The sequence below is a fragment of the Tursiops truncatus genome, chromosome 3, assembly GCF_011762595.2.
Source record: "Tursiops truncatus isolate mTurTru1 chromosome 3, mTurTru1.mat.Y, whole genome shotgun sequence".
Lineage (NCBI taxonomy): Eukaryota > Metazoa > Chordata > Mammalia > Artiodactyla > Delphinidae > Tursiops > Tursiops truncatus.
In genome coordinates, this window is record NC_047036.1 from 13,568,930 (window position 1) to 13,857,287 (window position 288,358).

The following is a 288,358-nucleotide window of genomic DNA, read 5'->3' on the forward strand; positions in this document are numbered from 1 at the left end:
ATGGCCTAATGGGGATGAAGCCACCTCGTTTGCCTAAGGCAGGATTAATGAATAAGGAGGGGAAGGTACAGAAGGAAGCATCCTGAGAGCTGCAGCTAACAAAGCCATCACATTGTGAAGAGCATAGTTAAATGGTGCTGCATTTTTCTTCTCCTGTTCTCTGAATCAATGCTTTGGCTCCTTCTTCTTATTAAGTCCTGACATTCCCAAGACTATTATGGGAAGGGTGTCCAACAGAGCATCTCCAGGCTCTATCCACATGGCCCTTGTTGCCATAGTAGCCTCTGGGCAGATCTCCTGTATTCCCAAAGCCCCTGTACAGCTGTGACGAGGAGGTAAAGGTGGCACTGTCAGAAGACATTTCTCCCTTGGTTACTCACCCACGGGTGACGTCTTTCTGTGGTCCAGCAGTCAGGCTGAATGTTCCTGCTTGATGGCTCCGTAAGACAGGATATAAAATGCCCAGGTCATCATTACCCGCCTACATACATTAGGCTTCATTGCCTGTGCATCTGAGAGCAAACCTCTTTTTTCTTCTTGTAGCACTAGAAAAAGATAATTTTCCCTTAAAGCCCTGAAAAATGTCTCAAAAATATGAAAAAGTTTCAAGAAAACTAAGGGACTGCTAACTTGTCTTGGAAAATCACTGTGAAATGCTTTGGCATAAGGTTTATTAAAAAATATAATACACCTTCAAAATTTTACGGGAGATCATGCATTGTTTTCATTCTCCCACGGGCTCCCAGGGGAAAATCCCTTAAAATAACTTTGTTTATTAGTCTTTGACTAATTTACTAGATAAAATCACTGTGTATAAAATAGCAACTTTATGAAGATGGTGAGTAATTCTGTAGATTCCACTGAGGCCTGGAACTTTGAGCTTTGCTATAAATTATGGTACCTGTTACAGTCCTGTACCACACACATGATGGGAACATTTTTTTCTGAACGGATAAACTGGAACTAAACTAGTTGTGTGAAGTATCTCCTTAAGATCTTTAACCAATTATTTCTAAATATACAGAACATAAATTTATGAGTTACATCATTTATACAAACATATATATTGAAAATAAAAACCAAATTTCACCACTGAAGTTTGATAAAGGATGATCTTGGAAAGATCTTGGAAAGATCTTGGAAAGAAAATGATAGAATATCGGATATTTGCAATCTACTGTCATTAAAATGTGTAAGTAAAAAAAAAATAAGTCTTAAAGGAAAATATGGACAAATAGTGACCTCTGTTTAAAATAAACATCAATTGCTAGATGACAACAAATCAAATTCTGGATTAGCAAAGACAAATCGATTTTGCGATTTAACTCCATAGATAAAGAAGGACTGAGAATCAAACGTAATAGGCTATGTTAACATTGCTAGTCTATGGGAAAATAAGGAAAAGAATAGCAGACCCAGATGGAAACAGAAGCAAGAGCGAGAGCGTGCTTTATTTTGGCATATTTTTAGCTGAACATATAGCATTCAAACATTTTTAAATGATGTTTAAGAAAAATCAGAGGATAAAATTTATTTACTCTGGGAAATATTTGGAAGTGCTTTCAATAACGGAGAAACTATATTCTACCTCACAAGAGCTACGATATGCTTTCCTCTTCTGAATTAAGGGTTTTGCTGTCTTCTGGGAGAGAGGAAAGCCGTTTGATGCTCCAATATTTCTACTCTTTTAGCTAATTTATTGCAATAGTGCTTGCATGTGACTGCTGCCTACTATTTCATTTTGTAGGATGTCTTCAAACGCTTTTGAGGATAGGGTCACAATTCATTACATTTTACCCCTGACCTTGAGAACTGGGGAGTGTTACCCATAGGTATAATGTCAAGAGAGGACATCCATCCCCCAGAGATGACCTTGCCAACCTTTACCATCTGTTTCTTGAGCACCATCTTCTCATGGGTCCCTGTGGGCTTCAGTCCCAGCTACCGAGCCAACCCCATAGGGCTGTGTCATGTCTTCAGATGTGCGCTATGCTCTCCCACATGAAATCTCCCACAATTACCGGGACACGCCTCTCTTTTACCCTCAAGCTCTTCCCAGAATGTTCTTCTCCACTTACCTGATTGGCAAAGTTCTACTCATGCATCAACGTCCAGGTCCCACCAGCTCCTCAGTGATGCCTTCTCCAGTTGCCTCAGGGCAACCTGACTGCTCCCGTGGACTGTCACTGCCCTCCACTCACCTGTGACCTGACACTTACCATGCTGGATGGCACTTCACTCACTCTGAGTCTCCCTGTGAAGCTGGGTCATTCCGTGGCCACAGCTCATGGTGTCTGGCACACAGCAGGTACCCCATCAATGTTTGTTCTGTAGATTAGTGGTTGAAAAGAGACAGACTGGATACAGGTCTAAGTTTCTATATATTTGAAACGATTTTTAAAGTATTTCCAACTAATTTTTTTTTTTTTTACCACAAATGGTTTTGCGATTTAAGACAGGCTGAGTTTGAATTACAGCATTCACAATTGAAATTTAATTGTTTATATCATAACTCATACGGCATATTAAAATTTTATTTATTTATTTATTGGTCCTCTGCCCACACTCCCGCGTGGCATGTGGGATCTTAGTTCCCCAACCGGGGATGGAAACCACGCCCCTTGCAGTGGAAGCATAGAGCCTTAATCACTGGACCATCAGGGAAGTCCCTAGAATTTTTATTTTTAAGCAGTGAATTCAATTCTCTAAATGCACCCATCCCACCCTTCACCCAGAGTGCTGGAGTCTCTATGTAATCATATCATGGATTGTACATTTTGAGTGGAAATTCTGCCAGATCCTTATTCCAATATTGATTTGTGTCACATATGGGTGTGTGAGTGTGTGTGGGCGTGTTAGGAGCTGGGGCCTGTGAAGATGGTGAAGGAAGAAAATGGGTGTAGACAAAAGGGGCATCCAAAGGGCAGGGCCCTGGGAAGGAGGGGAAGCTCGGGGCACACGTTCCTTTCAGGCTGACAAACCCGCTGTGCATCTCATCTCCAGGTGTCTCTGCCTTGTGCACCCCATACAGGGGTTACAGAGAGAGGGTTTCCCATCCTCTGCCCCTCCTTGCTTTTGAGTGAGTTGATATGAATACAAAGGTGCATACTAGTTAGAATATAAACGTGTACGCTTGCTAAATACTGGAGCAGTGATAGTCTAATCTGTGTCTAAAGTCTCTTTATCTGGTATTTTTAACACAATGCTCTAAACAACAGTACCCACAATTATTCTCCATTAAATGTGGCACCACTGATGACTTCCCTTAGTGATTAAAGTGTCCAGGACAAGCACCCACACCTGCGGGACACAAATAATGGATTGCTGCTTTGACAGCAGGTCTGCATCCCTGGCTTCTCTATTAAACAGTCTGCCTTCCTGTCCCAGGTGGCTAAACTCAGGGCAGAGACCAGGTTGCTAGGCCTGATCTCCACCTCTCAGTGCCTCACCCAGGACTGTGCTCACGTGACATCAAACAATCAACAACACTCTCATTTCCTATATGTGCCCCGAAAGAGTGGCTGAATTTTCCTTCTTTCGTTACTTACTGATTCTTCATATTTCTGCAAATGGTCACATCTTTAATTCATTTGTGACACACTTTTTTAACTGGGAAAATATTATTTCAAGTGTTGGTAGAATTTGCTATGTAGGAATCACAATGCTACCTGTAAATGTTAACTATTCTATTATGAATCATTCAAAGGTTATTTTTTAGAAAATATTAATAGAATGTAAAGCATTTTATTTCATATGCTTTAAAATCTAATCATCAATTACTTCAAATGACCTACATGTCCAACTTCTGTTTCTAAGGAAAGCATGACCTCCGGCCTCATCTATTCTGTTGCTACCCATTAAAATATGTCATTTACCTCCATTAGAAGGAGAAAAAGGTGCAAAATCCCCAGGTATCACTATTTAGCAACCTGTTCATGGGGAGTCAATAGCCTCATTTTTCTTTTCCTCTTTTCATTTGAAAAATACTTATCTAGTCAAAGAGAAACACTTCTCGCTGCTGGAGAATATTGCTTCATTAAACCAAGTAATAGAATCAGTGTTTAGATGATTAAGTAGGTATATAAGCTTTCACAAAAAGAAAATCTAATTAAGATGGTACTCATAGAAATCAAGACACGAATAATTAACAAAAATAATTGCGGCTGGTCTATGAGAGGGCTATGCAAATGTGAAGCAGTGTTATTATTACACGTGCAATGGTGCAACATTTTGGTGAGCTTTCAGGGTTATAAGTATGCAGGGTGCCCTGTCTGTGTAATATGTACTGCAGGACAGGCACACCTTGTTTTATTGCGCTTCATTTCTTTTCTTTTTTTTTTTTTTTAATCGTGCTTCGCAGACATTGTGTTTTTTTACAGATTGAAGGTTTAGGGCAACCCTGTGTCAAGCAAGTCTATTGGCACCATTTTTCCAATAGCATTTGCTCACTTCATGTGTCTGTGTCACATTTTGGTAATTCTCACAATATTTCAAATTTTTCCATTATTGTACTTGTTATGTGACCTGGGATCAGTGATCTTTGATGTTACTATTACAACTTGAAGGTTCAGATGATGGCTAGCATATTTTAGATTTTTAAATTAAGGTATGTACATTGTTTTTTTAAGAATTAATGCTATTGCACACTTAATAGACTGAAGTATAGTGTAAACGTAACTTTTATATGCTCTGGGAAGCCAAAAAATTTGAGTGGTTTGCTTTATTGAGATACTCACTTTATTGCGGGTCTGGAACTGAACCCACAATATCTTCAAAGTATGCCTGTAAGACTATTTTATTCCAATTATCTTTATCTTTTTACAAGCTCTCTGTACTGTTTCAGAAGTTAGAAAACAAGCCATAATTCCTAGAACTTGCATTCCTGGTGACAGGTTAATTCATCCTACACAAAAAGTCATGCTCAAGTGTGCCAACCAGCCTGAGGCATGAGGAAGACCAGTGCATCACAGAATCACCTCTGTGCTTCGCCCTTGATGGGCACTTTGGAATTTGCCCACAGCATTCTAAACTCTTCCCCATTGGTAGCATGCCTGAAAAATTACACATGGAGCAAAACGTTTGATAAAAATATATTTAAAACAAGCAAGAAAAAAATAGTTTTGACCTTAAGGATAATGTTCACCATTCTTTTAACCAAGTAGAGTTAAATAATATGTATAATGATTTCAAGTACCAACTTATAAAAGATGTGATAAATCAGAAAGCAAAGAACAGGAAGACTCTTTTTTTCAGAAAAAATGTATTTGCAATTCAAATGTTCATATAAAAAGCATAAATTTTAAAAAGTTCATAGATGTGTGTTTTTAGAAGTGCTATGGTTTTGCCATTCACTGCAATTACATTCCAAAATGTGCAGGGTGGTCCACACCGCACCTTCTTAGCTTTGTCACACTGAAGTCACTCTCATCACAACCTCCCCCGAGCTGTTATCTTCTGACAAATCTTCATGGGGCCTCATCCGATTGAACAGATGTAATAACATGTAGCCACACTGAAACCTTGGGGAGGTCAACTGTGTTGGGTGGACCAAGTTCCTGTTTCGTAGAGCCGTCAATGGCAACCATAAAGTTCTGCTTGTGGAAGACTCTCCCCGGCTACTTTCTTCGATGTCTGTGGCTTTGTCATAATTTAATACATCCCAGTGTAAGTTGACAGCTCGCCAGCGTTTAAACACTCTGTAAACTGCAGCTCCTTCATGGACAATGAGACCTAAATTTGAGGGAAAAATGAAAAAGACTGGTCATCATCAAAAGTTGAGAATGTTATTTTGTATACAAGTAAGATTAAAGATATAGTCTATTCTCTGTTACACATCATCATCAAAAACGTGGTATTCTGACTGCTCAAACACTATGTCTAATGGCAAGCTATTACCTGTATTACATAGGAGTTGTCAATATTCAAAAATAAGAATCTACTGCCATGCAGACAGTAAAGTCATCATGGGTATAAATTACTTGCTCCATTATGGCTCAGAACATCCTTAGGCATTTACGTTGTCTTAGGAGAACCATTAGGTTCGTTTCTTCATTCAGCATCTCTTTCTTGAGTGCCCACTGTGAGCCCAAGCAATGTGTTAGAGACTTGGTCCCAGTTGGCAACTTGATTTGTGAAAGAGACAAATATCAAGGTCACTGCCACCTCCCCAGCTTCTAGAACAATGTCTGACACACAGGAGATACGATCGAACCTTTTGTTATTTTTCCTCTCCTCAACAATTCAACAAATATTTATTAAGCGCCTACTTGAGAGATTTATGTATATTATCTCATTTATTTCTCACCACCCCCTTACAAATTAAGCACTAGCATGTCCCCCATTTTACAAACAAGAAGTTGCTCAAGAGCAGACAGGTGGCAGCAGTGGAACAGGGATTCAAACCCAAGCAGGCGGGCTCCAGAGGGCTCTTTGCTGCTATACAGGGAATTGATGATTCCACATTTCTGAGACGAACTTTCAGGAAAGTAAACAAAATAATACGGGAACCTTGGGGACTACAAACTAGCCAACCGTAAGTTGGATATGGTGCCCTGTCGCATGGCTCCATCTCCACCATCCACTCCAGATCCCACCATACCCTGCATTTTTCACACATTTATATTTCAATGTGTAGTCCAAAAGCTTTTGAATCTGTGACCTAATACAAAAAGGAGTTCCTGGTGGGGAGGTCCCTTCAGGTGGAAAAGTGAGGAGGAGCTTCTCTCAGAGGAATTTGCAATTCCATTGAAAGTTGGAGGAGAAGCCAATGAAGTCTTTCTGAAGAATGGAATATGGCACATAAGGAGGATGTGTCAGTTTTGACACAATCACTTTTAACCAAAATTTGAAAATGAGAAGATCTTACCACCTCCTAGCATTTAGAATCTCGGGAGTATGTCCTAGAGATGCTCTCATAAATATGAAAAAGGAAGCATGTTCAAAAATGTTTATTACATATTTGTTTGAGAAAAAAAACGCAAACAAAGAATGGACAAAGAATGGACAAATTGACAAATTTGTCAATGGACAAATGGACAAAGAATGGACAAATTGGACAATTTGTCCAAAATGGACAAATGGACAATTTGTCAATGGACAAATGGACAAAGAATGGACAAATTGTCCTGGGTGGATCCAAAGGACTATAGCAATGAAAGAGAAGGGAACAGAGTCACATGCACTAACACGGATAAATCTTAAAATAAGAGTGGAAATCTCAAAGCCACATAACAAATGAAAATTTCAGAAGTATAAATGATTGGAGTGAAGAAATACTATAAATTTTTATGGATACAGATACATATGGTTAAAATGTTAAAACGTGCATGGGAATAATAACCATTAAATTCATGATAGTGAGGGGGGGGTGAAATTGGAGAGAGGCTTCAAAGAGGGCTTTCTATTGTGCCTTTAATATCGCGGTTTTTTTAAGCTGGGTGGTGGGGATATGATGTTTAACGTGTTATTCTATATACTTTTCACGTACCCAAATAATTCATAATTTCAAAAGTTATGGAAAATTTATTAGGAAAGTTGACCTAAGATGGGTTGAAGAATAGACAACAGAAGTAGGGGAGACAAGTAAGGAGGTTACCACGTTATATGTGAGGAGCAGAGCGTTAGCAGTAAGGAGAACACAGAGAAACAAAGCAATAAACTTGTCAGAGGAAAAACTGACAGAAATTGTAAATGCAAGAAGGGGAAAAAAAAAAATCAGAGGCTCACATTTTTAAGGCTAGAAGCCTGGGTGACTGAAAGGATGATAGTAACCTTCCCAGAGGTATAATGAGTACGGGTTTTGAACAAGTTTTTATTGAGGAGATTCTTTCTTTTTTTTTTTTTTTTTGTCAATTAAAACAATGCCACAGAGATGATGGAGATACCAAGTCTTTGAAAAATCACACCTACCTAATATGAGAATTTAAATTTTACATCTATCCCTTACCAGGAGATAAACGTCTGGCACACGTGACTTAAGAGCATTCCAAAGATACTAACATAGGCCACTAAAAAATGCATATGCTCTAATAGATAAAAACGTCTTAAGCCCAATTTTTGTACATCACCAAAATAATGAGAAGTAATGTAAACTTCTGCTAATCATAGCAATTCAATGGTTTGATTCCTTTTTCCTAAAGAATAATCAGAGTTGACCCAACTGACCAGATGTTTTGGGGAAACAGTCAGAATTATAAGTCAAGACTACCAGAATTTAATTGGTAATTCTAATATTAGCTTTTTGAAATCTCCCTGGCTAATGATTTAACTTTTCTGGTTCTGTTTTTCCTCCTTAAAATGCAATTGGAATGCCTAATCTATACATTCAGTGGGATGGTATGAAGATAAATTGGAATTCATGAACTATAAAGCACTCAGATTTCTTTGGAGATGGTAACTATCTAAATACAAGACATTATTATTGATTAAAAAATCAATAGTGAATCTATGTGGTGAGAAGCATTCATTCACACTAATCATAAGACTATTACAGTCTGCAACAGGTTCATTCTTGTTAAGTGCAGTGATGGGGGGCTGACTTCACCAGGGGAAACCACTTGTTTCACAGGATCCTCTTCTTTTTTTTTTAGTGATTTCCTTTGAAAGGCCAGAAATCAGATCATTTACTCAAGCTGAAAGTCATTTTCTGGGAATATATTCCTGGTAGCACTTTTCTAAATATTATACATAAATCTACCCAACGTGTAGAAATAAATCCCATAGGTCTTTATAGTACATTTTGAACTAAATTTAAAGAAAGAGAACTACTTGAAGTTCTCATGAAGACATAGTCCTCCTGAATTTCCAGCTCCATGTGCTGCTTCTTCATTGCATTCAGGTTATGAGTGACATTTAGACTTTGCTTTATTCCCCCGTGAAAGTTTGGAATTACTCCTCATCCTCTAGAGGCTTAAATTTTACTGAAATAGGAGGAACCCCATCTCACCCTCCTTTGTAATGTAAACTTTTCCCCTTTTCCTTAAGATTTTTCTGGGGCAGTGGCAAATGCCATTTGTACTAGTGGTTATGAGAAGACTTGACTACTGTGATCATTGAAATCCAGAGGTAAGGATTCATTTAACTCTAGTACAATGTGTTGAGAATCTGGCTATTAAAAATCGTACTGCCCTCCTGTCTTACTGATGATAGGTCCCCTCTTGTTTCGTATCTGATCAGTTCACATCCTTGAGTAGCCTTCACTCTCTGTGTAATACCTCAAGTTAAGCCTTAAAATGAATCTGTCACCTTGACATTTCAGGTCATAGGAAGACAGGCTTGGATTTGCTTCATCTGAGTCACTAACTCTGAAGGGAAAAGCAATTATAATTTCTATAAAATGTAAATATTAAATGTTACTTGCTACATTATTAATGGCAAAGGTGTCAACAAGGTGTGATTCATGGGAACTTGGGGTTTTGAAACTTGAGGACTGTGTGTGTGTAGGTGTCCCTGTGTGTGCAGTTGGTTGTTTCTTATCATTTTCTTGCCAGTAACATTAATTTGAGCATTCCCTTATTGATGTGCAAAGGAACATTTTTGTTAGGGAATAATCTTTAACGACAGAGCAGGTTTAAGTATTTTTTGGTTTCATTGAAATAAGAGCACAGTGTTTATGTAAGTAAAATATATCCCAAATTTGGAAATGGTGTGTTAGTTGAAATTCTTACAAGGTAGTAGAAAATGGGCTAACTACCCATGAAATAATGGGAAGACTCTCAAGGTACACAGACTCACGCATGTGCATGTGTGCGCACACTCACCAGTTGTCTATGTTTATTTCAATATAGACAAATGGTGTGTTACAATTAACAGAGACTTGCAAAATTTATGTTCAAATACAAACAAATGTTGATATTAGCTACCAAACCACCAGTCTAACCATTTCACTTCTTGTGTTGCTTGTTTCAGCTTTTGTTTGAATAGATTTGGTCATTTTTCATAATTTAAAAACTAAATTGTTATCAAGGATCTGTTCTGTGCCAAGTGCTTTCACATGCACAATTTTCATTTAATCTTGACTGCGACTCTACAAATATATATTATTGAATAGTTTCATAGTTAAGGAAATTGAGACCTAGAGAGATTTAGCCAATTGTCCAACATTATGAAGATATCAGCTCTGAGAAGGAAGCCCCAAAATTTGTCTATATGTAAACCTTGAGTGCTACAGTGCTATTCATTCTAAATATCCAGGGGATGGCAGCCTCTCCTAGTCACAGAATGACCAACTGAAAGAGATATTGCTATGGACTGAATGTTTGCATCTCCCCCAAATTCATTTGTTGAAGCCCCAATCTGCAACATGATGGTATTTGGAGGTAGGAGGTAATTCATGAGGGTGATTAATGCCTTTATAAAAATTGGGAGAGACATAAGTTTTCTCTGTGTGTGTGTGTGTGTGTGTGTGTGTGTGTGTGTGCATGCACCAAGGAAAGGCCATGTGACAATATAACGAGAAGATGGCTGTCTGCAAACCAAGAAGAGAGCCCTCACCAGACTGAATGTGCCAGCACCTTGACTTTGGACTTCCCACAGCCTTCGGAACTGTAAGAAATAAATGTTTATTGTTTAAGCCACCCAGGCTGTGGTATTTCGTTAGAGCAGCTCAAACAGGCTAAGACAGACCTGGTATAAAAACTACATCATCCTCATTTAAAATATGAGTAAATTAAGCCCCGGAGACTATGATTTGGGCAAAGTTATACAATTAGTTGCCATCTTTAATATCCTTGTGTGTCACTGACACTGTTTCATCTCTAGGAGTGCCAATAAAACAGTGCCTTCCATCTGTCCCCATCCTAGGAGAGAAAAGGGTTGAGGAACCTCATATGAAGGCAACACTGTAAGTGGTGAACACTCCATCTGGTAAGCTGCACTCATCCTGAGCTTTCCCAAGAAATGTAAGATCCTGATAACACAGCCTAAATGCCTGTGTGCTGTTCAATCACAGAGACCCTTGGGAAAGCTAAAGAACTCGCAGCTCGCAGCGGATATTTGGCCAGAAAAGGCTCTCTTGATTGTGTGAAAATGTCTAAGATTTCTCAGTTAAATTTAACCATTCTCCCTGGCCAAGATTCTCATTCTCATTCTCCCTCTCTCCCCCTACCTCTCTCAGTGAGTTTCATTCTGGAAAGTCAGCGTGCACCAGAGCGGAATGGTGACTTTGGGGCCCCTATGGTTACAGTTAAGAAGAACAGGGCTTCCCTGGTGGCGCAGTGGTTGAGAATCCGCCTGCTAATGCAGGGGACACAGGTTCGTGCCCCGGTCCGGGAAGATCCCACATACTGCGGAGCAACTAGGCCCGTGAGCCATGGCCGCTGAGCCTGCGCATCCGGAGCCTGTGCTCTGCAACAAGAGAGGCCGCGACAGTGAGAGGCCCGCGCACCGTGATGAAGAGTGGCCCCTGCTTGCCGCAACTAGAAAAAGCCCATGCAGAGAAACGAAGACCCAACACAGCCAAAAATAAATAAATAAATAAAATTCAAAAAAAATAAAAGAAGAACAGATTAGAGAAGATTAGAGTCAACCTCATAAAGTGGCTCCATTTTTTAGTCCTTAATTCCCACTGGAACTTGGGGAAGACCAGAGTGTGGTTGCACAAAAGAGGGTTAACTAAATGCGACTGTGGCCCAAGATACCCTTTGTTGGGAATCATCATTGCTAGAATGTAATCAAACGCGTGAATCCTCCTGGCACATCTTCCCAAGATACTCTACATTTAAATGCCCAACCATTATGGAAACTTAGTAAGTGTAGAGGTGATCACTTTAAAAGTTACTCTTCCATTGTTGAATCTTGTTAATATGAATCCTGAAGAAATAACCACAAGTCATTTCTATATACACTGAATGGTTTTTGTTGGGACTCAACTATATATGAAGCTTAAAGTAAAACAAAAACCAGGAAAGAAAAAAAAAGCAAAAATATAAAACTTAAAGAGAGATATAAAGATTGAAAGACAATACATATTCCATTACAGAAATCACTAAGCTCACAAAAGAAAGCTATCATCAGCTGATATCCTAAAATCTAGGCCTCTGCAAACTACAGTATCCTGATTATACATGGGGATTTTTGTGAAACATATTTCCAATATTGCCCATCAGAACAAATAAAGAAAAGAAATATCCTGCATAAAATGTACTTATATCTCTAAAAGATGAGTTGATTCTTCTATTGTTGAATATTTTATATATATATATATAAAATAAGAACCAAGTTGAGAATGGCAGGTTGGTCATCAAAGTTTAAAGCTCAGGGGTTCAAACACAGATTCATCATTAGCATTGGTAGTAAGATCTGCTTTGCTAAGAAATGTGATAAGGACAACGAATTATTCAGAAACTTTCCACAACATGAAAACCCTTGACACTAGGGGCTGGCTAGTTTCCAAATATGGATGATCTAATCCACCTCACCCCCAACGTAAAGAACAGCACACATGAAGAAATGATTATGACAACGATTATGACAACAGAGACTAAATGACCGTTTCTCTGAGAGCACACCAAAGGAAATTCATGGTGTTTGTTTTACAACACTGCCACCCTCTATGTCTCCCTCTCTCCACTCAATGAAATCTGCCGTCATCAGCCTGGTTGCAAAGAACACATTTGTGCTGTTCCTTCAATGCTGAGGACCAACACTGCCTGGGCACAGAACAAGATGCAAAGGCAAATTTTAACATGGAGTGTAACCTCTCACTAGTCGGCAGTGAGGGAAGCACCCCCTTTTCTAGAAGGTCTTGACATAGGTTGGATCTGGTTCTTAACCTACCATCTTTATTTCAGTTAATGATCATCCCCCAAGTCAGTTAAGCTGAAACCCAAGAATCACCTAGACTAGTCTATCCTCTTGCATGAAATTCTGCTAATTCTCTCTTCTTAGCAAATCTGAGATGAAACCATGAAACACAGAATCATCTCTCCGTGACCCCAACCAGTCATGTGCTCCCTGAGGACAGGAACCCTATTCCTACTTCAATTACTGTCATGAATCCAATAGTCACAAAATGACGGTGCCCAGGCCAAAAGCCTAAGAGGCAGACATGGATTCCTCTCTTCTATTTCCAGGCAAAACAGGAGAATTAAAAAAATGCTGTCCATTTATCTGACCACTTGCTCTTCTGAGAAGCCAATCCATCAATCAATTATTTTAATGAATTTTTTTATTCCTTAGTAGAGAGGAGATTCCGCTGAACTTTCAATTACTAGCCCTGGAGCACAAATCTACCATAGGCATATTCACAGAATATTCCTCAAAAGCTGCAAACTTGTTATACATTATAAAATACATGATATGTTAATTTTTTAAAAAAAGGATTAAAAGAATTCACTGGAGAGAAGAATTGTTATATTATCTAAGTTTCCATCCAAAAGGGCTTGAGGAAAAAAAGATCTATGGATATGATTATTTCAATAAAAGAAATAAAGGAATGAGTCCAATACTTTTATAGGTAATAAAGGTATCCTAGAGTTCCCCTGTAACTGGGAGCATGATTTAGAATCAGTTTAATTTCAGCTGAATGCAACTCCAATTCATGGACAGATGGAACACCTGGTAGCAAAGAGTAACATCATATCACAGAGATGAGAAGTTGTCAAATGTAGTCACTGAATTTCAAAATTAGGAAATATTGGGTATGATTTAACCCAACCTGTTCACATGGGGGGGGATGAAGTCTCTGAGGCCCAGAGAAGTGACACGGCTTGACCAACGGGCCACAGTTAAGTGTCCAAGCCCAGAATCAGAGCCAGACCCCTGACGCCTGATCCAATGCACTCCCTCTGCAAGAACTCATATCTCAGGAGCCACCCCTGGCTGAAGCCGGTCCTCGCTAGTGTCTATTTGGCCCATGGGATATTATACTGACTATGAAGTAGACAGAATCAAAATCTCTTTTCAGACTAAGATGGTCAGTTCTCCTCTGGCCTTTATTCTAAAGTGTGCATTGCAGCATCTGGATGGTAGATGGGAGTGATCCTCCCAGTTTATAAAATAAATAACTCTGCAAACCTCAATATTACAGTATTTGGTTAAAAAGCCTATCAATGTCTATCTTCTGGGTTAATTAATGCCTCAAGGATTGGGAATCTACTTTGGTAGATTTCCATTTGTTTCCCACACTCTGGACCAAAGCCAGTTCTTAGAAGGAGTTTATTAGTGGACTTTTCCTAGTGGCAAGTCAAGATATGTACAACTAATGTTCCCTTCCATCTCCAATGGATAAACTGTCTACTCCAAACTTGCAGATTATGATTTTATTAATCTTTGGGGTAAACAATACATGTATTGATTGTTCCATTTCAGGGGTGAGAACAGCATTTTAAAAGTTTTAATTGATCTAATTAAAACCTGTGGGCTTCCCTGGTGGCGCAGTGGTTGAGAGTCCGCCTGCCGATGCAGGGGACACGGGTTCGTGCCCCGGTCCGGGAAGATCCCACATGCCGCGGAGCGGCTGGTTCCGTGAGCCACGACCGCTAAGCCTGCGCGTCCAGAGCCTGTGCTCCGCAACGGGAGAGGCCACAACAGTGAGAGGCCTGCGTACCGCAAAAAATAAACAAACAAAAAAACCCCAAAAACCTGTTTCTCTCTGGACCTGCTATTTCACATTTGTTGGCTTTGCTTTTCATTTCTCTTAAATCACACAGACTGTGGGTAAAAATTCCAAACAGAAGCAGCCATCTCAGCATAAGTACAGTTTCTAACTCTCTGAATTCATCCACATAACATCAGTAAGATTTTTAATTGAAAAAGCAATAAAAATTTTTATCCTGAATATAAAAATGCTCAGACCTTAAGTTTCCTTAATATTCTATTCTGTGATCTAGCAAGAAAATTCAAGGTTGAGATGTGATTCTTTACATAAATTATTCTTATCAAGAAACTGTTTCACTCAGAACAATGCAAAGAGAGAGATATGGCTTTGGGTATGGTATATTTTCCATTCTCTTTACTAATGTTTCTGTATGTTGTGGTTCTATGAATTTACAATACATAAAGGCTTCACAAAACAGCTACATTACTTTGGGTTTCTAAGGAAAATTTTTTCTCTATTTCTGATCTAAAATCAGTAGTTGAAGAAAGTATTTATTCCTGATTCCGTGCCTTAGGTGTTCGAGACAGCAACTGACGAAGTAGTTTCACTTTATTGAATAGACAACATTTTGTAAGTTAGCCATTTGAGCTCACCGTATAAGGAGATAGATGATAGAATTAATCACATAAATAGTTTTACACAGGCTCTGGAGCCGCAGTGTCCGGAGTCCAATCTTGGGTCCCTCTTCCAATCTGTGTGACCTCCGGAAACTGGTTAACGGCACCTTAGTTTTCTCATCTCTGAGGTGAGGAGAACAGTACCTACACCTCATTGGGGTGCTGTGAGGACTGAGTGTGAAAATGCAGGTAAAGTGCTTAGAATGTTGCCTGGGCCAGGGTAAACACACTCTTAGTCATCACTGGAGATTTGATTTTAAAACCTCCTTTCAACGTATTTGGAAGCAGCTGAAAACATATACAGGCTCCACTTCTCTGCTCCTCTGTGTGCTTCCTCATGACCCCAGAGAAACCCTGGCAGCGTGCCGCAGTCCCACATCCTCCGTGCGCTACGTAGGAGCATCGTTTAGAAAAATCACGTTCACACTCTCCGTCGTGAGAAAGTTCTTTGTTGCAAAATAGCGTGAAGCCAGGAGGCTCCCAAAGAGGTCGGTGCCAGTTCTGAAGAAGAATCTCCAGCTTCTCAGGTTAAGGGAGCTGTGTCATCTTGTCATGGTTCCCATTACCACGGTCTACTCTGCTTTCTCTTCCAAGGAAAACGTCCCATGTCCAAGTTGAATTGGCCTCTTTAAGAACCTCATTTTAGAGTAGCCTAGGGATGTACTCAGATCTCTCTAAAGTATTTGCAATTGTTCCAGCCCTCACGTGTTTAGAAATCACACAACCACTCTCGTGGAAAACAGTAAAGACAAAGAAAGAGTGAAGTCGCGCAAATCACACGTGCGCGCGAATGTGCGAACGCTCACATACAGAGCGAAGCCACAAGGGGTGTCCCCTCCTGATGCCTCAGCTGACCCCTACAATCTCAGATGATTTGTCCCCTGGCTCCTGGATCTCCTCAGCCCCACAGACCCACACTCCTCAGGTCCATGTGGAAGACTTGACCATGACCTGACCTGCATAACCCTTGCCCTCCGCTGTCCCTCCTTCACTCCACCCCGGGCCTTTCCCTTCCAGAAACTGGTCCAAGTGCAAAAGCCCTGACACTGTACCAGCACTGCCGACAACCACCACCTCCACTGCTTCTCACTCACCCGCTTTCTTCCTTTCAATGAGTGCACCCGTTCTACTTCCTGAAGACCTCGAGCCCCTCTATTGGGCAATCTTTCTCCACTCTGCCAGCTTCTTTCTGGCTCTGGTTGCTTCCCCAGCCACCGAGAAAGCAACGCCATCCTGTAATCGTCCTCCACCACTCAAGGTGAAGGGCAAGGTTCATCTCGCTGCTGGTCTCCCAGCAGCTCTGTATATAAAACCTCATCTTAGCCCAGTCTCACCATTTCACCGCTCTGCACTCACTCTCAGCGCTAGTGGGTAAGAATACACAGCCTCATAGCCCTGGATGTTGGGGCCACCCCCAGCCCAGCCTCGGGAGGGCACGCAATCACGCCCAGTGGTTTTTCATGTCTCCTGGCTCAGCTCCCCTCCCCAAAGCCCTGCGCTGCTGTCATTTTTAATTCTCTCCACAGACTCCTGTCCCCAGGCTGTGCCTTCCCTGTCTCCACAGATGACCATACTATCTGCCTGCCTGAAAAAGGGGAGATCTTTGGCAAGGAGGACCATCCACTCACCCTCCCAGAGCAGCGTGTGCAGCATCTCCAGCTGCACCCGCCCTCTCCTCCCCCCCCATCTCAGGGGTGAGGGCGCCCTTCCTGTGCAAGACACGGACCCCTCCCCTGTGTGCTGGGCTCTATCTCCGCACCTCAGGGGCATCAAGGTGTCCCCTCCCACCTGGATCTTCAACCTGCCTTCTGATTTCTTCTGGGTCTGTCTTCTCAGCATTTTGCTCAAACCTCGCTCCACCATTAAAACAAATAAACAGGAACTTTCCTCAATTCTACACCCACCCCCCAGATTCTACCCTCATTTAACTGTGCCCCTTTTCCGCCAAGACTTATGAACTTACATTTTGAGCCCCTTCTGCCTATCCCAGCCATTCTCAGCAATCTTGTGTCTGTCCACCGAACCCCCGTATTGCCAGATCCAGTGATACGTTTTTGTCTGGATTTCACCTGCTCTTGGTAAGGCATCTGGCACTGTTGGCCACTTGCTCCTCTGCCGCGGTCCCTTCCTCCCCTCGCCCGGCCCCACTCCCTCCTCCTGTGGCCGCTTTCCCCTCTCTGCCTGCTCTGTGTCTCACTGTGCTCCGCAAACTGCTGCTCATATCACCCAAATCACTTGCCCTCGCAGACGCTGGTTTCAACCACCAGATACAAACCCCCGGCTCAACTTTCCAACCCTAAGTATGATTAACCTTCCCCCACCTGCACTCACATACATTTCTCTCCTGGCACTTTCCACGTTGTATTTTATTTTATTTTTTATTTTTTTGGCATTACACGGGCCTCTCACTGTTGTGGCCTCTCCCGTTGCGGAGCACAGGCTCCGGGCGCGCAGGCTCAGCGGCCATGGCTCACGGGCGCAGCCACTCCGTGGCATGTGGGATCCTCCGGACTGGGGCCCGAACCCGTGTCCCGTGCATCGGCAGGCGGACTCTCAACCACTGCGCCACCAGGGAAGCCCTCCAGGTTGTATTTTAATTGCTTATTTCCCTGACTGTCTCTTGTCAGCAGCTGGAGAGCAGGGAGGATGCTATATTCCAAAAGCTTTTCTGCAAAGGCCCAGATAGTAAATATTGTAGGTCATGCACACATCATGGTCCCTCTTTGATGAGGTTGCAAGCACTCACTGACAACATATCAGTGAATGGATATGACTGGGTTCCAAGAAAACTTTTTTTATGGCCACTGAAATTTATATATGATATAATTTTCATAGGCAGTGAAATAATATTCTTCTTTTAATGTTTGTTTGACCATTTCAAAATCATTCTTAGATCATGGATTATACAAAAACAGGCAGCAGACTGTGAACTACTTGTATTTCTATCCTGTACTTTATTATTGGGACACAATAAATACCCAGTGAATGCTGGCCTAATAGATGACTAATACTTATTTGGCTAAACCGCCCCAATTGAGACAGGCTGAAAGATTCACACTATTTCCTATGGAGGAAAGAAAAGTTAACAATAACAACATATTTGGTCTGCTGCTCGGCTTATCATGTCCATGTTTCTCCAAAAGAACTTGAACTGTACAAGGTCACAAGAGGGGAAGGTTTGGGGTTGCGTTTTCTCCCCCAGGAGGAGGCCTGAAGAGTTAACTCACTTTGAGAGACCATTTCAGGCACAGCCTTGAGGACAAGTAGGAAAAGCAAGTTCCTTTCTGCTTTCTCTCCGGGGGTTTTAAAGGCAGCGATACCACTAATAACAAACTATGATAATAATCTTTGGAAAAGTTGGTAAACATCAGTGTGATCAAGGCACAGGATAGCCTATAATTTGTACTTCCAGAGTAAAGAGATAATAACGGCCTGCTTCTCAAAGCATATAAAGGGTAAAGCTCTGTTCTTTCTCTAACGATGCTGAATTACAAGGGCCCATTCTGCCTCTCCGTCCAAGGGGCCTGGCTAGATTCTACGTGAAGCTGGGGCACTTCCTGGGGCATCAAGCCCACGAACACATTCTGAGATCAGGAAATAATGATCTGTGCTTGTAAAGGAATTCTGCTCTAAGGAACGATTCCAAACAAGCCAGGAGAGCATCCGAATCTGGTAACAGGCACGGCTGCAAGGATGACAGACCAACCAGCGCGGCCCACCTCGCAGCCCAGTCCCGGCCTGGGAGGAAGCTTGAAGGGAAACCCAGAGGGGCTCTGGGCCAGAGTAGAAGGCCTCTGTCCAGCTGCTGGGAAAGGGTCTCCCAAGTGGCCAAACTGAGAGGCTGGAGGGACGTTGGTCCCCGATCAAATGAGAGATCAGGAAATTGAAGCAGGAAATGGAGCAGAGGTGGCTGACAGTCCTCTCCCGTCTGGAGGGAAAACTGTGATAGGACGATTCAAAAAGGAAACACCGGGCTAATCGACTTCCTTAGTTATTTTGCCAGACACCGTTCAAGCTGAGCTGCTTTTTTCTCACGCCTTATATGATTCACGCAGACTCACCCACATCCGTGCTTCCTATGAAACTCAGAGTGAGACAAGGGCAACACCACCTCCCCTCATCCGCTGCAACCTAAAGCGCCAACCAGGCACTCGCGCAGCCTTCTGCGTCTCCCCCCAGCCCCCCGCCTCCCCTCCGTGGCCGAATGTGGACCCACTGACGTCCAAGCTCCGTTTTCCTGAGTGATCCCAGTGGCTCAGATCCCAAACCTGGTGGTAGTGGTGGTGACTGGGGTGGGAGCGGGTGGAGTGTGATGAAAGGTGGGCTCCGCCCACCAAAAAAATCTACTTTACGTAGATTTGAAATCTTACGATCAAACTCCCTGACAATTTTAAATGAGTTGGCGCTGTACCATTTGGCGGTCCTGAGAAGAGGTGTCCCCACTTCCCAGAGAGAAAGTCTCTTCGATGCGGAGACGCCCCATGTCAGGTCACACTGGACTGACTCCGTGGTCTAGGCTGTCCCCTGGGAGGGCTGAGAGGTCTGTCCAACATCCACAACCCCTTCTGTGAAACAGAGCGCCCCACAGGCCCTAGAGAGTGTGGTAAGCTTGAGTGTTCTCTCGGTAATTTTACATTTTTCTCCTGGAACTATTTGATAACTTTTATATTTGCCCATAAATATGCTGCAGCTTAAAAAAAATGCTATCTCTCTATCACGACCCGGGAGCTGAACTTTTTATAAATCTCGCCAACTGCTGTCCTTTCAATCACACATCTGTATGGTAATGACCCTGTGTGACAAGGTAAGAAGCAGAAGCCCTCTGGAGGGCGCTCCCCAGCAAACCCATTTTTCTCTGCTCTAAGTTACGGCATGTTTCAATTCCAATGTTACTTTCTTTCAGTAAATATGTTTTTCACCTAAAACACTTTAAGAAATATTGTCACCTTCTGAATCATGCTAGGAGATGCCAGCGAGCATGGACAATTTTAAACAGGGGATGGTTTCAATGTCATTTATATTTTGTTTGGAACGCATTAGAATTTTCTTCCCTTAGTTGATTCACTTTCTTACGCTTTGCTTATGCTAATTGGGTTATACGTGTTGAAAATGAGCCACAGGAAGGAAGATGACCTAAATGCACCATTTTAGGCGGAAGTAACCCTGGCATTCAATAGACAACTGGTCATCCTCCATGGCAAGGACTCATTTGTGGTAACCAAGACTCTGATTATCCTGAAATTCTTTGTCAAACTTCTTCACCTTTCCTCATATAATATCAAAAAAATAGAAAATGTACACTTTACATTTCACATTAATAAAATGTTAAATCATGTGTTACTGTTAGCTGCTCTATATGGAGAAAAAAATAGCAAAGTAAAGCAATACCAAAAGCAAGAGAGAATTACCGTGTCTTTTTTTTTCCCGGTACGCGGGCCTCTCACTGTCGTGGCCTCTCCCGTTGCGGAGCACAGGCTCCGGACGCGCAGGCTCAGTGGCCATGGCTCACGGGCCCAGCCGCTCCGCGGCATGTGGGATCTTCCGGGACCGGGGCACGAACCCGTGTCCCCTGCATGGTCAGGCGGACTCTCAACCACTGCGCCACCAAGGAAGCCCTACTGTGTCTTTTAAAAAGTAAATATAGGTCTTATATCACTAATCCAAAACCATAGGAATAGGTTGTATTTATCTATTGTTCTAAAGTTCTATAATGAAATGTGAATAAAAGTTACCAACTGGTAACTCTAGATAGTTTTCTTACATGTGCCTAAGTAGCTTTAGCTTGGTATATTACCAACTGTGAAAAACAGATTTTCAAAAGGGCCATGATATATATAAGAATTTATCTGAATTTTAAAAAAATTATTTAGATTTGAAACTTAGGAAAAGAAAACTTCATGTTGAAGAGTATGAGATTTCTGCAGAAGAAACATTCTTCAATACTGACTATAATTGATACAGAAAGAAGAAGAAACTTTGATCAGATCCTCGTCCTAGTATACCTCAGGTTATTTTTGAATACCATACTGAAATACCGGATCTGCGCTATGAACACTGCACTGATTCTTTTAGAAGATAAAATCCAGCAGGGGTGGTCCAGATCACTGCCTCTCAAAACCCCTGGCTTCGCCAGCACGTTTAGGAGCTCTGGGGTCAGTTTCTCCTACCTATTATACTGTTGACACGGAGGGGATTTCAATTTTCAATCTCTTCTTTTCATGTAGTAAATGCTCCCTGAAATTGCTTTAAGAAAAATTGCTTCCCTCTGTCGCACGGCTCTGTGGCTAAAGTACCGATTCTGTTATTGCTGGATCTTCTGATTATTCTATTTCTCAAATTCAAGTGCAAGCATGCAGAACAGAAGAGGTACACACACACACACAGGAAACAAGCAGCAACCAAAAGTACCTCTCAGGGCGCTTTTGAAATAATGAGATAAAGTATAAGATGGTTGTTTATGCCGTCCTGCTTTAGAAAGCTTCACGTGGCATCCCTGGTGTCCCCCAGAGATGCCAGGCAGGATGAGCTGCATAGCAGCAAGGCTCACTCTTACTTTCTTACATAAAATTGCCCCGCAAACCTAAATTGTCAGAGAATGGATTTTTAAGAAAACCACTAGAATGGGGTTAAATACAGTCCAAGCTACAAATGTCAAAAAGCAAACTGTGAAAAAGATTTGGAGGATACACATCAAAATGTTGAGAGGGGACATTTCTGCAAAGGAAGTGACATAACAAAAGGGAAATGGTCTTTTTAAAAACGTTACATATTTCACAGTTGTAAACACAAAATATTTTAAATTTGAATAGGCATATATTTATACTGTGCGGACAATTAAGAAAATCTTTAAAAAAAAACAAAAGTAATTCAAGTTTTTAAATTTTGTAGCCATAACCAGTTCCTTCCCTCACCATCCCAGGGAAGATACAAATATTTTCCCGACGCAGTTTTGGCACTAACTTGGAGTGTTAATGTGATTAGGTATAGGCACTGCTACCTCTGTTTCGGGAATCCCACTAACATAATAGGGTTTTCGTTTTAGTTTGTTGCTCCTACAAAGAGACTGAACTCACCTCATGAGGTTCCACCAGACACTGACGAGACTTGGTAAACTGCCCTCACCTTCCAGAGGCAACGTAATCAAATGACCCCCCGTCCTTATGGCTGAGTCTTACTTAGCCCCTCATTTCTGTGAGTCATTCACAAACGTATTCCTCTCGTGGCCCAAGCTTCCCTTGAGTTACACGGCCGATGGAAGTGTTTTATGTGCAAAGTGTGGAGCTGAGACCCAGGTCCTGTGCCCGGAGCCTTCCGCCAGGCATTTGCTTTTCATTTCTAAGTTTGCTAATCTTTCTTTGTCCGCTGTGCAAATCTTCTTAGGGAGCCAATGCAGGTCTGCTGTGATTATTACTTCTCCCTAAGTTGCTGACCCTGGGCTACAACATCTTGGTGATTTAAATCCTTTATATTAGTTTTCCTGGTGCACAATCATAGCCTGAATGCCATCTATGTAAATATTTATAAGAGCGCCACAAACATAATACAAAGTTATATCTCTTTGTACTTCCATTTCCTTAAGACGTCTCCCTCTTACAGCTCCCTGTTTATCTCTTGACCACCACCCTCTCACCTTTAACACCCTTCTCCTAACCCTCTTGAACTCATTTTCACTTTATTCATCTCTCATGGAACAGAGTTACTTTATCATTTAGGAAATACAGCCTGTTTATATAGACAAGGTGAAACTTGTTCATCAAACCCTCACACATTTACCATTCCATCATCTAGAAATCTGTCCAATATGGTAGCCACTAGCCACATATGACTGAGTTAAATTTAAATTAATTTAAATAAAATTAAATTAAAGATTCAGTTTCTCATTCTCACTAACTACATTTCAAGTGCTCAACAGCTTAATGTAGCTAGTGTCCATGGTATTGGACAACACAGATATACAACATGTTCATCATTGCAGAAAATTCTGTTGGACAGCCCTGATCTAGGTATTTGAACAATAATGGTACCTAGACCCTTGGGATAATTCAAACTTTAATAGTAAGAAGAAACTGGATCTTGGGAAAGCAGAATATGTTTTACATAAAAATAAATGAAAGCAACAAACAAATTTACTTTGCCTGGAAATAAGTAAATTTCCCCAAGTAAATAAATTTTCTACAAATCTTTACTTTTCTATTTAACAATCCAATAAAAATCTCTTCCTAAACATTACATGCACTGGCTGGATTATAACATATTTTTGGTTCTGCAATGGTCCTCAGTGGATTCGCAGAATTCTTTTTTAAGAAGAACATTTACGAAGCTGTCAATCTGCTCCTCGTTTAGGTACAAACAAGTTTGAAAAGCTTGGATGAACAGGAATACGGGAATGTTTGCAACTACTTTAAAGCCCTCTGTATGGGGAGCCAATCTTACATCCTCCAATGGTGACAGCGGGGCCATCTCCCCACTTGCCAAGCATCTCTTCATCCATCAGCCTGCTTGGCTATCACTTCCCCCATGAAATCTGCCTGAAAATGTTCCCTCCCTGCATAAAACAGCCAGCATCAATCTCCCCCTGCTTTGTCCAACGACCATTTCCTGTGCATATGTCCATCACTCTGCACATCCAGCTGAATTCTAGTTATTTCCACGTCTGTCCTGCTCTTGTGGCTGGGAGCCCTTAGGGGGACAGGAAAGTGACCGACTCTCATCTGCATCCCCAGCACTTAGTACTCTGTTTGACACATACAAAGTTCATTGAACTGAGCTGAACAAATGGGACTCAAAGTTGAAAAGCCTGCTTTTCACCCTAACTCTGACTCTGGTCTTGCAGTCAGGGGTATGTATCTGAGGCATAATCAATGTAATCTACTTTGTTACCGTCCACATCTAATTAGAAGACATTTTAATTCATTTGAAATGGTAGCAGGAGCTATTACCTGCTATGATCCAGTTGGCTGTTGGTAGCCTACACGTATTTGCTTTCTGACTATAATGGTTTCTCAATTTCTTGGGAAAAAAAAAATAAGATTTTCTCTGGGTCCAAACAGGCTAATGAATGAGATTGCCAAATGAAATGAGCACTGTTGTTCAGTCTGAATTCTTTAATATTTTTCAAAATATGCATAAACTATTGTATGATGGGATTTTGATTTGATGAACAAAAAGACAATGAAAAGTATTGTCAATATTTAAAACTTAGATAAAAATCCACTCTCCAAAGCTTATTCAGGAAAATGTCAATTGGTTTTTGTCCCTAAGAAACTTGACTTTATAAAAAGGGCAAACACCCAAATTTCAAAAGGGAGGCCCAAAGACATCATACATTGTCAAAAAGATCATTAGTTTATACGTATGTGCTCTTAAAACCAGAATCCTAATAATCTTGATTAAAAGACTGGCATTAACAATGAAAATTTAAGATATAATAACTCAGCATTAAATTCAGGCTGCGGAATTCAAGAAAATGATTTCCTAACCAAGAAATACATGGCCCTTTTCAGTGCTGTAATAAAGTCAACTGGAATTTTTTTCCCTTCAGGTTGGATTGGGAGCCTAATGGCTCTTTTGCTTTTCATCTCCCCTTTTAATATCAGTGGAATACCACATTTTATAACTTTTATGTTGAAATATAGAATAAACACTGTTTCTGAATTTGCTGAGGGATTTGTAGAACAATTTTGTAATCCTTCTTAATTTAGAGCAATACCCCAGAGACTATATTTGTACAGAGATTTAGAATTTCCAAATGCTTACATATGCATTGTCACATTTAACGCAAATTGTTCATATACATGATTAGCTCAGTTATTCAGGCAACATCTGTTCAGTTTACACATTATTCATGACATTTCCCTCCCTTCTTTTTCCGTTTCTGGCCTGAAATTTTATACATTTCTTTCTTATTAGTCTTATATTAGTAACAAGAGAGAAAAGAAGAAAAGGAGGTGAAATCCAAGCTGATCATATCTTTTAAATGTATAGAGTTCTTTTAGAAAAAAATGAGGCTATTAAAACTGCGAGTTAAATTAAGGGTCTAGTGAGTAGAGGCGTTAATTTAGGTGGTTTGAAGCATTTCAGTGTTCGTGACTTATTTAAATACTCTTAATCTACAACTTCCAGTTAACAGCATAATTATTTTATAATAGTTATTTCCTGTACGCCTGTGTGCTAGGGATGCTTATTCCCATTTTTATAGGTGAGAGAGAGGACTATGGAGAGACGAAGTTGATCTCTCCAAGCAGAGGCCAGCGTTGCAAACCAAGGCACCTGCTCCCAGGTCGGGAAGCCTCTCCCTGAAATCAGTGGCTCTCAAGCTTCATCGCACCTTGGCGAGCTTGTGAACACAGACTGCTGGGGTGGGGGGCACCCGGAAGTTTCTGATTCGGCAGATCTAGGGTGGGTCCTGAGAATGTGCATTTCTCAAAAGAAGCACTGCAGATGCTGCTGCCATGGGTGGTCCTTGGACCATTCTTTGCAAACCACGGCTGCCTCCCTCGGCTCTTTTTCCATCCTTTAAGCTGTAAACCACATCAGAGCAGGGAATCTCCTGGATACGGTGCTGCCTCTCTCCATCCCCATCTCCTATTGCCAACTGGTCACCATCACAATGCCTGTGGCACCTCACACACACTGGGTAGACGCTGCATGAATTGAATCGGCCTCCATTTTCTCATGGTATAAGGGAAACAAGAGATTGGTTAAGTGAGACACGTACGGAACCTTTTTTGTACGGCCTATTTAAGGTAAAATATTCTATCCTTTATTTCTCTTCTAAGCCACTGAATTTAATAAGTGAAACAAAGAGGCACAGGACAGCAAGGAAAACTGTCCCCAAGTCCCTACCCTTCCAAGGGGCCCTTTATGCCCTCGGAGTCACCACACCACCACGTAAGACCTCCAGGTTATCAGTGCTCTCCCCAGATGTACAATATCGCCATTGGTACTAGTCAGTGCTTTCCCAGCTTTGTGAGGGGGATTTATGTGCTCCCATCCCTCAGAAATAAAGGACTATCCTTCCATCGCCCACTCCAAATAATTTCTTCAACTCCACCTTCCTTGTGTTGCAAAACAGATCACTTTAAACGGGCATTATCCTGTTCATTTTTTCAGACTACTTGAGAATAGAGATGCTATGCTTTTTGAGAAAAGTGGCGAGATTGTGACGCCCCAGATAGTCAATGAGCTGGATAACCGAGATCACGTGAACCACAACATTCTGCGTTAGATCCAACTGATGAAAACGTAAGAGCTGCAAGAAATGGATTACTGACAGTTTGTTAACGTTGAAGGTCATGATCTTACCTATGCACACTAGATCCATAAAACCATACATTCCATAGCAGATTTGAAAAAGGATGTCCTTCCTCTGCCACACTGCATAGGGACTGAAGGCTGACCAGAGGAGCCAGGTCACACTCGCTATTAAGAACAGGGATCCTAGGATTACAGCAATCATCTGAACTTTCTCAACCAGTGTTATAGAAATGCTTTGCCACTAAAAGAAAAACAGAGGCAGGTAAGAAAAAGGTGCTGTGTATAATTGAAAAAGAAAAAAAAAACATTTTTCAGCCCCATGTTTCTCTTCATGTTAGACCCTTTTCAATCTGATTGGCCCCCAAATGAATTTTTCCATTTCATCCAGGCTATAAAAAATAGACAAGCAGATAAAGATTAATGAATGGCCTCTACTTCATTATTTTCAGTAATTCACCATTCTACAAGTTGAATCTAGTTTTATTCCAGATAACCACACTGAGTGTGAATGGTGAGGAATGTTTAGTACCTAGGAATCACATTATCATCTTTCACATGTGCATGAAATTAAATACACTCTGAAGAAATATGGTGAGGACTCTTCTATTCGGAAATTTATTTTGCTCTTAACACATTTGCCTACTGCAAAAAAAAAGGGAATTATCCCTTTTTTATGAAAAAAATGTAAAAAGCAAACAAATAAGCTATATAAGAACATCCGTGAAAAAGTCATTTAACACACTGAAATAATTATAAGGGAACTAGAAAATTGTATGTTATCTGTTACTGGTACATTTCATATGCTCAGATATTACTGGCCATTCATTATCTAATGAGTAATCCATGAAGCCATTCTTGTCAAGATTTAGAATTTGTACTTGAAGGAGTATCTTTGAAACTCACAAACTGTGTAAGCACACACCATTCAATGGAGAAAGTAATTTGGTGTCTGAAGCATCAACGTTTGAGAGGGTTTATAGTATAAATGATGAAAAACCTTTCAAGGGTGTTATCAACTTGAGAGAATTTATTAGTCATGTTCTCACTTTCGCATCGCTGAGACAGGAACAAAACTAGAATTTCTGTTATAGTCTGCCAGTAAACAATGAAACTCAAAACAACCTGCACAATCTCCCTGTGTGTGAGAGTTATGGCTGCTGCAACATGGGGCTTGTCAGCAGAATCCCTAAACAGTTTAAATAACCTTGAAAACAACAAACTTGAACAGTCAGCATCCATTGGGTGAATCAGATATCTCCTTAACCTCTTTACTTACCTGAAGTCTGAATATGTGCATCCCCAGATAGGGGTCTATCGCTACTCATAAATTCCCTCACTGCCTCTGTCTCTCATCATAAAGAATTAACATATAATGACTTTAAATATGCTTTGAGTCTTGCATATTCTTAGATGCAAGGTTCTAAATTCTATACTTGTTAAAGATTAAATATCAAAATGCATTTGAAATATTTCATTCTCTCGGGTCATTTACTTCATGTTTCTCTTAAAAAAGAACAGAACCAAATGACAAAGGTTGTAGATTCTATAAGAAAGGTATTTCTCACGATTTTAATACTAAGATTCATTGACTGAAAAGTGGTTCTTGCTTTTGCATGAATAATAACTGAACTAGTCAATATTATTTTATCATTACAAATGAATCAATGTTGTATTTCAAGCACGTATTTGAAGTTTTTTTTTTTTTACTAGCATCCTGACATAATTTTAAACACATTAATTTCAAATGACTAGGCATTTGAATTTTAAACCATTTTAGATTTGGTGTCACAAGTGTGAAGTGTCAATGTCTGTGGTCTTGTTTAGTTCTGATGCTCATTAAAATCTGCATTAAATACAACATGGTAAATGATATAGAAAACTACTTCCAACTAATATCCGTCCTAGATGGATGCTATCGTGTCTGTATGCACTACGTTAGCCTTTGTCAATTTATTAGTCACATCAAATAGATGAAAACAAATCATCGTTTTAAATCCATGAGGCAAAGGTGTCCAACTTGTGTGCGTGTGTGTGTGTTTGATTTTCCCATGATGTGCTACATGTTTCAAAATACATATGCCTGAAACACAGAAGTCGGGTAATCAAAAATGAGTGAAGAGGATTCACCAAGAATGCGTTTTACATACTGAAATCTATTTTCCTTTTGCCAGGAATCCTTTATGTTCCAGATTCATTATGTGATTTTAGTGGAGTTAAATTTGGACAGCTCAATATTGTATAATTAATTATATTTAGCTTCAGTTAGGCTTATTAATTAATTAGTTGATCCGGCTGCCTGCATGCCAATTCAGTAACAACATGGTGGACCCTAGTAGGCACTCGGATTTGGGTGAACTGGTGGGTATAGTTTTATGGTGCTGTGGTGTGTCCTGGGACAAGGAAACTGGTGGCTTTGGTCTCAGAGTCAGCATGATTGCCAGGACCCAGAGGCCATACTCAGGTGGCAGGCTTCCCACACATGAGGCTCAGCTGTGCCTTGACAAGGAAGGTGAATGAGCAAAGGGACAGACTTGCTAGGAATAAGAAACATATGATATGGCTTATATGTGAAATCTAAAAAAAAAATTGATACAAATGAACTTATATACAAAGCAGAAATAGACCCACAGACAGAAAACAAACATGGTTAGCAAAGAGGAAAGGTGGGGGGAGGGATAAATTAGGATGTTGGGATTAAAATATACACACACTACTCTATATAAAATAGATACGCGGGCTTCCCTGGTGGTGCAGTGGTTGCGAGTCCGCCTGCCGATGCAGGGGACACGGGTTCGTGCCCCGGTGCGGGAAGATCCCACATACCGCAGAGTAGTTAGGCCCGTGAGCCATGGCCGCTGAGCCTGCGCATTCGGAGTCTGTGCTCCGCAACGGGAGAGGCCACATCAGTGAGTGGCCCGCGTACCGCAAATAAAAAATTAAAAATAAAAATAAAATAGATACGCAACAAGCACCTACTCTATAGCACAGGGAACTCTACTCAATATTTTGTAATAACCTATAAGGGAAAAGAGTCTGAAAAAGAATACATATAATATATATTATATAACTGAATCACTTTGCTGTATACCTGAAACTAACTCAACATTGTAAATCAACTATACTTCAATAAAAAAAGAAAGAAACATCAATGCTTCACACTTGTTTGGTGTTACCAAATTTAAAATGGTTTAAAATTCAAATGCCTGGTCGTTTGAAATTAATGTGTTTAAAATTATGTCAGAAAGCTAGGAAAAAAAGAACAACTCGATTACAATACACTGGGAGGCTCAATTATTTACTATTATCACAGAAATTATTTTTGTTGTGGATATAAGAAGTAATTTGGGATTTTTGAAGTTTACTTTTAAAGAAGGATAAACTGTTTAAAATCTATAATGAGCCCCTTAAAAGTTTGGTTTTATGTCACTTCGCTAATAATGCAGGTGTGCAAATGTGTCTGAAAGTGCATAGATACTCTTCACATACTGATGAACCCTAAAATTAATACCATTTCACTGAATAGCTAATGAGGACAAACTGTTATGGAAACAAAGTTTATTAAACCAATTATGAACTTAGCGATTTCCCTTTGAACACTGATAACATCTTGATAATTTCTTTTCTCACTATACACTGCTCTCTTATTTTTACCATTATGTGTGAAAAGTGGGATAGCTCACATTCTTCCCCTAGGAAAAATAATGCTGCTTCCTACCACTAGGAAACAGCCACCTAGCGTCCTTGCCCTGGAAGACACACATCATCTACTAGGCTCAGCCTAAAGGAGCTGTGTTAATGCACCATTTGCTTGGACAATATAAACAGAAGAGGAGTGTCTTGGGTCTTCTCTCTCTACCCCAATGCTACGCAAGGCCTGAATTTCAGTTTGTAAAGCACTTCTGAATCTTGAACAAAATTTGTCAACTGCTGAGCACACTTCTCTCCTCTAAAACCTGATATATAAGTATGTATATACATTTTTTTCACTTAAATTTCTTCCCATATTTGGAAAGTAATATAACAAGAACCAGATTGGCTTAGAGCCAATAATTGCTATTATTTTCTTTCTTTCCATAATATGTGAGTGTGTGTGACTCTTTTATAGCCCTGAAAAGCTGTTCACTTCTACACAACTATTGAACCTACTGTTTCTAGCAAAAATGGGCCCAATTGGTTCCTCTTTGGGAAGTTCATTCTAATTTTCTGTACTAGAAGAAGTCATTGAATATTCACAGCCTGTATTTATCTAGGGCTAATATGTGCCAGGCACTTTTCTAAGTCCTACGTACTAATTCAATTCATTCAATTCCCACAACAACCTTAGGAGGGAGGTACTGTTATAATCCCATTTTACAGATAGGGAAACAAGCAGAGATAAACAATTTGCCCAAGGTTAAACACCTAGTAAGGACTGGAGTCGAGATATAAACACAGATAAGTCTGACTTCTAGGCTCATGCTCTTCACCCTTATACTATTCTGTGTAATGATTCCACTGAGCTCTGATAACAATTAATTGCACACCCCCCATCATTTCAGTGCCATGGCAATTTCCTGATAAAAGCTTCAAGTCTGTCTTCTCCGGTCTACCGAGATAGCGTTCTAGCTGGATGTCCAGCTGTGAGTCATTCGCTGATCCTCCATGTAGCTCCCCAGTCTACATTCCTAATGAAAGAAAAGCTGCCCCTGCTGGGCTGGACTCCAAGCTCCATCCAGGAGGCTAAATATTTGGTTCAGCACATATTCCCAGTGCCTGGCACGTGACTGCTGCAGGAAGGATGAAGAAAAGAGATGTAGGAATATTACAAGGAGGAGAGGAAAGAAGAGAAGAAGAAAGTTGGAAGGATGAAGGGAAAGAAAGAAAGAAGGAAGGAAGGAAAGAAGGAAGAAAGGAAAAAAGGAAGGGAGGAAAAAAGGAAGGGAGGGAGGAGAGACAGAGGCACACTCCTCAATTTAGCTTCATCTGATTCTTCGTATTCTCCCAAATGCCGGGTACTTTGGTCCCTCTCTGCCTTTGAGCATGTATCTCACTTGATGAAATCTCTCATCCATCCATAACTGGCTATGATGCCAGCTCTTCTAAAAAGCTGTCCCCCTCCTGCCCCTCCTTTTCTAAGCAGAAATCCTCCTTAGGGACCCCACAATCCACTATGTATACTTCTGCTTAGTGTGTATTTCTTTCACTGGAATCCCAGATAGCTGTTTCTCTCCCTGTTGTCCACGGAGTGCATACCATGATAGCAGAAGCTGAGTCTCACCTCCCCTTATGTTCACCAAACAGCTGAACACACCTAGTCAATGCTTTAAATACACCAGAGGCTGATTTTCGTTTCCATCACCTATCTGATTGCCAGATTAACGTTCTCTCCACATCCATTCTATCACTGCCTACAAGATAAAGTTCAGCTCTGGCTGAGCCACCAGTGAGTAGAGAAGTGAGAATTTAAACTCAGATCTGTTTCCAAAGCGTAAGTTCTTTCTAATGTGTCCTTCTCTCTACATAACATCTGCCCTTCACACCTTCTCTCTGCCTACTTAAACTGACACATTTTACATCTAAAAGCAAAACCAAAAAGGACATAGTTACACCTATCTAAAAGGTAGCTGTAGGGGTGAAAAAAAAAGTCAACAAATACAAAACGCAGCTCAGCAGAGTATCGACTAAATCTGACCTATAACTTCCCAACTGGCATCCTCACATACTTCTTGAGTCTGAAAGCTGCAGTTTATTAAATGAGTATTAACATAAAGATGACACTCTCAAGGAGTTATACTTCTTTAATTTTAGTGAAGTTTGGAAGGAATTAAATAAACTCATATTGGAAATTATTTAATATAATTATTATTAAATAATTAATTATTTAATAATATTAAATAATTAATATTAAATAAATAATTATTTAATATAATTATTTAATATAAGATAATATCTTAAATTATTCATTATAAGATACAACGTGTGTGGCCCCAAACTGGGCATCACTGTGTGTGAGGGTCCACGTTGGTGTGGCACCCTTCCTGTGAAACTGGATAAGTACCCCAATAATTACCACAGACTGCTCTGAAACCATGGCACTAATTGTTGCCCTTACCAATGAAATTATATCCCAGGTTTACTACTGCCTTCAGACAAAAAAGGATAGAAGAAAAAGCTCGGAATTTTCTTTAAAGAAATGATGGGAGTCCAAGCCATGACAAGCCCGAGTCTTCCCCTTGTATAAATCACTTCTAGCCAGTAAGATAAGAACCAGAGAAAGGAGTGCACTCCATCAGGCCTCCTCCAGGAAGCTATTTAGAAAGATGCTCTTGTCATTCCATTGTCTGAAAGAGTTGATGCAGCTTCTCAATTTAGAATCAATTTCCTCCCTGAAAATAACACATGCTCAGAGGGAATGAGGCTGAACTCAGAGAAAGTAGATCTTTCAGTATGCATTAGATCACTCAGTCTGAAGCACTGTTTCATCTTTGTTTTTACAAGGTAGGCCAGATATGAATCTTAGCTAATAGATTTGTAGTACAATGATTTATAGCACGCAGTGTGACAGGTGGGATTAGTTACTAGTGTCACAGGAGAGAACACCTCCTCTTAAGAAGTGTCCTCTTCAGAAAAATGAATTTAGCTGAGACCTATTTTCAGTCATCTTTAGATGGTGTTTAAATTGAACCACTAAAGTTGGGATTTGAAATGCTGGCAGAAAACATCTCAACGTGTAATCAATTTGACATTCGGATAAGACATTCAGTTAATTATATGCCCATTCTTTGTAGAGTTGTATTTATATGCTGCATATTAAAAATGATTTCATGGTTTAATTTGCGTCTTCTCTGCGAGAAAAGCATTTTCATAAACTTATCAGACATGAGGTAAAAGTCAGACAAAAGAAATTTACTTTGTCTGAGAAAGGTGAAATCTAAACCACCTAGAGAAAACAATTAGGGAAACACGAAACTGCTTCTTTTAAATGTTAACAAAACTGATAAAACTAGCAGGACTAACCAAGAAATGAAAGAGAGGATATGATGATGGATCCTACAGATGAAAAGAGAAGTAAAAGAATATTATAAACAGCTTTATGCTAATGAATTCAATTATACAGATGAAATAGACATGTCCTCTGAAAAACACAACTTCTCAAAACTGACTCAAGAAGAAACAGAATGTATAGAAACAGAATAACGCTATATAAAATAAATTGAATTTTTAATCAAAAGCCTTCCACAAACAAATGAACAAACACCTCCAGGACCAGATGGTTTCACTGGAGAATTTTATCAAACATTTAGAAAACACAATGTCAATTTAACATATACTCTTTCAGAAAATAAAGAAGGACAGAATATTTCCCAACTCTTTTTATGAGGTCAGCATAAACCAGATACCAAAACCTGACAAAAACATTACAAGAAAAAAATAATTTCGGACCATATTCCTTATAAGTATAGGTGAAGAAAAAAGTCCTCTACAAAATATTAGCAAATCAAATCCATCAATATATAAAAATAATAACGCAGCACGAGTGAGTGGAGTTTATCCTAGGAATGTAAGGTTAATATAACATTCAAATATCAATCAATGTCTAAAAAAAAGCAGGAATAAAGATGCAGACCTACTAGAGAATGGACTTGAGGACACGGGGAGGGTGAGGGGTAAGCTGGGACGAAGTGAGAGAGTGGCATGGACATATATACACTACCAAATGTAAAAGAGATAGTTAGTGGGAAGCAGCCACATAGCACAGGGAGATCAGCTTGGTGCTTTGTGACCACCTAGAGGGGTGGGATAGGGAGGGTGGGAGGGAGACCTAAGAGGGAGGGGATATGGCGATATATGTATATGTATAGCTGATTCACTTTGTTATGAAGCAGAAACTAATAAACACACCACTGTAAAGCAATTATACTCTGATAAAGATGTTAAAAAAAAAAGATAACTCATGAGAACCTACTGTATAGCACAGGGAACTCTACTCAGTGCTCTGTGGTGACCTAAATGGGAAGGAAATCTAAAAAAAAGGGGATATATGTATACGTAAAACTGATTCACTTTGCTGTACAGCAGAGACTAACACAACGTTGTAAAGCAACTGCACTCCACTAAAAACTAATTTAAAAAAAATCAATGTAATTGATCATAAACTAAAAGCTAAAAGAGAAAAAGTCTTTGGAAATAGGAGGCTGAGTCCCAAAGACTATCCTATCTGGCTGTCTCCAGATGCCCAGGAAGATAGCAGATCAAAGGAGTAGAAGGTGTGACGTTCTCTCATAAGGGACGAGTATCCTTAGTTTGGAAGGTTTCACCTCACTGAGAAGTCTCTCAAGTGACTGAATCAACAGGAGCAACAGCTTTTTGAACTAACAAGCATTATTTTAGCAACTCTAGGGTCTGGAGTCTACATGAGGACACCATAATTCTGGATCTCACTTAAGAAAAAGCATATTTGTTCCTCCAGTTTTTTCTCCTAATTCTTTCAAAACCATCCATATCTCATTTCTCAATGTAATCTCTTTGTTTGTTTTGATTGCTACAGATTTCCATATTTTTCAAGGGCATGTTGATCCAGATTCAACAGTCTAAATGTTGAAATAAAAATACACTTTAGCTCTTCAGTGTTCAAGAGTTTATACTGCACTTTCCCTGTCTGTGTTCATTCTTTCTTGCAAAAGCAGGTGCTATCCATTATTTCAAATCAGGGAAATTTGCCCCAAGTGTCAACTGTCTAATATAGTTAATCTCAGTAACCAGATTTTGTCCCATATGAATTAAAAGTGTATGTCTGCATGTAATGCATTTTTGTTTCAATATTCTTCTCAGTATTTGGTATTAATGATGTTTGAACACAAGCTCCCCAGGGGATCTCTAAGTAATTAGTAGGTGGTCATAATCGTATTTATTTGTTCTCTCCACAAGGAGTTGAAAGCTACCTTTGCTAAAGGAGCTTATTAAAACTCTCAGTGGGCTGTTAACTGTTTTCAACCTTGTTTTTGGAACAGAATTTTCATGGAAAGCAACTACCTTCCCATTTGAAATACTCAGTTCATGCGGACTGATAGAAGAAATGTTCACATATTGAGGTATGGGGAAATCATTCTGGCTTATACATGAGTTAACATGAATTTTATGCTAACTAAAACATCCTGTTTGCGGCCCATCAAACATACATTGTACACCTGCTTTAATTATTAAAGAAAAGGGTGCATTGACCAGAAGTAAAGAATGTCCAGGTTAAAAATAAAGTTTAAACGCCTCCCTTCCCAGATGCCAATGCCGGTACTTCTTTGATAATAAGACTGTCTTCCCAGGTGCCAAGGCCATACTGTCTGGGTGTGTATATGCTGGTCTGTTTTTCTTGAAACCTTGAAGGAATGTATCCCTGACTTGTTTCATGTTTTTTCTTCTGACAAGATACAAAACTGTGCTGAAAACCATGCTTCTCTGGAGCAGTTCCTTGGAGTTATATGAGAGGGTGTCTCCTGGGATATACTCCTCAGTTTGTCTCAAATAAACTCTTTTCTATTCTTATTATAGATTGTTTATTTATTATTTTCATCGACAAGACCGAACACTGTATATTCTCCTGGTGGTCAGAAGAGCACCCTTGGTAATTAAGGACCACAGCATGAGTCAAGGTCACCTCTTCTGTGTAATTTATGCAGAGTCTTTACATAGTGGTTTTCCTTGGCTCTGGGGAGGCAGTATAATGTGCTGGTTCAAACAGAGAGCTGTGAATTGGCTCTTAGACCAAGTGAGTTATTCTTCTCATAAGGACCTCAGTGTTCTTCACTATAAAGTGACATCTGACATAGCTGTCTCAGAATAATTGTGTACTGACACCTCCATACCTAGCTCTCCTTCCTTAACTGGGTTCTAGACTCTGAACCAGTGGCTGTAAGACAGTGAAGCTGGTGAATCAGTAACAGGGAGGACAGAGCCCAAAAAACTGAGCATTGAACGTGCAGTGTCCACTGCGTGAAACTGGGCTTTGCCTCAGTTCTTGGTTAGAGAAGTCTCACTATGGGATGACACCACCAACGCAAAGGTGCACGGAATTCTGCCGCCTTTAAATTTCTGACATGTATATGTTGTTCATTCAACATATACTTACTTACTGGCAGCCTGGTACGTGCCAGGCCCTACAGAAGGCAGTAGACTGAGGAAAAAGCCTTTTTCTCATGGGATCACTCACAAATAGAAAAAGAAATACATAAGGCTTCCAGGACAAGTGAGCTGAGTTTAAAAGTTTAGGTTAAGAAAAAGGGCTCGGTGGAAAGAAAGTATGCTGAAGATTTGGCAGAGAGATGGGAAGGGCAGGCAAAAAGAAGCATGTGCAAAGGAGCTAGCATATTTTGGAAAGAGTGAGATTTTTATTGTCACTGCAGAGTAGAATTCATGTTGGCAAGCGGTGCAGGGCAGCTCAGGAGGGGCTTCCAGGATGTGGCTGTGGAGTTGCACTGTATCCCGTCAGGCAACGGCTGTTAGATAATCACAAGAAAGAGCGAGGTCTGAAGGTGACAGGATGCTTCCTAGTCCCGTCACACCTACCACCATGCCTGGGTACATAGCCGGTGCTCAGGCAGCTATAATTATCATTCCAAAGGCAAAAGAGCCTTAATTGAAAACTTCTCTGAGACAGGGAAACCTTGAGCCCTCCACTTTTAGATGTTTCTAGATGAAGTCTGGTGGAGAACCACCACCAGTGTGTCTGGGGACGGCTGCCCCACCCAGCTCCCAGATACACCTCAAACCGTGACCCATTTCCTGACATCCTGTCACGGTTAACATAACACTTTGCTTAAGTGCAAAAAATCCTTTCCACTGACATAAGAAACTATAAATTCCTTAAGCAAGATTTGGCAACTCATTAATCGCCAGTAAGGGGGAGGCGAGTGGTGGGAAGAATAGCTATGGTATCTTCTCATATCTTATTCTTTACTCTGAGCAATATTTTGAACAAAACAAAGAGACGAATGCTTCCTACTAGTTCCTGGAATTCCTCACTGTCTCATAGTTTCCCCATCATAAAGGTTTTATATGAATAACAAAGAAGAAGCTTTTCCTCACTAAAGAGAGCTTCCCTTTGCTTAAACTTGAGGTCATTTGTTCACATTTGAATTGAGAACCTACTATTTGCCAGGCCAGGTGGAAGTACAGGATGGGACACTACTGTGAGATATGTCAACCCCTGTTCTGGATATCTGAGCGTTGAGACACAGGACAGGTGCCCGCAGGGGATCTCCCAGCAACCACATCTGTGCACACAGCGTTCTCCAAGTGCAGAGCATAGGTACCCTTCATGATAGGGAGCCACAGAAGCATAAAGAAGGAGGTAAGGTGCTCTGGGGTTTGGAAGCATCAGTAGAGGCGCGTTAGGCAGAAAAGAACGTGCCAGACAGAAGACCAAGCGGCTCTCACTCTTTGGCTACAGGTTTTGCTTTAATTTCATTTTATCTTTCACGCATCTTCTCTAATAGATTTGAGTTCAATTCCCACACCTAGTTTTGCAAGCCAGTAGCAGTCACATAGTGAGTTCTTAGACCATTAACGTAAATATCCCAGTTTCCACCTCAAATAGCCCATAATCTACTTGAGTGATGAGGCCACTACATGGGAAACAGAGGGGGATCAAATAATGCAGCATGCAGTTAAGCCATAAACCGTGCAGAAGAGACTGTGAGTTTCATAATGGGAGTTTGGTGGTCAGACATCAATACAAACTCAAGCAATCTAGAATGGCTTCCTGGAGGAGACTGGCCTGCCTATGAATGGCAGGGAGAACATGGAGATGTACAAGTCTGAGATTAAGACCTTCCAGGCAGGAGCGACCTAAGCACGGCTCCAAGGTGGGGAAATGAACAAGGGATGTTTCTGTGGTGCCCAATTTAAAGTAAGCCTGTGTCTGCAGAACCCCCGAGGAACCATTTGAGAAGTGATAAGTGACAGAGAACAATCTGATAGATACAGAACATCCAGCAATATGACTAACTGTCTCCCTATTAAGTCACGCTGATACATGATTATCTGTTTACACGTCTGCTTCCCTGACCTCACTGTGAGCTCTGTGCAGGCAGGGATGGGACCTTATGGATGTCTGACTGAGTCCTTGTTACTTGGTACAGTGCCTGGCACATCAACAGAACTCACATTTGGTCAGTGAAGGAGACTTAGTTTTGCTTTACCTCTTTATGTGAGTGATTTGTTTTGACAGCATGAAAGGACCCCAAAGTCACTGTAACTTTCTAGTCTAGTTCTCAACCAGGCCCCAAATGTCGATAGCGCCAAGGTCAATAAACCCTAGTCTATCACACGTAAGACTAAAATAGATGCTGTGTTTGGACTGTGGCTGTTTTAGTTGTACTCTCTTCTGAACTTAAAGCACACTTATCTTTAAAAAAAAAAAAAATGAGGGGGAAAGAGCCTGATTCTTTTCAAGATAATTGCACTTAATTTCCTGGGAAACCTAACAGCAGTGATGTCCAAAATGTGTCACGGGTCATCTCATCAGCCAGCAAACTGCATTACATGGTGACTCAGCCAGAAAATGCATGAGAAACAGTGCAGGGAGGATAATGTCAGATGGTGACTAATAGGCTGATATGTTCAAGGTGCCTAATTAAAAACAAATTCAAATTCCTTGTGATCCTGCATGAAATAAGCTACAGCTATATAGTAACACAGGACGCTAATTTTTGAAATGAATGATAGATGATTCAATGAAGCATTGATAAAGGAAGGAAAAGCATGTTGCTTAAGGAAAGATTTCTTTATAACATGGGATAGATAGATAGCGATGCATGGAAAGAAACGAGGGAGGGGAGGGATAGAGGGAGGAAGGAAGGCTAGATGGGTGGATGGATGGGTGATAGGCAGATAAATGGATGGATGGATAAATGGATAGATGGACAGACAGACTAAGCCACCCTCATCCAAGGCTACAGCCAAGGTCACTATAACATCAATAACTGTATAGTCATCCTGCACTGTGTCTCTATTCACTGAAATAACCCAGATTAGTAAAAGCAGCTGGCCTTTTCTGGTTTTGATTAGGAATTGGAAGAAAGCTATTCAAAAATGTTAGGATAATTCTAATATTTTGACACCAAACAGCTTCCAGATTAGGCAAATCAGAGAGGGAAACTACCTTACAAACGAAATGATTGTGCTGTTCTAGAGAATGGACAGCTCTTCAGATAAGAGAGAAAAGCAGAATCAGTCTGGTTCTGAGGCAGATGATGGGCACGGATGAAAAAAAAAACGTGTCTACTGAGGAGGGACATCAGCCTATTCCAGATCTGAACATACCTATCTGAAAACCTGTCCTCATCAAAACACATCTGGAAGGAGGCAGAGAGCTCTTCAGAGGCCCTTTATTTTACGGAAGGGAAAAGAGTGGTCCAAGCAGAGAAGTAAGCTCTGGGCAAGGCCACAAGCTGGCTGGCGGGACAGCAACATGACCACTGGCATTGATCCAGCCATCCTGTTACTCTGCCATGATGCCTCTGAACTCATCCTGAAACCTCTCCCTGTCTCAAACTGGGTCATCTTCTCACTCCTATGGGCTAATGCACTATTCACTCTAAATTCTTTCTTGCCGGTCCCACGGAGACAGCCCCTTACTTATGATAGTGGCAGAAACCACCTGCCCCATGACCCACAATGTCAGAGGCAGCTCGGGGCGGACCCTCGACCCTGGCCAAGGACCTGGTTGCAGGTCAGATGTTTCACAAATCTGCTCCTGTACTTCTTCTTAGGAAATCTCTGTCTATCCTGAAAAACATTCCAAAATGATGCACATTACAGAAGGAATGAATATGAAATTATTCATATGACAGCTGAACTAGCTTTTAAGCCATTTTACTTATAAACAGGATTTATCTGACAGGAGATGTGAAGGCGGCTTTTCTAGAGCTTTCCCTCCCCCAAGAAATGCTTAGAGTGAGAAAAATAAACTAAGTGGTTTAGAGAAAAGAGAAGGGCTTGAGGGAAGTACTATTGATTTTTTTGGAAATTAGATTACCGCATTATTGCTTTTTAGGAGGTTATATCCCTATTAAACAATAATTTATTCTTCAACAAACTTCTTTGACAAAAGTTTTGTAATTGGAAGCAGGAATGAATGACTGAAACTAAGCATGCTTTGCAGACAGTGAAATAAGGCAACCTGTATCCCCAAATAATTAATAAATTATTAAATAGCTACAACAATATTAAATGTGCCTCCCCACTAAAAGAAATAACGCCTAAATCTGGGCAAGTTAGAGCTAAGAGATTGGAGAGGGACGGCAGGCACAGGGCTGCAGTGGTAGATGCAGAACTTGGAAGGTCCTGTCTTAACGTCTATCAGGGAAGAGAAGGGGGACCTGCCGGTGGCAGAACTGTCCCTACGCAGGACAAGCTCCAGATGGAGAAAAGGAGGGGCACAGAGGATCAGATCTGTTCACTTCCATAAGCCCCAGTGGCCTGGGGCAGGGGAGGGAGGGTGAAGAGGGGGCTGCAAAGTGAGAGATTCGGCGTTGAAGTGGCCCAAGAGAGCAGGCAACACAAAACAAGGCCAATGTATTTCCTAGTAGCTGAGGCACATGAGAGAAAAGTGTGCTCTGGTCTGTGTTTCTCCTGCAGCTGCAGAAACAGAACTCTGCATAAAGAGCTCTATGGAGAGAACGTTTGTATAGTGTGTGTAGTGTCTGTGTGTGTGTGTGTGTGTGTGTGTGTGTGTGTGTGTGTGTGTGTGCGCGTGCCTATGAAAAGGGAACATTGCCAGCCATTCCAGTAAACTGCCATTGTTGCCCACCATCAAGCCATCAGCCCCTGCAGTGGCATCCAATGGTGTGCCCTGAGGGGAATGCAGAATGAAGAAAACCAGGAAATGATCTATATTCTGGATACTGGCCCTAGATAGTTAAGATGCATATCTAAGAAACAATTTCAATGAGTCTAGACTCCTGCATCTCCCGTACATAGAAAATCACTATAATCCTTTTTTTGTGATTAGCAGTACTTGCGATGTTTGACAGCATGTTTTTTTCAGCAAGAACTCCTGTATACCCTGGCTCCTCCCTTACCTCTCTGGAACTGTCCCTCAGAGCTTTCTGAAAGGCTGGCTCCTGGGCTATAGTCCTCAGTAAGGTCCCCAAATAACTTAACTCACAACTGGTATGTTGTGCGTTTTTCTCCAGTCACCACACACGTGTGTACGTGTGGGTGAGTGTGTGTGTGTTCATGACCACATACCTGTGTCCTCCTGGCGCTGGTGATGGTTAACATCACAAGCCTCAGTGTGGTCCAGCCTCAATGAGAGTCCTAATTCTGCTATTTCCTATATAACCTTGGAAATTTGCTTGACCTTTCAGAGCCTCAGTCTCCTCATTTGCAAAACAGGATAATAATACCTACCTCATAGGACTGTTGTGAGCATCACAGGAGACAATTTTCATAAAATGCTTAGCAGCATCCCTGGAACAGAAGTGCTCAGTGAACTGCATCTAGCTATTAACTGTAAAAATGACAGAGTTCCCAGAAATTCACCAGCTGAGCCCTGAGACAAGGCAGGCCCAGGCATGTTTAATCCAACAGGCAAAAACAGCAATTGTCACTTTTTTTTTTCCAGGACCACTGGTATAACATACCATTGACGTTTCATTTAGGGAATATATTTTCTTCACAGATCTCTAAAAAACTAGGCAAGTTATATTCATATATTTTTATTAATTTAGAAAATTTATAATATATGCAATTTTAAAGGTCTCCTTTAGAAGACAGAAATGATAAGACAAAGAATATTGTTTAGGACACTAACTGAGACCAAGATCACAGAATTCAGTTTCCGTACTTTTAAGGTTGTTTTGCGCACGTGAATCATTACATCCTGTCACTGGACTCAAAGGAGACCAGATGTAGTTGAAGAAAACCATATAGCCCAGCCATCTACTGCACTTTTCCACTGCTTATATGTGGGCTACTAGTTGTGGGTGAAGACCAGCATTTTTCATATATGAATGCACAATTGTAATACAATAAAATAAAACTATATAATATTAAATAGATATTTATTTGAACTAGAGAATATTGGAGGTCAAAAACAAAGCAGAAAGCCTACCTCAAGAAACAAGAAAAACCTCAAGTAAACAACCTAGCCTGCCATCTAAAGGAATTAGAACAAGAAGAATAAACACAGCCCAAAGTCAGCTGCAAGAAAAAGTATAATAAAGATCAGAGAGGAAATAAATAAAACAGAGGCCCCCAAAACAATAGAGAAGATCAATGAAACCAAGAGTCACGTTTTTTGAAAAGATGAACAAAAGTGATAAGCCTTGAGTCAGGCCCATCAAGAAGAAGGGAGAGACGACCCAAATAAACAAAATAAGAAATGAAAGAGGAGAAATAACAACTAATACCACATAGATACAAAAAAATTTAAAAAAAATACTATGAACAGTTACATGCCAACAAATTGGACAACCTAGAAGAAATGTTCAAATTTCTAGAAACAAAAACCTGCTGGGACCAAATCAGGAGGAAATAAACAATTGGAAAACTGTTAACTAGTAGTGAAATTGAATTTGTAATAAAAATTACTCTCAGTAAAAATAAGCCCAGGACCAGACAGCTTCACAAGGGAATTATACAAAACATTTAAATAGGAGCTAATATCTATCCTTATCAAACTATTCCAATAACTTGAAGAGGATGGAACACTCCCAAATTCGTCCTATGAGGTCACCATTACCTTGATACCACAACCAAAGACACAGACACTACATAAAAAGAAAATTACAGGCCATTATCTCTGATGAATATAGATGCAAAAATTCTCAGCAAAATCTTAGCAAACCAAATCCAACAGCATATAAAAAGGATAATACACCATGATCAAGTGGAATTTATTCCAGGGATGCCAGGATGGTTTGATATTTACAAATCAATTAATGTGATATAGCACATTAACAAAAAGAAGGATAAAAATCACATGATCATCTCAATAGAAGCAGAAAAAAGCATTTGGCAAACTTCAACATCCATTCATAATAAAAACCCTCATCAAAGTTGGTATAGAGGGGGCTTCCCTGGTGGCGCAGTGGTTGAGAGTCCGCCTGCTGATGCAGGGGACACGGGTTCATGCCCTGGTCCGGGAAGATCCCACATGCCACAGAGTGGCTGGGCCCGTGAGCCATGGCTGCTGAGCCTGCATGTCTGGAGCCAGTGCTCTGCAACGGGAGAGGCCACAACAGTGAGAGGCCCGCGTACCGCAAAAAAAAAAAAAAAAAAAAAAAAAAAAAAAGTTGGTATAGAGGGACCATATCTCAACACAATAAAGGCCACTTATGACAAACCCAAAGCTAACATCATACTCAGCAGTCTTTGCTCTAAAATCAAGAATAAGACAAGAATGCCAGCTCTCATCATTTCTACATAATATAGTATTGGAAAGAGAAAGCAAGAAAAAAATTATGTTTAAAAATCTCACCAAGAAGAATAAAATACCTAGAATAAACTTAAGCAAGGAGGTGAAAGACCTGTACTATGAAATCTATAAAACACTGATGAAGAAATTTGAATATGATACAAAGAAGTGGAAAGATATACTGTGTTCCTGTATTGGAAAAATTAATATTGTTAAAATGTCCATACTACCCAAAGCAATCTACAGATTTAACACAATTCCTATCAATATACCCATGACATTTTTCACAGAAATAGAACAAATAAACCTAAAATTTATACTGAACCACAAAAGACCCTGAATTCCCAAAGCAATCTTGAGATAAAAGAACAAAGCTGTAGATACCATGCTTCCTGACTTCAAACTATACTACAAAAGCTACAGTAATCAAAACAGCATGGTACTGCCCCAGAAACAGACACACAGATCAATGAAGCAAATAGAGAGCCCGGAAATACACCCACGTACTTAGGGTCATTTAATCTACAACAGATGAGGCAAGAATATACAATGGAGAAAAGACAGTCTCTTCAATAAGTGGTACTGGGAAAACTGGACAGCTACATGAAAATGAATGAAATTAGAACATTTTCTCACACAGTATAAAAAGGTAAACTCAAAATGGCTTAAAGACCTAAATGTATAACCAGAAACCATAAAACTCGTAGAGGAAAACATAGGCAGAACACTCTTTGACATAAATCTCAGCAATATTTTTTGGATCCCACTCCTAAAGCAAAGGAAATAAAAGCAAAAATAAACAAATGGTAACTAATTAAGCTTAAAAGCTTTTGCATGGCAAAGGAAACCACCAACAATACAAGGAAAACAACCTACTGAATGGGAGAAAATATTTACAAATGATGTGACCAATAAGGGGTTCATATCCAATACATATAAACAGCTCATACAACTCAACATCAAAAAAGAAAAAACCTGATTAAAAAATGAGCAAAAGATCTGAATAGACATTTTTCCAAAGAGGACATACAGATGGCCAACAGGCACATGAAAAGATGCTCAACATCACTAATCATCAGGGAAATGCAAATTAAAACCACAATGAGATATCACCTCACACCCGTCAGAAAGGCTGTCATCAAAAAGAACACAAATAACAAATATTGGAGAGGGTGTGGAGAAAAGGAAACCCTCCTACACTGTTGGTGGGAATCTAAATTGGTGCAGCCACTATGGAAAACAGTACAGAAATTCCTCAAAAAACTAATAATAGAACTACCATATAACCCAGCAATTCCACTCCTGAGTATATATCTGAAAAAAAAAATGAAAACACTATTTCAAAAAGATACATGCCCCCCAGTGTTTATAGCAGCATTATTTACAATTGCCAAGATATGGGTGAAACCTAAGTGTCCATCCACAGATGAATGAATATATCATACACAATGGAATACTACTCAGCCATAAAAAAGAATGAAATCCTGACATTTGCAACAACATGGATGGACATGGAGGGCATTATGCTAAGTGAAATAAGTTAGACTAAGAAAGACAAATACCATATTATATCAGTTATATGTGGACTGTAAAACATACAATAAACTAGTGAATATAACAAAATAGAAACAGACTCACAGATATAGAGAGCAAACTAGTAGTGACCAGTGGGGAAAGAGAAGTGGGGAAGGGGCAGCGCAGGGATAGGGAATTAAGAGGTACAAATTAATGTGTATAAAATAAATAACATACAAGGATATAATATACAGCACAAGGAATATATCCAATATTTTATAATAACTATAAATGGAGTATAAACTTTAAAAATTGTGAACCACTATATTGTATACCTGTAACTTATATAATATCGCACATCAACTATACTTTAATTTTAAAAATCTCAGCGCCATGATGTCTTTGAAAAAATTTTAAAAATATAATCCTCCCTCCTAATAACAACACTTTATATCAAGAGCATATTTTTATTTTCAAAAGAAAGCTATTATCTTAGTTTTTCACAGAGCTGGTTTATAGTGCAAGAATTAAAAGTTAACAGAAATCTTGGTTTTAATATGTAAACTGAGATTTATGCAACTCAAAAAAAAATACAGAAAGAGGCTAAAATCTGAAAAAGATTTTTTGTGTTTCATTTGTGCAGTGATTAGGTTTGTAGGTCGATTGCCAACATGCCCTTTTTTCTTACTTCCAGCTTGGTTGTCTCCAGTAAAGCATCATTACTCTTTTTTTTTTTTAACATCTTTATTGGGGTATAATTGCTTTACAATGGTGTGTTAGTTTCTGCTTTATAACAAAGTGAATCAGTTATACATATACATATGTTCCCATATCTCTTCCCTCTTGCATCTTCCTCCCTCCCACCCTCCCTATCCCACCCTTCCAGGCGGTCACAAAGCACCGAGCTGATATCCCTGTGCTATGCGGCTGCTTCCCAGTAGCTATCTACCTTACTTTTGGTAGTGTATATATGTCCACGCCTCTCTCTCACTTTGTCACAGCTCACCCTTCCCCCTCCCCATATCCTCAAGTCCGTTCTCCAGTAGGTCTGTGTCTTTATTCCTGTCTTACCCCTAGGTTCTTCATGACATTTTTTTTTTCTTAAATTCCATATATATGTGTTAGCATATGGTATTTGTCTTTCTCTTTCTGACTTACTTCACTCTGTATGACAGACTCTAGGTCTATCCACCTCATTACAAATAGGTCCATCATTATTCTTGAGTAGTAATCTCCCTTTTTGGTCCAGAGGTGTCACATTGCCCAAACAGTAGATTAGGAAGACCTTCTGTCATGTGCACAAGGGCTGACATTCTTGGAAGTCTTTTATTATAAGGAAGACATGGTTGCCATAATTATAAATATGAAAATGAAATACAATGTGGTTTCTCATGTTTCCCCTTGATTAAATCTGCTCTGACTACTTGGATTGTTCTTTTAAGAATAAAAAAAGACCTGTGCTATGGAATCAAAAGCCATTATTCTAGGCTTTTCTAGTTGATGGTATTTGTCTATAGCACTTACCTGCACACCATGGCTTACCCCGTTGCAATTATTTCATCCTTTTGCAGTGAATAAATTCCTGTCATCAGTGAAAGTCATGAATAAGGTTGTGAGTCTTGACTCTGCAGTAACATTTTTAATGGAGGCTGAGGTGGGACTTTGTAAAGGGCATTTTGCAATGAGCATAACTTGAAATAAAATATTTACTCAATCTATTTCTTATGATAAAATTTGTGAGTCGAATTTAAAACATTATTTTATAGTGAGTGCCCTCTCATTCCTTAATTCGCCCATTTCCATCATAACACTTGCATTCAACATGCACTTAGATCCTCTTCCTGTGCTTCCCTGAATTGCGTCTGTTGTGCTGCTGGCTTTCTCCTCAGCTGAGGAGCACCGTCAAGTGCAGCTTGATGTCACAGTCTCGTGAGTTTAGGAGAGAAGAATGAACTCATCAGTAAAATCTGAATCAAGAGCCCAGCAAGGCAGAGGAGAGGACAGAAGCAGTGACAAGCAAAGAGAATCCTGCTTCTTAAAGAAGCATTTACAGGAAGCATGCGAGTTAGGAGTCATCTGGAATTTTTAACAAATCGGGTAAGAGGGATGGAATAAAAAGAGTGACCTAAAAATTTTGTTATCAGTTAAACTGAAACTTGGAGCTTGTTTAGTTTTTTAAACCTCATCTTTTTATCTGGGGAAATTTCAGTATAAACAATTGGGTTGAGACTGGTTTTGCAGGTTCCTCTGTGGGAACAGGAAGCACAGGTTGACATGCATTCTGCATGCATTTCGTGAGGCTGAGCATCGCTTACAGTGAGATGGCAAAAGTTTAGTGGCATGATTCTTGCCTTCAGAAATGTACTTATTAATGACCGTCAATAGAGAGACGCTGCAGGCAGCAAAGAAAATCATCCTCTTTATGTTTAATTATATCAAGTCAGTGAATAGTATTCTTGATGTTAGTGTCCTCAATCTCATCTGTCTGTCGGCAATCACAAAGTTGAATCTATCTGTAAGAAATCAAACTGGCTGCATTTTGGTGCCTAGAGCCTGGGATTGATTCCCTCTCACCAGGAAATGTACTGCACCCACTACACTACCTTCATGACATGTGCCCCGTCTAACAGGGAGCTGGGATTGCCTGCTTTTCCATGCTTACGATTTCATCAAACAACTCTGAGTACCTCCAATGGCTTAGTTCCCTGTAACCTCTACCCCCAATTGCAGAGAACTGATATTACAGGTGATTTAGAAAATCGTTTCTGCTACCATATGAACTCCTCAAAGAAAGCAATACTGAACCACTGATTGTACCCTGTCTACTTTGACAGAATAAAAAGATCCTATAAGGACTTTAGAAAAATTAATCTTAGGTTACTGGAATGACAAGTAAAAGCTGCTATGCTACTGTGCACAATTATATCACATTTTGAAATATTTGGAAAGAACTCAAAGGTATCACTTCATGCAATGATGAATAGGACTTCAGCATCCCAAAACAAATAGTATTCATGAATAGCATCCTTTAACATTTTAAAATCTCAAAGCTTGTAATTTTCATGGCTCTGGAAATTTAAACAAAACTATCTAAACCTAGGGACAAATGTTTAAGAAATCGAATTTGGGTAAAATTCCCCAAAGCACTCTTATAATAGAAGTTGCTTTCTCAGAGTCCCATCACCTCATGAAGGGTCAGACAGTAGGAAGTGCTAAGACTTTTTTCAGGCACAGGGATAAAAGCTCAAGGAAAAGAGCTGACACTGTCCAGCTAGGACATTTAAGGAGGACACAGATAATGGAGAAGAACTAAACTCTACTGTAAATGTCATTCTGGCGATTAGAACCTCAAAGCAATTATTTAAATTGCAAGTCAGAATTACACTGAGAAGGACAAATGGGCAAACACTGCAGTAGTACCGGCCGTGGGGATCTTACCAGAGAGGTAACGAGAGCAAGAGAGAGGATGAGTTTTACAGCTGTTCCATCTGAAAAGAACCACCTAACTTAACACACAGAGGAGGGGAAGTGGGTAAGCACCAGGAGACCAGGATTGCTCTGGAAATCTCCTCAAATTGATTTCCTTCAATCCATAAATAAATAAAATATGACTGAATCAGCTGTGCTGTAACACGGCTCATTTGGGATGCTGTGAATTATTTATTCCTGACTGCATACCCATTTGGCATGTTGACTCACTAACCTTTTAAAGCCATCTGATAAAATGATGCAAACTTCTTAAATTGATTCATTTGGGTAGATATGCTTCAGGACCAGCTTCTTTCTTTGCAGTCCTGAACTAACTTCCATTTATACATCCGGAAAAAAACATACATGTAGGAAGTGCTCTACACAAAGCGACAGAGCACAGTCACACCCACATGTGGACTTGGTCCCTCAGGATGGTCACAGGCCCAAGGAAACTGATGACCGCTTTCTTCCAAAATAAACTAGGAAATAAAACTCACTCGTTCATCCTATAACTTAGTGCTTACTATGTGTCTGACGTGGGACGTGCGTTGGTGAAAAGACAGGCAAGATCCTGCATATGTGATGCTTACAGGCTAGCAGAAGATGCAGACATTAGAACAAAAATGGCACAAAGAAAGTGGCATGTAACTATACATTGTGACACTTACTATGGGCAAGCACAGGCTGCTCTGAAGGAGGCAAGCAGAAAGTACTCATCTGGGTTTTGGGGTTCAGGGAAGCCTCTTCAATCAAAAGGCTCTTTATCCTGAGACCCGAGGGATGGGTCTAAGGTCTCAGGATAAAGAATTCATCAGGAGAAGAGCCGGGGGACAGGTGTGCATGGCAAAGGGAAAAGCACTGAGCACCTGGGGGGATTTTGAGGAACACGTAGAACCGTAGGTGAAATATGGCCGGTGAACATACAAGTAACATGAAAGGAGCTCGAAGATGCAGGCATGGCCTGGGTCAGGCAGAGCCTGTGAGTCCTTTTAAGGATTGAGGTTTTCTTCCAAGCTCACAGGGGAACCAGCCACTGAAGGGTTTTAAGGCAGGGGGTGATGTTTCCTTCACTGCCATATAGGCAGAGAATGGATCTGAGCAGGAGAGAAGTAGAAAATCCATGTAAAAGGTCATTCAACTGGTCCAAATAAGAGGTGGCCATGACTCGGGCCAGACGGTGGCCTGAGACGGCAAGTGAATGGGGGCACAGCACATGGAGATGGGGAGACTGGAGGAGGACGAGGTTTGAGGGGAAAGACCAAGAGTTCTGTTATAGACATTTAGTTTGAAATTCCCGTTAAACATTCAAGGGGAGCTATCAAGTCGGTAGTTGGACTTATGAGCATGAAAGAATTACCATATTCGATAGAGAAGGAAGAACCAGGATGAAAACCAAAACAAAAAACAAAACAAAGCAGTCAGAGAGATAAGAACCCAGGAGAGAGGAATCAAGAGCAACAGAAGAAAGGAAGAGCCCACTGCCCACCGTGCCACGCTCTGCGATGTCTGAAGACCCCTCTTCCAGGCCATGACTGGGTTTGTCAAGAACATTCTCAGCAAAGTAGCAGAAGAAGAATCTCGCTTAGAGTGGGTTGAAGAATGACAGGGAAGTGAAGAGGTAGAAACAGTTAATCACGGGCAATACTTTTAAGGAGTGTGATGGGAAAGAAAAAGAGAGCAGTAGCTGAGGGGGTCAAAGGAAGGTTTATTTGTTAGCTTTTTGCTTTTTCTGTTCTGTTTCTTAGAATCGGGGGGAGACTCTAGAACTCTATACAACTACTCTTGGAAATAATCCAATTGAAGAGGAGATGCTGAAGAGTCAGGAAAGAGAAGAAACAACCAGGGAACAAAAGAAGAGAAGAAACATGAGTCCTGAAGAGGCTACTATGTTCTCTCTGGTACAAGGTGGGGAGGGATCATGCAGGAAGCATCACTGACATTACACACAGGGCTTGGAAAAAAACTGATTTTAATCCAAACTCCCAGAGCCATGAAGATTGGAAGCCTTGAGATTTTAAAATGTTGAAGGATGCCTACCCACGAAGACTATACGTTTGGGGATGCTGAAGTCCTATCAGCCAACAAAACAATTATGTTTACTGACTGCTGACAATACCTCTTAAGAATCCTCCAAGTCTGAGTTTATTTCACCAATTATTCCTCTAAGGCAAAGAAACCCAAGGCTCTGTGTTTTATTACTTCTATTTATAGTAATAAAAACTCAACCCACAGATTCAAATAAAGATGCAGAATGAAATGAAGTAAAATGAACTAGCTTAAAATGCACTGTGTACTAAATAACCCTTCACAAATGGATTCCCTTAGGCTTTATGTCCATACTTATGCCACTAAGTGCTTAACTCAAGGACAATCTCCTCCCAGCAGATGGTCCAAGGACAACAAGCAGGGCCTGCACCTGAGCAGCATCCATGAGCATCCTAGAGCCAGTGGGGTCCCTGGAGGAGTTTCTGAGAACGGGGCTCCATTTCTTTCTGTAAGTTCACCTTGGAAATCTAAAGTCCAACAGATTCATTTACTCATTCACTCATTCAACAAGTATGTATTGAACATCCACCATGTGGCAGCCATGGTCCTAGGTGCTGAGAAAACTGTGGAAAATAAAACATTCCTTGCCCACAAGGATCTTTCACTCAAGATGACAGAGAGCGAGAATAAGCAGGGGATGGCTTCCAACATATATCTAGAATGTGGTCAATTCTCACGACTTTCACTGCTTCCACCCTAATTCAAGTTGCCACCAAGTCTCTCTTAAGATTATTGCAACAGCCTCCTAACTGGACATTCAACTTCCACTTTGCCCCTTTATGATCTCTTCACAGAGCAGCCAGAGAAACACTTTTCAATTATTAATTCAGATATGTCAAACTCTGCTCCAAAGCCTCAGATGGCTTTCCAGCTTACATTTACAACTTACATTATGAATAAAATACAAACCTACATTTACAGCTTGCAAGGCTGCACTCCTCTCTGACCTCATGCCCTGCCACTCCCCTCAGGGTAGATTGCAAAGAAATGGCCACAGTGCTTGGCAGTTTGTCCCATCAAGACGTGGAGCCAGTTCCCCACCCCTTGAATCTGGGCTTGGCCATGGGACTTGCTTTGACCAACCGAATGTGGCAGAAGTGACCCGCCGTATGAACAAGCATCCAATAACCTACTGTTGGAATATCAATGTGGGCCAGAGACTGGCCATCCTGCCTGTGGTCCCCAAGGCCAATCAGCACTCAGCTTCCTGATGGCTGCCAGAGACACATGAGTGAGCCCCGTCAAGACCAGAAGAAGAACTGCCCAGCTGAGCCCAGCCAAATGCCCACAAATAGGTTACTAAGCTAAATGAATGGTCATTGTTTTAAACCACTCAGCTTTGAGGTGGCTTATTATGCAGCAAAAGCTAACTGATACGTCTCCCCTTATCTGTTTCATCCCTGCCACGCCCGCTTCCTTACCATTACATGAATACAAGTAAATTTTGTACCTCTGACCCTTTGCACTTGCTACTCCCAATACTTAAGAGCACTCCTCACCCAGATATCCACAAATATCACTCTCTTGAGATCTCTGCCCAGCTGTGAGCCCTAAGGGAGGGCTTCCCTGCACACACTATATAGAATTGCAAACCCACCACTCCAGCCCAGCACTTCTTTGTTTCTCTGCATAGCGTTTCTCACCATCTGACATATGAAATTTACCATATATTTAACCTATTTATTTGTTTTAAATCTACCTTTCCCATTAGAATATAAGTCCCATGAGGACCGGGACTTTCTCTTGTTTTGTCATCCTTATGTCTCCAGTAACTAAGACAACGCCTGGCACATGGTAGGAATGCAATACATATTGGTTAAATGAATAAGCCAATGAGTGAATGAAACAAACTAGGAAATACAGCATAGTAATAACTACTATAGGGTGATAAGGTAGTAAGTGAGCAGGTGCTCACTTTAGATTCAGTGGCGACGGAAGGCATCACCGAGGTGGTGACATTTGAGTGGACACCTGAATAAATTCAAGTTCTAACTATACAAGGTTCAGTTTGCATGTAAGTGTCACACCAATAATGGCACTGTCCCCAGTTGCAGCTGACTCTGCTACAATGGCTGAGGGACAGTGTCCATTGATAGATCCAAAAAGCAAGGAAAAGCTTTGTACCCGTCCTGAAGTAGGTAGTTTTTCCTGTCCTCTTCATCAATTACACCATCAATATCATTATAGCTACACTATCACAGCTGCCAACAATCACATGAACCTTTTCAAGTGATTGTACTGTGCCAGGCAATGTCCAAGGTACATCATGGGCTTTACCTCATTGGTACTGTCATTACCGTCATTGTCCAGACAGAAACTAGGAGACAGAGAATATAGGTACTTTGTCCAAGGGCACAGGACTCAAAAGCAGTAGGACTGGATTTAAACACAGGCAATTTGAGCAATCCCACTCCTGGGCATATATCTAGAGAAGAACATGGTTCGAAAGGATACATGCACCCCACTGTTCATTGCAGCACTATTTACAATAGCCAGGACATGGAAGCAACCTAAATGTCCATCGACAGACGAATGGATAAAGAAGATGTGGTACATATATACAATGGAATATTACTCAGCCATTAAAAAGAATGAAATAATGCCATGTGTAGCAACATGGATGGACCTGGAGATTATCATACTAAGTGATTAAGTCAGACAGAGAAAGACAAATATCATATGATGTGACTTATACGCAGAATCTTTTAAAAATTATACAAATGAACTTATTTACAAAACAGAAACAGACTCACAGACTTAGAGAACAACTATGGTTACCTGGAGGGAAGTGGGGGGAGGGATAGATTGGGAGTTTGGGATTGACATGTACACCTACTATATTTAAAACAGATAATCAACAAGGACCTACTGTATAGCACAAGGAACTCTGCTCAATATTCTGCAATAACCTAAATAGGAGAAGAATTCAAAAAAGAATAGATATATGTATAACTGAATCACTTTGTTGTATACCTGAAACTAACACAACATTGTTAATCAACTATGTTCCAATATAAAATAAAAATATTTTTTAAAAAGTACATTGCAGTAACACGGATGGACCTAGAGTTTATCACACTAAGAGAAGTAAGTCAGAGAAAGACAAATATCATATGATATCACTTATACATGGAATGATACAAAAAATGATACAAATGAACTTATTTACAAGACAGAAATAGACTCACAGACATAGAAAACAAATTTATGGTGACCACAGGGGAAAGTTGGGAGAGGGATAAATTAGAAGTTTGGGATTAACAGATACACACTACTATATATAAAATAGATAAACAACAAGGACCTACTCTATGGCACAGGGAACCATATTCAGTATCTTATAATATCCTAAAATGAAAATGAATCTGAAAAAGAATAGAAGTATATGTAAAACAATCACTTTGCTGTACACCTGAAACTAATACAACACTGTGAATCAACTACACTTCAATAAAAAGGTGCTTTGAAAAACATAAAGTACCTATTTATACAGAAAAAAAGTAAAAACAGGCACTTTGGCTCTGTCACCCACACCCTTTCTCATCCACTACACACGGCCTCACGTGGATCCCGATGCCTTGCTCAGAACTTTGACAGAAAGAAACTTCGGGGCCCTGGGACCTAAGCATCATGCTTTCCCTGGGAAGCCTTGAAGCAGGCACGGGGCGTGGGTCTAGAGAGAGGAAGCAGAGTCTCCCAGGAGAGAACGGAAAAGCTTCTCCACTTGCACAGTGAAAGGTGAAAGCCAGGCTTGTGCCACCTACTGACTGTTCAAGTTCCAGAACCCACGTTTGGTCAGCAATCTGAAATACCAGTGCTCATCACATATGTGATATTCATGTTTCATTATCTCTTAAGAGCCCAGCAGAAATAAGTCATATTTAAGGAAAAAAAATTATGTATTTTTTCTGCCAGTTTTATTGAGATATAACTGACCTACAGCACTGTATAAGCTTCAGGTGTCCAGCATAACCATACGACTTACATACACTATGAAATAATTACAATAAGTTTAGTGAGCATCCATCATCTCATATTGACACAAAATTAAAGAAATAGTTTAAAAAATCATGTTTCCTTGTGATGAGAACTCTTAGGGTTTACTCTCAACAACTTTCGTATGTAACATAGAGTGTTAACTATATTTATCGTGTTGTACGTTACATCCCTAGTACCTTTTTATCCTATAAGTGCAGGTTTTTGTCTTCTGACTGCCTTTGTTCAGTTCCCCCTCCTCCACCCTCTGCCTTTGGTAACCACAAATCTGATCGCTTTTCCTATGAGTTTGCTGGTTGGTTGGTTTTTGAAGTATAATCGACCTGCAACACTACGTTAGTCCCTGGTACACAACACAGTGATTCGATATTTCCATACATTTCAAAATGATCCCCGTGGTAAGTCTAGTTACGATATGTCACCACACAAAGATATTACACAGTTATTGAATATATTCCCCACACTGTACATTTTATACCTGTGACTCATTTAGGAAAATTTTTTAAAACAAGAAGAATTATGCAAATGCCAGAAGCTCACAAAATGGCTCTCTTCTCACTGTGCCTAACAACTGCCTCGCTTTTCTAGCTTACAGTGGTGGCCACGACGATTCTCCTCCACCCAGCCTGGATGCTCCATGCAGCCTTGTGACTTTCTCCCCCTCCTCTCTAGCATTCTCTCACCACACACCTCAGTGGCCCTGGCTTCCCTCTGCCTTGGTTACCCAGCGTGTCCCTTTCTAACTGCAGATTAAACCGCCTGGGCAGTAAGGCGAGGAGCCCGGTACAGTGGAGGTTTGTTTGCCCCATTTCAGAATGAAGGGCACATCACCAAGAGAGAGGGCCACAGAGATGTCTGAGAAAAACCAGACCACACACGTCCATGTTCCCTGAAGAAAACACCACTGGTAAGACAAGCTCTGTTAAGCAGAAAGGCGAGTCTACGCCATCTCAGTCTTGCATGTGTTACCTACAATGAGCCATTCTTTCCGCAACTGTGCTGAGAGCCTGTAAATTCAGAGGCGCTTCCTCACGAGCTCACCTTGCCCGTTCTTGTTGAAAAGCCGCCACTCTTCACGCTCAACTCAGAAGCCACCTCCTCCAATGCAAACCTTTCCCTCTTTCAAACTCATCACTTCTTGTTTGTTCCATTTATTTCCCACATGTTATGGGCTGAATTGTGCCCCCCGAAAAATTTCCTATATTGAAGTCCTAACCCTCAGTGTCGTATTTGGAGATAGGGTCCTTACAGGTATTACCACGCATCTTAGTCCATTCGGACTGTTATGTCAAAGTACCATAGATTGGGTGGCTTTTAACAAAAGACTTTTTTTCTTACTGTTCTGAAGCCTGGAAGTCTGAGATCAGGGTGCCAGCATAATTGGTTCTCGTGAGGACCCTCCCCAGGGTGGCAGACTGCCTTCTTATCGCACCCTCACAAGGCAGAAAGAGAGCTAGGCATCTCTCTGGACTCCCTCTTCTTCCAAGGGCCATGATCTCATCATGGGGCTCCACCCTCATGACCTAATCACCTCCCAAAGGCCCCACCTCCTAATACCATCACACTGGAGACTAGATTTCAACACATGAATTTGAGAGGTATACATATATTCAGTCCATAACACCAGGTAACTGACATAAAATAAGGTCATTAGGGTGGGCCCTGATCCAATATAACAGGTGTTCTTATAAGAAGTGGGGATTTGAAATGCAAAGACACATATAGAGGAAAGACCATGTGAACACACGGGAGAAAGCCATCTACAAGCCAAGGACAGAGGCCGGGAAGAGACCTTTCCCTCATGGCTCTCAGAAGGAGTCAATCCTGCTGACACCTTGACCTTGGACTCCTAGCCTCCAGAACTGTAAGACTATAAATTTCTGTTGTTCAAGCCAGCCAGTGTGTGGCACTCTGTTACCGCAGCCCTAGCAAATTCATACACCGTAAATGGGCTTAGGATATGTCCTGTGCTGCCTTGTCACTGAACACCTAGGGTTTTATCTTATGACTTGATTTGGTTGCCTGGTATTGTTAGAAGGTGGTGAGGATGACAAGGAATTCAAAGATGAGACTCAGTAATCTGGACAAAAATGACCCTCTTCTTCATTAATCCAAGAGAGGACAGAACCGTGAGTTGTAGGCAAACAGTTCTACACGGGATGGAGAGCTGGATCTGGAGGCCAGCATAAGGGACTGAAAGTAGACGAGCAGGGAATACAAAAGCATGTTTTCTAGAAGTGGAATCAAAACTGGAGGCATGGCCTCTTTCTCTATATGCTCCATTAATAAAGTTCACTACGTCCCATAGGGCAGGCTGAAACATGCGACCCTACTAAGGAACCTCACATCCATTCACTTCAGTGACAGCTACAGGGAATTTGGTGTTTGAGGCATGTCCTCATCCTGTGTCATCTCAGTTGCATAATCGAATTAAAACCCAAGGTAAGCCATGGTTTTGGAAATTCAGTCACCAATTCAGGGTAAATAATGTCTCAAGATATGAACTGAGGTTAGTCTAATGCAAATTTGTAGACATGGTGAGAACTATCAGATTTCATAAGACCTTCAAAAGGTTTGAGGCACATGAATAAAAATGATCTGCTTTGTTCAAACGTGATTGGAAACTATCTTTACAGAAACAATGTAATAGATCTGTCTCTCTGTTTTGCATATTAATTTTTGAAAAGGTCTGTGTAATGATGGATTTACAGCTGAGGTTCCCAAATTTTCTCGGTTCATGGAGCCCCTAGCATCACAGTAAATTTTCTCACACTGCCCCTAGGCCAAAAGAAATAGCTTACAGTTCTGTTTATGAAGTAGTCAGATCCAGACAATTTAATAAGTACTTATTTCTTAACAACTTCGCAGCCATTTGAAAAAATACTAATAATTGTCATCATTAAATGACCACAATTGCTTGTAATAGAACATGTGACCCTGCTGGGCACTGCTCAGCTTCTCAAATTTTGGACTGAGAGAAGACACTGACACCGCCACTCCCTGTTCCACATCTGTCTTCACGGGTCACTTTCACTGTATCACGGCAATCCTGAAAATCTGACTTTACCAACTATGATATCATCAAAAGGAAACTTGAAACCTGAAACCATGAATTACCTTGAGCTAGTAATTCACCCAATTCCCAACAGGTGGTGCTGTATTTTCCTTGAAAATTTACAATATCCGGTGGTATCCCCAGAAGTTTCTGGGCATAAATTTCCAAGCCAGAGATTTATACCATCATTAGTTTATATCTCAAACACAACAATACACTTAGGGACAAGACTCATAATTAACAGTAGAAGATGCAAATCCACATCTTTGGATTTCTAATAATCTGTTAATCATTTCTAAGTTTTGGGCTGACTTTTCATCAGATCTGCTAGATTTGCACTGGTATGAGGAAGGCCAGCTGAGCCATGTTCTTATTGTTTGATTATGTGTGTATTATTACAATTGCCTTCAATCCAAGGTTTCTTTGCCAGAATATTTTTCAGCCTCTTGTCAGTTATGTGATGGTAAAGCGGAGTTTAAACCAAGTGTTGTCGTCTACAATATCAATCCCACAGGGTCCTGATAACGTGATATGTCACATTAAGCTGAAATGAAACTCCGGTGAGGGTGACACTGCCAGCCGCTCCTTCTTTGGAACATTGCTGATAGCATATTCATGACCAGCTGACGTTTGAACTGAGCACTGGCACAAAAGCCAACCTGTATATTAAACATCAGTAAAGCTGCTCTTGTGTGGACTGAGGATAATACATAACTGTATTATCTAGGACTGTAACTGTCCTAGAACTGGGATGGCACGTGGTTCAAGTTCAATAAATCCTATTATTGTCATTATCCTAGAGCCCTCAGTGCTGTGAAGTCTCCAAATTGGACCCCTGCCATGTGGCTTTTAAAGTATGAAATAACTCTCCAGCAATAGTTGAGCTGCCATGAAGAATCTAGCCCCAAGGCTGGCATCTAAGCATGGATTTGGAGCTTGTAAAAGTAGCCAAGACCTTAGGACTGTTTCATCCATGGACACCTCTCAGCTGGGGAACCCTGGCTACCCGTAAGTTCATATTGACCGCTGCTTCATAATATTATCTAAGGGATCCATGTCAGGAAATCCAGAATATGTGGCCTGGTTATGAGAAAATCTAACTACATTTGCTCTGTGAGGGACCGAAAAGTTACATAAATAAGTGGTAAGAAATTTAGTACAAATCACTTTCAAGTTCAGCTGACAAATGTCAGGAGGCGTGTGAGGTAACCTACGCTTTCTCTATGAGAAAAAAGACACAGCAAAGACATGTTGCCCCTGAAACCTCTATACACTAAGCCAATGTGATGAGAATTTTATCATGCTGATTTGTGAACATAACTTCTTGCTTGCAAGTTTTTAGAAAGTGATCAGAATATGTGCTCGCTGGAAAGAATTCAGATGAATCCCTTAATTGTTTCAGTTGAGCTTCGGTGTCTTAAATAACATCACTCCAGCTAATGGTTATTGTGCAAATTAGGCACTGCAATGTGATGCAGTCAAGGAGAAATTGTTCACGAAGGACTAAAGGAGTCATCATTTTAACATAAACTATGGATGGTTGTAAGTTGGGGTGGTGGGTGGAAGGACCACATGGGGATCACTTGACATTTACAGAAAGGAAAATAAAGAATAAAGATAAATCACTTTCTCATCTGCATGGCGCTCACCGATTCCATGAAGTCACACGCCAAGAATGTGCCATATAAACGCCGCTAATTAACAACTAAATCATTTACAAGAAAACGTTGGCACATAGACCAATTTTTAACACGTGAATTATTTTGTACTTTATTTCAAATTATAATACTTCGCAGCTGGAATTAAACTTAAGTTCTTAATAGCAAAGCCTCTTTAGATTGTTCTTATTGTTATAATAGCTACTTTTTTTTAATGCCCTGCAGAAACATTTTATAAGCAAGAACTAAGTGCTTATAAAAATAAAAAATATGGAGACCTTCTAGATGGTGTAGGAGTAGGATGTAGAGAGCACCTTCCTCTCCTTAAATACATCAGAAATACATCTACATGTGGAACAGCTCCTATAGAACACCTACTGAATGCTGGCAGAAGACCTCAGACCTCCCAAAAGGCAAGAAACTCCCCACAAACCTGGGTAGAACAAAAGAAAAAAGAATAAACAGAGACAAAAGAATAGGGACGGGACCTGCACCAGTGGGAGGGAGTCGTGAAGGAGGAAAGGTTTCCACACACTAGGAAGCCCCTTCGCGAGCGGAGACTGCGGGTGGCAGAGGGGGAAGCTTCGGAGCCGTGGAGGAGAGCGCAGCAACAGGGGTGCGGAGGGCAAAGTGGAGAGATTCCCGCACAGAGGATGGGTGCCAACCAGCACTCACCAGCCCGAGAGGCTTGTCTGCTCCCCCGCTGGGGTGGACGGGGGCTGGGAGCTGAGCCTCGGGCTTCGGAGGTCGGATCCTAGAGAGAGGACTACGGTTGGCAGCATGAACACAGCCTGAAGGGGGCTAGTGTGCCACAGCTAGCTGGGAGGGGATCCAGGAAATAGTGTAGAGCTGCCTAAGAGGCAAGAGGCCACTATTTTGGGTGCGCAAGAAGAGGGGATTCAGAGCACTGCTTAAAGAAGCTCCAGAGATGGGCACGAGCCGCGGCTATCAGCGCGGACCACGGAGATGGGCATGGGACACTAAGGCTGCTGCTGCCGCCACCAAGAAGCCTGTGTGCAAGCACAGGTCACCATCCACACCTCCGCTCCCGGGAGCCTGTGCAGCCCACCACCGCCAGGGTCCTGGGATCCAGGGACAACTTCCCCGGGAGAACGCACAGCGCGCCCCAGGCTGGTGCAACGTCATGCCGGCCTCTGCCGCTGCAGGCTCGCCCCACATCCGCACCCCTAGCTCCCCCCAGCCTGAGTGAGGCAGAGCCCCCAAAGCAGCTGCTCATTTAACCCCGTCCTGTCTGAGTGAAGAACAGACGCCCTCAGGTGACCTACATACAGAGGCGGGTCCAAATCCAAAGTTGAACCCTGGGAGCGGTGCAAACAAAGAAGAGAAGGAGAAATCTCTCCCAGCAGCCTCAGGAGCAGCGGATGAAATCTCCACCATCAACTTGACGTACCCTGCATCTGTGGGATACCTGAATAGACAATGAATCATCCGAAAATTGCGGTGGTGGACTTTGGGAGTAACGATATATACATTTTTTTCCTTTTTCTCTTTTTGTGAGTGTGTAGCTTTATGCTTCTTTGTGTGATTTTGCCTGTATAGCTTTGCTTTTACCATTTGTCCTAGGGTTCTGTCAGTCTTTTTTTTGTATAGTATTTAGCGCTTGTTATCAATGGTGGAATTGTTTTTTGGTTTGGTTGCTCTCTTCTTTCCTTCCTTTTTAATAATTATTTTTTATTTTAATAACTTTTTTATTTCATTTTCTTTTATTTTACTTTATTTTATTCTTTCTTTCTTTCTTTTTTGCTCCATTTTCTACTGAGCCATGTAGCTGACAGGGTCTTGATGCTCCGGTCAGGTGTCAGGCCTGTGCCTCTGAGGTGGGAGAGCCAAGTTCAGGACACTGGTCCACCAGACACCTCCCAGCTCAACATAATATCAAGTGGCAAAAGCTCTCCCAGAGATCTCCATCTCAACTCTAAGACCCAGCTTCATTCAATGACCAGCAAGCTACAGTGCTGGACACCCCATGCCAAACAACTAGCAAGACAGGAGCACAACCCCACCCATTAGCAGAGAGGCTGCCTAAAATCATAATAAGGTCACAGACACCCCAAAACACACCATCAGACGTGGACCTGCCCACCAGAAACACAAAATCCAGCCTCATCCGCCAGAACACAGGCACTAGTCCCCTCCACCAGGAAGCCTACACAACCCACTGAACCAACCTTAGCCACTGGGAGCAGACACCAAAAACGACGGGAACTACGAACCTGCAGCCTGCGAAAAGAAGACCCCAAACACAGTAAGCTAAGCAAAATGAGAAGACAGAGAAACACACAGCAGATGAAGGAGCTAGGTAAAAACCCACCAGACCTAACAAATGAAGAGGAAATAGGTAGTCTACCTGAAAAAGAATTCAGAATAATGATACTAAAGATGATCCAAAATCTTGGAAATAGAATGGAGAAAACACAAGAAACGTTTAATAAGGACCTAGAAGAACTAAAGAGCAAACAAACAATGACGAACAACTCAATAAATGAAATTAAAAATTCTCTAGAAGGAATCAATAGCAGAATGACTGATGCAGAAGAACGGATAAGTGACCTGTAAGATAAAATAGTGGAAATAACTACTGCAGAGCAGAATAAAGAAAAAAGAATGAAAAGAATTGAGGACAGTCTTAGAGATCTCTGGGACAACATGAAACACGCCAACATTCTAAGTATAGGGGTCCCAGAAGAAGAGAAAAAGAAATGGAATGAGAAAATTTTTGAAGAGATTATAGTTGAAAACTTCCCTAATATGGGAAAGGAAATAGTCAATCAAGTCCAGGAAGCACAGAGAGTCCAATACAGGATAAATTCAAGGAGAAACACGCCAAGACACATATTAATCAAACTATCAAAAATTAAATACAAAGAAAAAATATTAAAAGCAGCAAGGGAAAAACAACAAATAACATACAAGGGAATCCCCATAAGGTTAACAGCCGATGTTTCAGCAGAAACTCTGCAAGCCAGAAGGGAGTAGCAGGACATAATTAAAGTGATGAATGGGAAAAACCTACAACCAAGATTGCTCTATCCAGCAAGGATCTCATTCAGATTCGATGGAAAATTAAAACCTTTACAGACAAGCAAAAGCTAAGAGAACTCAGCACTGCCAAACTAGCTTTACAACAAATGCTAAAGGAACTTCTCTAGGCAGGAAACACAAGAGAAGGAAAAGACCTACAATAACAAACCCCAAACGATTAAGAAAATGGTAACAGGAATATACGTATTCGATAATTACCTTAAATGTAAATGGATTAAATGCTCCCACCAAAAGGCATAGACTGGCTGAATGGATACAAAAACAAGACCCACATATATGCTGTCTACCAGAGACCTACTTCAGACCTAGGGACACACACAGACTGAAAGTGAGGGGATGGAAAAAGGTATTCCATGCAAATTGAACTCAAAAGAAATCTGGAGTAGCAATTCTCATATCAGACAAAATAGACTTTAAAACGAAGAGTATTACAAGAGACGAAGAAGGACACTACATAATAATCAATGGATCAATTCAAAAAGAAGATATAACAATTGTAAATATTTATGCACCTACATAGGAGCACCTCAATACATAAGGCAAATGCTAACAGCCATAAAAGGGGAAATCGACAGTAACACAATCATAGTAGGGGACTTTAACACCCCACTTTCACCAACGGACAGATCATCCAACATGCAAATAAATAAGGAAACACAAGCTTTAAATGACACATTAAACAAGATGGACTTAATTGATATTTATAGGACATTCCATCCAAAAACAGAATACACTTTCTTCTTAAGTGCTCATGGGACATTCCGCAGGATAGATCATATCTTAGGTCACAAATTAAGCCTTAGTAAATTTAAGAAATTGAAATTGTATCAAGTTATCTTTTCAAACCACAATGCTGTGAGACTAGATACCAATTACAGGAAAAAATCTGTAAAAAATACAAACACATGGAGGCTAAACAATACACTACTTAATAACCAAGAGATCACTGAAGAAATCAAAGAGGAAATCAAAAAATACCTAGAAACATAAGACAATGAAAACACAACAAACCAAAGCCTATGGGATGCAGTAAAAGCAGTTATAAGAGGGAAGTTTATAGCAATACAATCCTACCTCAAGAAACAAGAAACATCTCAAATAAACAACCTATTCTTACACCTAAAGCAATTAGAGAAAGAAGAAGAACAACAAAAAAAAAACGCCAATGTTAACAGAAGGAAAGAAATCATAAAGATCAGATCAGAAATAAATGAAAAAGAAATGAAAGAAACAATAGCAGAGATCAATAAAACTAAAAGCTGGTTCTTTGAGAAGGTAAACAAAATTGATAAACCATTAGCCAGACTCATCAAGAAAAAAAGGGAGAAGACTCAAATCAATAGAATTAGAAATGAAAAAGGAGAAGTAACAACTGACACTGCAGAAATACAAAGGATCATGAGAGATTACTACAAGCAACTATATGCCAATAAAATGGACAACCTGGAAGAAATGGACACATTTTCAGAAAAGCATAACCTTCTGAGACTGAACCAGGAAGAAACAGAAAATATGAACAGACCATTCACAAGCACTGAAATTGAGACTGTGATTAAAAATCTTCCAACAAACAAAAGCCCAGGACCAGATGGCTTCACAGGCGAATTCTATCAAACATTTAGAGAAGAGCTAACACCTATCCTTCTCAAACTCTTCCATAATATAGCAGAGGGAGGAACACTCCCAAACGCATTCTACAAGGCCACCGTCACCCTGATACCAGAACCAGACAAAGATGTCACAGAGAAAGAAAACTACTGGCCAATATCACTGATGAACATAGATGCAAAAATCCTCCACAAAATACTGGCAAACAGAATCCAACAGCACATTAAAAGGATCATACACCATGTTCAAATGAGGTTTATCCCAGGAACGCAAGGATTCTTCAGTATCGCATATCAATCAATGTGATACACCATATTAACAAACCGAAGGGGAAAAACCATATGATCATCTCAATAAACACAGAAAAATCTTTTGACAAAATTCAACACCCATTTAGGATAAAAACCCTCCAGAAAGTAGGCATAGAGGGAACTTACCTCAACATAATAAAGGCCATATATGACAAACCCACAGCCAACATCGCTCTCAATGGTGAAAAACTGAAACCATTTCTACTAAGATCAGGAACAAGACAAGGTTGCCCATTCTCATCACTATTATTCAACATAGTTTTGGAAGTTTTAGCCACAGCAATCAGATAAGAAAAAGAAATAAAAGGAACCCAAATCAGAAAAGAAGAAGTAAAGCTGTCACTGTTTGCAGATGACATGATACTATACATAGAGAATCCTAAAGATGCTACCAGGAAACTACTAGAGCTAAAGTAGCAGGATACAAAATTAATGCACAGAAATCTCTTGCATTCCTATACACCAATGATGAAAAATCTGAAAGAGAAATTATGGAAACACCCCCCTTTGCCACTGCAGCAAAAAGAATAAAATACCTAGGAATAAACCTACCTAAGGAGACAAGAGACCTGTATGCAGAAAACTATAAGACACTGATGAAAGAAATTAAAGATGATACAAATAGATGGAGAAATATACCATATTCTTGGACTGGAAGAATCAACATTTTGAAAATGACTATACTACCCAAAGCAATTTACAGATTCACTGCAATCCCTATCAAACTACCACTGGTGTTTTTCACAGAACTAGAACAAAAAAATTCACAATTTGTATGGAAACACAAGACCCCAAACAGCCAAAGCAATCTTGAGAAAGAAAAACGGAGCTGGAGGAATCAGGCTCCCTAATTTCAGACTATACTACAAAGCTACAATAATCAGGACAGTATGGTAGTGTCACAAAAAGAGAAATATAGATCAATGGAACAGGATAGAAAGCCCAGAGATAAACCCACGCACATATGGTCACCTTATTTTTGATCAAAGAGGCAAGAATATACAATGGGGAAAAGACAGTCTCTTCAATAAGTGGTGCTGGGAGAACTGGACAGCTACATGTAAAAGAATGAAATTAGAACACTCCCTAACACCATACACAAAAATAAACTCAAAATGGATTCAAGACCTAAATGTAAGGCCAGACACTATCAAACTCTTAGAGGAAAACATAGGAAGAACACTCTGACATAAATTAGAGCAAGATCCTTTTTGACCCACCTCCCAGAGAAATGGAAAGAAAAACAAAAATAAACAAATGGGACCTAATGAAATGTAAAAGCTTTTTCACAGCAAAGGAAACCATAAACAAGATGAAAAGATAACCCTCAGAATGGGAGAAAATATTTGCAAACGAAGCAGCTGACAAAGGATTAATCTCCAAAATTTACAAGCGGCTCATGCTGCTCAGTATCAAAAAAACAAACAACCCAATCCAAAAATGGTCAGAAGACCTAAACAGACATTTATCCAAAGAAGATATACAGACAGCCAACAAACACATGTAAGAATGCTTAACATCACTAATCATTAGAGAAATGCAAATCAAAAGCACAATGAGGTATCACCTCACACCAGTCAGAATGGCCATCATCAAAAAATCTACAAACAATACATGCTGGAGAGGGTATGGAGAAAAGGGAACCCTCCTGTATTGTTGGTAGGAATGTAAATTGATACAGCCACTATGGAGGTTCCTCAGAAAACTAAAAATAGAACTACCATACGACCCAGCAATCCCACTACTAGGCATATACCCTGAGAAAACCATAATTTAAAAAGAGTCTTGTACCACACTGTTTAATGCAGCTCTATTTACAATAGCCAGGACCAGTAAGCAACTTAAATGTCCATCGACAGATGAATGAAGAAAGAAGATGTGGCACATATATACAATGGAATATTACTTAGCCATAAAAAGAAACAAAATTGAGTTATTTGTAGTGAGGTGGATGGATACAGTCTGTCATACAGAGTGAAGTAAGTCATAAAGAGAAAAACAAATACCATATGCTAACCCATATACATAGAATCTAAAAAAAAAAAAAAGGTTATGAAGAACCTAAGGGCATAAAGCAGAAACTAACACACCATTGTGAAGCAATTATACTCCAATAAAGATGTTAAAAAAAAAAAAAAAAGAACCTAAGTGCAGGACAGGAATAAGGACACAGATGTAGAGAATGGACCTGAGGACACGGGGAGGGAGAATGGTAAGCTGGGATGAAGTGATAGAGTGGCATGGACAGATATACACTGCCAAATGTAAAACAGATAGCTAGTGGGAAGCAGCCACATAGCACAGGGAGATCAGCTTGGTGCTTTTTGACCACCTAGACGGGTGGGATAGGTGGGGCGGGATAGGCAGCATAGGAGGGAGACACAAGAGGGAGGAGATATGGGAATATATGTATATGTATAGCTGATTCACTTTGTTATAAAGCAGAAACTAATACACCATTGTAAAGCAATTATACTCCAATAAAGATATTTTAAAAAAATAAATAAATAAAAGCCTTTGGCAGAATTTTCCTGAAAAGAAAAAGAGAAAAATATTAGCATTACATGATGGTCCTATATTGCTTAGGGCAAGAAAAGCTAAATGATATATTCTTCCTCTGGACCTCTCTTTGGTTCTAAATATTTGGTTTCGAATATTTCAAGAGTCTCATATAATGGGACATGTAGAATTAAGATTCTAATAAGTACTGACATTAAATCAATTCACCATATTAACTGCTCAGCATAATACTGTTTGTTCTAACCTTAAGATATGACATCTTCAGAAGTCCTGCTTTGATAAGCATCTACTTTTAATGGCCATGGACGATTTATATGGAGTTAAATTAATAACTTGATTAAAGCACTAAAAATTGGGGGCATATTTTTGAAGAGTTGTAAATCTTTAATAACATAAATCTACCTACTTACATCATCTCGACTCAATCAAAAAAATAAAAAATAAAAAGCATCTCCCACGGTTCTTCCAAAAATGAATGGTGGAGATAATTAAAGTCGCATATAATTAAATAATTAGATAATTAAAGTAGCATATCTAGAGTAACTAGTTAAACATTCAGGTTTCACAGGGTATGGTGGAAATCCCTAGAATAACAAGAATTAATGGATATGCAATCATGGGGGCTGAGTATTCAATTAACTTGGGCTAAGGAGTTCCACTCACTCTAAGTTACATTCATCGTTGGGATTCAGGCACAGAACACAAACTGTCAAAACTCTTCAAAATCCTGCCTTTCTTTGCATTCAGGGTGGAGCCATGTAACTAAGTGGTCAAGGGGATATGAGTGGCGAGATGTCAGCCACTCCAGGCCTGGCCATAATATCATCTTATGTGATCCCCCCTCTATCTTCCTTCTTCTCTGGATCCTGGAGGCCCCGTGTTGCAAACGATTTATCTACAAGACAGAAGGCACTTGACCCATCTTGGACTGGAACATGAGCAGGCAGTTCTCTTTGGGTTAAGTCACTGAGATTTGGGGGTTTGACCCACATCAAAATCTAACCTCATTTGATTAATACGAGGCATGTCTGGGCAGGTCTGGTGAAGTGCCTGGGTCAATGTAGGAGAAGTTTACTTGCCTGAGTAACCAGTCCCCTGGATGAGGACTCAAGCACCACAGTTACAATCTTCATTGCTCTGCAGAGAAGAGGGACTATTCTGAGTGTGGCAAGGCATCTGTTTTGCAGATTTCTACTCTGACCCAGCTCCTAGGACCCATGTCTAGTGCAGTGTGGGAGAGGGGAGGGGAAGGAAAAGCTATGTGCCAAATACTCTTAGTTTGGGCCTCCACATCTCAATTCTGTCTCTTCCTGCTCTGTTCTTATGAAACCATCACATTAGCTCCCCTGCCCTCTGGCTTCAGGTTGGATGCAGCTACGGGAGGAGCCTGCAGGAGGTCAGAGGGAGGGAGGAGAGTGAAGTCGGGGTATCTGCTCCCCCTGCTTTTCCTTACCTGACAATGAACGTGGCAGTGGCTACATTCTTCTAACCTCAGCTCACCTCCTCTTCCACTGCCAAACCTCTGAACAGTCTCCAGGAAGCCTCCACCTGCCCCTTCACACCCTAGGTGTCCACCATCTCTTGTTGGTTCTCTTAACCCTGCTCACAGCATCTACAAGACACATCCAGTGATCCATCTGTTTCCTACCAGGGCTGATGCAGGCCATGTGTAATTTAAAAAGCTAAAACTATCTTTATTGAAATTTCTGTAAGATGCCAAGACACAGGCAGCATTATCAGGTGAAGTGTAACCGAACAAAGGAAGTGAGGTGTTCCCCTGTTCTGACTCAAGGCAAGTGCAGCTGGGCTATTTGCAGGCTCCCAGAAACCCACAGGTACATGAGGGCCCTAGTGAGTGAGTTGGCAGCCTCACAGCTCTGGTTGGAGGGACCCACAGGGACCACACCAGTCTGCAGGCAGCTCAAACATGGGCCCAAGAGGTTGCGGCTGGGTACTTCCAGGCAGCTTTGCAAATTGCTGAACAACTACTAACTGCCAAGGCGTACTCAAGCCCACTGAAATGACCCCTGGGGATGCCCAGGAATATTCCGGAAAGGGTCTGAAGCTGTTCAGGGTCCCTCTAGAGGAAGGAATGGCAAGAACCAGAGAAATAGAATTTAATGCTCTTGAAGTCACCAGCTATGTAATTCTATACTGACGTGGCCTGGGGAGATAATCTTTCTTAGAGAAGGTGGTGTAGGAAAAGTCTCTGAGTATAGAATGTGCCCTAACAAAAGAAATAACATCCTTGGAATGAATTTTAGAGTTTACCAGTCATGTACTAAACTCTGTGTGTGTGTGTGTGTGTGTGTGTGTGTGTGTGTGTAAAACCACGACTTCAAATGTGTCTTTCAGAGTCCATAAGAAAACATGCAATATTCCAAAATTTAGGGGAAAAATGTGAGTGAGCTTGACCATCTGTTCATGCAAGTAACTCATAAAACACCAATTCCAGATGTATATTTAAACCTTAGACATTCATTTACTCTGCCCTTTTGTGCCTAGTTGTTTTCATTTTCCAAAATGTCTCTTTTATTTTGTACATAAGACCACTCCCCTTTCAACATTTATGTTTATGCAAAGAAGTCCCATTAACTCTTGATTAGTAAGGGTTGATTAAAAGACGAGCTTACAGATAAATGTCTCTAATTCTAGTATCATAATTCAGTCCTTCATGTGGCAACTCAGAACTTATCGACTGTTAATCATAGTTCACGCAATTGGCACAACTGACATGTAACTGACATGAGCTGCTATGCTGCTGCTTACGCTGGAGTAATACTTTTTCTCATTTCTGAAAAGCCAGATGTCTTACAAATAAAACAGTATATGTTTGACCATCCAAAGACATTTACAGATATTTAAAGCTGGGGAATGGCTGGGAATGTTTTCTATCATCTTAACACTATTATCAGTGTTTTTTTTTTTTTTTTTTTTTTTTTGCAGTACGCGGGCCTCTCACTGTTGTGGCCTCTCCCGTTGCGGAGCACAGGCTCCGGACGCGCAGGCTCAGCGGCCATGGCTCACGGGCCCAGCCGCTCCGCAGCATGTGGGATCTTCCCGGACCGGGGCACAAACCAGTGTCCCCTGCATCGGCAGGCGGACTCTCAACCACTGCGCCACCAGGGAAGCCCTATCAGTGTTTTTTGACTATATTTTCTTGGCATTGCTCAGGAAATGCTTTTTCTAGCATATAGTTTGTGCCCTTCATTTTTTTCTATAAAGCAATGTACTAGAACAAACAATTTTTAAAGTCACAGTTTACAATGGAAAAATTTCCTTACTTTTCAGACAAGTGTTTTATATGAAACAGCTATGCCAAATTTAACTTTATTTAATATAATGATGTCCAAATAGAGATATTTAAAATATTTATTTTAGGGTTATTTTACATTCCTATTATACTTTAAGTAAATTATTTTTCAAACAACTTGCTGACTGAGCAATACTTTATTTCTACACTGAGTTTCAGTGATTCCAAAAAAGACTGTATAAAAGTTAGCTGTAGAATTAAGTAAGATATTATTAATACAGTACCATTCTTGAGTTTGTTTTCAGGTGTTTCAATAGAGAAATAGTAATTTTCAATTGACATTCATCGCAGTAAGTTACATAATTGTTTTGTTTGAGGTCATTTTATGCCACTTGTCCCAACTTAATTTTGTCCTTACATGGCACTGGGACTATGTTACTGGAGTGAGGAATGCCTATTAGTGAGACAAGGACCAAAAGAAAAATAAATCAAAATGAAAAAAAAAAGAGAATGCAGTCAAATTTGTGCTATGAAATACAAAGAGGATGAAATTTCCATGTTTTCCCTTTCTTAGCATTTCAAGATATATTTCCTAGGAAATTAATAAAGACAAAATATTTCATCAGTTACAGAGAAAATGAGATATTTATTGCCCTTAAGACTTTACCTAACTGAATTATGTAAATATAGGTAAAATCTCAATTTAGTAAATTCAATAATTATATCCAGATTCAATTTTGGAAATTTGGTCCACCTCTCAGCTAATAATTCATATTAACTGCTGTACTGATGGAAGCACCACCAATTCTATGTGATAGACACACACGTATTATAGGTGTGTTCACATTTTTACTAACCATTTGTTAAACGTTGGTCAATGTTTCTAACCAATGAAGATCATGAGCTCTTCAAAAAGACTGTGTGTACAGACCTTGAACTTGAATACTTCTGCTATGCTAAATACACTCAAAAATTAGGATATTGTGACACACAATACTGTTCTGATGATATTTGGGCTTTATAAACATAGTTTTGCTGTTTTCCAGACTTCTGTAGAGCTGTGGGATGTTACAGAACAAAATCAGTGCAGGGTGCCACTCACTGGAAGACTACTCACTCTTTGGAAAATAAAACATCCTTGGTTCTGGTAACAAACAAACAAACAAAAATATGGAGATTGGCTCAAGATGGTGGAGTAGAAGGACATGCTCTTACTCCTTCTTTCGAGAACACTGATATCACAACTAACTGCCAAACAAACATCGACAGGAAGACACTGGAACTCACCAAAAAAGATACCCCACATGCAAATACAAAGGAGAAGCCACAATGAGATGGTAGGACAGGCGCTATCACAATAAAATCAAATCCCATAACTTCTGGGTGAGTGACTCACAAACTGGAGAAAACTTATACCATAGAAGTCCACCCACTGAAGTGAAGGTTCTAAGCCACACATCACGCTTCCCAACATGGGGATCTGGCAATGGGAGGAGGAATTCATAGAGAATCAGACTTGGAAGGCTAGTGGGATTTGACTGCAGGACTTTGGCAGCACTGGGGGAAACAGAGACTCCACTCTTGGAGGGCACACACAAAGTAGTGTGTGCACTGGGACCCAGGGCAAGGAGCAGTGACCTCATAGGAGACTGAACCAGACCTACCTGCTAGTGTTGGAGGGTCTCCTGCAGAGGCAGGGGGCAGCTATGGCTCACCAGGGGACAAGGACACTGGCAGCACAAGTTCTGGGAAGTACTCCTTGGTGTGAGCCCTCCCAGAGTCCGCCATTAGCCCCACCAAAGAGCCCGGGAAGGCTCCAGTGTTGGGTTGCCTCAGCCCAAACAACCAAAAGGGAGGGAACCCAGCCAGACCCATCAGCAGACAAGTGGATTAAAGTTTTACTGAGCTCTGCCCACCAGAGCAACAGCCAGCTCTACCCACCACCAGTCCCTCCCATCAGGAAACTTCCACAAGCCTCTTAGATAGCTTCATCCACCAGAGGGCAGACAGCAGAAGCAAGAAATACTACAATCCTGCAGCCTGTGGAACAAAAACCACATTCACAGAAAGGTAGACAAGATGAAAAGGCAGAGGGCTATGTACCAGATGAAGGAACAAGACAAAACCCCAGAAAAACAACTAAATGAAATACAGATATGCAACCTTCCAGAAAAAGAATTCAGAATAACGATAGTGAAGATGATCCAGGGCCTCGGAAAAAGAATGGAGGCAAATATCGAGAAGATGCAAGAAATGTTTAACAAAGATCTAGAAGAATTAAAGAACAAAAAACAGAGACAAACAATACAATAACTGAAATGAGAAATACACTAGAAGGAATCAATAGCAGAATAACTGAGGCAGAAGAACGGATAAGTGACCTGGAAGACAGAATGGTGGGATTCACTGCTGCCAAAAGAATAAAGAAAAAAGAATGAAAAGAAGTGAAGACAGCCTAAGAGACCTCTGGGACAACACTAAACGCAACAACATTCGCATTACAGGAGTCAGAGAAGGAGAAGAGAGAGAGAAAGGACTGGAGAAAATATTTGAAGAGATTATAGTCAAAAACTTCCCTAACATGGGAAAGGAAATAGCCACCCAAGTCCAGGAAGCGCAGAGAGTCTCATACAGGATGAACCCAAGGAGAAACACGCCGAGACACATAGTAACCAAATTGGCAAAAATTTAAGACAAAGAAAAATTATTGAAAGCAGCAAGGAAAAAATGACAAATAACATACAAGCGAACTCCCATTAGGTTAACAGCTGATTTCTCAGCAGACACTCTACAAGCCAGAAGGGAGCGGCATGATATACTTAAAGTGATGAAAGGGAAGAACCTACAACCAAGATTACTCTACCCGGCAAGGATTACATTCAGATTCAATGGAGAAATCAAAAGCTTTACAGACAAGCAAAAGGTAAGAGAACTCAGCACCACCAAACCAGCTCTACAACAAATGCTAAATGAATGTCTCTAAGTGGGAAACACAAGAGATGAAAAGGACCTACAAAAACAAACCCAAAACAATTAATAAAATGGTCATACGAACATACATATTGGTAATTACCTTAAACTGAATGGATTAAATGCTCCAACCAAAAGACACAGGCTTGTTGAATGGATACAAAAACAAGACCCATATATATGCTGTCTACAAGAGACCCACTCCAGACCTAGGGACACACACAGACTGAAAGTGAGGGGATGGAAAAAGATATAACATGAAAATGGAAATCAAAAGAAAGCTGGAGTACCAAAACCCATATCAGATAAAATAGACTTTAAAATAAAGAATGTTACAAGAGACAAGGAAGGACACTACATAATGATCAAGGGATCAATCCAAGAAGAAGATATAACATTTATAAATATATATGCACCCAACATAGGAACACCTCAATACATAAGGCAACTGCTAACAGCTATAAAACAGGAAATCGACGGTAACACAATAATAGTGGGGGACTTTAACACCTCATTTACACCAATGGACAGATCATCCAAAATGAAAATAAATAAGGAAACAGAAGCTTTAAACGACACAATAGACCAGATAGATTTTATTGATAATTATAGGACATTCCATCCAAAAACAGCAGATTACACTTTCTACTCAAGTGCGTACGGAACATTCTCCAGAATAGATCACATCTTGGGACACAAATCAAGCCTCAGTAAATTTAGGAAAACTGAAATCATATGAAGCATCTTTTCTGACCACAACACTATGAGATTAGAAATCAATTACAGGGGGAAAAAACATAAAAAACACAAACACGTGGAGGCTAAACAATACATTACTAACCAACCAAGAGATCACTGAAGAAATCAAAGAGGAAATCAAAAAATACCTAGAGACAAATGATGATGAAAAGACGATGATCCAAAACCTATGGGATGCAGCAAAAGCAGCTCTAAGAGGGAAGTTTATAGCTGTACAATCCTACCTTACACCTAAAGGAACTAGAGAAAGAAGAGCAAACAAAACCCAAAGTTAGCAGAAGGAAAGAAATCATAAAGATCAGAGCAGAAATAAATGAAATAGAAACAAAGAAAACAATAGCAAAGATCAATAAAACTAAAAGCTGGTTCTTTGAGGAGATAAACAAAATTGACAAACGATTAGCCAACTCATCAAGAAAAAGAGGGACTCAAATCAATAAAATTAGAAATGAAAAAGGAGAAGTTACAACAGACACTGCAGAAATACAAAGCATCCTAAGAGACTACTACAAGCAACTCTATGCCAAAAAAATGGACAACCTGGAAGAAATGGACAAATTCTTAGAAAGGTATAACATTCCAAGACTGAACCAGGAAGAAATAGAAAATATGAACAGACCAATCACAAGTAATGAAATTGAAACTGTGATTAAAAACCTTCCAACAAACAGAAGTCCAGGACCAGATGGCTTCACAGGTGAATTCTATCAAACATTTAGAGAAGAGCTAACACCCATCCTTCTCAAACTCTTCCAAAAAATTGCTGAGGAAAGACAACTCCCAAACTCATTCTACAAGGCCACAATCACCCTGATACAAAAACCAGACAAAGATACTACAAAAAAAGAAAATTACAGACCACTATCACTGATGAATATAGATGCAAAAATACGCAACAAAATGCTAGCAAACAGAACCCAACAACACATTAAAAGGATCATACACCATGATCAAGTGGGATTTATCCTAGAGATGCAAGGATTCTTCAATATACGCAAATCAATCAACGTGATACATCATATTAACAAATTGAAGAAGAAAAACCATATGATCATCTCAATAGATGCAGAAAAAGCTTTTGACAAAATTCAACGCCCATTTAGGATAAAAACTCTCCAGAAAGTGGGCACAGAGGGAACCTACTTCAACATAATAAAGGCCATCTACGACAAACTCACTGCCAACATCGTTCTCAACTGTGAAAAACTGAAAGCATTTCCTCTAAGATAAGGAACAAGACAAGTATGTCCACTCTCACCACTATTATTCAACATAGTTTTGGAAGTCCTAGCCACGACAATCAGGGAAGAAAAAGAAATAAAAGGAATACAAATTGGAAAAGAAGAAGTAGCACTGTCACTGTTTGCAGATGATATGATACTATACATAGGGAATCCTAAAGAGGCCACCAGAAAACTACTAGAGCTAATCAATGAATATGGTAAAGTTGCAGGATACAAAATTAATGCACAGAAATCTTTTGCATTCCTATACATTAATGATGAAAAACCTGAAAGAGAAATTAAGGAAACAACACTACCATTTACCACTGCAACAAGAATAATAAAATACCTAAGAATAAACCTACCCAGGGAGACAAAAAACCTGTATGCAGAAAACTATAAGACACTGATGAAAGCAATTAAAGATGATACCAACAGATGGAGAGATATACCATGTTCTTGGATTGGAAGAATCAACATTGTGAAAATGACTCTACTACCCAAAGCAATCTGTAGATTCATTGCAATCCCTATCAAATTACCAGTGGCATTTTTTACAGAACTAGAACAAAAAATCTTAAAATTTGTATGGAGACACAAAAGACCCCGAATAACCAAAGCAGTTTTGAGGGAAAAAAATCAGAGCTGGAGGAATCAGACTCCCTGACTTCAGACTATACTACAAAGCTACAGTAATCAAGACAAGATGGTACTGGCACAAAAACAGAAATATAGATCAATGGAGCAGGATAGAAAGCCCAGAGGTAAAACCATGCACCTATGGTCAACTAATCTATGACAAAGGAGGCAAGGACATATAATGGGGAAAAGACAGTCTCTTCAATAAGTGGTGCTGGGAGAACTGGACAGCTACATGTAAAAGAATGAAATTAGAACACTCCCTAATACCATACACAAAAATAAACTCAAAATGGATTAGAGACCTAAATGTAAGACTGGGCACTATAAAACTCTTAGAGGAAAACATAGGAAGAACACTCTTTGATATAAATCACAGCATGATCTTTTTTGATCCACCTCCTAGAGAAATGAAAATAAAAACAAAAATAAACAAATGGGACCTAATGAAATGTAAAAGCTTTTGCACAGCAAAGGAAACAAACCATAAACAAGACGAAAAGACAACCCTCAGAGTGGGAGAAAATATTTGCAAATGAATCATCAGACAAAGCATTGATCTCCAAAATATATAAACAGCTCATGCAACTCAATATTAAAGAAACAACCAACCCAATCCAAAAATGGGCAGAAGACCTAAACAGACATTTCTCCAAAGAAGATATACAGATGACCAAGAAGCACATGAAAAGCTGCTCAACATCACTAATGATTAGAGAAATGCAAATCAAAACTACAATCAGGTATCACCTCAGACCAGTTAGAATGGGCATCATCAGAGAATCTACAAACAACAAATGCTGGAGAGGGTGTGGAGCAAAGAGGACCCTCTTGCACTGTTTGTGGGAATGTAAATTGATACAGCCACTATGGAGAACAGTATAGAGGTTCCTTAAAGAACTAAAAATAGAATTACCATATGACCCAGAAATCCCACTACTGGGCATATACCCAGAGAAAACCATAATTCCAAAAGACACATGCATCCCAATGTTCATTGCAGCACTATTTACAATAGCCAGGTCACAGAAACAACCTAAATGCCCATTGACAGACGAATGGATAAAGAAGATGTGGTACATATATACAATGGAATATTACTCAGTCATGAAAAGGAAGGAAATTGGGTCATTTGTAGTGACGTGGATGGATCTAGAGACTATCATACAGAGTGAAGTAAATCAGAAAGAGAAAAACAAATATCCTATATTAACACATATATGTGGAACCTAGAAAATGGTACAGATGAACCAGTTTGCAGAGCAGAAACTGAGACACAGATGTAGAGAACAAACGTACGGACACCAAGGGGGGAAAGCGGCAGAGGGGTGGGGGTGGGGGTGGGATGAATTGGGAGATTGGGATTGACATGTATACACTGATGTGTATAAAATGGATAATTTATAAGAAAATAAACAAACAAATAAATAAACATTAAGAAAAAATCTGATGATGACATACATTAAAGGGATAGACATAAAAGGGCAAAAGGCAATAACAATTTCATAGATGAAAACAACTGAGAAAGCATTATTAAACAAAGTCAGAGTGCTCAAAATATACTTCTAATTTGTCATTATTGAGGTAGAAGACAATCGTCATCACTCGCACATCAAACCAGTAACGCTGTCAAAGATCCAACCATAAGCTGACAGTCTAACTCCAGATGTGTTTACATAATAGGCACTACATTTTCCATTCTTACTGAAATTAGTTCACTTCCTAAATCTTTTTCCATCTCACAAAATTTATTGTGATCTCTATGTCTGAAGGCTCATGTTAATTTACCAGGCAAATATGATCTGATGGGATCCTTCATTTTAAATAGATGAAATAATGGTGAATATTTACACATGCTTTAGATACGCATTTTAAAGCCAGCAGTAGCTTGACTCCTCCATTTAACAGAGGAAAGCCTGGAGAACTAGGATAGAAGGACAGGCTCAACTAACACGGACACACATGTAATATTAAGGCAAGTGCTGCAACAGTGAAACATAATTCCTTTTTAAAAAGTTCCAAACTCTAATCCTAATGGCAATAACTCCTTATTACTTTGTAAGGAAGAAACCAAACAATCATTATGAAAGAAATAGCAGGCAGTAATGTAGTTTAATTCACAAGCAGTAACATAATCCCAGTAGAATTACCTTTTGTGTAGAAATAGAAGCAGAAAATAGTAAATTACAATTTGTTACTTATGATTTTCTAGACAACCAGAAATAGATTCTGGAAATATTTTTGATTTTGAAATATAGAAAATATAGAAAATTGTAATTATACAGGACAAATGTGAAAAAGTTTTGGACCCTGGTAGTAGAAAGAAAAGAAAATACAATCTAAAATAAAATATGTTATCAGCAAAGTAGTGTAAAGAGCTGGGGGGAAAATAAAGGATAAAAAGGCAGTGGATTGATGGGACCTGGATCTGATTTCCCATTCTGGAATCATGAATGAATCATTCCTACCCCTCTGGGGCTCAGTTTCTTCCAGTTAAACCTGATGATCTCTTAGATCCCTTTCAGCTCAAATATTCTGGGAACACTGCCATCTCGCAAAGAACAGCTTAAACAGAAAGATCACTTTACTTTGTGCTTAGGAGCTGAAATACATGTCCTTTTTTTAATCTAAATACCTATTCAGTTCTCTCTTCTGCCAGTTCTTGATGTGAGGTATTAAATAGTGGTGATGTGGCATTTAAAAGGGAGACACAATAATCAGGTCACAGATGCTCTGAGCTAAGGTAAGGTTCACCCACATAGAAAGAACAGAAAAGAAAAGCAGAGAGGAAGCCAATGACTTCGGCCCAAGAGTGTAGTCCAGAGCCAGCTATGGAGGATTCCTTTCATCTCTGATCCATGGCCCCAGGGCAAGAGCTCAAAGCATCCCCAGCTGTGGCAGGACAATGTGGCAAGGGCAGCACTTCCTCTTACCTTTAAAGCAGAGCAGCTGCCATGTTCAGAACCAAGCGTAATAACGTGAGTTATTCTCAAGGTGTTTAAATGGCTTAAGAGCAAAGAGGAAATAATTATCTGGCTGAGAAAGAGAAGGTATAAAGTATAATGAGCACCATTCTGAATATGTTCCTTTTGGTCTGTTCTTACCAGCCTCAGGCCAGTTAAGTGTGTCCTATCAGTCCAACTTAGTACCTATTTCAGGGCTCCATTCCTTGCTGGTCTAGAAGCTTCCATTTTGCATCCAACTTTGGCTTCTTCCTCCCTAACATGGTCCTCATAACCCCCCTATAGTGTCTGGACTGCCAGGACCAATGATGTTTAATGATGGAAAGTTTGTACAGTCCTCCATGGTAACTGCAGGGGATTGGTTCCAGGACCAAAATCTGTGCATGGTCAAGTCCCATAGACAGCTTTCTGTATCTGAGGTTCTGCATCTGTTCATTCAACCAACCTTGGATGTGTAGTACTGTAATATGAAAAAAAAATCCACGTATAAGTGGATGTATGCAGTTCAAACCCATGTTGTTCAAGGGTCAACAGTACATGGAAATTTAGTTGTATATGGAGAGCTTTTTACAAGCAAGGTAATAAGATATGGAAAAAGTTTCAGTAACAGGCAAATGAAGGGTTGCATTTGGATTTGGATGATTTATATTTAAAGTGTCAGAGAACAAGATGTGTGGAGTGTTAGCCTGGAGACCAAAAATAAGAAAGCTGACGTTTTATTAAAGGAACCTAAAGAACATTTTAGAAGACTTCTTGGAAGCCTCAGAAGTATAAAAGAAGCAATGCCTATAAGAACTAGAAGCAGAAAATAACAAGGAAAGAAAATCCTCAGATGAAAAGTCAACAGGAACAGACAGAAACAAGAGGTAAAGATAAATAATTGCAAGGAAATAAAAACACATAATAGGCAAATCAAAATTCACATTGGAGTAAGCAACTGACATCAACACAAGGAATAGGAATAGATACAATAATCAAAGACATACTGAAGAAAATCTCCTTGCACTTAAAAAAAAAGAGTAAAATTAATTAATTTTAAAATGTCTCTTAGATACATCCTAGAAAAATCTTTGAAACAAAAGGATGAGGAAATACCCTAAAAGAATCCAGTGAAAAAACAAAAACAAAAAACAAACAAACAAAAACCAAACTAGCACCTACTGTGGAAAATTAAAAGAATGTCCACAATTATCCCCTCCTCCCTTTACCCATGCCTTTTGCAATGCATTTTGCAATTCCTCCCGTTGAGAGGTGGAGGCTATTTCTCCACTCCTTGAATCTGGTCTGGTTCTGTGACTTGTTTTTGCCAATAAATGCATCAGAAATAGCTGTGTACCAGTTCCAAGCCTTTTTGGAACCCTACCATTTGAACAAGCCAAGCTAGCTTGCTGAAGAAGAAAGAACTGAGTTGCCCTAGCTTAGGCCATCAGGATTCAGCCAGCCTGCCATTGCCCAAAATGCAAGAGATTTTGGCTAAGATCAGCAGAAACAACTCCCTCCCTCACAGCTGACTGCAGAGGCATGAGACACGCCAGTCAAGACCAGAAGACCACATAGACTGCCCAAAGGCTAATAAACAATGACAAAGGATGATTGTTGTAAGACACTGAGTTTGGGAAATTTTTTGTTACACAGTGCTAGCTAACTAATTTACCTAAATAGGAACAAAAAATCGTCACATGCACACACACGCACCCACATATTCATACACATATATTTGTAAAAATATGAAAAATCTTGAAACATTTGAAATGCCTTCAAAGGATATAGGCAAAACTTTATACATCAACAGACAACTGGGCAAAGAATCTCTTTAGACAATTTACAGAAAAAATACAAATGGCTAATAAATATCACAGTTTACACAATTCCATAGATGAAAGAAAGAAAAATTAAAGCAAAGAAATGCCAGTTTTCCATTTCCTATATTAAATTGACAACAAAATTTAAAACTCATAAGGCTACATGCTGAGGTTGGCATGGGAAGGCAACCACTCAAAACACATTCCTGGTGAGAATGTAAAGTGGTAATGGCCATTCTCATGACTAATCTCATATTTTGAGCCTGAAAAATGCTCATGCTTATGTTATATTTCTGTACATGTAGTACTTCACAATAAAACACTTAAACAAACAAGCAAATTGGCACCGAAAAAAAATCCTCACGCTCTTCCACTTATTAATTCTACATCTCGGACATTATCTTAATAAAAGAGTTATAAATATGGACAAAATTTGGTAATACAAGACCTTGTATTACCAGTAAGGGAGTGACTGACTAAATTCTGGTATAGCCTTATCATTTAAAAGTATGCAGCCATTACAAAAACTATAAATAAAGAATATTTACCAAAATGAGATAACATAGCAATACAAAGAGAAAAAATACTAAATTTTAGGTATTTAAATCATGACTAAAGTTTAATAAAATTATGTGTGTATATATACTTAAGACCAGAAGGAAACACAAAATCATGCTAAGTAAACTTTGTACCTGTAGGAGTATGATTATGGGTGATATCACACACACACACTCACATACACAGAGTTTTCAAATGTCCTACAGTAAGCATACATTAATTTTATAAATGCAACCAATAAGTTCACTTTTTAAACAATTAGTTATATAGCAACCTAAGTGCCCATCAATAAACGAATGGATAAAGAGGTGGGGGGTGAGAGGAGGGAGAATTAGATGAAGGTGGTCAAAAGGTACAAACTTCCAGTCATAAGATAAGTAAGTAGCAGGGATGTAATGCACAGCATGATAAATATAATCAACACTGCTGTGTTCTACAGGAAAGCTGTTAAGAGAGGAAATCCTAAGAGCTCTCATCACAAGGGAAAAATATGTTTTCTATTTTTCAAATTTTGCATCTCTATGAGATGATGGATGTTCACCAAACCCACCGTGGTCATCAGTTCACGATGTACGTGAGTCCAATCATTATGCTCTACACCTTAAACTCATACAGTGCTGTATGTCAATAATAAAACTGGAAGAAAAAAGCAATTGTTACAGGTTTGGATGAATTTTTGAAGTCAATTCCTGGCCCAGTACATTTTACAATCTCTTCATTGGTCACTACACAGTGGCACAGTATATAAACTTAATAACTTTGGATCTTTCACCAAACCAGAAGACTTTATGAATTCAGAATGACATTGTTAAATGCTGAAGTGATCGGAAACGAACAGGATGAGATCCAAAAGGGACGTCTGCTGGGTCATTTACAGAGGATGCACTAATTACACAATGCAATATAGAGAGTGAGTGCAGGTGTATCTAATACAGATCCAGGAGTTGGTGGACCAGAAGCTGAATGGATGTGAATTAGAAAGCTGTATGTAAAATCAAGTACGTTATTGAAAACTACATCAAAACTACAATAAAACATGAGATTAATTCCTCCCCACCCTACTGACCATATATAGTCTTTATATCATCTATAGTTTTTTGGATCCAGAGTTTAAAAAAGAAAAGTTCAAAGGAAAACATTATATAATACTATCTCTTCAGGTAGAGATCATGTAGCCCAAAGGGAACACTATTGAAAAGTTTAGAAGTCTTAGGATAGGTGAAAGCTGCCAGTGACCAGGTGGTCTCCATGTCTACTGAGAAAACGCCCCCAACGACATGACAGTTACAGCCACATTTTTATTTGGCTGTAAAAGATGTGGGAAAAGATATCAAAAACAATAAGAATGAAGGAGGGGAGGGAAGGAGAGCGTGGGAGGTGTGTGGTTGGGGGAGGGGGTGGGCAGAGAAAAGGAGGGAAAGAGGAGGAACAAACTTGGAAAGGTCTTCAATAGGAAGACAGGTGCCCCTCTAAAAAGACAGAGAGAAGGTAGACCTGGGTTTGAATCCTAGCCAGTCCTGTCTCTTACTATGCCTCAGTTTCTCATCTACAAATTAAGAAGGATGATAAATGAAATATGATCTCTAAAAAGTCAGGGAGAAAGTGATAGAAGTTAGATAAGGAGATGCTATATTTGCATAAATGGTGTCCTAGAATAAGGAAAAGCAAAAGAGACAGATAAATACATACGTATGTACATACATACAAGTAAGTAATGCAAGAAAATGTTTAGAAATAAACAGACTGGAAGTGCACACTGGGTACCAGAAAAAAAAAAAAAGATAAGTAACAATAAACATGAAGCTAGTGGAATTCAACAATAAAGAAAAATCCTTTGGGCATCCAGGTAGGATAAAGAGATAAATATATCTTGAAGGAAAAGACATGAGCTAACCTTGGCTTCTCCCCAGAAACATTCAATATTGAGACATGGTATAAGGCCTCCAAAGTCCTTGGGCAAAGAAAGCCAAGAGGCAAATAAAAACCTTCAGCAAAATGCCTAGTAGTGATCACTGACTGCATTTAATCAAGGAATGAGAATTAAAGCCACCGTGAAAACAGGAAGAGAAGCCAAAAGGTGGCAGAATGCACTGGTTGACTCACCTTTTATAGCCAGGGTAAAAACATAACATTTAAATCCGGTAAAGGAAAAGAAAAAGAAATGTAACCAGATTAAAAATATAAAGGGAAATAGTAGAACAACTAAAAATATGTAGTGTAATCAACTAAAATTAGGTGGTAGAAAGAAGGAATGGAAAGTAGAAATAAGTAGAATTATACATATTTCTTCATGAGTCTTAGGAGGCATAAATAGATACTGGTTAAAAGAGTATAATTAGCTAAATATAACTATGAAGCTATAGTTATAAAGGTTATCACTAAAAGAGTTATGACATAACTCAGGCAAGAACTTTCCAAATAACAGGAAAAAAACACACAATTAAACTGAGACCATATAATTAAAAGTTAAGTAATAAAGCGAAGAATAGCATAAAGTATAATTACAGAATGAAGACTAAATACATCCATTATAGTAAAAAACACATTTGCATTATGTGCAAAAATCAAAACAAAAAGCCTCAGACTGGTTCCCAAAGAAAAAAACAAATTGTATTCTCTATGTCAGAAACATCTAAAATAAAGTGACTCAGAAAAGTTGAAAATAAAAGTCTGGGTAAAGGCATGCCAGGCAAGTACCAACAAAAAATCAGAAATCCTGATCTTAGTATCAAGCACACTGAATTCAAAGCAAATAGCATCCAATAAGAAAAGGCTCCTTTAAAACTGCAAGAGAATACAATCCACAGTAAGCAGTTATAAATATGGCATCATCATTTACATAGCAAAACCTATACGAAATACAAAAGCGTAAGAAATACAGACTATTGAAATTTATTTCCGCTGAAGAAGGATCACATGAACAAGAAATAAGAATAAAATCACAAAGCTGTTCTAATTGATATATAAACGGAATTCCATATCTTAAAGCAGAAAATATGACTTCTTCACAAATCTCCATGGAATATTTTGACCATTTATTAGGTCAAAAATAAAGCCTCAATCAATTACAAAAATTAAAATGAAATAAAAATAATTTCTGTTCACAGTAAAAAACCAGAAAATCAAGAGATCCCACCATCTGAAAAATTTTTACTTCTCCAAGATACACTTTGTGTCAAAAATGAAATTAAAGCTAAGAACACAGAATACGCAGAAAATAATAAAACGGAGTGCTCTCTATTGCAGTCTCTGGGATATAGCTATGATGTGCTCAAAGGAAAACGTACCACCTAAACTACTTATATCAATAAAAAACAAAGAGTCATCTTTTCAAGTTAAGAACGCTAAGGCCAATGAATGAGATAAACCTCTGACTAACCAAAATAAAGAAAAAAAATAAAGTGAGAATATAGAAATAATCACAAATTGTTCATGAAATATATGAATTGGCTGAAAAATATTATAATAAATGTAAAAACCTAAACGAATGGATGATTTTTGTACATTACCAATTACCACAAATGAAACTGTAGTACATGTTTAAAGAATGACCCCTCCCAGAGATGCAAGAGGGAGGGTATATGGGGATACATGTATACGTATAGCTGATTCACTTTGTTACACAGCAGAAACTGACACAACATTGTAAAGCAATCATACTCCAATAAAGATGTTAATAAAAAGAAAACAGAAAAGAATGATCCCTCCCAAAGTGCACCAGACTTAATCAATTTCACACTTGTGAATTCTACGAATCCTTAAAGGAACGGATAATTTCAATGCTATTTACAATGCACCCAGAAAAGGAAGAGAAGCTTTTGACGATTTCGACAAAACCAGCATAACATCAACACCAACATCTGACAGAGACAGCACACCCACAGAAAAAGAAACTATGGGCAAATTTCACTTACATTCTCAATGCAAAAATTTTAAATATGTGCCGTGAGCCCCAATGAACCAATTGTGCAGCTCACTGGGGCTCACAACAGGTGTTCGTGGACTGTTCAACGTTAGAGCATATGTCGACATAATTCTTTGTATTAGTAAGTAAAAGGAGAAAATTTATGTTTTCCACTAATTAATTAACTGGACAAAATTTGATAGAATTTAAAATTTATCCACTTTTGATTTTTAAAAACTCTTAATAAAATAGGAAACGGCAACATCGCAACATCATAATAATGACTAACATTTATAAAGTGCTTCTTACGTGCCCGGTGCTGTTTTAGGTGGACGTGTACCTATTCAGAACTGCGCTTTTTTCTTTTCCTAAAGTGATGGTGAAGTAAGGCAATGGCAGTGGGAGCGAAGGATGCAGGGAACCAGAGCCCACACTCTAGGCTCCTGATTTCTTCTGAACGTTGCAGAGATCATCTAGCTGCCAAACCAGAAGAAGAAACATCTAAAGCCTACCTCCCAGAATTCTTTCAACCCTCTAGACAGGACACCTCAGGCACTGTGTACAAAGTGCTCTGCTTTATCCAACAGCTGATGCATAACCCATCAGATGGCAAACACACTCACGGAACACGCGAATATTCACTGAGTGCCTGCTGGGTGCTAGGCACCGTTCTAGGTGCTGGAGGTTTAGCAGTAGAATAAACTGCCCGGGTCTGTCTCACATTCCGGCCCTAAATCTAAAAGCAGGAAGAAGTGAGTAGTGCAAATCCTCTTCATTAGTAGCAAACACTCCCAAAATCTTAGGCACTGAGTAAAAGGAAAACAAAACTGCGGTCCTTCCCAAGCTGCCCGCGGCGCACACAGGCCGTGCAGGCCGTGTGGAAACAGGAACTGTGACTACCCTAGTCATTTCCTATTGGCAAAATAAAAGAAGGATGTCTTTGGAAAGTCATAAACAGAAATAGGAGAGAAATACACCCACCAGCAGCTAAATAATGGCTTGGGAACACCCTTGTCTACACGGCAGCATCACCTTAATATTCTGAAGGAAAATGACATTTTTAAGAACAATAAAATTTTCTTTCCATTCACCTTGAAAATGTGAATTGAAGCTCAGAGCCAAGAAGCACATGAGAACAATATATTCTGGCCTTGAGCAAAAAGAGTGGCATTGCCTTCAAAACCTCTACGTTGTGGAAAGTACTTTCCGGTACCTGAGCACTTCATGCTCATTACCTCACAGCACAGGGACCCCTCAAGGCCGTCGGCAACCAGGATGTTGCTTGATTTTTAAGAGATTTCTCTCCCTTTTTCCTAGCAAATCACTTTAATACAGAGATTTTAAAAGTCAAGTCACAGCCTCCCCGTGGTTTCCACATGAGTCACTGCCAAGAATTTAGAAGCCAGCCTTGTGATCCTTTTTAAGAGGAAAAATAGCAGATTCTATCTTATTCACAGAGTATCAACTCAGGCCAGTATGACTAAAAACCTCACTGGAAGAGCTAACATCACTATTTCCGAAACCAAAATGGTTATCAACAAGTAGTTAAAATTGAGGGGAAACTATTAAAGTGCAAAGGCAAGTCATTTCTGAGGTGAGCTGTTTAAGAGGCAAAAGCATCCAAGAACTTGACAACCATAACATGGCTTTCTGGACCACCTGGAACCTTCATCATCTCCTCTACCCACACTCGCTTTCCTTGTTAAAATAACAACATGAAGAGTAATTCTGCTCTGGGACCATTGGGACAGATTTCAAAACTCCCTCTTCTGAGTCCAACAGCGTCTTAAGCCAAGTAGATGGCTCATAACTCAACCAGATAAACAATATATCATAGAGTAAGTACCACAAGGCAGCCTGGTTTTGCACCGAGGATTCAAACTGCCGACAAGTTCCGGAGGCCAGCGTTTCAGCGGAGCACAGTGTGCTGTGCTGTCTGGTGGGCCAGGGGAAGTTCACCACCATCGCTGCTTCTCTTACCCCTGCCTTCCTCTCCTTTGTCAGTCCACTCAGAGGGAAAGCCCTGCTTATACCTTGTGCGTTTTACCTTCTATTGCATAAAAGCAAAGAGTATCAGACCTTAAAAGGGGCAAAACACCCCATCCCCTATCTCCTCCCTTCTCCTTTCTCTGTCCTGTGTCTCCTTACCTGTCCTTGGCTCTCCACTCTGAGACTCTTGTAGTTGACTGCTTTGTGCCATCCCTGTTTCTAAGATAGCACAGGGAGGTGGAGAGTCAGGGAGCACCGTGAACGTGCTGGAGTCGGGGAGGTAGGGTGGGATGGGAGAGGACAGCTGATGGGAGACACGTCTTGACCCGCCCTCTGCTCCTGCTTCCCAGTCATTCCCTGTCCCTCTGACAACTCAGTGCCTGGCTGGCCTCCCGGGCCAAGGCAGTCTGGCTGCCCTGGTCCTCCCTGGCTGGCCTGTTCCTCCTCACTGGCTCCCAGGAGCTGGCTCACTGTGCCACTGAAGGTAGACGTTCCCCCTTCTGAAATGAACTTGTCTTTAGAGTCCCTTTGACCTCACAAGCAGCTAACCTGAACGCCATTCAACAAGAACGTGTACTCGGGTGAGAGCTGTCCTGAGCAAGAGCCACGCCCTAGATAGCATTCCAGGAACAAAGGAATCTTCCCTCAACTCCAATTCACTCTTTTTACCTCAACCAGACAGATACAGCAAGGTCAAAGAGAGAGAGGTGGACTTCCCTGGTGGCACAGTGGTTAAGAATCCACCTGCCACTGCAGGGGACATGGGTTCAAGCCCTGGTCTGGGAAGATCCCTCATGCCACGGAGCAACTAAGCCCGTGCGCCACAACTACTGATCCTGCGCTCTAGATCCCACGAGCCACAACTACTGAGCCCGCAAGCCACAACTACTGAAGCCTGTGCGCCTAGAGCCCGTGCTCTGCAACAAGAGAAGCCACCGCAATGAGAAGCCCGCGCACCACAAGGAAGAGTAGCCCCCGCTCGCCGCAACTAGACAAAGCCCGCGCGCAGCAACAAAGACCTAACGCAGACAAAAATAAAAGATTTTTAAAATAAACAAATAAATAAAATAATTTTTTTTTTTAAAAAAGAGGGAGGCAGGTATTGAGAGAATTTCGTCTTTGTCTAGCAGAGGGTGAGCATGGAGTGGCACGTGCAGTCGTAATCCTCAGGCCTGAGTTTGGGTGACTGCTCCCCAAAAAGAAACCTGGCTGAGACATCCTGATAGTAAAGCTCCTCAAAAAGGAAGCGGGCAGGATGTCAGAAGTCGTTTGGCTTAAATGCATTGCAGTGGATCCCACTGCAAGAGCCGCCGTCCAGAGACCCATGTGCAGGGCTCCCTCCCGGTTCAGCCCTCCCTAGCAGTGAAGGTTACTCACTCGTGTTAACTGAAGCCAGTTGACTTGAACTGACTAACAGAAATTCCCGCTTCTTTATCTCTGAACAAGTGATCCAGGATAAATTGCTTAATCTCCCCAAGCCTCAATGGACCCAACTGTAAAATGGGACTAATGAAATTAACATCATATATTTTCACATGGGATTACTGAGTTAATGCATGTGAAAGCACCTGATACATAGAAAAACAAGAAGAAAATGTTAATTATTGTTTCTCAGAGAAATGGAATTAACACTGTAAAATGAGTTTAGTAAAGGAAAAAGTCAAGAATATGTTTTTGAATGCTCTTTAAATATTCGTTGAGATGACTTAATGCCCTTTAAAATAAGATTTATCAAATTGCTCCGAGACGCCCAGACCATACACCCTCTCCTGGTATGTTATCATCTCAATCATCTGCCATCATCAGCAGGTCCTCACTTCCCTCTCCATAATGGAACGCTTTCTAACAGCATCACTTACACTCTTATTCTCTCTTTTCTTCGTTCTCTAGCACTATCAAATGTGTGCTCACCGACCTTCTCTCCTCTTTATCCCATACATAATCCTACTTCTTGTTTTTCCATCAGCCCGTTTGATTGATTTGGGGGGTTTTGCTTTTAGTTAAAGCACGCAGCACTCTGATTCTTAATCAAAGCAACATATTGCAATCTGTTTATCAAGCACCCAGAGGAATGCTCAGATACGAGTCACATGGCTCCACATCCCTTGAAACTATATATAGTTTAATAGCAAAGTGAGAAATTCATGGTGCCAAAGTGTCTTACTCTGCAGCGCCAAACTCTGTGATTAAAAAATAATTTTCAGTTTGTTATCTGAATTTTTAGGCTATTAGGCAAACATTTAAATTAAGTGGAAACAGGATAGCTGACTAAATTTTTCAGTCTTAATCTGGATTTTAAATGCCGTGCGTGCACAACAGAAAAAAGGCAAAATTAAGAGTGACAGCTGACAGAAATGAGAAAAGGAGAAAGCACATGGAGCTTGCAGGAAGATCACTAGACAGTCTTCCCGTTAGAGTTAGGATAAGGTCAGAACCTGGATTCACTGAGACGTTACAGGTTAACAGAAGAGAGTTTAATACGTTCATTTAATGAAGTCAAAAATCTTGCACCCTTTGAATGTGGAATGCACTTGCCAACTTGTTTTCAAAGAGCAAATTATGGAAGGAGGTGGGAGGAGGAAGGAACTGTAGAGCAGAGAAACCTGACAAACACTGCCACAAACTGGGTGCTCAAGGCCAACATCAATGGTTATATATAAGTCCTGTTGGTAGCACGTACCCTCAATACAATGTGGTAAGGACGGCACTTCACCTCTATGGTCTTCCTCCCCAAAAGCCAGAATCATAATCCCAGTCTATCTAAGAGAGAAAAACATCAGCATACCCAAACTGAGCAACATTCTAGCAGGCACCTGGCCAATACTCCTCAAATCTGCCAAGGTCATCAAAAACAAGGAAGGTCTTGAAAATGTCACAGCCAAGAGGAGCCTAGGGAGACACGACAACTAAACATACAGTGGTGCCCTGGAGCGGATTCTGAAAGAGAAAAAAATTTATTACGGGGGAAAATAGTGAAATTTTAGTAAAGCTTAATCAATAATAATGTGCCAGTGTTTCTTTCCTAGCTGTGAAAAGTGCACCATAGTTAATATAAGATGCTAATAATAAGGAAAACCGGGTGTAGGGTATACAAGAATGCTCTATACTAGGTGGCAGAGATGGAGATGGTCAATCTGGAGGATGCTGAGCTCACCTCCCCACCATGAACACAGCAAAAATACAACTATAGTGGAGCATCTCTCACCGAAAGCAACCAGGAGACTGGCAGAAAGGCTCTCCTGCAGGCAAGGCTGTAACGAAAGGTCCACACAGAGTCTGGTAGGAAGGGTGGGGACCTGTACCCCTAGCAGGGGACACAGAAGAGGAGGAGGATATCACAGGCACAGTGATCCTCTCTAAGGAGTGAGGGGTTCGAGCCACTTATTAGGCACCCCAGCCCTGGGGTCAGACACCAGGAAGATGTGTCCCCTTAGCTGGTTTGAACACCAGTGGGACTTACCAGAGGGCTCTAAGAAACCGACATTCCACTCCTGAAGAGCACATGCACACTTGCTCACTCCTGGTCACAGAACGGAGGCAACAGACAGAAACTGCCTGGTCCTGAGGTTGGCTGGTCAGGACGGCCCCAGCGTGCAGCCCAGCCTGAGCCAGGCACCTGCTCCGGCCCTTCTTGCTCTGGTCCTGCTCTCCACTAGGGCAAAGTTTGCTATTGCCAAGGAGAGTGTGCATACTTAGAGGAAACAGAACCAACTCAGACCCAACCTTGCCTCTCACAAGGGTGGAGGCGGCATGTACAAGTGTGCGAGTCCCTGCCCACATCTGGGAGGAGCAAAACTAGCTCCAGGGCAGAGAATAACATTCCCTGCAGGAGCAAAGCCAGCTCAGTCATGAGGCACCAACCCCTCTGGCCCCAACTCAGCCTCTAAACAAAGGACCCACAGTGAGGACAAAGTGAAACCAGCACAGAAGTGCAGCCCCCAGCCACTTGCCACTACCCCAACCAAGGTGGAGACTACTCTCACACACTCGGGAGAAGCCCAATCCCTCAGGGCTTCTCCTCCAGCCCCTTGGGCCCCGACCTTACCCCTGATAGGATGGTGACCACCACTGAGCATAGGAGAAGCCCTGGCTCACAACTGGTTCTGGCTCTAGCCTTCCATCTCCAGCCTTACCTCCTACCAAGGAGGTGGCTGCAGCACACCTGGGGGAAGATGTGACCTATGCTCACTCAGATCCAGCTCTCCTCCCAAAGCCTCTGGGCACACACAGACGGCATAGGGATGCTCCCACACGAGAACACCCCTTCAAGACTGGGCTAGGTAGCTGTTGCACCTAATTTCATAGAGTCAGAGAAAGTTAAAACAAAATGAGAAGACAGAGGAACATGTTTCAAATGAAAGAACAAGGAAAAATAACCTGAAAAAAACACCTAATGAAATAATTTACCAGATAAATAGTTCAAAGCAACAGTAACAAGAATGCTAATTGAACTTGGGAAAAGAACAGATGAACACAGTGAGAATTTTAACAAGGAACTGGAAAATATATAAAAGAACCAGTCAAAGCTAAACAATACAGTAACTGAAATGAAAACTACACTAGAATGAACACTGTTAAGCAGACTAGGTGATACAGAAGCACGCATAAGCAATCTGGAAGACAGAATAATGGAAAACACCCAATCAAAGAAAAACAAATTTTAAAAAAATGAGGATAGTTTAAGGGACCTGTGAGATAACATCAAGCATACTAACATTCTCATTATAGGGGTCCCAGAAGAAGAGAGAGCAAAATTGGTAGAAAATGTATTTGGTGAAATTATGGCCTAAAACTTCCTGAACCTGAAGAAGGAAACAGATACCCAGGTACAGGAAGCGTAGAGAGTCCCAAACAAGATGAACCCAGAAAGACTCACACCAAGACATATATATCATTATTAAAATGGCAAAAGTTAAAGAGAGAATTTTAAAGGCAGCAAAAGAAAAACAGAGTCATACAAGGGAACCCCCATAAGGCTATCAGCTGCTTTTTCCACAGAAACTTTGCAGGACAGAGGAAGTGGCATGATCTATCAACTTAAAACAAGTAGATATAGTTATATTCAACATATATGAACTCCAGGGTAACCACAAATCTAAAACCTACAACAGATCCACAAAAACTATAGAGAAAGGAACACAAGCATAACACTAAAGAAAATAATCAAACTCTTTAGGGAAGAGACAACAGAAGAAGAAAAGAACAGAAGAGCACTATAAAAACAACCAGAAAAAAAGCAACAAAATGGTAATAAGTACAGACCTATCAATAATCACTTTAAATGTCAATGGCTTTAACGTTCCAACCAAAAGATGTAGGGTGGCCGACTGGATAAAAACACAAGACCCATCTATGTGCTGCCTATAAGAGACTCCAGAGCTCAAGACATACACAGAATGAAAGTGAGGGAATGGAAAAAGATATTCCATGCAAATGGAAACAAAAAGAAACCTGGGGTAGCAATACTCATATCAGACAAAGTAGGCTTTAAAACAAAGTCTATAACAAAAGACAAATAATTATATAGGCATTACATAAGCAATATAATGATAAAGGACTCAATAAAGAAGAGACTATAGCATTCATACACATGTATGCACCAAATATAGGAGTAAATATATACAGCAAAGATTAACAGAAATAAAGGGAGATATACACTAATAATGAACTATCAGAAAGAGAAAACAAGAACACTATCTTGTTTAAAATTGCATCAGAAAGAATCAAATACCTAGGAATAAACTTAACCACAGAAGTGAAAGACCCATACTCTGAAAACTCTAAGATACTGATGAAGGAAATTGAAGATGATATGAAGAAATGGAAAGATATCCTGTGTTCATGGACTGAAAGAATTAATATTGTTAAATGTCCATACCAAAGCCATCAGCATATTTAAAGAAATCCCTATTATGATATTCATGACATTTTTCATAGAAGTAGAATAATCCTAAAATTTATATGGAATCACAGAAGACCCTGAATTGCCAAAGCAATTTTGAGAAAAAAGAACAAAGTGGGACATATCATGCTCCCTGACTTCAGACTATACTACAAAGCTACAGTAATCAAAACAGTATGGTACTGTCACAAAAACAGACACACATAGATCAATGGAACAGAATAGAGCCCAGAAATAAACACACACACACATTAATCTACAACAAAGGAGGCAAAAATACACAATGGGGAAAAGACAATTTCTTCAACAAGTGGTGCTGGGAAAACTAGACAGCTGCATGAAAAAGAATGAATTAGAACACGTTCTCACAGCATATACAAAAACAAACTCAAAATGGATTAAAGACCTAAATGTAAGACCTGAAAACATAAAACTCCTAGAAGAGAACATCAGGCAATACACTCTTTGACATAAGTCTCAGCAATACTTTTTGGATCTGTGTCCTCAGGCAAGGAAAACAAAAGCAAAAATAAACAAATGGGACCTAATTAAACTTAAAATCATTTTCACAGCAAAGGAAACCATTGACAATATGAAAAGACAACTTATGGAATGGAAGAAAATATTTGCAAATAATATATCTGATAGAGGGTTAATATCTAAAATATATAAACAGCTCATACAACTCAATATCAAAAAAAAAACTTAAAAATGGGCAGAAGACCTGAATAGACAATTTTCCTAAAGAAGACAATACAGATGGCTAACAGGCACATGAAGAGATGCTCAACATCATTAATTGGCAGGGAAACGCAAATCAAAACCACGATGAGATATCACCTCATACCTGCCAGAATGGCTATCACCGAAAAGACAACAAATAACAAATGTTGGCAAGGAAGTGGAGAAAAGGGAAACCTAGTACACTGTTGGTGGGAATGTAAATTGGTGCAGCCACTATGGAAAACAATAAGGAAATTTCTCAAAAAATTAAGAATAGAACTACCATATGATCCAGCAATTTCACTCCTGGCTCTATATCTGAAGAAACTGACACCAATTCAAAAAGATACATGCACCCCAATGTTCATAGCAGCATTATTTACAATAGTCAAGATATGAAAGCAACCTAACTGTCCATCAACACATGAATGGATAAAGAAGATGTGGATAAAGAAGAACATATATACAGTGGAATATTAATTAGCCATAAAAAAGAATGAAATTTTGCCATTTGCAACAACAAGGATGGACCTGGAGGGTATTATGCTTAGTGAAATAAGTCTGACAGAGAAAGACAAATACTGTAAGTTTTCATTTATATGTGGAATCTGAAAAATAAATAAATGAATATAACAAAACAGAAACAGACTCACAGATATAGAGAACAAATGAGTGGTTACCAGTGGGGAAAGGGAAGGGGAGGGGCAAGATCGGGGCAGGGGATTAAGAGGTACAAACTACTATGTATAAAATAAATAAGATACAAGGATGTAATCTACAGCACAGGGAATATAGCCAATATTTTATAATAACTTTAAATGGGTTATAAGCTCTAAAAATGCTGAATCACTACGTTGTATATCTGCAATGAATGTGATATTGTAAATGAACTATACTTCAATAAAAATAATTTAAGAAGAACACTCTATACTATCTTTGAATCTCTTCTGTAAAGTAAAACTATTCTAAAATAAAAAGTTTATCAAAATATCACAGATCATTAACTGGAAAAACTAAAATTAATTACTTTCATTGCTAGCACTTTATAGGCCTCGGATAAATAGAAGGTAAATTTTGTTTTATTGCTGTTTCTACATCCTCAAATTCCAAATCAGGCCTCTCTTTCATCTTCTTCTTGTCCCCCTTTCTGCCCTGGTGCTAGGTTTCTTCTGCTGCCACTAAACTGCCAAGGAGAGGCCTCCATCTCTAGCCAGCTCTCCCTCTAAAGGCCCTAAACTTAGTCCCTTTCCTGGCTGTACCCTAAACTCTACCCCCTGTTCCCTGGGAGTAACTGCTCCATTCATGGATGTTAATGTATCAATAGCTCTTAAGTAATCTACAGGTCACTGGAGTAATTCATTTAAAGACAACAAAATGAATTTAATGTGAAAGGTCCATAAATTGGGGGGTAAAGCAAGCTTTTCTGGACTTTTCCATCATGCCCAGGGAACGTTAGAGGGCCCACTCTTCAAGGAGACAGCTGGATGGAATGTGTAAACTAAATCTCAGTGTCCTACTCAGACCTTAAGGAAAATCAACAATTAAACTGCTTTCATTTTGTAGTTATCTACTTAAGACCAAAAGTAAGTCCTTCCTGTGGACTGAATTATGTCCCCCAACAAAATTTTTATGTTCAAGCCCTAATCCCCAATGTGACCGTATCTGGAAATAGGATCTTTACGAGGTAATGAAGATTAAATGAGGTCATAAAAGTGGGGCCCTAATCTGACAGAAGAAGAGAGTCCTCCATGTGAGGACACAGGAAGAAGATGTCCGTCTACAAGCCAGGAAGAAAGCCACACCTGGAATCGCATCAGCCAGCACCTCAATCTTGGACTTCCCAGCCTCCAGGGCTGCGAGAAATAAAGGTCTGTTGGTTAAGCTACTTAGCCTGTGCTATTTTGTTATAGCAGCACAAGCTGACTAATATAGTTCTTTATGAAGGAAAAAGTAGTTTTAGAATATGGGAGCAAACATATTTACTCTATATAAAATGATACTTGTTGAAAAGATCAGTTTGTCAATGTTGACAGAGTGTATTTTGGGAAAGTATAAACCCTGTCCCTTTTTTTCTCATTCCAGCACATGCTCTTATCCAATCAAATGCATAAAGATTTTTTCTTTATGGGGAAAAAAGTGATTCACTGAATCACTATCTCCATATTTCAGTACGCACGTGACACATGACCCTCAGATGGGTGCCCTACACACGGTACATTTCCTTCCTTTTCTAGGTAAGTTTTATCCATATTTATCCAGGGAAAAAAATTAGATAAAATTTTACCATTTTTATGCACTGGATCTTAAAAGAGGGTTCTGTGTGGAAGCATTTCAAATCCCTTATGTCTAATTCAGTTAATACTCCCCCAAATTTCATAACTGGGGTGCATGATCCAGTTGCATTCAGTTAGTGAACATCTGAATGCAAAGCTCATAATAATTTTCAAGAACAGGGGAAAACAGCTTGATTTTGTAAATAATTAAAAGAATTGGGACATAAGGTCAACCTCCTCAATCATGAGCGGCTAATGATCTTGTTCATCTCCCTGTGTAATTGCCAAGACCCAATGTGTTTCTATTTTATTAAAATAAAGGGGCAGGCAGTATCCCTATAATCTCTCACAGTGGCCTTCTTTGTATTATACCAATCATTCTAACTCACCGAAGTTGATGCCTACTACTCATCAGTTAAAATCACAACAAGGTACAGACAAGCAAAGGCTTCGATTTGCTAAAAGCATCCTATTTTTTTCTCTCTTTAGCTCTGATGATTGAAATAGTTTCAAAAAGAGTATTCATGCTACGAAAGGAAGACCTCAACTCAAGACTGCAGAATTCTCTCTGGTTCACCACCACTTGGAGAAGAGTGAAAATATCCTTGGACTGGGGGACCGAGACTTCAGGGCTCACTCCACCAGCTCTATGATCTTGAAGGTTTGGAGTATACGATGTCTGAAGTACCTGCAGCTCGAACAACTAAAAACCTGAAACTAATTCAAGGTTCTGATTTGAAAGGCTGAGAGAAGAAGAAGAAACTGTTTGGGGTGTGTTGTTTCCAAGTTTTGAAGTCTGTGGCACAATAGCTAAACTGGAGGATAATCCATCATCTCAGTTCAGCTTTCTGCTGTAACACAATTTGAAAGCAGTCCAGCTAGTGCAGAAGCAGAAATACAGGCTGTAGCAGGCACGTGGCTTAAGCAGTACGACTCCTGCCTTCTATTACAGTGCTTTGTAGGAGACCAGATATTAAGGGTAAAACCGGAAATTCTAGCTTAGCTATTCTGTGCTAAAACTCTTTAAAAGATGGAAACAGAGACTGACTGACAGAGACAGAGAAGATGCTGAGCTATAACAGCTTTCAAGTCAACCAGAGTGGAACCACTGGAAGTAGCTCAAGAGTTCTCAGATCAATTTTCTCAAAAGAAGGGACATTTCAAAGAACTCCCTTCATTTGCTATCATGGTAGATGTCATGTTTGAGGTGACTGTGCTTAGAGTAGGTCACAGCCATGACAGCACTGGTTTTGACTGGTTAATCTATAGGTGCTTCTATGAACACCTTGAACACTTTGAATCAATACTTAGTTTCCCTTTGCCTTCAACTGTAAAGCCCTTCCTTTAGAAAAACCTTGCTAACGCCAGCTGACATTTACTGAGTGCTTACTCCATGCATCCCTCTGCTAAATGCATTACATGCATCATCTCATTTAATCCTCCCCAAAACTCTGTGACACAGTTACTATTATTATCATCTGCTCTTGACAACAGAGAAAACTGGGACACCCAGAGGTTAAAAAAACTGGCTCAAGTTTACAAAGCAAGTAAAAGCAGACAGACTCAAAACCTGACCTGTGGGATTATTAAACCAGGCCCTCACCTGCAAAGCCACTTGGGAGAAACAGCAGACCCTAGTTCTTGACACGGCTCAGCCATTAATTACCTCGGGGAGCTTGGCTATCTCATCCCTTCTTTGAGTAAAGAGGATTGGTCTAGATGATCTCTAATGTGTTCAGGGAAATCTAAAATTGGGATTGCCCAGGTATGTGGAAAGACCATGGCTCTGTCCTAGTTATCTCAGAGAAGCCTGTCCTGGGCAGTGGAGCCTACTGGATCTATTTATGCTAACTTAATATTGTGCTGCACACATAGCAATTCCTAACACTCTGCATGTTGGTTTGTAGTTATCTGGGTCCATGTCTATGTTCGACTAGAAATCCTTGAAGGCAGGAAACATAATTCATCACTGCATTCCTCCACACTGTCTACCCGGTGTCTTGAGTATGATTCACATTCAATGAGCACACCCCGATGGACTGAATCAGCTACGGAACCCAAGGAGGAACGGCTGGTTTATACAACTGTATATTCCAGGAAATGTCTACGCCACCTGCAAGGCCACTGGGGTGCACCCTTGGTGGCACTAACATGTCATGAGGAAATTTCTATAAAGTGTGTTTTTCTTAATCTGCCTCTAAAATTTTGCACACTTTAGGAAATTTTCAGGAAAAATGGGGGGGCCAGTTGCATTCAACAGCATATCTATTTAATGAATGATCAGAGTACGAAGTAAGCGTGCTATTAGGAAGCAGCGGACGTGAATTTAGTTTTTGTTAAAAGAAAAACAACTGGTAAGATTAAATTTATGGGAAAATCATATATGTGTATATATGTGTGTGTGTATGTGTGTGTGTGTGTGTGTGTGTGTGTGTGTATACCCACACACAATGAGTCAAAAAACATACACATCATAAATGTAACACTGCTTCACGGTCCCAGATGATTTCTATACCCCTTATGAAACAATGGCTACCCAGAAATTGACCAAATTCAAGTGGCTATGTGGGATTTTCCTCTCCTCTTTCCTTCTTTCCTCACTAGTCTACACAGACCCCAGCAACATTTGGCCATCTTCCCCTACCACTGGCACCAAAGTCCAACTATAATTAGTATTGACCCTTGTCCAAATGCATGTGCACCATGGTGGGTTTGGTGATGAAGACAGGGAAAGAGAGAATAAGTCTCCCATCTTTTCATGGCCAGTTCCCCATGCCACCTATTAATTCTCCCCCAGCCAACAACTAGGCACCTCGTGAGCCGCCCCTTACCCATCTCCTTACCCAGGGTCCTACTTACCCTGTCCAGCACTGCTCCTGCCCCGGAGCCCTGCTCTTCCCCCAAGCCCTCACCCCAACTTCCAAGGCCTTCTTTTGAAACCTAAGTGAGGTCTTCCCAGAAAGTCATGAATACATCTTGTTTTAAAGACCTAGTGTCTAAGTGAAATGAAGAATAAGGGCAATGGAAAGTTGAGATGAGGAAGGAGCCTTTTTACACTACGGATGCTTCCTGACTGTGGTTAGAATTAAAAGTCATAAGTACCAAAGCATTGGCAAGGACGTGGAACAGCTTGAGTTTTCTTACACTGCTGGTGGGAATATAAATTCGTACAAGCACTTAGGAAACTCTTTGGTGGAACCTACTGAAGTTATATATACATATGTCCTATAACCCAGTGTCACTGACTACATACGGCCCAAGTTCTTCACCTTGCCCTATATCCATGTCATTAGCAGTGTAACTTTGCAGTTTTTCCCACATCTATTGATACACTTTCTGCTCCTTGACTTTGGACCCAGCCATGTGCCTGGCTTAGGCCAATGGAATGTTGGCAGATGTTGCTTGCATGCTTTGTCATGTTCCCTTGTGCCTAAGGCACCTCCTTAGAAACAACATGTCCAGTGGTCCAAGGGGAAAGACAGCAGTATAGCTGACCAATGGATGTGCATCTCTAGGGTGGCCATACGACAGTACTACGCGGCAGTAAGAAAGAGTTAACTACTGATGCATGCAATGATGAATCTCACAGATGTAACGATAAGCTAAAGAAGGCCAAGATAAACAGTAAATACGGTAAGATTTCATTTCTATGACGTCCATAAACAGATAAAACCAATCTAGTTTAATAGACATTAGAATCATGCTTACCTTTGAGAGACCATCTGCAGGGAGGGAGCAGCAGGAAGCGTGCTGGGGACTGACCTGGATGGTGTTTACACAGGTGTGTGTGTATACACACGTAAAAATGCATCAAGCCAGATTTGTGCCCTTCATTCTCTATGAATCATTCTTCCATGAAAGAGTACATCATTACAAATAAATTACATAATTCTTAGGCTTTAGAGGGGTCGAGTGTCTGCTTCAGGAACAGCAGGAAGCTCTGAGAACCCGTTCTGGTTGCACCAAGACAAGAAGCTGCACAGCTCAGAACCAGGATAGAGTAGGAGGAGGGGCTTGATTCCCCAGGCCCCGGACGCCCGTCACGCAGTTGGAGAGAGTAGAGATGAGGAGAAATGTGTTTCCTGCCCCCTCAAATCCAGAAATCAACTCACCTGAGAAGCACAGTATGCGCTGCTACTGGACATACAGGCTGACTGGCCTCCAGGGCAAGCCTGCTAAAGCTACGCTGTCTCCGTGAGTGAAAAAGCACTGCTATTTCCAGACAAGTTAAATGCATTACCCGTTGGTAGGCTGCAGGCAGCCTTTTCTGCCTGTGTAAACGTTCATGTTCATTTCTAGCACTGGTTACTCCCCAGCTTGCTAACCCATCCTCTGAGTTCAGCTCACACTCGTCACTCCTGCAAACTCCCCACATGCAGCCCCTCACCCTCTCCCCCTATTCACCACACTCTAGGCTTAGGTAGTTACCCGTTTCCAGTATTCGCACAGTGCCCTGGGCACAGCTTCATAGATGCATTTCCCACACTGGATTGTAATTTATGTGCTTTTATTCTCCGCTAGGCTATAAGCTCCTTGAGCCTGAAGGCCACAACGTATATGTGATTCCTGGTGCCTGCCTCACTGCATCACACAAACTTTGTTGGCGAAGGAATGCTTTACCCCAACCTAAGATGCTGTTCCCACCTCTCCACCCATCCAAACCCTAACTTGGATAAATGACTCAATTCAAGTGCTTCCTCCTGTGTGAGGCTCTCTTTGACCTTTCTGGCTACACTGAGCTTCCCCTTCGCCGAAACCCTGAGACCTTTAAGGGTTCATTGTAAGTATCTCTCATCACTCCCCATCAGCTTCGAGTTTGCATGTATCTTCCCAGTTAGATTTTTAATTATCAACGTCAATATTTTAGCAAATGTTTTTTCTAGCTATCTCTTTACGTTCATAGATACGTTTAGATATATAGATATGAATCTACATATCTATTCAACTACTAAGTAGAATGAGAGCATACATGTGTTCTGGAACCTCCTTTTTGTCCTCGAAATAGGTTGTAGGAATTCTCCCAAGTCAATACACTTCATCGGCTTCGTAGTACACCACTGTATGGTGTCCTACACCCTTATGGATGAGCGTTTAAGTGTTTTCCAATATTTCTCTATCACAAACGAGGCAGAAATCCATATCTTAGTACATACACCATTTCAGACTGGTATAATTATATCCTTAGAGTAAACCTCTTGAGGTGTGATTGCCAAGTCAAAGAGTCAAAGATTTTATATTTGTATAAACATTCCTAGATTACTTTCCAAAAACACAGTGTCAGTTAATAGGCCCAAATCCTTTGCCCAGAACCACTCCTCCGCCACATCCCACTCTTTGAGACTGATTAATTACTTTCTCTCCTAGAAGGACAAAAACCTGGCAGCTTAATTTTGCATTTTGCCTTAAGAGTGTGTGTGTGTGTGTGTGTGTGTGTGTGTGTGTGTGTATGTGTGTGTGCATGCACGCACGCGTGCACGCGCGCACTATTGAAAGGCGATATCAATCAGAGTTCTCCCTTCCATGTCTCTAGTTACTGCCACAAGTAAACATTTCAACTCTCATTCTTAACACTGGCAATAAACATATGAAAAGATACCCAATGTCCCCACTAATCAAAGGAATGCAAATAAAATAATAATGACTGTTTTGGTTTTATTTTCTTGTTGTTTTTGTCATTTGGGGGTGAAGGCATAGAATAATATTCTCTGTTGATGCAAGTGTGGGGAAAAGACACTTATGTTCATTTTTTGGTTCTCTTTCCTAATTGCGGTAGCTAGCACTTCCAGAAAATTTTCAAACTACTGTGGTGACGGCAGCGCGCATGTTCTGATCCTGACACTAGTAGTTGTATTTCCAGTATCTCGGTCATCAAGCACAAAAAAGTTTTTAGTTGAACTTTATATTTTTATTTATATTTCACTCACAGTTCGCTTATAATTAAATGACTTTTACCAAATGAAGTTTTTGCATATCTTTCAAGATAAATATACACTGATTCAGATGCTTACGATGGGTGTGATATAAACCAGACGGTTTCTACCTGCCTACCCGCCTGTCTAACAAAGAACTTTTTCAGTTTCTGTCCAAACATGAGGTTTGTTCCACGTTTCTGGACTAATGTGCAAAAATATAGTTAAAACACATGTCCTGAGTGTATGTACAGCATAAAAATAATAAGTACTATCAAGATCTATGTCACAAACCGTATCAAGCCCTGTTTATTAATTTCATCTTAGAGAAACTAAGCCACATTTTGGCAAGATCCAGTCTGATGCAAAGAAATCCTGTTTGAGACAAGATAGATATAAAACCACAGGATAAGATTACCTATAAACAGCTTTCACAGCAAAATCAGACATCCATTTCTTACCCTCAGTGAGACACAAATGGAGCCCAAGATGTTTCATCACTCCTTCCCAAAGTTTATGAAATAAAGTGCCCCCTGATGAATCCAATTTCAGGAACTGGCATTGTTTCTAAATTCTGCTTCCTCTATTTGGCTAAGAATAAATCTGTTAAAATATTAAGATATGCAGTAAGTGGTATCATGTTTTCTCTCCCCGCCTGCAGCTACTTATGGTATCTTTGAACTAAAAGCATCTCTGCTTATTACTGTGATCAAGCACTGACCACGTCATTTGGACCACACAGAGAATAGATTACGTTAATGTAATGTAATATTGTAGATTTGTATAAAATAAATATTATGGCACTAAATGCACACATTTTACAATCAATCAATCATTCACTTTATTTAACTTCCTTTATTGATGTATCATTGTCCAATGTTATACACATGGCTAGGATGGAAAAGTAACTCAGGCACCAGTTCTGCCCTCAAATGCTTCCTGGTGTAATGGAGAGACAAAATGTGGACACAGTTACAGAAGCTCAGAAAAGATAGTGTCGTGGTAGTTCCAACAGGAAGATTATGCACATTTTGGAGTGATCAGAGATGTCTCAATGGACATGTGGCTTTCAGATTAGACTCAAGAAGTAAGAGGAGATTTCTCCATGTAGAAAACAGAGAAATCGCATTCCTAGATGACAAAGGAGTGTCATCGGCACAGGAACTAAGACAGGGTTCACGGTTTGTGCTGGGAAAACAAGAATAACTCTTTGGCAGGATCACAAGAAGAAGCACAGGAAGCAGGCATACTTTTGGTAACTTCAGATACGGCCAGCTCAGTTAAGACCTTGACATCAGCACCATGCTAGGGAGCATGAATGTGACTCTGTAGGCAACTGGTAGTTGCTGAAGAGGCTCTAAAGAAGGGGTACAGCATGCTCAGAGTTGTGTTTAAGATGTGGAAAAGGTGGAGTTCTAAGTATTTTAACAAAGATTGCACACAAACTTAAGTTTGGTATTCTTTATACTTCAGGACACTTGTATTCAATAAACTGAGTATTAACTGATAGATGTACGTATTGATAGAACTTATAGCAGAGACTGCTAATCGTTGCTCAATACCTATTTATCCCTTTTGTTAAAGTCCTCCCAAAATTAGGCTGGTCACAGGCTACCAGAATAAAGACCAAACAGTTCCTAGTTTGCCTTGCAGCTAGATGTGATCATCAGACTAAGTGGTAGCCCATGGGACATAGTCTGAAGTACTGTGCCCCACTTCTGAGAAGTGGCCTCTAGACATTTCCACACATCTCTAGAGGAGTGTTCTTTCCCTTCTTTTTTCCTTTGTCCTGGAATGTAGATGTAATGTCTGAAGCTGAAGCAGCCATTATCGGCAATAAGATGAACTTGAGATGGAGGTCACATATATCAGGACAATAGGAGGAAGAGCTTGGACTCTGACACATGGAGCACCTGCACCGCCCTGGAGCACCTTACCTGACATTTTTATGAAAGAAAGAAAGAAATTCTTATATTTTCTGAGCTTCAGATATTTTGGATATTCACCACTGGCATCTAAACCAAATCCTATCTGACATGGTTGGGAAAGGAGCTTTCTGTAGCTACATGTCCAACAAATCTGTTAGCTTCACCTTAGGAACTCAAAAATTCTGTAAGGGGTGGGGCAAGCTGTACTGGACAATCCAATTAAACTTGAGAAACTGCATCCAATAACTGAAGAAAACACATTCTTTTCAAGCACACATCACACATTTACAGAAATTAACCATATAGCTGGCCAAAATTCAAGTCTCACCAAATATTGAAAGACTGAATTCATATCAAGTATGTTTTCTAATCACAAGGCTATCAGTAACACAAAGATAATCCTCATACGTTTAAAAATTAACTGCATGATGACTTGTTAATGTCTCTATCCCAATTAGATTCTAAGTTATATAAGAGAAACTGACAGATCAAGCTGGCCAAGAAAAGGGGAAAAGTTTGTAATGATGTGAACGTAAATTTTTAAACAAATAAACTTGATCTCGATCAAAAACAGGCAAAGGATATGAACATATTTGCACACACACAGAAATGCCAATGGTTAGTAAACACAGAAAGCAGTATTCCACCTCACTAATAATTAAGAAAATGCAATGTAAAATAACAAGCTATTACTTGTATAAAACATTAATAATTTAGTTTACTAGCAATTAATAATTGATGATTTCCAGTGTTGCTGAAGATACAGAAAATGGCCACTGTCTCACGCTGCTGACGGAGAGTCATATTAATACAGTGCTGAATGGTGGTCAATTTGCAAGTGTCTTTCAAAAGTTTAACGGCACGTACTTCATAACCCAGCATTTCCACATCTGGCTCAATCCTACCGTAATGTTCCCAACATGTGTGTAGGGTTATCTGCAGCATTTTTATAACAGTGAAAAATTATAAACTACCTAAGTGTCCCTCAACAGGAAAACTGTTAAATAAACTGTTAGATTCATTCTGAAGAATATAATTAATGCATTAGTTAAAAAAATAATAGTCATGTGTGATGACATACTATCAAGTAAAAGAAACTAAAGAATAAGGCACGAAGTGAGGGAAAAATACTATAGATACACAAACATATATGTACATACGTGTAAACGCATTCTTCAAAAAGTACTAGAAGGCTACAGACCAATGTTTTAACAGTGATTACCTGGATTGGGGTGGGGCCTTGGAGGTAAAAAAAGAGAGGAATTATCCATTTTACTGGTCTCTGTATTATCTGAATTACTAAAATTTTAACATACTTTTTATTATGTTTTCCTGAGTTACTTGTGTAGTTAAAAACAGTTCAGTAAATTATTAAATTTACCCCAAATCTCACAGTGATATGTGGTGACTCATAAACTAGGATTCAGGCTCCTTAACAGGTCGGAAAGTGTTTTTCCATTTTCCCAAAATGATTTAAACTTTTCTGAACGCCAGAGAGTTTGATTGATCCTGTACATGCGGGCACAACTTATACTGAAGCACCTCCAAGTGAGACATATTTTTCTACACGCTCGTTCTTACAGCATTTGTGAGAATTAAGTCAGGCAATGCCTCTTAAGCACACAAGAGCTCAATAAATGGCAGTTATTATTATTATCAGTTAGAATCTCTATAAGCAGTCCTTGTAGTGTGACACAAACTTTACAATAAATGTGCTTATTTTCTGAGCTCATCAAAGGCTCAGCCACAGTCAGCCTGAGAAAGCGTGTACAAGGGGAGATGCCCAAACATACCCTACATCCTCCTACACCAGATCGCTCTCAACCACACTTAAGAAACACTTTCAGTCCTGGAAATGATGTATTGGGATTTGCTTAAAGTAAACGCTTGTCTGATCTACATCACTTTACACTGTTGCTTGCCATGCAATCAAGTTAGTTTTAATCCATAAATATCTCTAAGTATACAAAGCAATATAATTTTTGTACTGAGTTCTGAATGGATTTACTAGATCCTTAAAAGATAATAATCGTATAATTTAATCATTGTAAAGTCACTTTGCTGGCACTGTTTGGTTTTGATCAGACATGTAGAAGAAATTCCATTATCAGACTCTGATACCACATGAGAAATGAGCTCGCTTCTAAAGTGCTGGCCAAATTCTGACTCACAATTGATAAGGAGTTCTGTGTTACTTTTTAGATCATAGAACTGTCATCCATATATAATTAGCACCTTATCTGAAGTATAGTTTGCCTTCAAACTATAAACTAAAACTGCCTTCAACGATGGCCAATATTCTCCTAGTTCTTTATGGAAATACTAGTCTTATGTCAATGTGGAGCTGCTGGGAAATGGTTAAAGGAATACGTTTTAATACAGAACGTGTAATGCAGATACATTATTGGTGTAAGAATTTCTCTACTTACTCTTAATGAAACTTCATGCTATTTCACTGAAAACTGTCCCAATTTGCTATCAATCCTTTGCTGCAATAGCACCATAAAATGAATATGCTCTGTATTTTGCTAAAGACTTAACTGCTGAAAACATGTTATTGTTCTCGCGAAATAATTTTAATTTACTTGTGTTTATTTCATTTAGCACCTATGGTCTGCTACTCAGACAAAAAGGCATTTACTAAGTAACATAAGCCATTTTTCTCACCCTATGAAAATCTGAGGAAGAACATTTTTCTAGTTGTCCAAACTAAAACATACACGATCAAGATATTCAGCTACAAATTAACCACGCTAATTTATGCAATCATTATCATGTTTAACTTTTTAAGTCTTCTCTGAAATCTATGCTGGCCTCAAAATACTTTCCAATTTTTAATAAGGCAAGAGTATCTTTATGTAAAAGGCAGTGTACTTCTTTTATATATTTATCTGTTCACTTAAAGTCCCCCCCCACTTTACCCCTATTTAAAATATATTTAATGAATGTTATGCTCCCGTGGTCATCTATCGGAAGCCTCATATACCTACAGGCCCCCACCCGGCCTGTGATGCTGGAAACCACAGTGTTGAAATGGTTTTCCCCGACAGAGCATAACATCCTTTCCACCTTTTACCATGCTTTCCTGTCCTTCTTAATAAATGAGTTACTCAGCCAAAAAGGCAGGGACAGTGTTACTAACCAAGTTCTTTGAGCTAGTTACGTATTGTTCATTTTCAGTAACTAACAGGTCATCTTTTCCAAGCATTGAACTAAGAGTAACTGTGGCCTCATTGCTCTGGAAAGGATAGTCACATACTTCCAGACAAATAATCTGTTTGTCTAATACCCACTATTAATGTTCTTGAAATGCTTTGTACCTCCAAAATAAAAATATAGTTCCCATTTAGAAAAAGAAAATTCTATCTTTCCTTTTTCCTTCCTCTATTTCTTTTTTTTTATTCCAGTTATTTCCAGGGTACAAAGCCTTTCCTGGGGACTCAAAACCAGACAGAAACACTCACTCTTCATGGTCCGTCCCCCAAGTGATGAACCTCAGGAGATGGCCGGGACCGCTTAATTAAGGTTCCTCTGGTTGTTAGCTAAGAACTTAACCCTCTTGGAAAAAATTTTCTCCCTCAAGCAAGATGACCTGCCATTAGTAAAAACAATCAGCAGTAATTAAAAACCTCATTTTCACACATAGTTCCTAAGTTTTACATCATGAAAATTGCTTCTCATCTAATACTCTTTTAAAATGTTGCCCTGAGCAAAATAAAAGGCCCCCTTTGAAAAAGACTAAAGTTGAACAAAAGAAGCTGAAATATAATCAGTTTCTCTTTCAAATAATAAAACTGCCCCAATATTTGGTCAACAGTTTTTCTTAAATACATGAATCCAAATAAGGGATATTCTTTTCATCTTATTTCAAAAATATCTAAAATACTTGATCATCAATGTGTTACAAATACTTTGGCAGAGACGCTAGATGTCGTAATTATCTTCTGTTTAAACTTGTTGTACCCAAATATTCAACGGGCAATCAAAATGTGAATGTACTCCCTAAAATAACTTTAAATGGATTTAACATTCTGCTTGAGTTCACATGATTTATATTCTTAAACTATTTAATAAGTAGTTATTCCAAAATCTCTGAACAGACTAAAGTTTAAGCCCCCAAACTTGCAAAGTGGAATAAAAAAAAACAGACAATGTTTGATATAATCAAAATCTAATCAAATTGGGGGGTGGGGGGAAGTGCCTTTTCTGAAACAAATTAGGTAAATAATAACAGATGTCAAAGCCTTTTAAGTAAATGGAACCTAGGCCAAATTTATTTTCAAACGAGATGGAAAAATATATATATAAATATCTCTAACCTAATGGAATTCTGGGCACCATGGGTCAAATTTCGAGAACATGACTGTAGTTATCAGGAGACACTAGAGGGCAGAGTTGCCCAGAGAAGCTCTTCTGACATCTAATTAGCAAAAGGGATACCAATAATCAGATGCTTGCTCTTTATATAAACCCTCAAGATACTGACTTATCTTGAAAGGTTTCAGACTTTTAACAGATGATCTAAACTAGTCCAGTACAATCAAACAAACAAAGGAAACCCACACTAGGGCTCCATGGAGAATACTTGTCCTAAGAATGATCTATCTTCCTTCCTGTACATGTTCATGACTATAACATCTCACTCCCTGTGAAACAACCATCACTTTTCTCCTGAATAAAAGATCTTGCTAACCCACTTATGCTCATGCCTTCAAAAGCTAGGGGCTTTAAGTTTCAGATGACATTTCCCATCAAATCTGGGGAACGGATTATTCCAAGTACCATAAGCTCAAACAAAATTTGTCTCCATATTATTAAACGTTTTCTGAACAGGAGGAAGAAGTGTTCAACCTTCAGAACTCCTTTGTGTTCATTCTCTGTCAGTGACAGAGATTCAACAAAGATGGGCTGCCCGGCATTCCGCTGCACTGATTAATGGAAGCCATTTATGTCAAGTGGATTTTGGAAGCCCAAATATCAATTTCTGTAGCTCTAAGAGCAACATAAAAAGTCATTTCCCCTCTTTCAGCCACTGCATGACTCTCATAGTGGCCAAGTCATGTACAAGCCACATCAATAGCTCCTAATTATAGTAACTTGAAAATTAAAGCCTCACACATTCATTCTCCAAAGAGCCAAGTTTCCTCGATGGCATTCCATGAGGTGATGGAGCTTCTCTTCAAAACAATCCATCTCAGAAAATGTGTGTTTTTCAACAGAAATAAAACGTATTTGTCCTAGAAGAGTGTTTTATTATCACTGTATTTATAAAATATAATCATAAAAATCAGTATTTAAAATAGTTATAATTCAAATAGGCTGAATTTCTCATATGTTTCTCATATGTGATGATGGCTTTTAAGATCCTAACCCCTTGATAATTCTGTAGCTTGAACAGTGAATGTGACAACATAAACATATATTTTAAATAACTCAGGAAGAGCAAATTGAGCATTTGTGATTCTTAGAATCTAGAATACATTTTTCACTATTTCTCACTACTCTTTTTCTCTTAATATCTGTCTGATCGTACCCTTTTTTCCTGGCTTTTAAAACCAATGTCTTGAATATTCACCATAATATCCAAGATATACATACAACGGATCAAGGAAATTGGGCCCCTATTGAGGCATTTAATATATTGATGCAAATTATAAAACTATAGGCTGTAAAATATTGACCTCTCCAGTCCACTCGTGGAAAACTAAAACTCAGAATGAAATGTACTTCAGCAGGAAAACTAATCATGGTAAACATTCACTAGTATATCTTATTTCTAGAAAGCCATAGATGAAGAATTTCTGTCAATCAACATCAAAGATGGCCTTCCCTAACCACTTCATCTAAAATTTTAACCACCCCTCTCAACATTTCATATCCCCCTTCTTTGCCCAGTGTTTTTCCCTTAGTACTTACCATTAATTAATTTACTAATTGTTTTACTTGGAATTTTTACTTGTGTATTATCAATCTCCCTCTCTGGAATGTATGCCCTCTGAGGGCAGGGATTTTATTTCTTTTGTTTATTCTTTTTTTCATCTCCAGTCCCTAGAACAGTGCCTGGCACCCAGTAAAGTAATTAATAAATATTTGCTGGATTATTAAATGGATGAATAAATAAATGAATAAACAACAAATCCAAAACCTGGCAGAACTGTACGTGTTCCAACAGAATAACAGATCCTTCTAAATTGATAATTGCACAAAAATAGCAATCTCAACAACATTCGTTGACTTTCGTAAGGCTCTATTTCAGGAATAACTATATACAGGTCCAAATAACCCAACTATATGCTGTCTGCAAGAGACACACTAGAGATTCAAAAACCAAATAGGCTGAAAGTAAAAGAATGAAAAAGATACATCACAAAACAGTAACCAAAAGAGAGCTGGAGTGGCTATACCAATATCTTAAAGATAAAAATTGTTACTAGAGACCAAGGCCATTTTCTCATGATAAAAAAGTCGATCTGTCAAGAAGATTTAACACTTACAAATGTATTTGCCCTTAATAACAGAGCCCCAAGATATATAAAGCAAAAACTGACAGAATTGAAGAGAGAAAAAGACAATTCAACAATGACATTTAGAGACTTCAATACCCCACTTTCAACTAGACAAAAGATCAACAAGGAAATAAAAGACATGAACAACACTAAAAACTAACTACACCAAGCAGACCTTTATAGAACACACCACTCAACAACAGCAGAATACGCACTCTTCTTAAGAGCACATGGAACAATTCTACAAGATAGACCATATGTTAGACCAAAATCCCTTACCCAAAACACTTTGGGCCATATGTGTTTCAGAATTCCAAATTGTCCAGATTTTGAAAATATGATATGGTACATTTTTATTGTATTATGTAATATCCCACATGCTCAGCAGGATCTAGGTCAACATCCTGTAACCAATCACAATATTTCTATGGCACAATATATGAAAGTTGACACTACCTGAGATAAAGACTATAAATAGCTTCAACTCAGTTCAGGTGTTTTGTCACAAAATAAATTACAAAAAATTTTTTTAACTCTTGCTTCTACTTTCAAAGTATTTTCCAAATGGATCCACTCTTCTTCATCTGCTGCCATCATCCTAATATGAGCGCCCCTGTTATGTCCTTCCCAGCCATCAGGGAGCATTCTAACAGCACCCCTGCTCTCAGCCCAGGCTCCTTCCAACCCAGTCTTTACAAGGTAACCAAAGGCATTTGTTACTTTTATTATATTGCTCCTCTGCCTGAGACTCTACAGTGATGTCCCATTGCTCCTAGAGTGAAACACGCCTCCCTCACGATGGCCTCCGTGGTAAGGTGCATCCCGGCTTCCCCAAGGTCTCCTACTCCTACTCACTCGTGGACTTCTTACTCCCTTCAACGCAACAAGCTCTTTCCTACTTAGTCTTTAGTCTAGCCGCTCCCCCTTCCAGAATGCTCTTCGAAGAGCTTTTTCAGAGGGGAATCATCATCAGTCTTTAGATCTAAGCTCGGATGTCATCTCTTCAAAGACTTTCCCTACCCCTTCTATCTAAATACACTTAGCCTTCCCCATACCTTTAAAACAAACAAACAAACAAAACACGGGGGACTTCCCTGGCGGTCCAGTGGTTAAGACTGCAGTGCTTCCACTGCAGGGGGTGCAGGTCGGATCACTGGTCAGGGAACTAAGATCCCACATGCCGCACAGCGCGTACAAAAAATAAATTTTTTTTTTTAATTTTTAAGAAACTGAATTTTAAAGTTGCTTTAGATGTACATAAAAGTTGCAAAGATAGTACAAAGAGTTCCCATATATGCTGCGCACAGTTTCCTCTACTGTCAACCTCTTACATTGCTAAGGTACATTTATTTACAACTTAGTAAACCAACCCTGGTACGTTACTATAATATTAACTAAGCTCCACACTTTACTAAGATTTCACTAGTTCTTCCCTAATGTCCTTTTTCTTTTCCAGGACTCCATCCAGGACACCACATGACATTTAGTCATCATGTCTCCTTAGCTTTCTCTGCTCTGTGACAGTTTGTCAAACTTTCCTTGTTTTTTCTTCACAGTGTTGAAGAGTACCGGTCAGGTATTTTGCAGACTGTCCCCCAACTTGGTTTGACCTGCTGTTTTTCTCATGGTTAAACTAGGGCTATGGAGTTTTAGGGGGAAGACCACAGAGATAAAGTAGTCTCATTACATCATACCGAAGGCATACAGTATCAACATGACATCACCGATAATGTTAAACTTGGCCACCAGGCTTAGGTAGCATTTGCCAGGCTTCTCCACTGTAAAGTTACTCCCTCTCCCCACTTTCCACTCTGTAACCAATCTACTCTTTGGAAACAAGTCACCAAGTACAGCCCACACTCAAGGGCCAGGGGGAGTTGAGGTCCACCTCCTGGAGGGGACGGTATATAAATAAATAATTTGGAATTCTTCTGTAAGGGAGATTGTCTATTTCCCCCATTTACTGATTCATTCAGTCATTTATTTATAACAATATGCACTCATAGATGTTCATATTAGAGTTTAGGTTATAACCCAAAACTACATTATTTGTTTCATTGCTCAAATCACTCCTGGTTTAGCCACTGGGGGCTCTTTCAAGTTGGCTCTTATGTTCCTTTGCTATGCCTCATCCCTTTGCCTTTTTGAGCACTCCACTTTCTGGAGCAAGATACTCCAGTCTCATCTCGTGTAAGAATAGCACCTTGTATGAGACTGGTTCCTTTTATTGGAGAATGGTTTTGGAAACCAAGATCTGGAGCTAGGTAAACTTATTGTTACTGGGGTGTTACTATTAGGCCTTCTCAATAGACAGAGCTAGGAAATGTATGTGTGTATACTAACCCATGCACAAGCACAGATCTAAAAATATTTCCATATGTAACCGTTTGTATCTACATTAAGCAAAACATGAGTTTATACTGATGTTCCCACCTCTAATCCAGTATCACATGATTCGTTGTAGGATTCCATTTTTTAATCACTCAGATTCTTTTCCACTGGAATTATTAACATAATCTAAAATTACCTAGTTTGTTTACTTATTGTTTGTCCCTTATCATCAAGAATTTAAATTTTAACAAATTCTGGAGCTCTAGAACCTAGAACAGTGCCTGCAACATGGTAGTGGTTTATTGATCAGTGAAAAAATAATCGATAAAGAAGTACTGATTATTTGATTTATAGTAGGAGAAAAAAGATGAAATATTTTGAGGCTACCCCTTGATATGAGTAAGATCATCTTCTAAACGAAAAATAAACACACATTCATCCAACGCTATGCCCTGTTATATTAATAATCTCCACGCATTCACCATCACTTGGCATTGGAATTTCCCCCACAAGCAATTCAAGGAATGCTTGACAATTTTCCCCTGGAGTTTACTGTAGTAGAGCTTAATCATGTCCAAAATGAAAGTAACGTATTTCTTCCTCAGATTTCCTCCTATGTAACATATACTATCTTCAGTCTTAGTAGGGTGTAGGTCAGAGAGAAGAGGCAGACAGGAGGCAGGGAGATTCCTCACCCATCCTTACACATTTCACTAAACTACCCAAGGAGGTTTCAGTGTCTTTCCCCCCATAGTCTAAGGACCATGTGTCACTCAAAGCTACAGTTAGTTGTAATTTTGTTGGCTTAGCATTTTCCTACTTCTTTCTACTACTTCTCAAATTGCCAGAGTCTTGTCTAGATCTGAAAATGCCTTTCATAGAAGCTACTGTGGTATGAAAGGTAAAGAAAGACAGTTCGGGAGGGGATTGAAAGGGATTTTTCATTCAAGATTTTCTTTAACCTTCCAGGTTTGCACTTGGGCATGCTGTTGGTCCTAGAGAACACAATGTGGGCAAGGGCTGTCACCCCTGTTCACTGTGTCTTTCTCTCCAAAGAACTGGAGGTTCCCCCGGAAACCTCCCATCTACTTGCTCCCACTAAAAAGATACGGGTATGTCAAGAAAAGAAAGAAAGAGGTGGAAGGAGGGTAAGAGAAATACTGAATGCTCAATGTATGCCTGGCAAATCCTGTGCTCTTTACTACCCTACTCTCAAGATTGCAACTAATTTTACCAAAATTTTTTAAATTTTCTTTATTTTTTTCCTTTAAATTAATAGAGGGGGCACTTACATACATACTGATATTAAAATCTGCAAATGTAACACAGAAAAGAAGTTAATACTGGGGCGGGGGGAGAAAAGAGCAAAAGTCTTTCCCGTGGCTTCTGGAATATTCTTTCACAATAAGTAAAATCCCCTAATATTTGTGAGAGATGTTATCCTTCTTAAAATCTTTTTTTAAAAAAAAAAAACAAGCTGAACAAACCAAGGCAAGCCTGTATATATTTCTTGAAATAGTTCCTTGTTTATCTGAACTACTTTGTACCTCGGAGCCATGACACGTAAGTGTCAGCGCACAACTGCACGTCCATATATAACAAAGGAGTGCCCAGAGGGTTCCCGAAATAAGAGCTTGATGCTCCGTTCATATGAGGAGGGCCCCCTACGCCCAAATTAAGCCTTGGCCACTTGCACATAATTAGCATGCCAAAATGAGAAATGAAACCAAAAGGCACACTAGGGCAATGGAACTCTGTTACCATGTTAAGGATACAGTGCCCAGGTGTCATCAGTCAAAATGAACTATGTCAAAGAGATGAAAACTGAAGAAAAAAACAGGTTTTCAGACAGCAGCTTTCAGAGCATATACACCTAAAGGAAGGACTGAATAAGAAATATCTCCCCAGTAAGTTCTCTTATCGACTTTACCTACACAGAAACGCTTCCAGGTTTTTGTCACATCTTCCCACGGGACTGCTCCCAGCCCACCTCTACTCATGTGGGACTTCATTTGGCTGAGTCATAAGAACAGCTGTTGAATTATGAGTTATGGGCACAGGCAAGAAGCTGTCGAATGTCCAAGGATACAGAAAGCACAAGCCACAAGTGCAGTTTTTCTTGGCCAAGTCCTCATCTGCCATCCATTTACTTGTAATTGTAGGTGATTATCTCGTCCCCTCCCTGCCACTCTGAAGGGTCGGAAGCACTCGAGCTGTGCCCTCAGAGTCATCCCATTCTACTCTTAGAAGGTCCGAAAATAGAAGGAAGCTGAGTTTCCTTTGTTCCAATCCTTTCAGCAAACATCAGTCACATCACAGCAAAGCCACGCGCCAAGACAAAGCAGGAAATGAGTAAGGGATAAAGAGTCTGTTCTCTTGCTGCCTTTCCCTGTGTTGGAGTACTGTACTCACCAGTGGAAACTCATTTTCGAAGTTATGTTGCAGCTGTACAAACTGCTCATTGAAAAAAAAAAAAATCCGTCACCTTGTTTTCAGCCCAGTGGCAGATTTCACATCAAAAATATTGTACCCAGTAGACATTCCTAGCAGTTCATCTATATCTTCAATCATACAGTAAAATTTCCAACAAATTATTCAAATTCTCTGAACAAATGCTAGATGAAATCCTTCAACCAGTGACAACCTCAAGAAACCAAGTGTGTCACACATGGGTAATTTCACATTCATGGAGGCTTTTCTCATGACATTTTATTTTCTGAAAAGAGCAGATATGTCTCACTGGAAGCATTTTTTTTTTTTATTTTAGGTTTTTAAAAATAGATCCTGCTCTTAAGACTTCTTCCTGTGGTCTGAAGAACTGAACATATTTTTCCAGGCAGATTCAGAATAGAATTATCAGATCAATTTAAGAACAAGTTGAAAATTGACAGTAGATGGCTAATGGGTGAGCGGTAAATGCAACTTGTTTCCTTAAGTCATATTCTCACTGCAGAAATATGAACATGACCCCCATGATTCTCTCTACCTTTCTAAAACACTGACTCATGTATTCATTCACTCATTCATACCACAAATACTCACTGAATACCCACAAAGTGACCAAGAAAATGACTGTCAAGCTACATTGAGCTGTGTCACATAATCTTTTCCAAAATCTATCCCACTCAGATCTTCCTTTCTTCTACAGGCAGCTGAGTGGAGAGGCCAAGAGAGCAAAGAAGAGAAAGCCGTCGAAAGGAAAATACATTTAAAAAGAGCTATAAAGAATGTAGAAAAGCAAACACATGTGGAGAAGAAAGTTCTGGAGAGTTATCACCATGGGGACCACATCAGCCCCAATCCTCTCTGCATAAAGGATAAAAGCAAACACCAGTCCACGATGCCCTAAATGGTCCCCATCTTTTTTTTTTTTTTACTACCATCTCAGAACCATCTGGCTTTGAAACAAATTGTAAAATCACTGTACATATGGTCTATACAGTAAATAAGATGGCTATAGTAGTAGACAAAGTATAATTTACATATTTTATTCACTAGAGGATCATTAATCTGTTCTAGTGAGTAAAATGCAGATTTGAGTGTTTTGAGAATTAGTAAGCAAATGAAACAAAAATCACCTCAAAGGCCAGAGAGTTGCCTCGTGATGTGTGCTTTGTTAATTCTGACGTTTTTAATTACCTATCAAATATGTCAGTACATGTATTTAAATACTACGTTTTAACATTGTTCCTTAGTTATTCAGGCATGGTAATAAAAAGCTTCCCCTCTGCTTGTCATTTGCTATCAAACCTATAAGAGCAACAGTTAGAGAAGTAAAAGTGGTGGCTTTACCACTTCAACCAGGCTGTATGTATGCAGACATTCTTAATCCATAAAATACAAACGCCTTGAAGTATTTCAACTGACAGCATGCAACACTGTCATGCGCTGACGTTTTCTTAACACACTTTCAAAATCGCACGTCAATTTTCAATGAGGATTTGTCAGTCTCTTCTAGTGCATCAGCTATGTCATGAGAACAACTTAATCAGTTCTGAAGAAGGAAATACCCCTTTCATGACAGAGCCCTATTTAGGAAAATAATGATCAGAGGGCCCTCAAGAATTTCATTAAAGTTCTATAAACGCTTTACAAATAGGTTCAGAAGCTGCACCTTAGAACAGTAGCCAAGGTGAACCTACCTAGTGCCAACTTCCTCTCTAATTCAAAACTATCATGATGAACGCCATCATGATAAGAATATGGATAAAAATGAAAACTACCCTCCTTCCTAGGAGTCTCTCCAGTCATTCTCACTGCTGTAAGAAGACTTGCTGCCCGTTTTAAGAGTTTAAAGGAAAAGCAGTAAGGGGAAGACTAATACAAAAGTTAAAGGCTGGTAAAGATGGCCAGGGCTCTACCATCCGCAAAGACAGGTGGCCCATCTGCAAGTCTCAGTCCCTACTCCGCAAGTCCCTTGCCAGTCCTTTCCTCTGGTGCTCTGAGTAACAAAGGAGGAAAAAAAGCTGATGGACACCACGATTCGCTGTGACTGATGCTGGACTACCTGCCTGTGTCCTTTGCGATTGCCCCTTGCCCGGGATCTCTGGGGGTTCTTCAACCTCCTGCTTTACTCACATACACCCCAAAAGATACGGGTATGTCAAGAAAAGAAAGGCCCCACCAGGGGCCTTTCCAAAGCATAAACACACACCGGTACCCAGTGACGCCGAAGAGCGCTGCCTTGTGCTTGGCCACATGCAAAAGCATCTCATAACTCCGCTTATGAGCTGACTCCAATGAAGACCCATGGGGAGGGACGACTGGAGAGTAAATATGCTCCCATGTGCTGAGATCATTATAGCTCACTACATCTGATTTTTTTTTTTTTTGCAGTACGCGGGCCTCTCACTGTTGTGGCCTCTCCTGTTGCGGAGCACAGGCTCCGGATGCACAGGCTCAGCGGCCATGGCTCACGGGCCCAGCCGCTCCGCGGCATGTGGGATCTTCCCGGACCGGGACACGAACCCGTGTCCCCTGCATCGGCAGGCGGACTCTCAACCACTGCGCCACCAGGGAAGCCCTACATCTGATTTTTTAAATGCTGATTCCTTCTTTATTTACAATAACAAATTTGGTCAGAAACCAAGGTGGGCTCACCTAGAAAAAGCAGGGAGTAAATATCCAGAGATAAAGAATGATATGGAAAGAAGAGTCATTAACTTCATTTTGGTGACAAGAGATTGAAGGAGATAACGGGGACCTGTGAGCACTGCTGCTGTGAGCAAATGAAGGTCCCCATCTGCTAGCTGACTGAACAAGTAAAAATCATCAGCGCCAACACTAAAATGACACCTACTATTGTTAGCACTATTCTAAGCACTCCATAGGTATGTATGTATTTCATCCTCAAAATACGTATAAAACAGGCGCCATTATTATCTTTTAAAGATGAGTGAACTGAGGCACAAATAGTTAAGTAACTCGTCCATGGTAACACAGCTATTGCCTTCCGTGAACGCTCTATTTTCCTGTGTTTAGGCATTATAGTCCATCCCTTACAAAAAGTTTAAAGTTTCCCGTACAACACTTCATCTAGTAAATGTCATCTCTTCAAACATCTCTATTTCTCGAAAAAGTACTGAAAGCATTCATAACCCTAAATATACTCGCTTAATTAGTTTAAAATATCACCATCTCAAAATAAATTTGATCTTATAGGTTCTTAGATTGCACTTATTTTATACCATACTGTGAGATTCAAAACAGAATTAGCTTTTACTCTTAAAATATCATTAATGCATCATCTTGAATATGGTAATCAATAAAAGAGATTCTGCAAGGAGGTAGGAACGTAAATGCATGTTAATTATTTCTAATGTCTTAATTAACTCCTACTGCTAATGATACAGTAATTAAGGTTTAAATATATTGTAGAGGATACATCAGTTTTCTATTGGGTCGTGTTTAAGCATTAAACATGATTAAACAGATTAATCATCACTAAAATCTCACAAAATGGGGAGATTTAGACCCAAATTCTCATTGAGATTAGAATTCTGTGTCTAAAACTAAGGTTTTAGACACAGTGCAACATGGTTTCCTCACACACACCTGCTTCCTGGTTAGCTCTTCTTCTCCTTCTCTGTCCCCATGTCCCTCTGAGCACCCAGAGGTACGTCATGGCAATAATCACTTCTGAAAGTGGTTTAGTATATGCATCAAGCACCACTGATGAAGTCAAACTCCCATACATTTTTTTAACCTTCTTGATTTCTGAGCCCTGGGAGGGAAGTGATGGTGATGCCTGTTGACTGACCTGGACCTGATGAGGACCAAATGTAAAGACCAGAGTAGGTAGAGAGTGCCATTTTAGAAGGTATCTCCTATTGTGGATTAAAGAGGTCCACTCCCTTTAAAGAAGGGCAGACTCCAGCGGTGGAGTCTATTTTTCCTTCTCTTTAATCTGGTTGATCCTGTGACTTGCTTCAATCAAGTGAGTGCAGCAGACATAAAGGCATGTCACTTCCAAGGCTGGGCCTTAAGAGATCTGCAACTTCCTCTTTTATGCTCCTGGAACCCAATCATCACGGTTGTGAGCCATCCAAATCACATGGAAAGAGAAGTGAGTAACCAGCTGACAGCCCCAACTGAGCTTCCAACCAACAGCCAGCACAAACAGCAAGTCAAATGAGTGAGCCACCTTGCATGTTCCCATCCAGTCAAAACTCTGAATGATGCCGCATGTGGACAGCAACCTCCCCATTGATCTCAGTCAACCCGCAGACTCTTAAGAGATAATACATGATGGTTGTTGTTTAAACCACTAAGTATATGAGGTAGTTTGACTATACAGCAATAGATAGTCAAAGCCTTTCTAGACCCTCAAAGAGACTCAGGCTGAAACCAGTTCCTGCTTGACTTAGCATAACACAGGATTAGTCGTGGTGGACCCAGACACATCAGGATGGCTACAAGGAAGTTGAAAAGAACACTTTCCAGTGGGGGCACAGTGGCTAAGACCATGAACCTCGGAGCCAGACTGTTTGAATCCTGGCTTTGCCTTTTACTAGATATGCACCTAGTAGAGGTTATTTAACTATTCTGTGCCTCAGTTTGCCTCCATATAAAATAGAGATAATAATATTCTCTACCTCATAGGTTTATTTTGAAGACTAAATATCAGTATCACTATGTGTAAAGCACTTAGAACAGTGCCTGGCACAAAGTAAGTGTTCGGTAAATGTTTATTATTCTCTTGAACGTCCAAGGAACCACCCACTCACAGCTCTGGGAGGGCTCTATACTTAGAACAAAGGGATATGGAAAGTGAAGGGGAGGGTCATAACATGGTTCCTGTTTGATCCTGTGCCATGAGGAAACGGATCTCTGCCATGCCATAAAAGCACAAATATGATAAATGCTAAATCTGATTAGCCTCACACCAGCAAGGGAGAAACCCAAAAATCAGAGTAAATGCTCAGTTTCTGGGTCATCAGTAATAGAAATGTCAGACAATCAGTCACTTTTTTTTTTTTTTTTTTTTTTTTTTTTGTGGTATGCGGGCCTCCCACTGCTGTGGCCTCTCCTGCTGCGGAGCACAGGCTCAGCAGCCATGGCTCACGGGCCCAACCGCTCCACGGCATGTGGGATCTTTCCGGACCGGGGCACGAACCCGTGTCCCCTGCATCGGCAGGCGGACTCTCAACCACTGCGCCACCAGGGAAGCCCCAATCAGTCACATTTTATCTGAGAATAAACTACTCCTAGGTATAATAATCCACACTTTGGATTTTATAACTGATTTCTGTTCATTAAGTGTCCTGAGCTTTATAAACGTATAATGCAGTCCTGGTAAGTTATGTTCTCAGGCATGATCTGAACTACCATCATCATACTCATATCAGTTTTGTTTCTAAATATTATTTTGCAGTTCACTGCAACAAACAGATCAGGCTACCGATTACAGCAGGTTTTGCATATGTCATAATAAAATTAATCTTAAATGTATTAGTAATACCAGGTTAGTTTTTGGCTTTTGGTTGCTTTTTGTTTTCTTTTGATTTTTTGGTCATATCATATACACACTTCGGGAACTGTTTTTGTTAAAATGATTATTGATTTTTTTAAATGAAGCAAAATACAGTAATAACTCATTTTGCTATAGGATTAGAATTAGTAACTAGTATTTTTTGCCCCAACCCTTTGTCTCTTCTCTATTTTAAAATTATATCAAGGACCTATTTATATTTACTTCAGAAGTAACCAGCCCAAGTGAATTAATATATTGTGGCCATAAGTTAAAGTTTTTGAAATATTTAGCAATCTTGAACATCTGACCATAGCACTTCTCATGGGAATTTTCACTGGAGCCTCAAAGCTCTCCATTTCTCATCTCCACATACTCTATTCATAAAATTATTGCAGATTCAATTATACTACTCATATTCTGGTATTTGGACATGTCTCCCTCTGTTTTTCAAGAGAACTATGATGGATCAATAAATTGATACCAAGTAGTTCAATCAATTAGCAGTTCTGAGAAAATATGTCAGGTTTGTGCCTATCTTCACCATGATAACATCATTCATCCACATTAGTTATTCATCTTCTTTCCAAATTATTTATAAGCCTGAGATCAGCTTGAGAAAATTCATACTTTCATTTCATACCTGCTAGTCATGCCTTAAATGGTGACTATCAGAGATGCAAATTAATTGCAACTATATGAAGGATGCACAAACTAAAAACTATGAAATTTAAATTATTAATTCAGCATCCAGATTCCTTCTGCAATCACTAACAATTTCACCTGTTTTATTGCTCAATGCAAACTAAATTTGGTAATTTAAATAGAAATAGAGAACACTAGACCTTATCACTGTTTCCCTCCTAACTTTAAGTCCCTCTTCCTTTTCTTTCCATTATCTCCTTCGCCTCTGTGTTTTGAACCTACTCTTTTATGTCTGCTGAACTTCAGTCCCATATCATTGTCAGATCTCATCAACTACACACTATTCTGCTTTAATCTAAGATGTCATTCTTAATATTATTTTACATCCCACCAGTCTATTCCAAGAACCTGAATCCGTTCCACTATACCAAAAAAAACCAAAAGCCTATTTTTCCATGGGCTTTTGTCGGGTTATGGGCATTATGTTATTATGTGATTATGCACTAAAAGTTTTAAGAATATATACAATTTCGGTAGTATTATTGAGAGTAACTGTTGGGAATACTTCTGCATCCACTATGTAGCTGAACAGAGCAATGAATGAAAGTAGGCAAAATGTAACTGTGAAAAAAACTCATATGAAAAAGAAAGCTTGGTTAAGTAAAAAGACTGTTCAGATTAGAACTAATAGGTTCAACCAAAGTTTTCAGACTAGTAAAGTTTTGCTTTACGTGCATCTATTTTCTGTAAATGGAGCCCGTTTAGAGTTTCAATGCTTAAATTAACAAAATAATTTGTGTAACGTTTCTAATGAATAAAATTGAGTTAATTGAGTGTAAGACATTTGTACCAACTTGCCCTTTTAGAAACAAGGATGGGTATAATTTCATCAATAAACAACAAATAAAGGAGAACATTTGAATAAAAATGGCTTTTGAGTTTCTCAGATAAAAATGTCACAGATTTCTCAAAGCACATCTCTACAAATTCTAAATCTTGGTTTTAGTGTGATTTGCATAAAATGTCTTAAGTAGCATATGCAAATATTCTCATGTCTAGCAACATTATTTCAGGGGGAAAAAAATGTCACAAATGTCTACCTGGCAAGGTTGCTTCATTTTAATGGCTATGACATGGTATCTGTAACAGCAGAGTTCACAGGTCCAGGAACCCCTCTCACTGATCCACTTCAGCAAGCAAAGCTGATGTGTATACCGAACGGACCCGTCACATCGGCAGGGGTTTAACAGCTCCCCCTGGAAAGAAAACAACTCAGTATGAATATATATTGTGTCTCTATTTTAAAAAGCCAACAGTTGCTTTCTTTTCTTTCAAAGCCATTTACCCAGAAGGATACAAGCATCAAACTCTATCCTAGAAAATGAAATTAAATGTTCATACCTCTGGTGGGAATGCAACTAAAGTCTTAAAACTATTTCAAAGATATTACTTAGAGTTATGACATAAATGTTCTACCAACATACGAAATATCTGCAGGATACAGCTCCCAATACCCTAGGGGAAAAGCTGTACTATTAAATCTCTTTAATAACTTTTAAGTGGACGGTCAGATGCAATTCCTCTGCAGTTATTCTTAATCATTGCTAAAGAAGAAATGCATGCCATCCCAGAAAGTAGCTTGCAATAGCATTATGCTTTTATTTTTTCTAACTGTGGCATCATAAATATTGACTTAGGGGACTATATTCCTGAAAGCCTTCATATTCTTATGCAATTTCCTTACTTTAAAAAATATTAAACCTAATGTTTTCTCAGACCACACATTTTGTAAGAGAGATGTATTATCCCTGTTATCTTCGTGATTACTCGCATGTAAGTTTGCATGCACCTCTAATGGAGTTTATAATTTTAGAATTGTGTTTCTTTCTTTCACAAGGTCAAAGTAGTTTTAGTTCTCTTATGAAAACTCTAACATGCTTTTCACCTCAGTGATATTGAGTCACCAAAATGGGCAATAAGGAAAGACCCTGCCCTTTTTGGTTTTGACATGACTCACCCCCTGTTTGTCCTCTAAGACTATCTGCCTCACGATACACCTGTAGAAAAGGAATACAGGTTTGTCTCTATGTATAAACCAGACCCATCAAGGAATTCACACAAGAGATACTTATGGCATTAACACTAAAACACCTGAGGAATGTGTAACTGCAAAACCAGGTAGAAAAAATCAAGTGTAGCCCAAAGCAAACACTATTCGCCACCGGGACAATTGTATCTGCTTTCACAGGAAAGGAAAAGGGAACGCGCAGGAGCCGCCAGGCAACCGCTCAGCCCAGGAACCCAGAGGCGGGCGCTGTCCGTGGTGCTGACAGGGCGCCGTCGAGAGCGGGAGCCAGCCCAGCCCTGCCGGACCCCACAGCAAGCTGCGCCCGGGGCCCGCCGGGCCTTACCTGCTCGGCGCCCTGGAAGCAGATCTTGCAGATGGGCTGGTGGTGCTGGTGCTGGTGCCCGGAGCGCCGGTCGCCGCCGCCGCTGCTGCTGCTGCGGCTGCTGCATACCGAGCGCGTCTCGGGCCGGTCGCTGGAGCCCCGCCGCTCTCCCTCCCCACCCGCGCGGACCTCCGGCTCCCCGGGGCCCTCCTTCCCCGCCGCCGCCTCCGGGACCGTCGTCTCCGGAAGGCGCCTCGGACCTGCCCCGGAGTCGCCTGCCGCGGCCACCTTCTGCCCTGTCGGCGGCAGCTCCTCCGCGCCGCTGCGCCGCGGGACCACCTCCGCTGGCGACTCGTCTGGCCCCGCGGGGCGCTCGGGGGACGCGGGCGGCGCGGGCAGCGGTGGCAGGTAGCGCGGGGGCGCGGGGACCGAGGCTGGCTCTCCTGGCGACAGCGGCGGAGGCGACGGGGGCGGCTCGGCGTCCCCGCTCTCCTCCCCGCGGCGCCGACTGCCGCTGGGGCCGCCCTCAAAGCTCATGGTGGTGGGGCCACCGCCGCCGCCCTCCTGCCAGCCCGGCTAGCGCCCCCGGCTCGGGCTGCAGGCGAAGGGAGAAAGGAGGGGGGAGGAAGAAAGGAGGGAGGAAAGCGGGGCGGGAGGAGGGTGGGGACGGAGCCTAGGGCGCCAGGGGCCGAGGGGCGGGACGGGGAGGGGACGCAGAGGGCCCGGCTGCGACGGCGGCGGCTGCTCCGTGGAACCGCGGGCTCGGCTCTGATGGAGGCGGTGCCGAATTCCGCGGCGCGTGAGAGCCGGGCCGCTGGGGGGCGGGGGGGGGGGGGGCGACGGCGGGGGCCGGGGAAACCCGGGGAGCGGGGAGGAGCGGCGCAGCAGAGGGGATGGGCCGGGGGGAGGTATTTGGAGGGAACTGGAGCGGGGCGGTAGGTGTGGAGGAGCGGAGGATCGTTCCCGGGAATGGGGATGTGGAGGGCCGGGTGCGAACCCCGGGGGAGGTGCGGAGACCGCGGGCCGGCATTGGGGGCGTGGGGGAAATCCCTCAGCCGCCTCCGCCGACCCCGCCCCAGGGCCGCTCACGTGTGTTCCGGGGCGGATTACCCCTCCCCAAGCAGCGCGGCGCTGCAGCTCTTGTGAGCGGGGGCGGGGGGGACGGGTGGAGGAGAGGGGGAAGGGTCGGAGGCCACGGGTCCAGAAGCCGTTACTGGATGGGCGAGTGGGATTCCGCGGCGCGGGGCTGGAAGGGGCCAGGATGATCGAACGCGAGACTCGCGAGGGCAAAGGGGGTCGCGAGACTGACGCCGCGGGCGCGCCCGAGCCGGCTAAGCAGGGGTCGAGGGGAAGGTCGCGTGGTCCCCGAGGACTAACGGACGCTCCCAGGAGACCGCTTCCAGCCCTGTGCGCCCTCTCCCTCAAAGGTACTCTCACCGACCTTCCAGAGCCCCCAAAACAGACGCCTCTGGAACCTGCATCCTCCCTCTGCCCTCCTCGCCCTCTCCCTCCTGCAGGGAGTATCTGGGTTTATTTGAAACCGTTCTGGTGACTTTGTAAATATCGTTTCCTGCAGTGGTTGCTCCTAGTGAACCCTGGTGCCACGTTCTGTGGCGGGCGTGCTCTTCCACCCTTGCGGTAGGAGAAAGGACTCAAAGGACACCTCTCGTGCAGAAGTTGCTGCAACCGCGGATTTCGGTTGTATGCACCCCGAAGCCAGCTGGTTTCTCTATAGTTAACTCCACTCCGCAAAACCTCTCTGGGACTTATCTTCCGGCAGGGCAACAGTGCCCTCAATTCTTTTCTGAAAATAAACTACCTTACCTGCAGGAAAGTAGACGAAAACAGTGCACAGGCAGTAGTTTCTAAATTCGAACAGTGTAAACGCATAAAGCAATAGATTTATATATAGTGCAATGTGTCTAGTCAAAGCCTTGGTGATTTTCACTAGTGTAACCCTTTGATGTCTTTGACGCAACCGACTTGCTCTTACGGCAGTCATTTTTGGCTGCATAGAGCCGGGATCAGATAGGCAAAGTAACTTGTTCAAGGTCACAACTGTTAACGAAGAACTTTTGAGCTCCCTGACTCCAGATTTTCCGGCTCAAACACTGAATGCTTTTTTTTCCCCCTCAGTTCTCCTGCCTCCTAAAACAATATGTAATACATGGTGCGTTTGGTGGCACTGACTACCATTAATAGTTAGATGGGTTTTTTTTTTGGGGGGGGGGTTGTTTTTTTCTTTTGCGTTACACGGGCCTGTCAGTGTTGTGGCCTCACCCGTTGCGGAGCACAGGCTCCGGACGCGCAGGTCCAGCGGCCTTGGCTCACGGGCCCAGCCGCTCCGCGGCATGTGGGATCTTCCCGGACCGGGGCAGGAACCTGCGTCCCCTACATCGGCAGGCAGACTCTCAACCACTGCGCCACCAGGGGAGCCCTAGTTAGTTGTTCTTAAATGGTTAAGATAAACTACCAGCTTAAGTTAATTTTTCCAGTATACATTTTGGCAGTAAGAAGTATATTTGGTTTAAAAAAAAAAAAAAAGGTCCAGCTCTTTTGACAGAAATTGGTCTGGTTGGAAAGCAGAGAAGGAGGTAGTAAAAAAAGTCAAGAATGCTTTGTTACAAATGGTCCCAGATGAAATAGCTCCCAGAAATGTCCTCTAACACTTAGCACCCTCAGACTGACTTAGTTTTGGTGGCGAAATGGCAAGCAGCAAGCACATTTTGTTAGAAATCATAATCCCTGAACGTCCTAGGAACTTATCACACTGAAGAAATGTGGTTGTAGATAATGCTTTCATTCTCAGTCTTCACCTGTCAAAATGACATTGCGCAAGATTGTGTATTGCCACAGTCATAAGATAATCCTAAACCTTGATTCTAAATTCTTGAATTAAATGGAGTCTAAATTCAATTTATGACTAATACATTTCTACCAAGTATGATAAAGTACATTATTATTTGAAGGACAGCATAAAAGCTGTGGGTTCTGGATAAACAATGCACAGTGACTCAGGCAGCAAAGTAACATGGATGGAAGAGGAGAAGGCCACAATGCTAGATGTATCCTCTCAGTTGATTGTTGGAAAATAACTCCGGTAAGAGAAGATTAACCTTCCTTGATATGGTGAGTAGCCACATAAAAACATAATTTCCTAGCGTCTGTGACCTCCAAAGCTGACCTCTCCATGAAAAAGGGAAACTTGTTCATGATCTTCAGTTAACTCAGTGAGTCTTCAACGGATCAAGGAAAAATACCTTTGTAACTTTGATTGCATCCTCTGCCATAAAAATATAGAACAATGGGGAACACAAAAAGGATGAACCACTCTCAGCTGCTGGGACCCAAGTAGAAGAGCTGCTAGAGAGACACAGACATCGCATAAAGAACAACAGGGCACCCACAGCTGCTGACAGCCATCCAATAGCCAACATGGCTCCACCAACTAAAAAATGGTTGAAGGGAGAGGCAATTCTATCAATTTGAGCAAATAGTGAAAGGCACATTCAACCTGCTTCAACCTATATAAATGAAGAGAGAGATATAAATACAACAAATGCTTGAAAAGTCTCCATTCTCATGTTTCTCCCTACCCACGCACCCATACATGCAGAGAGTTAAATATACCCTTTACCAAAAGAGGTCTTTCATTATGAACATGCAAACTCTTTAGACACCAGGAATCTCTTGAGTTGAATCCAAGGATGGGGGGGAGGTGGGAGGGTCCCAGGCAAGTATGTCCCAAAAATTTCTTTGGTGATATTAATGGATATCTGTAGGATATTCTCCTTGAACTTCCCAAGTGACCATGTCCTGAAGGTGTCCCCTGAAGTCACCTCAGGGATATTAGGTAGAAAAGAGTCCAGGCTACACTAGGTCAGAGTTGTTTCAGAATGACTTTGAAGCTATATTAGTTGTGATGACCTTGATGTGTCCTCCAATAGGAGAGTTAGCCTGAAGAGCTCTTTAAAATTGCCTTTCAGATGAACCTAGAGATTGTCATGCTAAGTGAAGTATGTCAGACAGAGACAAATATTATATGACATCACTTACATGTGGAATCTTAAAAAAAAAAGATACAAATGAGTTTATTTCCAAAGCAGAAATAGACTCACAGACCTAGAAAGCAAACTTATGGTTACCAAAAGGAAAGGGGGGGGTAGGAAGGGGTAAATTAGGAGTTTAGGATTAACAGATACAAAGTACTATATATAAAATAGATAAACAACAAGAACCTACTGTATAGCACAGGGAACTATATTCAACTATCTTGTAATAATGGAAAAGAATCTGAAAAAGAATGTATATATACATATATATCTGAATCACTTTGCTGTACACCTGAAACTTTGTAAACCAAGTATAGTTTCAATAAAAAATTAAAATTAAAAAATGGTCTTTCAATTCTTTTTAAGTTTAGCTTTTAGAGATATTCCAAAATTTTTCACTTGGCACCTTTGGGGTGCATTTATTTGTCTCTGTGGTCACTGAGTACAGAACAGAGAATTCTCAACTGTCTTCAAATACCCGAGAGAAAAGAACTTGAGAACTCCAAGTATGTTATAGAGCAATAAGGTTATGTTGTGTGAGTGGGAGGATAATTTTTAAAGAGGACAGTGAAGTGTGATCTGTGGATTGCGAGCACTTGGTGCAGAGTATAGCTTTGTCATACACCAGAAACGAAGCAGTGTCAGCCCAATGCCATATACAGAAAAGTCCACAATTTATGTCTCCTATTCTAACCTGTTGATTGAATTCCAGCCTTCTGTGTCAAGTCGCCTCTATGACTGCTCTGCTTAGACACCTAAGAGCTATTCTAAACTAACCCAGTCCAAAAGCACACAACACTCTCAAACCTGCTCATTTCCCAGTCTTTGTCATGCCGGTAAACCAGTTGTTCACTCATCCAGTTACTTAAGCCTTGGAGTCGTCCCTGGACTTTAATTGTTCACGTCATATATTCAGTGTATCACAAAATTATTTCGCATGTACTTTCAAAATATACTTCAAATTTCACTACTATATTTCACCTCCACTCCCGCCATCCCAGTTCAAATCAACGTGATGCCCCAGGATCATCAAAATAGCCTCCTGTCACCCTGCTTCTTATTCTTGAATCTGTCCCCAACAGCAGCCTGGATAATCCTATTCAAATGTAAGTCCAGTCATGTCATCCCGCTGCTTGGTACCCACCAGTGGCTCCCCAACACACTTGGTGCAATGTCAGAAATCTTAGCATGCCCTACCAATCCTCAGTCTAGCTCCTGGCTACATCTCTGAAGCTATCAATCTCCATATCCTCTTCACCACCCTCTCCTGGTCGGTCCCTATTATTCATTCCTACTCCACTGACTTCCTTGCTACTCCCCAGGTACATTCCTTCCTCACTCCTCCAGTTATCATGGCTCACTCCTTCACTCCTCTCATCTTGCTCAGAGACACTTCATCCAAAAGACCTTCCTCAACCTTCCTAACTGAAATAGAATCCTCCACTCCCATTTTTTTTAACTCTAACCTTTGCCCAGTTTTACTTTTTCATATCCATTTACTATTCAACATTATATATTGATATTTACATATTGTGTGCATTTCTTTTGCTTTTTTTATTTTTTCTCGTCTAATATCTTCCACTGGAACACTGGCTCCATTGGAGACTATTTTGTTCACTGCTCTGTCCTTACTGTGCCTAGAACTGTGCCTGGTCAGAGTAGTGCTCGGCCAATACTTAGAGAACCATTATATGAAGAATTCAAGCAATCAAGCAGGTAATTATTAATCAGCTTCTGTGTTTAAGGCACTGTGCAGCTTGTTAAACCATAGTTTCCAGGTGGGAATGCAATCTGTAGGACAAAGAAGGATGTAGTCACAGCATTTTGGTGCACTCCATGTGATGCCATTGTTTTTCATTGCTTAACCAACTTACCTAAAAATATTCTTTCCCTTAGTAATTTATATTAGCTGCTTAATGTGTCATTTGCTACTATGTATGTGAAGTCAACGTCTTGGTTGACCTTGATCCTCACATTCAATGAAGATATCAGAAATTTGAAAACGCACACCCCTGGTCTAAGGTAAAGTGAAGGAGTGTGGATGGAGGGTCTCCATCTCCGACCAATTTCACTGATCATGAATCATGCTCCTCTTTTGATTTTATACTACACTGCATTCTAACATTTGTCAATTCTACCTGTAGAATTGGATACCATACTCTCCTTCCATTTTTCTATCTTTGCCTCTTGTATCTCTCCACTGTTCCCTGTCCCTGCCTTGGTCTCCCTTGGTCTCCCTTGGTCTCCCTACCTTGAAACCTGGACATGTAGAAGGGATTTTTACCTGACAGATTGAAAACATGGAAATATGTTGAATCACTGTGTACACTGGAAATCCTAAACCTGACTGACATCTGGAATGCCGTTGAATCAGCAGGACCTGACAGGGCCACCCAAGCTTTACAAGGATCTTGAATAAAGCTAGCCCTGATTCCCCTCAGCTGAAAATCATCTATTTTTCTACCAAACTCACATATTAAATATAATTTTTATGACCTCTATTATATTGTACTTTGCCTTGTGGTTTGTTATGCACTTATCTGCGTTTTTTTGTATTTATTTTTTCCCTCTTGTGCTAGATTGTAAGCTACTTGGAGTTTGAGCCTATCTGTTTAAGTGAACCTTTTATCTTCATATACTCTGATGGCTGACATTAGTGGCAGCTCAGTAAATATGCACTAAGTAAATATTAACAGAAGTCTTAATTCCAAAGAACTACTATTTATTTGTTAAAAGTTACTGATAGAGTTCTGCACAAATAACAACTCAAAGATAGCTATGCTTCCATGATGTTTGGATGAAGTGCAGTAAATTAGCTTATATACTAGACAGAGAACTTGCTAGACAAAGACAAACCCTTGTATGGGTAAAGGGTTCAGAGTCCCTCAGGATCAATCTGAGGTTAATAAGTACAGTGAAACACCCGGGTGTCCTTTCTCTTCTCCCTTCCCCTGCCCACTCTCCCTTAGGAGATTTATCTCACTCACCTAGGACGTGATCAGTTTCACCACCAATCTGAGAAGAGTGGAAATGAAGCAGGAAACATGCAAGGATGCTATGCCGAGCTTGGCTCCAGTGGGGTCCTGCTCTCAACCCTGGTTTCTCTACCCATAGAATCCTGGGGTCTCTACTTTTTCCACAGGGCCTCTGCCTAGATTAGGATTACTGGTCTGTTTCCCTCTGTCTTAGAAAAGTCCTTGTTCAGACAAGAAGAGGAAGGAACTCCACACCTACACCAGGTCACAAATTTCATACTCCACCCCCAGTTCTACCTCAATCCACCCCTTTTCCAGACTTTAAAGTTTTCAGGAAAGGACCATGAGTGACTCAGTCTGGAAGATGAGCTGCTGACTAGTCGCTGAAGTCATCTTCAACAGAATTACATCGTTATGGGTAAACAGCAACTCCTCGAAGAGAAATGTTGCTTTCAGGGGAATGACTGCTTGACAAATACAACTAGATGCCAACTCTCCCCACATTGTGGAATTTGACATCTAGCACATACAATTTACAGTACTTGTCAGCTCCTTCCTCCTGTCCAGCTGAACTCCTGAACTTAGCCCTTCCCAGCTAAGCCAACAACATCAAACTGCACTCCAAAAGATACAGAAATGCAAAATCGAGAGTTATAAACCGCAACTATAGCAAGGCTTCTTAAATGCAGGAAGTTTTAAATAAGTGGACCTAACAGTACAAGTAAAGAAAATTAACCTTTGATATTATAAGCATGAGTTCAACATACAGGTGTGTGCATGCACACGCACGTGACCACATGTCTGTGTGGTGGGAGGATGAGTGGATGACTGGGTAGGGTATGTCACAAATGATGGGTAGCATCAAAAAGAAAATGAGTGCAAGCCATAAAACACCATCTTTTTGTGCAATCAATAATCAGCAAGTGACAATTTTTGGTAATGCACTTTGAGAGATGGATGGACCTGACCTCAAAAAAGCCCTAGTCCAACTAAGAAGATAGGCACATAGATATAAACATGTTACATATATTAAGAGTTACAGTAGGAGGATTAAAAGTGTTATGGAAGTACAGATATAAACAATTCTGCATGAGAAAGATGATTCATCCTAAGAAAAAGTTTCTCAGAGTAGGTATTTGAGCTGGGCTCTGAAGGCTGGATAGGAGTGCGCCAGGTATGATCCATCTCATCAACTAACTCAATAGGTTAGAGAAACTGCTGTGGACCTTAGACTTAAGTGTGAGGACTATAGAGACAAGGAAGGATGAGAGAGGATATGATTCGAGCTCATAAAAAATGAAGATGGTGACAAGTAGGATAAAAGTGAACCTACTACATACTGAAATATTAGAAGAGAGGCACAACTTCTGTTAGAAAATTGTCACTATAAGTAGAATTTAGATCATTTAATTACCAAGAAGTCACTATCCCATCAAATGCAACCAGAGCCACCTAAGGACAAGGAAATAAGCAAATCAGCCTCCAAAAACCACTACAGTCCACCCCACACACTACCGCATGAAAATCCATTTACAAATGCTTCCACTTTCCTGTCAGGTGAGACTACTAAATCTGTGATATTTGATTTTACATATAATCCTAATAAACATGCTTACCTAATTTCTCTGTCCACAGCAAATTACAAATAACAAACTTAGAAATGTAAACAGAATAGCAGCTCCGGGAAACAACAGCTAATAGTCCAGCCCTCTTGAAGAAGCTGATCCAGTGATTTTTAAACCTCTGCAGTTTAAGAGTTTATTTAAAAGCAGACAGCTCTATAGGCAGTGTAGTAAGCCACTAGAGGTCTGTCTGCCTTTTAGACTTGCACGATCACTGGTAATTTTAATAAAGGGTTCAAATATCCAAGAAACATTTACACCTGGGCATGTATGTTGATTAATCTGTAAGCATGATGAGACACGTGTTCATAAGACCCCCTTTCAACATGGTTAATTACAAATTTTTACCACTTAAAATATCTAGATTAGAAAGTTCCCTTATCCTTCTCTGGGCATCCCTCCACCTCCAACCCTGGGCTGTGCCCGTATTCAATCGCACTGCGTCCTTGTGAGCACGCCCTACCAGCGCCCTCCCCTTACTCCACCAGCAGATGGCAAGTTATTTGAGGCCAGATCATTTATATACATATAAAGTGTATAGTTTGTCCCCAGCAGTTAGTACAAATGCATTGGTACGTAATGGGTATTCAAAAAAGTTTTATATGATGAACAAAAGAAAAATGAAGTTTTTGTAACACCTTTAGAGAAGATTTATGTTAAAAATGAATGAGTCTCCAATTACGTGAACAATTTTTTTGCACTTACCAATGATAACTAAAATTGGTTGATCATTTACTGGGTCAGACACTGGCCCAAGCACTTCACATGTGTTAATTTGTTCAATCCTCAGCCACAGTCTGTGAAGCAGGTACTATTACCCACATTACACTGATGAGGAAAGTGAGGCCAAGGAAAATGAGTTGTGACGATTCAGGGAGCTGAATTGTGAGAGACAAGGGGCTGCCTTCCCTACTGGACACTCTGGCTCCCACGCCTGCACCCTTAACCACACAGTTATTTGCCTCCTGTGTCATTGAATTTATTACAGACCCGAAAAGAAACTTGTGCTACAAGAGGTGGCTAAGACCATCAACATAGCTTCACCAGTTTGAAAAAACACTCAGTTTTTAAATCATTCTTCTACTCTCTGTTTTTGTAAGTTCAACTGTTTTACATTCTGTATATAAGTGAGATCATACATTATTCTTTTTTTGTCTCATTTAACAAATGCTCTCAAGGTTCATCCATGTTGTTGCAAATGGCAGGATTTCTTTTTCTTTTTTTTGAATTATATTTTATTTATTTTTATACAGCAGGTTCTTCTTAGTTATCTATTTTAAACATATTAGTGTTGTATACGTCAATCCCAATCTCCTAGTTCATCACACCACCACCACCCCTGCTTTCCCCCCTTGGTGTCCATACGTTTGTTCTTTACAGCTGTATCTCTATTTCTGCCTTGCAAACTGGTTCATCTGTACCGTTTTTCTAGATTCCACATATATGCGATAATATATGATATTTATTTTTCTCTTTCTGATTTACTTCACTCTGTATGACAGTCTCTAGATCCATCCACGTCTCTTCAGATGACTCAATTTCGTTCCTTTTTATGGCTAAGTAATATTCCATTGTATATAGGTGCCACATCTTCTTTATCCATTCATCTGACGATGGACACTTAGGTTGCTTCCATGACCTGGCTATTGTAAATAGTGCTGCAATGAACATTGGGGTGCATGTGTCTTTTGGAATTATGGTTTTCTCTGGATATATGCCCAGTAGTGGGATTGCTGGGTCATATGGTAGTGCTATTTTTAGTTTTTTAAGGAACCTCCATACTGCTCTCCATAGTGGCCATATCAATTCACATTCCCACCAACAGTGCAAGAAGGTTCCTTTTTCTCCAAACCCTCTCCAGCATTTGTTGTTTGTAGATTTTCTGATGATGCCCATTCTGACAGGTGTGAGGTGATACCTCATTGTAGTTTTGATTTGCATTTCTCTAATAATAAGTGATGCTGAGCAGCTTTTCATGTGCCTCTTGGCCATCTGTATGTCTTCTTTGGAGAAATGTCCATTTAGCACTTCTGCGCATTTTAGGACTGGGTTGTTTGTTTTTTTAATATTGAGCTGCATAAGCTTGTAAATTTTGGAGATTAATCCTTTGCCAGTTGCTTCATTTGCAAATATTTTCTCCCATTCTGAAGGTTGACTTTTCGTCTTGTTTATGGTTTCCTTTGCTGTGCAAAAGCTTTTACGTTTCATTAGGTTCCATTTGTTTATTTTTGTTTTTATTTCCATTTCTCTAGGAAGTGGGCCAAAAAAGATCTTGCTGTGCCTTATGTCAAAGGGTGTTCTTCCTATATTTTCCCCTAAGAGTTTTATAGTGTCTGGTCTTACATTTAGGTCTCGAATCCATTTTGAGTTTATTTTTGTGTATGGTGTTAAGGAGTGTTCTAATATCATTCTTTTACATGTAGCTGTCCAGTTTTCCCAGCACCATTTATTGAAGAGGCTGTCTTTTCTCCATTGTATATCCTTGCCTCCCTTGTCATAGACTAGTTGACCATAGGTGTGTGGGTTTATCTCTGGGCTTTCTATCCTGTTCCATTGATCTATATTTCTGTTTTTGTGCCAGTACCATCTTGTCTTGATTACTGTAGCTTTGTAGTATAGTCTGAAGTCAGGGAGTCTGATTCCTCCAGCTCCTTTTTTCTTCCCTCAAGATTGATTTTGCTATTTGGGGTCTTTTGTGTTTCCATATAAATTTTAAGATTTTTTGTTCTAGTTCTGTAAAAAATGCCATTGGTAACTTGATAGGGATTGCATTGAATGTATAGATTGCTTTGGAGAGTAAAGTCATTTTCACAATATTGACTCTTGCAATCCAAGAACGTGGTATACTCCATCTGTTTTTGTCATCTTTGATTTCTTTCATCAGTGTCTTACAGTTTTCTGAGTACAGGTCTTTTACCTCCTTAGGTAGGTTTATTCCTAGGTATTTTATTCTTTTTGTTGCAATGGTGAAGGGCATTGTTTCCTTAATTTTCTTTCTGGTCTTTTTTTGTAAGTGTATGGGAATGCAAGAGATTTCTGTGTGTTAATTTTTTATCCTGCATTTTTACCAAATTCATTGATTAGCTTTAGTAGTTTTGTGGTGACATCTTTATGATTATCTATGTATAGTATCATGCCGTCTGCAAACAATGACAGTTTTACTTCTTCTTTTCCAATTTGGATTCCTTTTATTTCTTTTTCTTCTCTGATTGCCGTGGCTAGGACTTCCGAAACTATGTTGAATAATAGTGACGAGAGTGGACATCCTTGACTTGTTCCTGATCTTAGAGGAAATGCTTTCAGTTTTTCACCATTGAGAATGATGTTTGCTGTGGGTTTGTCGTATATGGCCTTTATTATGTTGAGTTAGATTCCATCTATGCCCACTTTCTGGAGAGTTTTTACCCTAAATGGGCATTGAATTTTGTCAAAAGCTTTTTCTGCGTCTATTGAGATGATCATATGGTTTTTCTTCTTCAATTTTTCAATGTGGTATATCACATTGATTGATTTGTGTATATTCAAGAATCCTTGCATCCCTGGGATTAATCCCACTTGATCATGGTGTATGATCCTTTTAATGTGTTGTTGGATTCTGTTGGCTAGTATTTTGTTGGGGATTTTTACATCTATATTCATCAGTGATATTGGTCTGTAATTTTCTTTTTTTGTAGTATCTTTGTCTGGTTTTGTTATCAGGATGATGGTGGTATCGTAGAATGAGTTTGAGAGTGTTCTTTTCTCAGCAATTTTTTGGAAGAGTTTGAGAAGGATGGGTGTTAGCTCTTCTCTAAATGATTGGTAGAATTCATCTGTGAAGCCATCTGGTCCTGGACTTCTGTTTGTTGGAAGATTTTTAATCACAGTTTCAATTTCATTACTTGTGATTGGTCTGTTCATATTTTCTATTTCTTCCTGGTTCAGTCTTGGAATGTTATACCTTTCTAAGAATTTGTCCATTTCTTCCAGGTTGTCCATCTTATTGGCATAGAATTGCTTGTAGTAGTCCCTTAGGATGCTTTGTATTTCTGAGTGTCCATTGTAACTTCTCCTTTTTCATTTCTAATTTTATTGATTTGAGTCCTCTCCCTCTTTTTCTTGATGAGTCTGGCTAATGGTTTGTCAATATTGTTTATCTTCTGAAAGAACCAGCTTTTAGTTTTATTGATCTTTGCTATTGTTTTTTTTGTTTCTACTTAATTTATTTCTGCTCTGATCTTTATGATTTCTTTCCTTCTACTAACTGGGTTTTGTTTGTCCTTCTTTCTCTAGTTCCTTTAGGTGTAAGGTTAGATTGTTTATTTGAGATTTTTCTTGCTTCTCGAGGTAGGCTTGTATAGCTGTAAACTTCCCTTTTAGACCTGCTTTTGCTGCATCCCATAGGTTTTGGATCGTCATGTTTTCATTGTCATTTGTCTCTAGGTATTTTCTGATTTCCTCTTTGATTTCTTCAGTGACCTTTTGGTTATTTAGTAACGTATTGTTTAGGCTCCATGTGTTTGTGTATTTTACGTTTTTTCCACTGTAATTCATTTCTAATCTCATAGTGATGTGGTCAGAAAAGATGCTTGATATGATTTCAATTTTCTTAAATTTACTGAGGCTTGATTTGTGACCCAAGATGTGATCTCTCCTGCAGAATGTTTCGTGTGCACTTGAGAAGAAAGTGTAATCTGCTGTTTTTGGATGGAATGTCCTATAAATATCAATTAAATCTATCTGGTCTATTGTGTCATTTAAAGCTTCTCTTTTCTTATTTATTTTCATTTTGGATGATCTGTCCATTGGTGTTAGTGAGGGGTTAAAGTCTCTCACTATTATTGTGTTACTGTCAATTTCTGCTTTTATAGCTGTTAGCAGTTGCCTTATGTATTGATATGCTCCTATGTTGGGTGCATATATATTTATCATTGTTATATCTTCTTCTTGGATTGATCCCTTGATCATTATGTAGTGTCCTTCTTTGTCTCTTATAACATTCTTTATTTTAAAGTCTATTGTATCTGATATGAGTATTGCTACTCCAACTTTCTTTTGATTTCCTTTTGCATGGAATATCTTTTTCCATCCCTTCACTTTCAGTCTGTATGTGTCCCTAGGTCTGAAGTGGGTCTCTTGTAGAACAGCATATATATGGGTCTTGTTTTTTTATCCATTCAGCAAGCCTGTGTCTTTTGGTTGGAGCATTTAATCCATTCACGTTTAAGGTAATTATCAATATGTATGTTCGTATGACCATTTTCTTAATTGTTTTGGGTTTGTTTTTGTAGGTCCTTTTCTTCTCTGTGTTTCCCACTTAAAGAAGTTCCTTTAGTATTTGTTGTAGAGCTGGTTTGGTGGTGCTGAATTCTCTTGGCTTTTGTCTGTAAAGCTTTTGATTTCTCCATCAAATCTGCATGAGATCCTTGCCAGCAAGAGTAATCTTGGTTGTAGTTTCTTCCTTTTCATCACTTTAAATATATTGTGCCACTCCCTTCTGGCCTGTGGAGTTTCTGCTGAGAAATCAGCTGTTAATCTTATGGGAGTTCCTTTGTATGTTATTTGTTGTTTTTTGTTTGTTGCTTTTAATAATTTTTCTTTATCTTTAATTTTTGCCAATTTGATTCCTATGTGTCTCGGCGTGTTTCTCCTTGGGTTTATCCTGCCTGGGACTCTCTGCACTTCTTGGCCTTGGGTGGCTATTTCCTTTCCCATGTTAGAGTAATTTTCAACTATAATCTCTTCAAATATTTTCTCGGGTCCTTTCTCTCTCTCTTCTCCTTCTGGGACCCCTACATACGAATGTTGTTGTGTTTAATGTTGTCCCAGAGGTCTCTTAGGCTGTCTTCACTTCTTTTCATTCTTTTTCTTTATTCTGTTCCACAGCAGTGAATTCCACCATTCTGTCTTCCAGGTCACTTATCTGTTCTTCTGCCTCAGTTATTGTTATTCTGCTATTGATTCCTTCTAATGTATTTTTCATTTCAGTTATTGTATTGTTCATTTCTGTTGTTTGTTCTTTAATTCTTCTAGGTCTTCGTTAAACTTTTCTTGCATCTTCTCAACCTTTGCCTCCATTCTTTTTCCGAGGTCCTGGATCATCTTCACTATCATTATTCTGAATTCTTTTTCTGGAAGGTTGCCTATCTCCACTTCATTTAATTGGTTTTTTGGGGGTTTTATCTTGTTCCTTCATCTTGTACATAGTCCTCTGCCTTTTCATTTTGTCTATCTTTCTGTGAATGTGGTTTCGTTCTACAGACTGCAGGATTTTAGTTCTTCTTTCTTCTGCTGTCTGCCCTCTGGTGGATGAGTCTATCAAAGAGGCTTGTGCAAGCTTCCTGATGGGAGAGACTGGTGGTGGGTAGAGCTGGGTTTTGCTCTGGTGGGCAGGGCTCAGTAAAACTTTTATCTGCTTGTCTGCTGATGGGTGGGGCTGAGTTCCCTCCCTGTTGGTTTTTAGGCCTGAGGTGACCCAGCACTGGAGGCTACAGACTCTTTGGTGGGGCTAATGGTGGACTCTGGGTGGGCTCACGCCAAGGAGTACTTCCTAGAATTTCTGCTGCCAGTGTCCTTGTCCCTGCAGTGAGCCACAGCCACCCCTCGCCTCTGCAGGATACCCACCAACACTAGCAGGTGGGTCTGGTTCAGTCTCCTATGGGGTCACTGCTCCTTGCCCTGGGTTGTGTGTGCCCTCCAGGAGTGGAGTCTCTATTTCCCCTAGTCCTGTCGAAATCCTGCAATCAAATCCTGCTAGTCCTCAAAGTCTAAATCTCTGGAAATTCCTCCTCCCATTGCCAGACCCCCAGGTTGGAAGCCTGACGAGGGGCTCAGAACGTTCAGTCCAGTGAGTGGACTTCTGTGGTATAAGTGTTCTCCAGTTTGTGAGTCACCCACCCAGCAGTTATAGGATTTGATTTTATTGTGATAGTGCCCTTCTGACCGCCTCACTGCAGCTTCTCCTTTGTCTTTGGTTGTGGGGTATCTTTTTTGGTGAGTTCCAGTATCTTCCTGTTGATGCTTGTTCAGCAGTTCAGGATTTCTTTCTTTTTTAAGGCTAAATAATATTCCACTGTATTTATATATCACATTTTCTTTACCCATTCATCAACTGATGGGCACTTAAATGGTTTCCATAATTTGGCTATTGTGACTAATGCCACAATGGACATGAGAATACAGTCTTAAAAGATAAACTGAGGCATATTTAAATTTTTTAATAGTTTGAGTAGAAATTGATTCATATGGGACCACATCCAATCTGGTAGATAGAAAGGAACTTCAGAGGTCTGTACAAAATGAAAGACTTTTATAAGCAGAAGGGAGCAGGAACAAGCAAGTTATATCAGGTAAAACAAAGTGGGTTAGTTATTGGAAGATTACTTTTCTTTAGGGGATGGCAGCAAGGTATCATGCAGATTACCTAACTAGTACTGATCAGGTGATTCCTGATTGACTGGTTTAAAATTTCATTTCTGGAAGAGCTGAAACTATAATTATGTCTCAATTTGGTGACATTGGGCTTAGCATAAGTAAATCCATCTTGGGCCTGTTGTCTTGTTTTTAACAGAGGTAAACTGAGCTTTCATCTACATTTTCAGATTTTTGCTCCTGAGTAGCAGGGAAACTTAGGGGGTGAGGGTGTTACATGCCTGACCTTTTGAGATTGATAGCATGAAGTGTCATAACCATACTCTTTTAATTGTTTTTTGATGCTACTGGCAGAAAGAAAATAACAGGAGTGGAGGGGCACTGAGTTGAATAAGTATGACATACATTTCCTGGTGTAATGTTAACTTAAAACAATAAGACAGACAGTTATTTTACCAGCATTTATTTGGGGTCAGCAAAGAATTGCAATTCAGGATGTGCAACTAAAGGAAAGGAGAGGAAGCTCTTTTATAGAGGAGAGAAGCAAACTGGGAAGGACTGTTATAAACAAAAATTCCATTGGAGGAAACTGGGAATTTGAAATATAGTGGCTTTTCATTGGCTGAGTTGTGACAGTCTCTGATTGGCTGAGCTGTTGCCAGGCTAGGAGAAAATCTTTCTTCCTCCTGCCGGCAGTAGTAAAGTAGTGTCACTTCCCCCCAGAGACGCAGGTATGTCTCTTCCGAATGGGGTTTATGTTGATATCCAGTGGTATGTGCATGACAGCTCTCCCTTCTGATCTCCTCACTCAGTTTTACTGAGGCTTCCCTTTATTAATTTGCACACCCTTCTCTGTGTACTGACTGAAAAAACAATCCTGCCATAGAAGACCTATTTACTTTAATGCTTCAGAGAATAATTCATTCATAAATCATGATTGAAAACAGAAACACAAGCCTAAAACTTACCCTAACTCTCTGTTTCTCAACAGGAAGCAACTTTGCCCCCTCTTGCTCCTATCTTCAGGGGACACTTGTCTGTGGCTGGAGGCATTTTTGATTGCCACAACTAGTGGGGTACTGCTTCTGGCCCGGAGTTGGGTAGAGGCCAGAGGTGCAGCCTAATATCCTACAATATACAGAACAGCCCCCAAAACAAAGAATTATCTGGCCCCAAATTTTAATAGTGCCGAGGTAGAGAACTCCCACCCTAAATAACAGCAGAATTTCCCAGAAGATCTGAGTAAAGGAGAAAGAGTTAAAAATTTTAAAGCAACACTAAAAAGGAAATGATAAATTATACAAAGGAGGATATTCTAATTTTTTCTTAGAATTAAAAAAAAAAGAAAGTTTAAAATCAGAGTTTTTTAAATCTTGAAAGAAGTAGAAACAATTAGGAAAAAAGGACAATGTCCAAAGACTAATTGAACAGGCTGTGCATAATACAAGAGCATATGCTTAAAATAAAATGCTAATTTAAAATAGATTAAAGTAATGCATGTGCATGATGTAACCAGACTGGTGAGAGTCACTTTCTTTCAGCTCATTTTTCATCTTTTCCAATGCTCAGTGGACAGCCTTCCCAGTTATTTCAAAGTATATTTTGGCTCTGAGATTAGCTTTATAGAAGCTAAAAATTAGACATTAAAAATTATTGACTCCTGATCATTTAGATTTTGAAACTCCTAAAGTAAAAGGACATGCTACTAAACAACATGTACTAAACAACGATAAATATTTTGATGATGGTAATGATATCTGTATTTCTAGAAGAGGTGTTAGTGATGATATGAAAAAATCTGACTAGTATAAGAAAATGCTATCCTAATAAAGTGAGTTTGAAACCAAAAACACACAGAAGAAATCCTCAATATTAAAAAGATCATGTTAGTAACTCTTAAACAGACAAAAAGAAAATATTTAATATGATATTAGTTGCATTTTTTTCAAATTTTATCATTTATATATGAAGAGGAGCAGAATATGCCACCCCAAAATATGCCTCTTTGGCATAAGGATTATCTTGAGCTGATTATTTTTAAGAAACAGCAGACTCAGGAAAAGCTCTGAAAACTAAGAAATTGCTCTTTGTAAGGGACAGTTACCTTTATAAGGAAAATCTCCATTTGTAAGGTTGTATCCCTCCCTGTATTAGGAAGAGAAGAATGATTCTAAATCTCTAGAAACTCTTGTCAATGGAGAAGGCAATGACCTTAATCTGCAAAACAACCTTACCTTTGTTTACTGTGCTTTCCCCATAACTGTACCCACTGTCCCAACACACACGTATCTACCTTTTGTCTTTAGTTGAAGATGGTATTTAAGGTGGTGGCTTGGGCCATTTCAAGGAGTTACTCAGTTTTCCTGCGTATCTTAAGTGTATACAGGAGGTATACATGTCATTAAACTTCTGTTTGTTTTTCTCCTGTTAATCTGTCTTTCACTAACGGGGGCTTCTCAGCCAAGAACCTAGAAAGATAGAGAAAAAATTATTTTTTTCTCCCCTACATATATGTTGTTTGCTGAAATTTTGAAAAACGCAGAAAACCAAATAGAAAAAGAAAACAATGACTCCTAATTCTACCATCCAGTAATAACAAACATGTGCATTTGTAGGGAAGGAACTTTTCTCTCCACTCTAGAAATCCCTTCCAAGGAAGATCTTTGGTAAGAGGAGGAAAAGAGCCACAGTCTCCACTGGAATAATGATGCAGCAGAGGTAGAGTCAGAGTGTCTGCTAGGAGGGAAAAGTTATGTTGTGCAAATGCTTTCTTTTTGTTTCATACTTTTCTCTGAAACACCCAGAGATACCTTCCACAAGCCCCTCCATTCCACCTGGGGGTGGGGGTAAACAGGAAGGTACCAATTGACTAAGTTGCAATAGCCTCCAGGGAAGACAAAGACAAGGAAACCTTAAGATGGGTTTTCTTTTTTTTATTAGATGTTGGGGGTAGGAGTTTATTAATTAATTAATTAATTATTGCTGTGTTGGGTCTTTGTTTCTGTGCGAGGGCTTTCTCTAGTTGTGGCAAGTGGGGACCACTCTTCATCGCGGTGCGCGGGCCTCTCACTGTTGTGGCCTCTCTCGTTGCGGAGCACAGGCTGCAGATGCGCAGGCTCAGTAGTTATGGCTCACGGGCCTAGTTGCTCCATGGCATGCGGGATCCTCCCAGACCAGGGCTCGAACCCGTGTCCCCTGCATTGGCAGGCAGATTCTCAACCGCTGCACCACCAGGGAAGCCCTTAAGATGGGTTTTAATGCTAGAGTAAGAGCCAGAGGAGAGACGGACCAATTACTTTAGGAGGGGACATAAGGACCAAGAACACCCTTATCAGCATAAGAAATCTTCTCTACAAGCTAGTCTTTAGGATGCACACTCATCAGAAAGATTTCCTTTAGTTAATTAACTAAACCCTCTAGTCCTCCCAAGCATTATGGCTCAGCTAAGGGAATTCTACTCCACAGACAGTATATTTTGATCATTTTTTTCATATCTTTCTAAAATATACTTTTTATTGGAGAGATGGCACATGGATGTCTCATTTATTTATTTCCTGCTAGGATATTTTGGTTATTGCCTATTGTTTTCTCTTTTTTCTATTTTTGGGTTTGGTTTGGTTTTGTTTTTTATGGGAGAAGGGCAGGCCAGGACTATTAGCAATAATGTTTGTATATGCATCAATACAGACATTTTTCTGATTATTTCCTAAGGGAAAATCACTAAAGGAGAACCCATGGGCCAAGCAGTATAAAACTGAAGCCATAATGGGATGGACACAGTACAGATGTAAAACCAAGCTTCAGTTACTCTCTGGGTTCCAGATGGCCCTGCCTTGAACTTTGAGAATCTCAACAGCTGCTGGCTGTGCTTGTTGAGATAGGTCCTGGACCTTGGCTTCCTGCGCAACTATGTAGGTATCTAAAGCTGGATCCATGTGGAACTGCTCTGTATGGCAGCTTGCTTCATCAACTGTGCAGATTAGAAGAGCCAGAGAGAGGGAATTCAGCAAGAGGGAAGTCAGCCTTTTGTAACCTACTCTTGGAAGCCATATCTCATCACTTTTATTGTATTGTTTGTTAGAAGCAAGTGTGGGTCCAGCCCACCCTCTAGGCTTTTTCTTTCTTTCTTTTTATTGAAGTAGAGTTGATTTACAATATTAGTTTCAGGTGTACAACAGAGTGATTCGATATTTTTACAGATTATACTCCGCTTATAGTTATTATAAAATATTGGCTATATTCCATGTTTGTGGATGTGAGATCCCACATCCCTTGTCATGCCCTAGGGGACCTGGGATACTAAGGAACCTTGCATCTTGGGATGAGCTCCAGCGTGGGGCCCATTCCCAAGGCCTCCCACGTCAGAATTCCTCCTTCACAATTCCAGAGGGAGTGAGCTGGGAATCAGTTCCAGAAGCAGCCTCTCTCTAGGGGTGGGGTTGGGGAAAAAAACAATTCTTTCTCAGCTGTTGCCTTTTCAGAATCTGGCAGACCACCAGTACTAGTGCTTTCTCCTGGTCCTGCGAATTTTTTGGAGCTCAAGTTACAGAGTGGTAAGGTTGTGGTTTCTCAGCTCCATTAGCATTTACTATTAATCAATTACCAACTGCTTTGTATGTCACAGAATTTTCAGTTTTATTAAGCCACTGGCACCCCCCACTGGTTTTTCAATATCTTGTGGATTTATTTAGATATTCTTATTTTAATAGGGTTTGAGAAGGGAAGGTGATAACTATGTCTCTCATTATGTAAACTGGACCGGAATTCAAATGTTCTTTATGTAATAAGATTGCCTATGTTCAAAATTAGGCTCCATCATTTACCAGCTGTTTGACTTGGACAAATTACTGTGCCTCAGTTTCCTTATTTGCAAAATGTGAATAATAAGACATAATGTTGCCATAGAGAGACCCGGTTCAGGGCACTCCATAAAATCTAGCTGTTGTTATTATTTTCTCTGTCATATATATTGTAAAAGTTGTCTTCTACTTGTAATTCTGTATGTTTATGTGTGTATATATATAAGTGTGTGTACATATCTTTATGCTTTTCAATAGTAAAGGCTAGAACTTATATAGTGCTTACCACGTACCTTTTAAGCACTTCACATATATTAATCTACGGTTCAGAAGGAGAAATTACAATGGAAATTAGAAAATATTTTGAACTGATAATGAAAACACAACCTAATAAAAATTATGGGGTGTGTTTTCCATTATGTTTCCTAATTACCCATCACTGGTGTCTTAAAAATGTTTTAGTTTCTGTTCATTTATTTTGAATCTAGTTTTAATGCTGAACAAAGCCTCAGGCAGAGGGCTTATGAGCTATTAGTTTATTAGGAATTACCATTCCTGGGAGCAGGAAAGAGGCACAAGGGGAGTGAAGAGGGGGAGATGGGCGATTCCATGTGAGCATGCGCTACGGAGATGGCTGTCTGTAGGTGTGCTCGCTCCAAGCCCAGGACCCACCCCTGAGGAGCTATGTGAACTGCACTTCCAGTCTTGGCGGTGCGGGTGTCGGGGGATGTGAAGGGAATGGGGAAGAATGGCACATTCTTTGGCAAGGAAGGGGAAATACTTTACCAGCTTCCATCCTCTTCTTTCTCTCTGGGATATTAGCTCCTCAATTTCCAGCCTTGGCAGAAATCCAACCCAATAAGCTCCTTTCTCTCCAGGAACTTGGTCCCTCAAGTCCAAGCTGCTTCAGCTGTCTCTAAGCTTTCAAACAGAATCCCTCTTTCAATATATCCAGCTTTCCTGGTAGTTCTCCTAGAAGCATTGGTCTACTACAAACCATATCATTGAGGTCAGAAGTGAAAGTTCATCTGTATGCTTTGATTTGTGATTATTTTCATTGCTACTTTTCCCTAAATAATTAAGAGTTTTAGTTTTGATTAACTCTTGGCTGAAGAATCATTAAGAAGTATATTGGGTTTTGTTTTTGTCAATTAGTTTTCTATTGCTGTTGCTCTAAAACTTGGTAGGTTAAAACTACAGCATAAATTATCTCACCATTTCTATGGGTCGAGAACTTGGGCAGGGCTCAGCTGAGTGCCCCTGGCTTAGCACCTGTCCCAGGCTGCAAGCAAGGTGCCAGCCAGGACTGAACCACCTTAAGGTTCCACTAGGAAAAGACCTGCCTCCAAGCTCACTCATGGGTTTGTTGGCTCAATTCCATTTTTCCAAAGGATACTGAAGTGAGGTCCTCAGTTCTGCCCTGGCTGCTGCCCTGAGGGGTCTTCAGCTCCTTGCCAGGTAGGCAGTTCAACAGGACAGCTGGCTTCATCAGCTGAGCAATTGAGAAGAGCCAGAGAGAGGGAATTCAGCAAGAGGGAAGTCAGTCTTTTGTAACCTACTCTTGGAAGTAATATCCCATCACTTTTATTGTATTCTCTTCGTTAGAAGCAAGTCCCTGGGTCCAGCCCACCCTCTAGGCTTTTTCTTTCTTTCTTTCTTTTTTATTGAAGTATGGTTGATTTACGTTATTATATTAGCTCCAGGTGTACAACATAGTGATTTGATATTTTTATAGATTATAGTCCATTTAAAGTTGTTACAGAATATTGGCTATATTCCCTGAGCGTAGCTTATTTATTTTATACATAGAAGTTTGTGCCTGTTAATCTAGGCTTTTTCTATGTTTGAAGAATCCCCTGTTGTACTTGGAAAAGCCTATAAACCTCTACAGAAAATGAAAACGTCAGATGCTGCATATTCACTACCTTCCTGGTGGCTGGCATACAGATACATGATCTATGCTTATTCACCGAGGTGTGCCACTGCAGACGTTGAAATAAAAGCATCTTATGGGAAGAAACAGGGTGGCGGCAGCAGGGCAGCGGTATCCAAGTGCCAGGCACAGCAGCGAGGTGGAAGCATTCCGGATCCAGCATTCAATACTTCTGCAGTCCAAGCTGTGATATCTTTGCCTGATTATCTGCCTACTTCCTGGTTACCTAGACTCCAAGCCTGATCTGGGACCCTCTGGGAGATATTGTGAATTAACCAATATTTTTAAGTAAATTCCTTTTTGTTAAATTAACCAGAATGGTTTTCTCTAGCCAGTGAAGAAAGCTGAGTGCTCAAATGTCCTCATTATCCCTTTACTCCCTTCCTTCTAGTGTCTTCATCAAGATCGGCAGCTCTCCATCTCTGCTCTTCATCTTCCATCTTCATTTCTTTTTTCTTTCTTCTTTTGCCTCACCTTTTTGTACTTTCCTCTGTATTCTAAGATATGTGTGTGTGTGTTTCACCTAATGATTTGTTTCTCTGCAGTATCAATGGGTCTTCAAATAACAACTTGACTTCTGTAATTTTTTCTTTGCATTGCTTTCAGTCTTCCCCTTTGCAATCAGTTATTTCTTATTTCCACCTGCCTCTCAGGTGTATTCTTATTCATGTGAGACTGGGATTTTCATCTCTTCAGCAATCTCTTCTTTCCAGAATTTATCTACTCTTAAATTTTATTGAGCATCAAAGCAAATGTTTCCCCCAGCTAACCTTTGTTTTCCATAGTAAAATTTTAAATGTAGGCTCTTTTCCTCTATCTTAAGTGCTATGTTCTCTGTCATCTGAGGTGCAGAATTCTTTCAAAGACCCACTATTACGAGGAATATAAGTTGCTTCAGGGGACTCACTGTGCACCTGGTTGCTGTTAGAATCATCTCAGATTTCACGTAGAAAGCATGATGATCTGCATGGCCCTAGCAAACATTTTTTTAAAGTTTAGATTAAATCTAAAGTCATGGAACAAATATGGTATATTATTATTTTTTTTTTTTGGCGGTACGCGGGCCTTTCACCACTGTGGCCTCTCCCGTTGTGGAGCTCAGGCTCCGGACACGCAGGCTCAGCGGCCATGGCTCATGGGCCCAGCCGCTCCGCGGCATGTGGGATCTTCCCATACCAGGGCACGAACCTGTGTCCCCTGCATCGGCAGGCGGACCCTCAACCAGTGCGTCACCGGGGAAGCCCGATATATTCTTTATAGTCTTGACTTCGAAACAGGAAACTTCAAAGGTAGAATATGTTGCTTATAAAATAGGTTAACATATAAAAAGTTTCCACCACAACGTGATCAAAGTCAACTGACAAATAGCAAAAAAAAAATTAGCAATATTCATGTAAAGATTAATGTCCATAAATAAATATAATGCTTACTATAAATATTATTGATTTATTATAATGTATTGATAAGAAAGAAACCAATAATCTTATAGACATGGGCAAATGTCATGAATAGATAATTCACAGAAAAGGAAATATAAATATTTTTATACTTATGAAAATATATTTACCTCAAAATAAGAGAATTGCAAATGAAATACAATATGATTGCATTTCTTACCTGTCATCTTGGCAAAATTATGTGACACACTGAGTGGGCAAAGGTTTGGAGAAATAGGAAAATCATACATTGTTATTGGTGGTGTAATTTTTGTACAATCTTTATGAATGTTGTCAATAGCTATTAAAGTTTAAAATGTGTATACCTCTTTCCTCAGCAATTCCACTTTGGGGCTTTTATCTCACAGAGGCACTTACACATACGCTTAAAGATAGTGTACTATACTTTTTAATTGTGGCATCTTCTATAGCAGCAAAAGATTAAAACAACTTAAATTTCCATCAATAGGAAAATCATAAAATAAATTATAGGACCTCATACGATGGAATAACATGCAACACTGAAAACACTGACATAACCCTGGTCATTCAAACATAGAATAATTGCTGAGATGCGTTGGAAATAGTAGAAAAGAAAACAGGGTCCTGGATAGTATTTATATCATATTATCACCTGAGAGAAATAAAAAGGAAGCACCTACCTAAATGCTGGATGTGCATTGATTAGTTCTAAAAAGATACAAGAAACAATAATATGATACAAGTCATATTATTGACTCTTAGAAAAAGCACTGTGGGACAGGTGGGCAAGGGTGGTATATAGAGTTACTTTTTACTCTGTGGCTTCTGTAGCATTTGATATTTGACCATACACATGATTTCAAAAATACAACAATCAAAGTCTTAATGAGATTGCATAATACAGCTGCCCATTTTTTTATGTACGAGTGCTTCAACTGTTCTGCTTGTGTATTTTTAATGGTAAAAATCGAGGCAGGAGTAATATGACTTTTGATCCTAAGATCCTCAGGCAATTTTATAAACCAAATAAAGGCTAATTTTAAAAAATAATGGAGGCAAAATTATTTGCAGAGGTATCTTGGCAGTAAATTCATTAGATAGTAAAATAGCTTTGAAGAATAATAGCCAATGCACAAACGTTGGTCCTTTGCACTTAATATTGACCCAGAACTTGAGCAAATGACACTTAAAACACCTGTCCAATCCAGGATGTAAGCCCACGTGTCTACATATGTGTAGCTCCACAGTACACATATGGTACATTCTTTAGCTTCCTTGAAAACTGTCAGGTCTTTGATCTTTGCTCTGAAATAATTTCACCTATGTTGGTGATTTCATATTTAAAAAAAAAAAGAAAAAACTTGGTCTTAATCTTGCATTTTCTTTCATTTCTTCCTTTTTTACCGGTTAAAATTATTGCCGTTTTTCATCCAAGACTGCTGGATTCAGTTCATAATGTAGTTAATCTATAGCAGTCTTTAAAATAACATGCCAAGATTTTGAAAGGATTGGAGTTTTATGAGTAAGAGTGGCTGCTTCATTTGTCATATTGTATTTACGAAAATAATTAAAAGGCCTTCAAGTCATTTTTCTCTCTAATAGACTAAGAATCAATTGAGTTGAAAAACAGACACACACACCTTGTATCTAATGGTGTTGGCCTATCCAGATATTTCAGAAATATTTTTGCTCAAAATTAGTGAATAATAATTACTGAAGCAGGAATTCAAGTTCAAAAGGAGTTTATTAAGTCAGTTTCTCTACTTTTGTGTAGGTTGACATTTCCCAGTGTTAAAAAATTTTTTGAGCATTGTTGACACCTAGGTTTATAATCCCCTCACTTCTCCTAACTTCTCCTTCTCTTTCCTCTCTTTAATCTCTTCCCTGCCCTTCCCTAAAAAGGAGGAGCAGATGAGGTCACCCCATGAGAAATGGTTCATTCATTCAACAAATATTTCCTGTGGGCTTCTGTGGGTGGCTCCCAGGCTCTGTTCTAGGCTTGATGACCACAGTGTAAACAAGACAAAGTTCTTGGCTTCACAAGGCTTAAATTCTACAAGGGAGGGCAACAAATAAGCAAGTATACTAATTTCAGATAGTGATGGGTATCTGTCTTCCATTGGTATACAGTCCCCAAATTTAGTGACTTAAAATGACACCCACTTATTTGTTCATGATTCTGTGCATTGTCTATTTGGGCAGGGCTCAGCTGGGAAGATTTACCTGCACCAGGAGATAGCAGCTGGGTTCATGTATATATTTGTAGTAAGTTAGAAATGACTGAAGGCTGGCAGTTGGCTTGGGTCGTAGTCTGGGACACCTCAGTTCTCCACCAAGTGATCTGTCCAGCAGACTAGCTCGGGCTTAATCAAATGATGGTCTCAGGATTCCAAGCCCAGCAAGTGAAGGCAAGACCTAATGCACAAGGAATTTTAAGTGTATGTCATATTTTTTTTTGCTCTATTAGCCAAACAAGTCACTAGGCCAAGGCCAAAGTCACTGTGGAGGGTGACTTAACAAGAGCATAGACACAGAGAGGGAAATTATTGCAGCCATTTTTGCAAAAAAATATTCCATGTATGTCATGTACCAAGGATCCCAGATTCAGGCATTTGCATGCAGGTCTAGAGCACTGGCTTCCATGAGGTCCTGCTTACATTTTGCTTCTACATGTCTCAAAGTATATTTACTTTCTAAAAAAAAAAAAAAAAGTTTTCTTGTCCATTGGAAAATCCTGCATTAAACAAAATTAAACAGTTATTTTTATCATTATCAGTAATATCAGCATTATTCAGGGCTTCTCAGGGACTTAGACATACTACCATACAATGGGAACCCCTAAAATGGGGAATTTTCCTTGTAGTATTTCACAGACTTTTTTGACAACAAGGTATCTTCCAAGGCAGATGCTACCTGAATCTAGACAGTTGTTGCCATTAAGATTGTGGGTTCAATATTTCCAGATCTTCCAGGGATTCAAAACAAGCAAGAAAGGTGTTTTTTTTTTAATTTTATGTGAAATTGCCTAATTTGTAATAGATGTTGACAACTTGTTCAAATGTTTTTTTAAAAAATATACTATAAATAAATTTTTAAAAAGAAATACACAAAATACAGCTACAAATCCAACGTGGCTAGTTTATCCTTTATAGGACAAAAGGAGACTCTTGGGAAAGAACTCACGCTAATGGAGGGCAAAGTGGAGGCTCGGAGGTTTGGTGGAAGGAAAAAAGGCCCAACTTTTTGGGGAAGGGCTTGGGAAGGGAAGGGCTTGTTCTGAGCACAGCACTGAGTCTGGCACTCAGATTGTTCTCAGCCCAGTATGAGAGACTTCACAGGAGTCCCCTTAAGGAGAGGACAAAACAAGATTGAATACAAACCAGCAAACTGCTCTCTATAACCTCCATGGGCACCAAGAGCTCAGGGAGAGAGAATCTCTGGTGAAAACATTGGTGACCTCAGCTCGGTACTCTCAGCATCAATGAGGACTCTAGGCCTTGGTGTCCCAAGGAATCAAAAGGGGGAGAATCTAACTCTTTCTGATGAGTCCACTTTTCACTGATTTGTTGCATGTCAATTGGAACAGAGATGGGAGAAAGGCAATTTTCCTACTCAGCTTTCCTGTTGGAAGGAAGCTTTTCCCATGAAGCATGTTAACTGGGTCCATTCCTTTTCCTCATCTGATATGATGTATATTGAGGACTCCAACTTCAATGGCCTTGACTGCTAAACTGCCCCCCTCCCCTGCACATCCAACCCCACATATCTGTTTATGCTTCCACCTTTATTGCAGTAAATTGTATTTTTCAAAGCTGTGCCATCCACATGCTCTAACTCAGTGTGACCTTGCCATCCCCCCATCAACAGGTGGAGTCTGTTCCCTTCCCCTTTGAAACCAGGCTGGCTTTGTGAATCTCTTGTCACGTATACAATGGAGAGAAGTGACTCTGCCTGACCTCAGGGAGGCCTTGCAGCTGTTGTCTGTTTCTTGTGGCTCCCCGGATCTGCTGCCAAGTTCCTCAGCATCAGCACTATTGATATTCTGGGCTGAATAATTATTTGTTGGGAGGAGGGGTGGGCGTTGTCCTGTGCATTGAGGATGTTTAGCAGCATGCCTGGCCTCTACCCGTTAGATGACAGGAGTACCTTCTCCCCCAGTTGTAACAACCAAAACTAGCTCCAGATCATATTGCCAACTGTCCTCTGGGAGGGCAAACTCACCTTCTGCTGAGAGCCTCTGTTCTATAGGAAGCCAGCCAACACTGAAGAAGCTCAACTACTGAAGACCGCCGTGCTAGAGACATTGGACGTAGGTGCTCCAGTGCACAGTCCCAGCTGGAGCCCAGCCTGCCAGCCACCCTCACCAAGGTGCTAGGTTTGTGAGAGGAGCCATTCTGGAGCCTCAGAGTAGCCCATCTGCCAGCTGAGTACCACTGAGTCATCTCAGTCAACTTCACTAGAGGCAGAAGAATGACCCAGCCCAGCCCTGCCTGAATTCCTTGCCTACAGAACCTATAACATTTGATTTTTTAAAAGTCTGCTTTTTTGACCCACTATGTTTTAGGACAGTTTGCTTTGTAGCACTAGTACGCTATGGAGCACCTAGACAGATGAAAAGTGAGAAGTAATGATGTTTTGCTATTTAAAAAAAAAAAGGAAATTAATATTCATTGCTTGTCCTTGGATGTTTATTTTAATTTTCATAATTTGCTGAGAAGCAAATGAAGCTGCTCTCACTCATGTAACACGTATTCATTGAGGGCCCATATTGGTGCCAGGAATCATGTTGGATCCCAGAGACACACAGACAAATATGACATTTTTGAATCATTGTATCTGTATAATTCCCTTCGTGTATCCTGTTGTCAAACCAACATTCGCACTTTTGTGAGTTGGTGGCCTTGACGTGACCTTCACTCTTCTGTTTTTTGCTTGTGCTCATGCTGGCCCTCTCCCTGGAACTTACACCTCCCTCTCCATTTTCCTAAATCGTGTCCACGTTAGGGCCAAATCCAATACCACCTCGTTCACAAAACCTTATCTTATCCATTAGGCAGAATTACTTTCATCCCTTATTTTGACTTTCGCTCTTTTTCTCCTCTTCTCCCAAGCTTAATACTGCATATTATCATCCTTACTCAGCATCTGGCCTTTCCACCTACTTCATAGAGAAAAAGGAACCTGTGAGCACTGAGTTCTGTTGGCTTCCAGCTTCCCAATCCACAAACACAACCGCATCTGTGATGCAAGCAATCTCCTATGTTAGTCGGGATTCTCCAGAGAAACAGAAGGAGATAGGCAGGTAGGTAGAGAGATAGATAGATAGGTAGACAGATAGGTATTGATAGATATTGATATAGACAGACAGATAGATAGAGATTTATTGTAGGAATTGACTCACACAGTTATGGAGGATGAGACAGCCCCTGACCTGCCCTTTGCAGGTCCTCCACCCAAACAGCTGGAGAACCAAGAAAACAAGTGGTATAATTCAGTCCCAGTCTGAAGGCCTGAGAATAGGGCCAGCGTAAGCCCCAGCCCAAGTCAGAAGGCCTGAGAACCAGGAACAACAATGCCTGAGGGCAGGAGAAGAAGGATATCTCAGTTCAAGCAAAGAGAGCGAAGTCTTCTTTCCTCGGCTATTTGTTCTAGTTGAGGCCTCAGCAACTTAGATGATGCCTGCCAGCATTGGTGAGGACCATCTTCTTTCCTCAGTCTACTGATTCAAATGTTCATCTCTTCCAAAGACACTCTCACAGCCACACCCACTTTACCAGCTCTCTGGGCAACCTTTAGCCCCATCAAGTTGACACATAAAATTAACCATCACAACTCCTTAACTCCATTTTCACAGAACACTTGTTTTCTTCAATTGAAAGCCACGCCATCTCTGCTCTGGATACACAGTCCCCGACCTCTGGGAGCCAGGGTCCCTTTTTCTCCAACATTTCTGTCTCTCTGTCTCTCTTTCCCCTTCATTAGCTCCAGCTTAAAATAATAACCCAAATCCTCTCACACTGATAAAGGGGAGAAGCCTTCTGAATTCTCTCTCTAAATCCACTCATTTGTCTTTTCAGAGTCAACATTCTTGGAAGAGTTCTTTCCAATCACCATCTCCATTTTGAATCCCTCATTGACTCTTTACTCTTATATAATTTCTACTTCCTCATCCTTATACACAGTCCTCACCCTACCTATCACACACTTATTCTATTACAACTTCTCTGGTAAAGGTGGCCACTCACTTCATTGTCGCTAAATTGCAGACAGTTTTCAGTCTCCATATCACAACCTTCTGTTATGATTGACAGTTGCCCACCTCCCCCTGCTTACAACCCCCTTGGCTTTCCAGGACACCATTCTCTCTTCACCCCTGCAACTCCTTCTCATTCTTTGGATTTGTTTTTGGGGGTGGGGAAGGAGGTGGCCTCTTTTCTCTCCCTGCACCTGTGTAAATATTCTCTTCTCTTCTCACACGTTCCTGCTTCTCTCCTGAGGGGCCACCTCAATGCTCTCAGACACTCCGGTAGCTTCTTCAGTCACCCAAACAGCTCCCAATTCAATGCTTCCCAGTTCCAACCACTCTGCTGAGCCCTGAACTCATAGATTCAGCTGCCTCTTGGAGATACCCACTTAATTGTCCCTCGGATAGCTCCAATGCTCCAGGTTCAAGACCAAACTCATCATCTTCCTGATTAAATATGTCCCTCCTAAAGTTTCCACCTTGGGGACTATTCTCATGGAAGCATCTGACAGAGCCGCTGTATCCTATCAATTACCAGATGCTAAGGATTCTGCCTCTGTTAAATTAGTTCACGTCCAACTACACTGACTCTGCCTTGGCTCAGACCCTCATCATTTCTCCCGTCAACTATTGCAGCAGCCTTTTAATTAACCCCCATCTCCAACTTTGCCCTTCCGCCAACTATTCTCCACTCCACTGAAAAATTTATCCTTCTAAAATAAACATTTGATGATCTTGGTGATATGATTAGAACCTTCCTTGAGAAAGAAGTCCAAGTTCCTCAATCTGGCAGGCTGGGCTCTATGATCTGATCCCTGCTCACCTTTCCAATTCCACCTCTTGCTGCTTCATACCCTGCACACTGGTCACATTAAGTATGTTTGCAATTCCTTGAGTGCATCATACTCTTTCATGTCTACGACTTGCCAATGAGACATTTTGCTCTATTATTTTTTTCTTCATCTTTTTGGTATATCCTTCTCCCATTTTACCCCTTTTTTAATGGCTAATCTAATTAGATGAGTTAGATAAACCAAATATTAACAGATTATTGCTGTATTTAGAAGATGTGTTTGTAACTCAGCATAATAATAATAAAAGTATTAGAATTTAAGTATCTAGGTTTTTTGACTATTAAGATGATTCAGTGTTAAAATGCATTTCTCAGTTTTGTCCCCATAGAACATTTTAAAGCAGTTTTAGCAGCTAATATGACCTTGTATATCTACTCACTTATTTCCTCCACCCCAGACGCCCCCCACCCGGAAAATACACTCCATGAAGCCAGAGACCTCAGCTGTGTTATCGCTATAGATCCCATATGCCTAGAACAGTGCCCAGAAGAGGGTGGAAGTCAATCCACATGTGTCCAATGAAACAGTGAATAAACGCTCAGTCCTAAAAAGCTCAGCCCAGTTGTCAACTCTTTGGGGAGCCCTTCCTGATGCTCCCAAAGGAGGATAGTGTACGGTCATCTTCCCTGCGGCCCCCCGGGTTGTCCTCTGTGATTGCATATTGTAACTGTCAGTAACCCTGTCTCTTCCCACTGCCCCCTGCAACCGTATCACCACCTCCTTGAGAGCAGGGACTGTGTCTCTTATGTCTGTATCTGCAGCTTTAAGCATAGTACCAGCCATTTAGTAGACATTCAATCAATGTTTTAAGTAAATAACCCCATTGCACCTTCTATGACCACACTTTACATTCTTTGTCTCCTTTGCTGCCTGCAAACTCTTTGAGAATTGGAACTTTTTCCCCCAAGTCTTTCTCCCACTGTCTATTACCATGCTGCTCACATTCTAGACACACAATAAATGCTGAATTAAATTATCATTAGTGTTTCATATGTTCAGATAAACCTAAATGGAGCTCATCAAAAACAACAAGATGTTCATTTTTCCACTGTTGACCAACACAATGCTAGGATATGGAAACAGATGGTTAGTTGTGACTTTTATAATTATATGGAATACATTCTTTCAAACAACAAATTGCTATGGATCCTTTGACATCTAGTCCACACATAATAGTTTGCATGCTTTCTGTTAGGATTTTGTACTAAGTTTCCCGTGTCTTCAATCAGGACCTCCTAGGAGGATAATTCTATAGCCAGAGTGTCCAACCTACCACAACCTGGATAATATAGCCTGCAGAACAGTTCAACTCCCTTTGCTACCATTGTGTGCTCACCAAGTCTATGCATTATCTGTTGGGTGATAAGAAGTAGAAAATTTCCTGGTCTACCTCCTGGACAGTGTTTACTTAGCCCTGGAAAATTCTGACTCTGAATCTCTTCTTGTGAGATTTTATATTTTCTGGAACATTACTCCTGACCTACTACGATTAGATGCATCAACATTTATTTTATAGTAGCTATAACTTAATTTCCTCAATACTTGATAAATACCCTTGCACCTATATCGAGATTTGGGAAGAAAAGAGGGTGTTCATATGATTTTGAGGCTAGATCGCTTCAGTTGTTGGTTAATTTTATCCAAATTATGTTTAATCTTTTATAGTTTCTAATGTATTTGAAAACATGTTTGCTTTTACTAATTCAAGTGTTAACATACTGATTATTTTGAGAATATAAATTTTAATCCCAGTAGAGTTGCACTGTATCCAGGTTAGATTCTAAAATCAGCCTATCTGGCAAAAATCATGTGTAGAAAATTACCCATCTGCCAAACAAAGGCAGACCCTCCTTCTCTCCCAAGTCCAAAGCAGCCTGATCTCTTCGCACATCACCATGGATTTGTTTCATCATTTCCACACCAAATGAAATTACTGGCTTGCATTTAAGGGCCAATTTGTATGAACAGCATATATGCAAACAAGAATTCTTTTCAGTACTGTGACATGATCATGAAACCAGAAGCGCCTGGGATCAACATCAGGGTTACCTCCCATTTAATTCTCACTTAAGAGCACGTGTTCTTTGGTACAATATCAGGCAGACCAACCACCATGTGGTGTCTCTCCCTCTGTCTCTCCAAATTAGATAATCCATAGAAGTTCTTTGTGCATGTTCGGTGTCTACACTAAAAATTTTCTTAACTGTACTCAATAGCTTATTTCAAACCCAACTGAAACCAAGAGAATGTCTGTCTAACCATCCATTCCAGCAGTTTCCCATGTCTGATCATGCAAGTCTGATTTCTGTTCTGCAGTTCTGAACTTCCCTTACTGTGGGCACTCACATAAGAACAAACTGGCTTTGTCTGTTTCTTCCACATTTTAATGAACATAGAAGAGAATCCTGATGGCGTTATTTATGGTTCTAGCTTTAGGACTCTTCATTTTCTTAAATAGCTAAATAAGAAAATAAGGCACACTCTTTCAGCCATCTTGGACCCTGTGGAGGACTTCTAAAATGACAAATATGTCTGGACGGCTGTGGTCCAAGGCCATTTTTGCTGGCTATAAGTGGGGTCTACGGAACCAGAGGGAACACACAGATCTCCTGCAAATTGAAGGTGTATATGCTCGAGATGAAACCAAATTCTATCTAGGCAAGAGATGTGCTTATGTGTACAAAGCAAAGAACACAGTAATTCCTGGTGGAAAACCTAACAAAACCAGAGTAATCTGCGGAAAGGTAACTCGTGCTCATGGAAACAGTGGCATGGTTTGTGCCAAATTCCGAAGCAACCTTCCTGCTTAGGCCACTGGACACAGAATCCGTGTGATGTTGTACACGTCAAGGATTTAAACTTATTGAAAAGTAAATAAATAAAAGTGTGGGGGGAAAAAAAAGACAAGAAGGCACAGCCTGCAGCAGACATGCCCCCATGCCCTGCCCTCCCCACCCCTTCCAATGGATTGCACTTCTGTGCTGGTGGCACCTGAATAAGGAGGAAGGGATTCTGCAAGGCCACTCACCAAACGCTCCTTGGCACTGCCTGCCAGGGGATCTTGCCTGAACTTGACCCTCCCCTACCTGTGCCCAGGACCCTGATGGGCTGGAGGGCTGCCTTCCCCAGCTGACCCACGGGATTCCGTCCCGGGCAGAGGGCAGCGGTACTCACAGGTTAGGGCCATGGAGAGGCAGGCTGAGTGGGGCCCAGGGGCCCAGGAGAACTGCTTCTGGGGAGGCAGGAGGGAAACCTGTTGGAAGGTGGATCTGCACCTGCTTCCGAGCCCATGGTGCATACGTCCTCGTCCCTTAGGCTCCGCTTACGCGGCACGCATTCGATTGAATTAAAACTGAAGAATTTCACGGCGGCAATTGCAGGAAACCCCAAGCAAGGGGCCTTGCTGTGTGGGAGTTCCTGTGTGACTGTTCCGGCCACAGCCCGGCCCCTCACCACCCCAGCAGCTAGCTGATTCTCAGCTGCGAGGAGCTGCTTCCTTTCTCAGAGATATCCATCTAGCGGCAAGAATTCTGGAGCCCAGTAGCGAAAAGGGGTCGGGAGGTCTAACTGTCCACGTAAAGTGTCTAGCGTTTCACTTAATGCCCTTGTTTTCAGGGTCCCCATCCTCAGGCAGGAATTCCCGAGCCTGGATTTCCTGTTTCAGATTCTTCATAGACGAATTCTCAAGTCTTCTGCCAGGTAAAAAGAGCTGGAATCAGGACGGAACGGGAAGGGGATGTGCAGAGGAGGATGGTAACTGCTTATAAATACTTGGAGACAATCTGTCGTCTTCAACCCCACGCTGAACACCCCATTTTTGGAGGCCTATGGTGTTTTCCATTTCCAAAAATGTCCATTCCTGGACTTCTGTGATAAAACTTGACTTGGCTTTGCCTCTCCGATTTTTATTTCAATTTCCTCTGCATTGCTAATTCAGTTACCACTCGCTGGTTTCCTTTCCAGCTTCCAAAATTATGTTGGTATTCTCTTTACTTCTATTCTTTTTATCCTATGAGCTTTTTTCCTTTTCAGAAGCTCTCTAATTATCTTAATGAGGTTTTGCAAGGGCAGAATTGTTTGTACATTTGTAATCAAATCTACACGTTTAACTGAAAGTCTCTCTTTTTTATTTCCTTCCTCATTTTAAAACAGAAGTTCTCTTTCTCTTTTCTCCTCTTCCCCGATGGTTGTATACAGGGGATGCTGGTGGTGATTATATTTACAATTTAGGCTAAGAACGCAGGAGCCTGAGAAGCGTGACCTCAAATATGGACATGTTGACACTGTATTGTCTGGAAAAGGGGTGCTTGGATGACCCAGCAATAGCACACACCAGGTACCTAATTCCTAAATGCAGAGGAGCTTGAGGTGCTTCTCTAGAAACTGCATGTATCATGATGGTGAGGCCCCAGCAGCAGCATCTGTGCCGTGGATTCCCCTGGCTCTGGACGATGGACCCAAGTTGGACCAACTGGACGATCTCCCCTCGGAGTTTGGACTTGGATCGCAGACGAGAGAATTAGGAGTTATCAGTAATTGAGGTAAATAAATGGCAGCACTCCAGAGGGAAGACCCCCCCCCCATTCCACTGCAGAGACCCTCAGAGCTACCATGGTCCTCATACATCAAGAGGTCCAGTGGGTCAGCTCTTCTTTGTGTTCCACGAGACACCACCTTACACCACACACATCCTATGCGTTCTTCCTTTTTTGTTGTTTTTTGGGTTTTTTGCTTAGGCTGGCTCTTGGTTATTTTAATTTCACTCAAAATAACCTAGAAGAGTGAAAAGCACTCTTAAAGATGCTGCAGTCAGTTGCCATGAAGCATTAGGGTTCTGAGCTACTGTTGCAAGAACCAATTATGTCCCTCTCTTCCAACCTCATGTCAGTGACCTCACATGGGTAGCTTGGGTCAGCCACGGTGGGAGTATTTACACCACAAGTACTGGTAAATGATACAATTCAGGGACTTGGGGTTCCCTCCCCTCTCCCCAGGAGAGCTGGTGTTTAAACATCTAACAACACACCACTGATTGTAATCTTAGGTGTAAATTTCCCTGGCCCTCAGTTTGCCCATCCCAAAAGTGGGTATAACACGTCTGCTTCTCCATCTTCTCAGAGATGTTAAGATTTAACCAAGGTAAAAAAAAAATTTTTTTTAAACTATTCCAATATTCAGTAACTTTTGACAATATAAATTAAAGAATTTAATTTAAATTGAATAATAAATTTTAACTAATAGCATTGATTATTAGTGACATGTCAAGGAGAAGATACTTTCTGAGAGCAGGACATAGACTGGACATATACAATCATGACTGGCTTATTCATAACTTGAGGAAATAAAGATAATAAAATAATACTCAAACATATTATGAAAATAAGTGAGTAAATTCTCCACCCATTTTCTTTAGCAAGCTACGACAACCACCAATCACAATCATAGAAGGAGAAAGCTAAGTTTGCTTAGTTTTACTGCCTTTTACCACCCTCCTCCCTCTTTTACCTGGTAGGAAATTCAAAGAAATTTTCTCTGAAAGATTAAAACAATCATCTAGTCTGAAGGTGAAAAAAAATCAACTGTCAGTATAACATTATTATTTTATATTTGTACATGAATATATTTTACAAAGTGAATCTGTATCCCTTATCTTATTCATTTCTATGAACATCTATTTTTATTTTTGAGTTCCAATACAACTCTCACCTTGCCTTTTTTCCTTTTCTTACTATAAAATAGAGGTTCTCAGATAAAATATGGTCTGAATTTCAATTTCAAGTACAGAGTAAGGATGCACAGCTCCTACCTTTAGAGCCATGTCTTGGGCTTTGTGCTGTGTGCTCTGAACACTTGAACTAACATCAGCTCTGGGTCCCTCATTGAAAACAGATGTCGTATCAAGACGTTGTGGATATTTATCACTGCGAAAAAATACGCGTAAGGTGCGCAATTCAGATAACATTAGAAAATGACAGCAAAACAGAAAACAGGTGTTCTTGTTATTTATAGGGTGTTTTGAGAACATAAAGGAAGGGACAGCCTTTGTCCACTGGGACTGCGGTTGAAGGACACAATAGGAAATAGACCAAATAAGTCAGAAACATGAGTCCAGAGGAAGGCGAGCTTTACGGATGAGATGTTACTGACGTTCTGTCTCATTTCTCTTCTTCCCTGACCCACCTCGCGTTTCTTCTCCTCCAAGGGGGAGAATTTTACTAGGGGATCAGATTCAAAAGATCTGATGAAACATAATTCTGAAAACAAATTTGCAAGGGAAGGATTTTGCTGAGAAAAGCCTAAGAGAAATATGTTATTCACACATAAGAAACAGCCTGAAAAATTTTATAGGGCAACGCGGAATATCAAGATCTGGAGAAAATGATGAAAAGACTCTATATGGGCAAAGGAAGAATGAAATTTGACCAAAACAAGGGAAGGAAGGGATTCACAGGCAGTTATGATGCGTAACAGAGTATTATATGTTTATGTGCCAACAATTCAGAATTATAGAGCTCTCATGACCCACATTTGCACCTCTCTACCAGAATAAAAATTGCAAAGGGGGGCTTCCCTGGTTGTGTAACGGTTAAGAATCGCCTGCCAGAAGCCATAGGCAAAAACTGACGTTCTTCAACTTTTGCGATTAAAGGCGTTTTCCCCCATCCCCCTTTTCAGGTACCAAATAAGTGCTTGCCCACTAAGCCTCTTCCCAGGTCTTTTATCTTGAAACTTTATCTCTGATTTAGAATGTAAAACTTTGCCTCAGTAAAGGAATTTCAGGCATCATTGACCAGTCAAAGAAAGTTTTTTTGCCCAATCCCATGGAATCTATTACTTGTGTATTTTACATAATTTTAATTATCTGTTTGCCCTTGAGGCAGGCAAAAATATATAACTTGGCAATGCTGGTAACTTATTAGGGTTGAATAAGTGAAATATTCAGGATGATGTAAGACTAAGCATGTTGCAAAACTGGATAATGTAATGGTTGTCGGCAAAGCCGAGGGCTGGCTATAGGAGATCTTCTCAACAAAAGAAAGGTGGGTCTCATTACCATTTACTGCAATTTTTTTTTTTTTTTTGTGCGGTATGTGGGCCTCTCACTGTTGTGGCCTCTCCCGTTGCGGAGCACAGGCTCCGGACGCGCAGGCTCAGCGGCCATGGCTCACGGGCCCAGCCGCTCTGCAGCATGTGGGATCTTCCCGGACCGGGGCACGAACCTGCATCTCCTGCATCGGTAGGCGGACTCTCAACCACTGCGCCACCAGGGAAGCTCTATATCTCACATTTTAAATTGTGTGACTGGAGGAGGTTTCTCTAAGAAGGCAATATTTAAATTAAGCAAGTATGCGTGGCAATAGGAAGCAGGCAAGGGAAGATCTGGGAGGAAGAACACTCCAAGCAGAGGAAATATGTGTCTTGGCATGGAAGGAGGCAGATGGGGCTGGAATGTGGTGGATGAGCAGGGAGGGTGTTAGGTGATAGTGGCAATGTAAGCTGGCAGCTCATAGAAAGTGGGCATCGTGAGCAGGAAAAGAGATTGGATTTCATCCTGATTACTACGGGAAGCCTTCGTAGGGTCTTAAGAAGGAAACTGATGAGATGAGATTTAAACTTTTAAAAATTGCACTGGCCACTGTGCACAGGATGGTTCATAAGTCATCAAAAGTGAAAGCAGAGAAACAAATTAAGAAACTATCACAAGAGCTTACGTGAAAGCTGTCAACGGCTTAGATGAGGTCAACAAGAATAGAAACAGCAACAAGTTGTCAGATCCAAGACACATCCTAGAAAGACCCTCAGTGAGAGCTGCTGATGAATTGGATGGGAACGTGTGGAGGGAAAGAAACAAATCGTGAATTTTCTGCAGTGGGCTGCCAGCAATCCTTGGCATTCCGTGGCTTGTAGCAGCGTCACTGTACTTGCTGCCTCCATCTTCACAAGGCTGTCTTTACTCTCTGTGTGTCTGTGTCTCCCTCTCCTAATGACGGCACCACTCATGGGACTCAGGGCCCACCCTAGTCCAGTATGACCTCATCTTAACTTGATTCCACCTGCAAGAACCCTATTTCCTCTGGATGGACAAGAATTTTAGGGGACACTACACAACCCACTACAGTAGCCAGGGGGTCTGCATGGTTCTCCTCAAGGGACTGCTCTCTCTTAAGTAAACATTCAGGCAGCACTGGCTCAGGCAAGGGTGTCACCCAGGCTCATGAGGCTAAGAACTACCTCACTGTCTTCTGAAGCCTGGCCTTGCAATGAGGTGGTAAAGAGTGTTAAGTACATGGAGACTATCTCTTAGCCATGGAGGAAGAGTAGGGTTGTGACTGGAGCATTAGCAACAGGTGAGTAGTAACACATGTACAACAGATTATATCTCAACTTTGGAGGTGACGGGAAGCATCAGCAGGTGTTATGGCTTGAATTACATCCCCCCAAATTCATATGTTGAGGCCTTAACCTCCAGTGTGAAATTTGGAGATTGGGTCTTTAGGGAAGTTATTAAGGTTAAATGAGGCCATAAGTGTGGGGCCCTAATCCAATAGAATTGGTGTCCTTATAAGAAGAGGAAGAGACACCAGGGATCTCTCTCCACACACATACAGAGGAAACGCCATGTGAGGTCACAGAGAGAAGGTGGCCAACTCCAAATCAGGGAGAGAGCTCTCACCGGAAACCAGCCCTGATAGAACTTGGTTCTAGGACTTCCAGCCTCCAGAACTGGGAGTAAATAAATGTCTGTTGTTTAAGCCACCAAGTCTGTAGTATTTTGTTATGGCAGCTCAGCCAACTAGGACAGCAAGTCTTCATTTCAGGTACGATAAATAGGAATCAAATGCCCCACAGACATGAGGGGGAGGTGAGGGAAGATCAAGGTATGGCCTATCCTAGAGAAACACATTTCAAATCTTCATGACAGAGTTTCTGATTTGATTATAAAGAATTTTATTAAACAAATATTTATTGCATGCTTATTATGTACAAGTCACTAGTTGCATCATCAAATTTCAGACACCTGTCAAGACCTAGTGTATATTAGTGGACCTTGGTCTGAAGCCAAAGAGAGTGTGGCTTTGTTCAGTCACTGTGTCCCTCATTATTCTTCTGAAGTAAATGGCAATAACATTCACCTCTGGTATCATGATTTTAAAGAGGTGAAAACAAGACCTGTGCTGTGAAAGTAATGCGACATTAACTATTTCTTGGTATTGGAGAAAGATTTTTAAAACTAGTTACCATATTCTGTCCACTATAGACATTGCTCCTATGTCATCTCTAGCAACAAGATCTAAAATTATTTCATCCTTTTCCTTAGGTTTTCTACTTCTTACTTCATGCTCTAGTCCAAGCTGTTTTCCATTTGATTACTGCATGGGGAATTATTTTGACCCTTGATAACAAGTTTAGAAGCTTCTTGCAATCCAGTTTCACAGTTTATATTCACTCTAAGCTCTTCCTGGATGGGCTCCCTGAAAGAGCATACAAACGGGAACCAAGGGGTCACTTTGAAGGTCTGGTCTGGTTTAACATCTTTGTTGGCAACCGAGAAGAATGTGAAAACACCACAGTAATGAAATCTGATTCTAAATTGGGAGTTGCTGCAATGACAGAGGAATAAATTGAGGAGAAAACCACAGAGTAACTGAAATTCAACTTAGCAAGTTACAATCTAATATATCTGAGAACTGAAAAAGAATTCACAACATGAACTGTCAATGGATGAGTGAAGTCAGTCAAATATTAATGTCCTAAAAGACCTGAGGATAATGGCAAACTTAATCATGCATGTTAGAACTGAGACGGGCTAGAAAATGATAAATGCTGTTTTATACAGCAAGTAAGGAGGTAGCGTAGGGAAGGAAAATGTAGAGGACTGGTGAGATGACATCTAGAATTTGATATTGTATTGGATGTGTTATCACTTGGAAACTCCCTCAATCACAGACAAGTTGAAGTCATATATCAAAGGAAGAATGGAAGGAGAGGATTGACATTGGGAAAACAAGTTGAATGGAGGATTAAAGCAGATAAATACAAACTGGCAGCATTCCCAATTACTCAAAGTTACAGAAAGCAGTGTGCTTAGTAGGTAAGAACTTCAAAATCAGACTGGTTTTGTGTCTCCCATTCAGCCGCTTATTAGTTGATGGACCTTGGGCAAGTTGTAGAACTCTAGAAGTCTCAGTTTCTTGGTCTGAAAACATGAAGTAGCAGTAATACTTGATTCTTAGGGTTGTTTGAAGGGTGAATAAGATAGTGCATGTAAGAAATTAGTGCAATCTCCAATGCATACATTCTCAAGAAGTACTAACTACAACAAGCAATAATAATAATAATGATCTACACATAATTAGATTTTTTATATTAACGTACACACATTTTCATCAAACATTTTTACCCTCTGTTAGTGATAATTTTTGCACAGGAATTTTTCTAGACGTGACATTCAACTTAGAGTTTCCATCCAATAATGTGACAGCCTCTACACCAGCAGAGCATTCATTTTAAGTAGTTCACTGTCCCCCATCACTTTCTCCACCACATACTTCTACCATCTGTCCTCCCATATCTTCTTAATCAGAATAGCCTGATAGGCAGTCCTGGATCTAGTGATTTTTTAAAACAAGAGAATATGGAATGAGAGCCAGATGGTAAATTTGAGCATATCTAGGACAATCACTTTATTTAGCTACAAAAACAAACAAAATTAAACAGTTGCTTCTCTTTTTTATGCATTGGTTTCCCTGGCCAGATAAGTCCTTGAACTTTTTTAGATGACAGAAAATTTTCAACCACTCATCAGATACCACGTATCATTTCAAACCATGGGATATCAAAGAAAGAGCATATTTTGCTTGTGCCATTTTTAAAAGTCTCAGTCTTTGTGTAGTTGCTTTCTATTGTCTGTCAGGTTGTTTCTACGACTTTTAAGCTGAAGGGCAAATGGAGATATTATTTTGAAAAAGGTAAATATTTCAAGGGAATTTCATGTGCACTAAGGGAAACAGGGAGGGACAAACTGTGATACCCTGCCCCCCCCCCCGCAAGGTAAATGATGTAAATGACCAGGTTAAAGAATTTCCTCCTTGCTGAAGTCTGCATGCTGCTTTGCAAGCATTCCACAGAAATGAAGGCAATGAAGTGTGTTCCCTGAAAGGTCCTTTTCTGAGATTAGATCCTGGCTTGCCCCGCTATAGTCTAGAGCCTATCATATTAATTAACCAGATCAAACAAATTCCTTTTTCAATTGAAAACCTGTGGTCCAGTGGCTTGATCAATCTGATACCATAATAATAAAAACCATTCTGGTCCCAAAGATTTTCCTCTGAGAAAAGAACTGAATGACAAAATACTTCTGTACATCGTCCAGACACGTCAATTTCTTTTTTCAAATTGGACACTTTTCGAGGAGTTTGTAAAAACTATCTAGCAACCATGTGTAAAATAGATAGCTAGTGGGAACCTGCTGTATAGCACAGGGAGCTCAGCTTGGTGCTCTGTGATGACCTAGATGGGTGAGACGGGGCAGGGATGTGGGAGGGAGGACCAAGAGAGAGGGGATATAGGTATACGTATAACTGATTCACTTCATTGTACAGCAGAAACTAACACAACATTGTAAAGCAATTTTACTCCAATAAAAAAAAAGAAAAAACAAGAATTATATTAAAACAAAATGAAAGAAAAAAAACTGTCAAGCAGATTCTGGCGGAGACATTACTTTGAGATAATAGATCAATCATCTCAAACTATTCTGTGTCATCTTGGATTTTAATGCCATTGAAATAATGCAGCCTTTTAGGCTATTTCCACTGAGGCACCAAACTAACTATTATAAACAATTATTAAGAAGTTTGGGGTTTTTTTCCACTTGATTAGCTCGTCAAATATTTCCCTCCTTTTCTGTTTTTTTTTTTTAACATCTTTATTGGAGTATAATTGCTTTACAATGGTGTGTTAGTTTCTGCTTTATAACAAAGTAAATCAGCTATACGTATACATATATCCCCATATCTGTTCCCTCTTGCATCTCCCTCCCACTCTCCCTATCCCACCCCTCTAGGTGGTCACAAAGCACCAAGCTGATCTCCCTGTGCTATGCGTCTGTTTCCCACTAGCTATCTATTTTACATATGGTAGTGCATATATGTCCATGCCACTCTCTCACTTCATCCCAGCTTACCCTTCCCCCTCCCCATGTCCTCAAGTCCATTCTCTACATCTGTGGCTTTATTCCTGTCCTGCCCCTAGGCTCTTCAGAACCTTTTTTTTTTTTTTTAAGATTCCATATATATGTGTTAGCATTGGTATTTGTTTTTCTCTTTCTGACTTACTTCACTCTGTATGACAGACTCTAGGTCCATCCACCGCACTACAAATAACTCAATTTCGTTTCTTCTTATGGCTGAGTAATATTCCATTGTATATATGTGCCACATCTTCTTTATCCATTCATCTGTTGATGGACACTTAGGTTGCTTCCATGTCCTGGCTATTGTAAATAGAGCTGCAATGAACATTGTGGTACATGATCCCTGCTTTTCTTAACACTGTGTTATGACATAACACCTGAGGAAGTGATATTTTCACATTAATAATACTTTTTATCAGACATTCATTTTTACCTGAAAGAAATGTCTTCCTCAAGAAAGGGAAGAAGTAGTGATCTCCTTTTCTGTAGGTATAAACGTCAAAAGATTCCATATTCTACTTTGGAATTCAGTCACATTAAGAAGATGTTATTATTGATATTTAGGGAACTACTTTTCCCCACATAAAACTTGCTAATATCTTCCAGATGTGTATCAATTAGCCATCCAGTTTTTGGCCTGCAACTGATAGATGACTTGTTTTCGTTCTTGTTTAGTTGTTTAGTTCTTGTTTAGTTCTTGTTTTAGTTGTGTTTCAGATGAATGTTATTCTAGCTTTACTGAAACAGAAATGACAGAACACCAATTTGATTTTCACTTGTATGCTGTGTGTAGCAATCAAATAAGCAATGACACAAGGTATGTTGAATTCTTTTCAGCTTAGGACATGCAGTTCACATATCTCCCTGTCTGAGGCCCAGGGGTGTGGAACAAAAGATAGGGTACTTTTATACCCGACAAAAGATCAGGTGCTTTTATAATGTACCCCACCTGCTCTCCAGGTGTGGCAAGCACCATATTTTGATGAGTTGTCTTATGTCAATGTGGCCTCAGTTTGGGGTGAATACATTTTCTTTGAGAACTTGTCTGCATTGACTAACAGTGTCTTTGGGCTTAGGAAAACAATCATTAAGAGAAGAAAAATTTATTTTTCACTCATACGTGGTGCTTTTCTGAGGTCCACGTTTCTTTTTTTATCAAGTGCTTTGACTAGATAGAACTAATTCTTGATTTTTTTTCTACACAAATTTTGTTAGAAAAATATTCTGTTCTTCAAGAGTCATTTGGACTTCTTTTTGTGGAAAAAAAACAAAAACCAAAGCTGTTTCCTTGGAAGAAAAGGGTAGACTTCTTATAACACCCACGTTTTGCTTCTGTCTCCATCAATGACCTGAATGATTCCATGCCTTCGTCAGCATCAAGGAGATAATGTCTCCCCCCATCTGCCTCTGGATGATCTTGTCTGGGACAGTTTGGAACATTTACGAACTTTAGTCTGTACCAATATGCATTATTATGCCCACGTACGATTGAATCATACATTTCCTGCTGCATCAAGGTTATCCAGATACCTGGAGCGCATTCCATTTTGTTGTAGATAAAAAAGCAAGGTGTCCTTCATTTACCATTTATTGCCTGACTCAGAACTCGATTCTCCTAAAACGCCTTTGGTTATGGGAGGGAAAGGTTGGAGACTGTGTTTCTTTTATTTCCTAAAGAAGATGGGTCCTTTATTTATATCACTAAACCACTCTGTCTCTTAATTGTTCTGCTTGTAATTGATACATTGTCCTTTAAATGCTTTTACACTGTGAGCAGGGCATTGCTTTAGAAACAGTTTAAAAGTACTTATGCACCTGGAATTATGTTCTGTGGGGAGGGAAATTAAAAAGAGAGACAAAGAAAGAGGAGGGAAAAAAGCTAGTCTTCAAAGTGTTTAAAGCTCCAGGGGTGAAAAAAAAAAAAGAGGTGAAAAAATAGAATGCAGTGAAATAAAATGTTTAATAAGTGTTGACATGCGGGGTGCAGAGCTCACTGGACATCTGAGAAAACCAAAATTGCAGGGAAGTGGAGACCCTTTCAGAGCAAGGGTTCAGGCTTTTTCAGGATCCCTGAACCACCAGCATGAGAACCTGATGCTCTTAACAATGCAGGTTCCAGGGCCCCGTGCTGGCCCTGCTGAGTGAGAAGAGCTCAAATGAGACCCAGGAATTTGTATATTAACCACCTCCCACGTGATTCATAGGCACAATAGGTTCTGAGAGCTGCTTATATATTCAGTCCAAAACACTGAAAAATAACACCGGGCTAATCCCCACCTGTCTAGATGGCCTTTAATTCATCAAATAACAAAACCAAATATACCTCTCACTTACCTCTCCCAGGTATCAAAATGCTTTGAAGGGTGACACTCTCTGTGGTGGAACATTCTTCTGGATGTCTCTCATCTCTCCCCTCCATACCTCCGATGGCCTCTTCCCACCCAATTCCCCAGAGAGCAGCCAGTTTTCTGAAAAATAACTTCCTCTTACTTTCCTGCCTAGAATCCTCCAGTGGCTTTCCGAAACACTCAGAACACTCAGAATGAAATCCAGGCACGTCTCCAGGGCCACCAAGGAACACAGGACCCAACCCCTATCCTCTTCCCCTCTCCAGCCTCATTTCACACCATCGTCCCCCTTGATTTCTGTTCATCATTTCCCCGCCACAGATGCCTTCTTTGAGATCCCCAGTAAACCTATTTCTTTTTAAGGGCCCTTGAACTTGTAACTGAATGGACTAAACTTGGGACAGAGGGTCCAGTCAGAAAAGAGCTTTATTCTTCTCCCGCCACTGGGCTGAAAAATACTCTGTTGAACTGCTCTTCCCGTCCCGTGAAAACGATGCCCAACAGTGCTCTTAGCTTTTTGCTCATTTTCTAAATAAAAAATGTGTTCCCACCCCCAGTGTGAAGCTAGCCCTCCGCTCAGGAAGCAGCACAGGTTCCCAAGGAGTGGGATTTGTGGGAAAGATGCGACGGCTGGTTAACAGACCTGTGTTGTCTTAACTTGATTTGTCTCTGGCTTTCAAATGCCCTCAGTCCGGGCTGACACCCAAGTGTTAGCTCTTCCCTGCAAGGCTCACCATACATTCTTCAGAGACAGCAGCACCGCTGCCAACCACAGGGGCCTTGGTAGAGCGCTGTTCCCTGATGTGAGCCGTGCATTCTTGGAGCGGTTATTCAGACCTACATCCCCAGCTGCCCCATCCTATGCACACCCTTGGAATCCTCTCCCTTGAAGTCAGTAAGCCTGTGGGTCGGGGTCCTTCCAGGCCGTGCTGCCTTCTGCAGAGCCTACAGGGCTGGTGGGCACTGTCCCACACTGGGGTGCCGCCAAGCCCTGGAGCCGCCAGTGTCACCCTGCTGCCCTCTCCTTTGGCTCTACCATGGCCGGTTTCCCCAGCCAGCTTCCTATCTTCAGACTTTTCCAGCCCAAACCTGGGGAACCGACTTCTTGCCACTCAAATCCCAGATTCTCCAAGTGCCCCTCGCTTTTCTTTGCTGGGAGGCTGGTGTCTGAGCTTCTGTAAGCAAGTCCTGAGAGACGGACTTGATTGGACTAGACTAGAATTCCAGTTTTCCCTTCTTGCAAACACCCCCGTCCCCCGGCCCCCCACCCCCAAAAACTGTTCAGCTGCTGCCTCTTGCCAATGACTTAGAGGAAGGACCAGGACTAATTCCCTTCTACCCATGGAGAAAGATAGGGAAGCGCTGCTGCGTTTTCTTCCCTGCAAACACACTTCAAAGCATGCTGCACTCGATGACTCTAGCCTTTTCTTATACACCCTCCTGGTATGAGCACCACGTGCACCTCCTAGCAAGTCCTGTAGGGGATGTTTCTAGTATCTCTCTTCAGAACTCGGGGAGATTTTATCACCCACTGCTCTGCGTTTCGGGAATTTAGTCACCCTACAAAGAAAAACCCTATTCCTTAAGTTGTTCTGTTCTGATTGCTTTCATTATCCATCCATGCATAACAGATTATCTCCAGAAGTAGTGACTTAAAACAACACGTTAATCTTTCTTACGATTCTGTGTGTTGACTGGCCTCAGCTGAGTGGTTCTTCTTTTCTGTCATTCGTGTTCACTCACTTGGTGGCATTCAATTGGGTTGGCCTGGAAAGCTGATGAAGTCTTCAGCCAGATGGTGCTCAGTGAAGCCTCTCTTTATAACTTGGGCTTCTTGACAGCATGGCAGTTTCAGAGCAGTTGAACTTTTTAAAAGGCAGCTGGCTTCAAAGAAGGAAAGCAGGAGCTACTGGGCTTAAAAGATAGGCTTGGAGCAGGCATGTCTCTGCATCTGCCAGTGAAGGAAAAAAAGACTGCCTCTGGATAGTAGGAGTGGCATGCCCGTATAGAAAGGGAAGGGATTGACAGAAGCCATCTTTGGAGGCTGTTTATCATACTGACCCCTCTGCCTGGAATGTTCTTTCCAAAGATCTCAACATGGCCACTGGCCCCCTTCTCAGCATTCAGGTCTCAGCTCAAATGTCATCACTGGCCTGTCATCACCAAGGTACTTGCCAACTCCACCCATCTCACATAACCCTACAGTCACTCTGAGTTTACTGTCTTCGTTTCATTTCATTGTTTTTTGTTTATTGTATATTGCCATTGTTTATTATTATTTGTACATTGTCTCTACTTAACCTTCCACTCCCTATGGGAACGTAAGCTCCTGGATAGAAAGGAACTTGGCTTCTTTATTCTCTGCAGTCTCTACATCATCCAGAAAAGAGAAATGACTCACTAACTCTTTGTGAAGAAATTAACACCTAGCTCAGTTCTACCATGTTCAAAGCCAGCTCTCAATAATAGTGGTTGATGATATGACCCAGGAGTCCCACTACTGAGCATATGCCCTGAGAAAACCATAATTCAAAAAGAGTCATGTACCACAATGTTCATTGCAGCACTATTTACAATAGCCAGGACGTGGAACCAACCTAAGTGTCCAGCAACAGATGAATGGATAAAGAAGATGTGGCACATATATACAATGGAATATTACTCAGCCATAAAAAGAAATGAAATTGAGTTATTTGTAGTGGGGTGGATGGACCTAGAGTCTGTCATACAGAGTGAAGTCAGTCAGAAAGAGAAAAAAATACCATATGCTAACATATATATATAGAATCTAAAAAAAAAAAAGGTTCTGAAGAATCTAGGGGCAGGACAGGAATAAAGACACAGACATAGAGAATGGACTTGAGGATATGGGGAGGGGGAAGGGTAAGCTGGGACAAAGTGAGAGAGTGGCATGGACATATATACACTACCAAACGTAAGGTAGATAGCTAGTGGGAAGCAGCTGCATAGCACAGGGAGATCAGCTTGGTGCTTTGTGACCACCTAGAGGCATAGGGAGGGTGGGAGGGAGGGAGACGCAAGAGGGAGGGGATATGGGGGTATAGGTATACATACAGCTGATTCACTTTGTTATACAGCAGAAACTAACACAACATTGTAAAGCAATTATACTCCAATAAAGATGTTAAAAAAAACAATAGTAGTGGTTGATGGACACAAATGTCTTTATATCTACCCAAGGTTTCATGGGAGAGTAACAATTTTAGAATATTTTTTAAAAATCTCTAGAACAGTAGAGACAATTTCTCAGTCAAAGTTTGACTCCAATCACACTTTGGATTTCTCCCGGATAAAATGCCCTCAGCTTTAATGAAACTTCTTAATGTTAATAAACAGCTAAACAAAATTTTATTTTCTGCTTAGTCAAGGGAGAATATTAATGTTACACCCTTGATTTTCCTTCTCATAATACGTTAATGCTGTAGTAAATCAACATCATTAAGGGGACCATACCTTAAGGTGGGAACGGACAACCTGCAGTTTTTATGCCATTAATTTTATTGGGATAATAATGATAATAGCTAAGCATCTCGAGCACTTAGCCTGAGTGCCTGGTTCTGTGCTAAGTGCTTCACGTGGACCAACTCTTGGATTAGTCTAAGCACAATGACCAGAAGGGTCTTTTGCTGCCTTTGTGGCAACTGTCTATAACCTCTAGGAATATGCCCTTAATGAATATCACCATTTGAACAACTTCCTCCCTGATTCTCTGCAAACTCTACAAGAAGAGAGAGAGATACTTTGATATATTACCTTTTTTTTATTAAAGTATAGGTGCTGTACAATATTGTATGTGACAGGCATACAATATAGTGATTCACAATTTTTAAAGGTTATACTCCATTTGTAGTTATTATAAAATATTGGTTATATTCCCCATGTTGTACAGTATTTTATATCTAATAGCTTGCACCTCTTACTCCCTCACCCTTGTCTTTCCTCTTCTCTTTCCCCACTGGTAACCACTGGTTTTTTCTCTGTATCTGTGAGTCTGCTTCTTTTTTGTTGTATTCACTAGTTCGTTGTATTTTTTAGATTCCATATATAAGTGATATTATTTGTGTTCTTTTTGATGATGGCCATTCTGACAGGTGTGAGGTGAGTCTTACTGTGGTTTTAATTTGCATTTTCCTGATGATTAGTGATGTTGAGCATCTTTTCATGTGCCTGTTGGCCATCTGCATTTCCTCCTTGGAAAAATGTCTATTCAGTTCTTTTTTTAATTTTTTAATCTGGTTAGTTAGGGTTTTGTTTGTTTGTTTGTTTGTTGATGTTGGCTTATATGAGCTTTTTATATATATTGGACATTAGTCCCTTATCAGTCATACCATTTGCAAATATTTTCTCCCATTCAGTATGTTGTTTTTTCATTTTGTCAAAGTTTCCTTTGCTGTGCAAAAGCTTTTAAGCTTAAATAGGTTCCATTTGTTTATTTTTGCTTTTATACCTTTTAACAGTGGTTACCCCAGCCCTAGAGTAACCATGTTATAATACACTTTACTTAAACATAAGATTCGCAAGCATTTCTTTCTTACTTTCATATGTTAGTAGACTCTTGTCCCCAAAAAACTGTCTGTCTACTTCCTCAAGAAACACTAATTGTATGAGTTTTAGCTGTCTCTATAAAATTGCATTTCTATTTAATGGTATCTTTCAATAAATAAGTAAGGAAAATTGCAAGCTCAATAATTTATAAGTCTTATTATGTACCTCCGTTTATACCTTAAATAACAACTTTTGAATGTGAATCTGTAATTATATGATATGTTAAATGCTATTCTAAAACTCAGTTTTTATTAAAATCCTCCCAAACCATTTAAATGTGTTTTGACTTTCCAAATTGACCAGTTTTCATAGGCTTTTCACAAATACTATCTCATAAGGCATAAAATTAAGGAATGCTTGGAAATAACGCCCATTCAGTTGTTGCCTCTCAGTGCCCATAACATGGCTGACTATTCCCTGCTGAAAACTCTGGTCTCAAGATCACTGTTCATTTAATTGATGGCTAATGTCTTCATTACACAGCTGTTAGTCCATCAAGAAGATAGTTAATGAACTTGGCAATATACATTGCATTAACTTTTTGCCCTAAGGTTAATCATGGGATTATTTTCAAATGTGCTTTTGATGTGCTAAGCTTCCCTAATAAATATGATTAAGTAAGATAAGTTGAGAGGAAGAACATCAATTCAATGAAAATTGCTTAACATTAGGCAGTAGGTTTATAAATGAGTAAAGGGAAATTTAATGTCTGTACTTTATGGCTCTTAAAGGATATTTGGCTGTGACCCAGATGCTAAGCTTTACCTTCACTGAGTTAAACCAGGAACACTGATTTATACACCAATATGATGTTCTTCAACTGTACCATTCAGGGCCTTATTTTTGCAAATAATATGTTCTTTTCCTCTTTCTTTACATCAGAATAAGCATTATTCTTCTTAGTTAGAATAATAATAGAGGATATTCTAAGATTCAATCAATGAGGGGAATAAACAATGTTGAAATAGTAGACTCCTAAGAACAAAATGTGTTTTATTAAAGAAACATTCTCCCAAGCATTGTAAGTAAATTTACATTAAATATTAAAGCTTTCTAAAGAAAAATCTATTTACTCACTTAAAAAAAAAAAAAAAAAGAACATTGCAAAGTGCCCTTGCTGTTGCTACTGAAACTACTTTTGTCAAGACTATCCTTCTAATATCCATCCTTCTGAGTGCTATAATTTTAGCCCTTACTGACTTATTCAATATTAGACTAACCTCTAGGAATAAAAATAAACTGTCCAGCATTTAGAACAACAAAGAGAGTAGAAACACATTTTGTGATATAATTCTCCTTAACTTAGTTTCTGTTAGTCTTATTAAGAAAAATAGTCTTGGATTTAAAGTTTCTATCATTTGTCCAGGTCTAAAATGATGTTTTCTAAAAACATTTTAATACAGTCGATTAAGTCACTTTCTTCTGTGCCAGTCAAAGTCCCAGAGAGACTATGATGATGACCTCAGTTTGGGAATGATGGCAACCACCATTGAAGAGAGGAAATTAGTTTATACTTGAATGGGATCCTTTTTTTTTCAAGTACAAAATTAGTACTCTCTCCCCCTTAGCACAAAATGTACTTGCTAGGATAGATTCAAGCTTCCTTTACTCAGCATTCCATCTGGCTTAATCTCAGCTGAAGGGGAGAATCACAAAGCAGATGTCAGTCATGGTCTGACCTCTTGGTTTAGAAGGCGGGGTGGGCAATAGCTTCTACTTCTCCACTGGCTTCTCCCTCCAGACATAATCTCCATTTATCCCGTTGCTTTAAGAACATGAGTTCCATTTCTTTTGTTGTTGTTGTCTGAGGCTTACTGAAAATATTACAGCACAGCAGAAAGATTCAAACGACTCCACGTGGTGTTTTGAAATTCATCCCTCCTGTAGGCTGAGTGACTGGCAGGTTGGACAGACTGCCAAAGACCAAGAGCTTCAGCATTTCCTTAGTGTCAGGATCTACTTCAGTGATTTCCTGATCCCAGGCTGAGACCTCAGGCACGTAATTATCTCTCCTCTCCCTCGCCTCCTCCTGCAGCTTGATGGAGATACGTCTCACTGGACCACTCTGAATCCGCTTCATCAGATGTGTGACATAGCCTGTGATCTTGTTGTGGAGCTTCTTGCTGGGAATGATGGCGATCTCCTCTCACATGTGCTTGTTGGTGTGCAAGTCGTTGCCCAGGCGCGTGTAGTACTTCTCAATGATGACCCGGGCCGCCTTCTTCACGGTTTTGGTGCAGACGTGGCCCGTGTTGGCGGTCCTTGGTAAGAGGTTCATTTCTTTATTAGATGACAGACTTTAGGTCTCTGGAGTATTTTTCAGAGAAGAATTTTTGCTTTTCAAGAACAGCTACACAAAATAATCTTGAGCCAAAGTATTCTTTCTTTAGATTTCTACCAGAAGGGGAATAGAACTACAAAGTTTTATTTTCAAAATTCTCATGTTCAAGTCAATAAATATTTAAAGTCTATAAAGCACTGTACTAATGAGAAGACAGGGATTGGAAGAGTTGGTAAGATCAAACTGAAAAATGAAGACAAACAAAACGCCATATTTCTGCCTTCCAGTTGCTGATATCTTGTTGAAGAGATGAGGACATGTCCTAATAATCTGGTACAAACTGAGTTGTACCAAGTGATGCAAAGGAAGCTCAGACTCATTGGGGGTGGTAGGGATGTGATTATTGGGGAAAGCCTTTTGAGTGTTGACCATTGAGTTGAAGCTCCAAGGTCTTCAACAAAGTGGAAGAGCGTTACAGACCTAAGAAGGAACTTGCACCAAGTCCCAGCAGCTTGAGGGCTCAGATCCCATTCTAGGAAAAAGGCTACAATGAGGGATGTACAGAGGGTGTGATGGGATGAGGTGGGAGATAAAACTGTAAAATGATGGAATGCCTTACTTATTTTTTGTAATTTTTTGGTCATTATTGGAAGTACATATACATATATTCCCTTTCCAGAATGTGTCGTCCCACCATAACACTATCCAGAATCCAGAAAATGATGCTAAACAGTTCATGTGTTTCCCCTTGACAACACTTCATCCTGTAATGCGTCCATCTCAGGGGGTCCCAAGCCAGTCTCCCCTCTTTAGCTTCCGGTACCTTTTCTCTTCACCATGGCTTTCTAGATCAGAGGCCAGCAAACATTTTCTAGAAAAGGCCAGATGGTAAATATCTTAAGTTTCACAGGTCAAACATTCTTTTTTACAGCTACTCAATGCTGCTGTTAAAGAATGAAAGCACCCATAGACAATAGGTAAATGAATGGTGTGGCTGTGTTCTGATAAAACTTTATTTCAAAAGCAAGTGGCAGGCCAGATTTGGACCACTGGTTATAGTTTATGGACCCCTGTTCTAGGACTATCAACTCCTTTGTCTTCTCCAAAGGATCTTAGTTGTTCCTACTCTCTGTCTTCAGTCAAGACTGCTAGTTATTTGAAATCATCGGATTTCCAATCTTGGTGAATCTGGGGTAGGACCTGATTTTGGAGGCAATGTTAAAAAGGATGGTCTTTTCTTGTCTGAACTTCAAGATGAAGGATCTAGAAGACAAAACTTTTAGCACAACTCTAGGGTGTTACTGTGCTTGAAGTGTCTCTCTTTTTTCTAGTTTTGCCAAAGACATCTTTCTGCTAATTTAGCTCATTTGGGCCAGGGCTTGAGAAGGGAACTAGGTGTGTAATATATTCCAAGAAAGAGGTCAGCCAGAAGTGGAAAGATGGGAGATGAAGAAAAATACCATTTTGCTATATTTGTAATCCCCAAACCTAGTTTTTGAGTGACCACTATTTGTCAATCCACTAATTTTCCTTTAATTTAACTATTGTAACACGGGATCCAAAAAAATGAAGCATTTCAGCTTAATGTATACACAGTGGAAAAATCCATTGGAGATTGTTCATCAGGAGAATAAGTGTTCAGAATTTTTTATAGAAAATATAATTCTGATAACAGTGTACAGTATAGAAGAACCAGTGGGCTTTAGTTAAAAAGTCTCAGTGGTTGCCAAGGGTTGGAGGGAGGGATGGATGAATAGGCAAAACTAGGATTTATTTATTTTTATTTTTATTTTTTGCGGTACATGGGCCTCTCACTACTGTGGCCTCTCCCGCTGCGGAGCACAGGCTCCGGACACGTAGGCTCAGCGGCCATGGCTCATGGGCCCAGCCACTCCGCGGGATGTGGGATCCTCCCGGACCAGAGCACGAACTCGTGTCCCCTGCATCGGCAGGCGGACTCTCAACCACTGCGCCACCAGGGAAGCCCCAAAACTAGGATTTTTAAGGCAGTGAAACTGTTCTGTATGGTATTATAATGGTGGATACATCTGATACATTAGTTCAGACCCATAGAATGTGCAATACCAAGAGTGAACCCTAATGTAAACTATGAATTTTGGGTGATTATGGTGCATCAATGTATGTCCATCAATTGTAACAAAAGTACCACTCTGATGCAGAATTTGATAAAGAAGGGAGACTATACTTGTGTGAGGGCAGAAGGTATATGAGAAATCTCTCTACCTCCACTCAATTTTGCAGTGAACCTGAAACTGCTCTAAAAATTAAATTCTACTTTAAAAGAAGTCTCTGACAAGGAATAATCCCAGATTTAACTAGTGAGATGGCATACATAGGTGCCATTTATGGCCCTCGAAGACACCCTTAGTAAGCGCACAAAGACAAAATTTCCAAAGGGCAGAGTAGGGTTGGAAGAGATGCAAGGCATTTGCCTTAAGACTGTGATCTAGACAGAGTGCCGCTCTGTCAGTCAAGCAGTATGCAGATTGTACTTTCCAAAATGACTGCAACAAAAGCTCCCATCCCACATTTCTTCTTCCTGTGTGATGCTGTAACTCCTCTTACAGAGGTGTAGGGGCTTTGTTTCTCCCCTTGAATCTGACAACAGCAGAACTGATGCTATGGAACTTCCGAGGTTAGGACATGAAAGTCTATATGGATTTCACCTGGAGCTCCTGAGACATTGTTCTGGAACTTAGTCACCATGCTATGAGGAAGTGGCAAGACCACACAGAGGTCAGGTCTAACTTTCTGGCTAAAGCTCCTTTTGAGGTCCCAGCCAGTAGCCAGCATCAACCTCCTGACATGTGACTAGGTGAGTCACAAGGTGACTCTAGCCCCAAACACCATCTGCTGCAATAGCGTGAGAAACCCCACCCCCAAGCAAACACTGCCTAACTGAACCTAGTCAACGCCCAGAACAATGAGAGAAAATAATAAAGCAATTTTTGTCGCTTTGATGTGAATCTTTACACAGCAATAGATAACCAAATAAGTACAAGGGGTACAAAAAGAGAGGCCCAAGCTGGGTAGTTGCTGCTGTTTAATAAATCAGTAGAAAATAATAATTAATAATATCATGTCTAGTTCTTATGTTCACTTTTTAATATTTCGATCAAGTGGCCCAAGATTCCTTTTAAGCACCACTATATTCCCCATCTTTCCTAAGAGTGCTAACAGGACTGACAAGACCTGGCTTCTCAGATGCAAATGGTCTACATGAGCCAGAAGCCTGGGAACATACACATCATGCTCAAACGACTATCCATGTATTTAATTTAAAAATAAAAAAACATTGCTCATCACTCCATAGGTACTAGGCTGATACATTCAAGTCACAAGATATCAAACCCTAGAGATACAATGTCTTTTTTAATTTTGCAAAAATTGCCTTTTTATCCTTAACGCATTAATTCATCCTTTACTTTTTTTTTTATCTTGCTTATGCAGTAGCATATCTCCTGGGATCACTGCAAATCTTGATAAGGCCCTGTGGCATGTACTTTAACCTAATTATAGAAGCAACTCCAATGGCCTCTCATTCACTTGGATGCGAAGAGATGCATGACTTAACAGGGTCACATTCTTGGGCTAATTCCACTCTTCAGTCAGCCAAGAGGCAGCTGCTTGAGCATGTCCAAGGATGTAGAATGTGGCCACTCCTGCTTCCATGCCAACACCCACCCCCTTCATTCTCTACAAACAAAATTCTCTCCCACTTAAGGGCAAAGGATAATATCACCTCTCTGGCTTCTAGCTGCCCATTTCTTCCTCTAATTTGTATAACCACATTCCTCACTTCTTCTCTCCATGACCTGAGATAATGTGTCTTTTCTACTTCAAGTCAAAATCTTCATCTTTTTTCTGAAGTCTACCACTTCCCATCTTTTTTTTTTTTTTTTTTTTTTGCGGTACGCGGGCCTCTCACTGTTGTGGCCTCTCCCGTTGCGGAGCACAGGCTCCGGACGCGCAGTCTCAGAGGCAATGGCTCACCGGCCCAGCCGCTCCACGGCATGTGAGATCTTCCTGGACCGGGGCACGAACCCGTGTCCCCCGCATCGGCAGGCGTACTCTCAACCACTGCGCCACCAGGGAAGCCCCACTTCCCATCTTCTCAGAGGCTTTCTCCATAAATAATACTCTCTTCTCTGTATCTTCAACCTCTTCCTCTTTCCTGACACTTGACCCTCTGCCTATAAATTTCCCCATTCTAAAGATTAACTCTTCCTTGTCCTTGTATCTCTTTAGATACCTCCTTATCTTCCTTTTCAACCAAACTTTTTGAAAATGTTGTCAATATTTGATTTCCCTTGCTCAAATCCTATTCATTCTTTGTTCTAGCATCATCTCAATATTGCCTACATCATTTGAATGGTTGGGGTCACCAATGATTTTCGGAAATTATTCCAAGACTTATTGACTTGCTCTTTGTAAATCTTTAGAGATTCTCAACCATTTCATCCTTTGGAAATAACCTATCTTCCCTGTTTTCCACATCACTCTCTCCTAATTTGACTTGACTTCCCTCTCTTCCTTCCCTCCCTCCTTCCTTCCTTATTTTGTCTTTTCTCTCTCAACAATATATTGGGTCTTGTATTAGTCAGCTCAGGCTGCCATAGCAAAATGTTATAGATTGGGTCACTTATAACAGAAATTTATTTTCTCAAAGTTCTGGAGACTAGCAGTTCCAGATCAGGGTGCCAGCCAATTCAGTTCCTGGTGAAGTTTCTTTTCCTGTCTTGCATATGGCCACCTTCTCACTATATTCTCACATGGAGTTTCCTCTGTGCATGCACAGAGAGTAAACAAGAGATCTCTCTCTCCTCCTCTTATAAGACCAACAGTCTATGGAATTCGGGCCCCACCCTTAACTCTTTTAACCTTAATTTCCTCCTAAAGGTCTTATCTCCAAATACCTCACATTGAAACTTAGAGCTTCAACAAATGAATTTGGAGAAGGGCCATAATTTAGTCCATAGCAGGTATAGTTTGTCACATAAAAACTAGGCAGAGGCACACAGTTCCACGTTTGCTTGCAGATTGGGCACCTCTCTCTTTCCCCTCTGATGCCCTTAGTGAGTTGTTGGCATTTACTTTCACACCTGTTACTTCAGAATCCCAAGATGGTTGCTACATCCTCAGAGGTTTTCCTTGAGAAGCTGAAACCAGGCAAACCTATGAGCCAAGTTCCTTTTTTTAGGAGCAAGAAAATAATAGTGGCCCTCAGACTCCCTTTATTTCTTCCTAACCAGAACTGCCTCACATGCATATCAATGGCAAGGGGGATTTCCACAATTGATTTAGTCTAATCAACATCCACTTTCCCTGGGATAAGGGAGGGGTGATTCTACAGCACACAGGGTTCTGTCAGTCATGCAGGCAGAAGGACATGGCTGACTTCTATCTTTCTGACTGCCCTCTCTCAGCCTTCTTCTTAAAAGCCTCTTACTTCAACTGGCCCTTTATATTTCAGTCTCCAGGATTCTTTACTTGGACTAATATTCTCTCTATACTCTTTTCCCAGGTAACCTCATTTATGCCCACTGTTTGCATTACGCCTTAAACATTATAGACCCCCAAATCACTTTCTCTAGTCTAGATATCTTCTATTGACTAAGCTTATATATATATCTAAAGGTCTTCCTGGCATTTCTACCAGGATTTTTCGCAGACATCTTGAAGTCAACATGTTGAAAAGTGAAACTCATTTCCGTTTCCAATGCCACACATTCTCCATCTCTTTGGTACTCTCTCTGTTGTTTAGTGGAAACGTCTCATAACGATTTACCCAAGCAAACAAACCACTATTATCTTAGGTGCCTTCCACTCCCTTACCTACCACATCCATTTAGTTACCAATATCTCACAAATCTCTGCACTTTTTTTCATCCCTACTACCACGCTTTCCTCCTTTAGCTTCATTTCCTACTATTTCCTTTCTGTCATATTACAGTATTTATCAATCTAGGACCTGCTTCTAATAATGCGCACCTTTGTTTGCATATCTTTCATGACTGCTAAACTTTAAGGGACAAGAGGGCATTTTTACATTCTTCTTTTACATTCTTTTTTTTTTAACATCTTTATTGGAGTATAATTGCCTTACAATGGTATGTTAGTTTCTGTTTTATAACAAAGTGAATCAGCTATACATATACACATATCCCCATATCTCTTCCCTCTTGCCTCTTTTACATTCTTGTACTCATTGCAACCTGGTACATGGTAAGCCCTCATGAAACTAAGTTCAATTCAGCGACCGAAACTCATATATATAGAAATGATAATGCAATGTCCTTGCACTGGGCTTTCTTGCTCTTCTCAGCATAAGACACTTGAGGGAAGAATCTTTGTTGTTCCCTTCCTTTGTAACTTTCTAAAATACTGAGTGCAGTGCTTTTTACTACTGATGACAAACACATTCAAAAATATCAATAGATTAACTCCAGAAAACAAAGAAATATGCTCTATAGTTGTGGATGGACATGGCATTGATATATTTTTCCATGTTGTATGCAGTACTTTCCTGTCTGCATTACACATGGACTCCCTGGAGTTGGTCACCATCAGAGTGTGTAATTCTGTAAAATGGAATCTTGGTTCAGATCAGGTCTGTGGTGTCTTCTGGATCTCAGGTCTTGTGATTCCATGATTATAAGATTACTGAGAGAAGCAAGTTCATTTTGATGTAAATAAGCCCATGAACTGGGGAAGGAAGAGTGCTGTCCCTGATGATGTTCTGCAGTAACCGTTTGGCTCAAAAAAAAATGAAAATAGTTTATTTTTGACACTAGGGGATAAATCTTAATCTTTGAAATTCTCAAAGGTATGATTTTCTTTTTGGAAAACACTATTTAAGAACATCAATACACCCCTTTGAATTTGGGTCAAAATTTGATGACATAGCATTAATGGTTATGTCAGAACTACTGGATCAAATCATAGGTATTGAGATAGTCTTTCTTCAATGAAATTTTATCAGTGTAATAGCTATTTCCAGAATACACCCCCATAATTAAAACTAAGATAGGATATGGGATTAAAATACCAAAAAAAATTGATCATATTGAAATGGAGCAGGACCCTATGGCCCTTGGCCCCATGTCTTCAGCCTGCCTTTTGTCTGTGGAAAAAGTTTAGCCAAAGAACAAGTTTAATCAGAAAATGATTAAATGAGAAAATGCAGAAACAAAAGATAACAAGAAGACTAAATAATAATAGTTTAGTCATTAAGCAGAGTCAAGGACCTTTAGTTCCTCCTCAAGGGCTATAGATAATATTCTGAGCCCTATCCTGTGAGCTGTCTTATAGATACTGAGACCCCCACCAGGTGGAAGAAGTTAACTACATGAGGACCAGGCTGTAGACATGACATAAGCTGCCACAGTTCTGAGAACTGGCCTCAAAGAAATGGGAACAAACTGACCCTGGAACTAAAGACTAACTGTATTTAAAACAATCAAGATGATGCTGATCAGACCACCACATGACCAATCTCATAATGAACTGTCAGAGCTGACTGCTGTTTCTGCATGTAGCCCCCTTCCTCTGTCCATAAAAGCTCTTGCCCCCTGATTGTCAGTGTGGGGCTGAGTAAACCTTTGGACAGGCATCTGCCCTCCTCATCCCCCTCCACACACTGCTGGCATCTGCAATAAAGCAAGCTTTCCTTTCCACCAACCCAGCCTCTTTATTGGCTTTCAAGCGGTGAGCTCAATTTAGGTTACAATATCACATTTAAACTTATTTTGACTAAGTTGAGTGAAATTTGCTTTCCTTCTAAGAACACGTGATTTTCAATTAAATTATTAGAAATAAAAAATAAATTAGTTATCCTCTCTAAGTTCTTATTTTCATTCCATTATTGACCTCCTCCTTGCTTTGAAAGTTTTGCACTTGAGGGCTTCCCTGGTGGCACAGTGGTTAAGAATCCACTTGCCAATGCAGAGGACACGGGTTCGAGCCCAGGTCCGGGAAGATCCCACATGCCTCGGAGCAACTAAGCCCATGCACCACAACTACTGAGCCTGCGCTTTAGAGCCCGCAAGCCGCAATTACTGAGCCGAAGTGCCACAATTGCTGAAGCCCGCGCACCTAGAGCCTGTGCTCTGCAACAAGAGAAGCCACCGCAACGAGAAGCCGGCGCACCACAACGAAGAGTAGCCCCGCTCGCCGCAACTAGAGAAAGCCCGCATGCAGCAATGAAGACCCAATGCAGCCAAAAATAAATAAATTAAATAAATAAATTTTTTAAAAAAAGAAAGTTTTGCACTGAAATTACCCTCTTTACTCATAAATTTATCTCATCTTTCTGAAAGTATGAGAAGCAATACACTTTATTTATACAGTGTTTTACCATCTGCAATGTCCTTTTCGATCTATTTAACTACATCTAAACCACACGTTAATCTCATGAAGCAGACAAACCAGATATAATTTCACAGATGAGGAAACTGTCACCTTTACCCAAGATCACATGATTAGAAAGTGATAAAACCAAGAGAAGACTCAATATCGTTTGATATTTAGTCTACTGCTCTTTACAACTTGGCAACCATTCCAAACTCAAAAAATATATCTCCCTCTGCCTTTTATAAAACAGCATTAAGATTGCACTGAGATGCACAGAGTATAAAATTGCTTGTATACTTTTGATCTTTTCTTTCTTCTTGCCATTTCAGTTTTGAAATAGCAAACCTTGGGAAGGTATCTCAGGTTTATACAGTGAAAACTTTACTTCTCAGGACTTGGGAAAGTCTAGTCAACATTGCTGAAATAGAAAAAAAAAACATGTTCTTCATGGAATATTCATAAGACAAATGTATTTTTAAAACTTGCAAAGCTGGCTGAGCTACAACCTCACAAGTGATATTTCAAAACATGTTAGAGGTCTTCTGCTTGTGGCCATAACAAAGTAACTTGTACCAGACTAATCCTCTCACCAGAGACAACTATAAAACTGAACAAAATATAGGAAATGATTATTTTTAGATGTTAGACTATAGGCAACACAGATCTCTGATCCCCAAGGGGAGCAGGGGAGCCTTAAGGTCACAATTATACAAGCTTCTACCTGGAGGCATTCTGCAAATGGTAGGGTGGGGGTGGGGCAGGGAGCCCCAGCAGGGTGCAGATGTCTCACTGGGCAGAGAAGGCAGATGTCATAGCTCTGGGCTGCAAGGGTGGCTGGAAATTGTGGGGCAGGAATGAAGAGAAGGGAGTCATACAGAAATGAAGTTCCAGAATTCTGCACGTGGTTCCCCTTACTCTTTGGTGCAATACAAAAGTGTGTATGCATAACGCAGAATCCATAAGGCAGGGTAAAAAAAGCTATCAAATAAAGAAAAATTACTGGGGAAGTTTGAGTTGAAAAACTATTAGAACTCATCTAGTCTGGGAGACAATTGAGTACTGACCAGAGTGGAGACAACTCATTAAATATCCCTGACATTCAATGGAGATGCAGGGAAGGTCATGCTAATCTAGTTCCACAGTAAAACTACTCTGAAGTGTCCCTAACAAAGTGTAAAAATTATCCATAAATAAGTTCAGCTTAAGTAAATGAATTACCTATCTGCTGGAACAAAATTCAATATTCTATTAAGGAAGAATGTAAAAGCCAGCTCTCTAGCAACATAGCATCCATAGTATCCAGTATATAACAAAACATTACTAAACATTGTGAAGAAGAAGCAAAATGTGGTGCAGAACCAAAAGAAAAGTCAGTCAATATAAATGTAAATTGTTTATTTTTAGCAAAATGAGATAGATCTCAAAAAACTTTGATTGTTTTGAAGTATGATAGCTGTTTTGGAAAAAACTTTTTCCAAAATAGATAAAGGCACAAAGAGAAAAAATTTTAAAGGAGTCAGAAAGAAAAAACATAAAAAGAGCAACCACTAACCTCATTAGAAACAATGTATGCCAGACTGCATTAGACTGACATCTTTAAAGTACTGAAAGGAAAAACTAAACCTAAAATCTTGTAAATATCCTCCAAACATGAAGGAAAAATAAAGACATCTTTAGGCATACAAATACAGAAAGAATCTGTCATCATCAGGCAAGCACTACAAGATATATTAAGAGAATTTCTTCAGACTAAACGAAAAATGTTTCCAGATGGAAATTCAGTCTACACAAAGAATGGAGAGTTCCAAAAAAAGTAAATATGTAAATAAATATAAATTATTTTCTCTTGTGGCTTAATTCCAGAGAAAAATGGAAGTATGCTGTTACAAGTATACTTGTATACAGTATGTGTATATATATATATATATATATATATGTCAGTAAAGAATGAATATTGTAAACTGAAGAGCAACCAATTTAAAGGAGAAAGAAAAGAGAAGAGGCATAGCTGAAAAACCAGTAGAGGACATAAAATGGTATCTTTAAAAATATTTAATCCAAAAGCATGCAAGAAAGGAAGAAAAAAAGAAAAAAGATCTAATGGGACAAAAACATAGTGAATACAAGATGGCATATTTAAACACAATCAATTATTTGGTAATTGCATCAAATAACACTAGACTCTAATTAAAAGGAAAGGATTATCAGACTGAATTTTTTAAAAAAACAATATGCTGTTTATAAGAGAGAAAAGGATGGAAGAAGGTATACCTCTTAAATATTCAGATAAATGTTGGGCTGGCTATATTACTATCAAATAAGGCTTCAGGACAAAATAATATTTTTAGAGGTAAAGAGGGACATTCTATAATAAAAACGTGGTCAACAAGAAGACATTAAAATCATAAATGTGTATACACCTAATCACAGAAATTCAAAATACAAGAAGAAAGAAACTAATGGAACAGAATGGAGAAATAGGAAATTCCACAGCTAAAGTTTTAGATATCAATACTCTTTCCTCAATGATAGAATAAATATACAAAATGCTCTGTGTAGATACAGAAGACTTGAACAGCACTATCAATAACTTAACTAACATAATACACATTTTTTCCCAAGTGATCATGGAGAATTCATTGATATAGACCATAGGCCATGTCACAAAACAAATTACAAAAAAATTTAAAGAACTGAAATTTTGAAGGGTACATTCTCTGACAACAAAGAAATTAAATTAAAAATGATTGAAAAATAGATGTCAGAAAATTCCCAAATATTTGGAAATTAAGAAATCTTTGTCTTAACCTCTTGCTCAAGGAAGAAATTAGAACATATTCTTAAGTGAATGACAATAAAAATATCACTATCAAAATTTGTGGGATGTAGTGTTTGGGGGAAATTATATATCTCTACTTGCCTATATGAAAAAGAGGAAAGGATTAAAATCAACAGTTACTGCTTTCACCTTAGGAATCTAGGGAATGAAGTCTAAACCCAAAATAAGCAGAAGGAAGGAAACAGTACTGGTAAGAGTGGATATCAGTGAAGTAGAAGACTGATAAATAAAGAAAATCATGAAATCAAAATTTGGTTCCTTGAAATGATAACAAAATTGATAACACCCAACCTTAACTGATTAAGATAAAGACAGAGAAGGCACAAATTATCAATACCAAGAAAGAAAGAAAGAACATCAGTAATGATCCATAGACATTAAAGGAATAATAAAGTTTATGAATCATGTTATATCAATAAATTCAACAATTTAGATTAAAGGGCAAATTCCTTGAAAGACACAAATTACCAAAACTGGTGTAAGAGGAAACAGAAAATCTAAGTAGCCCTACAATAATTAAAGACATGTATTTGTATTCAAAAACCTTCCCAAAGTAAACTCCAGATAATTTCATTCATGAATTCTACCAAACAATTAAGGAAAAAATAATATCAATTTTACAAAATGTATTAAAGTTCAAAACATGGTTTTGTCTTTATTCTTTGATTTTAAGAGTAGCTCACTAGGTTTAGAGATTGGCCCAATCTCTAAATGATATGACAATCATGAAAATCTTAAAAACTGTGTTGAGGAAATAGATAAAACTAAATGAGAACAAGAATCTAATTCAAAACACTGATATTTGTCATTCTTTCCTAAGCTAGGCAGGAAGCTGAGGAGGCTAAGTGAGAGTTCAGATAGGTTTTACCACGCCCTGTCACAGGTATCCTATACTGAGTTGAAACTATATGATCCTAGTATCCTGCCTCATTTTTCTCTTCTCTTTCATATGAGTCATTTAAATTTGCTGTATCTTCTCTCTTCTCCCATTCCCAGCAAAGAAGCCGCTATCTCAGCCTGGATGTGGAGAGAGGCCAGGGAAGCTTCTACGAAGACGTGATACCTATGCTGAGCCCAGAAGGGTGCACATGTGTTGTATGCAGAGGAAGCAGCCAAAGAAGCCAGGAAAGCAGCATGGCCAAAGGCACAGAAACGAGAAAGCTTGCATTTAAAGAACTATAAGAGGTTCCTCCATATTGGACCAAAGAGAAATGCAGAGGTAGGGGAAAGGGGTAGAGGGGTCAGGGTAGATCACAGATCACATCCGAATGTGGCATCCTCCTGAGGAATTTATCTTCAAAAACAGGAAGTTACTGAAGGATTGCAAACATGATCAAATTTGCAATGTGCAAAGGATACTCTGATCATGCATTTGAGGGAGGGTGGACCTGTTCATCAGATATCACAGTAGTTTAGTGCAAGACGATGAGGTCCTGATCAAAATTAGAGACAGTGGAGAACAGAGAAAGGGATACATATGGATACAGGGTCAGAGTCCATAGGACACAGTGACTGATCCAACATCAGTGGTGAGGAAGAGGAAGGAGTCTAGCTGATTCTAAGGTTTCCTGCTCAGATGGCTGTGTGGATAGTATGTCCTTCACTAAGATGAGGTCCCACTAGGGGACTAGGGAGTTACTATGCTTGCAGTTGTGAATTGATGAGGTATGAGGTGAAATGTGAGGTCTGATAGGCATTTGTATATATCCTGCACTCAGGAGAGAGGACTACAGACTGATATTTGGGTTTCATCAGCACATGAAATGAATGTGCAACCAAGGTATATATAAAATGAGAAAAAAAGATATATGTGGCTGATGTAGCCATGTGAATAGAAGACATCTCCACGATATAGAAAGGGAACATTACATAAGTAGTGTCAGAGGGGATTTTCATGTTATATTTATAAATATATCATTTCTATGTAAGCTAGAAACTTTCCTTGTTCCAGATCTAAGTTGTACATTCCTAACTCTGAGAGTGATTTCAAGGATGACATCTTTTACCCCTAAAGGAAGCTACTGGAACAACAATAGAAAAGCTAACAGTAGGTGATTATCTCTTGATTATAAAATATTAGGGAAAAAACATTCAACATATATGTACTAATGATGGAGACACCATATGTTCAGCAAGAGTCAATTCTCCTCTAGCCTATAAACTGTACAATAAACTCCATCTCCTCTACAAATGTCACGACCAACACCTCCTCCTTCTGGTCTTCTACTGTCACAGCAATACCCCACAAAGCTCTGTAAAGCTGTAATGCAATCTTTTTTTTTTTTTTAACATCTTTATTGGAGTAAAATTGCTTTACAATAGTGTGTTAGTTTCTGCTTTATGACAAAGTGAATCAGCTATAATATACATATATCCCCATATCTCTTGCCTCTTGCATCTCCCTCCCTCCAACCCTTCCTATACCACCCCTCAAGGTGGTCACGAAGCACCAAGCTGATCTCCCTGTGCTATGCGGCTGCTTCCCACTAGCGATCTATTTTACATTTGGTAGTGTATATATGTCCATGCCACTCTCTCACTTTGTCCCAGCGTGCCCATCCCTCTCCCCATGTCAAGTCCATTCTCTAGTAGGTCTTCGTCTTCATTCCCATCTTGCCCCTAGGTTCTTCATGACCTTTTTTTTTTTTTTTTTTTAGATTCCATATATATGTGTTAGCATACGGTATTTGTTTTTCTCTTTCTGACTTACTTCACTCTATATGACAGACTCTAGGTCCATCCACCTCACGACAAATAATTCAATTTCGTTTCTTTTTATGGCTGAGTAATATTCCTGGTATATATGTGCCACATCTTCTTTATCCATTCACTAGTCAATGGACACTTAGGTTACTTCCATGTCCTGGCTACTGTAAATAGAGCTGCAATGAATATTGTGGTACACGACTCTTTTTGAATTATGGTTTTCTCAGGGTATATGCCCAGTACTGGGATTGCTGGGTTGTATGGTAGTCCTATTTTTAGTTTTTTAAGGAACCTCCATACTGTTCTCCATAGTGGCTGTATCAATTTACATTCCCACCAACAGTGCAAGACGGTTCCCTTTCCTCCACACCCTCTCCAGCATTTATTGTTTGTAGATTTTTTGATAATGGCCATTCTGACAGGTGTGAGATGATATCTCATTGTAGTTTTGATTTGCATTTCTCTAATGATTAATGATGTTGAGTATTCTTTCATGTGTTTGTAGGCAATCTGTATATCTTCTTTGGAGAAATGTCTATTTAGGTCGTCTGCCCATTTTTGGATTGGGTTGGTTGTTTCTTTAATATTGAGCTTCATGAGCTGTTTATATATTTTGGATATTAATCCTTTGTCCGTTGATTCGTTTGCAAATATTTTCTCCCATTCTGAGGGTTGTCTTTTGGTCTTGTTTATGGTTTCCTTTGCTGTGCAAAAGCTTTGAAGTTTAATTAGGTCCCATTTGTTTATTTTTGGTTTTATTTCCATTACTATAGGAGGTGGATCAAAAAAGATCTTGTTGTGATTTATGTCAAACAGTGTTCTTCCTATGTTTTCCTCTAAGAGTTTTATAGTGTCTGCTCTTACATTTAGGTCTCGAATCCATTTTGAGTTTATCTTTGTGTACGGTGTTAGGGAGTGTTCTAATTTCATTCTTTTACATGTAGCTGTCCAGTTTTCCCAGCAACATTTGTTGAAGAGACTGTCTTTTCTCCATTGTATATCCTTGCCTCATTTGTCATAGATTAGTTGACCATAGGTGCATGGGTTTATCTCTGGGCTTTCTATCCTATTCCATTGATCTATGTTTCTGTTTCTGTGCCAGTACCATACTATCTTGATTACTCTAGCTTTGTAATATAGTCTGAAATTAGGGAGCCTGATTCCTCCAGCTCCGAATTTCTTTCTCAAGATTGCTTTGGCTATTCAAGGTCTTTTGTGTTTCCATACAAATTGTGAAATTTTTTGTTCTAGTTCTGTGAAAAATGTCAGTGGTACTTTAATAGGGATTGCATTGAATCTGTAGATTGCTTTGGGTAGTATACTCATTTTCACAATGTTGATTCTTCCAATCCAAGAACATGGTATATATCTCCATCTGTTGGTATCATCTTTGATTTCTTTCATCAGTGTCTTATATTTTTCTGCATACAGGTCTTTTGTCTCCAGGTAGGTTTATTCCTAGGTATTTTATTCTTTGTTGCAATGGTAAATGGGAGTGTTTTCTTAATTTCATTTTCAGATTTTTCATCATTAGTGTATAGGAATGCAAGAGATTTCTGTGCATTAATTTTGTATCCTGCAACTTTACCAAATTCATTGATTAGCCCTAGTAGTTTTCTGGTTGCATCTTTAAGATTCTCTATGTATAGTATCATTTCATCTGCAAACAGTGACAGCTTTACTTCTTGTTTTCTGATTCGGATTCCTTTTACTTATTTTTCTTCTCTGACTGCTGTGGGTAAAATTTCCAAAACAATGTCGAATAATAGTGGTGAGAGTGGGCAACCTTGTCTTGTTCCTGATCTTAGTGGAAATGGTTTCAGTTTTTCACCATTGAGGATGATGTTGGCTGTGGGTTTGTCATATATGGCCTTTATTATGTTGAGGTACATTCCTTCATGCCTACTTTCTGGAGGGTTTTTATCATAAATGGGTGTTGCATTTTGTCAAAAGCTTTTTCTGCATCTATTGAGATGATCATATGGTTTTTATTCTTCAATTTTTTAATATAGTGTATCACATTGATTGATTTGCATATATTGAAGAATCCTTGCATTCCTGGGATAAACCCCACTTGATCACAGTGTATGATCCTTTCAATGTGCTGTTGGATTCTGTTTGCTAGCATTTTGTTGAGGAGTTTTGCATCTATGTTCATCAGTGATATTGGCCTGTAGTTTTCTTTCTCTGTGACATCTTTCTCTGGTTTTGGTATCAGGGTTATGGTGGCCTCATAGAATGAGTTTGGGAGTGTTCCTCCCTCTGCTATCTTTTGGAAGAGTTTGAGAAGGATAGGTGTTAGCTCATCTCTAAATGTTTGATAGAATTTGCCTGTGAAGCCATCTAGTCCTGTGCTTTTGTTTGTTGGAAGATTTTTCATCACAGTTTCAATTTCAGTGCTTGTGATTGGTCTGTTCATATTTTCCATTTCTTTCTGGTTCAGTCTTGGAAGGTTGTGGTCTTCTAAAAATTTGTCCATTTCTTCCAGGTTGTCCATTTTATTGGCATAGAGTTTCTTGCAGTAATCTCTCATGATCCTTTGTATTTCTGCAGTGTCAGTTGTTACTTCTCCTTTTTCATTTCTAATTCTATTGATTTGAGTCTTCTCCCTTTTTTTCTTGATGAGTCTGGCTAATGGTTTATCAATTTTGTTTATCTTCTCAAAGAATTGCTTTTAGTTTTATTGATCTTTGCTATTGTCTCCTTCATTTCTTTTTCATTTATTTCTGCTCTGATCTTTATGGTTTCTTTCCTTCTGCCAAATTTGGGGGTTTTTTGTTCTTCTTTCTCTAATTGCTTTAAGTGTAAGGTTAGGTTGTTTATTTGAGATGTTTCTTGTTTCTTAAGATAGGATTGTATTGCTATAAACTTCCTTCTTAGATCTGCTTTTGTTGCATCCCATAGGTTTGGGGTCGTGTGTTTTCATTGTCATTTGTTTCTAGCTATTTTTTTATTTCCTCTTGATTTTTTCAGTGATCTTTTGGTTATTAAGTAGTGTATTGTTTAGCCTCCATGTGTTTGTATTTTTTACAGATTTTTTTCCTGTAATTGATATCTAGTCTCATAGGATTGTAGTCAGAAAAGATACTTGATATGATTTCAATTTTGTTAAATTTACCAAGGTTTGATTTGTGACCTAAGATATGGTCTATCCTGGAGAATGTTCCATGAGCACTTGAGAAGAAAGTGTATTCTGTTGTTTTTGTATGGAATTACCTATAACTATCAATTAAGTCCATCTTGTTTAATGTGTCATTTAAAGCTTCTGTTTCCTTATTTATTTTCATTCTGGGTGATCTCTCCGTTGGTGAAAGTGGGGTGTTAAAGTCCCTTACTATGGTGTTACTGTCGATTTCCCCTTTTATGGCTGTTAGTATGTGCCTTATGTATTGAAGTGCTCCTATGTTGGGTGCATAAATATTTATAATTTTTATATATTCTTCTTGGATTGATCCCTTGATCATTATGTAGTGTCTTTCTTTTCTGTTTTAATACTCTTTGTTTTAAAGTCTATTTTGTGTGATATGAGAATTGCTACTCCAGCTTTCTTTTGATTTGCATGGAATATCTTTTTCCATTCCCTCACTTTCAGTCTGTATGTGTCCCTAGGTCTCAAGTGGGTCTCTTGTAGATAGCATATATACGTGTCTTGTGTTTGTACCCATCCAGCCAGTCTATGTCTTTTGGTGGGAGCATTTAATCCATTTACATTTAAGGTAATTATCTATATGTATGTTCCTATTCCCATTTTCTTAATTGTTTTGGGTTTGTTTTTGTAGGTCTTTTCCTTCTCTTGTGTTTCCTGCCTAGAGAAGTTCCTTTAGCATTTGTTGTAAAGCTGGTTTGATGGTGCTGAATTCTCTTAGCTTTTGCTTGTCTGTAAAGGTTTTAATTTCTCTCTCAAATCTGAATGAGATCCTTGCTGGGTAGAGTAATCTTGGTTGTATGGTTTTCCCTTTCATCACTTTAAATATGTCCTGCCACTCCCTTCTGGCTTGCAGAGTTTCTGCTGAAAGTTCAGCTGTTAACCTTATGGGAGTTCACTTCTATGTTATTTGTTCTTTCCCTTGCTGCTTTTAATATTTTTTCTTTGTATTTAATTTTTGACAGTTTGATTAATACATGTCTTGGCATGTTTCTCCTTGCATGTATCGTGTATGGGACTCTCTGTGATTCCTGGACTTGACTAACTATTTCCTTTCCCATATTAGGGAAATTTTCAACTATAATCACTTCAAATATTTTCTCAGTCCCTTTCTTTTTCTCTTCTTCTTCTGGAACCCCTATAAGTCGAATGTTGGTGTGTTTAATGGTGTCCCAGAGGTCTCTGAGACTGTCCTCAGTTCTTTTCATTCTTTTTTCTTTATTCTGCTCTGCCATAGTTATTTCCACTATTTTATCTTCCAGATCACTTGTCAGTTCTTCTGCCTTAGGTATTCTGCTATTGATCCCTTCTAGAGAATTTTTTATTTCAGTTATTGTGTTGTTCATCATTGTTTGTTTGCTCTTTAGTTCTTCTAGGTCCTTGTTAAATGTTTCTTGTATTTTCTCCATTCTATTTCCAAGATTTTGGATCATCTTTACTATCATTATTCTGAATTCTTTTTCAGGTAGACTGCCTATTTCCTCTTCATTTGTTAGGTCTGGTGGGTTTTTATGTTGTTCCTGCATCTGCTGTGTGTTTCTCTGTCTTCTCATTTTGCTTAACATATTGTGTTTGTGGTCTCCTTTCCACAGGCTGCAGATTCATAGTTCCCGTTGTTTTTGGTGTCTGCCCGTAGTGGCTAAGGTTGGTTCAGTGGGTTGTGTAGGCTTCCTGTTGGAGGGGACTAGTGTCTGTGTTCTGGTGGATGAGGCTGGATCTTGGCTTTCTGGTGGACAGGTCCGCACCTGGTGGGGTGTTTTGGGGTGTCTGTGAACTTATTATAATTGTAGGCAGCCTCTTTGCTAATGGGTGGGGTTGTGTTCCTGTCTTGTTAGTTGTTTGGCATAAGGTGTCCAGCACTGTAGCTTGCTGGTCGTTGAGTGGAGCTGGGTCTTGGTGTTGAGATGGAGATCTCTCAGAGATTTTTGCCATTTGATATTATGTGGAGCTTTGAGGTCTCTGGTGTACCAGTTTTCTGAACTTGGCTCTCCCACCTCAGAGGCACAGCTCTGATGCCCGGCTGGAGCACCAAAACCCTGTTATCCACACAGCTCAGAATAAAAGGGAGAAAGAAAGAAAGAAAGAAAGAAAGAAAGAAAGAAAGGAAGGAAGGAAGGAAGGAAGGAAGGAAGGAAGAAGGAAAATGAAATGAAATGAAATAAAGTTATTAAAATAAAAAATAATTATTTTTAAAGAAATGTTTAATGTAATATAAAAAGAAAGAAAGAAAGAAGAGAGCAACCAAACCAAAAACCAAATCCACCAATGATAATAAGCACTAAAAACTACATTAAAAAAAAAAGAAGAAACGGACAGACAGAACCTTAGGACAAATGGTAAAAGCAAAGCTATACAGACAAAAGCACACAAAGAAGTGTACACATACACATTCACAAAAAGAGGAAAAGGGAACAATACACATATATCGTTGCTCCCAAAGTCCACCTCCTCAATTTGTGATGATTCGTTTTCTATTCAGGTATTCCACAGATGCAGGGTACATCAAGTTTACTGTGGAGATTTAATCCGCTGCTCCTGAGGCTGCTGGGAGAGATTTCCCTTTCTCTTCTTTGTTTGCACAGCTCCCGGGGCTCAACTTTGGATTTGGCCCCGTGTCGGTCGCGGGAGGGCGTCTGTTCTTCACTTAGACAGGACGGGGTTAAAGGAGCCGCTGATTCTGGGGCTCTGGCTCACTCAGGCCGGGGGGAGGGAGGGGCACGGAGGGCAGGGCGAGCCTGCGGCGGCAGAGGCCAGCGTGACGTTGCACCAGCCTGAGGCGCGCCGTGCGTTCTCCCGGAGGAGTTGTCCCTGGATCCCGGGACCCTGGCAGTGGCCGGCTGCACAGGCTCCGCGGAAGGGGTGTGTGGATAGTGACCTGTGCTAGCACACAGGCTTCTTGGTGGCAGCAGCACCAGCCTTAGCGTCTCATGCCCGTCTCTGGGGTCCGCGCTGATAGCCGCAGCTCGCGCCAGTCTCTGGAGCTCCTTTAGGCGGTGCCCTGAACCCCCTCTCCTGGCGCACCCAAAACAATGACCTCTTGCCTCTTCGGCAGGTCCAGACTATTTCCCGGACCCCCTCCCAGCTAGGCGTGGTGCACTAACCCCCTGCAGGCTGTGTTCACTCCACCAACCCAAGTCCTCTCCCTGCGCTCTGACCGAAGCCCGAGCCTCAGCTCCCAGCCCTGCCCGCCCCGGCAGGTGAGCAGACAAGCCTCTCGGGCTGGTAAGTGCCGGTCGGCACCGATCCTCTGTGCGGGAATCTCTTCGCTTTGCCCTCTGCATCCCTGTTGCTGTGCTCTCCTCCATGGCTCTGAAGCTTCCCCCCTCCACCACCCGCAGTCTCCGCCCATGAAGGGGCTTCCTAGTGTGTGGAAACCTTTCCTCCTTCACAGCTCCCTCCCACTGGTGCAGGTCCCATCCCTGTTCTTTGTCTCTTGTTTTTTCATTTTTCTTTTGCCCTACCCAGGTACGTGGGGAGTTTCTTGCCTTTTGGGAGGTCTGAGGTCTTCTGCCAGCGTTCAGTGGGTGTTCTGTAGGAGATGTTCCACGTGTAGATGTAGTTCTGGTGTATCTGTGGGAAGGAAGGTGATCTGCACGTCTTACTCTTCCGCCATCTTGAAGCTCCCCCCCTGTAATGCAGTCTTATAGCCACTCTTCAACAAGACACCATCAGTAACTTGATAGTATAGTCAGAGTGAGATTTACTGTGAAGGTATTGACATTTAGCCTTGTGTTCATTTGGATGTACAGTTTTCTAGTATTTGCAAAGGTAATTTATTTTTATATTCTTTTTCTCAAAGAGGTCCCCCAAATTACGTGAGCTGTGGCACACCTGTACCACCCCCGGGTAAGGAGTATAATTCAAATGTTATAGACAATAGATTAGTAAGATTAATCTAATGTTTTTTCACTCATTAAGTTAAATTAATATATTTGAGAACTGGTTTTCACACTCAACTCTTCTGACTTTAGGGTCCATGACCTTCTAACTACAACTGGAGTTCTCCACCCTGTCTGTACACTTGAATTGCCCAATGGACATCCAGGGTTGAGAATTACTGCCTTATACTCCTTTTGTTAACATTTCTTATAGTTAAATACAGATTAACAATTTGAAAAAAATACATTCTCAAGGAAATTTCCCAAAAAGCAAAATAGTGGAACAAAGAAATGAAATCTTTGCATTTATTTTTCAAGTAATCAGTTCGCTGATGATTCAACTGTGCCTTTTGTTAATGAGTGCTAATGAACATTTAATCATACAAAGATAAGTTGTTTCTTCTTATCTGGAAAAATTCTAATATGGCAAACAGACTATATTTGTTCTGCAATCAGTTATTGATATTTTTTCTGACTTGGAATACATAATTAAATATCTAGTAACTCTCTGTTTTCTAATCTACATAAGTTTGAATCAATTTTTTTTTTCTTGCGGTATGCGGGCCTCTCGCTGTCATGACCTCTCCTACTGCGGAGTGCAGGCTCTGGATGTGCAGGCTCAGCGGCCATGGCTCACGGGCCTAGCTGCTCCGTGGCATGTGGGATCTTCCCGGACTGGGGCACGAACCCGTGTCCCCTGAATCGGCAGGCAGACTCTCAACCACTGCGCCACCAGGGAAGCCCTGAATCAAATTATTTTTATTCAGGTTTTATTCAGTTGCCCTTTGAGCTTTCCATCAAGGACCACCGTCCCCACTGGCATCTTCACTTCACTGATGCATTGTCTCTTGCTCTGCATTCTAGGTATGGAGCAGAAAAGCATTTCCCTCAACAGTTGAGCTTTTATTAGCTTCCGTTGCCTAATTCAAGCATTAACTTTGCTTATAAAAGCTACTTTTTCAACCTGTCTTTTCAACAGTTAACTTCCATTTCTAATAAGGACTAGAGAAACAAGAGCAATTATATGTGAGAGAAATTATTTGCATAGTTCCAAATCCCCCTGGTTCCCTTGGACAAACAGTCTGCTCTTGTTTTGTAACTCCCTTTATCCATTTACGGTGGCACTTCTTACCTTCCATAAATGATTATTTTTCTCCTTTTAGGCAATTCAGAGAACCTGTGATGTAATGAATAGAGTAACTGACTAAAAGACTTAGATTCTGATCCAACTGAAGTGCTGTGTAAAATTGGCAGAGGTGATTAAACTCTCTGAAACTCAGTTTTTAAAATAACTGTGAAGTTCGAATATAAATATGACTTCAGTCTAACTCACAGAGTTGGTCAATAGACAAATGTGATATTTGTATCATCTTTTATTTGACAGGAAGATATTTGCTCTTGGAAGATATTTGCTCTTTGACTGAATGCATGCAAATTTAGAAAGCTGTACTATGAAGTATACTCCAAATGAACAATTTATCCACCTAAGCTTTTCACCTGAGTGTGGTAAACCACAAGAGGCCACATGTCTTTCTTCACTAATTGGAAAATATTATAGATATTCAATATTTCCTTTCACTTAGAAATGTCTCCTAGGAAGATATGTATTACCATATTTTGAGAATATGAAGTGTTTGAATGGTTTAAAATCTGATTGGCTTTCAGTAATTCAAGGGCCACTATTGATTGTTACACATGAGTAGTAAAATTAATTCCTTGTACAACATTATTTCTCAAAGTAACTTAAGCCAGTATCTCCAAATATGTGATGGTAAAGATCACAGCAAGGGCTAAATGTTCACATTGATACTCACTTGAGTCATTGAATGGGACAGGAAACACAGACATTGTTGAGTAGACTAAACCTCTCATTTGACAGATACTGAAACAGATTAAGTGGTTCTGTCAAGCAGCCGTTTTATTATAGAATTGGAATTAGAACCCTTAAATCAAAGTGTAGGGCTCTTTTAACTACTCCATACTAACTATGGAGATATTCCCCTGAATGTTCTCACTAAAACAGCAAATATTTAAAATTGCAGGGGTTAGGGAAAGAATATGTTTAAAAAGTAAGAAGGCAAAGTATTTCGATTTTTATCAACACTTCAACAAAGGTTTCCATTTTATAGTTTGATATCATAGGAGAGATGTTTCATTGATATACTACCTGAGTTCTTGGTTCCAGCATGGGTTTTCCTCGTAGACTATCAAAGCCTATAGTTAAAACATATTTAATTTAGTTGCTCACTCATATTTGCAGCACTGGTCTTAAGTTGAGATTTAATTCTAGAAAGCATTATACTAAATTAATCTCATTGGAGTTCATTTTATTATTCTTATGTAGCAAATTTCAAAAAATTCACTTAAAAAAAGAAAGAGCGGAACAATTTCATATAAACTTTTCCCAGTGGATCAATCACTTTGAAATCCACTAAACAGCCTAATGAGACAAACATTTTCCCTTGTTCAGGGCCAGCATTTAGGTGCACATTTTCAAAGTAATGATTACCAGGATGTTAGCAGTGTTAAATATTATCAGTTCTGCAAAATTGCATGTGGGGTATTCTGGACATTTTTAATCTGGACAAAATGTAAAGCAGGGGAAATCACCTAGAAAATTTAGCAAACATAGTCTTGGCTTTGCCGTTGGAGTGGGAGAGAAGACACTTTACACTGTTGCTTATACTACAGCTGTTCCCAAATTCTTGTGTGGCAATTGCAAAGAGGAATGCTTTCTTCATAAATGTGTAACTCCAAGGTTATGGCCTTTTCTTTAAGAAGTAGGCTTCATTCCAGCTGTTCACTCTTAAGAGGAGATTGCAGGAGCTGGATGAATTCTTCCATACCTAAATAGAAATTGTGTTTTCTGATAAAGAAAAGAGTTCCCAAACATCACGATGGTAAAAGGGCATGATGCTGCTTGAGCCCCAGCTCTATCACTGATGCCGGAGAATTCCTCTACCCTCTCTGGGACTCGGTTTCTTCTTGTGTAATATGATGACCCCTATGACCCATTCTGTGCCAACTTTGAATCCTCCCAAGTGTCCAGCTTCATTGTTCAAAGCAGGCTGCTTCTTCACCAGAGACTAAGATTATACCAGAAGTCAATGTTTTATTTTGTTAAATTCAGTGCTACAACCCTTTCTCTGTGAATGAATGAATGAATGGAATATAAATAATGACACATATAGGAGACAAGGGAATTAGAAGGCTGCATATGTGGTCATTCATTGTAGAGTGGCTAATAACCTCAATTACTACAAGGTGTGTCAGATTCAAAGGAGTGAACAAAGAGCATGTTTTCTAAAAAAAACAAAAAAAAGCCCATTTGAAGTAAATTACTTTTGTGAGGTATATTGTTTGCTGCTCTCTTTCTGTTTCATATACACAGAAAGAGCATATTATACTCTCACATAAAATCTGCTCAGAAAACAAAAGTGTGACAGGAGGAGTTCACTTTCTGCAGTAGGATGCATCTAGTGAAACATTCCATCCAGTTTTTAGAAACAAATCATCCATTGCAATCACTATGCTGTAGTCTAGAAAGAACAGAGCACCAGGAGATGGGAAAACCTGGATCTGTACCCCCCGAAGGAAGGGGTCATATTTTCTTGGTTTACTTTACCTTCCTAGAACTTAGCTTGGTGCATGACACATAGAGAGTACTCAAAATGAGGACTTCTGCTACAAACTCTGCTGCCTCCTAGGTAAGTGTCCTGGTCCAGGACACTTTTGGAAACAGAAGTTGAGGCAGAGCTGTGTGCTACGGCTTCCTTGGGAGGTTCCACCACAAGGCAGTAGGAATAAGGGAGAAACAATGAGAAACAAATTGAAGGTGGTACGTATGCTGCAGAGACAGCTAGTTCCCAGCACAGGATGCCATCCAAATATGCCATGTAGAAACCCTGAGCCTCAGATCCATCCACCAGAGGAGAGGAATTTATTTTTTCAGCTCCTACTTGTGTCCTATCCCTCACTTTACCCGCGGCAACAATGACTGTCCCACACGTGAGCAACGTGACCTGGCTGTGCTGGGCAAATGCTGGAGCAGCCATATTGCGTTGCCTACAGTACAGCGCCTAATCTGAGCCCAGGGGTGATGGGAGGAAGCAGGACCACGGCTAAGCCAAGCTGATCTTCGACGCAGGGGCAGCTCTTCCTTCCGAGGCATCATGGAGGCCATGCCCAAGGCCAGCATCCCCGGCGCGCCCACCCCACCAGGAATGGAGGCTCAGTGGGTCTCTCCACTGAGCTGGTGGCCAAGTCCCAGGAAACAGGCAAAGCTAAGCGTATCTGGGGGGCTTGGGGGTTGTTGAACGGGGTCAGGAACAGTGTGGCATTTTAGAAAATTATCTGACCCACGTCTCGGTTTCTTCAGCTCTAAAATGCTGATCATATACATGTCCTCCCATGTCGTAAGAGTATCATGAGGATAAAAATGAGTCACGGGACTTTAATCTTCTCATCCTTCTCGTCCCTCTCTTGCATGCATCCTGTAAACCTCCAACACAGGAAGAATGCCCTCACCAACAAGCTCTCTGTCTGTCACCGGGAGATGCTAAAAAAATATCACACAACCCATTAAACTGGTGTGCCGGCCTCAAGTAGACCCTGCTCACCGACACTCAGCCTCGCTGCTTTTCCCCACTGTTTACTCTCTTTGCTGCACCTTCCCGTCCGCTCTCTATTCTCAACACATGTCCTTGTCCAGGGACAGACACAAGTTTTGGAAGCCCTGGGGGTTATACAGTATTGGGAATCCCTTTCAAGAAAAAAAATTACAAATATAAAATTTGGTCTGAAAGTGAATATTTATTTTAAATGAGCAAAGAAAACACACCAAATACTAAAGACTCCGGAATCCAGGTCCCTTTCTTCTGAGATCTCTTTAGACAATCTACCAGAAATGCTTACTGATTTCAATTTGGTTTACCTTCCTAACACCGAATACCCAAGAGTAGCATTTCTCAAACCTCAAAGTACCTCTGAATTTCTGGGGAACTTGTGAAAATGCTGATCTTGACTCAGTAGGTCTGGATGGTCTCTGAGGGTCTACATTTTCTTTTTCTATCCTTCTCTTTCCAACTGACATATCTGTATGAAGCCAAATTCTCTCTATAAACTTCAATTAAAACAACATATCTTTTTTTTTAACGTCTGTATTGGAGTATAATTGCTTTACAATGGTGTGTTAATTTCTGCTGTATAACAAAGTGAATCAGCTATACATAAACATACATCCCCATATCTCCTCCCTCTTGCTTCGCCCTCCCACCCTCCGTATCCCACTTGTCTAGGTGGACACAAAGCACCGAGCTGAGATGTTAAAAAAAAAATCATTTGTATTCAGAACAAAAGAAATATTGTATGCAAAGAAAAACCAAAAATGCAAATTAAGGAAAACATCCATTGTGCTGGTTTTTTCTGATAATCCACTTTCACATGTTAAAAAAATGAAATAGCACACCTAAGGAAAAAGAGAAAGCCAACAGAATATTTCAGGGAAATAAAATTTTCAAGTGAAGAAACCAAAGAAAAACAGGTTTTAAATGTGTATTTGCATTTGGACTTGAAAGATCTCACTGTCAGGAATAATAGGGTGCAGCTTCTTTTTTTTTTTATTGAAGTATAGTTGATTTATCATAGTATATTAGTTTCATAACTTCTTTTTAAGTATGGGAAAAACCACCAGGAAATCCAATGTGAGGTGATAGATCCCCATCTTACTAATTCTAAAGGGGAACCATATGGCACCCCAAAGGCATGGAAATACCCCAGAAGTGCTCACATGCACACACACCGTCATACTAGTCACACTTTACTAGAGAGATTTTCCTAGAATATATGTGTTTTGTAGAAATTGCCTTGTTTGCCTTTCATTAACTCGGGCTGTAGGAATGAAGGGTGAAGCTAGTGTAATGTCATGATGCATTTGTTCGTAGCCTTCTTATACGCCAATCTTATAGAAAAATGGTCTGAGAAGGGAAAGAAAATCATTAATTTTTTTGTTTCCATTTATAATTTATGCCCCCAACTGTTCCTCAAAGGGGTGTGAACTCACAATGATCCTGGTTACTTGACCAGCTGGGAACTGAATTACTAAATTATCCTTTGAAAATTGGGAAATAAAACCCAACAACATATCACAATAGATTGAATGTAGAAGCATTTAGGAGAATCCAGCTATATTTTATTAAGCCAGACATGAAAGAGATTTGCAAAGATGTAAAACAATGCCATTATCAGTAATTTTTAAAATACTGCTTTTCAAAAATTATGTTATTTATGTGAACATGAATTGGGCTTATTACTCATTTCTAAATGGATTAATATACAGCTATTTTAAAAGTTTCATAGTTTTCATTTCTAACAGGGTAAATATCACTAGATATAACTCATGTTAACAAAAGCTCTTTGGGCTTCTCATCAGTTTTTTAAGTTTAAAAGGGTCCTAAGACCAAAAGATTTGAGAACTGCTAAGTTAGTTGATCTGGAAGGTTTATTCCACTTCAAAAATTACATTATACTCTTGTGTTCAGAGTTCCAGGCAAAACAATAAAAAATTAGATTTTTTCTATCTTTTCATTCTAAGACATAGCCTAACAATTTAGTATAAAAATTGAATTTTACCCACATTTCTTTTATTTATTTTTAAATTTTTTTAAATTTAATTTTATTTATTTTTTTATACAGCAGGTTCTTATTAGTCATCAATTTTATACACATCACTGTATACATGTCAATCCCAATCTTCCAATTCATCCCACCACCACCCATACCCCTCCATTGCTTTCCCCCCTTGGTGTCCATACGTTTGTTCTCTGCATGTGTGTCTCAATTTCTGCCCTGCAAACCGGTTCATCTGTACCATTTCCCTAGGTTCCACATATATGCATTAATATACGATAATTGTTTTTCTCTTTCTGACTTACATCACTCTGTATGACAGTCTCTAGATCCATCCACGTCTCAACAAATGACCCAATTCTGTTCCTTTTATGGCTAATATTCCATTGTATATATGTACCACAACTTCTTTATCCATTAGTCTGTCGATGGGCATTTAGGTTGCTTCCATGACCTGGCTATTGTAAACAGTGCTGCAATGAACATTGGGGTGCATGTGTCTTTTGGAATTATGGTTTTCTCTGAGTATGTGCCCAGTAGTAGGATTGCTGGATCATATGGTAATTCTATTTTTAGTTTTTTAAGGAACGTCCATACTGTTCTCCATAGTGGCTGTATCAACATACATTCCCACCAACAGTGCAAGAGGGTTCCCTTTTCTCCACACCCTCTCCAGCATTTGTTGTTTGTAGATTTTCTGATGATGCCCATTCTAACTGGTGTGAGGTGATACCTCATTGCAGTTTTGATTTGCATTTCTATAATAATTAGTGATGTTGAGCAGCTTTTCATGTGCTTCTTGACCATCTCTATCTTTTCTTTGGAGAAATGTCTATTTAGGTCTTATGCCCATTTTTGGATTGGGTTGTTTGTTTTTTTAATATTGAACTCCATGAGCTGTTTATATAATTTGGAGATTAATCCTTTGTCTGTTGATTCGTTTGCAAATATTTTCTCCCATTCTGAGGGTTGTCTTTTCATCTTGTTTATGGTTTCCTTTGCTGTGCAAAAGCTTTGAAGTTTCATTAGCTACCATTTTTTAATTTTTGTTTTTTTCCATTACTCTAGGAGGTGGATCAAAAAAGACCTTGTTGTGGTTTATGTCAAAGAGTGCTCTTCCTATGTTTTCCTCTAAGAGTTTTATACTGTCCGCTCTAACACTTAGGTCTCTAATCCATTTCAAGTTTATTTCTGTGTATGGTGTTGGGGAGTCTTCTAATTTCATTCTTTTATATGTAGCTGTCCAGTTTTCCCAGCACCACTTATTGAAGAGACTGTCTTTTCTCCATTGTATATCCTTGCCTCCTTTGCCATAGATTGGTTGACCATAGGTGCATGGGTTTATCTCTGGGCTTTCTGTCCTGTTCCATTGATCTATATTTCTGTTTTTGTGCCAGTACCATATTGTCTTGATTACTGTAGCTTTATAGTATAGTCTGAAGTCAGGGAGTCTGATTCCTCCAGCTCCGTTTTTTTCCCTCAAGACTACCTTGGCTATTCGGGGTCTTTTGTGTCTTGATACAAATTTTAAGATTTTTTGTTCTAGTTCCATAAAAAATGACATTGGTAATTAGATAGGGATTGCATTGAATCTGTAGATTGCTTTGGGTAGTAGAGTCATTTTCACAATGTTGATTCTTCCAATCCAAGAACATGGTATATCTCTCCAACTGTTGGTATCATCTTTATTTTCTTTCATCAGTGTCTTATATTTTTCTGCATACAGGTCTTTTGTCTCCTCAGGTAGGTTTATTCCTAGGTATTTTATTCTTTTTGTTGCAATAGTAAATGAGAGTGTTTCCTTAATTTCTCTTTCAGATTTTTCATCATTAGGATATAGGAATGCAAGAGATTTCTGTGCATTAATTTTGTATCCTGCAACTTTACTGAATTCATTGATTAGCTCTAGTAGTTTTCTGGTAGCATCTTTAGGATTTTCTATGTATAGTATCATGTCATCTGCAAACAGTGACAGTTTCACTGTCAGTAAAGACACTTTTCTTCCTTTCCCATGTGTATTCCTTTTATTTCTTTTTCTTCTCTGATTGCCGTGGCTAGGACTTCCAAAACTATGTTGAATAATAGTGGCGCGAGTGGACAACCTTGTCTTGCTCCTGATCTTAGAGGAAATGGTTTCAGTTTTTCACCACTGAGAATGATGTTTGCTGTGGGTTTGTCGCATATGGCCTTTATTATGTTGAGGTAGGTTCCCTCTATGCCTATTTCCTGGAGAGTTTTTATTCTAAATGCGTGTTGAATTTTGTCAAAAGATTTTTCTGCATCTATTGAGATGATCATATGGTTTTTATTCTTCAGTTTGTTAATATGGTGTATCACATTGATTGATTTGCGTATATTCAAGAATCCTTGCATCCCTGGGATAAATCCCACTTGATCATGGTGGATGATCCTCTTAATGTGTTGTTGGATTCTGTTTGCTAGTATTTTGTTGAGGATTTTTGCATCTATATTCATCAGTGATATTGGTCTGTAATTTTCGTTTTTAGTAGTATCTTTGTCTGGTTTTGGTATCAGGGTGTTGGTGGCCTCATAGAATGAGTTTGGAAGTGTTCATTCCTCTGCAATTTTTTGGAAGAGTTTGAGAAACATGAGTGTTAGCTCTTTTCTAAATGTTTGATAGAATTTTCCTGTGAAGCCATGTGGTCCTGGACTTTTGTTCTTTGGAAGATTTTTAATCCGAGTTTCAATTTCAGTGCTTGTGATTGGTCTGTTCATATTTTCTATTTCTTCCTGGTGCAGTCTTAGATGGTTATATCTTTCTAAGAATTTGTCCATTTCTTCCAGGTTGTCCATTTTATTGGCATAGAGTTGCTTGTAGTAGTCTCTTAGGATGCTTTGTATTTCTGTGGTGTCTATTGTAACTTCTCCTTTTTGTTTCTAATTTTATTGATTTGAGTCCTCTCCCTCTTTTTTGTGATGACTTTGATTAATGGTTTATCAATTTTGTTTATCTTCTGAAAGAACCAGCTTTTAGTTTTATTGATCTTAGCTCTTGTTTTCTTTGTTTCTATTTCATTTATTTCTGCTCTGATCTTTATGATCTCTTTCCTTCTGGTAACTTTGGGTTTTGTTTGTTCTTCTTTCTGAAGTTCCTTTAGGTGTAACGTTAGCTTGTTTCTTTGAGATTTTTCTTGTTTCTTGAGGTAGGCTTGTATAGCAATAAACTTCCCTCTTAGAACTGCTTTTGCAGCATCTCATAGGTTTTGGATCATCAGGTTTTCATTGTCATTTGTCTCTAGGTATTTTCCGATTTCCTCTTTGATTTCTTCAGTGACCTCTTGGTTATTTAGTAACGTATTGTTTAGGCTACATGTGTTTGTGTTTTACACGTTTCTTTCCCTGTAATTCATTTCTAATCTCATAGTGGTGTGGTCAGAAAGGATGCTTGATATGATTTCAATTTCCTTAAATTTACTGAGGCTTGATTTGTGACCCAAGATGTAATCTACTCTGGAGAATGTTCTGTGCACACTTGAGAAGAAAGTGTAATCTGCTGTTTTTGGTTGGAATGTCCTATAAATATCAATAAAATCTATCTGGTCTATTGTGTCATTTAAAGCTTTTTCCTTATTTATTTTCATTTTGGATGATCTGTGTATTCATGTAAGTGAAGTGTTAAAGTCCCCCACTATTATTGTGTTACTGTCAATTTCCTCTTTTAGAGCTGTTAGCAGTTGCCTTTTGTATTGAGGTGCTCCTATGTTGGGTGCATATATATATAAAATTGTTATATCTTCTTCTTGGATTGATCTTTTGATCATTATGTAGTGTCCTTCCTTGTCTCTTGTAACATTCTTTATTTTCAAGTCTATTTTATCTGATATGAGTATTGCTACTCCAGCTGTCCTTTGATTTCCATTTGCAAGGAATATCTTTTTCCATCCCCTCACTTTCTTTCTGTATGTGTCCCTAGGTCTGAAGTGGGTCTCTTGTAGACAGCATATATATGGGTCTTGTTTTTGTATCCATTCAGCAAGCCTGTGTCTTTTGGTTGAAACATTTAATCCATTCACGTTTAAGGTAATTATCGATATGTATGTTCCTATGACCATTTTCTTAATTGTTTTGGGTTTGTTTTTGTAGGTCCTCTTCTTCTCTTGTGCTTCCCAGTTAGAGACGTTCCTTTAGCATTTGTTGTAGAGCTGGTTTTGTGGTGCTGAATTCTCTTAGCTTTTGCTCATCTGTAAAGCTTTTGATTTCTCCATCAAATCTGAATGAGATCCTTGCCGGGTAGAGTAATCTTTGTTGTAGGTTCTTCCCTTTCATCACTTTAAGTATATCATGCCACTCTCTTCTGGCTTGTAGAGTTTCTGCTGAGAAATCAGCTATTAACCTTATGGGAGATCCCTTGTTTGTTATTTTTCATTTTTCCCTTGCTGTTTTCAATAATTTTTCTTTGTCTTTAATTTTTGCCTATTTGATTACTATGTGTCTCGACATGTTTCTCCTTGGGTTTATCCTGTGTGGGACTTGCTGTGCTTTCTGCATTTGGGTGGCTATTTCCTTTCCCATGTTAGGGAAGTTTTTGACTATAATCTCTTCAAATATTTTCTCGGGTCGTTTCTCTCTCTCTTCTCCTTCTGGGACCCCTATAATGCGAATGTTTTTGTGTTTAATGTTGTCCCAGAAGTCTTTTAGGCTGTCTTCATTTCTTCTCATTCTTTTTTCTTTATTCTGTTCTGTGGCAGTGAATTTCACTATTCTGTCTTCCACGTCACTTATCCATTCTTCTGCCTCAGTTATTCTGCTATTGAATTCTTCTAGCGTAATTTTCATTTCAGTTATTGTATTGTTCATCTCTGTTTGTTTGTTCTTTAGTTCTTCTAGGTCTTTGTTAAATATTTCTTGCACCTTCTCTATCTTTGCCTCCATTCTTTTTCCGAGGCCCTGGATCATCTTCATTATCATTATTCTGAATTCTTTTTCTGGAAGGTTGCCTATCTCCACTTCATTTAGTTGTTTTTCTGGGGTTTTATCTTGGTCCTTCATCTGGTACATAGCCCTCTGCCTTTTCATCTTGTCTATCTTTCTGTGAATCCACAGGCTGTGGGATTTTAGTTCTTCTTGCTTATGATGTCTGCCCTCTGGGGGATGAGGCTATCTCGAGGGTCTACATATTTGACAATGCCCAGGGCATGCCCAGGTGACACTGGTGTTGCCCAGCCACAAACCACACTTCAAGTAGCGAGACTCTAACTCACAGCATTTGCTAGGGCATGTGCATTTTTTTATATATAATTTCTTTTTTATTGAAATATAGTTGAATTACAATGTGTTAATTACTGCTATACAGGAAAGTGGCTCAATTATACATATATACATATACACTCTTTTTCATATTCTTTTCCATTATGGTTTATCACAGGATATTGAATATAGTTCCCTGTGCTATACAGTAGGACCTTGTTATTTATCCATTCTATATATACCAGTTTGCATCTGCTAACCCCAAACTCCCAATCCAACCCTCCCCCATCCCCCTCCCCCTTGGCAACCACCAGTCTATTCTCTATGTCTCTGATTCTATTTCAATTTCATAGATAGGTTCATCTGTGTCATATTTTAGATTCCACATATAAGGGATATCAAATGGTATTTTTCTTTCTCTTTCTGACTTCACTTAGTATGATAATCTCTAGTTGCACTCACATTGTTGCAAATAGCATTATCATTCTTTTTTTTATTGCTAAATGGTATTCCATTGTATATATTTACCACATCTTCTTTTTCCATTCATCTCTCGATGGACACATAGGTTGTTTCCATGTCTCAGCTCTTGTGAATAGTGCTGCTATGAACATAGAGGTGCATGTATCTTTTTGAATTATAATTTTGTCTGAGGGATCAATAAGCTTAAACTTCATGAATTTCATTGCCTTCAGGTATCAACCACTCTACCCTTCCGATGCCTTACAAAGGGGCAATTCAAAATGTTGGTATAGATGTTGAGAAAGTGAATAATTGTAGCAACTGGGTAAAAGATCATTTTCTAATTCTTACTTTCAACCTAACTGTAGGAAAACTGCATCGTTTTGTCAACCAATAGGCTATTTAAAATGATTTTTGATATATATTCTCTGATTTTTGCCATAAACCTCAGAAAGCATTTAAAGAAATGAATGGCACTGCTAGAACCAAAGTGCTTCTGCTCTTTTCTACTTAATTCTGTGAAAAGTTTTCTCAGGGAATATATTAATAAAAGTAAAAAACAGGAAAAGTATTGATGCAGAACTCTGTCTCATTTTCACAAAAAATAATATTGAACCTTGGATACTTAAATTACTTGAAGAAAAACCTCCATTTATTTCTTTAACAGGCACATTTCTAGTAACTTTTATATGTTTAACAATAATTTATCAAATTTTATAATGCATCCTATTGTCTTGACTAACTGTATGCAAATATTAATTGTAAAAAATATTTAACCCAGAAGAAAAATATTTAATACTTAGAAGATTATGGTTATGGGACTTTTTAAAAATTTAATTTCAGTGTCTATAATTTGCTGCAAACATTGCTCAGAAAATGATTTCCAAGCATAAAGATATAATACGATAAAATTCTGTAGAAGAAATCAAATGGAAATAAGATTATAAGGGAAAAAGAATGACATAAAATTTCCAACTCATTCATGGATATTCTAAGTAAAATTTCTGAATATCAAATTGTGATTGCATGTGGATTTCCTAAGTAAATTTTAAAAGACTATACAATAGTTTTATCTTAAGATTTCAACATGCCTGTGATATTTTGATTTATAATAATGAGTATATATAGACCCTTTGTCTTCATCTCCATTTCTGGCACAGAGCTCCTAAAACCCTTGGAATTTGTAAAAGAGTGATGGAGGTGTCTTTTATTATGTTAGTAAGGTGGCTTTGGGACTCTCCCTAAGGATGGGCTCTAATAATCAGAAGAACCTTGTGATTAGAGGGTTGGAACTTTAGTCCAACTCCCTGATCTCCAGGAAGGGGAGAGGAACTGGAAATTGAGTTCAGTCACCAATAGCCAATGATTTAATCAATCATGGACATGTAATGAAGCCTCCATAAAACTGAAAAGGATGGAGTTCAGAAAGCTTCCAGGTTAGCAAATACATGGAGATTTGAGGAGAATGGTGTGCTCTCAAAGGGCACAGAAGCTCCGAGCCCTTTCTCACATACCTTGGCCTCTGTGTCTCTTCCATCTAGATGTTCCTGAATTATATCCTTTTCTAATACACCAGTGATCTAGTAATAAAATATTTCTCTGAGTTCTGTGAGCCCCTCTAGCAAAATTAATCAAACCCAGGGAGGGGGATTGGGTCATTGGAACCCCCAATCTACAGCACAGAAATACAGGTGACAACCTGAACTTGTAATTGGCGTCAGAAGGGAAGGCAGGGTGCCCTCTATAGGACTGAGCCCTCAACATGTGGAATCTAATGCTAGCTCCAGATAAAGAGTGTCAGAATTGAGTTGAATTGTAGGACACCCTGCTGGTGTCTGAAAATTTCTTGTTGGTGGTGATGCTGAAAGCTCAGCATCTGTGCACTGGTGCCAAATCAACTCTTAGAGACAGAGTTTTGGGTGAAGTAGAAAAGAATAGCTTTATTGCTTTGTCAGGCAAAGGGGGACACAGCAGGCTCCTGCCCTCAAAAACTATGTGTCCCAACCCAAGGGAGTTTGATAAGGAGTTTTATGGCAACCGTTCAAGGGTGGGGTTGCTGATAAGATTAAGGTGTGTGTACTCCTCTAATCTGGTCTCAGGTAATCTTGATGAGCTTCTCTGGTATGAAGAATGCTGACATCTTCCATTTGTTGGGTTTTAATTCTATAAAGAGTTTAAAGACATTGTTGCGCGTCTCCCTTGAGGAGGAACCAGGACCCTGCCCCTAGGCTGCACTATTGTTTCTTGGCTTCTCCTCCCTTGTCTTTGTATCCCTTCCCTTCCTGGATTAGCAACTGTTCGAACCTGCCCTTTGGAACTCAGGAAAGGTCATGGAGGTTGGAGTCTGTTTCCTACAAGAAATGGGGGACAGAAAGGCTTGCATGCACAGGACCTCCACAGGATCCTACTCAGTTTCAGTGGGATGCACACACACACACAGACACACATTGAAATTGGGTACAGAACCCAAAAGAATGCTGAAACATATATATATTTAAACATACATATTTTGAAATTACTTAAAATTATGATGAACATTGTCCATGTACCAATGTGCTGGAGGTACACAGTTTTCCAAAACTTCTTAGAGCTTCTATGAGCCCGTGAAGTCTGGGGATCATAGCTCTGTGCAAGCTGTCTCCACGTGTCCATGGCTTACTCCACCGACCACTCCAGTATGGCTCTGCCTCACCCTTAGCAAGGCCACTCTAGCTCAAGTCATGAATGTTCAGCACGTGTATGACTTCATCTCAACTAATTATAGCTGCAAAGACCCTATTTCCAAATACACTCATATCCTGAGGTACTAGGGATTAGGACTTCAACATATGCTTTTGGGGAGACACAATCCAACCCATAAGAGTGACCAAGTCTCAGAGTTTTCTTTGGTAAACACTCAAAACCCACTCTCTTCTCTTCACTCCCCAGGTTCTTGGATTTCAATGGCCCCTCATCTTGTCTCCTTTGTGGACTCCTCCTCTCTTCCCTGACCTCTCAAGTTTGGAGTGCCAGGACCTCCATTCCAAGCACATATCTCACTCTGAGTCTCCCCTCCTTGAGGTCACCCATGCCCTCACTTTCCCATCCCCAAATTGTCAATTATCTCTTATCTTGACCTCTCCTCTGAGCCCCAGACCCAAATGTCCAACTGTCTACTTAAAATAACCTCTTAGTTATTTCACAAACATCTCCCACCTACTGCTTCCCAAATTAAATTTCCCATCCCCCTCTCCATCTGCTCCCCTTCCAGTTCTATCTCAGTAAATGACACCCAAATACCCCCAGTTGCTCATGTCAGTAATCTGATCATCATCCTGGATATCTTCCTCCTTAAAATATATCTAGAATCCACAGAGCATTCTCCGTTTCCCTTGCCAATACCCTAAGCCACACCTCCATCGTCACTATCCTGAAAACACTGCACTTTGGGTAAAATCCAAAGTCTATTCAAAGCCTTCAAGGTCCCCACATGTCATAATTAATTATTTAGGCAAATGCACCTGTGTGAGACTTCACTATTTATTTGATCAAAGCATAGACATTATGAAGTTAGAAGTCTACTTTTAGATTTCAGTCTGGTACAAATAACAACTCCAATTATTATACTTGTATGGTCCCATAAGACACTAACCAATTTTTTATCTATTAGAAAATTTGTTTCTGCATTCCTTTGACTTTCTGATTATATACATCTTTGTTCCATGAATTCTTCTTTGAATCAGCCTTGTGATCCTGCTGGTTCCCTCATTAACTAACAAGAATACAATTTTTGTCATGTGATCCTTCTATAATTGAACAAGGACAATGTTTTTAACTTTCCAAAAATTAGACTTTGTTTCGGAGATGGTTGAACATGTCCAAGTGGACTCCCGAGCCAGAACCAATTAATGTGTTTTTCCAAGAAGTATTCTGCATGGACTTGTCTTTTCTAGGCCTCCAGGGTAATTTTCCAGCAGTACTGGAACTTCACTCTTTCTTCTCTTTTTTCTTTAACCTGATGCCAAGCCCTTCCTTTTCCTTTCAAATCTTGGCCAAATTTGGTTCTGGTTCTGGTCTGTGTGGAAGTCTGCAAGCTCTCTTTGTGTCTGTGCACTTATGTGTTTGCACATAGCTGGTAAGTTATTGTTGCGATTGCTATTGTTGTTATCAGAATGATGACTAGGAACCTGGTTTAATGGTTTGCCCATTTAATGAGTTGTGTTGATTGAGCTGGTAAAGGGTGGCAGTTTCCAGTTGGTTAGTCTTTTCTCTTTTCTTGCTTACATGTGATCACAGATCAATTCAGAGAGAATAAGCTTTTTGAGAGCTAGACTGGTGAGGCTTTCTGTTTCTGTGTTCTCTCTGACCTGTGAGATCTGTGACTGAAACTATAAGCTCTTTGGATACCTGGGTGTCTGTAACCAGAAAAGACCTTTACCACTCAAATATTCTCCTATCTTCAGAGGCTGTTATTAAGTTAGATTATAACACCTCTTCAGTTAAAAAACTTCTCTTCTGATTGTTTTACAGAAATAAATGTGTGCTTATATAAATCAATTATTTGCCAAATTTTCGAGAAAATAAAAAGAGTTTCTAATATTTTATTATGCTAGCCTTTTAAGTAAAACAAAACCCAAAATGAACTTGTATCAGAAACTGCTGGCTCAGAAGCTCTTTTTTTTTTTAATTTTTTAATTTTTTTTGTCCACCCTGCAAAGCTTGCAGGATCTTAGTTCCCCAACCAGGGATCCCCGGGGGCCCTGGAAGTCACAGCACCAAGTCCTAACCATTGGACTGCCAGGGAATTCCCAGAACCTTCTTTATTTTTTTATTTTTTGCAGTACGCGGGCCTTTCACCGTTGCGGCCTCTCCTGTTGCAGAGCATAGGCTCCGGACGCGCAGGCTCAGCAGCCATGGCTCACGGGCCCAGCCGCTCCGCGGCATGTGGGATCTTCCCAGACTGGGGCACGAACCTGCATCCCCTGTATCAGCAGGCGGATTCTCAACCACTGCACCACCAGGGAAGCCCCCAGAACCTTCTTTTAAATAGGAACTCGGGTTCCCATATTTAAGGTGAATCTTTGGACAAGTCAGACTTGTTTTAATAATTTTGATTGACAAAACACAAATAACACCTAACAACTATGTGTCTTTTCCCCTGAGGTTATCAGTGAAGCATGTAACACAAGCACGAAATTCCACTTTGTTTTCACATGAAGACACTAGTTCATCTGATATCTTAAATGACTTATACTGGTTTATTGACCAGAAAACTAACATTCTACATAATGTGTCGGAATGTAAAAATATAAACTTATGTGTTCAAGTAGATTGAAGCATGAGTCTAACATTTTTAGAACAGTAATTATGTTTTGTAGTATATCAGCCTGAACAGAATTTCTAAGGTTCTTAGATAACATTACACCTTAGACAATAATTAAAATGAGTTAGTTAATGGAGAGTCTTTGAATATGAAGATAATTTCTGTGTAAGATAGAATACTGAAACACAGGTAACTAAGCGTTGTATACATATACACACACATATACCAAATATACACATCATACACATCCCATTACGTATACATGTATAGCATTCTTAGCGTTCTATAGCTTAGAAAAATAAGGAGCAAAAGTGTCCTGAGTCAGGATTCTCTTTAGTACAGAACCAGAAAACTTCATAAAACAGAGGGCTAATCCAAGATCCTCAGAATAAGAGTTATTATATAGGGCTGAACGAATTGATGAGTGAATAGTTTGTATTGATTTTAATTTTCCATTTTCTCATGGATTTATAATAGATCTGTTCTCTTTCTTCTTATGCTGTCCAAGGTCAGGGGAAAATTATTCCTTCCCCTGAGCCCTTCTATTTCCAAAACACTTTCCCTTGCTTTCCTCACTGCCAGTTCACAATGCCAATGGCCAAGAGATATTGACCAAGACACAGACTGGCTTGAAAAGAACCCAAGTTTGGGTTTTCAGCTGATGAGGTTCTCTCCAGACCCTTGCTATCTGGGCTGGCTTATTTCCAAAGACCACTGCCCTCACTGTATGCTGGTTATTATCTAAATGACCTTCTTGTGCAAAAGACAGAATATATTTTGGAATTCTTTTTTCATTTTTCTGCAACTTCGACACAGAAACAAAATTTATTTCAAATGAAATAATTTATAGAAAACCCTTCTTTGATGAATATTCAAGCTTATTATCATGGCAAAGCAGAAAATCTAGGCTTCCTATATGAGTATTCCAGTCTCACAGTTATTTTTTAACTCTTCTTCCCTTCCTATCAGTCCCTTCCCTTCCCATACACACATCTAAGCATCTGCCCTGCCTTTTGGGATCTACTACCAAAATAGCATACCTGTTTTCCCCTTATTCTCCATCCTACTGCCATAACCTAGCTAAGACCAGATTTACATCTAACCTAAACTGTGCCCACGTCGCCCTAACCCTTCTGCCTGACTCCAGCCTCATCCGTCCTTCAGCCTAACTTCACTCATCCCATTCCCAACAATCTACAGCCTTAATTACCCACACAAAACCCACTTGTAATCATATAATCACTCTGCTCACAGATTAAAACTCAAATCCTATCACGGAATTTCAAGACCTTCTACCAACTGGTCCCACCTTAATTTCCCATTTTTAAAAGTTTTATAGATTCCTCACACCTTCTGTTCACAGAGGTCCCTCTGCTTAGAAAGCCTTTCTTTTCTCCTTACCCGCACCCTATCTGCATTTGCAACTTTAAATTACACCTTGTCAACAGTTTTCTCTAAGAGTGTTTTCTGATCCTTCTTTTTTTTTTTTTTTTCCCCCGTACTCGGGCCTCTCACTGTTGTGGCCTGTCCCGTTGCGGAGTACAGGCTCCCAACGCGCAGGCTCAGCGGCCGTGGCTCGCTGGCCCAGCCGCTCCGCGGCATGTGGGATCTTCCCGGATCGGGGCGCGAACCCGTGTCCCCTGCCTCGGCAGGCGGACTCTCAACCACTGCGCCACCAGGGAAGCCCCTGATCCTTCTTCTTATGTCTATTAAGAAAAATTGTCTAAAACTTTCCTGGTCCCTAGTAACATTGACCATAACCTTCTTCTCTGTGTAAGATCATTTATTGCTCTTGCTTTCAAGTAGGTGTCAGTGGATTCCTTTGATCCAATAATACCTCTACATTGATTGTGAAGCTTTAATTTTTGTAGAAGAATTAGAATACTTCTTCCTGTTTTCTATTATCTCAGGTGATTTTTCTTGGGATTCAGGATTTCGAATGACATCCCCAAGAAATGTCATATAGGAATTTCTGCATGAAAACACTACTTTCAACGTCATGTATAAAATAGGCTCATGTAAAGATTATTTAATTATCTCAGGAAAGGCCCCATTTGACTTTGCTATTTACTATTAATTAAGGGCTTAGACTCTGTGAAATTATGTTTACTTGTACATTTTATTCTGGTAGAAAACACAATCCTCAAGGTTACAATTTTACTGCCCTTTAGACCTTTACCAATTTTGTATCTAACCTACCCATCACATTCTAACATTCTTTTCTCAAAGTGCCAAGAAAGACCCAGTTCCTCAAAATGCTCTTTGGAGCAGCTTTATCATTTTAGTGCTTCCCTCATTAATGAGTTAATAAAACTCTGACTTATGTCATTCTATATTGGCATAAGAATCATATTTTAACCTTTTTTTAGAAATTATATTTTAACACTATCATTTGGAAGTGCTTTATATGACTCCTCTTAATTTCCACAAAATCTACCTCACTCATGGTTTTCTGTGCTATCCATTTTATTAAACTATCAGCTGCTGGAGGTCAGGGCACTGGAAAAATTCATATTTGAAATTGCTAGAGAATTTATACAGTGTCTTACAAGTGATAGATGCCCAATAAATATCTGATAAATGTAAGGGAAAGTATAAATGAAAAACTGACTCTTTTTTATATAAAGTAACTTAAGAATCACTTTAATTGTCAAAATTGTTTTTAAATATCTATTGAAAAACACAGATTTTACTAGAACAAGAGTCCAGAAGCCCTCAGTGAGCATGCTGGTTTTGATATATTCTTTTAATGAAAAAAAGTTGTCTAAAGTAGCTATAATTATCACTAAGGGAAAAGGCCCCATATCATCAATACCATACCCTTAATATTTGTTCTTATAAATAACAAATCATGTCATTCAAAGTGAATGATCATAATAAATTAAATAATCACTGAAAGCAAATTGGAAAATTTCCAACATAATTTTGGTATAATAAAACAAATCTCTCTGATTAATACATTAAAACAATTAAGACAATGATTTATGTCTTTGTTTCTTAAAATTTCACTTCACTTGAAGTTCTTGAAGCCTGAGACCACCTGAGTCAAACAACGCAACTTGGCATTTAGACTGAGAACTGAGACCACCTATGTTAATGTAACCTGATTGTTCCAGGTAATTCATGCTCCAGAAGATAAGACTGTAAACTAATAATTAACTTTACCATTTGCTTCAGGAAATCCTTGCAAGCCAGTTTATCGAGGCAAACAACTTGCTCATCTGGGCAAATAGCTCTCCCATCAGAATGATTTGCTCACCTTGTACCAACAGCTTGCTCATCAGAACCTTGCTTTGCTATGTTCACCAAACCTGTATTTTCAAGCCATGGGTCTTAGGGTGAGGGCTAGGGTTAGGGCTGGGGTCAGTCCCTGTTTGAAAGACCCATCTTACGCACTTGGCCTAAACCTCAAAACTTTATTAAAAGAAAAACCCAAAAAACTCCTTCCCTTACTTCCTCCTTTTAAGATAAGGTGATGATCTCCTTTGCTGCAGGAAATTTAGTGAACCTGGCTTTGCTTAGTCAGCTGGTCTTGGGCTAGAGTCAATCAGCATGCTAAAATCAAAGATCGCAAAAGAATTACCCAGTACTTAAAAAGCTAGAGTAGTAGTAAACATTATGATAGTGTTCAATTATTCTGTTGTAAGTCATTGGCTGAAAATGAATACTGCAGGGTAAAGGATAGAGTTAGACCATTAAAGGATACTTGGAATTTATAGCTAACAATGTCATAGAAATATAATCTGAACTAGGCAAGTGGTACATCTGTCTTATTCATCTGTATGACTATGCAATGCCTCCCATTAGGAAGATGGAAACATGAAAGAGTTTTGAAATGCTTGCAATCCATCTTACCCACTCAATATTTACTGCTCAGAATTGGCTCCAGGCAAAATTCTGGAACTGACATGGTTTGTCATTGAAATTCCCATTTTTCCTTCTTTATAGTTTTTCTTCTCTCCACCCTTTCAGAAAACCAAAACCTTCCTGTGGGCTTCTTGCTTCTATTGCTCACCGGCCTGGACCTTATCTGTAATTCACCCCTTGTTTGATTGGGTTTCCCACTATGCTTTATCCTCCCTACTTCCCCTCATCCCCTGCCTGAATATTCAGCTATTTGGCTGTGCTGTCTCCTCCATTCTTCTTTCTCCCGAGGCATTTTCATTCGAAATCATTTTTTTCTATTGAGAAAATAAAAAGACTTATCCCAAGTTAAAGGAATTTCAGAAAAAAACTAAGAAAAAGTTGGCAGGACCAGGGAATTCCCTACATTCATTTGTTTGCATGTGTCCTTTTAGTGTGTATGAAAGCCCAGTCACACTGACACTAAGGTAACTGAGACTATTGTAGTGCACGGGCAAAAATAGCCAGTAAGAAGAATAAACTAAGATATTATAAGAAGTAACCAGATAAATCCAGAGGGTGTGACGTTCTGGAGGATAACACATCCAGACACATCAATAATTTAGTGTCGTGAAAAATACGACTCTTCTAGATCAGGGGTGAGCACATCTTTTTCTGTAAAGGGCCAGATAATAAATATTTTAGACTTTGTGGCCCATATGGCCTCTTTCACAACTACTAAATTCTGTCTTTATAGAGTGAAAACAGCCATGGACAACACTTAAATACACGAGAGTGTCTGTATTCCCATAAAACTTTATTTACAAAAACAGGCAACCTGATGGCTTTGCCCTCAGCTCTTCTAGATTACAGACTTAAAACAAGTTACAATATACAGTACTGATTTAGATTCTTCGTGGAAAACCCAACTATAAAGACATTTTAGGTATAATTGGGGCAATTTAATATGATTTGGATACCAGATGGGATAGTTTTAGTTACATGGAAAAATAAAAAATATTAACTGACAAAAGAAGATCACTCCCTACACATTATATATCATACCACATTATATATCATGTGGTAAAAGATTCATATGTATAAAAATATAAAGCCATGTTTATTAAAGTGCTTTTTGTGTTGGGAATATAGTGTCTTAATTTTCTTAATTTTTATTTTTAACATTTTTACAATTTACATTCACTGATTTTGTACTAATAAAGTTTGTTTTTAATTTATAAAATACAGAAGAAAATTATTTATTCAAAATTTTAAACAAATGAGTGTGTATATATATATATATATATATATATTTTTTTTTTTTTTTTTTGCGGTACGTGGGCCTCTCACTGTTGTGGCCTCTCCCATTGTGGCGCACAGGCTCCAGACGCACAGGCTCAGCAGCCATGGCTCACGGGCCCAGCCACTCTGCGGCATGTGGGATCTTCCCGGATCGGGGCACGAACCCGTGTCCCCTGCATCGGCAGGCGGACTCTCAACTACTGCGCCACCAGGGAAGCCCCACAAATGAGTATATTACTCCAATGATTAAAATGAAGAAAGCCTTAAAATTGCATCTTTTAATTTTTGTATAATTTTTATGATAGGAATATAAATAAGCTAATTTCATTTTAAAATATATTTTGTAGGATGAACTAAAACAAAGATTATGTCACAAAGAAATAACTCTCCAATTGTTTTAGACTTTATTTCTAATTTTTGATGGTTTTTGGAACTGTTGTCAAGAGAATAAGAAATAGACTTCACACAAACTTGTGACTTATAAATCACATTTATTATTGCCCACAGGAAATTTCATACTTAATGTATGCAATGAATTATGTGTGGCAATAAATGTGTGTCATTAAAATATATATATAGCTATTAACTCTGGATTTTACATTTTATTAAAGGAATTCTGTAATGCATTTCTAAGTGGTTGCCATTTAACATATCTGAGACTAAATATACACAAGGTGAGTATTTCTGAGTAAAGTATCATTTGACTCAGTTTTTGATATTTTTACTTTATTTTGATCTTCCTATAATAAATTTGAGACTATAATGGCAATACTTGCAGAGGCGTATTTGCTTGCGTTTCATACAAATATGTAGTACAGAGTTAAAAGAAGTCCCCAGGTCAGATGATGACAACTTACTAAACAAGTGCTTTTCCCACACCATTGGAATAGTGGTTCCCACACAAATGTAATGAGCCTTCTTAGATAACACGTTAGACCTCTATGGACTTCTATTTCCTCTTTAAAATGAGGCAGTTTGGATGACTTCTTCTCTAAAGACTCATTTAGAGCTGATATGCTATGGCTTACTAATTGTGTATCTCATTCATTCTTTCATTATCCATTGTTTCTTTATTCATGAAAGAATAAACACAGGGTAGCTGGCTCCTTCTCTCCCAGTCCCAACGCCCTCATGTCATATTCTAATTGTCCATAGCCACCCTTCCCAAGCCTGCTATCCCTCTGCCTTGAGCAGCCAGGATCCGCTTAGCACTTGCCGGCTCTCCAGGGCCCACCTGGTCTCTATAGTTGCACCCTGACGTGCACAGCAACTAAAAAGCGATTGTAAGTTCCCCTTCTTGCATCCTCTTCTGAATAACCTCTGTACTTGGTGAACTCATACTAAAGTCAGATATCATTGTATCATTTATCACTAAACAAATAAAAATAATGGCCAGAATAGCAATAGAGACAGTGAAATTTTTCTTTATAAAGATTTGCATGTAAAATCATGCCAAAAAATTAAAATAATAAAATAAGTATTGCAGTACACAACAGGAAAAATGTTACTTTATTAGATTGAGTTGTGTCTCCCTAAAAGATACCAGGGTCTTTGAAGATGTAATTAAGTGAATGATCTCAAGATGAGATCATTCTGGATTAACTGGGTGATCCCTAAATCCAAGTACAAGTGTCCTTACAAGAAGAAAGAAAAACACAGACACAGGGGGAAGGTGTGAGAAGCCGGAGACAGACCTTGGAAGGCTTGCCAGCAGCCACAAGAATCTAGGAGAGAGGCATGAGATTTGCTCTCAGAGTCCCCAAGAGCAATCAGCCCTGCCATCAGCTTGATTTCAGATTTCTGGTCCCAAGAAATGTGAGAAAATAAATTTCTGTTTTAAGCCATCTGGTTTGTGGTAAGAAACTAACACCATAACGAATTAGTACTTTTTATTACCCAAACTATATATTTTTAAAAAGGGCAAAAGATTTATGCCTACATATTGATTTAGCACAGTGATTAATAGCATAACAGTTTCTATTTTCAAACCTTAACTTCACACATTTGTCAATGACTTCATCAACACTGATCTTCACCTATCCATGTTCCAAACACAGCATAATAAGATTTGTCCATCTATTCCCAATCATAGTTAATTTAATCACCCTTTATATTTATTTCCTTTTAGAAGAGTGTCTTTCATGTTAAGCCACAGACCTATAAGTAGTTAGAAAAAGTCTTAAAGGCAACAATAATTTTGGTAGAGATTCATCAAAATCCTATTTCACAAGAAATTCCAGAAACCACAGTGCTATCCAGGTCTTGGCTATCCTTTGAGCTTGAGCAATTCTGAAGCTTTACTCCAAAAGGGATGTGAGTGGCTAACCCCTGTCTCTGGTGCAGACTGTCTGTGTAACTGAATTCTCCAAATTAACTTTCACATAGAATACATTTGTCGTTCAAGGACAGCATTTAAGAGTGCTAATCTGAAGCTCATCTTAACAACGAGAAGTGCAGCAAATGTTTAGATCTGATACCAGGACCACATCTGTGGGGAGGCATAATTGATGATCACTGATATGGATTGGAATTGGTGATGCACAGTGATGATAAAGAACAGAACAAATTTTAGTCCAGTGTAATTACTGTTTACAAGTTCTCTACAAACCGTACACCCCCTTATTCCCTGCACCCTGGGTAGACCTCTCCCAAGACCCCACCTTCAGTACTCCGCCATGAAGGACAAGAAAAAGAAGAAAGTTGTATTCATTTCCTAGGGCTGCTGTAACAAGGTGTCACAACCTGGGTGCTTAAAACAATAGAAATTTATCCTGTCACAGTTCTGAGGCTCTGGGTAGCATCCTTCTTTGCCTCTTCCTTGCTTCTGATAGTTGCCAGCAATCCTTGTCATTCATTGGCTCTCAGTGGCATCCCTCCAAACTCTCCTCTGTCCTCACATGGCGCTCTCCCTGTGTGTCTGTGCCTGTGTCCAAATGTCTCTCTTTTTACAAGGACACCCGTCATTTTGGATTAAGGCCCACTGTATGACTTCATCTTAACTCAATTACATCTGCAAAGACCCTGTTGCCAAATAAGGTCACATTCATAGGTACCAGGGGTTAGGACTTCAACATATTGTTTTGGGGAGACATAACTGAACACAAAACAGAAGTTTACAGTTTCTCAGTGCTTACTAACTGAAACATTTTGCTTTTTAGTTGGTGGAGAGATCTCTTGGGGTAACTCCTTCCTGATCCCACAGATGATTCATTAAGATAGTAACAACTCTTTTTTAGTGGCAATATACTCAAGAGCATATACCTTTCATATATATATGACAGATGTTAAAAAAAAAACAACCTTAAATTTGATTTCTTCAAGCCATTTACAAAAAAGTCATGAAATTTTTTCTCATTCATTAACATATGTGCTTTTTTCTGGAGGTTCTCTTTTTTATTCCTATATTACTGGAAATGTAATCGTTTCAACCACTTGGCTTAATGCTGGCATTCTGATTTTTTTTTACCACATATATATACCCTTTTCCCTCTAAACTTTAATTTCTTGGATAATTTCTAGTCTTTTAACAGCTACCAATAATTTGTCCTCTTTTACTTAATCAAACTTTCTCGCTCATATTCAGCTTCTCCATAAAGCCTTAGATAATTAAAAAAAAATTTTCTCATCTAGCTTGTCAAAAGGTTGGGAGGCCATCTTAACTTAGGAGATCTTGTAAAATTCTGCCCTTCCCTCATATATAAAAATTTTTGTCCATTTGTACGTTGTTTCTCAATTTTCTTAAAAACCCTGAGTACCTTTATCTCTCTTTTCCCTCTTCCTCTTATTTCTTTAATACTGAAACATTTTCTGTACTGTGTTGGGTTCAGTATTGTATAGATATTTATGTCCCTCAACTTTCCTTACTATTTCATCATTTTAGTCCCTACCTCCTTAACACTAAAAACTGGAGGGTCCACTAGCCAGAGAAAAAGCAATCTCTTCCTGACTGCCAAAAGACCTCTGGGGTTTCCCTGGTGGCGCAGTGGTTGAGAGTCCGCCTGCCGATGCAGGGGACACGGGTTCGTGCCCCGGTCCGGGAAGATCCCACATGCCGTGGAGCAGCTGTGCCCGTGAGCCATGGCCGCTGAGCCTGTGCGTCCAGAGCCTGTGCTCTGCAATGGGAGAGGCCACAACAGTGAGAGGCCTACGTACCAAAAGAAAACAAGACCTCTGATTTCATCACATAATAAAAATAATAGTAATGTCATTTTATGTGTGTGTAACTTATACCCTGACTACTGCCTAAAATGCTTTGGGAAGTTTATAGAGAAATTAGATATTCAATAATCACAGTTATTGAGACCAAGAAAAATATTTTTTTTCATGGTGGAGAAGTTTATTGTGTGGATGCTTATCTGAATGACTTCAGAGATTTGCTTAGATAACAATTTTAAAGAACATAAAATGTTTTTCATGCCTGTACTTAGCATTCAACCCCACCCTCACCCCCAAATTGAAGTGAACATATAAAACTATAATTAGGGCTTCCCTGGTGGTGCAGTGGTTGAGAGTTCACGTGCCGATGCAGGGGACACGGGTTTGTGCCTCGGTCCGGAAGGATCCCACGTGCCGCGGGGCGGCTGGGCCAGTGAGCCATGGCCGCTGAGCATGCGCGTCTGGAGCCTGTGCTCCGCAACGGGAGAGGCCACAGCAGTAAGAGGGCCACGTACCGCAAAATAAATAAATTAAAAAAAAAAAAAAACTGAAGGCATTTCTAGCAGGAACAATCAGATTGAGCCCAGAGGTGAAGCTTTTTCATGATCTAACATGGTGCAGGGTCTGAGAAGAGGAAGCCAGGAATCTGGATATCTCTTATCTAGGCTTATGGTAAATTGAAGGCACTAAGAGTTAAGGATCCCAGCAGGAAAGAGAATCCACCCTGAATGATTCAAACACAGAGGTCCTAATGAAGGGACTTCTCCCAGAGTTATGGGTTAGGGTTAAGAGAGAGTGACAGGAGAGGAAGTCTTTTCCATCCTAAGACTGCAGGAGCAAGGACGGGAATGAGAGTCACAGGAGCCCAGTGAGACTTGGAACCTTAGGACAGGGACCTTGGCTGTAGTTTCCGAGGGAATCAGCCACACCATGAAATTCACATCATTCAGGATTACTGAAAAATAGAAAATAAGAGTGAATAAAATACACATAAGGACTTGATCTGCATCTGAATCACTTTCAGAGGTCACTGGGCTGGGGTGTGTTTTTTTTTTTTTTAACTTAACTATTGTCATCACTAATGGTTGTCTGATCAAAATATACTTCTGACTATGCATTCCACCACTGAACACCATGTGAACTCTATCAGGCAATTTTCAAAATGGGTTCTCTCATTTTATCTAACCAGACCCTCACACAAGGGGCGGAATGTCGGTAGGACAAGAAAGCAGAGAAATATAAACCTCTGGTTGGAGGCTGACCCTTCAAGCGTCTGGCTTCGTGCGTTGTGCCCATATCCTAAGAACAGGAGGTAAGCCGCTCAAGGTCGCACAGTTAGCAATAGACAAACCAAAATTAGAACCCAAGTCGGCCTACCTTTAAGTTCTTTCCATTACACTACACCCACTTGAAAGGTAAGTACACACGTTCCGAGATGCCACCAAGCATATCAAAATCGACAGAGGAAGAGTTAGAGCCCAGAGAAGAAGCCTTACCTAACGCAGCTTAGTACATCGCATCCAGAGAAAGTGGCCATCAAGAAAGGCATGTCCTGGATGTGCAGAAAGAGGAAAGCCAGCCCAGAAGACTGGCAAGAAGGTTCTAAATGAGAGAGGTCCCTTTCCTGACCTTGAGTATCACATGCAACGTGGCCAGTGGGGTTATCTTTGGCCTCAGACGCAATGTGCCCTTCTCCAGAATTCCCTCTTTGGGGGAAGGCCATCTAGGTTACTCTAAGGTCATGGCTCAATGGAAATAAAACAGGAGATGGAGAAATTATAGCCCCCATTTACGCTGCTGTGGTGAACTGTGAGGTAAATTGCACTAAAGACAATGCTGTGATGTCCAAAATGAAAAAAAAGAAATGAAGGAAAAATAATGGGATTTTCCACGCCAATGAAAAGATAGCATAAAGATATGCAAAAGTAGGAAAAGAAATAATAACGTTAATATGAAGACCTAAAGTAAATAAAAACCAGAGACCCTGAAGAATGCTTGCCATAGTGTAAATGTCATGCCCTTTAATACAGCTGTTGACTTCAGAACAGATTGTTATTGAAAGGCCAGTGTGGTGAGCAATTGTATTTTCTCCTTTAGAGTTGTTCCATCTGGCAGTGAGGGGGGACATTTGTCATTGTGTGTGTGAGACCTGATTAGGCTGACACCACAAAAAAACACATTATGCACTGGAGGGTGCTTTAAAATGATACTGTACTGTATGTTATTTCAAATCGGTGGTCTCCATGTTTAGTATATGTTTATTTCAAATTCTATATGACCAGTGAAGAAACTTGAACTGGTATTTTAAACAAAGAAGAGTATATTATCAAACACATTAATAAGGATCTAATTTCACTTTTCTTCTCAATGGTCATCAATATTTTTAAACCAAGGGGCCCTTCAGCTTTTATAGTCACTGTTGCCTCATAGAAAGAGGAAATACAGTTGAATTTTACAAACATATCAATTTCACACATACTGCATTTTTGTAAGTGGAATTTATCTAGAAATCAGTTTATAGTAACAGAATAAAAGCAAAATTAAAGATCTAGGAGATCTGAATCGTTTTCTATCACAATGGAACTGGAAGGGAAGTTTAGACAATACATGTGTTAATTAGGAAATGACAAGAGAGACTTGGAGGTGGAAGGGGCAACTTCCGACACCTCTGGGAGCTAAGGAGGTACATTGCAGCAGCTGGAGGGAGACAGTGAAGCTGGGTGTTTGTAAATGCAATCAAAGGAAAGCAGTACACACGCATAAAACACTAATTTTCATCAGTGGGTGCCCATGTGCTGTGTGCATATGTGTAGACAATTTATTAATATCATCACTATATATAACTGCAGTTAGTCTGAGCTAGGAAAGAACAGCTGTCTCGCACGAAACAATGTGCCTCTGAGGAGTCTCTAAGCAACTCTTGGAGCAAAGCAGAGCAATCAAGACTGATTAAAATGATAACATTTAACAGCAGTCAAGGCAAAGTGAAGAGGGAGAGGGATGGATAGACCATTACACCTAAAATCAGGTTTGCATCATCCACAGGTATTACTAAACCCTGTAATCATACTGATAGCTGTTTACAGTCATGATTACTTATTCTAATGAGGAAATTAAGAAGTCCTTTGTTAGACCACATATCTGGTTATGCAGGAATCAATCATTTCATGTTCTTAATACACAGAATATGAGGCTCATCCTCATGCATTTGTATAAAGTACAAACACAGCAGGCATGAAAACTCAAATTACTGATGTCCTCACCAGAGGCATTACCCTGGGAGGTTATAGATTTATTCCAATGATGCCCTCCAAAACTTCTGAACTCCTCTTTGGGAGAGTTTATCAGTCTTTCAAGAGTTTATCTCTCTCTCACACACACACACAAATACACATGCACACACACATGCAAATACACACACATATGTGTGAACACAAGAGTCAGCTGATTAAAATATGGTGATTCTAGAATTTGGGAGGCATTATTTTTTACCAGATGTACATTACCCAAGTTTGCCCATCATCACCTAACAGTAGTTCACCCTTTTTTTCTGTAATAATAACTCCCCTGACATTTAGCTGGTATGTAATACATGAGCACAGAGAATAAGGACAAATTTCTCTGCTTTCCACACAGCTAGGTAGGCATGGTCGAATGACCAGGTTCTGGCCAACTGTGTATTAGTGTAGATAATGTATGCAACTTTGGAATTATTGCCTTAAAGGGAAGGGGTGTGCTCTACCTTGCCCCCCTCCTCCTTCCTTCCTGGATGATGAGGCATCTTGAAACAACCAAAGGGTAGTATTATAGTGATGACAGATCAACAAGACAGAAGGTCCTGGGCCCCTGGAGACTCTGCAGAGCAGATCATGACGCAAGCTCAGACTCTTAGTGAGAGAAAAATAAACTATCTTGTCTAAGATTTGCTATTTTGGATTTGAGTCACTTAAGGACAAATGGAACTCCTGACTGATAGAGTTGTTGGAAAAAAATTGGATCTATCCTCACAGGAAAACAACCTGCCACTATGATCACAAGTATTCCAAAGGATCTATGTGAAACAATTCTCAAAGAGATGCTGCAGAAAATGGCTCAGCCATTGAATTGTGTTCTCTGACATCCGTGTGAGAAGAGCAGTGATCATGTGGAAAGGAACATGTCAGTGTGGGTTTAAAAAGTATCAGTTACATCACTTTTTTATTGAAATATAGCTGATTTACAATATTGCATTAGTTTCAAGTGTACAGCAAAGTGATTCCGTTATGTCTTATTCAGATTATATTCCATTATAGGTTATTATAAGATACTAAATATAGTTCCCTGTGCTATACAGTAAATCCTTGTTGCTTATCTATTTTACATACAGTAGTTTGTATCTGTTAATTACTTTTTAACTATATAAGTATTATTATATAATTATGTAAGTACACCCCTGAACAAATGTAGATCAACAACCTAATGCATGTCTGATCATACTTGCATTAGCACGCCTGTCATCACCAAATAAGGTAGGTAGGAATTCAAGTTATCTCCTTTAAATTGGTAAGGAAGCCCAAGAAATTTCAGGACTTCCTTTATAGTCACATAAATCTCTTAAAAGTTCCATTAGAATATATCAAGCTTCCATAGGATAGTAAGGCTACTAGAAAGTGTGCAATCTCTGTCTTTCCATAAATGATTATGGTTGTTAATGTTGTTTTCTGCTCGTCTGTGGAATTCCAACTTCCAGGAGGGATTTATTATTTGAAAATCTGGAGAGCTCCGGGAGCAGGGCTGACATTGAGGGGGTCTGTGGTGGTGAGACTTGGCCAGGTGTTGACAGTCAGCTCTGGGCCGGTATCAGGTATTGGTTGGTGCCCTTGCCCCACCAGTTGCTAGGTATTTTGAGTATCTGCCATACCTACTGGTGTCCAAAGAGCTTCACTCCTGTCCCGGCTGCTGGAAACACAGAGTGAATGACAAAGAGCCCTGGGGTGAATATTCCCCTTCTACTCTAGGTAACAAATATGGGAGAGAAGCCAGCTAGAGAAGGTAATAGAGGCCAAGTCCGCGGAGGAATCGTCTGTCAAACCAGGGGTAGATCAGAGCCTTAACAGAAAGGAAGTAAACTTTCAAGGCAGAAATAACCTCAGAGGAAAATGTGGAGGTTCGCACTAGAGAAAAAGACTGGGTGAGGAAGAGAGAGAGCAAATCAGAAGCCAGCATGCAGAGATAAACTGGAGAGTTGGCTAAAAAAAGTCTCCAGATCAGGTGTTCAGGATCCAGTGGGGAGCATTCAGAGGCCACCCAGTGATGGCGCCAACATTGCATCTGGGCAGGAGGGATGCTTAGACGTTGAGCAGGCTCTAAGGCCCCCTTCTCCTACAACTTCTCCTCAATTAATGTTGGAGTTCCTTCCTTTCTCCTGGGCTGCTCAGACATTGATTGACCTCCTCTGGTGGTATCACAGAGGTAAGAGGAGTTGGGGGAGGTTTGTTTGCTTGTTTGTTTAGTTTTAAAGATTTTATTTACTTTCATTTATTTGGGGTATTATGAAAACTCAATCTAAGTCTTAAATATTTTTTGTTATTGTTGTTTATCATTTTTAGTGTTTAGGGAACTTTCAAACATATGCAAAAGTGGGGGGAAAAAAGCATGATAAATTTTCAGGTCTAGCAATATTGTTCATCCATAATCACCACAACCACCATTCCACTCCTGGATTATTTTAAAGCAAATTTTCGACAATCGCATAATTTCATGCAGAAATATTTCTGTCTATAAAAACTAGAACATGAATTTTAACTTATAATGAAGAGACCGTTTCTTGTGTTCTTTGCAAAAAAAGACAGTTTTGATCTTATTCGATCAAAAGGACGAATTATTAATGTACTTCTCTCCCTTGCTCAGTGTTTTCTGCCTCAGAATAAATTCAAGCATGATAAATTACTTAACTTTCCTTCTGTAGACCCTGGAAAATCTACCAGTTGCTCAAAGTAGTTAGGAAGGAACAGTGCTATAACAGTTCCTTTGAAAAATCTAAGAATTTATCTTTCATACTGGCTTAAACAAACAAACAAACAAAAGATTGCCAAGGGGAAGGGTTGGGGGGAGGGATGGATTGCGAGTTTGGGATTAGCAGATGCAAACTATTATATATAGCAGGGATAAGCAACAAGGTCCTACTGTATAGAGCAGGGAACTATGTTCAATATCCTGTAATAAACCATAATGGAATAGAATATGAAAAAGATTATATATATAACAGTTACTTTGCTGTACAGCAGAAATTAACACAACATTGTAAATCAACTATACTCCAATAAAATAAATTTTTTAGAAAAAGGTATTCTCTCACATTATATAGATGTCCAAAATTTCACTTCAGCCAGGGTAGTTCAGTACACTGCCATTATCCAGACCCCTTTACATGATCCATATAGGTCCCAACATGAATCTCCAAGTTTATTCCCTGTCCATTAGTCCTTCCTGCACATAGCCTTCAGGGGCATGTGCTGTAAATGCCATGCTCATCGTGTCACTGCTCTCCCTCAAGAACCCATATAGCTCCCTATTACTTAATAATCTTCTACTTGACTGCTTTTATGAAAGAATCTCCACCTGTTGTGATTCTATTCTTAACCATTTATGTCTCTGCCTCTCATTTCCAACCACATCAAGCTCTTAAATGCAATAGTCACACAGTTTGCCCTTCCTTGGCATTAAGTAACTTTTCCCCTGTGATACAGTTTTTCCCTTTGGGTACAATTTATCATGCTTGGATGTCATTGTACCCATCTGGGTACAATTTTTTCCTGCTTGGATTGCATTGTACCCATTTGGGTGCCGTTTTTCCCTTTTGAATGAGATCAAATAGCAAGCCAAAAAACTTTACCGTAACTATTTTTTCATAACGAATATCACAGGTCAGTTGTTCTTTTGGGTACCAAAACATGGCTACTGTCGAATTAAAAGGACTAAAGAGTGGAATTCAGATTCTTTGATTGGATTTGAAGCTAAGGCTAATGCCTACTTTACTTGCTAACCTTATTATAGCAAGCATTTGCCTTATAGAATTATAGTTCTGTGAAACATGATTTGACATAAAGTGACACTGTACAGTGATAATTTATGAAATAATGGAGTGTTATGTGAAAATATGTTTAGACTCATTTATTCACTCAGAAAATTCTTACTGAGCACCTATTATGTTCCAAGCATTGAGGTCTCATTCTTGGTCCTAAGGATATATCAGTAAACAAAATAGACTACATCCATATATTCACATAATTAAAATTCCAGAGGAAGATACTGAACATGAACAATTAAACAAATAAGTATATCATGTAATCTCAGGTGACAATAAGTGTTATGAATCAAAATAAGCCAAGAATAAAAGAGAGAGATCAATGTGTGAGGTGGCCATTTTAGCTAAGGTGTTCAAGAAGATGACATTTAAGAAGAGACCTGGAAAAACTTATAAGAACAAGCTCCTTAAATCTCTTTTAGAAGAGTGTTCCCAGAAGCAAGTAGAACTACAATCCTGCAGCCTGGGGAACAAAAACCACATTCACAGAAAGATAGACAAGATGAAAAGGCAGAGGGCTATGTAACAGATGAAGGAACAAGATAAAACTCCAGAAAAACAATTAAATGAAGTGGAGATAGGCAAACTTCCAGGAAAAGAATTCATAATAATGATAGTGAAGATGATCCAGGACCTCGGAAAAAGAATGGAGGCAAAGATCAAGAAGATGCAAGCAATGTTTAACAAAGGCCTAGAAGAATTAAAGAACAAACAAACAGAGATGAACAACACAATAACTAAAAAGAAAACTACACTAGAAGGAATCAATAGCAGAATAACTGAGGCAGAAGAACGGATAAGTGACCTGGAAGACAGAACAGTGGAATTCACTGCTGTGGAACAGAATAAAGAAAAAAGAATGAGAAGAAATGAAGACAGCCTAAGAGACCTCTGGGACAACATTAAATGCAAAAACATTCACATTGTAGGGGTCCCAGAGGGAGAAGAGAGAGAGAAAGGACCTGAGAAAATATTTGAAGAAATTATAGTTGAAAACTTCCATAACATAGGAAAGGAAATAGCCACCCAAGTCCAGTAAGTGCAGAGAGTCCCATACAGGATGAACCCAAAGAGAAACACACTGAGGCATATAGTAATCAAATTGCCAAAATTAAATACAAAGAAAAATTATTGAAAGCAGAAAGGAAAAAACGACAAATAACATACAAGGGAACTCCCATAAGGTTAACAGCTGATTTCTCAGCAGAAACTCTACAAGCCAGAAGGGAGTGGCATGATATACTTAAAGTGATGAAAGGGAAGGACCTGCAACCAAGATTACTCTACCCAGCAAGGATCTCATTCAGATTCAATGGAGAAATCAAAAGCTTTACAGATGAGCAAAAGCTAAGAGAATTCAGCACCACCAAACCAGCTCTACAACAAATACTAAAGGAACATCTCTAAGTGGGAAGCACAAGAGAAGAAAAGGACCTACAAAAACAAACCCAAAACAATTAAGAAAATGGTCATAGGAACATACATATTGATAACTACCTTAAACGTGAATGGATTAAATGCTCCAACCAAAAGAAACAGGCTTTCTCAATGGACACAAAAACAATACCCATATATATGCTGTCTACAAGAGACCTGCTTCAGACCTAGGGACACATACAGAATGAAAGTGAGGGGATGGAAAAAGATATTCCTTGCAAATGGAAATCAAAGGACAGCTGGAGTAGCAATACTCATATCAGATAAAATAGACTTGAAAATAAAGAATGTTACAAGAGACAAGGAAGGACACTACATAATGATCAAAGGATCAATCCAAGAAGAAGATATAACAATTATAAATATATATGCACCCAACATAGGAGCACATCAATACATAAGGCAACTGCTAACAGCTATAAAAGAGGAAATCGACAGTAACACAATAATAGTGGGGGACTTTAACACATCACTTACACCAATGGATAGATCATCCAAAATGAAAATAAATAAGGAAACAGGAGCTTTAAATGACACAATAGACCAGATAGATTTAATTGGTATTTAAAGGACATTCCATCCAAAAACTGCAGATTACACTTTCTTCTCAAATGCACACGAAATATTCTCCAGGAGAGATCACATCTTGGGTTACAAATCAAGCCTCAGTAAATTTAAGAAAATTGAAATCATATCAAGCATCTTTTCTGACCACAACACTATGAGATTAGGAATGAATTACAGGGAAGAAAAAGGTAAAATACACAAACACATGGAGCCTAAACAATACGTTACTAAATAACCAAGAGGTCACTGAAGAAATCAAAGAGGAAATCAGAAAATACCTACAGACAAATGACAATGAAAACACTACTATCCAAAACATATGGGATGCAGCAAAAGCAGTTCTAAGAGGGAAGTTTATAGCTATACAAGCCTACCACGAGAAACAAGAAAAATCTCAAATAAACAATCCAACCTTACACCTAAAGGAATTAGAGAAAGAAGAACAAACAAAACTCAAAGTTAGCCAAAGGAAAGAAATCATAAAGATCAGAGCAGAAATAAATGAAATAGAAGCAAAGAAAACAATAGCAAAGATCAATAAAACTAAAAGCTGGTTCTTTCAGAAGATAAACAAAATTGATAAACCATTAGCCAGACTCATCACAAAGAAGAGGGAGAGGACTCAAATCAATAAACTTAGAAACGAAAGAGGAGAAGTTACAATAGACACCGCAGAAATACAAAGCATCCTAAGAGACTACTACAAGCAACTCTATGCCAATAAAATGGACAACCTGGAAGAAATGGACAAATTCTTAGAAAGATGTAACCATCGAAGACTGAACCAGGAAGAAATAGAAAATATGAACAGACCAATCACAAGCACTGAAATTGAAACTCGGATTAAAAATCTTCCAAAAAACAGAAGTCCAGGACCAGATGGCTTCACAGGAAAATTCTATCAAACATTTAGAAAAGAGCTAACACTCATGTTTCTCAAACTCTTCCAAAAAATTGCAGAGGAAGGAACATTTCCAAACTCATTCTATGAGGCCACCAACACCCTGATACCAAAACCAGACAAAGATACTACTAAAAACGAAAATTACAGATCAATATCACTGATGAATATAGATGCAAAAATCCTCAACAAAATACTAGCAAACAGAATCCAACAACACATTAAGAGGATCATCCACCATGATCAAGTGGGATTTATCCCAGGGATGCAAGGATTCTTGAATATATGCAAATCAATCAATGTGATACACCATATTAACAAACTGAAGAATATAAACCATATGATCATCTCAATAGATGCAGAAAAAGCTTTTGACAAAATTCAGCACCCATTTAGGATAAAATCTCTCCATGAAGTAGGCATAGAGGGAACGACCTCAACATAATAAAGGCCATATATGACAAACCCACAGCAAACATTATTCTCAATGGTGAAAAACTGAAAACATTTCCTCTAAGATCAGGAACAAAACAAGGATGTCCATTCTCACCACTATTATTCAACATAGTTTTGGAAGTCCTAGCCACGGCAATCAGAGAAGAAAAAGAAATAAAATCAATACAAATTGGAAAAGAAGAAGTAAAACTGTCACTGTTTGTAGATGACATGATACTACACATAGATAATCCTAAAAATGTCACCAGAAAACTACTAGAGCTAATCAATGAATCTGGTAAATTTGCAGGATACAAAATTAATGCACAGAAATCTCTTGCATTCCTATACCCTAATGATGAAAAATCTGAAAGAGAAATTAGGGAAACACTCCCATTTACCACTGCAGCAAAGAATAAAATACCTAGGAATAAACTTACCTAGGTAGACATAAGACCTGTACGCAGAAAACTATAAGACACTGATGAAAGAAATTAAAGATGATACCAACAGATGGAGAGATATACCATGTTCTTGGATTGGAAGAATCAATACTGTGAAAATGACTATACTACCCAAAGCAATCTACAGATTCAATGCAATCCCTATCAAGTTACCAGTGACATTTTTTACAGAACTAGAACAAAAAAATCTTAAAATTTGTATGGAGACACAAAAGGCCCTAAATAGCCAAAGTAGTCTTGAGGGAAAAAATCGGAGCTGGAGGAATCAGACTCCCTGACTTCAGACTATACTACAGAGCTACAGTAATCAAGACAATAGGGTACTGGCACAAAAACAGAAACATAGATCAATGGAACAAAACAGAAAACCCAGAGATAAACCCACGCACCTATGGTCAACTAATCTATGACAAAGGAGGCAAGGATATACAATGGAGAAAAGACAGTCTCTTCAATAAGTGATGCTGGGAAAACTGGACAGCTACACATAAAAGAATGAAATTAGAACACTCCCTAACACCATACACAAAAATAAACTCAAAATGGATTAGAGACCTAAATGTAAGATCAGACACTATAACACTCTTAGAGGAAAAATAGGAAGAACACTCTTTGACATAAATTACAGCAAGATCTTTTTTGATCCATGTCCTAGAGTAATGGAAATAAAAACAAAAATAAACAAATGGGAGCTAATGAAACTTCAAAGCTTTTGCACAGCAAAGGAAACCATAATTAAGACCAAAAGACAACCCTCAGAATGGGAGAAAATATTTGCAGATGAATCAATGGACAAAGGATTAATCTCCAAAATATATAAACAGCTCGTGCAGCTCAATATTAAAAAAAGCAAACAACCCAATCCAAAAATGGGCAGAAGACCTAAATAGCCATTTCTCTAAAGAAGACATACAGATGGCCAAGAAGCACATGAAAAGCTGCTCAACATCACTAATTATTAAAGAAATGCAAATCAAAACTACAATGAGGTATCACCTCACACCAGTTAGAATGGGCATCATCAGAAAATCTACAAACAATAAATGCTGGAGAGGGTATGGAGAAAAGGGAACCCTCTTGCACTGTTGGTGGGAATGTAAATTGATACAGCCACTGTGGAGAATAGTATGGAGGCTCCTTAAAAATCTAATAATAGAACTACCATATGACCCAGCAATCCTACTACTGGGCATATACCCAGAGAAAACCATAATTCAAAAAGACATGTGCACCCCAATTTTCATTGCAGCACTATTTACAATAGCCAGGTCATGGAAGCAACGTAAATGCCCTTCGACAGATGAATGGATAAAGAAGATGTGGTACATATATATGATGGAATATTACTCAGCCATAAAGAGAAACAAAATCGAGTCATTTGTTAGGACATGGGTAGATCTAGAGACTGTCATACAGAGTGAAGTAAGTCAGAAAGAGAAAAACAAATCATCCTAGATTTTGGGTAGGCCCTAAATTCAAAGATTGGTATCCTTATAAGAAGGAGAGGGGACGCAGGGACACAAAGAGAAGAAGGCAGTGTGGAGTCATGCATCATCTAAGGTGCACCAAAGATTGCCAGCAGCCATCAGAGGCTAGGAGAGAAGCATGGGATGGTTTCTCCCTCCAGAAGGACACAATTCTGCTGACATCTTGATTTTGGACTCTGGCTTCCTGAGCTGTGAAAGAATAAAATTCTGTTGTTCTAAACCACTCAGTTTGTGCTAACTTGTTACTACAGCCCTAGGAACCTAACACACTTGGTAATAAGCTTACTGGGGAAGGGGACTAGGGTTTCAGAGTTATACTCTATCTGAGAGTCACCCATGTTGCTAGGCATGTCATTAGCATTAATAAACATATTTTGAGTTAGCCCAACCTCATCTCAAGTCCATGGGTATAAAATTTCTCAGACCCTTATACTATCCATATGAAGAAAAATTCAAGGAGCTATTGAAAGCCATTTCCCTACTCTAATGCGCCTTATGTGAGTGACATAAAAGGTGAGCAACATTGTTTCAACCACCTGGACACATGAAGATGAATCCCTTAATTTACCCCATTTCTCCCAATTAGTGTTTGTAGAGCTAGGAGGACTGCATGTATTTTTCTAAATGGCTGTTCTATTGAGGTCAAGTCACCTTATTACTTGCAGAAAGGCAAGTTCAGGAATTCCATTAAAGTTCTGAAAAATGCTAACCTCTATCCAACCAAGCATTTTTACAAAGTCCATTTGTGCTTTAGGAGAGTAGAACACAGGCAAAGCAGTGGCATTAAGCTGTGTATTGACAAAGCCGTTTTCTACCAAATGACCTCCTAAATTTCACTTTCTAGATTGGGAAATGGCAGCAGTTGTAAGTTGACAGCTGGACTGTGTTCTTTTGAATTAAAGTGATGCTTTTTCCCAAAATGACACTGTTCGCTAATAGAATTTTAATGTTATGGACAAATTATTTAGAAGATTTTTTTTTTATCAGCTGTCTAACAGGTTCTCTCCCCACTGCAGAAAGGCACAGAAGGAAATGTAATGTACTCTTATAGGTGGGAGGAGAGACCAGGAGAGCATCAGTCATTGCTTAACCCGAAAGGCTTTGGGAAAAATAAGGCCAAAAGATTTAAAAGGAGTGAAACAAAGAATGGTTCAGCCCTTGAGGTGATGGAAAATCCTATGTCCTCCCCCCGAGCCCCATCCAAGCATGAGTATGGACATTTTCTCACCATCCTAGCATGTTCCTACCTGCCATCGTATATCTGATATTTTTTACTTTGAGGACAGAAGGGAAAAATGAAAAGAAGGGAATGGTGATATACTCAGGAAACAGCAAGAGTGGGAAATGGGGAGGCTAGAAAGAGGAGGGGGTAAGATTTACTTTTGCTTGAAGTAAAGCAGTATAAAAGTTACAAAAGAAAGCAGTGCAGAGCTTTCTTTATTCTGTCCTCTCTGTTCTCACCTCAAAGACTGATGGATGGGCAAGAGGAGGGGGTTGGGGACAGGGTAGGTGGAGGCAATACAGCCTGACCAGAATGATGAGTGCCTTGTGTTGACAACCCCCCCCCCCGCAAGAATGATCCCAATAAACCGGGCTCTAATTTAAACAACAGGAATCCTGTTTTTCCACTTTCAGGGTTATGATCTCTGGGGTAGAAAGAAGGATCCACAGGTGATGCTGACTAAATTGATTTTACAATATTATTCATCTCTCTTAACTGTTCCAAGCTTTTTTGTGTGCTTTTGTCTACTAATATTTCTTTGTTTTTAAATAAATGATACATTTACAAATTAACATGAGAAATAGCTCTGCAGAGTTGTAAGCTGTGGGAGATATATACTTATTTCAAAGATGATACTATTGCTTAAAATATTTGAGGGGCTCCTTTCACGAAATTGCTTTCAGACCTATGTCAAATCCTTTAGAAACTGCTCAGTGACATAGAAGTTTAACCTGTGAGTATGGGCTTTCTGGATAGAGTCAGAAGTCACTCAGAAAGAATAACAAGAGTTGTAGGTGAGTGATTAGATTTGGTGATAACATTTTTGTAAAAAAAAATGTTCGTAGAAAATATGCCATGATCTAATGAAAAATGCTCATTATTGGCATAACTACGTCAGAGAATAATCAGTTGATTTCTAGTAAAGTTGAAGAAACATAGACCTACTCCCAGACAGCAATCCCAGAGAATTCTCAGCTGTACACACAAGGAGATACAGACAAGGACTAACATGTACAGAAGTGTTTATAATGGTGAAGAGACATATTTACACAATGTAATACTGTAGTAGCCAAAGCCACATGTATCAACATGGATGGATCTCAAAAACATAATTTTTAACAACAGAAAAATATTTCAAATGGATATATACAGTAGGATGCAATTTATATAAAGTTTTTTAAAATATGCAAAGCAACTATAAATTATGATTACATACATATTAATGATAGTATAAAAACATGCACGGGAATGATAAAGAACAAATTTTAGGAGGATACTTAACTGGAGAGGGAGGAAGGATCATGGGAATGAGGAGGCATATATAACCTACCATATCCATCAGATTTTATTTCTTAGGAAAAAAGGCAAGGAAAATTTGAGCAAATATGGAAAAGTAGCACAAGTTGACAAATTGGTGAGAATCTGAGTGTTCATTATATTACAACCTAACACTTTTCTAATTCTTTGAAATATTTCATTTTGGAGGAAAAAAAGACAATGGGACATCTCAGGGTTTTTTGGTTTTTTTTTTTTTTTTTTTTTGAATCAACAGACTCAGAGACTTTCAAGTTTCTGGCTAAGATATGTGATATTTTGCCTATACTGGGTAAATTCTGCAAAATCAAAGGTACCAACAGCCACAAAATAAGTCAATATTTTCCTCACTTGCTATTAATTAAGCATACTTTTTCAGGTTTCAGATATCTTGGGATTTTATAGCATAGATGATTTTGGCATAGATAATTTTATAGCATAGATGAAGTTGGTTTGAGAGTATCCTGTTCAGGTGTTTTGAGTATTGGTCAGGTATTTTGTAGAATGCTCCCTACTGGAATTTCTCTGATGTTTTTCTCATGATAAGACTGGGGTTATAGGTTATCAGGAGGAAGAACGCAAAGGTAAAGGGCCATTTTCGTCTCATCATATCATGGGTATTTACCATCCACGTGACTTAAGACTGTTGGTATTGACCTTGGTCACCTGGCTAAAGTAGTGTCTGTCAAATTTGCCCACTGTAAACTGACTCTTTTATTGCTTCTTCCTTTCCATACTGGAATGCTGTCACTATTTGCAGCCCACAGCTACAAAATGGGCAGCTGTGCTCTCCCACCTTGAGGGTGAAATATCTGTGTAAATTACTTGGTATTTTTCTGCACAGGAGATTTGTCTCTTCTCCTGTACTTGTTAACTTCATCATTTATTTATATCAGTATGGGCTCATGTATACTTTTTTCATACTTTGGGTTATAATCCAATACTAGTTTGTTTTGTTGCTCAAATTCTTCTAGTTTGGGCCACTGGGAGCTCTTTCCGTTGTCTCCTGTGCTCCTTTGACACACCCTATCATTGCATGGATATATTTTTGGAGGGAAAGTTTGGGTAACAGGCACTTCTTTACCTTCTCATGTTACCAGATGCTCTGATCTTGTATATGTCCTGCCTCAGTTCTAGAATAAGCCATTTCTCCAAAGCCCGGGTTCCTTTTATTTGAGACTGTCATAAAAAACCAAGAGCAGGGTGTTTGATGTGCTTATTGCTGCTGGGGTGCTCTCCTGCCTTCTAAAAATCCAATATGACAGCAAAAAAATAAATTCCTGATCGTAGCATTACTCCATCTCTTAATTGACTATAATTGATATGTCCAATAATTTATCCTTGGTTTATGGAAATTCGTGTTAAATTTGGTATTAAATCTTTGCTCTCTGAGCCAGAACTTTTGTATGGACAGAGAAAAACATTCCCCTGAGTTCAGCAGACTGAGCATCCAGGGAGCCACATGCTGCTCTGTTCAACATAAGTGGAAGTGGTCTTGGCAATCCCTCTGCCCTACTTCCTTAAATCACAAGAAAAATTCAGCCTCATTATTCTTTAGACATGTCACATTCAAGCAAAACCAAAACGCGTCATGGAGATGCCGGGTCCTTTCATGATCCCGCTGATCATATAAAGGGAGAGGCATTTGATGGGGACAAATGTTTTCAACTCCACCCAAAACAGACCCAGTTGGAACCAGTTTCCCCCAGTCTTCCATAAGCCCTTACTGCTATCAATCTCATGTTACTATATCACTTTGTTACCTCTAAGACCTTTTTGTCCCTTAATTATGGTTCTTCTTACATTACTTATTTCATCCTACCTCATTAGCACAATATTGAAGTCTCTTCCCAGTGATGTGGCAGTAATCAGCCATTTATTCAAATTGTTTTAACATAAGGAATCATCAGTATACCTTTATGCATTGAGGTAGAGGAAGTAAATTCCAAAGCTCTTCTGGAACATAAAGACAATCTTGTTCAGATGTCTTCTAAAATTACAAACATTAAGTATTATCACCAATTATGACTAATTAGCATTAAAAAGGATTTTTTAGAAATTAAAGGCTACATTCAATAGGGCATAATAATAATCCCTAAAGTTTAGTTTCCATTGTTACAGACACACTGTGAAAGGACAATTTTTACAGCTATTACATACAGATCAGCATTTTATTCTCCTAAATGATTTTTAGCCTCCAACTAAACAGTTTCTTTTAAGTAGTTATGCCATTTAGAATTTCCACATCTGCAGCTCAGCTGTCCCAGTATGTTTTTGACAGTAAGATAACTAGTCAGAAGAACTGAAGCTCTCAGCTCTCACTTTCTAATGAGAAAATGGTTACAACAGTTTGGGGCAGAAAAGAGATGATTGAAACTGAATCTGCCCTTCAGAGATGATGAGTATGTTTATTATTTCCCAGATTGTGGTGATGGAAACACAAGTGTATACACATGCCCAAACTCAACAAATTGTCTACATTAATTGTGTGTGTGTGTGTTTGTGAACTAATTATACATCAGTAAAGCTGGAAAAATAATACTTTATCTACCTTGGAAGTGTGTGCCCTTTTGATCCAGTTGGGAGACAGCCAAAGCCCCCAGGTGGTCGGAAATTTTCAACTTCATGGAAAGTAAGCATGCGCAATGGTTTGAATGGCTGTATCTCCCTAAAATTCATGTGTTGAACTCCTAACCACCCCCACAAGTCGATGGTATTAGGAGGTGGGCCTGTGAAACTGATTCAGTCATGAGGGTGGAGCCCTCGTGAATAGAATTAGTGCTATTATAAAAGAGGATCCAGGGCTTCCCTGGTGGCGCAGTGGTTGAGAGTCTGCCTGCCGATGCAGGGGACACGGGTTCGTGCCCCGGTCCGGGAAGATCCCACATGCCGTGAAGCAGCTGGGCCCGTGAGCCATGGCCACTGAGCCTGCGCGTCCGGAGCCTGTGCTCTGCAACGGGAGAGGCCACAGCAGTGAGAGGCCCGCGTACCGCAAAAAAAAAAAAAAAAAAAAAAGAGGATCCAAAGAGATCCCAACCCCTTCCACCATGTGAGGACACAGTTGAGAAGGTGCCCACTGTGAACCAGGAAGAGGAGTCTCATCAGAACGTGACCTTGGTGGCACCTTGAACTTGCAGCTTCCAAAACTGCCTGATTTAATGGGGCTGAACATAGTAGAAAAATAAAATAAAATAAACTCAGCCTCCATCCCATGTTTTAAAATATTTGTGTGTGTGCACATGCATATACACATATACATACAGTACAGATACATAATATTCAATTCCTTTTCACGTTTGCTTTTTCAAAAACCGTTCTCAGATGATACAAATTTGGGGGCAAATCCTTCAACTTCCTGATAGGAGTAGAGAGGAGGTGGATTCCCCAAACATTTCTATCGAAGAACTGTGCCTCTCTTGTGATCCCTTATGGTTCAGTTTTATAAGGGACGCACATTGGAACTTAAATCCAAGAGTTATGTATTGTCATAAATCCTGTGCACTGTCCAACAGTTTGCAAGCCCTCCTTTTCCTAGTTAGGGACTCCTATGATCAGTAATAATCAACCCCTCACATAAGTTTTCACATCGGTAGTTCAGAGACCTAGAGTATCCACCATGGCTCTATGTTGCCCTTTAAAAAATTTAATTTTATAAAAAGAACTATTTCTTCCCTTCCTTCCTTTCTTCCTTCCTACCTTCATTCCTTCCTGCCTTCCTTTCTTCCTTCTTTCCTTTCTCTCTTTCTAATGATAAATAGGATTACAAGTCTCCAGAATTTTAAAGCCCTATACTAAAAAATCCAATTTTTAAAAAGTAAATACATTTTGACCCAATTTGGTTCATGAAACAGGAAAATTTGCCTTTAAATCATAACCTTTAGATATGATTTTTCTTTTGTTCAAATGATACAAATTAAAAACAAATGGAAAATCTTGCAAAGTAAATATGTTGACCAATAAAATTCCTGATGATTCATAAATATTCAAAAAAACATTGCATTTGATGTATTAGAGTTGAACAATACGCTACCTAATCTGATATACTGTTGATTAGAAGAAATGTGCTTCAAAACCTCTGTGTTTGCACTTGGCCAATTATTGACATCTATTTCGGTGAAAATATGAATACTAAGCCATTTCCCCAGACAATTGTATTCTATGGTCCAAAACTTGGTGGTTACTTTCCTCTGCCATCAATTTTACTTCTACTGAAGGCTCTTTCTTTTCCCACCTACTGTCTTCAGAGAAAGAAGAATGCACACCATTTAATCTGCCTGAAAATCCAGAATCAAAGAATAAAATATCTTTTTGTTTTTAAGGTTAAGAGTGATCAACCCTCTTTGGCAATCACACAGGTTACTACAATGGGAAATGCAAAAATCTCGGGGCCCACGAAGCTTAATTACTCTCCATATTTACTCTGATCCCTTCCTAGCAGTCTGCATCTCTGCCTTAATTCATGGCTAATAGAGGTCAGAGTTAGGGTTAATAGCCTCCAGCTCAACATTCGTTAAGTCATTCCCTGATCATTCAAACATCCTGAAAGAGCTTTGTGCTGAAGTTTTAATAGCAGCAATATATGGAGACTTGCTCTTCTCAAATACTAATAATGTTCTTTTATGACAGTACGGAAGTGTGTGTATCCAACAGCTACTTTTAATCTTGATTACCAGTTCTGCTCTCTTAACGTAAATTCAAAAACCAATTTTTAGGAAAACTTCCAGAATGATGAGATTTCATGCATTAGAATTTTCTGACCCAGGAGCTAGTGTCACAGTTCTGGGGATCAATAGTTCTCTTGGTGCTGATAGAACCAAGTATGGGAAAGTGCCCTGGAGCTGGTCTGGAAGATACCTTTAGTCCTGGCACTCTCTTCAGTCCTTTCAGCAGACACTAACTGAGCATCTGTGTTGGAAAGGCTCTGGACTGGGGATACAGTAGTTAACAAGACAGATATGATCTTGTGGAATCTATATTTCAGCCACCTGGAGATATTCCCTGGCCCACACTAGACTGAAGAATCTGGAAAATGGTAAAAAGAATCACATAGTTCTATGTCCCTCATCAAGGTTGAGTTTCAAATACATTACACAGGTTTGGATGTGTAGCTACTCATATAATTTTAAAAGTATAAAACAGTATTATAGATTGGCTCTTAATACATATATACATCTTGTATTATGGGAAAAACTCAGTAGTCTTCCACACGAATCAGGAAAAACCCAGGCCTCCCTCCTGGGTTTCTCTTTTACTACCCATACAGAACACTTCACTTCTGATACTTCTGGGCACCATATGTGTGGGGATTTTTTCCCCCATCAAACAATTCTGTGACATCAGCTGGGTGTCCTACAATTTAACTCAATTCTGACACTATTTACCTGGAGGTAGCATCAAATCCTAAAGGTTAAGGGCTCAGTCGCATGTGACCATCCCCCACTTCAGATACCAATCACAAGCAGTAGCTCCCCAGGTTACCTACAACTTCTGTCTGAGTTGGTTAAAAATCATAGGTTCCCATGACCTCCACCCCCTTGGATTATGTTATTTAATCTAGCTGTTATTAGCTAGAACAGCTCCCAGAACTCAGGGAAACACTTACTTACATATACTAGTTTATTAAAGGATATGATAAAAGATACAAAATGAGCAGCCGGATGAAGAGACGCACAGGACACGTTCTAGGAGGGTCCCCAGCAAAGGAGCTTGTGTCCTGGTGGAGGTCAGGTGTGTCACCTTCCCAGTACATGGATGTGCTCGCCAACCTGGAAGCTTCCTGATTCTCATACTATTGGGATTTTTTGGAGGCTTTCTCCTGTAAGCACTGCCACGGAGGGAGAAATTTCTCCCTCTATGCCTCTTGAGTTCTTGTGGCTGGACTAACAATAAAATTGACCCAAGACAGATTGAGAGAAGAAAAAGAAACACATTTCAATTTGTGGGCACAGAGGTCTCATAGAAATGGGACCTACAAAGCAGGCAGCTTTTATACTTTTCAGACAAAGAAGCAATAAATATATGAGGAGTTGACAGGACAAAGAAACTTAGGCTTTGGGTGCTTAATTAGTGAAGAATCTAAACAGTTTGGGCATGGAGTAGTAGATTAGAGAAGTGACAGGGTTTGTTTATATAGCCTTCTTGGCCTCCAGTTCCCCATCTCTGGCTATAAGGGTGTCCTTCTACCTCCAGATGCAGGGGGTGCACCTTTCACGTAGGAGATTTAGTTCTTGCTTTCAGAGAGACAGGGAGGAGGGTCAGAGTGTCCCTCTTGCCTTGGTCCTTTCTTAAGTAACTTTAATTCAAAATAATCAATATGCCATTGAGGCATATCTGGGGACAGCCTGACATGGACCCCAGCAGTTACCTCCTCTGAAACGTCCTTGCAAGTTTTTGCATATTAAAAGTTGAGCTGGCAGATGGTTTCATTTTACTGAACCAGTCTTGACAATAGGTCAGTTCATTTAAACTCATTTCAGGAGGTGGTGATGCGGGTCAGCTCCCAAAGTCAGGCCTACGTTATGCAAGCAATCAGGTATTTAATAAGAGGCACGTCTACGGAAACATAAGGAAAAACAAAGGTTAATGACTGGAGCAGATTATAAACCAGTTTCTGGGCCCAAGGGCAGTCAGTCAAGAAGATTTCTAGATGTCAGAGGCGAAGCATCTTTTGCAGTTTGTTATGTTTCTGATGATGTCATCAGATGTTCAGGTAAACTTCCTGAGTGGCTCAAACAGTGACAGGCGTTGAAGCTCGTTTAAATACGAACTGCTGTGGCAATTTCTCTGAAGTTTATGTCAAGTTGTCCAGCTTCCGTTTTCAGGGCTTCAGGAAAAAGGGCAGTTTTAGTTCTCAATGATTCCAGATCAAAAGGGTAGGAGAAAATTGCAAATATTAGTTTGGAGGGTTGTGGCCAGAGGTTGGAGGAAACTAGAAAAATTCATGATCCAGGTTAGTTTTTAGGTAAATAACTAAACCTCAAGGAAAATTAATAATACTAAAATCGAATACCTAATATAATAACTATTATTTATTATAGTTTCTACTGAAACATAATTTTTCTATCTAAAATCACCCTCATTTCTACCAAAGATAGCCAAATTAAGAATAATTTGTTGGCAAAGTAAGTCTAGTTTCAGTAAACTTGGCCTGATTATTTACATAGATTTAACAAGAAGAGTGCTTGATCATATAGGCTCTTTTTAGTCTGTTTTGCTGAAACTTGTCATAAGGAATCTCCAGATTGAGCTTTTAATAGCTTCTTGAGGCTAAGAAGCCAAGCCGAATATTTGCCATCAGTCTTTGCCTGCAATACCTATAGATTTGGGTGAATTCCTTTCTTCTCAGGGTCTCTAAAATATCCTGAGGTCCCTGTGGCTGCCAGGAAGTGACCTCCTTACTCACCTGGTAAGGCTTCTAGGGACCCTGTAAGCAAGGTGCTAGACTGTTTTTCCAAGGGACTTTATTGGCTCTGTACAGGAACATTTTTAGTTCCTTAAAACTGTCTGGTCATATCTGAGTCTATGTAGGTCTCTCTCAAATATGACATTCCAGTCAAAGCTTTGGTAATATAATCAGTATTTCCATTTGTGTCCTTTATAAGGAGAATAGATTCTTACTGAACTTATGAAAATAACTCTATTACCAAGAAAATAAGAACACTCATTGATAGTTTCTGAATTCTGAAGGAATCAGGTAGGGAGAAAAAGATAAATGGTTCAATTTTGATTACAAAGTTATAATTTACCAAATTGCTCTAAGGTATACTTAGCTTAAGGGAAAAGAGGAAAAAATTTCCTTAAATTTGGAGAAACAAAACATTTTTAAAAAACCAGCACTGTCTTTCAAAAAATTAATTAATCATCTTCCTCAGTTCATTTAGCCCCATATAATTAATTCTTGTTCTGCTTGATCTTTTGTTAGAAGTTTTATGAAGCCATCAGTTTTCTTTTAATTACAGATCTGTAAACTCTTACCCAATTCAGTGGTATGATTTGAAAGTTATCAGAAATTTGTATTCTAGAGTACTTGTCAGATTCCTTCCCATAAATTTCTCTGAAAATAAAACACATTTGCAGGAAGCTTTTGTAAAAGCATCTGAGTAAAATAACAACAGTCTATAAATGATAAAAGACTTAAAATGTACATTATTAAAGATCTGATTCATTATAATGGATTTGACAAGAAAATTTGGTTATCTCTGTGACACATCTTAAGATAATAACTAGAATTATGACTAACAACTAAGACACATCCAAATTTTAGGAATTTCATATAATTTCTAGAATACTTACATTAATAACACTTACTCATACAATATAACCTGAGAAGGTTTAACATAATTTGACAATGCTTCACATGTAATTTAATATACCAAATAAGTTTAATTCATTAAATAGTTCTCTTTTATAAGGAGAGAAAACAAATCTTTTGAGGTACTGCAGGGTCCCTCTGAAAAACTTTGACGTTATTTCTAGGTCAATAAGATTTCATTTAGAATTTGATTTTGGGTAAGTTTGTCAAAAATATCAAAAAGGTTTTAAAACACATGGTCAAATAGAATCATACATCATTGTGAACCAATACTTAGGTATCCATTTAATCAAAGACTTCACAGGCAAATACAGAAAATTAAACAGTTGTTAAAAGCCTTACCTCTTTTAATATTGAAAAGACTCAAGTTTCTTTTTTCTATGTAATTAAATACCTGATGAAAACAAAATATAGAATATTTGTTTTTCTAGACAGATTACATTAAAGGTAAAAAAAAATCTTTATTTACAATTTCTCATTAAGAGCATACCTAAGTGTTCATCAACAGATGAATGGATAAAGAAGCTGTGATACACACACACACACACACACACACACACTGGAATGCTGCTCAGCCATAAAAAAGAATGAAATCGTAACATGTGCAACAACAGTCGTGCCATGAATGGGCCTGGAGGGTGTTATGCTTAGTCAAATAAGTCAAATAGAGAAAGACAGATACTGTCTGTTATCACTTATATGTGGAAACTAAAAAATAAAACAAATGAATATAACAGAACAGAAACAGACTCACAGACGTGGAGAACAAACTAGTGGTAACTAGTAGGGAGAGGGAAGGGCAGAGGGGCAAGATAAATGTAAGGGATTAAAAGGTACAAAAATAATACATATAAGATAAATAGCCTAGAAGGGCATACAGCACAGGGAATATAGCCAATATTTTATAATAACTTTAAATGGAGTACAACTTACAAGTATTTTGTATCACTATGTTGTATACCTGAAACTAATAAAATATAAATCAACTATACTTCAGTAAAAGAAAAGCATAACAAATAAAGAACAAATAAATACAATTAATTGCACTCATTAAAAATAAATAATTTTTTAAATTAAAAACTTTGCCCTTTTAATGGAAAGAAAAAACAAATTTTAATTTTGTTCCAGCTTATTTTTGATATTAAAACTCATTTACATAATTAAATTTATTCCAATGAAATTCCTTTGCAAATATTTCCTTTTTTACAAATTTTCTACAACTCTCTATGTCTATTTTAGTTTGTCCCTTGTTCTCTTTCCCATTTAGAAATAAAGAGCTTGGGCTTCCCTGGTGGTGCAGTGGTTGAGAGTCTGCCTGCCGATGCAGGGGACACAGGTTCGTGCCCCCCCCCATGGGAAGATCCCACATGCCGCGGAGCGGCTAGGCCCGTGAGCCATGGCCGTTGAGCCTGCGCGTCCAGAGCCTGTGCTCCGCAACGGGAGAGGCCACAACAGTGAGAGGCCCGTGTACCGCAAAAAATAAAAAATTAAAATTAAAAAAAAGAAATAAAGAGCTTTAGGACAAAATCACTTTCTTTTTCCTTAACAAAAATCTCCATTCCTTATGCGTTTTTTTCAAACCCCAAAACATATCTTACTTTTCTTATTTCTAGTAGCTTTAACCACACATATTAATTAGATTTCTTAATCCTTTGAAACCTTAATTTTTGGGGAGAAAATAAATAAAATTGCAAACTGTGTTAGTGTTTTGTGGGTTGGCAAATTTATAAATACATTTCATAATTTCTAGAAATATACGCTACTTCATAGTACATTCTTTCAATAATGCACAAGATATACATATTTACTAATAGACCCCAAAATATTTATTCTCTCTGTAACAAAAGGTCAAAAAGTAGGTAACTTAGAGTTGTCTAGCACTTAATGTTTCAGTATTTTACATCATTTGGAAATGATCTAGACATTCAATAAATTCCTATTATTTAATTTAATTTAGCAAAACTCTAAGGGTGTAAATTACCAAAGAGATTTAGGAAACTATTTAAGTAGACATATCATAAAACAATTATCGTTTGAAAGTTCACCTAAAAACTCTTACTTACATCGATTTAATACATTTGTTCTTAACAATCAGACTACTCATGATAATTTCATGAGACATTAAAGTAGTTAGTCATTGTCTTAAATTTTGTGGGTTTTGTTTGTTTTTTGCTGACAAACTTTGCAACAGAGACAACGTGAGCCCATCTGACTAGTAAACAGAGGTAGAACAAAATTTGTTTATCTGCATTGTATTTAATGCTAATAACTCTGAAGACATACCTGTATTAATTAAACCAACAAGCTTAAAATGAGCTTTTATTTACCAAAGATTATCCTAGATCACATGAACTTGAAATACATTTGGGTGTATTTTTTATTATAGTTTTGAGAATTTTTGTGTGTAAGTGTATAAGCCAGTTAAATAGAGCTCTTTTACAAATTACTTTTGACAATACCTTTTGAAGGTAAAAAATACCATATCTATAATGTACACATATATATAGACACAACCAGAAATCTCATAATTTTCATTTTAAAACTTTAATCATGAATCAGGTACAACGGAAAACTCAACAGTTTATAAATAACTGTTGGAATAAATCATTTACTCACTCCAATGGCTAAAGTTTTCACTATTTGTGAAGAACACCTTTAAGATCTGTATTTGCCCTTGACAAGCAATTTTTAAGGAGACTGCAATTTAGAGTTTGGGCAAGAGACTTCTTCTAGCAGTTTGTATTTTAAAAGTCCCCTTTCCCTCTGTTTTTAGTTTCAGATTCTAGTGATTGAGTTAATCCAGGCTCAGTCTCAGGTGATTGTGGGCTGTGTTTATATTTCAAAGGTATGATAAAATTCATAACTTTAAGGGACAGAGAAAATTTTTTTCCTAGGGGTTTTGGGGTATATTTGTCTACTATCATAAGTCTTAGGTTGATCATTATTTAATTTTTTGTCTTTTTAAGTACAGAATACTTTTGCTCCAATATCCTGCTTTTTTATAATTCTCTACAAGCATCTGAGAGGAATAGGTGTCATTTTGGGATTGGTAAAGGTAAGTGGGCATTGACTTGTTTTTAGAGGTGTAGTTCTGATTTTGTAGAGATTAGCAAGACAAAGACAGTTGCTTTTATTAGTCCTTAAATACTGGCTTCCAGCTGATCAATTTCCTGATTATTTGTAGGAGGACCTGGGGAATTGCTGAGGAGATGGGGCAATTTTTTTTTAAGAAGAGGAATTTACATTGGATCTTTGTTTTAAGTCTAATTTCTGTTTTTTCATCTGAATAAGGGTTCCCTAAGGCTAGCCACTATTCTTTTCCTTTCAATTTGATTCTCTCATTAGTACCAATATGACAGCTGTTTATTAATTATGAGAGCTCTCAAAAATTTCCATTCAAATATAGCCAATTTAAAGGATCCATCATCTGGTTATTGACAAGTAGGATCTCATATTAATCTCAGGTAGTGACTCAGGGAACCTCCCTGGAAGTCCAGTTGTTAGGACTCTGCGCTATCACTGCTGAGGGCATGGGTTCAGTTCCTGGTGGGGGAACTAAGATCCCACAAGCCGTGTAGCAAAAAAAACAAACAACAAAAAAAATCAAATCAAATAGTTACTCAAACCAATGAGCCTTTTTTATGGCTTAGCTAAAGACACAAGAGGCATCTCACAAGAGAATATGTAGCTGTCATGAGATCTAGAAAGTTTATGCCCAGAGTTAGTCTAATAAGGTACATTTCATTGCTGCAGGTGGTAAGAATGGTGCAGTGAAAATGGTGTCTCCAGTTTCCTGTGAAAACATGGGATGCCTCTAGTGACAGACCCACTAATCTGTGACACCAGGTAGGCACTCCAGAAATGGGATTTTTCCAACACTAACAAGGCAACAAAGGTTGAGACAACAAAGGTCCCTTATGGACTGGAACACCTTTTGACAAATTCTCCTGAGCGCTGGCACGGCCAGACAAAGAGAGTGTTTTGCTTGTGACTTTGTGTCTTGGAATTCCAGTCTGTTTGGCCACCAGATTCACCCTGGTAAATGCACCTTCCAGATGGCAGAGACTAGTGCAAATATTCTCAATAGACACAAAACCAAGCTCTCAGCACATAGAACAAGATGGAATGAAAACTCCATCTGTTTTTTTACATATAGGACCCATGGCAAAGGCTGTCTATATAGATGTTGGTCTGGGGAGAATCATTAACTCACCAGCTGGCTCAAAGAGCAAGCTTATAGGCCCTATGCCTGGCATTCTGCCCTATGGTTCTTCCTTCTTATGACAAATGACACAATAGGCAAAGACAAACATCTCTGGGAGGAAAGAATCCATAAAAATGGAGAGTACTCATTTACAAACACCAGAGTTGCTATATTGCAAGAAACTAGCTCCACAAGTATTTTCTCCTGCTAATCTAAATTTAGAGAGAGAGGAAAGGAGTCTTACCACTTTCCCTTCCACCAGACCTCACAGGTAGAAATCTGGAAGGCAGCTGTGGTAAGAAATCTTACCTTCTGTTGGTCTCTGTCAGAATTCCTTCTTCTCTGGGAAACATCAGTTTTTACTCTTAAGATCTTCAACTGATCGGTTGAGGCCCACCTGCATTATAAAGAATGATCTGCTTTACTTCAAGGTATTTCATGATGTTGCTGAAATACCTTCCAGCAACATCATGACTAGTGTTTGACCAAACAGCTGGGCACAATAGTACAGCCAAAATGAAGTATAAAATTAACCATCACAGGCAACCAGTATGATGGTAGCACTGATCATTAAGTTCACTAACACAGGAAGGAAAATGTTAGAGCAGAAAAATGAGTTTGGTTTCAGACATGTAGAGTTTGAAATGCCTGTGGAACCACTGAACAAGCTCTGAAACTAACAGAGGTGTGGTTGGACTGTTGCCAGTGAGAAGGGAAAGTTTTTCAAAAGAAGATGAGTTAGCACTTTCAAACACTAGAGAGAAAAATAAAGACACCATCAAATTTGCTGATGTGAAGGTCAATCATAAGACTAGTGAGAGTGTTGAATGAAAGCTGAGTAGTGGAAATAGAAAATGGAAGTAGTTGAGTACAAACCACTCTTTAAGAACCTTTCCCTGACAGCCCACTTATTTCCAGGAATATAAGATACAGCAAAATAATATTTAAATGACAAGAATTTAGACAGCTCTTTGGCGAGTCATTAACTGGAGTCCAAGACACACTCAGAGGAAGGGGCTGAACTAAGCAAGGGACATTGTGCTCCACAACTACCTCGTCCTATGTGCCTTCTGGAAAACCACTTAACCATTCTGATGCCTAGTCTCCTTTTCTACAAAACTGGAATAATTATACTTGGTTTACAGAAATAGTGTGAGGATTAAGTTATATTTATATATGTAAAAGTAACAGTAACCTGACAACAGAGATGCAATTAGTAGTAGCTATTATAAATTGTTATTCCCATTAAGCATTTATCCAATAATAAAAGGATCTTAACATCTAAGAATTTGGTCAACCTTCATTTAAAGCGTATTTTATGCTTTTTTAGAGAAAATCATTTAGATTTATTTCCTAATTTTATAGAGCATAGACATAGATCTTAGAAAACTGAACCTCAGAAAACATTTTAAACATTTAACTATTACTTGAATTTTTTGATGCATTAAAAACCATGTGGTTAGCCTTTCTGATTTTCATATGTATGAACTCAGGGCTATGGTAGAAAAATTTCACCATGAAGCTGTACTGGTATTCTTAGCTAATTAGAGTTAGCAGTCTTTTGGATTATCTAGGCAAAAATACAGCTAAGTTTTCATTAGGCAGAGTTAAAGACAATCCATTTTTTAAAATAATTATCATAAATTATTTCCTTCCCACTGAAGCAAGTTATTGTGAATTCATTACAAAGGAAAAAGAAATTTGTTAAAAAAAGAATTGGTGACTGACAAGCATGAGTTCCTGCTCTCTGAAGATAAAACACTGATGAGCCATAGGGGTAGAACAAAGACATGATGGCTGTTCCTTGATATGTCCATGTTTACAACAGGATGACAATAAGATAACATCTGTACTCTGATTCCTGATGTGAACAATGCATATTTATAGCATTTAACAAAGCTCTCAGCTCCTTCATTGTCGTCATACTATTCCTATTACTATTCCTATTACATAGGTGAGATTCATTCATAAACATTTATTGACCTATATTGACCTATATTGACCAGATTTATTGATCTATTAGAATGTTCAAAATTCAGAACACTGACAACACCCAATGCTGGCAAGAATGTGGAGCAACAAGAACTCTCATGCCTTGCTGGCAGGAATGCAAAATGGTACAGCCACTTTGGAAGACAGTTTGTGGTTTCTTGTAAAACAAATATACTCTTACCATAAGATCCAGTAATCATGTTCATTGGTATTTACCCAAAAGAGTTGAAAACTTATATCCACACAAAAACCTGCACACAGATGTTTGTTGCAGCTTTCTTTATAATTGACAAAACTTGGAAGCAGCCAAGATGTCTTTCAACAGGTGAATGGATTCATAAACTGTGCTACATCCAGACAGTGGAATATTATTCAGGGCTAAAAAGAAATCACCTTTAAGCCATGAAAAGATATTACTGAGTGAAAGAGCCAGTTTGAAAAGACTACATACTGTATGATTCCAACTATGTAAAGTTCTGGAAAAGGCAAAACTATGGAGACAGTAAAAAGATCAGTGGTTGCCAAGTGCTGGTGGGGTTGGAGGTTGTTTGGGGAAGGATGAATAGGTGGAGTACTGAGGATTTTTAGGGCAGCGAAAATACTCTTCTGATACTATAATGATGGATACATGTCATTATACTTTTGTCCAAACCTACAGAAGATACAGTACCAAAAGTGAACCCTAATACCAACTATGGAGTTTGGGGCGATTATGACATGCCAATGTAGGTTCATCAGTAACAACTGTTACCACTCTGGTGTAGGGTGTTGATAATGGGACAGGGGTTAGACGGGAAATCTCTGTACTTTTCTCTTAATTTTGCTGAACCTACAACTGCTCTTTAAAAAGTAGTCTTTAAAAAAAAAAGAAAGAACCATTTTATATATATACAGCACTTAGTACATGCCAAGCATTTTCACAGGTGCTTGGGATATCCCCATGAACTAAACAAAAGGGCCAGCGTCCCTGCTCCCATGGAGCTTCTATGGAACAAGGATGTATTCGGTGCCTTTGAGATGCTTCATTCTCTCCTGGACTATGTAGGAGAGAGAGCACCAAGCAGTTAAGAAAGCGAAAAACATTCATGAAGGTAGAGCTTAGCGTGTGCACTGATGGGCAATGGGCAGACAGAAATAAGCCTGGAGGAATAAAATTTGAGCAAGGCAGTTCTTGGTGGGCAGAGCTTCTAAGTGGAGAGAAATCAAGGCCAATTCAATTTGTTTTTCCTTACTTTACCAGTGTATCAAGAAAATAAAGAAATGTCAAAAAGGGGTTATAAAAATTAGGTATTTTAGGGCTTCCCTGGTGGCGCAGTGGTTGAGAGTCCGCCTGCCGATGCAGGGGACACAGGTTTGTGCCCTGGTCCGGGAAGATCCCACATGCCACGGAGCGGCTAGGCCCGTGAGCCATGGCCGCTGAGCTTGCGTGTCCGGAGACTGTGCTCCGCAATGGGAGAGGCCACAGCAGTGAGAGGCCCGTGTACAGAAAATAAATAAATAAATAAAAGGTCTCTATAAAAAAAAAAAAATTAGGTATTTTAAATCTTTGCACTTTAATGCTTCAACACAAATATGTAAACATCAATGATTATGTAAATAATCTCATTTGGAGATAAAATAAGAAATATAAATTTGTGGTCTTCCTTTAGTGTGAGGCTGCCTCTCTCAAAACACTTGTGCACACACACACACACATGCACACACATTGCCCAGTGCCCACACAATACCCACTTAAGAAGTCGTCCTTGTAAGGAGTGATAAGATTGGGAAATTTATCATAAGAGCAACGGGAGTCCTTGAAAAGAACTGAAGCAGGAGAGTGACATCATCTCATTCGCAATGTTATCAATTTTGGGAAATGGATTAAAGAGGGGCAGAATTGGAGACAGGAGAAGTTGGGACCTGTTGCTGTGATCCACACTAGAAATGAGGGGTGGTCTGGACCAGCACAGTGGTTCTGCCATGAGGTTTGAATCAGAAAAATATTTGGATGGATGGTAGAATAAGCAGGACCTGACATCTGACTGAATCAGGGACATGAGGGAGACAGAGGAAATGGTTTGCCAGTCCAAATAGTCAAGCTACTTTCAGCTATATTAGGGACTGAATGTTTACGTCCTCTCAAAACCCATATGTTGAAGCCCTAACCCCCAGTGTAATGGTATTTGGAGGTGGGGCCTTAGGGTAGTAATTAGGTTTAGATAAAGTCATAAGGATGGGGCTCCCATGCTGGGGTAAGTGTCCTCATAAGAAGAGAAAGAGGGACTTCCCTGGTGGCACAGTGGTAAAGAATCCACCTGCCAATGCAGGGGACACAGGTTCGAGCCCTGGTCCCAGAAGACTCCACATCTTCAGAGCAACTAAGCCCGTGCACCAGAGCTACTGAGCCTGTGCTCTAGAGCCCATGAGCCACAACTATTCAGCCTATGCGCCTAGAGCCCATGCTCCACAACAAGAGAAGCCACTGCAATGAGAATCTCACACGCCACAGCTAGAGAAAGACTGCATGCAGCAATGAAGACCCAATGAAGCCAAAAATAAATAAATTTATTTTTAAAAAAAAGAAGAAGAAGAAGAGAAAGAGACCAGAGCACTTTCTTTCTCCATCATGTGAAGGCACAGCAAGAAGCCATCCATCTGCAAGCTAGGAAGAAATCCTCTCTAGGAACTGAATCTACAGGTCCAACCTTGATTTTGGACTCCCTAGCCTCCATAAATGTAAGAAATATATGTCTGTTGTGTAAGCCACCCATTCCACAGTATTTAGTTATATCAGCCCAAGCAAACTAATAGTTTAGAGTATAACATCCATTTCCATAGCATCTTCTCTTCCTTGAATAGCTTTTTATCCATACAACCTCCACTAGTTTTAAATCATTAATATTACAACGTAATTGAGTGTTTCATTTTCAGAGTAGTTTGCAAGGATATGTTGACTGCAAAGAATTTGCTTTTCAAAAATAATGCCTTCATGGATCTCCTTCCACTCTCTAACCTTTCTATGAAGCTCCCACTTTGAGTAGCTTTCTGACATTTGTGATCTAATTCTAAAATGTTATTCCCTCCCACATGTGAATAAACATAAATTCAGATGTGGCTCAAGCATGCCTTTACTATTAAAAAGAAGTTACTGAAAGCAATTGTCACAGATGAATGACATATTCATAAACACCATTCAAAATTAAATACCTAGTGTTATAGAAACACTAAATTTTATTTCAAGATCCAATAATGTTTCTATCTTTATTAAATTTGAAAAATAAATTTCAGTGAAAGATAGCTGCAAAACATTCTGCAGTATATGCCTCTAGAGAAAGGCCACACTCTTCCATGGAGACGTGTCAAGGCTAATGGATATATTCAAAGGTTAAATTGCAGGACCCTAGACCAGGATTGATTAATGCTGCTTTATAATTGCATGCCCGGGTCTACCCTAGTTGGTTAGCACACCATACTAATGAGGCCAGTGGCAACAGTTCAAATCCCCAGGCAGGCAATTTGCTTTTCTCTGCTTGTGGTGATGGTTGTAAAACCTATCCCAAGTCAGGCATCAGAAATGTGTGTCAGTCATCGCTGTGTCAAGAGACAATGCCAATGGCTTAATGAAAATCTGTCCTTTCCATTAGAAAAATATCTCAAAACACATGTGCAACTATGAGGTGTCACCTTCAAATACAATGAGTAGAACATTCCTCATATTAATACAACAAACAAAATTCCTGCCAGAAGCAAGTCATAACTGTCACCAAGAATGATGATCTTAAAGTAGAGTCCACATGAATACTTTCTTCATTTTTCATCTTTGACCAAACAGCACTAAATTTACCATTAAGTAAAAACTATGTGAAATGCACATTTACCTGCTTCCTTCCTGCCTCCTAAAATTGTTATGAGAATGAATCAGATAGTATCTTGGAGGCATTTAAAATAATAAAATATTAATCTCAATTGTCCCCTTCTGACTCAGTGGGGGAGTAGATGTATTGAGTTTTCACAATATGAAAGCAAAGGGTGATGAGCAACTCAACCGCCAATAACAGTTTATTCAGAAAAGGAAAACAAAATTTCAAACCTGCTCTTTGAGAAGAAGAGTTGAGTGAGTTAATGATAAGTTGGTCACTTGATGTAGACAGAGCCATGGAGACTTCTGACATAATCATTCTCAGATGTTCGGTTCAGCAATATTCATTGTTGAACAGAATTCAGAAGATGGTCAGCTCACCTTAAAAACTATGTAGGCTTTGTATAACTGATTCACTTTGCTGTACACTTGAAACTAACACAACATTGTAAATCAACTATATTCCAATAAAAATTAAAAACTATGTAGGCTTTATTAACAATAGGTGTCATTGGAACACAGTCCCACCTGTGACATAGGGGATCTCCTTGGCATGAAGACCTGCAAGAGATGCTTGGCTAGCTGACTAACTGAATATACAATAGGCCCTTAAATAAAGGAAGAGAAACAGAAAGATGGAAAATTACACTGGCCTTTAGATTTGTAGCTGACTGAATCCAGAATCCGCAGCTCTAGAAGTCACCCTTGAATTGTTCTCATGCATATGTGATCATTCATTTAAATTGTTCTTCTCATTCATGCCTAATCATTCTACTTCCTAAGTGTTACTCAAATCCATCCTTTTCACTCCATCTCCTCTGCCACCTCTCTGGTTCTGATCACCACCTTCCCCTACCTGGATTACAATCGTCTTGTAACTCCTTTAGTCTAGTTTTGTTTCCTTCCATTCTCTTAGCCATATTGCTGCAAGAGTGATCCTTAGAATAAAGGCCAATATGTATTTGTCTTTCTCTTTCTGACTTATTTCACTTAGTGTGATCATCTCTAGGTCTATCCATGTTGCTGAAAATGCCATTATTTCTTTTTTTTTTTTTTTTGGTACCACATCTTCTTTATCCATTCATCCGTCAATGGACATTTAAGTTCTTTCCATGTCTTAGCTATTGTGAACAGTGCTGCTACGAACATAGGGGTGCACACATCTTTTTGAATTATAGTTTTGTCTGGATATGTGCCCAGTAGTGGGATTGCTTGGTCATATGGTAATTCTATTTTTAGTTTTCTGAGGAATCTCCATACTGTTTTCCACAGTGGCTGCATCAACTTTCATTCCCACCAACAGTGCGGGAGGGTTATTTCTAACGGATGTAGGCCATGACTGTGGGGTGGCAGGAGATAGATCTGATCCAGATATATCTAAAGAGGCCAATACCACTGTTCAATACTGATCAATACTGCTCCTCAATGCTCAGTCCTTTGTTTATGGTCAATGCATGAGCAACAATTTCCTCTTCTACAAAACAGAGGGTTAAGCTATCGAGTCTCTAAAGTCTCTTTCAGACTTAGTATCCTTTCAAAATCATAGAAACTAGGACTTCTCTGGTGGTCCAGGAGTTAAGACTCTGCAGTTCCACTGCAGGGGACATGTGTTCGATCCCTGGTCAAGGAATTAAGATCCCACATGCCGCACGGCAGGGCCAAAACAAACAAAAAATCATAGAAACTAAAAGTCAAGTAAAATGGGTTTTGTCATTAAAGAATCCATTGATACATGACCAGAACTAAAAGCCCTAGAGCTAGGAGTCTCATGATAAAACTTCTTTCTGTGCTTTCCTGATTATACTCTGGGAAGGTCAGTGAAGGTATCTTAATTGGCCGAATTAAGAGTTAGAAGATCAATCTCAAAAGACAAAATACATAATTCTAACTTTTAGATTTGAGCATAGACTGTAACAGATAGCTTTTCTAGAGAAATTGAAGAAAATAAAAAAAACAACACTTTCCCCTACTTGTTTACAGTGTCAGCCTTTTTCATCTCTCTGAATATCCAAAGCTGAAATATGACCTGGTTTACAAAGAGAGTTGGCCTCATTTGCTGTAACAAAATGAATAGCATTTTTTAAACTTTTTAACATAATCAGATATCTAGAATGATAAAGGAAAATGCTCTCCTTTACTCTGTGGGGATATAAATTTGGTAATAAATAGAGTTCTCTATAACACCAGACTCCTATAATACATGTCTGACCTTTCTTCTGCCGCTGCCCTGTCAACACCAACAATGATCTGGGAATGGAGACAGAGGAAGGACATCCACCCGGAGCACTGAAGAAGAAGAAATTAGCTTAAATGAAAGGTAGAGAGATTTCTTTTGGGTATAAGGGGAGACTCTTGATCTTTGCTATGATAAAATACTGAAATAGGCCAATCAGAAGTCATGAAATTTCTATCCTTGTGGAATTTTCTATAAAGACTAAAAAGAATTTTCTGCCTGGGGTCCGTCATTTGTTCATTCATTCATCCATTCATTCATTCATTCCTTTGCTAGAAATGACTGATTACCTGACGACTGATTACCTAAATATGTACAAAACATATTTCTCATCCAAAAGGCAGGACTCGAGACCATGTGGTCTCTTCAGGTTTATGATATTTCTCAAATGTTGTGACGCATGCTTGAATATGCACATGGAGAGAATGGCTAAGAGAAGATGATCTGGAGAAACATTTTTATGTAGAGAGAGACTAAGCCAGTTGTTGACTATCAGATATGGCTCTTTGTGATTGAGACGTTTCTGAGAAATGAGGGCAGGTGGTCCTGTGTGAATTACTTCAGAGGGGAAAATGGATAGTGATCTCCCCCATTACCAAAGTTATCCAAAAACTGATGACAATCTGTCAGGTACTAGAAGAAAGTCCCATATATTGTTTAAAGAGAAGACCTCTAAAGGGTCTCTTCTATGAAAACAGAACAGTTGGCCAAATTGTTGAATAGTAATGTTAACTGTAGTCACCCTAAGAGATAGAAAATGGGTCAGGGTCATTGCTATGCATGCACGTGCACACACACACACACACACACACACACACACACAAACTCAGGAAAGAATTAAGCTTAATTCCAGACTACTAGTTTGATTTCTATTTTTTAAATTGTGATAAGTTATGCCAAATTCATGTTTCACCACCTTAAAGAGGAGATGCAGGAAAACAACCCAGGGTAGTATTCAACAACCTATATAGCATAGGCACCAGCTAATCAGAACGGGTTAGAGCAAGGTCCCAGTAGCCCCTTGCTATGCCAGGTGTTGTCCCTTATTTACTGGGACTGGAGACATCCAGGGGTACCTGAGGGGAGAGTCAGGAAAACCGGGGACAGGACAACTTAAAGGGAGCCTTTGAATCAGTTGTTATTTATCAACTGGTTTAGAAATATTTTCCTATTTTAACAAGCAGTACCAACATAGAAGGGGCCTACGGATTGGCTATCAGTCCTGAAACAACCACCAGTGTGAATCTAGATACTGCCAATCCCACCACACCCACCCTCCTCCTTGACAGAGAAGCCTGAGGGAAGGAAAAGAGAGAGGCAATCCATCTTGATTTATCTAGGCTCTTCCTTCTGTTCTGTGTGACACAGCCACTAATAAATGGGGGAAAGACTGGATGAGTTTCACAACATACAAGGGAAGATCAGGCTGGAGGGTCAAATACAAAGAGGATTTCAATGACTCCATGTCAGATAGGAGAAACTGGGAAACAGTGACCCACAAGAGTTTGTTTTGAGATCAGTGATGTTCACCCACTTACCAGTTTTATTTCACTTTATACAATAATGCCTGTGATGATTAGCACCTTGATGGCAGCTGGAAATAAAGAGATTGAATTAGAGGTTAAGGAAAGTATGAATTAGCAGTTGTGGGGAATGCCTACATTTCTGAAAGACCAGCACAATTTCAGGTATCATTGGCCACCAAGAAAAAGTCAAGAAGGAAATTTCACACAATAAAGTCATCAGGTTAGGTAGGAACAAATGTACACAAGCATAAGATTATGTTGACAATTTATGTGTAACTAATATATTGATGCCTGCCATGCCTATTACTACAGCTTTACCTATTCATTCATCTACTCAAAATATTGAATCTCTCCCCATTCAACCCTTTAAATAGACTTGTTGAAGTGTTCTGTGGGTTGAAAAGCACCATATCAATGCTTGCTTTAATATTATAATAATCAGTTGGTTCTCCTTGAAGCAGAAGTCATGTCATAGCCTTCCATAAAACTAATTTTAATTACACAAGTAACAATAAATCCATTCCTGTTTTAAGATGAAAAAATACTAAACATTAAAGGAAAAGTTGAATGACCATATAATTTATTATCTGAACCAAAACACTCTTGAGGCTGAATGGAAGTGCATTTAATTGTTATACCAGGACATCAGGTATAAACTGAGATCCATCAGACAAATCGGGACTTTAGGTCACCATACAAATAAGAACCCTAATTAAAGCACCTTGAGAAGATCCTGTTAGGTCTTCCCCCTAAAAGGCTGGGTCTTCCACCTTCCCCAAAGGTAACTACTGCTATTATTTGAGAAGATTGACAATCTGAGAGTGTTTAAAGTTTATAAAATGTTTGCTAGAAAGTCAGAAAACTTTTTGAAGAGTCAAGGAAGGTAAAGTGAGATAAGGAAAACAGAAGTGAAACGCCCTCCCAGCACATTTTAGCTCCACTCAACAATGTTTAACTCTCATCAGTTGGCCTTAAGAGGTATTGGCAAAAGAGATCCACCTCACTACGGGCAGGCTCTCAGAAACCTCTGATCAATTATTTTCCTGATTTACACGGCCTTGAAGGACTCTTACTATCATTTTTGGAAATAAGTCACTCAAGATATCTCCCCACCAATATTGTATTTCGATCTGCAGTTGATGCAGAGATACACTTAAACTGAGGGGGGGTGGGACGGGGAATTATTGCTAACTTGTGATGTTCTAAAGAGAGCAGATAATGTGCATCTAATACCCCAGAGGTGAAAGTTATTGGGGAAAACTATTCTCCTCCTTTCATTCTTTGCTCCTATTGGCAGGAGAGATGTATCAGACTGGTGAGGTCAGGAGACAGAGCTGAGCAGTGCCAGATTCAGTCCCTTTAGAGAGACATGGCCTTCTGCAGATCAGACATTCTCTTCAGCTAAAGGAACAGAGCTCACCTGTTGTCTGAGCGGGGCCAGGAACAGCTGGAATAAGTTTTCCGAATTCAGCAAGAGTATTATGATGTCTATTTGGCCCACATTTAAAGCCAAGTTTCCCCACCAACTTGATCAATAATAAAGTCAACTTCCTTTTTACTCCCCATCTGTCTGTATTCTCTGGCCTGTCTCTCTCCTGGCTATAAAATGTGGAGAAAAAGATGAATGTCATTTATTGGTCTTCCAAAATTCCACATGTAGCTCTGACTGATGAAGTTTCATTACAACTCTTCTTCATCTGAGACCACCATGTTGAGTAGAAGAAATGGGGTTGCTGACCCACATGTGCTGTTTCCCCTAGTACCTCTGTGATTAATAGCACATATTTCTGTGTAGTTCCCCAGGGTCAGTTGTGAGGTGTAGGGTTACAGGATAGAGTCTCCTCTATTAATAGCCATAGAGAGTAGAAGCTTGAGGAGCTTCAAGATGGTGGAAGAGTAAGACGTGGAGATCACCTTCCTCCCCACAAATGTATCAGAGGGTAGAAGCTTGTCATCCTGAAATTATTAGCATCACACCCTATTGCGGTAGATCTTAACTGTTTTAAAAGCACAGACTATTAAATTATCATATAGATATGAAATGTCACCCTAGGAAAATGCACCCTAGGAAAATGCACACCCTAGGAAAATGCACAAAAAGCTTGGCATGCAATTTTACCAACTTCCTGAACCCCCTGAAATAAATGGTTACAAATCCTGCAGCCTACTCAGATGAGCGCATGACCCAACTCCTTCACCTCTAACTGGCTGGCAGAAAAGGACAGAATCCTAGACTCTCAGGTACAAAGCAACTTTCATGCTCATCAGAACGAACTTCTCATTTTAGACTCCAGGAAACAGACCTAGAATAAGGTTGTTTCAGGTTATGACATGTAAATCCCTTTAAGCTCCTTAGGATTGTTAATATTTCAAGAGCATGAGGCCTATTTTTCCTCGTGCAGAATCCCTGAAAGTCTTTCCATCCCAAAATTGTATTTCCTCTGTACTAAATTACTCTACATATGGAAAAACAAAGGACCCGAAAGAAGTTCCTTCTGTTTCTGGAACAATTAAACTATCTTCAGGAGAATAGCTGATGTAGGTTGCTCTTTGGAAACAAAAAGAAACCAAATGCAAATAGCTTGAAAAAATATACTGAACACAGTTCCAAAGCCCAACAGAAGCTCAAAAAATGATCATTATCTAGCAATGGAAGAGATACATTTAAAAAACAAACAAAGAAAAAACACCCATTGCTGTTTTATGTAACTCTCACTACATATTTTCTGTAAACATATCATTATATGAAAATCTGTGACAGCCTCGAGGTTCTGGGCAAGTAGCCAAAGTGATTCTAAGCCACACAGTCCAGACACCTCTGTCATGGAAATCCATATACCTACAAGAGCATTACATCACCTGGTCATGTCTTTTCTTACTTTAGTCAGCATGGCTTAAGGTCTTTCTAATTTTTTTATCAGTTCTTCCTTCTTCCATGACCACACAAATTTGTCATTCCTTCCAGGCTTTCTCAACCTTGTCACTCCACATTTGGGGCCGAATCCATCTTTGTTAGGGTGGGGGGTTGGGGTGGGCGGTGGCAGTCATGTGCATTCTACAACATTTAGCAGCATCCCTGGCCTCTTCTCCGCCCTCCCCAGCTGTGACAACCAAAATGTCTCTAGATACCACCTAATGTCCCCTGAGAGGCAAAATCACCCTCGCCCCAGATTGAGAACCACTGCTTTAAGGGAACTGCTTGAAATCAAGAAAGCAAGTCAAATTTAAATTTGGGAAAGATTTGAAAGTTGAAGGGCCCTAAGAGGACTCCTCCCTCATGGTAGGAGGCTGCTTGTTTTCTTCCCAATGGTTTTCTTAACCCAGGAGGCCTCTCCATATGCCATCCACTGGAAATTCTTCCTTATGCCCCAATAGCCTCCTCTGCTTCAGGACCATTTCCTCTTGTGGTATACTGTGCCACCCTTGCTAGCTCTAAACTGTCCTGTAATAGAAGTGCTCTATGTCTGTGGGGAACACCAGATTTATTTCATTCAGACAAATCATCAATGCCACATTTTCTTAACGAAAGGAGATGGGGCAACTGGAAAGACTGTGGGGAAGTGGCTTAGGGAAATGCGCCTTGTCAATGTAAATTTACCAGATGAGCATAGTGTTCGACCCACTGATTCTAGAAAGTACTTTGCAAAGTTGGATATTTTTGAGATAGCCCACAGGATGCCAACCGTTTATCCCTGGAATCAGAATCTAGCCAAATGGAATATGGGGAAGAGGTTTCCAGTATACCTGCCTGTGCAGTACCCTCATTCAAATTCCCTTCAGCTCGCTAATTTACGGCACAACTCCATCCAACTCCAGAGCCAAAACACAATAATGCAGCTCATTAAGAGTCACCAGGGAGTATTCAGGAAACATGCAAAAGGAACAGTTCCTTTCTTTCCTCTCCCTAGAGTCTTATTTCCACTCAGATTTTCTCCAGTTCTTCTAGTTTGAACAACTAAAAATTGGCTTGAAAAATAACTTACCACTATAATTCATCTCTGAGCTAGTTTTTTCTAAACTTTTATGTTTCCTGAAGTGCATGTGATTCCGTTCCAATTCCAAATGAGCAAAATGAACTCATATTTTTCATCTCCAGTTACATAATTCATGTCTCTAATTCTAAAGCATCCAATTCAAACAATAAATAAACAGGAACTCTTCTGGCGCATTCATTAGAAATTCATCATTCTTTCTCCCTCTTCCCTTACGATGTCGACTTCACAATTTTGGTAGTTGTTTTAGAGCCTGTTGAGCAGCAAAATCAATACCTCATTAAGTCATTTCAAATCGGTGAACTACAGCTGTTTCAGCCCATGAGCATGAAATAAGGTTTCATCAATAGAATCCCAGGCTCTGCCTTCAAGAAGACAAAACAATTGGGTAATTTAGTCAATTCTGTTTTAAAAAAAAAAAGTCAAATGGGTTGTTTGGTATTGGGTAGGCCAAACAATACCTTGCCTGTTATTTTTATCACATACACAGGCCACAGAACGGATAGAGATTGTCATGATTTTCCTAGTTCATTTCTTTGAGTTTCTGTAAGACTATAAGCAGAAGGATGCCTACTCTATCCTTCAGTGTTGCCAAGAAAAATCCCCTGCCAATCGCCCATGAGCACGCTCCTTCCTTATCTGAAATGACCTAAGCATGAGAGTGACCAGCAATTATTCAATGAAAACTCAGCACTTACTATGAAGAAAGCCCAAGGTTAGAGAAATTTTTTAAAGATTATAAGACATGGATCCTAGCTTCAAATGGCTTATGGTTGAGGTAGGGAGCCCAGACTAGCCTACATGGAAGAAAAGCCAAAACCTGCCAACAGTCTAAGGCAGAATATAACTCATTGGTCAACAGCAAGGACTAGAGGCTAAAGTTAGAGAAATTCCAAAGAGAAGCAAATAATCAGTCAAGGTCTTGCAACATAAAAAAAAAAAAAAAATTGTTAGTTAATGAAGTCTTTACCTAAATTCCAAATTGATTATATATGCCATATCCAAAGCAGTATTCTATATTAGGTGAATATATTGACTTTGTTAGCAAATTATTCCATGTATCACAAATTAAACTTCTGCATCTAAAAGCAGGTACTTAACCAAGAGATAGAAACGGACTCATAACCATGAAATCATCCAAGAACCAGAATAGCAAGATCTGACCACTTCTGGCAGATGAATAGCTCCAGATAGTGAATTCTAACTTTTTAGAAGAAATCGAAGACACTGGAAGCCTTTAATCTACAGAGCCCTCGCACAGCCTTGCTGGGGATTACAGGTGCCCTTGACAAAGCACTGACCTTCTGTACTGGTTTCTCTTTATACTCCTTACCTATTTTCCATTCCTTTTTCAACGCTAATATTTCTTCTTACCTTATTTTTCTTCCCTTTCAATTATTTTTAAATCTTTTTATTGACACAAACATACATCCAGGAAAGTATGCAGATATTAACACATAACTCAATTTTCATATGTAAAGTCAACGTAACATGGAATCGAAAACTATATGAAGAAATAGAGCATTGCCAGCAGCAGAAAAACCCTTTTGGTCCCCCTTCCAGTCACTGCTGTGACTTCTAACAACAGAGATTAGTTTTGCTGGGCTTTAAACTTTATATAAATGGAATTATATGACATGCCTTGTCTTCCTTTGTTCAAAATTGTGTTTATGAAATTTGCATCCATGTTGCTGTGTGTAACAGTAGTTTATATACTCACATTGTTCTTTAGTATCCTATTACATGAATATACCACAATTCATGTATCTGTTCTACTGCTAATGAGCACTTAGGCTGTTTCCATTTTTGGGTTTTATTACAAAGAGTGCTGCTCTAAATATTCTTGGTAAACACATTCCACATTTCTGTTGGGTGATACCCAGGAGTGGGACAGCTGGTTCAAGAGGTATGCATAAGTTCAGTTTTAGTAGATATTGTTAGAATTTTCCAGAGTGGTTGTACCACTTTACCTTTCCAATGGCAGTCTATGAGAATTCTAGTTTCTCCATATCTTTGGTTTGTGAGTCTTTTCCATGTATCCATTCTTGTGGTTAAACAGTGGCATCTTGCGTTTTAATTTGCATTTTTCTGAAGAACAATGATACTTCACCACTATTTCATATATTTATAGGCAATTTGTGTATGTTATTTGCAAAATGCCTATTCAGGTCTTTTACCTATTTTTCATCTTTTTTTATTGATTTTAAAAAATTCTCTCTATATTTTGTTGAAAACACCTTCTCCCATTATGTGGCCTGCCTTTCTACTTTCTTAATGGTAAGTAGTTCCAGAGCTGGTGGATTCAGTAGCTTACCAATATCAGCTTTTCTGTAGGTCTCTTGACTTTTCTTCCAGGGTTTCAAGACAGCTGCCACAGTGCCACATCCTCTCACAACAACATTTTTGCAAAAGTGAGAAGGAAGGAGGAAGAAGGTTTCTTCTTACATGTCTACTTCTTTTTATCTGGGAAGAAAACCCTTCCCAGAACCTCCTTCGTTCCTTCAACAACAGACTTCTCAGGTTTCATAAGTCAGATCTGGGTCACAAGCCAACCCCTAAACTGACAGAGAGAAATGGGGTTGCTATGACTGGCTTAGAACAATCGTGATTCATCTCCAGAGGAAGGGGCCAATAAACCATCGCTGACAGTTTTCTGAACAAAATTGGTATTCTGTTAGCAAGGAAGAAGAAAGAAGGGAAATTGGCTAAGAAAGAGCCACATCTACCACACTCCCCAAGTGAACTTCAACTGAAATTTGAGGAAAAAGCAAGATAAAAAATAGCCATTTAAAACCGTAAATTAAGTTTAAATTTAATTTTAATTGAAAAACATAATAGGGTGTTCAAGGTATTTATTTATAGTTAAATAAGAATAACAAAGGTTTCAGCTAAGAAATAAATCTATATCCCTAGTTATATCTGACATGCAAAGAATGGATTTAAATTACCTTGGAAATGTTCGTATAAACAGGCAAATATAATCACAAGATAGTGGCGGGTCTTGGTATGATTTCATCATAGTAATGGAAATAACTACCCAATCAATTGTAAATTATTAGATTATAAATTATTTGGGAATAACAATTGTGTCTGTATTAACAACAACACTATACAATTATGGACAATTTGACATTAAATAGGTCAGATTATATTGTCTCATTTGAAACTCTTAACAACTCCATCATGTAAACAAAGCAAATGCTATTATCTCCATATTTATAGATGGTAAAATTAAGAAAGAGGTATTAGTAAGGAGAATTTAAGAAATTAATTAACAAATTAAGAGAATGTGTTCACTAAGAGCACAGAGCTGATTCACACAGCTGACTAGAACTCAGGGCTCTTGCTTCCCAGACCATTTTTCTCTCTACTATATCCATCCATTTATCAATTCATCTACTGACTTATGTAATAACTGAATCTCATTTATGATGAGCAAACTAATGACATGTACTTATGTTAATATTTCTAAGCTAAAGATTTTCATATTTAACTGATGGCTACTTTCTCTGCGGTAGGAAAGAGAGAGAGCGTTTTTACCTATTCATTTACTTCATTGTTTACTTGATCTAACATCCTAGAAAAGACATCATGAAGGTTAGTCCTCCAGTATACTCTGGCCCCAAGTGTGCCATGTAATTACCAGGACAAAGTAATAAACTTTTCTTTTTCAAAGTTCCCTGATGGTTATTGCTAAGGGCATCTTGCAATCATAGTAAGAACCACAAGGACTGGTCCAGCCACAACACCGGTTATCAATGGGCTGAAACCAGCACCCAACAAATGGGTTTGCCCATGTTTATAGACTGAAGAAAAAAAAAGCAAAGGGAATAAGAAATTGAAAATCAAGGAAGAAGGGATGTGAGGAAATGAGGTCAAGTATCCAGGTGGTAAATAGCACCTTGTTAGGAGGAAGTATACCTCATCCTAGGACTGAATGACTAATGCAAGGATGAGCTGGAGAAAATAAAATTCATATATGGGCAAGAGACTGGGAAGATAGTACAGTATATGCCAATGATTTTTGGAGTGCATAATAACAATATGATAATAAAAGTGATAAAAGTGTTTGGTGTGCAAGACATTTTGCTAAGCATTTTACCTGAATTATCTCATTTGATCCCTTTAGTAACCCTGTGAAGTAGATGCTATTATTATTATGTCTATCTTGCAGATGAGGAAACCGGGGTTGGGGCAAGATTAGCTTGCCCAAGATCACATGGCTAGTGCAAAGCTAGTAGCCTAACAATCAGCACACCCTGAAACTCTATGGCCATGAGAACCCTACTTTCACTGGTTCCATCTCTTAGTGTCGGACAGAATGTGATTACCAGGGCTTGGAGACCCTCCTTACAGTATTGGGCAGAGATGTAAATCCTTACTTGGGCAAGGAATGCTAAACAACAAATAACTTAAGTATTTTCTTAATATATTCCACTTGCTAACAAGCACAGCATGACATTTTCTTGGTTTACATAAGCCTTAAGTGGTATGTGATCTTAGTGTTCTATTGTCTAAGCTGATTATTCTTAAAATATTGTTATAGTTGAATTGGTATTTAAAAGAGTCAATTTTTACAATCTCTTTTGAAAATTAAAGTAGTTGTCTCACTGCCTCTTCAATAAGTGGTGCTGGGAAAACTGGACAGCTACATGTAAAAGAATGAAATTAGAACACTCCCTAACACCATACACAAAAATAAACTCAAAATGGATTAAAGACCTAAATGGAAGGCCAGACACTATAAAAAGCTCTTAGAGGAAAACACAGGCAGAACACTCTCTGACATAAATCACAGCAAGATCCTTTTTGACCCACCTCCTAGAGTAATGGAAATAAAAACAAAAGCAAACAAATGAGACCTAATGAAACTTAAAAGCTTTTGCACAGCAAAGGAAACCATAAACAAGACAAAAAGACAACCCTCAGAATGGGAGAAAATATTTGCAAACAAAGCAAGTGACAGAGGATTAATCTCCAAAATATACAAGCAGCTCATGCAGCTCAATATAAAAAGAACAAACAATCCAATCCAAAAATGGGCAGAAGACCTAAATAGACATTTCTCCAAAGAAGACATACAGACTGCCAACAAACACATGAAATAATGCTCAACATCATTAGTCATTAGAGAAATGCAAATCAAAACTACAATGAGATATCTCACACCGGTCAGAATGGCCATTATCAAAAAATCTAGAAACAAATTCTGGAGAGGGTCTGGAGAAAAGGGAACCCTCCTGCACTATTGGTGGGAATGTAAACTGATACAGCCACTATGGAAAACAGTATGGAGGTTCCTTCAAAAACTAAAAACAGAACTACCATATGACCCAGCAATCCCACTACTGGGCATATACCCTGAGAAAACCATAATTCAAAAAGAGTCATTTACCACAATGTTCATTGCAGCTCTATTTACAATAGCCAGGACATGGAAGCAACCTAAGTGTCCACCAACAGATGAATGGATAAAGAAGATGTGGCACATATAAATAATGGAATATTACTCAGCCATAAAAAAGAACGAAATTGAGTTATTTGTAGTGAGGTGGATGGACCTAGAGTCTGTCATACAGAGTAAAGTATTTCGGAAAGAGAAAAACAAATACTGGATGCTAACGCATATATATGGAATCTAAAAATACGCTACTGATGAACCTAGTGGCAGGGCAGGAATAAAGACGCAGATGTACAGAACGGACTTGAGGACACAGAGAGGGGGAAGGGAAAGTTGGGATGAAGTGAGAGAGTGGCATGGACATATATACACTACCAAATATAAAATAGGTAGCTAGTGGAAGCAGCCGCATAGCACAGGGAGATCAGCTTGTTGCTCTGTGACAACCTAGAGGGATGGGATAGGGAGGGTGGGAGGGAGAGACAAGAGGGAGGGGATATGGGGATATGTGTATACATAAAGCTGATTCACTTTGTTGTACAGCAGAAAGTAACACAACATTGTAAAGCAATTATACTCCAATAAAGATGTTAAAAAAAATAAAATGAAGTAGCTGTCTCAGCAACAAATCAGGAGACTCAGCATTTCAGCTGAAATGTCCAATATCTTCCCATTAATTATCTCTCCTTGAATAAGGAGCACAAATCAAATGAGTCGACTTTACCCAAACCTGATAAGGTCTTGATTATTCTAAAGCAGCCTATGTTGAAGACACAGATGATACTCCTGGACCACCACTGTTGGGGAACAAGCTTTTATTTGTAGTCCAAAAGAATGAATATGTTACAATCTTCTGCAGCCTTCTGTCCATAGGTTCAAGTGACCTGGAGAATCGGGTGAGGAAGTTAAGGAGGTAGAAATACCTTACCTGGTTAGGGTTGCATGAGATCACCAGGAAGAGTATGTTCGTTTTTTGTGGGTGAGGGGTTTGGCTGTCTCCAGCTGCCTATTAAAACGCTAACCCCCCCATGCCTTGTACAAGGTGGATGCTCAAAAACTGGGTCCACAGAGGGATGGAAGAGGGCAAATGTGAATACTAGGAGGACCTAACCTCCCTGCCAATACATACAGGAGTAAGTTACTGAATCACTGCTTTTTATCTTTCAATTTTAAAAAATTATCACACCATTTTTTTATATCATAGTCATCATTACCTGCCAGACTCCTCCAAAATTCCGGAAGATTTTGCAACCATTGTAGCCCCCAGAACCTTGTATAAATCTGTTTTATAGTAGACACTCAAAAAGCAAATAGAATTAAATTGAAAATATCATTTGTAGAGACTAAGATGAAAAATATTTAGGGTGTGGTGAGTAACATTATCAGTATCCTTATATCTAAACTATTTCTTACTAAATTTATATATATATATTCAACTAGTAAATATACATATATATAGTATATACATATAAATATATATACTAGTTTAGTACACTGATATTTTGGTTCAAACATGAGAATTTCTTATTTTCTCATTATTAGTAAAGATACCACAAATCCAGAAGTTTTCATCTTTTTTTGTGCCACTCATCCCTTTGACAGTCTAATGAAATCTATATTCATAATTAAAGTAAAAGCTCAGTTTCAGTTAGAGAGTAGAAAAATCAGAAAGGTAATTTTTCCCTTTCATGTCTGCAGGCTCCCTGAATGCTGTGGCACATGGACACCAGGTAAAAGAGTCCTGATGAAATCAATTTGAAATATGTGTTATTTCCACAGTGTAGGTAATACTCTCCTTTTATTCTGGCTCCATTTTTTAAAACAATCTGCCAGATTTATTGTATATATTCTATATTTTATATAATCCTCCTACTGTTCCAAACATTTTGAAAATAAATGTCCTCTCTAAACAACTAATTTTAAATGGTCTTTTCCCTAAACTGATATCACTAGCTAGAATACCCCTGTGCAGGTGAGATGGAAGCAAAGCTACTGACCTCTGAACTTCCCTGTCTTTCTCTTCATTGTCTCGTAATCAGACACGCTTTTTTAAAAACTTTATTTTATTGAAGTATAGTTGATTTACAATGTTGTGTTAATTTCTGCTGTACAGCATAGTGATTCAGTTATACGTATATATACATTCTTTTTCATATTCTTTTCCATTATGGTTTATCACAGGATATTGAATGTAGTTCCCTGTGCTATACAGTAGGACCCTGTTGTTTATCCATTCGATATATAATCATTCGCATCTGCTAATCCCAAACTCTCAGTCCATCCCTCCCCCCTTCCCGCTTGGCAACCACAAGTCTGTTCTCTACGTCTGTGAGTCTGTTTCGTAGATAAGTTCATTTGTGTCATATTTTAGATTCCACATATAAGTGATATCATATGGTGTTTGTCTTTCTCTTTCTGACTTACTTCACTTAAGATGATCATCTCTAGGTCCATCCATGTTGCTGCAAGTGGCCTTATTTCATTCTTTTTTATCAGCCACACTTTTTGACTTGGGGCGGAGAGTGATGAACCAGTGTTACTCTGTGTTTATAGTAACTGCCTGGCCTTTCCCTCCTTAACACAGATGCTTAAGCCACACACCTGAAATATGAACCTGAATTCCAAGCATAGTGTTTTAATCATGTACATATCCGTGCCTCAGGCTTCCTCTTCTCCCTCTTTAGCATATGCAGGTTTCTTTAGGGAACATTCTTTTCATCACAGAGTGAGAATTCACCAGAAGATCTGAGAACAATTTGGAAATTTTTGACTTTGTTTGCCATGAACTCCTAAATTACTAATTTCTCTTTGGTAAATGGGAAGGAAGTGTTGAAAGATCATTGAAGATTATTTACATTGTCCATTAAAAAACAAAACAAAAAAACCCTCTCAAATTCTTCTTCCTCCAACTATTTTAATAAGCAAATAATTTGAATAAAGAAATCAATTCTTTACTGGCTTCTTTTTGGCAAAGGATACAAGCCTCACTGTTCTATAACTTAAGTAGTTGGAGGTGGGTAAACACTAAGCCATTTCCTTAGATTGTATTCTTGTATTCGTTTTTTCACAAATACAAGAGCTGAAGCAAGACAAAAAATGAACTGTGCCTTTTTATCACTTTTTTCCCGTTTAAACTAAATCTTCTTCCAGTGATCCGTGTCTGTATCCTCTAAAAGTACAGCTTCAATTTTCACTTTGAAAAATGGGCTCAGGCCACATTCTTCTCTGCTGGACACTTAATTTGTTCTGGTCTTTCTGGAAAGCATCATCATCCTTGGGATCTGCCAGCAGCCTGCATGGAGTAATGCCCCTGTAGCATGCCACCAGGTTTGCCAAGAGGAGCAGGAGGCATTGTGGGAAACAGAGAGAATCCTTGGCTTTCAGAAGCTGAGCACACCTGTCTGGAGTTTTCCACCTCGTGCCTCTCTCCAGATCCTAGTCAACACTGAGATACTCATTTCTTCATTAAGCTGGGAACAGCTGTTGGGAAAGAAAGGCTGGCCAGAAACATAACCAAAAGCCTATCTGGCAATGAGTTTTTTTAAACTACTTGAAACCAGCACAGTGGATCTGAGACAACATCAAGTGAGCATCTGCATTATAATCACAGTGGCTTCTGCAGGAAGATCCAGTGTTCTGTTCTCTTCTCTATTCAGAAGATATTGTTGAATGGTTTACAAACCAGGCCTTGAGAGCACATTATTTTCTTTACCAGATTTTATCGTATTTTGATTCATCCACTGATTTCCCTTCCCATTCTCACTAATGGTCCAATTATTATCCGAGAGGAGCCATGGCCAGGCTACAGCAGCTCCTAGCTGGACCCCAGCACAGGTGGAGCATGAGTTCTATGCACAGAAGGACTTAGCAAGTGTCTGTTGACACAGGATTAATTTATTTTGAGAAGCTGCTTTAAATCATTATCTCCCATTGGCCTAAAACTCAATAAAATCTCCAGCAAACTTGAAGACCCCACTGCAGAGCAAAATGGAATCAAACATAAATTTTTTATTTAGATTAGGGATTTTAAAACATTTTTGCCCTTTGGCATTTTCATGAAATCTATACACTCAGAGTAAGTTATTTTTTTAATCATAAAATAAATAAAATTATAGAGGAAACCAGTAATATCGAAATATCATTATCAAATTTTCTAAATATAAATTTGGAGGACTTTGGGTTTCTGGTACAGCATGTAAGGAGCTTAGAAGTTGCCACTGTCTGTACTTTTAACAAGTAAAAAGTTGAACAACTGAAAAATCAACAACTCTTCTTAGATCTGCCAGAGAAGTGAGGTCACAGGGCAAACTACTGCCCCCCCAAGTTGGAGAGACAGACAGGCAGAAAGAGAGAATGGCAACTTACTGGAACAGAAACCCATGAGCAGAAACCACTTCTGGGACCTGTGCTGGGGTAGGAAAACCTGAACTGTAAGTGATGAATTGCTGGAGGCTCAGTTTAGACAAGTCTCAGAGTTAAAAACTCCAGGCGAATACAGTCTGGCTGGCACGCTTTTGTGAGTTTTACCTCCAGGAGATCTACCAGGTTCTTGCCATGAATAGTGGAGAAAAATCCCCTTGTGCTTCTGGCAGGGGGAGGGGGAAAGTAACCAGTTTTAAGTACTCCAGAGCATTCTGTTCTTCTTAACAAGACCTTCCCTCAGGAGAAACTAGTTAACCAGAACTGCCTGAGGGGGCGGAAATTCCCCACTAGAACAGTTCTAGACTTCCACATTGAGGAAGGGAAATACCCGACTCCAGCTACCTTTAGCCATCCTTTCCCACCTAATGGGGAGAAAAAAACTAGAAGAACTTGTGAAATTCACAGTCCAGGGACACAGGCTCACTAAAAGACTCAGACCTAATCATAGGACTACAGAACCACCTTACACCATGCAACTAAAGCATATTGACAAAACCCAATACCCATTCATGATAAAAAAAAAAAAAAAAAACTCTCAGCAAACCAGGAATAGAAAGTAACTTCCTCAATTTGGTAAAGAGCATCTATAAAAACCTACAGTTAACCTCATTCTTAATGGTGAGAATGCGAAGCTTTCCTGCTAAGATTAGGAGTAAGACAAGGATGTCCTCTCTTACCATTGCTTTTCAACATCATACTGGAAGTACTAGCTATGCAATAAGAAAAGAAAAGGAAATAAAATGTATACAGAAGACTGGGAAGGAAGGAACAAAACTGTCTTTGCTTGCAAATGACATGATCATCTATGTAGAAAATCTGAAAGAATCGACTCAAAAAAGTGTCCTGGTACTAATAGGCAATTATAGCAAAGTTGCAAGATATACAAAAGTCAACTGCTTTCATATTTATCAGAAATGAACAAGTATTTGTTAAAAGCTGAAACTAACACACCATTGTAAAGCAATTATACTCCAATAAAGACATTTAAAAAAAATGAACAAGTAGAGTTTGAAATTTTAAATTCCTATTTACATTAGCACTCCCCAACATGAAACACTTAGCTATAAATCTAACAAATATGTACAAGATCTATATGAGGAGAACTACAAATCTCTGATGAAAGATTAAAAAAAGCACTAAATAAATGGAGAAATATTCCATGTTCATGAATCAGAAGCCTCAATATTTTCAAGATACCAGTTCTTCCTAACTTGATCTATAGATTATTGCAATTCCAGTCAAAATCCTAGCAAGTTATTATATAGATATTGAAAAATCAATTCTAAAACTTATATGAAGAGGGAAAAGACCCAGAATAGCCAGCTTAATATTGAAGAAGGAAGGTGGAAGACTGACACTACCTGACTTCAAGACATATTTATAAAGGTACAGTAGTCAGGAGAGTGTCTTATTTGTTAAAGAATAGACAAATAGATCAATGAAACAAAATAGAGAGTCCAGAAAATGACTCACATAAATATACTCACACAAATAAACCAAACAGATCTTAGACAAAGGAGCAAAGGCAGTACAGTGGAGCAAAGAAAATCTTTTCAACAAGTGGTGCTGGAACAACTAGACATTCACATGCAAAAAATGAATCTAGACACAGACCTTACACTGTACTTCTTGGCTGGACAACAGGGCCTGGCCGATTTGACTGTTTGCAGCAGAGATAACAGCAGTACTCAAGTACCAGCCCTAACCAGGAGGAGCCCAGGTACCAGCAGAAGTAGCACTACATCCCACTGACATTGGGGTATGCTATGGACTGAATTATGTCTTCCTTTAAATGTATATGTTGAAGTCTTACCCCCCAATGTGAATATACCTGGAGATCTGGCCTTTGGAAGTTAACAGTTTAGGTGAGGTCATGAGGGTGGGGCTCTAACAATGACATTAGTGCCATTTTAAGAAGAGGAGGAGAGAAATCATGCTCTCTTTCTGCCATGTGAGGCACAATGAGAAGACAAATGTCTGCAAGTCAGAAAGAAGATCCTCACCAGGAACCAAATCAACTGGCACCTTGATCTTGGACTTCACAGCCTACAAAACTGTGAGAAATAAATGTCTATTGTTTAAGCCACCTAGTCTGTGATATTTTGTTATAGTTGCCTGAGCTAAGATAAGGTACCTGTGTAGCAGAGAGAGGATCAGAGCAAATGAAGAAGTACACCATAGATGATCAGATATTGACAAGTCTTGCTTCTAGGTAACCTTAAGTATTTCTCAGAACACTAAGAAATACTTTGGGTCAGTTCTACAGGGAACTTGGGTACTCCATCATAACAAGAGGGTCAAGAGTCAGTCTAACGGAAGTTAATAACATCAAAAATAGGTAACACATATTTCTTGCTCCATGCCAGGCACTTGTCTCACAACTTTACATGTGCCAACATATTTAATCTTCTCAACGGCCCTTTGTGGAAGATATTATCATCATCCCCTTTTGATAGATGAAGAATTCAAGGCACAAAAATGTTATGAAATTTCCCTGAGTGTATACCTCTCTAGGAAGCGGTACTGGGATTTGAATCTAGACTGATTCCAGAGTCCTCTTAATCTTGATACTGAACTGTGTCTCTGGGCCACTAAAAATGACACAGGTAATGAGTCTTGGTATCTGGGTGACACACACCTTTGTCTGCACCACAGGTTAACTCAAGTCACAATTCCCTGAAAACCCGTCTGCCTCTTTCCCTGAACTATTCCAAAGAGGCGATTCTTATTTTTGTCACCAAGCGTCAAACTTTGACATTTAAATCATCTGAAACATCTCACTTTTCCTTACAATAGCTTCTAATATAATGAAGGTAAATAGCTCCATATGCTTGAACTATATCTAGGAAAATTGATATCCCACCTAATTTTCATGTGTTTATTCATTCATCCAACAAATATTATTGGGCACCTACTATATGTCAGGAACTGTTCAGGCACATGTATTATAAAAGCAATAACATAGAGGAGCAATAACATAGTGCCCTCATGGACTCACATTCTAGTTGAAGGGCATGAGAAAGATATACAGTAAAGAAATAAATACATAATATGTCAGGAGAAGATACGAAAAAATAAAGAAAAGAGTATTTATTATTAAGAGATAAACGCAGGTGCAAGACAAGCTTGCATTGCTTGACATTTTCCAAAGTTACCTTAGAAAAGGTAAATAATAAAATCCCATAGTTATGTAAGTAGCCTTAGCCATAACATTACATGGATTCAGATATTCTTCGGATCAAATTATGACCTCTACAAAAGCCTACATAGAAGAAAATTCTAGTAGACCATGCTACCTCATAAGGAGATGTTATCCCCAAACAAAAGCAGTAAAAACATAGCATAAGCATAAGCATAGATTATTAAAATAATAACTGCATATATGCAAATTATTTCCAAGTTTTTATTACATACAAAATTTGTATTCATTAAAAGCCTAGCCATTTTCCTGAGTTATGGTCATCTTCATATAAAAAAATATAGTGTTGGGCTTCCCTGGTGGCGCAGTGGTTGAGAGTCCGCCTGCCAATGCAGGGGATGCGGGTTCGTGCACCGGTCCGGGAAGATCCCACATGCTGCAGAGCGGCTGGGCCCGTGAGCCATGGCCGCTGAGCCTGCGCGCCCGGAGCCTGTGCTCTGCAATGGGAGAGGCCACAACAGTGAGAGGCCCGCATACTACAAAAAAAAAAAAATATATATATATATATATATATATATATATATATATATATATATATAGTTTTAAAAGTCCAGTGACTAATTACTCAGGGAGGAAAAATAAAATCTTAAAAATGCTAAAATAATGTAGAAGTTTGAACTGAAGCTATTTTATAGTCAGAATGACCCTTCAAAATATCTCAACAACACATCTCCACAAATGGGTTTTTATAGTATTTTCTAATTTCTGTGTCCATAATGCTGGAGATTTCTGTGTGCTTTCAGCACCCCACTATAGTAGGCAGAATTTCTGGGAAGGGACCCCAAGATTCCATACCCTAATTCCCAGAACCAATGAATGTGATGAGGTACAACTACAGTGGTTGTGTGATGTTGTAAGGCACAATTAACCTTAAATAGGTAGATTATCTGGATTGTCCTAATCTAGTCACATTAGCCCTTAGAAGCAGAGAACTTTCTCCTGCTGCTGGCATTAAAGGGGGGAAGGAGAAGAAGATAGAAGGAGAAGTCAAGGAGATTTGAAGCATAAGGACTCTACATGCCATTGCTGGCTGAAGATGGAGGAGGCCACATAAACAGGTTGGAAAGTCAGCAAGGAAATGGGGACCTCAGTCCTACACCTGTAAGGAACTTGATTCTGCCAACACCTGAATGAGTTTGGAAGTAGATTCTTCCCCCAGAGCCTACAGAGCCCCCGGAGTTCTCTGAATTAACAAACTGTGAATTAACAAATGGGTGTTGTTTTAAAACACTAAGTTTTCAGTAATTTGTTATGCCAACATAAAAAAACGAATACACCCACTTACTCTATGTCACGGCAAATGTCTCTAAGCAATGTTTTAAGTTTCTGTTGTTAGGACTGTTTCAACTGGCTTCACCCAACTGAACTGCCTGTCACAGTATTTAAAACACAGTGTTGTCTCTTCTAATTCCATTGAATAAGAAGAGACAGCAGTACTGTTTTGCTGTTGTTTGTCTCTCCCGCAGCAGTACTGTTTGTTTCCTTGCACTGTTACAGCATCCATTCATTAACAGCAGACATCTACTCGGAGTTACTTTATGCTCTGTAGCATTTGCTGCATTGTTACTTGCATTAGCTTGGGATGCTTGAAATTTTGTTAGCTTGGTTCCACCATTCTTTTGGCAATCGTTGCCTATATTTAGAGTTCTGCCATTTCAACAAAACTGTGATATATTGAATGAGATTGCCAGTGGAATTAGTTTTATTCTCCACATAACTTATTATTTTAATTGTAAAATTAGCTTTTGTTTCCACATTTGGCAGCTTCAGCAAGTTGAAGGAAAATGGTGGCCTCACACACCATAATTGGATCCTGTAGTTGTTGCTACAACATAGCTTGCTTCTCGGTTATGGTAAAATATGAACGTCAGGGTATCTTACAAAACTTCACTCATGATTCATGACCTGGACTCAGAAAAAACTGACTCTCCTTTCCAAACAACCTCTGAAGGTTACATAGCTCCATTATGATTATTTTATTAAAGGATCTCCAGCTGCAAGGAAGAAGGTCACTGGGTGGGACCAGAATCAATTTTCTATCTAGTAGAGAAGGATGCCAGCAACTAGCAAATTAAAACCAGGAGGGATAAAAACAAAGATTTGCAAATGAAAGGAAGCATTGAACACAGAGTCCCACCTGCCCTAACAGTTTGGAGATAGTGAACGTAGCCTACAAGAAGCTGGAGAGAAAGTCTGTAAGAAGTCAAATAAAGCACCAAACTGAGGAGTCTATGGTCATATCAGAAGGAAGTAAGAAGTAGCTTTAAAAGCAGAGCAGGCAAATATCTGCCTTCCAAGATGATTTTAAATAGCGCTTTCCAAAAGTGAGCAGTTAAAACGATGAGACACCACTACACACCTCTTGGAATGGCCCAAATCCAAAACACTAACAATACGAAATGTTGACGAGAATGTGGAGAAACAGAACTCTCATGCATTGCTGGTAAGAATACAAAATGGTACGGCCACTTTGGAAGACAGTTTGGAGATTTCTTGTAAAACTACACATGCCCTTACCATACGATCTAGCAATCATGCTCCTTGGTATTTCCGCAAAGGAGTTGGAAGCTTTTGTCCACACAAAAACAGATGTTTATAGCAGCTTCATTCATAATTGTCTAAACTTGGAGGCAACCAAAATGTCCTTCAGTAGGTGAATGGACAATTAAACCGCAGTACAACCAGACAACGGAATATTATTCATTGCTAAAAATAAATGAGCTATCGAGCCATGAAAACACATGGAAGAAACTTAAATGCATGTTACAAGTGAAGAAGCCAGTCTGAAAAGGGAGGGAGGGAAGAATAGGTGGAGCACGGAGGAATTTTAGGGCAGTGAAACTACTCTGTATGATACTATAATGCACCATAATTATACAATAATAATATATGTGTAACACCATAATACTGTAACATATTATAATGTATAATACATGTCATTATGTCTTTGTCCAAAGCCATAGAATGTACAACACCAAGAGTGAACCTTAACGTAAACTATGGATTCTAGGCGATTAGACGTGTCACTGTAGGCTCATCAGTTGTAACAAGTGCACCACTCCGGGAAAGGATTGATAATGGGGGAGGCTCTGTGTGTTGGGGAGAGGCAGGAGAGGTATGGGAGATCTCTGTACCTTTCTCTCAGTTTTGCTGTGAACCTAAAACTGCTCTAAAGAAATGAAGTGTGTGTGTTTTTTTAAGTGAGTAGCATTCTTCTAGAAATTTTTCCTAGGTAACAATATGGCAAAATATGTGTATAAGGATTTCTGTTCTGGCTTTGATTATACATAGAAAATTGGAAACCATCTAATGTTGAACAAGAGGAACATTCTATCATCCTTCTCCACTTATTAGGCAGCTCTCAAATATGAAACTGTACTTCTGCATGTACGGTGTGGAAAGATGCTTGGGACCCATTACCCAGTGAGAAATCAGAATAATGATGGTTTTCTTAAATGTCATGAGTATCTACCAAGCACTAGTTGATATGCTTATCTCATTTTAACCCCTCTAACCAGCTTCTGGGGTATACATGTTATTGTGATCTAGTTTCACATAAGGAAACTGAACCTAGAGTTGGGTGAGTACTCTGTGTGAGTACTTTATTACTTAGGTTTAGTTACTTGCTTAAGTTTAGTACTTAGGTCAAGTACTTACAGAGCCAGTAACTAGAAAGGCTATGGTTTGAACACAGGTTTGCCTGGCTCTAAAATTCATGCCCTAAACTACTGTATAGAAAAGCATGCAGAATATAATCTTATTTTTTAAGAAAAAAATTCATAAATATATAGTCAAAGTAAACTATTTCATCATGCATTCCATCATGCATTCTTTTTTTCACAAACTGGTTGCATCTTAAAATTGATTGTGTCTTACAGCTGCTGCCAGTTTGGAGTAAAGAGGCTGATTTCTTTCAGAGAGTATTTGGAATTGCTTCTGCCAGTTTTTAAATTAAATTAAATTAAATTCTTTAGGAGTTTTGGACCACACAGGAGCTGTGAATTCAGACCACAAACCTGTATAGAGGTAACAACTTGTGTTTCAAATTCTCAAGGGAGAATTTTTTTTCCTTCCTCCAGCACTAAGTTAAGAATAGAAGTTCCTTTCTGTATAGTGTATGTGTACATTTTGGGTCCCAGGTTTATTCAGGGGGTATCTATTATCTTATTAAATTCCCCATCTTGGGTTTTTATCTTTCTTAGTGGTATATCTCATAATCAATGACTTTATCGTTATATAAAATATGGTACTCTCATCAAAATGTCCACGGTGATTATCTATTATGAGTAGTTTTGTTCTTTTAGCTTACTTTGCTTACAGAGTACTCTACAAAAAACATGAATTGGTATTTTTTAAAAGTAATATGAAAAAATTGAATCAGTCAGTGTCTTGTAATTCTGAAACAACCAACTGATGTAGCTGGATCATAGACATACCAATACCTAGTCTGTCTGTCATATATGTGTATATATATAATGCATATATATATATACACAAACACACATATACATACATACATATATACTCATATATAAAAAGAAAGTATATATTATGTGCATAAAGTATTATACATCATGTAAATATGTTATATATTATAAATATATATTGTATATAATTATAATACAATAAATTATAAATCATATAAATATGTATGATAAATTAACTGTATATGTGATGCACGGTAGTACGTTTGTGTGTGTATATATGTATATATGTGTGTATATATAGATATAGATATAGATATATAATATAGACTGGCCTTTTTGCTATTTTGGGGGTGACGTTACATTAGATAAAGCTAGTACGCAGCTGTAAAAGTGAAGAGAAAGCCGCTGACTTGGAAACATGCTGGCATATTTGGGGAAGTAAGCAGAGAGCCCTGTCTGATCTCCTCAGGCTGCACGAACTCTTAAACAGGGCTGACTGACCAGAGACTCTCAACTACATTCCAAAATGGCAGAGCTGCCTCAGTTCCAGAACCCTACCCAAACCCCAACCCCTTATCCATTAAAAACAAAACAACAGGTTTTTACTCAAGCATTATTACTGTGAGGAATTCCTGATGTTCGGTGGAGGGTGAGCAGATGAACACCATCAATGACAAGGAGGTCGTCATCACAGCAGTTCTCGAGATGCATCTGTACGGAAAACAGGAAGGCACAGATGACAGAGAAGGGTCACAAGCTCATGTCTATGGGTTCAGATATGTAACATAACATCTAGATGGGGAAGCTGCCATACTCTCCTAGTCTTCCAGAGAATTTTTATGTGAAATTTCCTGGCTCTAAGACATTACCTCAATTTGTAAGAGGACAATGCCGGGGAGGGTGTGCTAAACACACCTGCCACCTAAATATAGCACACCATGGCCTCTGGATTAGCATGTTTGAAAGAAGAGAAGACGCTGCCTTCAAGAAGCTGGGCTCTGAAGATGGTGACAACATAAATTTCGGAGTAGATGCAGTGGCAAAGTTCTGTGGGAGCAAGCAGATGGATCATTTATTCCTGAGGGAATCAGGAAAATAATCATTGAGGTACCATTTGAACTGGGTCTTGGAAAATAAATAGGACTTTCTCATGTAGAGGGATGAGGAAAGGATACTACAGGTAAGCTAAGGTAAAATATATCTCAGGTAAAAAGACCATATTCGTTTGCTAGGGCTGCTGTAACAAAAGACCACAGACTTGGGCTTCCCTGGTGGCGCAGTGGTTGAGAGTCCCCCTGCCGATGCAGGGGACATGGGTTCATGCCCCAGTCCGGGAAGATCTCATATGCCGCGGAGCGGCTGGTCCCATGAGCCATGGCCGCTGAGCCTGCGCGTCCGGAGCCTGTGCTGTGCAACGGGAGAGGCCACAACAGTGAGAGGCCCGCATACCGCAAAAAAAAAAAAAAAAAAAAAAAAAGACCACAAACTCAGTGGCTTAAACAACAGAAATGTATTGACTCATAGTTCTGGAGATTAGAAGCCCAAGGTCAAGGTGTCCACAGTGTTGGTTTCTCCTGAGGCCTCTCTCCTTGGCTTGTAGATGGCCATCTTCTTCTGTGTCCTCACATGGGCCTTCCTCAGTGTGTGCATCCCTGGTGTCTCTTCCTCTTTTTATAAGGACATCAGTCCTACTGGATTAGAGCCAAACCCTAACCCATCATGTTAACTTCATTGCCTCTTTAAAGATTCTATCTACAAATACAAAGCTACTGAGGGTTAGGGATTCAACATATGACTTTTGAGGAGACACACTCAGTCCATAACAAAGGGCGTGAAGAAATAGAAGTCTATGTTCTAAGGAGTTACTAGATTCAGCGTGCCTGGAATCTATATACAAAAGGAAGAGGGTGCTGGGAGAAAGACTGAATATGAAGTTCTGAGACCTGAGTATGAAGACAGCCGTGTCCTGCTGAGACTTTAGGGCTTGTCCTGTAAACAAGAATGTAATGTGATGTGACTTGAGTTCTAGGAAGGCATCACAGGACATATAAGCAATGGACCAGAATAGGGAGGCTGGGCCAAGCTGGAAGGCCCGTCCAATGAGGCTGCTAAGAGATGAACCAAGGCAGCATGTGTATGCACAAGAGGGCAGAGGCAGAGACACATCTGAGGACAAATAGTCAGGCTTTGCTGAGTGGTTGGTGGTTGTATTTGGAAGATGGGAAGAGATAGAAGCCAAAGATGTCTCATAAATTCCTAGCCTGGGCTATGCTATGTCCTGAAGAGATACACCAAGAGGAAAACGTCAGGAGGGAGATCTAGTGGTGTGTCTTTATTTTGTTCCGTTTATTTAATTCATTCTTTTGGTGGATTCGGGGCATAAGTTCGATTCTTATTGGTAGATATAAGATGCTTGAAGGGTATCCAGGGAGAAATGACAAATATCTCCAGTTGGAAATATAAGTGTAAGGTAGGAGATAGGGTGGTAAATATAGATCTGGAATCAGGAGCATATGGGTAACAGCTGAAATGATGACAGAAAATAATATCACCTCATTGGCAGAACAGAACAAGAAAAGGAGTAGATGATGGTGGAACCCATCATCAGTTTAAGGAGCAGGAAAAGGAAAAGGAGTGGCTGAGAGGCTAAGAAGGATGATCAGAGAGTGATGTAAGACCTGGAGGGGAGTGTCCTGGATGATACGTAGGGGAGAGTTTTAGGGGTTGATCAGTAGGGTCTAATGACGTGTATCGGTAGAATGAAGCCCCAAACAGACTATCGACTTGAAAAATGAGGTCAACTGCACCTGACACAGTCCATCCAGATTGCTATGACAAAATTACCATAGGCTGGATGGCTTAAACAACAAATATTTATTGCTCTTAGTTCTGGACTGAAAGCTGGAAGTTCAGGAGCAGGATTCATTCCAGTGCAGTCAGGTTCTTGGTGAACACCTTCTTCCTGGTTAACAGATGCTGTATCCTTATATGGTGGGCAGAGACGGAGAAGGAGAGAGAGAATGAGAGACAAAGAGAAAGAGCTAGCTCTCTGGTCTCTTCTTGTAAGGGCACTAATCCCATTAGAGGGGCTCTATCCTCGTTACCTCACCTACTTACCTCCCAAAGATCCCACTTCCTAATATCATCCAGTTGGCGGTTGGGACTTCAATATGTGAATTTGGGGATATGCAAATATTTAGTTTGTAGCAATAACCTTGGCAAAAACGGTTTTGGGAGGATGCGGTTAGCAGAGGCACTACAACAAGCTGAGGAACTAATGGGGGTATAGAGAGTGTACTGGGAAGAGTACTCTCGAGGCTGATTTCAAAAGAAAGGAAAGAAGCAGTGTCTGGTGAGACTGTTTTTCAAGTAGCCATGCAGCCCCAGCAAGATAGGAAAGATGCAGCAATTCTTAACACGTGCAGTCCTTACAAGATGCCCTTCAAACAGACGTTACTGCCTACACTTTACAGATGAGGAAGCTGAGACTCAGAAAGGTTAAGTCAATTTCTCCAGGCCACCCAGCTGGGTAAGTGAATGAAGCCAGGATTTTAACCCAAGTCTTTCTGCATCTGAAGAGTCCCCACATCCCATGTAAGAGGTGCGAAGGTTAAGTAATGAGTTATAAATGTGAGGGCTGCGGGAGACACACAGTTGGGCATAAATTACATCGATTCTGAATGCCACTTTCTGGACAGAGGGGATGTCCAGAATGGATGGCGCTAAGAAGCATCAGTCACTTTAGCTGAAAGCTCTTAATAAATTCTGTTACTCAGGTGGCACCTGGCATAATGAGATAGTAGTCGGTACCTTAATAAAACTGAGTCTTACAAAAAGAATCATTGCACAACTGTGCAGCAATCCACAACCTAGGAAAAACCAAGCAACTGTTTTTTCTGGAAGATTCCTGCAAACTCCTCCTTGTCCAGCTCTAGTCCCCTGTCACTGTTGGGTTGTATAGAAGCGCCTCAAGGTTTGTCAGAATGTGGTACCATTCTTCAGACTATGGCATTTAACCAAAGGCTGAACTCGGAAAATTCAGTATCCAGTCCTCTACTCAATAAGATGAAGGGTAAATACACGGGCAACTGGCTGAGTATGTAAGTGCTTGGCTTTCGTATTTCTCCTTCATTCTACAGAACATCTTACTCTGCCCCTGCCCTCCATCTGTCTTTGTATTACTCTACACAAGTGAAACTCTCGAAACGGCTAAAGTGTATTTATGAGGCTCTGAATGGAAGGGTCCCATTTATAACTGGGGCAAAGCTGTGTGTCCTGCATCTAGGCTTAATAGCCAAGTCTCTTTCTCAAAGAAACTATCCAGAAAAACCAATTTTGTTGAAGTTGCTCTGCATTTGCCATGCTGTTATGTAGACAGTTTACCTCTTGCTCCCGAAAGAGTTAACTATTCTCAGGCCATTAGGTTGGAAGTGTGAATGGGTATATCATATAAAACACAAGAATGACCCAAAGTTTACAATAAATAAACAGTTTAATGTAGCCGTAATCACACACTTCACACTTGCTTGTCTGAGATTGGTGACAGGAGGAGTGACTACCTTTTCCAACTATGGCGGCAATTAAAATACTCAATGATATAGGAAAGGTTTCATTTCTGAAATATACCTAAATCATAGATTTTTATATAACCACCAAGTTTATCCAAAGAATTAGAAGTGGAAAATGATTTTCAGACATAGAGATTCTCCAGCCCCTCTACAAATACTCTGTGTGAGTGTGAACAAGCTCCTTTATTTCTCTGGTTCAGGGTCCCTTGGTCTGTCTTGATTCTGTGGCCCCCAGTGGGACTCCCCCTCCCCCTCCCCTCCCCTTCCCTTCCGCTCCCCCTCCCCTCCCCTCCCCTTCCCCTCCCCTCCCCCTCCCCTTCCCCTCCCCTCCCCCTCCCCTCCCCTTCCCTTCCCCTCCCCTCCCCTTCCCTTCCCCTCCCCTCCCCTTCCCTTCCCCTCCACCTCCCCTTCCTCATCTGAGATCAGACCTGCAGTGCTGGGCTTTCTCACCCATAGAGGTTGATCAAGGAGAAAAATATGACCACAAGGTGGCAGTAGCACACACACGCTTTATTTGGGTTCCCCTTTGACAAGTTCACTCCTGGGGCAGTCCCTCAGAGCATGAAACTATCCAGAGGCTTCAGCAGAGGGACCACCATCCAGAAGAGGAGGGCAAGGGAACTCCCGGGGTCGGGGGCGGGGGGAATCAGAGAGGGGCCTTACACATCTAACTGACATCACTCTGCAGCCCAACAGGGGATCTCTGGGTCAGAGAGCATCCAAGGGCAGCAGCACCGACTTGGGGTCCTTATAGTCCCAGTTCATCTTCCGCGTCTCTAGAAGACATTGGGGAGTTTCATGGCGTATGCAAACAAGGCAGGCTCTAAAAGGCAAAACAAACAAACAAAAAACAGCTTATTTGGGCTATATTTGAAACAATTGGATGTGTAAAAAACGGAGTTTGGCACAGACTTTTGAGGTGACAGGTTTTCACAGTAGTGAGGAAATGAACCATCTAGGGGTTAATATACAGAGGCCATCTTTGGCTCATTTATAAGGCACCACTTCTTGTTGCACATCCTTTATCTCTGCCTGAAGCTGCTGTTCCTGCTTGGCCACACCTCGTCTCAGCCTGCTCCCAGGCTCTAGCCATCTCCACGTGGCAGGCCCAGCATGCCCCACTCTAAT

At 39.6% G+C, this 288,358-nt stretch overlaps 1 protein-coding gene and 2 pseudogenes across 1 annotated transcript; 1 reads left to right on the forward strand and 2 right to left on the reverse strand.

The window, feature by feature from the left end:
* Positions 1-5,190: 5,190 nt before the first annotated feature.
* On the reverse strand, positions 5,191-124,530 carry MARCHF11 (membrane associated ring-CH-type finger 11). The gene is made up of 4 exons (XM_019951045.3): positions 123,765-124,530; positions 122,454-122,609; positions 26,518-26,710; positions 5,191-5,730 (listed from the first exon to the last, which is right to left on the reverse strand). The coding sequence occupies exons 1-4, from the start codon at positions 124,278-124,280 to the stop codon at positions 5,408-5,410; spliced, it is 1,188 nt and encodes a 395-aa protein (XP_019806604.1). The 5' UTR covers positions 124,281-124,530; the 3' UTR covers positions 5,191-5,407.
* A 32,973-nt stretch (positions 124,531-157,503) lies between these two features.
* LOC101325425 (large ribosomal subunit protein eL33 pseudogene) lies at positions 157,504-157,874 on the forward strand (annotated as a pseudogene).
* An 18,047-nt stretch (positions 157,875-175,921) lies between these two features.
* On the reverse strand, positions 175,922-176,378 carry LOC101325707 (small ribosomal subunit protein eS17-like; annotated as a pseudogene).
* Between the last annotated feature and the right edge of the window lie 111,980 nt (positions 176,379-288,358).

What these genes read in the sequence shown, in the direction of transcription:
- MARCHF11 (XM_019951045.3), bottom strand. Translation starts at nt 124,280, where the DNA reads ATGAGCTTTGAGGGCGGCCCCAGCGGCAGTCGGCGCCGCGGGGAGGAG. An exon ending in AAATGAAGCAACCTTGCCAG is followed by an intron (nt 26,711 to 122,453) that starts GTAGACATTTGT and finishes TTTTTCTTTTAG; the next exon opens with TGGCAAAGCATTTCTATAAC. An exon ending in TATGGATCTAGTGTGCATAG is followed by an intron (nt 5,731 to 26,517) that starts GTAAGATCATGA and finishes CCTCAAATTTAG; the next exon opens with GTCTCATTGTCCATGAAGGA.